Source organism: Trachurus trachurus (genome assembly GCF_905171665.1).
Source record: "Trachurus trachurus genome assembly, chromosome: 6".
NCBI classification, from domain to species: Eukaryota; Metazoa; Chordata; class Actinopteri; order Carangiformes; family Carangidae; genus Trachurus; species Trachurus trachurus.
Window position 1 is genome coordinate 26,488,823 of NC_139897.1, and position 288,358 is coordinate 26,777,180.

The 288,358-nt window shown below is 41.2% G+C and overlaps 5 protein-coding genes across 5 annotated transcripts; 2 read left to right on the plus strand and 3 right to left on the minus strand.

The window, feature by feature from the left end:
• Window positions 1-13,816: 13,816 nt before the first annotated feature.
• LOC310986892 (phosphatidylinositol N-acetylglucosaminyltransferase subunit Y-like) lies at window positions 13,817-14,271 on the minus strand (the record flags this gene model as incomplete). The annotated part of the gene is made up of 1 exon (XM_083972998.1): window positions 13,817-14,271. One exon carries the CDS (start codon window positions 14,269-14,271, stop codon window positions 14,059-14,061), a length of 213 nt encoding a protein of 70 aa, XP_083829124.1. The 3' UTR covers window positions 13,817-14,058.
• On the minus strand, window positions 13,817-16,911 carry pyurf (PIGY upstream open reading frame). The gene is made up of 2 exons (XM_083972997.1): window positions 16,652-16,911; window positions 13,817-14,564 (listed from the first exon to the last, which is right to left on the minus strand). Exons 1-2 carry the CDS (start codon window positions 16,846-16,848, stop codon window positions 14,417-14,419), a joined length of 345 nt encoding a protein of 114 aa, XP_083829123.1. The 5' UTR covers window positions 16,849-16,911; the 3' UTR covers window positions 13,817-14,416.
• A 10,547-nt stretch (window positions 16,912-27,458) lies between these two features.
• On the minus strand, window positions 27,459-194,414 carry LOC310986846 (polypeptide N-acetylgalactosaminyltransferase 18-like). Its single transcript, XM_083972940.1, has 11 exons — window positions 193,695-194,414; window positions 111,941-112,148; window positions 111,600-111,766; window positions 103,739-103,925; window positions 86,275-86,472; window positions 82,838-82,952; window positions 71,784-71,969; window positions 70,321-70,458; window positions 59,709-59,804; window positions 46,944-47,111; window positions 27,459-28,391 (listed from the first exon to the last, which is right to left on the minus strand). Exons 1-11 carry the CDS (start codon window positions 194,026-194,028, stop codon window positions 28,245-28,247), a joined length of 1,944 nt encoding a protein of 647 aa, XP_083829066.1. The 5' UTR covers window positions 194,029-194,414; the 3' UTR covers window positions 27,459-28,244.
• A 67,181-nt stretch (window positions 194,415-261,595) lies between these two features.
• On the plus strand, window positions 261,596-273,556 carry slc12a3 (solute carrier family 12 member 3; the record flags this gene model as incomplete). The annotated part of the gene is made up of 26 exons (XM_083974368.1): window positions 261,596-261,892; window positions 262,198-262,335; window positions 262,940-263,015; window positions 263,098-263,193; window positions 263,447-263,586; window positions 263,665-263,775; window positions 264,687-264,798; window positions 264,980-265,110; window positions 265,322-265,406; window positions 266,487-266,656; window positions 267,091-267,198; window positions 267,782-267,905; window positions 268,634-268,735; window positions 268,877-269,032; window positions 269,154-269,253; window positions 270,332-270,443; window positions 270,554-270,691; window positions 271,336-271,442; window positions 271,575-271,657; window positions 271,815-271,892; window positions 272,016-272,114; window positions 272,215-272,326; window positions 272,471-272,557; window positions 272,937-273,075; window positions 273,188-273,255; window positions 273,415-273,556. The coding sequence occupies 26 exons, from the start codon at window positions 261,596-261,598 to the stop codon at window positions 273,554-273,556; spliced, it is 3,111 nt and encodes a 1,036-aa protein (XP_083830494.1).
• A 2,251-nt stretch (window positions 273,557-275,807) lies between these two features.
• Window positions 275,808-288,308, plus strand: herpud1 (homocysteine-inducible, endoplasmic reticulum stress-inducible, ubiquitin-like domain member 1). Its single transcript, XM_083973111.1, has 8 exons — window positions 275,808-276,153; window positions 278,060-278,137; window positions 279,851-279,928; window positions 280,951-281,138; window positions 284,787-284,897; window positions 285,029-285,400; window positions 287,581-287,701; window positions 288,080-288,308. The coding sequence occupies exons 1-8, from the start codon at window positions 275,992-275,994 to the stop codon at window positions 288,257-288,259; spliced, it is 1,290 nt and encodes a 429-aa protein (XP_083829237.1). The 5' UTR covers window positions 275,808-275,991; the 3' UTR covers window positions 288,260-288,308.
• The last annotated feature ends 50 nt before the right edge of the window (window positions 288,309-288,358 follow it).

A 288,358-nucleotide genomic window follows, 5' to 3' on the forward strand; every position in this document is an offset into this window, starting at 1 on the left:
TCTGGAGAATTACAAACTGGTCAGATACAGTTTATTTTTAGACTTTACAGGAACATTTGTTGCAGGAGGAAGTTGATGATCACCAGTGTCATGGACGGTTGAAACAGTCTGTGATGGCTGTAATCATTCTCCATTCATAGTGTTCACGCAATAAGGGACAAACTCCACGGTCCTTTCTCAGCTCACAGTGGCATATCGTGGGAAACGTTGTGCTAAAAAGGCTGAAATATTGGAAAATCTTTTCTTGAGCTGATAAACTCTGACTTCTGGAGGCTCAGACTTAAAGTTTGGACTATTATTCTTACACAGAAAAAAAAAATAGGGGTTTTATTTGGTTCTTAAAATTTCCCGACAGCAATGTCACACAGGGAGGCCTTTGCAACACTTTGCAACTAATGAAATCCCACTGACGTCTATTATATGTCAGTGGTGATAGATCTCTTGTGGGTGAATATCTTAAAACTAGGGCAAATAAAACCTAAGATAACAGCTTGATATAAAAGTTTTAATGTAGAAAAAAAATTCAGATTGAATTGAATATATATATATATTAAACCAATTTAATATAGTGAGAGCAATTTATGATTTGAATTTGAACAGTGTAAAAAGGTTTTTGCCAGATGAAACATTTGAGTGTACAGTGAGGAAAATAAGATTTTTGCCCTTTTTTCACTTGATCAAATGTAAATTGATTTATAACCTTATTATTTCTGGATGTTTTGTTGATATTCTGTCTCTTTCTGTTCAAATAATATAAAAACTATAGACTGTCCAATTCTTTGTGAGGGAGTAAACTTCAGCAGGGGATCATAACTTATTTTCCCAAATATATATTATTATATGCACACAAATCTGCCATAACATGTTATGCACATGTGTTGTGACTGATCTGTGTATTTTCTCCAAGTTCAAGCCATGAAATCTTGGTAAATGATTAAAATTACAATTTGAGTTTTGAGTGAAATTACTTGTAGGCTATTTAACAGGCCACAACAACAGAATCGTTGACGGTCACCTGTTTTAATGTTATGGTCGATCGATCGGTGCATATACTATATTTTTAGTTAATGAGTGAGTGACCTTTTTAGCTTCCAGGCTTCTCATCCTTTCAAATCCCAGCAGCCTCCACTCTGCCTCTCCGTCTGTCATTCAGGCATCTCTCCCCGCTCAGCTTTCAGCAGCCACAGGTGTCTCACCGCACCACACCGCACGGTCCTGAGAGAAGTGACCTACTACTTATTATGGTCTTACACACACATACACACAACAAACCACACATTAGGGAAACAAGAGGGCATGAGGTCTCCAAATGGACGAACCCACCAGGAAGGTAGATACATTGTTTTATCTACACAAACTGCAGGAGTGAAAAGCTTTGAGGCTCCAATGCCACAGTGATCAGGTCTAAAAGTATTGATCATCATCCTCTAGGGGCTGCTTATGGCTCCTCCTTCTGCTCCCAGGAGGAGAAAAAAAAAGAGCATGACGGCATCAGTAGAGAAGCTGGAGTATGACGTATGACTTTTATTTTTACCTCGTCAAAAAGGATGAGAGGAGATCAGTAGTAAATTTGTTGAAATGTATCTGTGACTACGCTGTGAGATCTTTTATGTAAGCAGTTATCAGGTGTGAATGAACCATGAAACATCCACTACTGATTGATCCTCAGTCGTCAGCCATATTGCACCATAAACAAATGGCTCATATGGTGATTAAAGTTGTTTACATACCAAGATTTACAAGAGACGCTGACCATCATTTCGCTTTCCCGTCAGACTATTACGGACAGCGGTGGCCCAGTACGGCCTGTTTAGATGACACCCGCTGAACACGTCGACCTCTGACCTCGGCTCAGGACCCTAAACCTTGTCGTCCTCATTACCTCATGCCGCCTCAATGTGCAGCATGTCGTCACCTATGGCATGTGAAAGCAACAATGTGTGAGGGAATAAGCTACAACGACGAGTCAAAGTTATCGGTCCCACAACAGCAACAACAACTCACACTACAACAAATACAGATACAACGACTAAATATTAAATTACAGATTCGTCTTTACACTCAAAGTCATTGGGCTAAATGGGGCCGTAAACAAAGGAATAGCAAACATGCCGGGCATCGCTGGCATTCACAGTTATTCAAGTCAGGTGCATCCGTAAGACAAGCTGGTCCCCAAGACTTTAAGAATAGTTAGAGAGGAGTAAATAAGGAGAGGGGAGCTGCTATTTCGGACCTGGCTTTGACTTTTATAGAGGGTGACAGCATGTCCTCAGACGGGTGACAGAGAAGATAAATAACATCACACAGATGCTTCGCGTCTCAAGTCACTCAAAAGAGAGCGAGGAGAAAACAAGAGCTTACGCTGTTGTGATTAGGTAATTGATTTATAGATTTATAGAAAGTAAGAAAAGAAAAAACGTGTTGTATCTAAAAAAAAAAACTGTGTTAATGATCAAACATTTTGAATATTTTGAGAGAAACATGAAAATTGCGACACTTGAAACACTTCCTGGTAGATCATTTTGGTCAGTTGCTAACAGCGAAAACAAGCTAAAGCAAAACAAATTACCAGCTTATAAAGTTTTTATTAACATTATGTCTTTGTCCACCTGGTGAGAGTAGTTATGTTTTTACCCTCCTGAAAAACAGCCTACATCATTGTTTTACTGCTAGCTATTAGCTGTTAGCCATTAGCACTGATGAAAGCTGAAGAAAACTGAATAAGAAATAGTGAACATAACCGTAGCATTTGGTATCAGTTTGTCTCATTTCACTTTGAACATAGCCTACTCATTGATTGTTCATAGCTTATAACAAAAAGAGAAAGAAATAGGCTAACGATAAGTGCAGTTTTAAATAAGATAGTTGAATAATCATAATCTGTATCACTGGCTGTTATGACTGATTGATTGATTGATTAAAACCTTTATTTAGCCCCCTAGGGGAGATTCAGGTGTCCGAAAAAGCAAGGAGAGGCAGACAACAGTCATTTAAAAAAAAAGATAACTCTTTAAAGATTAGGTAGCTAATTAGCTAATAAGGCTAATGAATTAATAAATAAATGAAAGGACAGCACGAGAGAGGCATAACCCACTTCTGAAGAAAGTATTAAAGTGCCAGATCATAAAAAGAGAGCCAAGTCCATTCAAAAAGTGCCATGTCCATGGGTCAAAGTGCCAAGTCCATGTGCAGTAAAACAAGGTATATCCTATATTATATATTAGCCTATATAATAGACACGGTGTTCAACAAGATAAAAGGATTACATATCTTACATTATCACAGTTCAGACAAATCTCTAACACCTAAGTAGTAGTAGGCCCATTGCCCTCCAGCTCCGTGTGATTGACAGGATTTACTATGCAGGGAGTAGTTGTGTCAACTTCTGAGTGAGCTCATGGGCATTACAGGCAGTTCATTACCCCCGCCTGACCCCCTTTTCCCAGAACTGACTTGTCTGGCCTCCCTAAAGGCAAAAAGCACCATCATTTTACTGCCACCAGACACCATCACACCAGACCATTACCACAGGCTGAAATCCCCCCTCATTTAGCTGCATCGGCTGATTGCTTTGATCCGGCGTTTTGCACATTCAACCAATTTAACAGATTTCTTTGAGGCAATAACTCTTGCCATGTGTCTAAAATGTCTGAACCATCTGCCTCTGTGATTTCGTCTAATTAGCTGCAGTGCTTATAGCTTTTTCTCTGACTGGCGATGATCAAATGACCAAACCGGGTTGATGATGATGAGTCAGTAGTGATCAGTCTGCCGATGTTTCTGTATCCACATCATTACAGGGTTGTCGTCAGATCGCTCAAGCTTTCATTAGTCGAAATAACCGTAAGGGTAAAGCCAAAACAAATTCTGCTCCCAAACCTGTTTAGTATATGTCAGGATAGGGACTAATAAGAGACACCAGACTCGTAATAGCTGTGTAACATATAAAACGATAAGAAGAGTGAATCTGCTCAAACAGAAACAAAGCTGTTACCAAAGATGTCATGCGTTCAAATATGACTTGGACACATAGATTTTTAGCAATTTAGCAGTGTGTCTCCATTGATAACCATGTTCAGTGTTGGTCAACCCACTTAGAAATATCTCAAAAACTTCATAATTGTGTTCATTAGGCGCATTTACATCGCAGGAACTTTCCCCAAGAACCGGGAGCTGTTCAAGAAACGACGTACTTTTCGACCATAACCAGGAACCAGGATTGATGGTCCCCTGTACTTAATTCACCTAATTCACTAGTAGATCACAGATGCAGTGTAATATCTCAAACATTGTCAACACAAAATGTGGCTCAGATGTTCATGTTTCTTACAGGATAAAGCGTCATCACTGACCTTGGTCTTTTAAAATTAAAATGTTTTTTTAAGTGGTGGTTTTTAGCACTTCTTCTGCCATGTTTGTTCTGTGTTTTTATTGTTTACTGTTTTTACTACTGGAATCTCTTGCTATTGATTTATTTTATTGAATTTGATTTGTTATTTTTATTGTAAAGCTCTGTTCTTCCATGTTTATTCTGTGTTTTTATTCGCTGTTTTTATTACTGTTGGCTGTTGTTTTATTGTAAAGCACTTTGGTCACCAATTGGGCTGCTTTAAAGGGCTATACAAATAAATCTTGATTGATTGATTGATTGATAAAACCTTCGTAACATTTACTATCCCTTATTGTTTCATGATCATATCAAAATCTGGTCAAAAAAGTTGTTTACTTAAACACAAATTTGACCTGCAAGCTAATGTTTGTATAGATGTTGGTGTAGGCAGCTGATATAACAACTTCCTGATTTTGCTTTTGTCACACACCTCTTGAGTTATCACTTGCTGTCAACCTACATAGTCTAATAATTAACTGTGTATAAATGTCTGTGGATCTAATGGGAATCTGAACTCAGCTGCCGCCTTCATTCATGACACAGGGATGTGGGTTGTCGTCTTGGGTGCGATAGTATAAGGAGGAGGAATATGGAGGGAGGGAGGGAGTTGGGTGATGGTTTCATGATTGTGCTGCCCACGGTATAGCTAAATGTGGTCACCATGGCAACAGAACCCCCCCCCCCCCCCCCCCACAGATGACAATAACGTGAATGTGCCCTCGTCGGGAATATTGTCAGAGCACAGTGAGGAGGACATTAAGGTGAAGGTCTTTAAATGAGTATGAGATGAGAGACCATCAAGAGATGTGTTGGTGCCTTTAACAACACTTTGTTCTGACAAAGTAACGCAATTAGACAAATGTAGCCTACAACAGCACTTCAAGTTGTGTATCACTGCTTTAAATTGGTCTATTAACCATTAATTAGCATCTATCTTTGTCATGCAAAAGTGAATGTATTCGAATTTAATTGCATAGACTACGGTCGTCAGTGCAAACATGTTGCAGAGCCCAAATAAATGATAATAATAACCTGTTGCTTTTATTACTAATGTGTGCGCTTGCTTTCAGAACTGATGTATGAAAGCATTATGAGAGGAGAGGGAGTGATTTTGTAGCTGCTGAATCACAGTCTCACCACTCCCTCTTGTGTGATATTGCTTAATTAGAGGTGCAGAGGTATAGAGTCTCTGTAGCCAGAGGGTTCATGTTGTTGCTGTTTGCTATGGCAGTGCAGCCATCCCCGGCCGCCCCCCTCTTTTTTTTTGTTTTGTGCCGACTTGTCAACGAGTTGAAAAGCTGGATATCTCAGCCTGTGGCAAAGTAGTTGTGAGTCATACGGCATGTGTTAATAGCCCTATCTACCCCCACAGATGTATAATGGTCATTTAGCACCGTGGGACACAAAAAGTCTTACTCATAACCTTAAAGGGATAGTTCAACATTTTAGCAAATTGGCCTAACCCCTATAGTCATAGCAGTACTGTACTACTCAGAGCTACGCTACGGAGGCTAATGGGATTTCTTGGTTTCCCTCATCAAACTCATCAAATACACAATCCAACAACTCCAAAACGCTCTGGTGGACAAGCTGTGACCTGCACATTCACCACGCTATGAGATAATAACAGAACCTTACGAGACAGAGTTGTTTTAGAGGCAAATGCAGAGACTGTTTGCCGAAAAACTGCCCCCGACGGAAAAGCTCATCAGTGGTTTTGCATGAATTTACCTCTAAAACAACTCCTTCTCGTAACGTTCTGTTGTTATCTCATAGCGTGGTGAATGTGCAGGTCACAACTTGTCCACCAGAGCGTTTTGGAGTTGTTGGATTGTGTATTTGATGAGTTTGATGAGGGAAACCAAGAAATCTCATGAGCCTCCGTAGCGTAGCTCTGAGCAGCTCGCGGCACTGCTCCGCCATTCTGAAAATAGCTTGCACTGACAATTAAAGGTAACGCACCTATACTGCTATGACTATAGAGATTATGGCAATGGGCCAATTTGCCAAAATGTTGAACTATCCCTTTAAAAAAAGGATGGGTCTAAGGTTATGTTATCTTTCTAATGTTTTTTTTTCTCTTTATATCTTAAGCTTTTACTATTCTAACTACTTTATATAATTACTTAACCGTTTTATTAATTGACTTTAATTCTTTCGCTATATTATTGCTATTTCTGTCTCTGAAACAAAGTCTTATTTTGTAATTTCATTCACTTTGAAGATCTAGGGACTTTGAACGGCAGAAACTAGTCAGAAACATTGGGCTTCATGACGGGTCAAAAAAAGAAAGAAAAAGAAAAAAGAAGAATCCAGTTCACTGCACAGCTTAACAATCCATCTGATGATCTATAAAAACCTTCCCTTCAAACTATCAGACAGTAAAATATGGTCTCACACCACGCGGTCCCTGGACAGATTTAGTCAAACTAATGGTGCGATGTGACAGAAATGGGTCAAAAAACTGCCAGACAGACTCTATAATGGAAATACTTGCAATCTTGCTGAGGTACATTTCCTCCCACAGGCCTTTTATAATAATAATCCTAAAAATAAGAAAACGTCTGGAAAAGAAAGCTCTCATTTGATTAATTACTGCCTAAAACAAGAAGCTATACAGTAGCCTATGTAGCCTACTCAATTAACTAAGGGGGGATCATTTAAAGTACAGCGGTGCTCGAATCCTCATTCTTCACCTCAGAAATAGTCAGTAGACAAAATATTCATCCACATTTCATGGTCTTCCTCAGCAGACATAGTCATATACAGTATTAAAGTAGCCTATTAGTATTAGTATTAAAGGAGCATTATCGCAAATCCAAATTCTTAATTCGGCCACTAGATGGAGCCAGGCGGAGCTTATCAGATATAAACAAGTGGGCAGCTGTCAGAGAGAGAGAGAGCAGCCTCGTTTAGTCCCCCCCCGCCCCCCCTCCTTCTCCCTCCCCCCTCCCCCCTCCTCCTCCCTCACCAGGTTGAATGAACGTGCAATCGCGGGAAAAAGAAAACTCGCTAGTGGAAGCGGCAGCTCTACGTCGCGCACAACCACAACAACGACAACAACAGCAACTGCAACTTCCTCCTCCTTAATAACGCTGAGAGGACAGCTGAAGAAAGACACGGGACGTGGAGACAAAGTGTTCTACCGAGCGATTCAGTGACTGTAAGCAGCCTGACACTGCTACATTACTATTTACTGTTGCATTTTTCCGGTTCGGAGGTCGGATTTGCGAGTTCCGAGTGCAATTGAACGCAGCAAGCGCCGGGCCGGCTTGGATCATAACAAAGACAAATTCTGCATTTGCCCCACGGACACTATACTGTTGGCGATTTTTTTTGTAAATTTAGTTATGGCTCCCCCGGACCCATCTTTTGCATATTTCAGCTTATTTTATGCTATTACTGCTGTATTTGCGATAATGCTCCTTTAAATGAAATGAGTTTCAAATAAGTCTCTGTCATCCAGGATGGGAACATTTTTAATTATAGACTCTGACAACACTAAAAAGTTTGAGTTAAGATGATGTGAGGTGACGAGCCACTATGGTATATAGTTTTTATTTATTTATTTATTTACCACCTCTACTACAGTCTTGTTTTGTCTGTGAGAGGAGGATATTCCTGGAAAAAGACAGAAAGAGATATTTCTAACATGTCCTTGAGAAACTGTATAAGCAGCACAGCAGTAGACTGGTCTGATGTAGGTGGAAAAAAAAAACTGAAGAGATAACTTTAAAAAAAACTGGGCCAAAATGTTCCCATCTCTTCTTTTTGTTTTGCATAGTGCAGCACAGAAATGACAGAGCAAAACAGAAATAGATGGATGCAGAACTGAAAAAAATATCAACTGTTTTCATTCTCATGGTTTTATTTTGTAGTTTTTTGTTTGTTTGTTGAAAGTTTACCTGTTCAGGAGGAAAGTTCCTGTAAAAGCTCAATCTTAAACCCAGTAATCAGCCTAATCATTCAAACTATATGTCGACTAGTTAGTTTGGAGGACTATAGCAGATAGTATAGTGCGACATCTAGTGGTTAAACTATAGATTACTTTTTTATGAACCATTCAGCCATAAAAAAAAAAAAACTCTCCACAGAGGCCACAGATTTCATCAAGGCAAATGGTATTTAGCCTCATAAAGACAACATGAAGAGGTTTAGTGCTGTCTACAAAGAGTCTCAATGCTGTTATAAAAGTACTGCGATTGTAAACAAATCCACGACCCATTAAAATCTCAGACGGGGACCTATAACTTGTCAAAGGTAAACTAGTGAATTATCTTTTCAATCTGGCTTTTATTTGTCAAATGATTTTAGCAATTACAGGCTTTAAAAAAAGTTTCCACCTGTTACATGTTATCTTCCTAATGTTTTAATTTATCTTTGAATTTTAAGGTTTTACTATTCTAACTACTTTGTATTACTTTAGTGCTTTAATTATTAACCGTTTTATTAATTGACTTTAATTCTTTCGCTATATTATTGCTATTTCTGTCTCTTAAACTAAGTCTTATTTTGTAATTTCGTTCACTTGGAAGATCTTGGGACTTTGAACGGCATCTTGACCCGGAATGAAAGGTGCTACATAAAGATCTAACGGTGTTTGAATCAGCACAAAGGTGCATTTATGGCCTTTGGTCTGAAATTGACACTGTTAAAACGTAGGAATATTCGCTTTAGCCTGCCCTACATTGAGAAGGCCTAATGCTTTGGATGTTTAGATAAAAAAAAAAAACATTGAGACATTTGTGTCGTCATATTATTTGAATGTGGACTTTACATTCATAACAGAAACTAAACACACCACAAATAAACATGTGTTATTCTTCACACTGCCTTGTTGAAGGAAAGTCCTGTATGAAATCCCATTTTCACCGAATCCCTCGAACGCAACACGACTTCTCGGCGGCAGTCGCGGCGTCTTTGATGTTTGATTTTCTCGGACTGAGCTGAATCTACAGTAGCCTACACTAAGGTAATTATTAAAAGTAATACATTTTGTACGGTAAATTGTATATTACAGCTTGTGTGTAACTTACTGATGTAACGTGTTTCCATTTGAACCGTGAAAAAGTAACGTAGCTACGTCCAAAGAGGACAGGAAGTTATGCTAACGAAAATTGGAGGATTTTTCGATATTGCGACAAAGACGAGTTTTACTGTGATTGAAGTTGAAAAAAAGTGACAATGCTACAGTAGCCTACGTAGAAAACCAACGCTGCCATTTTACTGTAGCGGTATCACCTCTCAAACTTGACGCTATTACAGTAGCCTACATTGTTGCAGCAGGTGATCTCATTTAACCCAGGTAGCCTAATAAAACATCTTTTTTCTTTTTAAGCGCTAAACATCACAGAAATGTAAAAAAGGGCTAGGCTACAAGTCATTCAAGTCAACTAAAGCACAAATAGCCTGCAGACCACAGATCCACAGTAGGTTGCTATTGCATGTAGAGAGTGGGCATTTGCCTTCATTCATAATTCCCGCTGAAATATTTAATGTCCATCCATGATCGCTCTTTGTTTGATCTCAGTGTATATTCAGTTAGGCGCATTTTAGACACAATGTCCTCTGGTGGATACAGTATGCTAGGGCTGCACAATTAATCACTATGTTATAAAAAAAAGCTATATGGCCAAGTGCGGTATACAAATGTATGGTGCAAAACCAAATATATAATTCATCTATTCATAATATAGTAATAAGATGTTATTTTTTCATATTGTGCAGCCATTTTATTGATATCTATTGATAAATGTATTGATTTTACATCACTGAGTGTATTTTTACAAAGGCAAAAGGCATCAAGTTGTCCACCTGATGTCCAGGGCTTGAAAATCCAGAAAACCTCAGTTTCATGATACCATTTGTTTCAGGTGCAGTTGAGTAGTAATAGATTGTCCATCAACTGTTTTGCCTTTTCTTCTTTCATTAAAGTTAATGTTCTTGTTTATACAGGTAGCCTATCATGAGTGACTTCGAGGAGGAAGACTTCCTTTGGGAGACTTGGATTTCGCCCGTGAAGAGAAAGAGAAAAAAGACCCCCAAAAAGGACAAAACATGTGCAAAACACAAAAGCCACATCACCACGAAGACCGAAGAGAGCACTCAGAAGAAGAAAAAGAAGAAATGCAAATACACAGATGCAACGGAGAAAAGGAAAGAGAAGAATAAAGAAAAGAAGGAAAAGAAGAACAAGTTGCCAGTTGGGTTGGATCACAGTTTTGTATTCACACAGGGTTGCACATGTTGTGTTTCCAAGTCTTCTGCAAAATCAAAACCTCGCAGCACGGAGAGAAGAAACCCCGACGGCCCGACTCAAGAAGACTCAAAAAACAGCAAAAGAAAAAAGAAAGTGGCGTGGGATTTACCACAGCCGGGCTACATCCGCGTCAAACGTCCAAAGTTCGTCTCTTCCACGCCCAGAGACAACAACAACCAATCAGCGGAGGAGGGAGCTGTGAGAGACCGCCAGGCCGCAGAGACGACCACGAGTCGACCGCAGGACGACGACTCCCAGTGCACCGGCGAGGACATAAACAGCCAGGACCTCTTCATCACGCAGAAGACGTTCAGGCCGTCGCCACCGCCCTCAGAGCCCTCAAGTGGGGAAACCAGCGACAAAGGGGTTTTTATCACAACTCAGGAAGAAGGAGCAAACATACATCGACAGCAATCTCATCCCAAAAAGGTAAAAGAGCCACAGAGGCCAAAGACGGCGAGGATGACTCTCCAAGAAGAAGAAGAGAACGAAGAGGAGGAGGAGGAGGAGGAGAGGTTAGACTTGATGCAGCAGAATCCCAAGAGCGAAACTTTGTCTTTTCAGAAACAGATGGATTTAAACCAAAATGTTAAAGTGTCAGGTCCCGTGCATGTGAAGCCCAGCGTAGTGAATCCGTACCTGAATAAACCGGTTGTGTCGAACCCGCCGTCACAATCGAAGCCAGATCTCGCCCGTTCTCCAGGCCGACGGTCTCCATCACATCCTCAAAACGCCGCCGAGTCTTCCCTGATTCTCCAGGTTTTAAAAGCAAACATCTCCACGCAGACGGAAAACTTCTTCACCGCCGAGCTCTGCTCCTTCCTCAACTTCTGCCGGAAAACAAAAGTGACGACTTCTTCGGGTTCTGAGAGCTGGAAACCCCTCGACCTGAGTCTGCCACAGAGGGTCAGGAGAGACCTGGTAGAGAGGTGCGTCGTGTCGGTGACGGAGATCGAAGATGATGAAGAAGCCGAGCGCAGCGACAAGAAGACGTCAACTCCGCCTCAAGACGAGATGATGAGAGATGCTGCTGACGGAGAGTCCAGTCGGCGGCCACCTTGTTCCTCGGAGATGGAGGTGAAGAAGGAGGAGGCTTCAGGTTGGAGCCGATTGTCCGTCGGTTCACGGAGTAAAGGAAAAACGACCCAGAGCCCTCAGTCCGAGTCTGAGGCCAAGTCTGCCAACTCCAGTGAGGACAGCGAACCGCCGAGCAGCACCGGGAAACCAGACCTGACCCAGGTGATACCACATGGTCCTCTACTGGTCCACACACTCACTACACTTTAAAAATATTCCGACTGCCCAAAAGTGATCTTAAATGGATAGTTCAACATTTTGGACGTAGGTTTGTTACCTTTAATTGTTGGTGCAAGCTATTTTTAGAACGGCGGAGCAGAGCCGCGAGCTGCTCAGAGCTACGTTACGGAGGCTCATGGGATTTCTTGGTTTCCCTCATCAAACTCATCAAAATACACAATCCAACAACTCCAAAACGCTCTGGTGGACAAGTTGTGACCTGCACATTCACCACGCTATGAGATAATAACAGAACGTTACCAGACAGAGCTGTTTTAGAGGTAAATTCATGCAAAACCGCTGATGCGCGTTCCCGTCAGCAAGCAGTCTCTGCATTTGCCTCTAAAACAACTCTGTCTGGTAACGTTCTGTTATTATCTCATAGCGTGGTGAATGTGCAGGTCACAACTTGTCCACCAGAGCGTTTTGGAGTTGTTGGATTGTGTATTTGATGAGTTTGATGAGGGAAACCAAGAAATCCCATGAGCCTCCGTAGTGTATAAACCAACTGCTATGGGGATTATGGCAATGGGCCAATTTGCCAAAATGTTGAACTATCCCTTTAAAAACCAAAACTGCATTCGATCAGTAGGTGTAAAACAGATTTTTTTTTAGCCCTGAGGCACAAGCTGAAGTTCCCTTTTATGAGTTCACATTTACATGAATCATCCTCATGAATGTGCTGCACATGGAGAAATAAATGCATCTCTAGCACAAATACATATGATAATGAACAAATGGTTCTATTGCAACAACTTCCTTTCAATCATAAATGAAGGAGGCCAATGTGTTTTATATAGTCTAGTATGTAAAAGAGCCCACTGTGCATTTATGTATAGTTTTTATATAAGTTTTAGACCAGTTGTTGTCCTCTGAATTACTACTCTTTAAATATCACTCAACTACAGCAGAAAAAGAGTACAGAAGAAACTAGCTTTAATAAATACACAACTACCGGTAAATTAATATTTTGAGTAATAATCAATGGGCTTGGGGCACAAACATGTTTTAACCTTGACATTGTTTTATAACACAAAGACTTTTATGTTAGAATAAAAAGAAACCGTACTATAAATGAACTTTGCTCTTTTGTTGGGATGCAGGTCCGAGCGGTCCAGACGAGACTCAACGAGTCCTTCTTCTTCAAGACCAAAGGAGAGGGGCGGGGCCTCAGACCCGAGTCTCCACTGATGAAACTGGCTCAGGGCAGAGAGAAGAAAACCAGGAAGAGCCACTGAGGTCGGAGATGACGACATCTGGACACGCTGCATGAATTCAGCTGTACATAGTTGCATTTTTACTTTTTTACCTCGTTCAAAATGAAAGACAGAATTCACAGTGTTTGGAGCATGAGTTTTAGATACCATTTGATGTGCCTTCAGTTGTCACTTTATTAAGGTACTCTTTGCTAAAACTAATGCAGCCTAACACAACAGTCCTACAATTAAATATCCAACATAAAGGTTATTATACACTGTTTGTGTTGAAACTGTGTTGGAGAGATTTGACTTTAACTTTTTCTGAAACTATTCTCTGTTCTGTATAAATCAATTAAAGTTTATTTATTGTACAGGAAGCCTGTGCATATTCTCATTTGTCCAGGTCATAGTATTTCAAAGGAGGTTAAATCGAAAGCAACTGGACTTAGTTATTTGTCTAGGAATTCCTAGACAAATAACTAAGTCCAGTTGCTTTCGATTTAACCTCCTTTGAAATATTGTACAGGAACTGAGTGTAATTAACTTATTTTGCTTATCTATGCACCTTAATATGCTTAAGCTTAATAAGTTAACCTCATATTATGAATTGCATTTAAGTTCAGATCTACCATGATGAGTCACTTTGTCTTTTAAGCAAACCAAATACCACTATTCAAAAGAAAGAAAACATCTTTATTGATATTATTGCTAGTTATTATACACAGCAACCAACAACTGTTAGAAAACTACCATTGCATCTTTATCATAGCTCCTGCTCCTTTATTGTAGCTGTTTGTCATTTTCTAAAGTGGATCAGAAATGCAAAACTACATTCTCAATATATACTTTAATGGTACTCGAGCTTGGGTTTTTGTTGCTTTAAATGCTTTGAATGGAGCCTAACAGTACGCAGCCTAGTTGTGTCTGAAGAGCTTGATCCCCATCCAGCTCCAGAGGTGGAAGAAGACGTAGACGGGGATGGTGACGGGCAGCAGCAGGCTGTAGAAGCACAGGCTGCTGCTGCTGGTGCAGCCCTGAGGGAAGTTCTCGTCCACGGCCGCGGAGTAGAACAAACCGAAGAGAGACACGATCGGGACCAGCCCCACCATCACGGACAGGGAGAACATGGTGGCGTCTGTTTGTTACAGCGTTGAACCGTTGGATCAATGAATAATGTCCCACAGGTAACAGGTGGTTAGGTAGAGTCAAACTGTCTTATTTAATCCAGTAATCAGTTACTTGAGTCGGTTTAGTTTGCGCTGGTGCCTCCTTCTACTCCTGAGCTGGTGTGGTCGAGGTGTTGGCGGCGTCTTTCTGAATGAGTCTGGCCTCCTGAGGGATCATGTTGGGGATGCCGTCGATGATGGGGTAGGCGATGCCGAGCTCCTCGTTGATCAGCTCGTTGGTCTGCGCCTCGTATCTGTCAGGGATGAGAGGTCATAAAATAAACATGTTATCTCCACTAGGTCATGTTTATTACCATGTACAAATATGGACCCCCTCGAAAACGAGATGGTACATCTCAAGGAGTTTTATCCAAATAAACAAATTTCAAATAATAAATATGAGGGATCATACAGAAACAGAAATTATGTCAGATTCAGTCAACACATGACCTCTGCAGCCGCCCCACACTAAGAGGTAATTGTGTCCCATAGAAGCTTCCATAGAAGTTTGCAAAACTAGTTATTCAATAGTTTTTAGGTAGAAAACATGCTGAACACAGTTTAAAAAAAATGACTTTCTCATTCACACATGATGCAACTTGTGATAGAGGAAGGGTAATATCTTTTCAAGCTTGTTTTTTTCCCCTACAATACTTGACTCTATCTAGATGGATTTTTGTGTGGTATTACCTGTTAATGCATAATATGTACACTTAATCTGAATTTATTACAGCAACATATAATATAAAAAGTACTTCTGCTAATATTTTTCTTATTACATAGTATAATGTCAGGCTTCAAGATTAATATTTACACATTCATACAGTGGGGAAAATAAGTATTTGAAGTTTGCTTCCCCAGAAAAAAAAGGACAGCCTGTAGTTTTGGTAAATTTGTTTTAACAGAAAGAGACAGAATATCAACAAAAAATCCAGAAATTAGCCTATATCATCATACAAAAGGTTATAAATCAATTCACATTTGATCAAGTGAAATAAGGGAAGATAATAGTATAGGGATCAAATACTTTTATCCCCCACTCAGGGTTCCCATGCGTCCTGAAAAACCTTGAAAATCTGGAAAAACGGTTGGCTAATTTTCCAGTCATGGAAAACACATGGAAAATGAAAAACAAACAAAAAAAGACCCTGCTAAGGATCTCTTTTCCAAAGAAATACCTAGTGAGAAAACTAGAGACTTTGAGTTGATGAGTGTCTCCAGTATTGGACCTATTGTCTCCTCTGCTGAGTGACAGATAGAGGATCACCAGATAGCTGTAGTGGGTGTGGTTTAAAAACAAAAACAACATGTTTTTTGTGTTGTTCTATGATACATTTGTCATCATTTCAAAGTATGTAAGTCAGAGATTATTTCATAGATAAGTCAGAGCCACAGACTGCACATCTTTAAATCAGACTTCTGGGGGTGAGAGAGGAATAAACATAGAAACAAACTGGTTAAATGTACAAAATAAGGTACAACTGTCAAAATATACACTTCTCCAAAACATGAATGGGACGGAGATACATTAGTCATGTATGGTGTAATAACATGTCTGTCAGACTGTAGCAGCTGAAAATGTCCTGGAAAATGATTTCAAGACAAGAGTGGGAACCCTACCACTGTATGTCAATCAAATCAATCAAATAAACTTTATTTGTCCCGGGAGGGAAATTTGTCTTGGGCATAATACAGCTGCTTTGTACTTGTAAAACAGACATACACAATACATACATTACAGTAGCAACACTGGCACACATATCCAAGAGAGAAAAGAGAAAAAAAAAGAGAAAGTGCGGAGAGTGCAATAAATAGTTTAAATAAAATACTCATAAAACAAGTTCAAATAATAATATTGTTGCTGCTGCTGCACAAATGTAAATTTCCCCACTGTGGGATAAATAAAGGAATCTTAACTTAATAATGTCCTGTATGTCTATACAATAAAACAGACATATCTGTTATATTGTATAGATAGAGAGTATATTTTCAGTAGTATATAGTATGCTACACATCAGTATAACAAATCCCCCCCAAAAACAAACAAAAAACTATGTGTCCAGTAAAATGTCCCAGAGAGTAAATTAATGGGTGAAGGTTTTGTGTAACAACATATTGTCATGCCTACTATTACATCAGACCTTTTCAGCATTTCCTGTATATTTCACGTGTAGCTAATCTGTTGTGTGTGTGTGTCATATCATTTGTAGTTATGTGTTGTGTGTTATTATTATTATGTGTGTGTGTGTGTGTGTGTGTGTGTGTGTGTGTGTGTGTGTGTGTGTGTGTGTGTGTGTGTGTGTGTGTGTGTGTGTGTGTGTGTGTGTGTGTGTGTGTTTACCTGAGCGGCTTCTTTGACAGCGGACAGACGAGGAACTCGAGCAGGGACTCGTCAAACGCTCCTTCGTCCTTCAGCTGCGTGAAGCTCCTGACAAACAGCGACGACGGCGTCAAGGTCCGAGTCAGAGCTTCACGTTTCACATAGCGATGAGCACGAAGCGTCTCTGTCACCACTTTACCCAAAACATTACGAAACATGACCAAACTACAGAGGAGAAAAGGAAAAGACGCCAAAAACCCGTTCCCGACGGAAGAAGCTCGTATCAGTGCAACCGAGATATGAGTCCGCTTCCGGTCCGCTAGCAGTTGTCATTAGTTCCGCTTATCGCGACGCTGTTTTTATTTCTTTCTTTTTGAGTATTTGTGATCGTTTTAATTCCATTTCGCTTACATTAAATATTAAGTAAACGACATTAAATATAATTAGTAGTACAGTCATAAATATCTCCATAAAATGTTTTACTGAGCATCAACATTGTGGAGACAATTGTGAAAGACATAAAACAGTGCTCCTATATTTTTTATTTACAAGTGTTTGAATAAAGGCAGAACACAACAAGAGCAAAAGCAAAAACAAATACCCCATCATTCCCCAACACCCCACACCCCTAACCCTCCTGTTTCTGGGTTATAAACATTACCTAAAAAAAAGTTGACAATAAATAGTGCCATACAGGGAGAGAGAGAGAGAGAGAGAGAGAGAGAGAGAGAGAGAGAGAGAAACCCTAACCCTAAAATAAAATAAATAAATAATAAAAAAAAAAATAAAAGGGAAAAAAAAACAATGACATAAGGACTCAGATATTTGACTCCTCAGATTGTCATAAATAACTCTTGGTGAGTGATTGTATCCACAGTTTCCACATTTAGCCACGAGGTGGTAGTGTTACACTGTTTAGTTTAAGCTAAACTGTGTGATATGAAGCCAGAATATCAATACAAAAAGGCACCAAAACATATTAATTTAATTGAATGAAGACAATTTAGACTACATAAGAAGGCGATTAGCTCCAATTCCAATTCTTACATGAATAAATTGAAACTTTTTTTATGAGCCAAATCCTTTAAAATAAACTCGAACTGTACTCTGCATCAAGTAGGAACTAATAGAGGTACATATTTTGTGAATTTCACTGTGTCATTGTTTGAACTGTAGTCCCATTTAAGTCCAATAGTTGTCTCGAGCATGATTTCCCAGCAGGTTGTGCCTATATGTCTATATTAAATACTGTCAGAGAGCCTGGTGCCAGCCACAGCAGAATGCATTCCTCAATCCATATGGCTGAAGATATTGCTCTGAGACTTTCCTGGCAGGGAATCAATGTTTTAAAAATGCTTCTAGCTGTAATATATCCCACAGTACAAGACCTGCTTATATGGTTTTCGTTTTCCTCTTTGCTTCGCTGCCAAGGGCTTGAATACATCAGTGGTTATAACAACTGTAGCTGTGTTCAAGCCAAAATGGGATGCATTGTAGCGCAAATGATTGAGTGATTTGCTGATGGTTGATGTGGCTATTGTGAAAACTGAAGAAGACATCTTGAAAATAATACAGAGAAACCCCATTCAGAAACAGTGTATTGACTTGGTTGGTGCAACAGTAAACGACCAACAATCACACCATGGCTTGAATAGCACCGTTATTTACTGCACACCAGAAGTAAAAAATGATGGTAAAAAAGAAAAGTCTTCAGATCCATTCTTATATAAAGTCTGTCTGCAATACTGAGAAACATCTGTACATGACCAAACAGCCACTGACGATGCTCAGATCTAATTTAACACAACATTGCCCCTGAAGTGCTGATGAAGTTTCACAGCGGCGATGAAAAGGATTATTAGGAAGGAACAATATAGCAGGGAAAGCTTAGAATAGATAACAATTATAGGAAGTCATGGTGCATATAGTGAGACACAAAGAGATACAGGAACGTTTCTATTTTGCTCCAAAAGTAGGAAAAACACTTTTGTTTAAAGGGATAGTTCACCCAAAATTGAAATTTCTATCTACTCACCCTCATGTCGACTAAGAGCTGGGAGAAGTTTCAGAGTCCTCAGTGGCTTCTCTGAGTTACAGGGGGTCTCGGCGTAGCAGTGCATGTCCATGTAATGGTTGCAAATGGATACCAACTGTTTTCGTAACAAAAAGACACACCAAAAAACATCCAAATACCTCCATGCTGCTCGTATGTAATGTCCGTCTTGTATTGAAGCCCCGAAATGTGAACTTGTCCCGAAAAAAATTAAATAAGTCTATATTTCAAGCTTGTTTGCAGCGGAAGCTCCTCTTCCCGGTTCGTCCAAATTTGACGAATGGGGAAGAGGAAGCTGTTGGTGAAAAATCCATCAGTTTAAGATATTCAGAATCAGATAACCTAGACACTCATATCTTCCTCTGTGTTTGGTGAAGAAAGCTAAAAGAAGAGTGGATATTTAAAGGGGAACTATATGCAGGTCTGGTCTCTTCTCCTCTGTGTTGCTAACCCTCCTCCCGGCCATGTGCAATGTTATTTATCATATACGATGTAACAATATGTGTATATTTGTGTAGTCTTATCAGTCATAAACAAGAGATTACAGGTTACGGGGCCAAAAGACGCTACAGGTGGAAGGCAGAGAGCTTCTATATTTTCCCTGTAACAAGTTACAAGGCATTTATTTGACCATCACTATTACTCCAAAGCTGTTTCTATAGGGTAAAAATGTAGCATTGTTATGGGGAAAATCCTGCATAGCTCCTTAACATTAAAATAAAACCTCATTCCAAATAGTGTTAATCTGCTCCAAATAAGCTACTGGTTCCGCCGAAATGAACTATATCATGAGGTATTGTTATGATAGTGTTGTTTTCACAGTTTGTTTACAGCAAAAAACAGAACTTGGTGGTTATTTCTGTTTGGATACGGCAAATAAATGTCTTCGTGGAACATGCTCTGTTCAGAAAAAAGCCATTAAAAGAACCCAATGATGAGAGATAGTGCCGAGTTAATGAAGCTTGTGACACTGCAGCTGGTCGGGAGCGAGTTTCAGGACTTTTAGCTCTTTGTTTCCTTGCAGCAGCCTCCACCTTCCATGTGTTCTTAATGATAACCTCTAGGGATTCTGCGTGAGGCCAATAATTGAAATGGAAATTAGGTCTGTGTTGCGCACAGTGTCACGCTGACTGAGGGACGACAGAGTGAATCACCGCTTCTTCGGTCTGATGGGTTGACGTCAGTAAAAAAAATAATAAACCAAGGACGGTTCCTCCACGTTTCAAGACATTGGTCACAACGTCCTGAGTCATACCTCAAAATTATTTTTGAAAAAAGAAACTTGACGACACGACACGGTCCCTCTATAACCAAAAGGTGGCTCAGCAGACTTGGCAGAGGAGTTGGTGCTTCCCTGCCAGGGTTGTTACAAAACTAATAAGTTCTAAGCTTTCTGGGCAGAGAGAAAAGATCTCTTATAATCTCTCTCTGCCATCGATACAAACGCTGTTCAGTGCTTCTCCAGCAATATTGTTGTAGGAGCCAATATTGTGTTAAAGATAGCTGAACTTTTTGTTGTAGGTTATGGTGTGTTTTTATAAACTTTGGTATTTTTTTTAATGTGATGCCATTACTGCCTTTTCTGCCTATAGTTTCCAATTGTTCTGTACATGGGCGTAGCGGACGAGGGGTACACGGGGGACATGTCCCCCGCACTTCGGGGTCATTCTATGTCAACTCAACCAGAGTTTGGCAACTTTAGAATTTAGATTTTTGGTTTTGTATATCAAGAGCTAAAGTTGGTTTCCTGATGCTGTGCTGTTTGTGTGGTTCTTTCGCTGCTAAGGAGAGGTGCAATTGAATGCGAGAGGATGATAAATCACTCAATAGACCTCTGAACAATTTGTCCTCCTCACTTCTAAAATGATGGCTACGCCGCTGGTTCTGTAGCACCTGAACTAGGCACTGCACATGCGCACTGTAACACACTGGAGGGCAGGTTAGAGGTCAGAACGTGGATTAGCAGCAGTGCAAAAAGGGTTTTTGACCGTTACATTACGTTATGTTACCGTTACAGTTGTTGAAGCATCATCTGTGAACCTTTTGTTGAATATCTTCATGTGTGAGGAATCTAAGAGCAGCTTGGATGTGTATTGATGGAGATATTGTACCTGGTTGTACAACAACGTGGAATAAAACTGCAAAACGATGACATGATTGAGTGAGGGATAAAAAACGGTAACCTATATACAGTATGAGTCCAGCCAGTTGGAAGTACAATTGTCTTAAATTGGCTCCGTGCATCAGACCCTTGTGGATGTGTGTGCACAGCAAGGCCCCGTGTCCCCATTTTGGGAGATATAGTATGTGTTATCTTTTCCACCGGTGGTGTACTGTAACCATTTCATTTTTTTGCATGCAGAAGATCCTCAGAGACGATGCACAACTCGGCAGCAGCTTCTTTTCATGCCTCTCTGTGGTTCTGCACTAAGGACGAGTGGGAGAAAGAGCTGCTGTGCTTGGAAGGCAGCGGCGCGGGTGTTGCACACTCAGCAGCAGCAGAAGTAGCAGCAGCACAGGGGGCTTTTTTTTGCAGCACTGCCCACTCCTCCCACTGATATTTGACAGAGCTTTCATCAATCCCACACCTTCTGCTGACCTTTTCACCGTCACTCACCTGTGCACCGTTTCAAGGGTTTTCCCTGAGATGACTCCTCATCTGACCGCCTCAAGCTTGTGTGTTGGGGGGAAAAGGAGCCTTCATGAAGCAAGAACACACGGTGACGGACTCAACAAAGCTCTCACAACCCTGATAGCGACACCTGACGCTCCTTTTATTCCTCCTGGCAGCAGCTGTCGTTACAATGAAAACACACAGTGCTCTGTCTTTTCATAATGATAGAGCGAATCTGTCAAAGCCTTGTATTGCACACCTTTGTTCCTTTTGCTTTCACGGCGTAATAGAATATTTCCACTCATTAACCTAATTACCACAGACCCACATACATAGTTTATGGTAATGCAAAAAAAAAAAATATCCCTCCCAAGTTTCCATTATATCGCCAAAGTAAAAAGCCTTCATTTTCCCTCATTTTATTACCTCGTCTTATTTGTAGAAATCCACTTACAAGTGCTTTCACACCTGCCTGAGGATCCAGTGAGCTGAAGTTATGCTCTCCTAATTGAAATGATAACTAGTACTTCGAATTTCATCACTACACCCACACATAGAGTTAGACATTTAAAGAAATATGTATTCTTGGCATCTTCTACATATGGCCTGTGAGAACTTTTTTTTCTTTCCTTGAAATTGAGCGGCATGTGAGAATTCAATGTCATTTGTGCGGAGTTGGGAGTTCTGATCGTTTCCTTGCTGAGCGTAGGTTTTATCTATTTAGAAACGGGAGATTAGGCTTCTCTTCCTGCCAGGACAAGCTTTCATTTCCATGCTGAAATATTGCTGATGAAGCATTTGCTGCTTAATCTGATAATCAGATCCCCGAGGACTTGCTTCTCTCCTCCTGTCTTTCTTGTCTCCCATGTACCTTTAATCCTCCTCTATCTCACCCTCTTTTCCTCTCATTTCTCATTTCTTCAACCCCCTATCTCCACAACTTTCACACCCTCCACCTCCCCTCCCTCTATATTTCATTCCCCCTCTTTTTTCCTTCCAGTCAACACATTTCGCTGCCAACAAAGATAAAAAGCTAAGCTCCTGCTAATGCATCTGATTGATGGACAGGCACAGATCCAATGAAGCGTTGCCCTTCAATTAGGCCTCCATGGTCACCTGGCAACAGTGCACCCTTCAATTAAGTCTCAGTGGTTACTCAGCAGAAGCGTGAGCCAATGAGGTGTGGGCAAAGGTTGACACTGCATCATTACTGCTGCCTTCAAGGCTCCAGAGAGCCGCCGCCGGCTTTAATCACTCAGCCGCCGGTTAGCACTGCAGATGTGTGTGTGTGTGTGCACGCTCACGGCTCATTGGACGTGCTATAGCTTTACAATACCTTTGATGTCATGAGACTTGTTTATGAGGCGTTCATGGTAACTCACCCAAACAATATCGATGCATGTCTCCAGCTTTTATGATACTTCATACAGTCCGCAGCAGTGTGTGTGTGTGTGTATGTGGCGCTGCAGTGTGCAGTTACATGATGAATTTCCACTTGGAAGACACATCCTCTCGATAATAGTATCTATTAAAAGAGGAGGAGGCAGCAGAGGGAAAGTGAATTCAAGTGGGGGAAGGATGACGTCTGAGAGAGCAGGAGTGAGAGGAAGAGGGAGGGACGGCAGAGAGGATAATGACAGAGTGAAGGAGCGAGTGAGTGGGACTGAGAGAAATAGTTTCCAGCCAGCTCTTCGGTGGACTAACAAGAGAGTAGGATGTCGCCTGGAGGTGATAATTACTGTGTGCTCCGGGGTTGCGAGGCTGCAGAGGCCCACACATTTGCCCCCAGTTTAGCTGCACTACAGAGGACAAGCTGTACCAGGATGGCTTTATTATGGCTTCATTATTATTATTATTATTTTTTCCCAGTGTTTACCCCAGAGTTTTATACTTGAAATTTCCTCTGAGCATTCGGGCCATCAAGAGAAGATAACATTCACTGCTGAAGTCTTAAAGGGTGACATGAGGTTATAGCAACTCTTTATAGCAAAGAATCATGTAGCTATTCTGGGAAGTTTCAGGGGTAAAGGGGACGTTAAAGCAGAGTGCAAGTTGCAGATTGCAAGTCACAGTTCGGTTGAGAACTTGTCAAATACCATCTGAAGTCAACTATCCAATTTATGGTAGCAAGTCCAAGGCCAAATCCCACCTACATGTTTTAAAAACTCTTATTAATGGCAAAAATACTCTAAGAAAAATACAAAATACTGGTTTGAATGGCTGTATTACCCTCCTCTATTCTCTATTTGGAGGAAGGGATGGTACCCCTTCCTCCAAATAGAGAATTTGGAAGTCAAGCTTCAAATCTTTTCAGGGAAAGACTTATAGAGAATCAATCTCAAGTCTTGTCAAAGTGAATCTCAAACAAGGTGAAGCCAGGTCTTAACTCTCGTCACGGGTTTATAAGCTCTTTATGAGCAGTGTAGTGTCCTTCAGATCATTGTTTTGGTTTTGGCCTCAGCTTTACTGCCTCGGTTCAAGTCCTCCAGCTCCAGCGTGCAGGCAGGCAGGTGTTCTCAGAAATATATAGCTCACATAAACCCACTGCACTGTAAACAGCAGATGGACAAAGTTAGAGAGGAACTGGTGAAGAAAGACGAACACCAGCTCAAGAATCCTAATGTTGCTCTGTGAGGACAACTGTTTACAAAGGCCATGTTAGATTCTGCATGCAGGACAACACGATAGCCACTTGCTACAACACCATGTGAGGACAGATGATGCTAAACCTACAGTGTCTGAATATTCATTGTTTGCAGAGATAAAAGAGACAGACTCATTTTGCCATTGCCAAATACTCATTCTTGACATTTTCATGACGGTAGTCTATCATTATGAACAGCTTCCCAGGATCCACAAACCTGAACCACAAAACAGAACAAGACCAACAGAAAGTTTGGAAACAGTTAGCCGATACACAGCTCCAATCCTCCACAATTACCACTGTTGTATCGCTGCATTATTGGTACCTCAGATTGTAAATAATGAATAGGTTGATGCTGTTTTTGTGTTGAATTATTGATAGAGATTGTTGACAGCAGAGGTTTTGGGTAACTGGGGGGATTGATTGCATTTGCACAGCACTTATATTTGATAAAGCTTCATGACAGTGTGTAACCTTTACAGATCTGTAAATGTGGTGCAAATGATTTAGAGCTGGTATATGCAAGTGTCAAATCAGCAAAAGTAAAATTTACTCATACATAAAACATACATCCCGACACTCCAGCACTTTCAGCTACAAATGCACAGTCTGCATGGAGTCACATGTCTACTTAGAGAAATTATCTGTGTTAGAATAATTAAAAGCAAAGCTATTTTATCTTTAATGAAATTCCATGTGCACAATGTGCTTAAAAGCCAGATGTCTGCGTTTTCCACCAGCACTCGAACACACCATGTCTTTGTGGATAACCAGATATATGGATAGGAAGTTTATTAAAAACATGGATCTTATCAGAACCATCATGATCATGTTTCGTTCAGTCCAGTTACCGCATTCTTGGTCCTGCTTTTGTTTGACCCAACCCAACTGGTAATGTATGAGTGACTCATCCATTTGGCTTAAGTCGTTGTTATGTTGTTGCTAACATGAAGCTGAGGAACAAGTTGTTAGGAACAGATCATTTCTTTCACATTGATCATAAATGTCAAAAAGTGTTTTTTTGTTGCTATTTTTCATGAAAGTAGGCCTAGCTTGTTAGCTAGCATTTTCTAACATAGGCTACTCTAGCAAGCTAGCTTGGCAACTAGCCAGTTCAAGCTAGCTACCGAGAATAAACAGTAGCCTATACAAATATTCATTGAGCTTTTTTGTCCACTCATAACTCATAAGTCTTGTGATTTCCAGGCTGCTATATTACAAAACAATTGTGACTGGATTTGTTTTAATTATGGGACATTTTGGGAGAAAATAGGAACATCTGGTCACACAGTATCATTAGGCCATCTCTGATAGAAAGGATGGCCAAAACAACTGAAATAAGAAAAAGTTTCAAGGTTGATAAGACATAGGCACGATACACACAATTAATTTAATAATGATGCACATTTTACATTTAGCGATGGAAATGTTCAGGCTAATGAGTCGGACCAAAATGTGGCTGCCATTCATTGGTATTTGCATTTGGCCTTTTCATAGCTTTATGTCTTTGAGAATAAAACTTAGATCATTACAGACAAGGTCACATGAAGTGAGTGGAGCACCATGGGACACTGCAGACTTAATATAATCAGCTGGATGTGTCACCTGGAGTCAGGTAAAAATGCTGCATTTCTTGGTTTCGATGTTATGGACAGTCAAGCGAAAGACTTTGAAGGAGGAGGCCACAGAAATAATAATATGTTTTATTTATAGAGCACTTTTCAGGATACTCAAAAACGCTTACACAGAAGAAAAATACCAAATAATATAAAACACCAAACAGTAAATATCTTGAGTTTTTGCTCTGTTAAAGCTTCTGCACATTCATTTTACACCCAGACAGGTATTTTCAATTATTTTGCCAGATCAAACATTTGCTCATTTACTGTGTGGGCAAACACAGACTTCATTAAAATGACTTTTTTCTATGATAGTTTTATTTTACCTGTTATATAAGGACAACTACAGCTCTGATTCTGTTAAATATACAATGTTTGGTGACCAGGCACAGTTCTGCTTGTACCTGAATGTGAGAAAACTGCTCAGAATAAGTGAAAACACCTGTGTGGACTGACAGGATTTCAGGGTGGATTTCCATTAAATCATTATTTTATCGCATCAGATCTTCATGAATGTTGTATGTGAACCATCAGTCTCAACATCACTGCTTTGACTTCATCTCTTTAAAGAGCATGGAGACTGAGCTGGGCCATGGAAAGACTGAGGCCATGTCTGTCATCTGTAATATTTCTGATTTTGTTTAAAATATTTGATGATATATAAAGTTATATGCTAAAAACCTATTAAAAATTCAGATGTAAATTAAAGGGATGTAGTACTCTCTACTCCTATCACATAACTGACAGCGTAGAACCGGCTTCAAAACAACATTTTTGCAGGGTAAAATATACAGAAAAATATAACTCAAAATCTGAAATTATGTGGTTTCTTTAAATATCCAGAAAACTGCACAGGGTTTTGGTTGTTGGCCAGATCATCATTTCTTATTTACGCAAAGTTCAGCTGTGGGAATTTGGACCTCAGAATCTCTAAAATCCAACACAGACAGTTTCCACCTCACTTTTCCTCTCCTGCCCGGGTCTTCGAATACATTATTGCTGCATGAGCCACAGTCGTGTTATGTGCTGGTGTTACAAAAGCTTGCAGGAAAATCTGAAATCTATGTCTGGATGGATGGACGGATGGATCTCTTGCTTTGTACGGCGCCTCCCAGCATGACCAATAGCTCTGCCCCCGATCATCTAATTAATTAGAACCCATACCGTGAAGCCTCGGAGGAATAGACTTTCTCTTGTAATGCCACTTTAAATCACTCCATGGCTACTTAATATTACACTTTGTCCCTTTTTTTGTGATCCTGAGGAAATCTACAGCATCTAAACCATTGTATTTCCAACCCTGTCGAGATGAAACATCGTCCAGTTCCGTATAACAGAAGATACCTCCAACCACACGACTACATTTAGGTTTTAAAATACATCGCCTCTGCTATGTTTACACCTGGTGTCCATACTACTACAAAAACTGAGATATTAGGACATTTAGTTTAAAAACTCTGGGGTTGTGCTGTGCTCCATGATTGTGTCTTACCAGCCTTGACTACAAGTGGTGAATACAAGAGGAATAATGAAACACAAACATTACTGTACTGCCTTTGTGTGCAGCTGTTGTTTAGTTAAATTCTGCATTTTGCGACTAACCAACTGCAGAGCAGACAATCTACTTCCTGTTTACGACGGCTCATGCATGCTCAGTGTATGTGAACGGTTATGTAGGCCTACGTACTGTATGTGTTTTCGAATTTGCAAGTTTGTACAGATTTCCAAGAAACAGCTTGTCAATCGCTAAAGCACATCACAGTACAGACGGCCGGCAATGTTTTTGATCCTTTAACTAATAGCATCTAACTTAGCTTAGATGTTTGTATTCTGGATGTTCTGCAGGGTTTAGAAAATGTATATGAGAAGCAACCAGCCATAGTTTAAGTTAAAACCATCAACAGATCAATTATCTCAAAAGTTTTCTATCCTTTGAAAACGGCTTTTGTTGAACGAAAGTGGGCGGTGTTTCATCCAAACATGACTGGACTGAATCAAGTATTGTGGAGCGATAATAACTCAAAACTTGTCCGTATATAATCTGTGTAACAAATTAACCAGGTGGGACCGTAAAACTGTTTGATGTTTCTGAAACGTGTGCTCTTACTCACCTTCTGCACACAGACATATTGAGACCAAGCTTATGGGGGGTTGTTGTGTGATGACACTAAGGGAAGTCCAGGCCTCATCTTAAACTGCAAACAGAAGGCCAGGAATACATCACCGGCCCGCTGCTGCAATAAGCAGAAGGCTCACATCAGTTTCTGAGCTCTGTCCTGTGGAACAAGTGACCTTAATTTTCATTTTGATTGCAGAGTGGATAGTTTCAAGAGCCCTTGTTCCTTGTCATTGCGTCTTTTCTCTCAGGCCGTTGGTATAAAACGGTTGTTAGGTTACTGATGTTCGGTGTCTAATTCATTAAAAACACATCCAGCATCGAAGCCGATACCTTGGACACTTAACTTCACTGCTTCGGTCAGCATGTTAGTCCATGTCTAACTGGACTCTAATTCTTTTTATGTGCATCAGAGCTCTGTGACCGTCGGCCTCAGATCTGGGTCAGTTTGGTGTTTTTTGGTTTGAAGCGGTGGAGCTCCTCGCCCGATCTTCCACGCTTACTAAAAATTAGTCCATCACATCACAGTTCACAGTTGTTCCAGCAGCCACGCGGCGTCCGTGTGTGTTCACTGTGGCAGGACAGTCAGTATGTTAGTGATGGTCCATTTCTGATTGGTGCAGTCCTGAATGACCAGCTGGAAACTGAACTCTGACTGTTTGTTCTCCACCAGCTCCAGGCAGCGCAGAGAGTCTATGTTCTGGATGGAGCCGCCCTACAGGAGAGGAGAAAATAAGAGAAATTAAGGGACGCAGTAAAACCAAACAATGTTGATATGCAACAGGTTTTGATATTATGGAGATTCAAGTGGAGGACTTTGAAGGAGGAGGCCACTGAAATAATGTTTTATTTATAGAGCACTTTTCAGGATACTCAAAGATGCTTACACAGAAGAAAAATACCAAATAATATAAAACACCAAACAGTAAATATCTTGAGTTTTTGCTCTGTTAAAGCTTCTGCACATTCATTTTACACCCAGACAGGTATTTTCAATTATTTTGCCAGATCAGACATTTGCTCATTTACTGTGTGGGCAAACACAATCATTAAAATGACTTTTTTCTATGATAGTTTTATTTTACCTGTTATATAAGGACAACTACAGCTCTGATTCTGTTAAATATACAATGTTTGGTGACCAGGCACAGTTCTGCTCAAACAATGTTGATGGACAGGACTTTGTGCTGCATCTGCTGCGGCAAATCCTTTTTTTTTTTCTTTAAAAAAAAAAAAAATCTGACATACCATGGCTATTTTATCAAAAGAGACAATGAGAGAGAAGTTGAGTGCAAATAGCAGCTAAACACGAGAAAATGTGTTTTGAGCCAATGTATTCACACCCACATGTACTGTACAGATAATAATATGAAAAATCCACCAGTAGAAGCTCTTAATGCCTTAATACCTGTTGGGGCCATGAGGGTTACAGATATAAGTGCCTTATATAAGGTATTTATACAAAAGAAGAGTGGGAAGTGAATAAGGAGTGGATATAATGAGACAAATGAGCTTCTCAGTGGCTAAAAACATTTTCTAGTGGTTGAAGTTATTGGATCAGAGGTGCAATTGACTTTCAACCAGAAGAAGTCAGACGCAAACAACCACCAGTGGTGAATTCAGATGACTGGACATGATTGGGAAAGGCATAAACGTGTCTATATAAGATAGCACAGCTGACAATGCATAGAGAATTTTGACCAAACCACGAGGAAGGCTGCAAGAAAATAGTGGAACAGCCCGTCTGACCAAACTCTTAATAGAGAGAAGACCTGGTGATGCTACTGGCTGAGCTCCAGAGATCCATTGATCACTGTCAGTGGAGGTTAACAGTTGTAAATCCAATCCAATTGAGCAATTATCACAAAGAAGACCTCTCTTTATACAAGTCTTGCTTGAACCAAACAAAGCAACTAACCAATAAAACCAACCCAACTAAACCGTAACCCTGTCAACCATCACTGGAGACCTCCACCCGTCCGGCCAGACAGAAGCTTCTCCTTTAGTGAAAACCATTAAAGGGATAGTTCACCCTAGAATGGTATTTCACTCATTATCTACTCACCCTCATGTTGACTAAGGGCTGGAAGAATTTTCAGAGTCCACCGTCCCTTCTCTGAGTTACAGGGGGTCTTGGCGTAGCAGTGCATTTCAATGCAACGGTTGCAAAGGGACACCAGAGCTCTTCGTAAAAAAACACACACAAAAAAACATCCAAATACCTCCATGATGCTCGTATGTAATGCCCGTCTTGTGCTGAAGCCCCAAATTGCGTAATTGTCCCGAAAAAAATTAAATAAGTCTATATTTTAAGCTTGTTTGTAGCGGAAGCTTCTCGAAGCTCCTCTTCCTGGTCCGTCCAAATCTCGCGTGATTTGCGCCGGCGTCAGTGCGGTTACTGCGAATCACGCGGGATTTGGATGCATTGAAATGCACTGCTACGCCAAGACCCCCTGTAACTCAGAGAAGGGACGGTGGACTCTGAAAATTCTTCCAGCCCTTAGTCAACATGAGGGTGAGTAGATAATGAGCGAAATATCATTCTAGGGTGAACTATCCCTTTAAGAAGTCTGAGACTGTGAGAAAGATTGTCTTGTCTGATGAAAGCAATTCCAACCATGATGTCTGGAGGAACCCAAGAACCACTCATCTCCCACTTCAACATGATCCCAATGGTGATGGCAGCATCAAAATTGTAAGAGTCTTTTTTTTTCAGCAGCGGAAGTGGGGAGAATGATCAGGAGTTGATGGAAAGATGAATGGAAAAAAATATCCATAACTCCCAACTGAGCCCAAATTTCACGAGGAAAATGACACAGGAGTGGCTTTGGGACTAGAGGCTGACAACATTTCGGGGGAATTCTGTGGGTAACTGGATTCAATGGGATGAGATTCAAATCTATCTATCTATCTATCTATCTATCTATCTATCTATCTATCTATCTATCTATCTATCTATCTATCTATCTATCTATCTATCTATCTATCTATCTATCTATCTATTTTATTCATAGAGCACATTTAAAAACAACCGAAGTTGACCAAAGTGCTGTACAGTTAAAATAAAGGGATAATACAAAAATTTAAGTGATAGACAGAACAAAAGCAGCAACCAACAAAAAGATCAAAACAGTAAAACAAAGATCAAGAGGACTTAAAAGCTAAGGTAAAAAGGTGAGTTTTTAGCCTGGATTTAAAAGAGTCGATGGAGGGGGCAAGTCTGATCGATCAATGACAAGATTGGAAAGGGACAGGAAGGATTGTGTTGATGGATCACGATCCATGCTAGCTCATGCTTTTGCAAATGTCAAGAGATATTAGTCTCGTTTTACTATTTATACAATGTCTCATTCTTTTATGGGTTATAAATATATGTCACATCTGATTAGGGTACCAGTCAAATGTCTTGAATTGAATCCAGTTGAACATCTCTGTCGTGCCTTGAGAATGAAATGTCTGTCCAGAGAAGAATAGGAGAAACTCCGACAGCCAAAGCTCGAGGCTCAGGCCCTTAAAGCTGCAATCACTGCTGAGAAAACGATCAACAATTGAACAATTTTAAAAATCGGGCAAAATGTGAAATGAGCGAATTGGTGTGAATACTTTCCGAATGCACCGTTTCATTCATTGGGATTTCAATCTTTTGGCAACACTGCTGATCTCTCTCTCTCTCTGCCTCCCTCTGTGTTTTAGTTTTTATTGAACAAAGAGCTGGAACCTAAACTAGATCCTTAGTTTTATGGAAAGAACGGTATTATGTTCTAATGAGCTTGAGCGCTGGAAAAGGAAGACTAAAGTTATTTGTGTCAAGCTCAATATGTGCTTTAGGAAGGCTGTTTAGTTTCACAATCAATCCACTTTACATCTTCCACTGCAACACACACACACATACACACACAGAGGAAGGATGATTGGTAAAAGCCTGTTGTGTGGAGAACTGCATTAAACCTCGTTGGTAACTCTGAAAACGCCGTTGTTCACTACACAGCCGGTACGACGTGGAAGAACAAACCCATGTACAACAACAACAGCAGCGTCGTCACAGTCTCTTTGAAGCTCGCAGCCCACTGAAGGTAAATCAATTCTCCCAGCTTGCTTGTCTTGTGTGCACAGCTGCCTCTGCATAGAGCACTTCTGTCCACATTGGCTGTCCTGTCACGAATCTGCTCCTCTATGCCCCCCTCTCTCCAACCCTCTCCGACCCCCTCCTCTCGGCCATTTCCTCTGCTCCGGGGCCATGTCTCTACCCCCATCTGCCTAAACCTACCTGAACCCAGCAGATGTCTCCAGACTGCTTCCTGCTGACCTCCGTGGCCCCGCCCATCCACACACCTGTTCCCCACTTCTCGTCAGCCCATGCAATATCCTTTATTTAACCAGGTAAAAAAACTCATTGAGATTTAAAACCTCTTTTCCAAGAGTGACCTGGCCAAGACGGCAGCACACAAACAGCTCAGTTGCACATCACACAAGACTCAAATAAAATACAATCACACATTTCAGGAAAACATGATTAAACAATGCAATCACACGATCCGATTGAGCTTAATTCTCTGTCTATTATAATTGACCTGAATTCCCCCAGAGTTACAAGATGTGTCAGTTTCAAGTCCTTCTGCACATCGTTCCAGGTCGACGGGGCTGAAAATTTAAAAGCCTTTTTGTCCAGGTCCGTTCTCACTCTCGGGAACCTGCATCCGTATAATGTCCTGACTGAGAACGCAGGCCATATCGGCTGTGGTTTCTACACATGTGTACACACAAATATGTAGGCAAAAGTCCAAGAATAGATTTATAAATAAAAGTCAGCCAATGAGAGAGACTACGGACATACAAAGACAGACAATGTGCGACGGCATATAAGGAACAGTGATGTACACCAGTGGTTCCCAACCTGGGGGGCGCCAAAGATCCAGGGGGGGTCGCGAAGCCCTCTTGATTTTAAGGGGTTTGATAATTTTAATGTAATTAAAATGTTAAATAAATGAGTAGGCTAAGCATTTAATTCACATGTGACAAAATCAACTAAATTCAAGGGCCACATTAAACATTTATTTGTGTATTTAAATAGATAAACAAATAAATTATAGGCCTATATCAATGGATGATTGAATATCAACAGTTTTAAAACATTAAATACATAACATACAGCAGGGCAATATCAGTCACAATGAATTTGAAAAACAGCATGGAACAATGAGAAAAAACCTGTGTAAAATTACAACATATTCTTCAGAACATGTACTTTTAAAAACACAATTATGTTTTTAAAAGTACAAGTTCTGAAGCAATATGTTGTAATCATACACAGGTTCTCCTGATTGTTTGTTCCATGCTGTTATTAAATTACTGAAATATAATAAAGTATTTCATGTAAAAGAAGTTATGATGTTCCTTATTTTATTTTATTTTATATCGGGGGGGGGGGGGGGGGGGGTGTCACCAAAGTTTTCAATGTTAAAAATATGGGTCCCTTAAGAAAAAGGTTGGGAACCACTGATGTACACGATAGCTGCAACCACTAATAAAATGCAAAGCACAGGGATATACAGTATCCAGTTTCTTTAAAAACTGATCAGGTGCGTTCATAAAAAGCAGGTCTCCGTAGTCCAACAAGGGTAAAAAAAGTTGAGTTGATCAAGTGTTTTCCACCTGCTCCGTGTCGCCCAATCAGCCTTTCATCATTCAAACCAGCTCTTTGTCAGCTTGTCAGCTTGTCAGCGTCTGTGCTGCTCGGTTACGTTCCCTCGAGTGTCTTGTTGTCTGCTCCTGCTTTTCTACTCACCTGCCTGGTAAGAAGCCTTGTTTACTCCGTTTAGTCTCCGTCTTTACCACATCAATCCTTGTCTACATGTCTACGATTGTGACATGTCTGGTGTGTCACACTCACACATGACACATGATATATGACATGTGTGTGACTTCTTCCATTCTCGCTCTCAGAACAGACGCTCAGCTCCGTGTTGACGTTACTGCATCACATCACCGATGCTTCACACGTCTCCTGTTCTACACCTCGTCCCAAAGACGCTCTCCTGGATTCAGATATAACGACTGAAGAGGCCGCTGAAGTCCATTGAACTCACTCAGTATGTTTACATGTGTAGAGTAAAGTCAATCTGCGGTTACAGGTCGACTACATAGGACTTTTAATTGGACGACTGTCCTTGTCCCAGTCCACAAGCACGGGGAGGAGAAATCGATTTATTGACCGAAGTGTGTCCAACTCCACTAGGATAGGTGGTGGTCAGCTTTTTTTTAGGTTGACCTATCACGTCCTGGACCAAACTGTCGACAAACAAGTTGGCTAATTGCCTGGAAACGCATGCTTTTGCTATGTTTTTTTGGGGGGGGGTTTACCAGCTTCTTTTTCTCTTACGCATTTAGTTTGACCTCCGAGTCAAAGCTCAGGCTGGATGTGCGCCGACTGAACTCCCAGCTGCATTATGTGGATGTCTAAGTCTGAGATTTTCAATTTAGTAGCTACAATTTCAGTTGGACAAACCTGTTTTGCTCAGTAACCATGGAGATCATCAACACTGGAGGGTATGCATTAGAAGATGTGGTCATTAGTGGATGGTCAGCAACAACAACATGGCATCCAGACCGTGATTGATTGGTAATAAGGAAACCCCCCACCCACCCCTCCTCCTCCACCAACTGGTGACACAAGGCAGGTTGGCTCCATGGATTTATGCTGCTGACCGGACCGTCTGCTGTCTCGCTAGGTTTTCCACTCTTCCTCCGTCAGATTCAGATTCAGATTCAGATATTTTTATTCATGTACTTTGCAAGAGAGAATATATTACAGATTTACAATTACGACAGATGTACATGAAAGGGAACCCCAAGGAAGCAGAAACTGCTTATAAATAGGGGACCCAACACTCAACAACAGTCCAGTTTTGTTTTTGCTGTTGCTCTTGTGTTGTTTCTGAGATGCTTTCACCTCTCTACATCATTTTGTTTTGTTGTTATTTGGCACCAATCTCGAGTAGAAACTCTTGAGACTGTAGTGTGTGTGTGAAAGCCCCAGGAGAGCAACAGCTTCTGCTAAAATACTCTTGTCAAAAATGTGAATATCTTAATATTTGATGTGAATGTTAACTGAAGCTTCTGCCACACGATTTGCTGATTGGAAAAAAAAAATTGCATATCTGATTCCAGAGCATCAGCCTGCATGCATGTGATTTGAAGGGTTAGGGGCTGTTAGGGTTTAGTCTTATAAGTAATAAATGAGTAACACTGGTGTAATGAGCAGCCTTCCTTTCTGATTTCAGTGTTTAAAAGAAGCAGCGGAGAGTGAGGGATTCACATATTGGAATTACAGCTGTTAACCTGCACTGACATTGATCCCTGGCTAATAAGAGAAATACTCCCCGCTATGTTAAATCCTTTTTGACTTCTAATGATCCACCGGCTGAACCCCCTTCACACAGATTATACGTCTTTATGAAAAGAGCTTTCATGTGAACCTAATCAACAAGCACATTATCTTTTCAGACCTATTTGGAAAGGTCTGTCTAATTAGGCTTTTTTCAACTATTGAGCTTGTCTGTTTGTTATCTGTCATTAATTATTGTGTTGCGGTCGGTCGCATTAGTGTTGATGATTGTTTTAGCATTTGAGTCCTCCCCTTGTCTTTGTCTTGGGACTCCACATTAGTTAATGGGCTCTCTGAAAGACAATCAGGCAAATAATTTCACTTCTGACTTTACTGATGGCAACTGTTTCAGAACCAAGGGGCTCATTTGATTTGGAAACTTCAGTGGTAAATGACAGTATCACCCTTATTAGTGGTGAAGGTGATAGGCCTCAGAAGAGTTAGACCCTGGGAAAGCATTAACGAGTGGATGATAGCAGGTTTTCTAGTTATTAAACAGATTCACCGCCAATGGTAGTGATGTCGTTCTAGAGAAAAAGGCTGTTTAATGCCAGGATAAAACAAACACTTACACTGATATTGGCTTTTTTGTGTGGAAATTAAGAGGCCACAATAACACTCATGTCTAGGTTAGGTGAAGTGCCTCCAAATCCCTATGGAAATAATCTCATTTATCATTTTAAAGGGATAGTTCAACATTTTGGCAAATTGGCCCATTGCCATAATCGCTATAGTCATAGCAGTAGGTTTGTTACCTTCAATTGTCGTTAGTTGTGACCTGCACATTCACCACGCTATGAGATAACAGAACGTTACCGGACAGAGTTGTTTTTGAGGTAACTACAGAGACTGCTTGCTGAAGAACTGTCCCTGAAGGCAACGCGCATCAGCGGTTTTGCATGAATTTACCTCTAAAACAACTCTGTCTGGTAACGTTCTGTTATTATCTCATAGCGTGGTGAATGTGCAGGTCACAACTTGTCCACCAGAGCGTTTTGGAGTTGTTGGATTGTGTATTTGATGAGTTTGATGAGGGAAACCAAGAAATCCCATGAGCCTCCGTAGCGTAGCTCTGAGCAGCTCGTGACTCTGCTCCACCGTTCTAAAAACAGCTTGCACCGACAATTAAAGGTAACGAACCTACTGCTATGACTATAGCGATTATGGCAAAGGGCCAATTTGCCAAAATGTTGAACTATCCCTTTAAAGCTACTCTAATCAATCATTTTATATTCAAATAGATGAAGCTGGATGGTTTTCAAAGTCAGTTTCTTTATTACTTTGGTTCACTTTCATCACAGTTTCTGCCCAAAAGCTCAAACAAACCTGCTACGATACACGACTTACATTTTTTTTGTGTTGCCCCCATGTGGCCTAAACATGTATTACTGCAAGTCTGATATCTGCACACCTTCGAATGACAAACTGTGTTGGCACTAAAAACATTTTCAAGTTTTTCAGGGGGGTACTCATCACTCTTCACCAGGATTTCCCCTGGGAAAGCGGCGGAGGAAAAGCTGGTGATCACTGCCACCCCCTCATCGATTAATCATCCTCCTCTGCCGAGCTTCGTCTGACAGATCCTTGAAGGTGTGTGTCATCTTTTGTGATCAATCTAATTAGATTAAATTTGCTGTGTGAAAGCGCCTTTCCCCTGTAGGGGGGAAGTCGGTTAAAGGAGCAGATGGGACCGTCTGTCAGGTTGGATCTTCACCGCAGAACAAGTGAGATCTTCAAAGACCCCCTGGAGTGACGGCCAACAACGGGGATAAGAAACCCCTTCGTAGAAACACACTGAGAACAGGAACAGAAACACTCGTCTTCTGCCTGGTCCAGACTGTTCAAACCAGGAATGTTTCACCTTTACCCACCTCACATAAAAGGTAACAACACAAATTGCGTAGGACATCTGCTTTTATATGTCGACAGCAGAGGTATTCACAGAGCTGGTTTGACGTCTGTGGGAAAGGGAGAGACGTCGGCGCTGTTGTGTTGAACCATGTTGTGTTAGAAACTGATATATCTAATGATCCACCAGATGGTAAAGATGGAGAAGGTCAGAGTTTTAAAGGGATACTTCACCCAAAATCAATAATTTACCAATTTTCTACTCACCGTCATGCCAAGGAAGGGTTTGGAGAAATTTCAGAGTCATCAAAACGCTTTTGGAGTTCCGGGGGGGGTCCGACTGGTGATGGATTTTCATATAATGGCGGTGGATTGTGCTCACTTTTGAATCGTCCAAAACACACACTATGAAACATCCAGATACCTCCATACTGCTTGTCTGTACTGACCCAAGTGTCCTGAAGCTATAACATGAAAAGGTTATTCAGAAAAAATTAATTTGATCTCTGTTTTTAGCCTCGTTGTAGTAGTAGCAAATACGCAAGATTTTTTTCATGTGGCGGCTTCAGGACACTTGGGTCAGTACAGACGAGCAGTATGGAGGTATTTGGATGTTTCATAGTGTGTGTTTTGGACAATTCAAAAGTGAACTCTATCCGCCGCCATTATATGAAAATCTGTTGCCAGCCGGACCCCCCCTGGAACTCCAAATGCGTTTTTTTTATCGGTGAATTATTGATTTTGGGTGAAGTATCCCTTTAACAGCTCTATGGATGTTTTTATGATCCACCAGTCGACCAGGACTTGAGCCGGTAGCTCAGGACGCCATTGCTCGCTGATATCTTTACATAGCAAAATAGCTGTTTACTGCTGTGTTATCGTATACACAACCTTTGTGGTGATTGTCTTTACAGCCTTTATTCCTCTGTGCTTCGCCGCTTTCGACAAAAATGCACTGGTCCTTTAGTTTTTGCTGCAGGAATCAGCAGTCTGTCTGTTAATGGGACGTTATAGCACGAGAAAGTCATTATACTGGACCTAAGGCGAGATATATCATTGCAGTGTGTGTGTGTGTGTTATAGGGGTTCTGTATGTGCTGTGTGAATGAATGGCTTGGAAGGTGCCACATAAGTGCAGTACACTGATGGTTCTCGCTGTATATATGGGTTGGTAGTAATGGTAGAAGTAGACTTAAGATCCATTAAAGTAATCACCGAGATATGTCTTAGCTCCTGCAGTGAAAACCAAGTGTGTGACCTCTCCTGTGACTCCCTCTAAGTGTACTTAAAAGTCTGTGCTCCACCTCCTGCAGTGTTCGGCTCTGACTGAGTAAACCCAGGCTGAATTAAACCTCACACAAACACACACACCTGCAGGTTCTCGCTCCCACAGTTCCTTTACACACACACACATGCACATACGATATACACACACTCAAAGTACAAATATTTGGCATTTCTCCAACACCTTGTCCTCAATTCAGCAGCCAGCCCGTCTGTCATTCTGCAGAGTGCAGAGTTGGGCCGCACTATTGATTCCCTGCTATTAAGGCGGGAACACTAGTTAATCAGTTGGTCAGACAGCCAGTCAGCCAGTCAGTCAGCCAGGCAAGCCACATGCTCAATCACCAAGTCATTCACCTCCGAGGCTGTTCTGAGTGAAAAGCAAAAAAAAAGCACAGTGGGAAGACAAAGGACCGAGATCACTGGAGCACCGAGCATGAAACGCTTGTGCAAATGCAATTTATGCAGCAAACAAGCATGACAGACGAGCCGGGTTCATAAACATCACAGAACATTTGTCCTGGTTTTAGTTACAAGATTTCTTGTGTCATGAGTTCCTGTGTATTTTGTGCCGTCATCGTTCATCTTCCAGCGCGGTGCATTATTCTGTCATTTCCTGATGAGAGAGCATCAAAAAAATGGTTCAAAATGGTACCATTAAAGGGATAGTTCAACATTTTGGCATTGCCATAATCGCTTTAGTCATAGCAGTAGGTTTGTTACCTTTAATTGTCGGTGCAAGCTATTTTTAGAACGGCGGAACAGAGCCGTGAGCTGCTCAGAGCTACGCTACGGAGGCTAATGGGATTTCTTGGTTTCCCTCATCAAACTCATCAAATACAAAATTCAACAACTCCAAAACGCTCTGGTGGACAAGTTGTGACCTGCACATTCACCACGCTATGAGATAATAACAGAACGTTACAAAACAGAGCCGTTTTCGAGGTAAATACAGGGTAAAAACAGAGACTACTTGCTGAAAAACTGTCCGTGAAGGCAACACGCATCAGCGGTTTTGCATGAATTTACCTCTAAATCAACTCTGTCTGGTAACGTTCTGTTATTATCTCATAGCGTGATGAATGTGCAGGTCACAACTTGTCCACCAGAGCGTTTTGGAGTTGTTGGATTGTGTATTTGATGAGTTTGATGAGGGAAACCAAGAAATCCCATTAGCCTCCGTAGCGTAGCTCTGAGCAGCCTGCTGCTCCGCTCAGCCATTCTAAAAATTGCTTGCACCGACAATTAAAGGTAACAAACCTACTGCTATGAGTAGCTATTATGACAATGGGCCAATTTGCCAAAATGTTGAACTATCCCTTTCACAAAACGGCATCATGGTAGTGTGTACACATTACAACAACAACAACTGGATGAACCGTCAGTATATTAGAGGAGGTGGTCTATCTACCACACCGCTTATCGCTCCCCAGGCAGTTTAACACTCTCCATGACTCATGTGACCTAACGACCCTCATGATGACCACGAGAGTCAACAACTCTCAAAGTGTTAACGACCCCACAAGAGGTTAAATGCAGCCTGACTCCCCGCTGGCCAATTAACTACACAACCAGCAGACTCACATCCTGCAGCAGTAATAAAGGCTCATTAATGCTCTTTGCCAGAAACGTGGTGTGGTTTTATTTCTGCACATATCCTGAAGCTGACTTACAGATACCGACTAAATGTAGCAACATCACCATAAACCACGGAGGGCAGCATGGAGATTAGCCGCTGGTCAAACCAGAGCAGGAAAACACAATGAAGGAAGAAAGTTTGGAAAATGGTGGAGGAACGAGGAACTGTGAGAGTTGGTGAGAAATTATGTTACCACAGCAGGGCAGAGGGTTAGAAAACGACCACAGAACAGCTGGACAGAGATGAGACAGGAATAGAGAGACTGGCTGGTTTATCATCCTGACATAAACGATATAGGCCTACATGGAAGCATGTAGTCAGTGATGGTTGTAATGTTTAAAACACATCTATTTCAATACATTAAAGGAGACATATTCTGCCCCTTTTCCACAAATTAAAATAGTTCCCAGGTGTCTTAAAGACGTGTCTGTGACATGCTTCGGTCCAAATACCCCAAGGATCAAACATCACAGCTCTTTTCATCCACTCAAAACAGCCCAGTTCAGAACGGCTGGTTTCAGTGCCTGTCCCTTTAAATGCAAATGAACCACTGCTCACTAGGCCCCGCCCCTTCTACTGGTACCTGTACTCGCAGGTAGGGGTGGGGTTATGCAAATTTGAAAACTAATGACATCATTGTATGACAACTGAGGGAACAGCTCATGAAACCACATGGATTTCAACCTCGGAAGCCTGAAAATTATAGATTTTTTTTGTCAATTCTCATATTTTGGGGGCCAGAAGGCAAGACAAACACCTAAATATATGTTAAAGAGCCTTCAAACAGTGATATGTCCATAATTTGTCCCCTTTAAGGAAGCATTAATCCACCTTAAGGCAAAGACTTTCTGCTATAGCACTGAAATACTCAAAGTCCACATCAAGCATCTCTCTGGAAAACTGTACACTCATGCTGCAGCTGCCTGAAGACCCCCCAGCACCACCAACCCTCCATAACCGAGCAACTGAACTTATATACAGACAGAACTTGACTCCCACACACACATCAGTTGTATTTTTGTCTTGTTTTATGTCTTTGCCCCACACCTTGACCTTTAACCTCAGAAGTCCTCTGCCCCCTCTGTCTGTCCTGCTGCCAACAATCACCAAAAAGACAAAAAAACAAAAACAAACACCTACTGTACTATAGACAGAAAGGGACACACAGTCGTCTCACTTTAATTACCGTATTCCTGCTCCCTGGTACTACAGGTAACCATCGCTCCTCTCCAACCTACAATAAATATTCCCCCCATATACATTTTTTAAAATATAAAACTTTAAAGACATTGTGTATGTAGGTAATGCTCCTGTTCTCTCTGCGCTGTGTTGAACTGCTCTGGGGGAAACACAGCGCTGTAAAACATCTTCTTACGAAAGGTAAATGGCAAACTTTGAGAAATCCTGAGGCTGGAAATAAGAGGTTTATCCTGCTGAGGATGCAACTTCAAAGATTGAAAACAGCAGCTGTCAAAACAGTTGTGTACTTTCTAAATATTTAAACCCAGATCGTTTTTTCCCCCCCTGCTACACTAAACAAGCAGAAAGTATTATTTGCAGTGAGTCTATAGATATATCAGTAACCCCAGTTTGACAGTAAACTCAGACACAGACTTCAAATTAAAAAGTTCCTAAATCGGTATTGACTTAAGCCACAGCTGTGTTTGCATTGTGTGAAGAAAAGATGAGGTGCAGCGTTCACTTTCCTCACATCCACGTCCTGAAGCTACTACACGTAACAGATAAAAATCAACATTAGTGAAGTTTCACCAAGATCCTTTATAGATTGAGAGATGTGGAAATCATCCATGCTGCACTATAAATGCACGAGTACACGAAGGACATCTGCATTAGATTTGATGTATTTCTGTTCAAACCTGCATTAAAATGCATCTCCATATGCGTCTAAATTGATCGCGTTGATTGGATCTCATTTACCCGATTTAAATGCAAATAAACAGGTACATTGTTGCTTTTAGTGGTTCTGTCGGTAATGTGCTTGTGAATGAAAGAAGCAGAGAAAGGCAGCGAGGCACAGAGCGGCTGATGTAATCAATTCGCTATGCACAGCTCTACATTTAAATAAGAGCTTTAGCCACTCGAAATAATAAAATATTTTCAGTTCATTATGTAAAAACGTTGGGACTAATGAGATTGATGAAGACGTCAGCAGAGCAGGTGGTCCCTTCAATGTGGTCTGGATTCGTCTGCATTTGTGTTCATGCTGCAAAACGAGTGTGGCTACATATGGTGCAGACCACCTCCCACTGTGGTCTCAGGCTGCGTTCACACTATTTTAGTTTTAAAATGCATCTCTTTTGCAACGTTTTCACCCTCCATCCATACTACTTGCACCTCAGAGTTTTTTGGAAATGCTTCAGACCCTGTTTTATGAAGGAGTATTAGGGCCAACCCAAAAAATTAATAAATAAATAAATAATCCAGCACAAGAAAAAAAAAAAAATCCAGCCAAAAAAAAAAACTAGCCAAAAAAAAAAAAAAAAAAAAAAATCCAGCAGAAGGAAAAAAAAAAATCCTATACCAAAAAAAAAGCTAGCCGAAAAAAATCCAGCACAAGAAGAAGAAAAAAAAAATCCGGCAAAAATTCAAAAATTCAAAAAGAAAATCCAGCAGGAGAAAAAAAAAAAAATCCGGCAAAAAAAAAAAGGGCCAGGAATAAAAATAATAATTTGAGAAAATATCAAACTACTATAGTCGGTGGCCATGGCTGCCTCTACAGATGCCTTGATTAAGCTGTAAGAAGAAGAATTGGCTTCAGTAATAAAGAGGTTCTCTCTCTTTTGGCTCATAAACACGGTGTGGTCATAACATAAGTATAAGGACGTTGAAGAGACTGTGTCGGAAACTTGGTTTGTTGAGGAGGATAAACCACACAAACTTGGAGGAGGTGGCCGCATTCGTACAAAATGAAATCATGTATCACAAGATACAATAAGGTAACTCTGATCAAGAAAAGAAAATCACCTTCACACTCCAAAGACGTAGGGCTGCTGTCAATGAGCTGTTAAGTTGGTTGTGGTATGTGGTCAAGCCTTTGCAGTTTTTTTCTTTCCGCCTGACATTTTCTTTTTTTTTGCCTGACTTTTTTTTTACCTGGCTTTTTTCTCTCTTTTTTTCCTGACTTTTTCTTTTTTGCCTGGCCTTTTTTTTTCCTTTTCTTGTGCCGGATCTTTAATTTTTTTTGGCTGGCCATAATACTCCTTCGTAGTTTCAGGCTACATCCATCACATCTACATTTTCATGATAAAACTGCGTTTAAAAAACAAAAATATCTGCATCCAGACAAGTGTTTTATCTCCGTATCATTGTGTGGATGAGAGTCAGAATGAGCGACATGGAGACCTCTGGTAACGACGACGCCTGCGGTTCCTCCCTGTGATTGGCTGTCATCAGCCTCGACTACTGCACCAGTGGTGAAAAAAACAACATGAATCATGAATTACAAGCGCTACTTCTTGACCCCCTGCTGTTTACCAGGTCTGAACAAGAGCCTCTGACTTCTGTCGTGCGACCTCTGGTGAATCTAATGAGCGGTGGCTCAGCGTTTACACAATCAGACACGTCCATGAAGCCACAAATCATAAAAAAAACAACCAATAAAACAAAAAGCTGATGTAAGAAAATTCGAATTTACTGCAGAATTCAACTTTGTCGCTCCTGGGCAGACTTTTGTGAGGCATATTTTTTTCTTTTACTCTCTCTCCCTCTCTTTCTTTCTGTCTATTGATGGCCGCCCCTCCAGGGTCAAGCTCAGTTCAATATTGTAAAAGATCTACTTATCAATAATTCACAAATACTGACTGCCCACTTCACAGGAAACGCTGCCTCCCTCCCTCATCCCTCCCTCCGTCTCTCCTCTTGTTCGTTTCACCCCTCTCATTCTCTCGCTCTGCCTTTCTCTGGCTGTCATCCCTTTCTTCCTTCAGCCTGCATCTCTACACTTTCATCTTTGTCTACTGTTTATTTACCTGTGAGTTTCTTCCTTCCTGCCTCCTCCATCTATTTATTCCTGCACACACACACACACACACACACACACACACACACACACACACACACACACACACACACACACACACACACACACACACACACACACACACACACACACACACACACACACACACACACACACACAGAGCCGTGGAGCTGTGTGCCGGCTCCTCAGCCCACTCTCTTTAACGCTCTTCCCACACTAACTTCTCCTGTGCTACAGATCAGAAATTCATGAGTCCAATAGGCTACACAAACAGTAAGTCAGATTTTGACTGGAATCGGGTTCTTTTTTACACTTTATCGATCCACATATTGATTAGTGTTTGCACCACCTTACCTCCTGTAGGCAAACAATGGCAGCAGCCCTCTGATCATCACAGTCTCCGCTGCTTTTACTCAATGTTTAAAACTATTTCTTTAAAATTGAAATTGAAAATCACCTTTTTAATTGAAAAAGAACAATTACAGCGAACATCTAGTCAATGCAAGGGTTAATCTGTAATAGATACGTGTGTACTGGTGGCAGCGTGCCCGACCTTCAGTGTTAGGTTTACAATAACAAAATACTCAATGTTTATTTAAAGAGATAGTTCAACATTTTGGCTAATCCCTATAGTCATAGCAGTAGGTTCGTTACCTTTAATTGCCGGTGCAAGCTATTTTTAGAACGGCAGAGCAGAGTGGCGAGCTGCTCAGAGCTACGCTGCGGAGGCTCATGGGATTTCTTCGTTTCCCTCATCTAACTCATCAAATACACAATCCAACAACTCCAAAACGCTCTGGTGGACAAGTTGTGACCTGCACATTCACCACGCTATGAGATAATAACACAACGTTACCAGACAGAGTTGTTTTAGAGGGAAATTCATGCAAAACCGCTGATGCGCGTTGCCTTCAGGTGCAGTTTTTCAGCAAGCAGTCTCTGTATTTCCCTCTAAAACAACTCTGTCTGGTAACGTTCTGTTATTATGTCATAGCGTGGTGAATGTGCAGGTCACTACTTGTCCACCAGAGCGTTTTGGAGTTGTTGGATCGTGAGTTAGATGAGGGAAACCGAGAAATCCCATGAGCCTCCGTAGCGTAGCTCTGAGCAGCTCACGGCTCTGCTCCGCCGTTCTGAAAATAGCTTGCACCAACAATTAAAGGTAACAAACCTACTGCTATGACTATCCTGTATTTCCTTGACACATCCACCCACCACAACCTCCTCCCTCTCTTCATACTACATCTCCAGACTTCTTTCTTTTCTCCTGTCATAATAACTATGGCCACTAGATGTCGCCTAGCAACAAACCGTAGGCTTATGAGCTGCACAGACGACCTGTGGCCTCGTTAGCATGAAATATCCCTTCCCTCTTTTTATATCCTACACTAGTCTATGGAAATATCTGATACCGCCGCCGCTCCGCGTCCTGAGTCTCAGCTGTTCACTTTTAATAAACGTCTGACAGAGGAAGAAATGAGATCAAATGTTAAATGTTAAACCGTTTTTAATTCACAGCGCCCTCTCTCCCTCTTGAATCTGTCACACGGCTCACATTTCATTTTCTCACTTCGAAAAAAAAAAGAAAGAAAGAAAGAAATGAAACCCCTGTAGGTTTAATCTCAGGCCTTATTTGACTTCTCTGCCAAAACTTTTTGACGAAGAAACCGGAGTTCTCTTTTCATGAGACTCGTGCCTAATGGGTCTCATCCCTACGACTTCTGACATAAGTTAGATGTGAGATTTCTGATTCTGGTCGGTGCTAATTAGAGGCAGATCCCCCGCCAGTGTGGCCAGTAGCTAGAGAGACCGAGGGGAAACTGGAGAGCAGAAATATGCAGAGGTATTGTTCTCTGAGGGAGAGAGGAGGACCGGCGTGAATGTTATTTAATTTTAATATTTAAATAAGCTCCTTATTCAGTGTGATGTCTAGAAACAAAAACAGCTCAAACACAGAGTCACAGAAGCCAGGGGCATGAATACAACAGTAGCGTCTTCTTTACACTAATTATACAGCTCCCTCCACTTATCTGTCACATTTAAGACAACATTAAAAGTGTGAGGATTAAAAATGAGACGGAGGGTTGTTGAAAGTCAGAAACTGTGGTTGCGTGAAAGCTCATTATCCAACCTGAGTAGCTGTTAAAATGCCCATCGCATATAATAATAATAATGGAAGAATGATCCTTGTTTGAACAAAACCGGAAAAAAGTTGCCTGTTAACAGTCAGAGAAGAAACAGAGGTGGAGAGGAAGGATCAGGGAAAACCCGCTCAATTATAAACAGCAGCAACAAACAGCGTGTCAGTTAATAAACCAGTGAGATCAATGGCAAAGGAGTTTGGGACAGTTCACCCAAAATTCAAATTTCACTCATTATCTACTCATCCTTTATGTCAACTAAGGGCTGGGAGAAGTTTCAGAGTCCTCCGTGCCTTCTCGGAGTTACAGCAGCGGGGCTCCGTGCAGCACTGCATGTCCATATGACGGTTGCGAACGGAGCTCACTTTTCTTCGTCCAAAAAAACATCCAAATATCTCCATAGTGCTCGTCTGTAATGTCCCTCTTGTATTGAAGCCCCAACATGAGAAATTGTTCAGAAAAAAATTAAATAAGTCTATGTTTTAAGCTTGTTTGTAGTGGAAGCTCCCAGCGTTGCTCTGCCGGAATCTTGCGCGATTTGCGGAGCCATGAACTGAGTGTCAATGCAAATCGCGCGAGATTTGGACGGACAGTGCTGGGAGCTTCCGCTACAAACAAGCTTAAAATATAGACTTGTTTAATCTTGTTCGGAACAATTTCTCATGTCGGGGCTTCAATACAAGAGGGACATTACAGAGAGCACTATGGAGGTGTTTGGATGTTTTTTGGTGTGTCTTTTTGGACGAAGAAAAGTGAGCTCCGTTCGCAACCGTCATATGGACATGCAGTGCTGCGCCGAGACCCCCTGTAACTCAGAGAAGCCACGGAGGACTCTGAAACTTCTCCCATAGCCCTTAGTCCACATGAGGGTGAGTAGATAATGAGTGAAATTTGAATTTTGGGTGAACTATCCTTTTAAGTCTCTCTGTCTGGTGCGTTTAGTGTCTGTCGGACAACTGAGTTTTTTTTTACCTGAGCGAATATCCAGGTGAGCTTCATGTGCTTGGTGGCGGCGTAGCTGCACTCCAGCAGCCTGGGTCGGCTGTTCACGTCCACCAGACACTTGTTGTCGTCGTCGTCGATGGTGGGACTCAGCACGCCGAGGTGGAGCTGCTGGGAGCTGGTGTAGTACACGTTCTGCTGGGAGACACAGAGACAGGACGGAGGGAAAGGGGGGAGAGTAAGGTTTAATAATGACGGGCTCTGAACACACCTCCAGGCAGTGAATCCTCCTCAGCTGCTCAACACCATCATTACATTAGGCACAAGACCGCCGGCTGTTGTTGGCTTCGTTAAGACCCCATGTAATCGAAAATGTATTTTCTTAGTTTTAATCCTGTTTACACATGTTAATTAATCATTAATCTGCTGATATTTGCCAAATTTGTGTCAAAAAAAGTAATTATCAGAGTATTTTTACATCATAAATTGATGGATTTTCTCTTCCTGTAAAACGATTTCAGACGTTTGATGACTTATCCTGCACTAGAGGCTGTTCCTAATTTTGAATCCAATTAAAATAGTTTGTTGAATTTATCATATATACTGTACATATCTACAGTATATATAATGAAATGAAAACACAGTGATGTCATGCTTGTAGATGTTTGATTTTAAAGCAATACTTACCTTTCTGGAACTTTTGCACATTCCTTTGTCTAAGTTAAAATGCTATTAATAATCTGATGATACATTAAAATGTAAGAGAAAGCCAACAGGGTTAAAAACTCATCATTTTTTCATTCTCATATAATTCTGAGAAAAGTCTGACCAATAATATTATTCGGTCCGATTAATAAGATTTGACGAGCGACCGAACCTACTTAATATGTAATCACTTTGTGCACCCCTCTCCTCCTCTCCCCCCTCCCGACCAGGAAGAACGCTTATTGACAGAGCAGTAGCAGGACACAGAGAGCAGAGGAGACTAGAGTCACAACACACACTAGAAAGAAGGTTTTTGGAAATAAATAGTTTTTTAAAAGACCAATAGCTGCAGCCGCAGCTGGTCGCGGAGTTTCATGTCTGATATTGTAACGTTGATAGTGATCAGCCCCGAGTACAGGAAGTCACATGTGTCTATAAAGCATCCAGTGCTAACGGCTAGGGGGCTAGGCTATTGTTAGCTCCCTTAGCTCTGTGAGTTCTCAGCGGTCCGGACCCGGTTGAACTCCGGACCGGCGCGGCTCGACTCGGCTCGGTCTGCATTTATTTTCGGCCTGAACCAGAGCATCAGGTGGCGCTGGTCCGGCCGCCAGCCCGGCTCGTTGAGAACTGTAATCTGTAACAATCACTTCCCCTGCGTCTCCAGTAGCAGTAGGCTAACAACAGTTTATTATAAAACTCATCAGTCATCATCACTGAGTCCGTTTATACGGTTTAAAACTCCGGTGTTGTGTTTGTTTGTGTTGTTCCCGTTTCACTCGCGTTCCTGTTCTGTTTACCGTTGCCAAGCCAACGCATGCCGCAGGGAGGGAGGGGGCTCGTGGAGATGCGGCAGGAGTGAGAGGTGGGTGGGACTTGTGAGGGAGGTGGAGCTGTTGATTTTCAAATGTTTGTGCTGTGCTGAGTGAAATGCCAGATCGGTAAGTATTGCTTTAAGTGCAAACAATTTACAATGTTTCACAAAAGGCCGTAAAAACTTCGAACAAAAACTTGTAACATGCACAAAAAGAAACGAGTTAGCCACTGCTAGCAAAACATGCACTACAAGAAATGGGCCGTTAGCCACTGCTAGCAATACTGTTTTGATAATAATCTAGGTTTTCAAAGTGGGGGCCAGATTGGAGGTAAGATGAGAACAAATGTAAATCACAAAATAAATTCAAATCATTATATTTTGAGCATTATTATAAAATATAATTTATAATAATATAAGAAATTGAAACATTATGCTCATCTTTCTAATTGCCTGCCAGTCAAAATATAAATAATGACGTCATTAACTGTCAGCTAATGCTATTTGGGGGCCTTGGCATAGGGCCTTTTTTTTATTTTTTTATTTTTACAGGAATTACGTGGAACTGCGCTCTGAGAGCTGTTTCAGGATGTGTTTAAACATGTGATGCTGAATTTACATAATTGGTGATTTTAGCCTCTTTAACTGAGTAGATCATGCTGTGTAAAAAGGACTTTTGTGACAGATTCATGTTTGATTATGAGTCTTATTTCCATGCTAATTAATTTCCGAACCTTTTGGAAATGCCACACTGTTGTCAATACATATTCATAAATGGTTTAGTGAACTTTCTTTTACCTAACCTGTAAAATTCACCATGTCACATTCTGTGACTGGTTCATGAAGTAAAAAAGGTAAACAGAGCCGCCTGTAACTGATCTAATTAAAGAGAAAAGCCAGAAATATTCAGTTCACAGGGGACGACGGAGGGAAAGAGAGGTCAGGGACGAGGCTGGCTAAATATTAGCTGTGGAAACTTTGCATACCTGAAGAAACAAATAATAAATAATAAAAAATAAAACACAAAACACATGGTAATGAATGCAAATGTTGGCCCAGTTTTGAAACCTTGCAAATAATGTCTAGTGAGGTGAATCAAATGCACCTAAAGTAGTTGGAAAATTGAAAAAAAAAAACGTAAAGTGAGACATGCATTTCCCTCCCGAGTGTGACGGAGGAAGAGAAAAGATGAGACAAAGAATCACAGACGACTGTGACACGGGTAAAGCAAATGAGAAGGATCAAGGTCGTGAAGTGAAGTGAAATCAAAACAAGACTGAAAGAAAGTTGAGATCAAGGCTGAAACAGAAGAGGAAGCACAAGAAGCTGCACAAATGGAAACAGCTCCGACTCTTGTGAGTGAGTGAGTGAGTGAGTGAGTGTGTTATTTTTTATTTTTTTTTAGTGGAAGTGTGAGGAGGCCCAGAGGAGGTAATTGATGAGAAAGATGACCGTCTTGCAGAAACAGGACATTTCCAGATAGGAGCCATTATCTGACTGTGAAACCGCCGCCGCCGTCGCTGCAGAGCTTTTAAGCCGCTGTTTAAATAAATAAAAAAAACACACACACATACAAGCGCAGACTGATGTGTGCATGTGTGTGCATTAAGCGTTGGAGTGTGTGTGTGAAAGCTTCTGCGTGAGCAATCTGTTTTTCTGTGTATGTGCATGCTCGCTAATACGAGTGATTAAGCTCGCATCTGTCAATAGATTGGTGCTCTGCTCCCGACAGAGGGGCTTAATGCTATCTCCTCTCCTGTCACGGCTTCTTAAAACCTCTAATAGAAGGATTAGCACAGCGCCGCCGCCGCGCTAGACAGACAGCAATCTCCCCCGACAGATGTACACATTAACAAGTGTGGACAAGAGACCGCCTGTAAAGCTCGTCCTTTTTTAACATCACCTTCTTTTTTTTTTCCAGAAGATGACATTTTGATCTGAGGGAAGTTGGGAAGGCAGAAGACGGCGCACTTGGGTGATGTAGGGCGTGTTCAGACCTGTGGCTCGTTTGCTCTGTTCTGATTCTCAGGGCGAAAATGATGCAATTGTTGCATTTTTCTATTTGGTCGTTTGTGTTTTTACATGGTAACAGTCTCAAGAGGTCCAAAGTTGAAAACAAATGCCATGTGTGAACCAACTGTTCTGTCATTGGTCAGAAATCTCACCAGGAAGGAGAAGGAGGTTCCTCACGAAAAACAAAAAAACATGGAATAGATGTCTCCACGGCCCTGAAAATTAAAACTCGACCTTGGGTTGAAGCCTGGACCCGACCAGATCTGAGTCAGTTGTATGGGCTACAGTATATTATCGGCCTGACCTCGGCCCTTGGCCCTCCATATCTCCGCTGTAGCAAGCACAACAAATCAGTCTTAAAATAGAAACTTAAACTTTATTTGAAAATGTAAATTGATTACGACATTGGGAACTGATTTCTTAGCTTTTTGTTAAGTTAATTGTTTTTCTCTTTGATTGTTTTGTGTTTTTTGTTCTTTTTCGATTGTTTTGCTGATGGATTAAATTCTGGCTTCTAGGTTTTTATACATTTATTGAATGCTAATATGTACAGTACGTATGCTTATGTATCTTTCGTGGGGACCCCAGGAAGATCAGCTGACCGCTACGGTATCAGCTAGTAGGGATCTGTAATAAAAAAATAAAATCAGCACCGTGTCGCGTTTTGTGCCGGTTCCCACTTGTTTTATCACCAATCCGAGCGAGTTTGCTGTGTTGACATTTGCCCAAACTAACTCATCTTTTGGGTTAAACGCTCTCTGTTTTGGAACAACTGCTCCAAACGAGCCAGGTCTGAGGACACCCTTAATCTGTGTGACACATGAGACAAAAGCCGTCCACAGTCAACAGCAGGTTAACGCTGTGTGGGTAAAGCAGCTTCATAGTTTTACCATCAGCAGCAGCTAAACAAGATGAAGCTTAGCGGCTCCTAGAAGCTGCAGCTCTCATTTCATTCTGATAAACTAGATATCGACACGTTTTGAAGACCCTGTGTCAGTAAAATCACTTTGGCCTTCAGCCCGTTGGATTTTTAAATATTTTCTTTTGCACAAGTAGAAAATTTGGCCTGAAGACGATGATGATGATGATGTTGGCAGAACGGTCAGGAGGTTGCCAAAAACTCTCATCCCATGAAAAATGAGAGCAGCAGTCATTTCAAAAAGTGCCCATAAATGTGTGTGTTCATGTTCAAGAGACAAAGCTCTCCAACAGCGGAGTAATTAAGTGGTGACGACCAGACTTGAATTTTAATTTGTACTTGTTAAAAACTGGGGTGCTGCCTTAAAATGAAGTGAAAACAGTCTGATAATCGGACTTAACAAGATCTTTAACACAACAAGGCAATACATTACAAAATTCTGTCTTATCTTATATCTTATTTTTTCAAACATAGGTTATATATTATTATTGCTGCTGGTCTCGTAACAGCTACAATGACAAAGTCTTTCTCTCATTCTCATCTTAATCCATCATGAGGATTAATTAAGTGTGTGACAGAGTTCGTACTCATACATACGAGTAAAACAATGACAACCCTGGACTCTGTGGTGGAGGAAAAGAAGCCCATTGAAGAATGCTACAATTCACTGATGTCCCCTGAAGGCAACACTTGCACACTATCTGTAGAGGCAACACTTTACAGATGTTCCCTGAATGCCTCACGGATAGCAGCAGAGATTGCAGATAGTTTTAGGGGCAAAATGTGTCAAAATTAGGGGCCATCAGGGGCCTCATGTTGCCTTTGGGGTCCCCAAGTTTTGCCTCTTAAAGGATAATTCTGGCCATTTTTGACTCCTAAATTGTTTTCCTGATGGTCACCCAGTGTTGGGGGGAGCAAAAAACGCGACTAAAATTGATCCAGGCAAACCGGAGTTACATGGCTACCCGGCGCTAGGGATAGCCACAACGCTAAACTATGGAGGCAATTTTTCAACCACAACAAACACTCAAAAAACAATCAAATATCTATGGTACATGACTGGAATCCTTATGACACACCACTGAACTCATATAGTGTACAGTATAAACAGTAAACTTTGTGTTTTACATGTAGTGACTCACCTCAGATAGCCTAACATTACTATCCGATCGCAGAGCGCCTTCTCTCCCTGCCACAGAAACAAACACTTTTTCCTTGTTGTGATGATTTCTTTACAAAAATAAACGGTGGAGCAGTGCAGTGGTAATGTCCAAAATATCTCCGACCGTTTATTTTTGTAAAGAAATCATCACAACAAGGAAAAAGTGTTTGTTTCTGTGGCGGGGAGAGCAGACGCTCTGCGATCGAATAGTAATGTCTTTCCAGGATGTTTCAGAGTTAGGCTGTCTGAGGTGAGTGACTACAAGCAAAAACACAAAGTTTATACTGTTTATACTGTACACTACATGAGTTCAGTGGTGTCTCGTATGGATTCCAGCCATGTAGGCTACCATAGATATTTGATTTGATGGTGTAACTCCGGTTTGCCTGCAATAATTTTAGTCACGTTTTTTGCTCCCCCCAACACTGGGTGACCATCAGGACAACAATTTAGGGGTCAAAAATGGACGGAATTCTCCTTTAAATGAAATGGACACAAGTGTTAATTGTGGCACGCCAACCAACCAGCGCTGGCCCGTCTCATCACTCTCTGATCCCTGTGTTGTCTCTAATCTGTCCTGAAGATGCAGCGACGCTACAGTAAGAGTGAGAATATGAATCTCTTTGAAATATCAACAACTGGAAATCACAGAAGAAAAGTCAGAGCAAGAAAATTACAAATTCTGCTTAACTGGGTGAGGATCAGATCTCAAACTTGTTCTCAAAAGTTTTCAAAAGGCATTTTAAATAAAAATTCAAAGCACAAACTTTGTAAACTGCATCATTTTTCTGTCCGTTTTTTAATTGGTTCTTCAATAACAGTGAAGCTCTGAGCTCTGACAGACAGACCCATTTGTTTCCTACCTGGACGCCTTTTCATTTGATTTGATTTGATTTTTTTTTGTTCCAGTACGAATGTGACTTTGTTCTGAGCGCGGCTCCTGGTGAGCTTATTACTGTCAGCAAGATATGTAGTCAGCCAGGCTAATCACTGGTGTTTCCCTCAGCCATCTGCTCTGGTGGCGCAACGACAACACACACATGCACACACACATTCATGCATACACACACATTCATGCATACACACACACATGCATACACACACACAGCAGCTGCAAAACTGTCTCAGTACATAATGAAAAGGATCATCCAGACGAGTGGAGCAGACAGAGGCAGAGGAGGAGCGTTTAAGAGAGGGAGCAGCACAATGAGGTTAACTCCAGAGAAGCTGCTGCTGGTATTTATAGATACAGCAGGTAACGAACTGACTACAAAAACCTGCACACACACACACACACACACACACACACACACACACACACACACACACACACACACACACACACACACACACACACACACACACACACACACACACACACACACACACACACACACACACACACTCATACATACACAGAGAAAGAGAGGCAGCTCATTATTAAAGTGTACACTGATCAGTCTGGTGATCACTGTGGTCCGACAACGACCAGAACCACATCTGCACTTTATGACCGCGGCCGATTAATGACTGTAGTTGTGAAGCCAATGTAATTTTTAAGTTTTGCAATAAGTGTGATAGCGTTTGATCCCACAGGGAGGTTGTGATTGTATATCTCTGACACACGCACGCACACGCACACTCTTTGTAAAGAAGTTTTTTTTGAGTCTGATAATTGGTTTGAGTTTTCATTGTATCAAACTGACTCTCTGGTGAAAAAACTACTTTTAATCATTAATACACCAACAACTTCTCCTTAAAATGATAAATCAATGTCTTCTAAAGTCGCTTCAGTAAGAGAAAAGCCGTGGCTGCAGGAAAAGCTTTTCCCCCCCCAAGTGGTAAAGCTTTGTTTCAAAGTTTAATCTTTGATTTGACTCGTTCTGTTACTTGGTTTTTTCTTTATCAAGAGCCGCTTCTGCTTCTGTTTCTGTCTCTGTGTCTTTCCCCACGCAGCCTCTTACAAACATCAGAGTCTGCTACAAGAGTTCCTGCTGCTTCTTCATTTCTGCCTGAACTTACAAGTTCAATATCCTGTAATTTTCCTTTGTAGACACCCACACATCCGCCCACACACACACACACATACATGCACACACACGCGAGTATGCCAGTGCACACACTTGCACATTCACTTCACTATATTTGTTGGAACTGTTACTGTAACATTTTACAACGTGTGACAAGCCTGAACTTTAAAAATCATAAAAACAGCCTCATGACGAAGTGAGAGTGAGAAAACTCAGACAGGTCCTCACAGAGACGGAGCTGAGAGATTTACACACACACACACACACACAGTTGGGAGTTCTGCCCTGGTAAATAGCCTCAAAGGGCTAATTTTCAAACCCTATTGATCGAGCTACAAACCAATCTTCTTAGCAGGGCTACACCAATATTGAGGCACGGATCAGGTTTCTATTACCTGCTTAATTTCCACTTCAATTACTCATCACTCTGTTGAATTGATGATGTTTTTCACACCTTCTGAACTGGCCTGAAATGACTTGGACCAGTTTGATTTTTATTTAGTTTTTTTTTCTGTAATCACTTCGCTCACATGTCTGAGGTTGTTGTTGTTGGATTTGTTGACTGTTGTGTCTCCAGTGTCCCGATAGCCAATCAGTCCTCTGCAGATAAGACGCTGATTTTGAAGTAGTTTATTATTGCAAGACCCAAATTTTCATTTTTTTGATATAGTAACAGGTTCTGGGCTTATGGGTATTGATTTTTCTTCAAATGCAAAGACATGTAGAGTCGTGAACAGCCAACAACTCATAATTAATGTAAATATAGTGTGAATTCTTCTGTTATAAACTGAAGAGTGCCCATACAGGCACAGGGAAGACGTGCAAACTCCACCCAGAAAGACCCCAGGACTGTGCATCGAATCCTCTTCAGTGCAGGACTGAACTAATCAATGCAACAGACAACTTCAGCTAGTTTCACAGAACCACATTAAAATGCGTCTTAAATGTGATTTAATAAATTAATAATAATCTAGCAATACATGTTTGCTGGTTAAGTTGGAATAAAATATGTATACTGTATATTTTTACCACTTCTCATGAAATTAATGTGACAATGTGATTTATTCTTGATAGATAAAGTGTATATCTGTCTCAAAACAAAATTGATCAGTCTCTACCAAAACATATGAAAATTAAACCACAATTAACTTTTATAATAGGAATAAAAAGAGAAATGTGTCTGAAAAACAAAATGGTTCCAACTTTATGAGCAACAGTTTATATAACCGTATATAAATATATATAAATACTAGAGATACCCAGTTACTACTGCAATGGTTCGATCACACAGCCGCTGGCTACATCGGCCCGTCTTCGTTGCATCAGTGACCAGGTGTGATGTACGATTGTGTGAGTGTTGCAAAGCTTGTCGAGTGGTTAACAAAACTAGAAAAACACTATAACACTACACTGTCTATGCTGTGTTGTGATGTAAACTTTGTTAAAAACACCAACAGCAGCAGCAGGTATCTGATGTTTAACTTCACCTCCCACTGCTCTTTGAACGTATCACTGTCACATCGTCACATGCAACATGAATCCTTCAATGTTTTGCTCCTACACTGACAAATCAGAGTTCACACAACATCCATGTTAAAAAAACAACTCTCCTCATCACCATAGATTTGCATCTATCAACTGATGGCGTCATCTCGTCCTCTATCTGTCCATCTCACTCTCTCCATCTCGCCCTCATCTGCTGCTGCTGCTGCTGCTGCTGCTGCATCCCTTCATCTGTGTCAAGTGGCTGCAGAGGAAATTGAGGAACGCTATGCATGGCTGACATTCAGCGGTATCATCAGGTATTCACAGCCACATCCATTCATTCTGTCGGACACACACAGGAATGAAGTGATTCTGCTCAGAAGGAAGAGGACTCAGAGGTAATCTAAAGGATCGGATGAATCAGAATAAAAGGATCTGAAAGGGGAATAAGGGGGTCTTGGGGGAATAACATTACAAAAGATACTCCACATGAATAAAGAATAAAGAATGAAAAGCGATAAAGGCATGATAGAAGACCAGAGGAATACTTGGGTCTTTGATGTTGGCTATGAAATGGCTCCTGCTGCTTTTCGCTCTGCATCCTAAGGCTGATGCCTCTTAAACAAGGAATCTCTTTGGCATTCACCAGAAAGTCTAAATTCAGTCGAGCAGTCTCCGTGGTTGGAAAGAGGGGGCCCGCTATAAGTTTTCTTTTTTTTCTTTTTCTCAAATTCATCAGAGCTATGGTGTGTGCGGGGGATGTGACCGTTTATGTGTGAGAAATGTCCATTAACAGCGAGAGATTATACATTTATCCATTAAGATTCACTAATCCCTCTCTGATTACTGCAGCAAGTACAGGACAGATAATAACTTCTGTTTCAGTGTAATGTATGTAGATGTAGATGCTTCTCCAAATATCTGGAGTCTGTAAAGTGATTATTTCCCTCTTGCTGGTTCTGTGCTGCTGTGTAATGATATTCTGTTACTGGTAAAGTCCCCCCGTCCCCGCCCCCCAAAAAATACCTCTGTGTTGCAGTGCTGCGGGTGAATTACGGTTTGCTAAAGTCATTTTTTATTTTTTGCCAAGCCAAAATTTCTCCATAAATATGAGCGAGCACAAATGATCTCTTCATTTGCTCTGCCTTCAGTGCCTCAAAATATCTCTGTTGCGGTTAAATGTTTGGTTACGATCACTTCAAGTGGAGAGGAACACGTTTCTTCGGCTTTGAACTCACTTGTGTCTTAAAATGTGACACAACCAGTGAATAATGGAGGAGAATAAAACTTCACTTTCGCTCGGCCTCAGAGTGACTCCTTTCTGCCTGTATGGAAATATTTCACCATGTGTCCTGTACGCTTTGTGCCCAATTTAAAGGGATAGTTCAACATTTTGACAAATTGGCCCATTGCTATAATCCCTATAGTCATAGCAGTAGGTTTGTTACCTTTAATTGTCGGTGCAAGCTGTTTTTAGAACGGCGGAGCAGAGCCGCGAGCTGATCAGAGCTACGTTGCTACGGAGGCTAATGGGATTTCTTGGTTTCCCTCATCAAACTCATCAAATACACAATCCAACAACTCAAAAACGCTCTGGTGGACAAGTTGTGACCTGCACATTCACCACACTATGAGATAATAACAGAACGTAACGAGACAGAGTTGTTTTAGAGGCAAATGCAGAGACTGCTTGCTGGAAAACTGCCTCTGACAGGAACGAGCATCAGCGGTTTTGCATGAATTTACCTCTAAAGCAACTCTTAAACAAGCTTATTACTGTGGAGAAAATTATCTTATGACCCCGTGTGGTGCCCTTAGTTGTCTCCGTTTCGTGTGTTGACAGTGTGAAAACAGCGAGGGGAGATGATAATAATAATTTTTTTTTAAATCTACAAACACAGCTCCATCTCTTTATCGGCACCTGCTGATGCTGCTGTCTGCAGGAGGGAGAAAATGTGAAAAGGCAACAAGACAGGAGAGACGTAGAAACGCCAACGCAGCTGTTTTAAGCAGCTGATGCTGAGTTTGACCGAGATAGAGAGTTGAATGTTTCTGACATCCAGGCTCCGCCGGTCAAAGCTATTAACTTTACAGACAATGGAGGCGAAAGCTCGGAGCGTCCTCACACAGAAAGCTCCTCTGAATGCCAGGCTCGGTATTTTAACAGAGTCCAGTTCTGATTATGCAACACCTCTTCAATGGTCGATGGGATATAATGCACATTGTTAACTCATCTGAATTTTTTATTTTTTTATTTTGTCAAGCAGCAGAGCATATCACGGAGGTGAGAAGTGGAAATATGGAGTCGCTCTGCCATACTGTTTAAAGTGTTTTCTTTTTTTTTCAGTTCCTCCATTACAGGGGGAAATAAGTGCTGCCTTTACTGGCTCTTTATTGAAAGGACCTTAAATCTGGAGTGGGCTGATGGAGCCGTTGATTGGCCTCTGTGACGACTTTTATAGAGTTCCTGCTGCAGAGCTAAAAAGTTTCATTTCACAACCACATGATAAAGCAGCATTATTATAGCGCAGTGATGAATTAGTTATTATGCCAACATTTTCCTCCACATCTCTGTTTTAATTAGGAACCTTACTCACTGGAAGTGTGACTTCTTTATGCAGCTCAACTTTACTGATGCTCTCATACGAGCAGAGAGGCGCCACATTTCATGAAAACAACTCTGTTCAACTGACTTGCACAGAAATGGGAATGTTTAAAGCTGCATAAACCAATACTTTTTTACATAAATAATGGATCTAATGACGATGGGTAATGTGGAGCTACAGGAAACGATCTTCAACTATGCATTTCTTTTAGGTCCATGTAACATTTTAGCATCTTTTAGCTCTTTTAGTTTTGTTTTTCTGGTCAACTCAGTTTAACTCGACCTGCATTGGTCCAAACAACAGACGAAGTAAATTAGCACCTTGCTGGTGAACACAGTGGATTTAGCAGCTAAAAAGCCAGATATTACCTAACCTGGAGTTTATAGAGTGAAAGGCAGGTGTAATGGAATTTAATTAATCAGACAACAAAGACTAATGTTGTTTTCGGTTTGAAAAAGAAGCAGAATCCCCCCCAAAAAAGCCAAAAAATAAATAAAAAACAACAAAAAATCTATTCAAGCAGATTTAATAATGGTGCTCGTAATGTCCTAATTGTTTGGTACAGGGAACCATCTGGGAAGACGTTGTTTGGAAACTGTTTGGTAAGTGGCAGGTGCTTTCAATAAAAAAAACCTGGCAGATGATTGGACCTACCATCTGTCTGTCACCATCTCTTACCTGCCAACTTTAACCACATTCAGATCCTGCAGACTCTCCGTCTTTCTCAGAGCCAGCTGGTAAATCAAACTCCCTCCTGAGGCCAGTTGGGAGACGAGCGAAAACTTTGGTCCACGTCTGATAAAACCGATGCTATCGATGGTGGTAGCGTCTTTATGAGAGGTTAGAGTCGCTCTGTGCTGCCTAGTCGTGTTAATTTGTGGATAAGTGTTCAAAGTGTATTTTTAATCTCTGAAGCCTTTGTTGTTGTGCAGAGAATAAAGAGTTATCACACAACCCTCTCTACGATGGTCTCTGAAGAGATCTCTGTGTCTGCTTTGTGTGTGTGTGAGTGTGTCTTTGAAGAGATAAAACAGCAACAAATAAGTGCGAGTCCATCGACTGACCTGTGGTGTCATACCATGACAGAGATACATGATGGGGACGTTGTCGGTGTCAGGTCCCTGGTCCAAACACAGGTCGTCTCTGAGACTGTTCTTCAACTGCAGAGAGAAACATGAAAGAGAAGAGAAGAGAAAGGGAATGAGGAGTGATTTCATTTATTTGTAATTTGTAGCAAAAGTAATTATGATAAAACTATATGCAGATTGGTTTTAACTGGCATAAATGAACAATGATAGTGGAACACATACAGAAAACAGAAAAAAAAGAGTCAGATGTCTTGGTCAAACGCGATGCATTTACATTGTGCCAAATATTCTGTTTATAATCAGACTAAAGGCCTAGAGACAATAATAATGCTCCATTTAATTATCACCCTAGTGAGTCAGAATAAACAGCTCTAAACTGACCATCAACTGGTTGCAGGAAAGACGTTTAGCCTAAACCAGTGTTTTTCAGCCTTGGGGTCGGGACCCCGTGTGGGGTCGCCTGGAATTCAAATGGGGTCGCCTGAAATGTCTAGTATTTGATTAAAAAAAATTACTGATAAATTATCTTTTTAACTGATTATTATTCTTTTTAAAATTATGATTAAAACAACAAACACAATCTTAAACAACTGTATTCTATACTTTCACTTTCTCAAATATAAATCGAGTTCAAATAAAATGCAGCATATAAAAATAATTGAGCTGTCACATCTTAATTGATGTTACAATTGGATATACAGAAATTTGTGATGTTAAAATGGGGTCACGAGCCAAAAAAGGTTGGGAGCCACTGGCCTAAAACCTTTCATAAACGATCAAAAGTCATATTTTTTACCACAGGCTACAAATCTTTCCTCCACATGCCTTTTGCAATGACAACTAAAATATTTTGCATTCACTTGCAGCCACTAACCATGTTTGACTTGAATGATTCAATCACAGTAAAGAAACACACACAGTTGTGTAACTACAGCTTTTGCCATTTGTTTTGTTATTTAACAAACTGTTTTCTTCACTTAATGCAGTTTTCAAGCCGTCAAAGCTGCTGAGCCTTTTGTAAACTTCATCACAAAAACATCGGGAAGTTAAAAAACAGCTCATCTTCACGTTATAATTCAGTTATTTTCTCTTGTTAAGGGCTTCAACAAAAGCTCTGTGGTGCAGACAGTAGCAACCAGCAGATCTCTACTGTTTAATTTTGATCTCTTTGAAAGAATGGTTCAGCTGAAGTTGAAAATTACTTATTCACTTGCTTTCTGAGGGTGTGATGAAAAAATCAACATCAGTCTCAGTTAGGAGCTGGAGTTGGAAAGTGTTTAGTATACGTATGTCAGCAATACAGGGAATGGGAGGCCGCAACTATAGTCTCTAACAGTTAGAAACAGCTACAGCTAATCAGCGTATCACTTTGGTTGAACATATAATCGATAGAAATTCATAAATAACAAATAAGTAGAGTGAATAAGAGGTATTGATCATTTTGGATAGAGTTAGGCCTGTTTCCACTCGACTCAGGTCTGGTACTGTTCTTCCATTACAGAATAGTACCGCCTTTAGAGTAGCTGGTCGTAAATGCAATTTAATATAGACTTGTCTGTTCATTTTAAAACATTCACTTATTGAAATGTGGTGATATGTGTACACTAGGAGCCAGTACAAACATGAAGCTTCACTTTGATTCAAACAAACTAATGTGGCCGCCAGCCGATCACCTCAGGACACCGGCTGCTCGCCTCTGAGATGACCGGCTGGTCCCGGCCGGCCGGTTCCACAGGGCAGCTCTTCACATCGCCGAAAAAGTCAGAGCAAATTCCCACAAAAGTGTAATTTGGATAAATTGAGCACATGTTGGGAATCTAAACAGTTATTTTTCCCGCTATTTTTCTACTATTGGCAAAACATAACAGTGGCATAAAACACCATGAATGGATTGTCCCCTCTTCCCATATACACCATCGGCAGCCAGGCATCTGTCAAGAAACCTGTAGTGAAGTGATGCACTGAGAGAATGGATTTTATTTTTACTTCTTTAGTCTCTTATGATGTTCACGCTTACATTCATTATAGTATTTATTATTCTGATTTAAGTTTTTTGATTATGTTTCACTGATTGAGAAACAACATTTCATCCTCTTGTGGATGTAAATGCACAATGTATTTCGTATTTCGGACATGCTTGTATGTCTCAATTGTGTTATGTCTTGTCCTCAAATGTTTTGTGTTTTGTCTTGGTTATATTGCAAATTAGTTTAAATAAAGGTATAAATAAATAAAGAATAAATAAAGAATACATAAACAATGAAAACAACAATAAAAATCCTTGAATTCTTGAATCCTACAGCGGGAATTTAAAAAACTTTTACCCGTGCAGGATATTCGTGCATGCCGTGCATTGATGATGCAGTGATGCAGTGACAACTCTCTGACCAATCAGTGGTCTGCAGTGTTTACACGTCACCTTTTAGTACCTCTTCATCTGTTTTGGAGCCTCAGTCGACCAGTTACTAAACAAATAGTACCAAGAACCAGATTCAAGGTACTTTGACCTGATAGAAATGCAAAAAATGCTGAGTCCAGGTGGTACCACATACAGTAGTGGAAATGCGGCAGTAGTCATTTCAAGTTAAGCAAACTGCTCATTAGACGCTCAGCTTTAACTTCTGTTTCTAAGTTTGTACAAGTCACCTCTGTGTTCAGGATAAAAACTCAGAGTTTATTCTGCTTTAATCTAAAAGCCAAAACAGTTTTTTGTTTTAGTTGGCAGAGTTTCACTCAGCCAGCCCGCAGAGCTTAAAAAACTAAAAACACTGTGCTCAGATGGATTTAGCTGGGGCGGAATAAACCTGTGAGGGCCGGTTGCCCACTCTCTTCACTCACTTGCCTCAAATCACCTGCTCAAGTGTGATAATCTCCTGCTCGTAGCTTTGAGGTCGACTTCTAAAGGAAGAGCGACTGCAGCGTTTGCCCCGAGGGCCACAGGAGACGACCTGACAGTTGCTGCTGTCATCTCGAGTTTTGTGAGCAAAGGCATCCACATCCACATCCACACACACTTTTTATATAAAGAGCTATTATACAGACACATTTCTCCTTTGTTCTGGTGTGTGGAGCAAAGATTGCACTAAAAAAGAAACATGTTCCAGTGCAGCAATTTATAAAAATCACTGAAAAACAGTAATCACATCAACTTTTGAGTTGTTAAAGTCTCAGTAATTCCACCATAAACTGGTTTAGTGTCACATTTTCCCCTCTCTCTCCCCTCCGTGCATCTGTTCCTCCTCTCCATCTTTTCCTCGATGCTTTTACATTATTAATTACTCAATTATGACAGAGTGGTCCAGCATGCAGCTCTAGTTGAGTGGTTAAAGTGAAGACAAATGGCACCACTGCAGGCTAATTACTACTTGCCAGTAGAAAGTCATACAAACACTTTACACCAACCTTCAACTCCTTTTGGCAGCTGCAGAGTAATACTTCAAAAAGGAAAAGCACATGCACTTTTCTTTCTTTCTTTTTTTTTTTTTTTTTACGCCGCAGGTTACATTTGGCAATAGCTACTCCACAGAGAATAGTAATTACCCAGTATGTGTAAATCAACACAGAATAATCAATGTACTCCTTCTGTTAGTCATTCTTCCTTCAAACATTTACAAGAATGGGTCAAGAGGGCACATTTTAAAGATAAATTACAGCCAAAGCATCTCAGCAGTGGGAGCAGTGCTACTGTTACTGGAGCATTGACATTATGAATTTAAAGGAGACGTATTACGCCCCTTTTCCACAAATTAAAACAGTTCCCAGGTGTCTTAAAGGCGTGTCTGTGACACGCTTCGGTCAAAATCCCCCAAGGATCAAACATCACAGCTCTTCTCATCCTCTCAAAACTGCCCTGTTCAGAACGGCTGGTTTCAGTGCCTGTCCCTTTAAATGCAAATTAACCACTGCTTGCCCCGCCCCCTCTACCGGTCCCAGGTAGGGGTGGGATTATGCAAATTCGAAACCTAGTTACATCACTGGAAGACGACTGAGGGAACAACTCGTAAAACCACATGGATTTCAACCTAGGGAGCCTGAAAAATTACAGATTCTTTTTCATCAATTCTCACATTTTAGGGGCCGGAAGGCAAGACAAACAAAGAGCCTTCAAAAAGTGATATTTCCATAATATATCCCCTTTTAATATTACAAAAAGAAAAAAACACATCTAGTGCTGTCAGAGGTGAGATGGTCAGGTTGAAACTTATGCACACCGGCACAGACGGACAGGTGCGTTGGAGAAGACCTGCGTGGTCGAGAAACATAAGAAAAGGCTCCCGCACACTGTCATCACTTGCATAGATTTATTGAGCTGAACAACGTTTCGGTCCTGAGACCTTCGTCAGGTTGAAGAAGGTCTCAGGTGAGAGACCTTGGTGAGAAGGTGGAAGTGCAAATAATGAAATCATAATTAGAATGAATTATGATGAAAGTTTGGCAGATGCCATTTGCACCAAGCTGCTCAGTTCTCTACTATTTTCACTGGAGAACTGATATATTTGTCTGCACCTGAGTAGATAGCCAGTAGGGTGCATATAGCATTGTTGGCTACATCTATCACCTTGTTGCTGCTATGAAAATAAAGGCACCTTGGTCATAATAATACTGGCATATTATGACCTATGCACTGCAACAATAGCTAATAATGCTATTTACACCTGGATGTATCAGTCAAAGTGGCTATTTACACCTGGGTGCACAAAGCATTTTGAGTCACAGACACCTGGTTGCTTGTTGCAGCGATACTATGTGTTGTTTGTCTCATGCATTAACGTTTTATACGGGTATAAATAGCTCAATAGAAGCAACTATACACTGTGCCTAAATGGGAACGTTAGGTAAACCTGTGCAACCAGTGTAAAACATCAGCTTGCGGTGTTGCTGTGGCAAAAAATGAATGAATCACATAGTGTTTTTTGGTTTTGGAAGCAATTAGAGTTTTTTCCTCGGCCTTAAAGCTGCAGTAATCTATTTTTGTTAGCAAAATCGTTTCCTGCTTCAGCATCCAGGAGATGCAACTTCATCATCCCATTAAGTCATATTTCCAGTTACCTGATGAATGTAGCTCAAGTTCAATATTCACTGGTTTTAGTTTTGTTTTGTTCCAACTCCTGAGGGAAACAAATATCTGGCTCTTTAGCTGCTTAATGCTGCGCCTCCACTATTTTCTCTGGAGAATAACTACATTTGTCTGTGTCACACACTAAACCATGTGCTCTAAGTGCACTGGAAAGCTAAAAACAATGAAACTATGCCTTTGTCACAGCAAATGACAGCTTTCACTTCACAATAATTCATTCCACTCTGCGTTCAGGTAAAAAAAAAATACTCACAAATGCAGCTGTAATAGCGACAGGTTGGTTTATAACAGACAGCGGGAATGTTTGTAGCTGCCTTTGAGATGTTCAGGATCATGTTAGACTAAAAAAGTTCAGCTCTCTCCGACTCTCACGATCTACACCTTTTACTTCCACGGCATTGTAAACATTCTCCGGGCTGCCATCTTTAGAGTGGCATTCAAGTGACCTTTAAAAAGAGGCAATTTGAATAGAAATGTCTATTTCTCTATTCTGAGTCTCGGTTTTGGCTCTGTAATTCCTCATGAACACTAGCCTATAAAAAAAGATACAAACTGTCAGATGATTGAAAATGCTAATTGGCTGCATCTTCTCCGCTGGTCACAGACTGGGAGTCCCACGGGGGTTATATATATGGAGTTCATGATGAGTGGACGGGAGAGAGGGTGAGATCTCGATTTGCTGCTAATCTCTTTTACATACAGATAGCTTTTTCCCCTCCACCCTCCATCTACAGAACAGTCATCATCTCATCCCAGCACCGACTCATCCCTCCGGCTGTTTCACTCACTTCATCTCTACCTCGGTTCGCTCTCTGCATCCCATCTCCTCCTCCTCCTCCTCCTCCTCCTCCTCCCTCCTCTGCAGCCACATCACATACAGTCCTGTGGGGGTTTTCTGTACAATTCTTGATCCTCAGCTGAGGGGCCAGGCTGAGCTTTCTATCTCACAATATCTCATGTCGCTGTCACACTTATTACAGCGGTTCAATAATATGATACTTTATTGATCCCCGAGGGGAATTTCTCTTTCCCCGATCCACTTTTTTTTTTTTTATATAGAGAAGTCAAGCTCTGCTATTCTACAAAGGAGCGGCCGCCGTGCTGGTTCACCAGGCTCGGTGTCTCGCTCACGGGCACAACGGCGAGGAGAGAGCTCTGTCAAACCTTCGGCTTGAACCCGGGGCCTCCAGGTAAAGGACACTGCTGCCCGAGGATACAGTATCATTGCAACCTATTAACTAATGCCGTCATCCTCCTACTTGAATCTGCAGAAAGCATTTTGAGGAAATGGTGATTGCTACTGTGAGTGCTCTGGTTTTGTACGGCTGCTGCACAGTGCGGATAATAACTGAGCAGAGAGCGGAAATGTTTTTTGCAAAATGAAAATGACCCATTTGAAGATTAAACCTCATTAGATTCACATTATTTGTGATTTATCGGTTTTCATCGCACAACAACACAGTCAGGTCCTAAAACGGATGAGACCTCGAAACGTCCCACGATCGACTGTGGACGTCCTGATCTTCAAGGTTTGGGTGAAAGGTCAATGAAGTATGAAGGTTAATCTGTCTTGAAGTAACTCTTAATATTTTAATATTATTTTAAAGCAGTTTTTCTTACACTTTGAGTGGGGTTTGTACTGTAAGTGAAGGTCATATAACTGAACAAGACATGTACGGCTCATTCTGTTCGTCACAGTGGCACTTGTTTGTAAGAGTGAACTTTAGAAGTTACCAGTTTGTTGCACATTAAAACAAGAGCTGATGTGTCTCAATTTTGGGGGCTGCATCCTTCGGAGTACGCATATAAAGGCCAATTAGACTTTCACATGTTTAACATTAGGATGTTGATTGTGTTCAGAGGGAATCAGAAAAAGGCTCCGGAGGCTGAAATGTCCATTTACCAGTGGTTGCCGCGGCTTTCGGTGGTGCCTCCTCCAAAGCCGTTGCCTCCATAGACGGTGTAGGCTGCGTCCTCCACAGCTACAGTCTCTCTACAGTCTCAGCCCTGCAACATTTGACAGGATGTGGCAACCATTGTTGATGAATCTGTCAAGAGCCACCTAAAAGTATACATTGCTCGTATTCCTCTCTGTCAGATTTTTTTCTGTCAGACTTGTCGTATTGTACGAGAGCAGGTTTTCTTGTACCTGTGATTCTTTTTGCTTTTGTTTTTCTTCTATTTCAGTGCATCGACTTTGTTTCACTGTGAAAGTTTTTTCTCTCGTTGTACTGTGTTAATTGTTACCTGTCTGTACATTGAAAAATCTAATATATATATAAACAAGTGGTGGATATTAATTTAAAATAAATGAAGCAAGAACTGGATAAGTTTTACTTTAGCTGCCAAGTTTGTCTATTAAGATTAAATCAAAAGTCACGGTAACGGCTCAGTGAAAGCACAACAGTACTGAGCTAAAATGATCTGAGCATGTTAACTTCTGATTAAGTTTATCATGTTCACCATCTTTATATTAGTCTGTTGGCATCTACATAATGAATAATTAGCCACAGTTAACACAGATTAAACGTAAATCTGCAGCACACCTGAGTATTGGACCATTGACTTACTTAAATCTGGACCAAATGACATTGCAATAAATGTTATCAACCATGCTGTTTTCAGCGCTCTACTTATATTAGAAAAATATTCTGTGATGTTAAATGTCTCTGAAAATGTAATTGGCTGTTGCAAATTGGTAAAAGAAACATTTTTCAGTTTCTCTGAGAAAAGGTTGATCGAGGGAAACCGTTGAAGAGACCATGGGAGACTTTTGCTTTTGGAGAAAACATTTAAGTGGATAAATAAAATCTGACAAATCCAAATAGCTTTAACAGCCTCTCTTTGGTTTGAGGCGCTGCTGCAGCTACAGGCCACAACACATCGATCAATCCTGATGTCAAAAACAGTTCAAGTTCATGGTGCTGAGAGAAAGACTTTCATTTGAAACAAGCCTGACAAATGTTGCTAAAATATGTTTTTTCATGTTGAATATTCACCTCGTGTGAGGAGCGGTTCCTTTTCTCTGGCTTTTTGTTTGAGAGCAGGAACAGACATCCACAGATGGCATCACACACCACAACACTTGTTGTACTCTCTCTCTCTTTCTCTCTCCAGCTCCCGTCTCCTGTGAGAGTTTGTTTTTGTCAAATATGTAAACTTCATATCTACATCTCTCAGATGTCACTGTGGCAAAGCTTTCATCTCGCACGCTCAAAGCCGAACGCCCGCACATGCTCAGTAGTGTCAACACATAAAACCCATCGAGCTCGTTCTGTGATTGAAGTGTTTATCGAACAACAAACACGAGAGGTGGCAGCGAGGCTGTTTCCAAGAGCTACAGACTCATTTGCTGCCGCTAATGTCAATCCGCAACTTTTCCCTTTCTGTTTTTTTGTTGTTTTTTCTTCAGTGGCAGATTTGAAGTCAGTAAGGCTGAACGAATAAAACCTTTTCAACATGAAGGAAACAGTTTTATGTGCCATGATTATTCTCAGACTGCAGTCAAGCTTTGCAGAAGCCAAGACGACTCAAACTATATCTGCATGTGTTTGGGTCTAAAATGCACAATGCACAAGATCCACAGTCAAAAACCCCAATTACAATAAAAGAAGAAGAAATTATTAAATAATTAGTGAGTGGACTGAGCCGAGAAGTGCTCATTTTTCTCCCTCTATCAGCAGGACAAGTCAGAGCGGGTGGATAATTCTGCTCAGCTTTCAACAGATTACTGTCATTTTTCAATTATGCAAAAATCCTCCCACAGCTGTTAGCTGAAGAGGGGGAATAGCCAGGCAGAAATGGCATAAAAAGGAAAAAAAAAATCAACTAAGTCCAAAGTGGCAGAAAAATGTTCAGCCTCTCAGCACCTTGCCACTGTGATCTGCGATTCCGATCATTAATGGAAAAGTTTAAATTTTTACTGCTTGAAATACTCGGGAAAGATAAGTTTTAATGGAAAAGTTTCCTCATGAGGAGGAGCTGATGGTATGACGGTGCTTACGGTTGGTTGGTTTCTATATAATTCCATTTCCGGAGGGAAATAGACAATGGACATGTGGACTTGACCACATCATAAAACAATTTTAATAAACCCTCCCTTGTGTGGATGCGGCCTGAATGAAAAAATAATTAAAAGTGAGATAAAAATCCTGGAGTGAGCTGAAGTTTGAGCTGGAAATGGTAGAAAAGTTAGATATTTCTTTGTTCTAGAGAATTTGACGCAGTGTTTAAGCTGTTTTATTGGTGTTTAGTGGTCTATAGAGGTGTTTTAGCTTTTTGTTTTTGTTTTGTTACCTTAGCCATATTCATGTATGATGTTTATTAAAGGGGAACTATGCAGGAGATTTATAATTAAACAGCTTCAGAGTAATTATGATGGTTAAATGACTTGTTGCAGGGAGAATGGAGGCTCTCTGCCTTCAAAAACCAAACTCGGAAGATCAGAGCCTCCGACCGATAATCTCTTGTTTATGATGGGTTAGACTCCACAAATATACATGTATATTATATATAACGTAATCCACTGACCAGACTTGGATAGTTCCCCTTTAAGTGGAATGATATTTGGTGTTTATCAAATTATCCATTATTTCTTCATCATTGAGTCTGTTATATATTTTAATAATCAGCTGCAGCACTTTATTATTTTATACACAATACAGATCTCACAGGTGTAACTTTTAAGTTGTTGCTTTTGTGTGGAGCTCTTTTGGTTCCTACCTGCCCTTGTTCACAGGGGGACAGGTTTAACTGTGACAGTCTTTGAGATGCACGGGCTCTGCTGCTAACAGAGCAGAATAAAGCTGTGTTAACCGTCCTGGGATCCAGTTACTGTCTCAGAGCTCATGCTCATTGATCTCCTCCGTGTCCTTTGCAGCCGTTTTCAGTGGGAAAAGTTAATCAGATAAACCGACTGTTGGGAAACAAGCAAAAGTCACAACTGGCTGCTACAGTAACTCAGCAGCTCATTTAGCACTGAACGCATTTGGCAGAGACCAAATCTGAGGTAAAAAGTAAAGTGAATATTTGAGTTATTTTCACCATATGGTCACAAATGAGATGAGTTTTCTTCCAGATTCACGTGTTTGGATCTTGTTCTGCCTCCAGTGGCCAATAAAACATAAAATACAAACACCTTAATTGCCGGAGATTTTTTTTTGCCTTTTGGCTGAAACGTGACAAGAGAAAAAATATGTTAAAAATATGTTTACACATTTTCCTAACTCCTTGCCATTAAGCTGCCACAACAAAGGCATATTAATTTTTGATCAGGCTAAAGGAGCTCCTTGTTCCTATTTCATAATGAATTAAGATACTCCTGAATACTTCATGCTCTGCTTTGAGGATTTTCTGCATGTGTGTGTGTGTGTGTGTGTGTGGGGAGTGAATGGGGAAGTGTTTAGTGTAGCGTTCGTCATACATGGGCTTGTTCATGTGGATTCATATACCGAAGATCCACAAGTCAAGAGGTCAACTGATAGAAATCCTGATAACTTCAGCGTAACTCACCACCCCGTACGCCACCGTGTTGCTGTAGGACCGGAGCTCGGGGTAGATGTTGGAGAGGAACCAGCTGAACGGATGACAGTTGAGTCTGGATCTCAGGGCCTTCCTCTCGGTAAGATCCCCGATGTCGATCCCTGAGTTCTACACGAAGAAACACAAACACATCAGGGTTTACTTTGCAGGTATTTCACTGACAACCCATAGAGCAGTGAGATGAATATAATGATTTTCAACTTCTGTTGTGGTCGCAAAGAGTCAGAAATAACAAATACAGAGTTCAGGTCCTCAGGGTCCCTCCAGCTCCACTGCATCATGAGGATGGTAACGACAGAACAAAGAACAAGAAATAATAACAGAGCAGGAGAACAGAAAGAAAAGTGAAACCATCTGATGTTTTCATAAATTACGAGACACTTAAGTAACAGTCAAAGCTATAACTGTGTATTCCCACCTAATGTGATTTAATAAAGAGTTTTTTTTGTTAGTTAATTGGTCAAATTTGCGAAATAAAGAATTATTAAATAATAAATATTTGAAATATTAACAGATGTAATGCATCTTTATTGCATTTGTTTGAATTCATACTTTTTGTGCTATTTGAGTATTATGTTATGTTTTGTATGTGATCTGTAAATTAACTGTGAATGAATATTGCACATGGTCCCTTTACAAAATAAATAAAAGGGAAAAAAAGCAGGTCGTATGTGAGATGGATTTGATTAGTTGTTCAGGTAGCTACATGTTATTTTGCTGTGCAGACATGGCAACTGAGGGATAAAGTGATAATTAAACCATTCACTGGGTATAATAAAACAGTTCTCTCACAAGCAATACAACATCACCTGCTACTTCCACCTTAAGACACGGAGATAGTTACAGGCAAAATATTATACGACCCTTCGACCCTTCAATTAACAGATAAACAAACAACAGAAATCTCCAAAAATTAAAACAGCAACAGAGAGAGAGAAAAAAAAAGCCAGAGTTGTTTTTTGTCTTCAGGGTCGAGCTCTAGTTTCTGCTCTCAATCTTCTCAATGAGGAAATACGACTGGACGAGCTTCTGGTCTGTTTGGTCCATCTTCAGCTTCCACTGGGCAGGATTTTTTGGGGGGAATTTTTCAGTCTGGACAGTTTTGTTGGACATGAAAACCCTGTTTGATTCAACGCTAACAACAAAGTCTGAGTGTGTCACAGACATTTTTGAATCAAAACTCTCTACAATATTCAGTTTGATGAAACATTAATGAACCCCCACACTACACTATACAACAAACTCCCCGAGGTTCATTCAAACCTTATTTTATGCACATGTGATCTCCACTGACCTCCGCGATGTCACAGTTGCTAGGAGACCTGACACAGATGCTGAGCACAAAATGCATTCAACACACACACACACATCCTCCCACAGTATCAAACTCCCAGCATGCATCTCTCTCTCCCTCTCTCTCTGTGTGTGTTTACCTGCAGAGGGACGTTCCAGGCCATGTAGACGTGGCTCTTGTACTGGTCCATCCAGACCTCGGCCACGCGCAGCGCGTTGCGACGCACGTGCACCGTCAGGTTCTCCGTGTACGGCTTGTGGGCGCGTTCGATGTGGGCGACCCGGGAGCAGGGAAGGACCTCCACGCTGCCGCCACACTGCCACACCTACACGCACACACACACACAGAAATACACACACATCAGTGACTGCAGGGACTCCCAAAAAATTAAAAGGTATAGATATTTTCAGAGCCTGCCAGTTAATCCTTCATCCTTTAAATGGGGGATTAAATCTTTTTCCTGCAACTGAGCTTGTGCTTGATAGAATTAGTATGAATATAAAAATGTATCATATAAATGCCCAACCAGGTGCTTGTTATTTATATATTTATTTATTACCATTCTGCTATTTGTTGACAGCGGAAACTGTCAAATACATCCACACACACACATACACACATACACATACACATACACATACAGTACACAAGCCATAGCTGGCACCATGACAGGTCCATGAACTAGAAAATTAATCTTCCCATTTGCTTCATCATGAATGAATGCAACACGATTGTGCAGCTCTGTGGCGTGTTGTGTTGTGTTGTGACAGTTATCTATCACTGCCGAGGTTCATTTCAGCTGCACTACATTACAGGGTTTAAGCTGCTGCGCTAACAAACAAGGTACAGATACAGAAGCAGAGAGAAGCTATTACAGGTAAACTATCCCAGAGTTTTCATTTGTGGCCTCAAAGTCTTAAAGGTATAGTTGGAGCATCAAATACACAATCCAACAACTCCAAAATGCTCTGGTGGACAAGTTGTGACCTGCACATTCACCACGCTATGAGATAATAACAAAATATCACGAGACAGAGTTGTTTAAGAGGTAAATTCATGCAAAACCACTGATGCACATTTCCGTCGGGGAACCTGCATAAAACAACTCTGTCTGGTAACGTTGTGTTATTATCTCATAGCGTGGTGAATGTGCAGGTCACAACTTGTCCACCAGAGTGTTTTGGAGTTGTTAGATTGTGTATTTGATGAGTTTGATGAGGGAAACCAAGAAATCCCATTTGCCTCCGTAGCGTAGCTCTGAGCAGTTCGCCGCTCTGCTCCGCCGTTTTAAAAACAGCATGCACCGACAATTAAAGGTAACGAACCTACTCCTAAAACTAAAGGGATTATGGCAATGGGCCAATTTGCCAAAAATGTTGAACTATCCCTTTAACGCTGATGTTACATTTTTTTCCCGACTCTTTGTCTGACACTTCTGCTGCTTTTTATCTGTCGCTCTGCTCCCAGTCTCCGACCTTCAGCTCTCACACTTCCAGCTCAACTCATCCCACACTGGTAAAACTTCACATGACACTTCCCTCCCCTTGAATCAGTCTTTCACAGGGCCTGTACTTTATGAAACTTTTATTTTTATCCCTCCACTTCAACTCCAACTTTTTTCCATTAATGTTTTTTCTTTCAGTCTTTTAACCATTTCAGATATCTTTAATTGCAAAGTTTCATGTAGATTTTCCTCAGAAAATCCAGCCGTGGACGTGGTCTGCATTTTGAAGCGTCCTCGGGTGAAATACTGGACCCCAAGTTGCCCCTTGATGTACTGGTGTGTGTGTGAGAGAGAGTGTGTGTGTGGTAGAAAAACTCTAGGGTTGGTTATCATTTGAGTTAATCATTTTAATCTGGTTCATATTGATTGCCTAGAGTGGCTCCAAAAAACTTTGAAAGTCTGGTGTGAAATAAAAAGCGTTAAATGCCATTTACTGGTATTTCTTACAATCAAAATGTATGATCCACTGATGTGCATTCAAAAAAAATTAATTAAAAACAGTATGTAAAGATCAATCTGGAGCAGTTAACTACAAGTTTTGTCATTTTAAAGGAGCATTATCGCAAATCCAAATTCTTAATTCGGCCACTAGATGGAGCCAGGCGGAGCATATCAGATATAAACAAGTGGGCAGCTGTCAGAGAGAGAGAGCAGCCTCGTTTAGTTTACTGTTGCATTTTCCCGGTTCGGAGGTCGGATTTGCGAGTTCCGAGTGCAATCAAACGACAAAGAAATAACAAAGACAAATGCTGCATTTGCCCCACGGACACTACACTGATTGCGATTTTATTTGTAAATTTAGTTATGGCTCCCCCCGACCCATCTTTTGCATATTTCAGCTTGTTTTATGCTATTACTGCTGTATTTGCGATAATGCTCCTTTAATATGTCCAGTGACAAACACGACCATCGTTGTTTGTCCTATTTTATTAGTCAAGCTCATGACACATTAAAAGCCACTTCAAAAAGAAAGAAAGACACACTGCCTCACAGTTGTCAACCTCCACCAACACCACAAACTGCAGGAAGTTATGTATGTATTAGTATGTAGTTTTGTGAGTTACAGACAAAAAATGGTTTTGTGAGGTTGTAGTGAACTTGACTTTTAACTATGAAAGTCTAATAAGTTCATCCTTGAGTCCAAGTGCAGCATTTGTGAAATCTTGTTTTCATGATAGCAGGACATGCGCACAGACGGACAAACCTAAACAATTCCCCAAAACAGAGTAGAGGAACTAAATTGTCATAAATCGGCTCCAACAAGAGAAGCAGGAGAGTGAGCGTCAAACTGCAGCTACTGAAGCAAAAGGTGAACTGTGTGTCCACCTTCATTTACCTTTGCTAACACACTTCTCTGACTCTCCTGAAGTAAAACAAATGCTAATTTCCACGGTAGCACTTGCTTGAGATTCTGCAGAGGCACCTTGGGATTTCAGTGAGTGCAGCGAGGAGACAAGAGCTGGAGAAGAGAAGAGAGCGGTGATTTGAATAGAAACGCCTATGCTCTCTATTCCAGTCCTGCACTTTGTTTGTGTTTTTGAGCTATAATCCTTCCTGCCGGGCCGGCCTCCTTCTTTGTAACCTTCCAAAAAAAAAAAAAAAGCGAAGAGCTCCTGCAGAACAACAGTCAAAAAACAAAACAAAACAAACAAAAAAACATAGCACTGGCCCAGTGCCCAGGCAGGAGCACAAACTGGAGCCAAAATCAGAGATAATACACGTTTCCCCCTCAGAAATACCTCAGCGTTCCCTATAAAGGATTTACAACATGGGGGTTAGAGTAGAAGGAGCTATTCTTCGAGTATAACAATCTCCGTCTGAGCGAGTGGGTGTGCAGAGCGAGATAGAGACCGAGACGAGGAGAGAGAGCAGGCGGCGAAGAGAAAGAGGAAGAGGAGAGATTTAGAAAGTGTGAAACATAAAACAGAAGGTAAAGGGATGAGAGAGAATGGAGATAAAGTGAGAAGTATGGAGGGAAGATAAAGGAAGTGAAATATGCGGGGAGAGAAAATAGCAGCTTCTTCTTGACTCATCCTTTTCAAGAGTCTATTCTTTCCCCGTGTCTTGTTGTCTTCTCTCCCGAAAATAAAAAAAAACCTCTCTCACGTGGGATGAAACATGATCGTGTGTCTGCATCCAACATCTGGAACATGTGTCTCTCTGGTTTGCATGTGTGTGTATGTGTGTCACATTTACATTCACTTCCTCACGCCTTTCACTTCGCCTTCGCTGTTTTTTTTTTTGTTTTTTTTGTTTTTTTTTGGGGGGGGGGTCCTTTTTTTAATATGATTTTATTTCCAATGAATTAGCACAAAAAGACAGCAACAAAAATCAGTGATGGAGTGACTTGTACAGTTCCTACTTTCTTTTTAACCCAGGACCCGACCATCTCCGTATTTCCCAAAGAAAAGAAAAAAAAGAGGGGGGAGAAAAGAAAAGAAAAGGAAAGGAACAATAAACACAGAATAACAGAACAGGAGAAAATAAAAAGTCAATGAAAATGAATAAAAATAAGTGAAAAAGCAGCAGCAGCCGTCACTGGTTAAACATGGAACAGATCTCACCCGTGACCTCGTGCGCCTTTAATAAAAGTTTTAATGAGAAAACGAGAGGCTTAAAGACGACAAATTAAGTTGTGAACTATAAATTGCGCCGAGGAGGACCGCCTATTGTGATTTAAAAAAAATAAAAAATAAAAATAGACAAAGAGCATTAAAAATGCACAATAATATGACAATATGGCGCTTCATAAAAGCCCTCTTTATCTCAATAGGAGCGTGCAGGCCAGAGATACGGAGAGCGTTTCCGCGGGAACTCGCTGATAACAAAAAAAAGGCGTCAGTGTTTTGAAAAGACAAGAGACGGAAATAGAACAAACTGACTGTTTTCTGACTTAAACCTCGCGCTGAACTCAACACATGATGAATTAGTTAGAGTTAGAGCGATGCCCTTGGGACCAAGTGCGCAGAACTGATTCTGTCAAAATATCACGGCTGATTTACATAATCATTGATCTGAAGCAGGAGGTTTTCACAGAGCAGGCTGCTGCTACTTGAGGAAATATTGACTTTTACTTGTCGTTTTTTTATTTTGTCGTTGATGTGTTTAGAGTCTGATAGTGATGGTGTGTTTGTGTGCATCTAGGTGGGTGGGATTGTTGGGCGTCTGTCTCTATATGCCAGGTTTTAACTCGGAGCACCCTGCAGCGCCCAGAGTGTTTGCCCATGAAAATAAAATGTCAATACTCTGATGGCCGATGCTGCTGCTCGCTAAGCCTTTGTTGCTTTTAAACTGTTCAATACACCACATACTCGGGGGTAAACATGTCCAGCTCCAACCCAACCACTTTAAACCAACCCTGATGTGTGAACAACTGCACAACAAGCTCAACAGCAGCAGCTCTAAAGTGCCTCTCCGCTGAAACCGGTTCAGTTCAGTCCAGGTCTTTGTTGTCATAGCTGCAGAGGGGAAACTGATTTGCAGCACTGTGCAGGTCTCCTCTTCCCTCTGTGCTACTGTCAACAGGTGCTCAAGAAATTTGTCTCCACAACGACCGACGGCTTATGTAATAAAAGAGAGAGAGAGCTCTCTCTCGGTCGGGGAGCTACAGAACAGACGGAGCCATTATCCAACTGATACACTCGAGTGTAGAGGGTCACTCACTGAGAGCTCATGTGGAGAAAGTCAAGGCCGAGCCGAGCATAAACATTTTTTATGAGCAAATGCAAAAACAACAGGACATCTTTAAAGGGATAGTTCAACATTTTGGCAAATTGGCCCATTGCCATAATCCCTATAGTCATAGCAGTAGGTTTGTTACCTTTAATTGATGGTGCGAGCTGCGAGCTGCTCAGAACTACGCTTTCTTGGTTTCCCTCATCAAACTCATCAAATACACAATCCAACAACTCCAAAACGCTCTGGTGGACAAGTCTTGACCTGCACATTCACCACGCTATGAGATAATAATAGAACGTTACGAGACAGAGTTGTTTTAGAGGTAAATTCATGCAAAACCGCTGATGTGTGTTGCCTTCAGGGACAGTTCTTCATCAAGCAGTCTCTGCATTTACCTCTAAAACAACTCTGTATCGTAACGTTGTGTTATTATCTCATAGCATGGTGAATGTGCAGGTCACAACTTGTCCACCAGAGCGTTTTGGAGTTGTTGGATTGTGTATTTGATGAGTTTGCTCATGATTTCTTGGGAAACCAAGAAATCCCATTAGCCTCCGTAGCGTAGCTCTGAGCAGCTCGCGGCTCTGCTCCGCCGTTCTAAAAACAGCTTGCACTGACAATTAAAGGTAACGAAGCTACTGCTAAAACTATAGGGATCATGGCAATGGGCCAATTTGCCAAAATGTTGAACTATCCCTTTAGATAAGGTAAAAATCTTGCATAATTCCTCTTTAAGCCTCTGGCCAGATCTGATCATTTCTAGTCACGACACCACGTAAAGTAATGTTTAATATGCGAGGGAATATTAAGCGCTCCATCGTTCATGTTGTGAGCGCTCTCCTTTTTTGCGTGTGTGAGGCTGAAGTCGAGCAAACTCCCGCGGTCACTGCCGAGCAACAACCGACCCACAGTGATCACTTCTCACCAGCCGCTCGCTGCAGGAGAGTCACACTCACAGCTGTGGAAGGGCAATGTGCTTTAATGGAGGTTGGAGGAGTAAGGGGGGAGTGAAACTACTGAGGGAAGTGGGGGTAGTAGGGGGGGGGGATTGCATTTGCCACTCTCCATGACGTCTGCCTCCCCACTGACAAGACACGTGTATGAGATGAATCAAATGAGTCCGGTAGGGAAAGAGCAAGTGTGTGTGTGTGTGTGTGTGTGTGTGTGTGTGTGTGTGTGCCCCCTGTTATTTCACTTTTACTGTTCGCTACGAACATGAGACATCTGGAGTGTTTAAGTGCCACTAATCTGTTCTCATAAACAGTTGTCCGTCCTGTCGGGAGCACAGATCCTGAAGGACACAGGGAGGGAATATGATACAAGAATGCAAAAAAAACAACAAAAAAAGCTTTTTTTAGGCACCACAAGTTGGACACACACAGAGAACGGCAGCTTTTCTTCTCAGGCCTGTTGACAGACTAATATCCAAACTAAGCTGAATAATACACTAATAAAACACTGCCCCTCTATTGTGTTGTGACCTATTGTGTGAGCATTCAGCTCAGCTACCTAAACATACAATAATGGGACAATTTGTGCAACACTATCCATAAAATGCTTTTTTACATACAGTACATCACATACAGTATGTTTATTTTAGAGTACAGTAAATCTCATTGTACATAAAGTATATTCTATTGTCAATGCAGGGCAATGCATATTTCTACAAAAATGGGAACAAGTATTAAACAAGTGTTCACGAGACCTCACTCTACTCATTGTTGAGCAAACAAGATTGGAGGCTACACATCGCTTGAAGACAAACTATATTAGGGCTGAACGATTAATTGCATTCACAATTAAATCGCAATATGATAAAATGTGGTTTTAAAAGTGCATAGGCTACGATTATGCTTAGTCATGTGTCATGTAAGTGAGAGTGGAGCTGTCGGTGAAAACAGGCAACATCACCACAGGTGGAGTTTGTCCTGTATGTCTTTTGTCCTCATGTTTAGCTCTTGCACTGACTTTCCAAAGTGGTTTCTACCCCCCAAAAAATGCAAATAAACTGACTCTGGCTCTTCTGTAAAACACTGTCAGCGCCAACAGATGTTGCACTTCAGCACATCAGCATCTCAGATTAATACAAATGCTTCAGCAGCCACATGTCCTCTCTTTGGCCACGTATCTGCAGGGACGGGCTGCATGAAGGACACTGAAGGAGCCAGAAAACACTTATGGATGTTTTGACACCCACTAGCCAAAGCGAATTTGAGCCTGTTGTCTCCGTGGTTACTTCATCTGAGCGTATGTATTTTGTGACATTTTTCGAAAATTCACATTTTGCATAACTTGTTTTTTAGTCCACAATTTATTTTTCTTTTTTTTAATGTCTGCAATTGTCTTCAAAGTTTAACACCACAGAATGATTGATGCACTGTTTGTCTTGCAGCCTATAAGTTTTATTATTTCAGTGTGTGTGACCATCTCCAGCCCTCCCTAGAAACGAGTCCACAGTTTTCAAATTGCAACACCTTACAGCAACAGTGACGTGCAGCCTTGGTTGGTCATTACAGCTGTAGTTAGTAAATCCACAATGGGGCCTTTGTGTGGTTTAAGTGAGTGTCCGTGGACAGAGTGTGTATCGCTGCGTGTCCTTCAGAGTCGGTGTGAATTCTCATATTTATTCACAATGGTCCCAGAAACACTTAATAAAACTGCTGCTGGTGTGGATTTGCCTCCTGGTAACGTTAGGGAAAGAGCACTCACAGGTTTATTGTATGTGCATGACCAAATCAGCTGCAGGGTGGAAATTAAATTATGTCCATTATTGGACAGACATTCTTCAGCTGAGAGGAAGTGGAGACTGTCGACTCAGCGCGGCCACAGACTCACTGTCGGATGGTTTTATTATCTACTTCCACTTCCACACCGGCTTCTACGGTCGGTTATAGGCACTTACAGGCTTTTAGCTGAGTCACTACATGTGACCGACTCCGGCAGGCAAACAGTATATTATTCATGGTTACACACTATTTTATATTACGGTATGTTGTTAATCAGATTGATTTTTATTATACACTTCTTTACATTGAGGCAGAGTTGAACCATTAAAAGTCAGTCGTGCAGACTTTGCTTTTGTTTGCACTGTAAATCTGGACCGATATTAGAGATGGGCAACGTTTTTTTTTTAAATATTCGAACAGTCATTAAATCATAAAGGCTATTGTCTTGTCTGAAGAAATGTAAATGTTTCCTTTTTTTTACTGGCGCGGAAGAAATAGAAACATGGAAAGACGACTACAGCCATCAGAAAGTTCTGCGTGGAACTCTTTCAAATAAAAAGCAGATGAAACTGAGGTGCAGCGCAAACTTTGCAAGGTGCCGACTATGATGAGAAGCAGTACTGGAGAAAATTCACATAGTTTTACACCGGGAGAAGAGACTTCGAACAGTACTGCTTCCAATGAAAAGTGGTGTCATTACAATGTTCTCCGGTACAGGGGGTTGAATAGTTGACAAATGGTTGAATAGTTCCCAGTGATTACTAAAGAACGCTTCTGTTTGAAATGCCCATCCCTACAGACGTACCGGCGACTGAAGATGGATTATTTTTGTCTGTGTTCAGATTTGACAAATACACGACTCAGAGAAGAACTGATTCGACCTCTGACACAAACTGTGCCAACCTGATGCCAAGGATTATTACAAAAAACACACAACGCTTGATCAAAAAAGCAAGGAACAAATCATCCAGGAAATAAAGAGTCAAGTCTGAACGTGGTCGGTGTGTTTGCTCGATTATCAGCCACAGAAATAAGAAGTCAGTTTTTGCTTGACCTTCGCTCGGTGTGTCCCTTCTCCTTCAGTCTCCCTGGCTTCGTACATTGACAGTTTATTGATGGCTACCAGAGTGAGTGTCTTTTATTTGGGAAGGGCTACAGAAGAAAAGGAGTGCGGGAGGGGGGGAGGAGGGGGGGTCTGCAACTATCAACACCTGACGACTGGACACAATAGGAGTGAGGGTTAATGACAGTGTAGCTGCATTGCAGTGTGGTTTTCTTTTCGAGGATGGAGGGCACGCAGCACAATAATCGCCCATCCATCTTCTCTTTAAGCCGTCCTATCATCGATTGTTCACGGCCGGCCGTTAAATCTGAACCTGACGTGGCCAAGCCTGAGAAAAGTCTTCTTTTCTTTTTTTTTTCCTTTCTTTTTATTATCCAGAGTCAGATCTGCACCGTGCATGCAGCCACTGGGCCCGGTGCTCATCACCAAACCAGTGCGTCATCGACACCAACAACACGGCACTGAGCAGCGAGTCAACAGTTTCTCTCTGATGTCTCACTGCGTCTGTTTAGTCTCGAAGCCGTTTGCCAACAGTTGCGTCCTCCCGAGACCGATTTGCAGTCTCGGGAGGACGATGGAGGCGTCTGCAGAGAAGACGATCTCCCTCTGAAGATCAGATTAGAGATAAAATCCCTGCAAAAAGCCCACGATTCAACCTGCTGGAAAATGACACAAATCCTTTTAGCGCTAAATACGTACGGAGATGAACCGAAACAGTAGAGATTCATCATGACGTGATGAATGAATTTAATGTCGTTACATTTACTTATAATGTTATCTGGCAGTTGTGACATCATTAGTAATCAGCTCAGTTTGCTTGACTCGGGCCAAATGAATAATGTGAATGACTGATAAAGCCCCAATTCTGTCAAAGGAAAGGTCATTTTTCTTCCTCTGTATGTTGGACACGTCGGCTGCTCCCGATGTTTCAATCTGTGCCCTGAGAGCGGCCGAAGCCTCCAATACAAGGAGCCAAATTACACTGTGGTATACAGGTATTTTTAGTGTGTGGAGCGCTGTGATGCTGCCGTGCTGAAGCGTATAGTGTTATTGATGGGAGACTGCCTTGAATGCATGCACAGCTAATGGGATGGAGGTGCTCAGGGTATAATGGAGGTGCTGAGAGCTCAATGTACTGCAGCTAAAGAAAACACATGTCAAAAAATAGAAAAAAAAACAGACACCTGAGCATCAAAGCCTAACAACACAAGAAGATGAACCACAAGCAGCTCAAAGGGCAACATAAGTGTTCACAGGACAAACACAGAAAAAAGTGATGAACTTGGCTTGGATGGAATTGTTTTGCAATGTTTGTTCAACAGTTTTCTGTGGTTTGCCGACTACGGTGGCACTGAGAGGTCAATGCACTGCAACTTAAAGGGGAACTACCAGTCCGGTTGCTTATTTGCTGTTTTTCCATTTGCATTTGTTTTCAGTTGAAGTCGGCAAGAAAGCAATCCATGGATATGTCTTTTGATGCGTATATTTGTGTAGTCTTATCTGTCATAAACAAGAAATTACGGGTTACGGGGCGTGATTGTGTTGTGGTGATCTTGCAAGGTTGGTTTACAGCCAAGAGACGCTAGTTGGAAGGCAGAGAGCCTCCATTCTCCCTTGAACAAGTCATTTAACCATCACAATTACTCCGAAGCTGTTTAAAGGGATAGTTCAACATTTTGGCAAATTGGCCCATTGCCATAATCCCTATAATCAAGGCAAATGCAGAGACTGCTTGCTGAAAAAAACTCCCCCTGACAGAAACATGCATCAGCGGTTTTGCATGAATTTACCTCTAAAACAACTCTGTCTGGTAACGTTCTGTTATTATCTCATAGCGTGGTGAATGTGCAGGTCACAACTTGTCCACCAGAGCGTTTTGGAGTTGTTGGATTGTGTATTTGATGAGTTTGATGAGGGAAACCAAGAAATCTCATGAGCCTCCGTAGCGTAGCTCTGAGCAGCTCACCGCTCTGCTCCGCCGTTCTAAAAATAGCTTGCACCGACAATTAAAGGTAACAAACCTACTGCTATGACTATAGGGATTATGGCAATGGGCCACATCTCTTTAAATAAGGTAAAAATCTTGCATAATTCCTCTTTAAGAAAACATATGACAAAAACACAAACTCCTTCCATGAGTATTTGTGTTGTTGCTTTGCTTAAAGAAACAAATATAGACATGAAAAACAAAAGAAAAGTCACAAATTCTCTAACCAACTCACCCTGACGCCGAGCTCCACATTTTCTCCCCCATAAATCTGCATCCCTTCATCCAACAGGCCGATCTCCTCAAAGTACTTCCTGTCCACCACGAAGCAGCCAATCAGAGCAGGGCTCCTGAGGAGGCGGCGTATCATAAGAGAGAGAGAAAAAAAGAGGAGGTCAGAGGTGAAAAAATGGTTTGTTTGAGAGAAGAATGTACAGCATTTAGATATTAAATAATAATATTCACACAAGCGCAACTATAAACCCACACACTGATGTGCAACAATGTCCTGAATGAGATGCTTTTTGAATCTGCTGCACATTTGAAGCTGTAAACACAGACTTAAGCCTTTCATGAAAACCTGATGCATTATGCATCACGCTCACAGATGATGCAGCTGTCAAAAACGATGCCCTCATACTCAATGCAACAAATCCAGGACATTATTGGTAAAAAAAATCTAAACGAATCTTTCATCAGCATCAAACTGAATCAACAGGAGTGAAAAATAACTTCTATTGGTATTCACGCCCGCCGTCACATCTCCTCTTCAACGATATGAAATACAGCAGCAGTGTTTGGGCTGAAGTTTTCCTCCCTGTGGATACACAGATTGGCAAACAGCCAGAAATGCTGAAGCTCCAAAAAATGCTAATAGATGTGCGGCTCTCCTCCTCCTCCTCCTCCTCCCACCATCACCACCATCACCACCAGCAGCAGCAGCAGCTCTCAGCACTCTCCTCCTCTCCACAGCCTCCAGAAAGCAGCACAATGAAGTCACGTGACAACTCTCCAATATCAGAGCGACGCATTTCACCCCTGTTGAATCTGCGGCTCAGCGGTCGTCAGAAATCGGTGAATGTGGAAATGTTTGGATTTTGAAAGTTGGTGTCACTCCCCCCTGGCAAACATTTTATTCTAGTAACTTTATAGTATTTTGATTTTTACCCTTAAGATTTGAAGCAGAAGTGGAGATTTAAAAGTATTAAGTCCCATTTGGACTGGATTTACTTCGCCAGGGGAGGCAGGATGTTTTCAAGAAAGAATATCCTGCATGGAGCTTCTATGTGTCTAGTTTTTCACTCCTCATCATATCCACAATCACATTATAGATAGACTTACTGCTGCACATGTGAAGAGAGGTCATTGTATTGTAAAGTGGATCTCCTGGTTTCCTCTGCTTGTCTTTTTTTACACTTTAACAACAGATTAGCACCATTAAAGGTTCACTTAAGTAGCTATTAGCAGTTTCTCTTTGCAGTGCACGCAGCAGCCACCACTGTGTTACTGGGATGTTGTGATGATTCACAGGTAAGGATTGTGTTTTTTCCCCCTCTCTCCTACATATCAGAGACTCCTGATCAGATTTATGGATGTTTATTTTCAGTGGACACTGGAGACAGATCATCCTCGAGAGGAGTACGTCACACTGAATGATTTCAATAATGTGCGTTGTGTCTGTGTGTTTGGATTTGAATGAGTTATGACACAGAGAAGGAGGAATATGATTCAGATTCATCTCACACAGTAGAAACCATCTCTCCCTCCATGCCCTCCTCTTTAACTCCCCTCCCCTCTCTTCCCTTCTCTCCCCAACTGGGCAGCTTTTGGCTTCGTCCTGCTGAACGTCAACATCTATTACAGACTACACCTTGTAATTTCCTGATTGGTGCCGTCCACTGTGATTATTTAAAGTTAGTGAGGACGGAGCAAAAAAAGGGAGGTTTCATGCTCATAATACAGGAGAAAGCAGCTCAGTATTGTTGTCAGATATAATTTGCACTGAGCTACACAGGAGGACTGATCCATCATGAACACTGAACGAAGTCTCTCTCTGGGCAAAAATCTGCTGCATGGTCCCAAAACTCACCGTCTTCTGTGTATTCACATATACTGTATGTTGCTTTAATAATAGATGATGGTACAAGTTTATACCATGTAGGAAAAATTTGCATATATAATGATGACATTTTATGTCCTAAAATAATCCAGTGACATATGTTTGCATTATGCATGCAAATGTATTACAATTTACTTTCCATTTTTCACTTCTTCATGTTTCTTGTTCCCTGAATTCCCAGTGATTATTTCCTAAATTTCTTATTTTTTCATGCTTCTGCACAGCCTGCTTGTCCACTTCCATTTCCATTTCCTCATCTTTAATCTGTTTGGAAGTCATTTTATTATATCAATCAAGAAATAGAGAGAAAAATTAAAGAAGTTTGTTATATATGACCCTCTGTTTGTCATATCATGTCATATTCTGTAGCATACATGGGCAAAACAGAGATAATAAACTAAATTGTTCTGATTCTGAACAGGTTTCATATGTGATTTTATTTTTCACTTACTGTATGTTATACTCTATATAGAAATTCAATATACAAACAGATATGAATATGGGCGTATGAGCAATGTCGTTTGGTGCACAGACACAGCAACAACATTGCAGCTTTAGCAGTTGCTTACAAGTACAGTACTCCTGTGTTTTATTATCAACACAAAGTCGTCAGGGTCACTGGATTACTGAACAGGCAGGATCAATGCACCTCTGTTGTTACACTTCAGTGCTGCAGATTCCTGAATGAAAACCCCAGAGTTTCCACTTGAATCTGTCATGCATGTACATCAGAGATGAGTCATTACTTTAATAAAATGCCTGCGAGGTCATAAGACACTGACGGTGATGTATGTGCATGGGGCTACTTGTGAGCAAATCCAGTTGCGAACTGCACTGGCAGAAAGTGTGAGAGTTTAGAAGACAGAAGAAATAAATAATTGGGTCCATTTATCTTCCTCCATTTCAATATCGAGCAGGATATGTCCTCTTGTCTTTGTTTAAATCTATAAACACTGCATTATTGATTTTCTCGCCATGAACCACAAACAAACGACATATTATCCCTTTTGCAGGTAAAGGAGGCAAGTTTGCTTTTGTTGCCAGGGTTTTTTATTTATTCTTTTTATCTGTAGCTGCCTCTGCTGCACAACTGAGCCGATCTTTATCTGTCATATTGGTAATGTTTTTTTTTAACGGCCAACAGTAATGAAGATCTGGTTCATTACATCCATTTCCGAGGGAGTAAAATTACCTGCTCGTCCTCTTAAAGCTGTGTAACTGCTCTCTGTGACGACGAGGCTCAGTGAAGCTGCAGCTCCCACGTTTCAGATGGGTTGAAATACTGACACTCCACTCACCAGAATTCACATAATACATAATTATTCGTGGGGATTAGTGTTAGTGAAATGATTATGTAAAAATAATGAGCTTAGTAGGCTAAGCGATCTTATCAAACCTACTTCAATATGCTTCAAGGCAATTTATTAATAATGAATGCTCCACTGACTGTTTATTTTGCTGCTGTCTCACTCTATTCCTATTGAGACATTATTTTATTTGTTAAAGTTCAAAACAAGGTCGCTCAGTCTTTTTTTTTTTTTGCTCCGTTTTACCTGATGGGGGCCGTGTGGTTGCGTTGGACCCACCAGGACTTTGGCGGGTTGAGGTATCGACACCACAGCTCCCAGTCGAAGCCCTGAGCAGAGAGCGGGTACTCCTCGATCTCGAAGGTGTCGTACTTGATGTTGTCGAACGAGGGAGACACCACCCGGGTGCGGTCCTCCTTTATCCGGTGCAGGATCGGCTCCGCCCTGAGGGACAAAGAGACACAAGAGCGTCAACACATTATGACATTTAACTGAAAATCTGAAAGTAAAAACAAAGAAAAGTGGAATTAAAGTTGAAGTTTTTGAAATATCAAGAGGAGTTTGTGCAGTTTGATGATCAAGAAACGTAGGAGACCACAGGGACATATTTTTAAAAAATAAACATGGCTGCATTAGCCGAAACTAAATCTGGTCACGATGCTAAAAAAACGAAAACTCATTATTCTCCCCTTTGTAGTTCAAACTTTTTCCACCTCTCGACCCACATGAAAATATCTCTAAAATGTTGGGGGCCAAACATCAAACCTCAAACAATATGAAGGCCAAACAATGGCTCTTTTTTTTTTTTTTTTATCTGATTGATAACGATCAAACATTCAGGACTGGAGTGAAAACTAAATGTTTCTTCTTTGATCATTTGATCATTTCAGCGTCTGTCTATGGACTCTCTTTTTTCCTTTTAATCCTGTTGCTACACAGAAATCCACTTTGATGAGATGAGATGAGAGAACATCATTCATGTTTTTTAAGATCATTTTAATGAAAACATGATCTATATAAATATATATGATTAATATAACTACACCCTTATGCCAAAATTGTGATGTTTTGCAAATGATCCGTCTGCCCACACAGGTTGGGACTCGCTGCCTTAAAACTTGGCTTCAAATGATAAGAGCACGTTATTACTCATAACTATATTAGCAAAAAACACAAAATTATTGAACATCTTAAGCCTGATTTATTGATTATATATCAAAATCTCAACAGCTGAGCTCTCACATAATGAACTACTGTGTGGGTGTAGTTTGACCAAACACAACCCAGTCTTCAGATGGCCGTTCAAAATGTGGATGAATAACAACACACTGCAGATTTCAAACTAGTGACAAAAGGCACAGTGGGACACAAAAACACACAATAACCAGCACAGTGCTGCTGAAATAAAGGCTTTCAGACTCTTTGAAACTGAGCAGCAGCAGCAGCAGCAGCAGCATGTAGGTGGGATTCAGGATGTTATCTCTGCTCCAGCAGCAGGTAACTGCTAGCCTGGCTCTCGCCAGACCCTTGTAGTTCCGCAAAGCTCCACCAGAGGCGCTACGCTCAGCTTCACACAAGGGTCTGGACTCGAGGCCAATGCAAACTTCTTCCCCGGAGCAAAAAATAATGAACCAATCAGGATCGCCGGGCGGGACTTTCTGAGGTGTGACGTAGCGCTGAAGCGACTGTTTGAGTCAAACAACAATGGCGGCTCGCAGTGAGTGGCTGAAGTAGCACGTCATTCAAGATAACGGACAAGTGGTTTATCCAATCACATACAAGATTTTTTTACAAGGCCCCGCCTTCTGAAATGAATCGCCTATGGAGCAGTCCCAGACCCTTGTGTGGAGCTCAGCGTAGCTTTGCGGAACTACAAGGGTCTGGCGAGAGTCAGGCTAGGTAACTGCACTCCATTAAAACAAAAAACTCTGGTGAACCCACTGAACTCTGCCCGTCAAAAGTTTGAGAGTGCCACGAACGGGGGTGCCATCTGCGTCAACATGGGAATCAAACTAGGGGTGGGACGATATGGGTAACTCACGATTCGATACTGTGGCGATATTTGGCCCACGATAATGATAATATCACGATACACGATATCTGCGATATTCGATATATTGCAAGAAATTTCATCAACGATATATCACGATATATGTGACTCTTTGGTGATAAGAAGAAGAAGTTCTCTAGTGTAGGACATGAGGAGAAAAAACATGCAGGTTTTCTGTAACAGTACTGTATAAGACAGCGCCAACCCCCCCCCCCCCCCCCCTCCCACTCCCACTCCGTCCTCCCTCACCAGGCTGATTGAACGGGCGATTGGGGGGAAAAAAGAAAAAACTCGCTAGTGGAAGCGGCAGCTCGACGTCGCGCACAACCGCAACAACGGCAACAACAGCAACTACAACTTCCTCCTACAAATGTACGACCGTCGGTGTGACGTGCAGACGCAGTGGGACGACTCCTCAGTCCATGAGTTTCATGTCTCAGACCGGATCATGTAAATCAAGCTGCAGAAATATCCGGGGGACGGGAGCGTCGCGGTAACCGTAGTAACTCACACACACACAGAGAGACCATAGACTGTAGAGAGAGACACACACGCCTGTCTGTGTGGTTGCTGTATATTTTACCTTCGCAAAACAGTTCTTGCAGATTATATTCTTTATCCAGTGTTCTCCTGTCATCTGTTTCGTAAAAGCCAAAGTGGATTCACACTTTAGAGTGGAAACTTGCGGGTGGGTCTTCTTCTTCTGCCGCTACTCACGCCTACTTTACCCTCATTTACGGGATTAGCGCCCCCACAAAAAGGACAGGAGAGATTAAGTACTGACGGTGAAAAAAAAAAGTACTGACTGTGACAACGGGGTAAATGTGTGTTGTAACAAAATATCGATATTTGCCGTCAGTGTACCGATTATTTATTGCGACAGAGAGCACAACAATATATTGCAATATCGATTTTTTTTTCCCACCCCTAAATCAAACCCACGACGTTAAAGGTCAAGACAGAGCTAATCAGACAGACACATGATCATCTTTCTCTGAGCACTGACATTGAGGAGCTGTCAAAGCTGTTTGAGCATCCAGAGAACTTCCTCAACTTGTTAATACGTCTTTGGTGTCTCTAGAGTAAATATTTTGGAAATCCCTGTGAGTTCAAACCAGGGGTCCCTTCTGCTTGTCTCAGAAAATCTTGAAGTCAATGGGCAGCAGGCAGGGACCTGGCCATACTCAGAGGCTCACACTTCAATTTCTGCAAGTCTCTCTGCTTTTTTGAGAACATTGTGAGACAAAGTACAAGTATGTCTACGACTGCTGAAAAAATCATGTGTGTAGAGTGTAATTTGTGGCTGGAAGGATATTAGAAGTCAGTATTGGAGCGTTAGCTGGCTGGTGATGGCAGCCAAGAGGACAAAGATGGAGATCTAAAGAGATCCATGTTTTATCTCACACCTCCAAACGAACATTAAAGTGTAAATTCTGCAGCCATTTGCTGACATTTCACCACAGCGGCGTAAGTTTGACCCAAACAAAACTTCCCCACTCTCCTCCGGCTCCAGCCGCTTGCTCGTTGTGGGGAAGCCCTGACGAGTCAATTACCAAATGCATCAGTGTTTCTATCCGTCTTCCTTCTCTGTTTCCAACAATAAATTAGCAAGTGTTGAGGGAGTTGAGTTGAGCTCAAACTATCACAGTCAGCAAAGCGTGCTGCATTTTTGGAACTAAGCATCATTTTTCTACTGCACTCGGTAATCGACTCGTTAGGGCTTCTGCATTATATTTATAAATAAAGGTTTTGAATTAGAAGGAAGCGACTGGAGAAGAGTGGGTGAGTTTTGTTTTCGTCTCTTTTCAGGCAAAGCTAGCAGGTGTTTGATGCCTTGTATTATGGGCTGGGACACTACTTGTACTGTTGCTAAAGTTTGGTGCTGTTCTGAGCATTATGAGTGGCTTTTTGATGGCGGTTGGTTGGTGGAGGAATCGACACCAGTGTATTGCATGCGGCCTTTGCTGAAGTTGCTACAACTAGAGAAGCTAACAGTCGGTCCTTACTCGGTGACACGGTGTGTTAGAACATGGGTTAAACTTACATCGGAATATCCCTTTAAGTCGATCTGGTGATAGCGGTGTATTTATCCGCTTGCTTTAATGTCTTCTTTTTCATTTCCAAAGCAGCCAAAAGGGTCAATTGATGCAACTTAACCTGTGGATGCTAAGAGACTGTTGCAATTTACAACTCCTGCTCCAATAGATTAAATTTGAAAAAGAAAACAATATAATAAATGACGGTGAGAGGAGGTTGTGCAATCGAGGAGGGAGTGGAGTAAGAGTGTGAGGAGGGCTTGTCAGTCTGGACTGGAAGCTGGGGAGTGAGTGTGCACTCCTGACTGGATTAGGAAGGTCAATCGACCAGCGAACAGGAGGATGGAGCTCAGTCAATGACTGGAGGTGAGCTGGCCTCGGCTCCTCTGGGGGAAAGCAGAGTCCCGGAAAAAGCATTAGTTCACTCTACTCCCTCGGCCTTGTGAGCCATTCACAGCATTTTGGATGTAAGTGGAGAGGATGGTACAGTAAGTGGTTAATATGGAAAAAGAATCTGAGCTGCAGCTGAGGGTGAGGTCAACTGAGATCACCTCTGGGACTTTAAAGTCCAACAGGAGACACGTATCGCCCTGGACTACAAATTAGACACTGTCCTTGATCAGGTTATATGTGATTCAGTGGATGTTTGATGCAAAGCTGCAGGGCTGGCTGTGATTATGGCCGAGCACGTCGGACAGCCCTCGTGATTCACTCGGGGCGTGCAGCAGCCTGGGCAGTAATCAGAGGGACACTGAGGATCCAGAGCTGTGACCAGGGGAGAAAAAAGACTCAACAACACGAGCAGAGCTGCTGTTTTTAATTAGTTTTGAGATACTGGGAATCAAAGTTTTCTAAATTGATATAGTAAAGTTATTGTTTATTAAAAGAACAGGCGTCTTTAATGTTATATAACTATTATAGGCCTAATCAAATCCTACCACATTTTTATATGGAGAGTTTTCCTGATTGTGTGGATTTTAGGTAAAAACAGTCTCTGTTGGGCTACATTTGATACTAATGGACAATTTAAGGGGCTTTATACAGCATTAAATATAAAACATTTCAAAGAATACAGATTCACAATAAAAGGTAGTGATGATTGATGACTAAATATTTACAACTTTAAAATTTGTCATTAACATAGGCTATAGGCTACATGATCCATGGATCAATTGCAGGGGTTGATTGGGGATAAAATGGGACAATTAAGGTTTCAAAGGATTCAAAAACCAACCAACTAACCAACCAACCAACCAACCAACCAACCAACCACCCAACCAACATCAACCAATATAAATATTACTGTGTGGAGATCTCCAACAACGGAGTCCGGGAGGAAGCAAGTGGGACAGACACAGACAAGCCACAAAGCAGAATGTAAACCATGTCACGCAGTTCAGCACCTTGGACAGCTGTGGGGGGGAGGGTGTCGGAACAGCGGTGTTTCGAAGTGGAGGTGTGTCGGAATGGAGAGCTGTCCCCCCCAATAGCCTAGTTTTAGACCAACCACCGCCAAGCAAGCGACAAAAACAAACAAACAAACAATCAAACAAATAAACAAACAAACAAACCTCCAATCAAAGTAAAAAAAAAAAAAACTCTGGTTAAATAAGCTTTTTGTAAGTTTTGCTATTGCTACATAGCTAGCATTAGCCTAAACCTAAACCTGAACCGAACAGCCAACCAACCAACCAACCAACCAAAAAAAACAAACAAACTCTGGTTTAAGGAGATATTTGTAAGTTTTAGCAACCAACATACCAACGTACCAACCAACCAACCAACCAACCAAACCTAAAGTGCAGCCCCCGCTCTGCCCTGAAGACGTGGCACCACTCATGAAATGAAACGATAAGAGCATTAACATTAACACACTCTGTGGGAAGCAGCGATTCATCTGGTTCAAAATGTTCCTACTGATCTGGAGGAGACACGAGCGCCGCTGACACTGGAGGACAGAGAGAAAGAGAGATAGAGAGAGAGAGAGAGAGAGGAAAATAATATCTTCATATTGGTAACCTTGTGGGACACGTTGCCAAAGGCCGTCGTTAAAATGCAAACGACCCCTGAACGTCTCACGAGAGAGAGATAGAGAGAGAGAAAAAACACACACATACGAGAACTTTCACCAATAACCATCCATGTTTTATCAGTCCGGCCTCACACAGAGGTAATAAAATCACAAAAAATATCAACATCAGAGAAGAGGGAGGGACAACCACACACACAGACACACACACAAACAACATAGAGCATACAAGCCCACACAGAGAGGCTTGAAATCTATTTACTTGGGGGTAAAATCAGGTAACAAATCAATTAGTGAGGCCTCCACATCAAAGAAAGCTCCACCTTTCAAGGTAAAGGTTACACTGTTCACACTTTAAAGAAATAATCTCCTCACACACACACACACACACACACAGATTGCAGGGTTCACACACAAACACACGGCACACGACTCAATAAATCTATAAATAAATGTCAATACATAGATGATGTTAAAGTATAATCTGTGACAGGGTGGGTGGTTTGAGAGCAAATAAAGGAGCGGGAAGAAGGGAGGGAGGGAAAGAGGATTAAGAGGAAGGTGTTAAGGAGAGAAGCGAGGGGAAAAGAGGAAGTAAGAAATGTAAGAGAGGCGCGAAATCGGGTATATTACAAAAAAGAGCGCTAATCACGGCACTTATCACCAGATATAGCAGCGCAAAATGAAACATTTAGCCACCAGTGCAATTATTGAAAATGTGAGTGCATGGCTTAAAGAGACAGAGAGAGGGATGAAGAGAAAGAAAAAAGTGCTTATCTCCAGCTGAGCTCCTTCTTTTGTATCTGTAAATCATTTCATTAGTCATAGACCAATACCCCTTCTGTGGTAATATGTGGGAGGTAAGTATGTGTGTGTGTGTGTGTGTGTGTTCAGTAAGAGAGAAAGAGAGTTGGAGTGGGTGGAGGAGTAGAGAGGTTAAGAGCCTTGTAAGTGTCTTGTTTCTAATCTGGAACACAGCAGCAACAAATGTTCTTTTGGATACAGCTCAGACATTATAATGAAGTGTGTGCGTGTGTGTGTGAGCATGTGTGCAGAAGAGTGTTACCTTCCCTCTGAACCAGTGTTTGTGTGTGTTTGTGTCCTTGTTGGAGCGTGGAGTGTGTGATATTTTTCTGTCAAAATGATGAACAGGTACACGGCGCCGCTGTTGTCGTCTCTGAGTGTTTTACAGAGACGACCTTCAGGTGACGCAGATGTTCACGAGTCAAACTGACTGACAACAGGAAAAAAAAAACACACAAAACACACGCTCACATTTTCTGTTTTTCCCCGCAAATCCTGTTAACGCATCAAGACGAGCCCCAGCAGCTGCCATCATCGCCACGGTGATAGAGTAGAAGATGACACATAACCAGCTATGTGCTAATGAGGTCAGTAATTAACCAGTGTTCCCATTACTCACACTCACACGGCACCTAATGGGATTCATTGGGAAATATTTTCACTGTGTCAACACACTCGTCTTTGACATAACAGGGAGGATGGTGTTAACGTGACGTCCGTCTCTTGAAAGGTTAGGTGTGAGATTTATTTCTAATAAATGGAAATCCGCCTCATTAAGATGCTAATTAATGCAACAAGAAGAAGTTCAAAACTCACTGATCGAGATCATCAGCAGCTGTGGAGAGGAAACATGGAGTCCCAACACGGAAGTATGAGTCCGGATTATTTCAGGAGGTTTTTTGCCTCCTCCTAATGAAACGGAGGATTAAAACGATGTCCTGGAGCTCGGCCGTATTACATTTATGTGGCTTTTTTCCCTTGATAACTTAAAGGGATAGTTCAACATTTTGGCAAATTGGCCCATTGCTTTAATCCCTATAGTTTTAGGAGTAGGTTCGTTAATTGTCAGTGCAAACTCGAGCTGCTCAGAGCCACTAATCCAACAACTCCAAAACACTCTGGTAGACAAGTTGTGACCTGCACATTCACCACGCTATGAGATAATAACAGAACATTACGAGACAGAGTTGTTTTCGAGGTAAATTCATGCAAAACAGCTGATGCGCGTTCCCGTCGGGGGCCGTTTTTCAGCAAGCAGTCTCTGCATTTACCTCTAAAACAACTCTGTCTGGTAACGTTCTGTTATTATCTCATAGCGTGGTGAATGTGCAGGTCACAACTTGTCCACCAGAGCGTTTTGGAGTTGTTGGATTGTGTATTTGATGAGTCTGATGAGGGAAACCAAGAAATCCCATGAGCCTCCGTAGCGTAGCTCTGAGCAGCTCACGGCTCTGCTCCGCCGTTCTAAAAATAGCTTTCACCGACAATTAAAGGTAATGAACCTACTCCTAAAACTATAGGGATTATGACAATGGGCCAATTTGCCAAAATGTTGAACTATCCCTTTAAAATCCAGATGTCTAATGACTAAAATCTTTCATGTGGTTTAAATATATTGCTGAAATATCTTAAAAATGTAACTTGAAACGTTGTTAAATAAAAGTCAATTTTTGAGTCTCTGACAGGCGACCACACTGCCAGAAACACTCATAAAGGGACATGACGTCAATGACAGAAAACTAAATGACACATAGTGTTCTTGTGTTTCCATCCAAAATCACACAGACACTCAGTTCTTCTTTCCACCCAAGGGTTTAAAGAGTGAGCTCATCAGTAAAATGGAAAAAACACTTTTGGACACAAGGTCATTCCTAGATTTTCTGCACAATGCATGATTATATACATTCACTAGTTGGTTGTGCGCTACTTTTTGCAATACATTGTAGGATTTTACCTATTTATATGGCAGTAGTTTATCAATTTGAAGCTGTTTAGAGTTATGCATTGCAAGTATTAACACAGCAGTCATGCAATTTGATTATGTCCAATAGGCTTTACAGTATGCACAGCTCCACTACTTCCTGTCTTACATTATCTGGACAAACTGATTAAGGTCTGGTCATTGTTAGACATTTAAAGCAGAAGTAAGCAGAATGTTTGTGTTAAAATAGTTATATCTTCCGACAGCAATCACTTATATAGAGTGTTTGGTCTGAAACACGGGTCTGTCAGTCACTCTGCTCTGCTCTGAGCCGAGGAGAAAACTTTCCTTGTATCCTACAACCTTTATCCAAAGAGGAGAGAGAACGGCATAAAGGGGCGGTCCTCTCTGTGTGTGCAGCCAAGGGATGCGCGTGAATGTGGTGACGTAGGGGCGAGGGCAGGGACTGCTAACTCCATCGGCTGACAAGAAGTTAGCCAAAACGACCGGATCGCTTACTTCTGCTTTAAATGCAGGAAGTTACACTACATTTTATGAATATATTTAAAAGTTAGTTTTTCCAGGTATGAAACCAGCAACAGGTGTTTCCACATTAGCCTGATCAGACATTATTGACATGTTTAACCCACTCAATCTAGATTCCTGAATGTCCCCGTTCGTCCCCCACAGCAAAACTTCCATTTCCACTTCATAATAACATCTGGCTGCTGCCCAGAGAGAAAAGTCAATCTGTAAATGTGTCCAGGAGTCCAAACACAGAGTGTAATTATTGCCTGATGATAAATGCTTAGAATATGTTCACATTTTAGGGAACGTAATTAATATTTTCCTCGTACATCATTATTATTATTTCACCCACCCACAGCCCGTCCGCTGCTAATCAGCATGTTAATTTTTTATCGCCCGAGCTGCAGCTTAACCGCAGCGCCTGCAGATATGACAGCAACACTGATACACGCTGTATGTGGCCGTGCTGGATGCTGAGACGAATCCTGATCAATCACATTCACTTTCATCCTCTATTAAACACTGATAATAAACCCTGTGTCTGATTAGTTTTCATATTGTGACATGTTCATTTTGCAATAAATTAGGATTCGTCTATCAGCGGCGCTGTCATTAAAAAAAAACGGAGACGGAGCAGCTGTGTGGTTTGGATGGAGACGAGGTGGGGGAGCAGAGCGTCCTCAGGGAGTTATTAGCACAGAGGGACGTTTTAATTGATCTGAGTTTTCTCATGAAACTGTGTGAAGCGTTTTCAAAGTTTTACGGATCCAACACGTTTGCTGATTTGCAGAAGAAACTGTGAAATAATCAATGAAACCGACACAAAAGTTTGATTCTATGCAGGAGAAAATGAGTCATCAAAAGTCATCTGGAGCCGGAAGCAGAAAATTAAAGGGATAGTTCAACATTTTTGGCAAATTGTCCCATTGCCATAGAGATAAATGCAGAGACTGCTTGCTGAAAAACTGTCCCTGAAGGCAACGTGCATCAGCAGTTTTGCATGAATTTCCCTCTAAAACAACTCCGTCTCGTAACGTTCTGTTATTATCTCATAGCGTGGTGAATGTGCAGGTCACAACTTGTCCACCAGAGCGTTTTGGAGTTGTTGGATTGTGTATTTGATGAGTTTGATGAGGGAAACCAGGAAATCTCATGAGCCTCCGTAGCGTAGCTCTGAGCAGCTTGCGGCTCTGCTCCACCGTTCTAAAAACAGCTTGCACCGACAATTAAAGGTAACCAACCTACTGCTATGACTATAGGGATTATGGCATTTGCCAAAATGTTGAACTATCCCTTTAAATCAACGGATCTTAAAAATCATGTGAAGCATCATTTCCTGTTGAAGACCTGCTGCTGAGAACAGAGAAAAGGCCACTCCACTAAATGCAACCAAAAATACAACCCCCCACCCCCCAAAAGGTAATTTGATGAAATCTTCATAAGAAAGAAAAAAGTAAAGTGCTTATGGAAATGTTAACATAATGATGTCATAAGCAAAGCAGGCAGAGAGAACAGGGAGACAAAGGACAGAGACAAATTATGTTGAGCTTTTTTGTTTTTGTGAAGTTACAATAGTTTCCTCTATATTCGTTACACACAAACCTGAATGATGCCCCATGCAGCACCTTTGATTAATAAGTAAACAAAACCAGAGAGTGAGATAGAGAAGCTGAAACATACACACAGAGAGGTGGGACTGAAGCCTCTCCTGGCAGATCATCACACAGGATCATGGTCCTTTTAATCATTGTTGTAAAAAGCAGCAGCAGCAGCAGCGGCGCTCGGCTCAGCCAGCGACACACACACACACACACACACAGTGAGTTGTCCGTTATAAATTCATGACGATTATTATAAAGATCGGCTCCACGTGTGATGAAAGACGTCGCGTCAGTGGAGAGCGGAGTCGTTTGTTGTTGACCGACACAGAGAGATGAAGCCGAGCGTGAGCTGCGTTTTTATGTGAGGATCTATAGACGCTGATTCACAGTGAACATGATCAATAACTACACATTCACTCTGGATGAAACCAATGAGTGTTACAGGAACAATCCTCAGCCTCAATGTCAAACCATAGAATATATTTTTATGCTAAAGTCTCTGCATACCTTCTCTTCAGGCTTCCTTTCTCCTATTGTAGACCATATACTGTTAGTTATCTGTTTGATTATGTCCTGGAACCATCATCATCTCCTGACGATAGGATGATTGATTATTTGATTGATTATTGCTTGATGATTGCTTCATCAAAACGCTTTAGGAGTTCCAGGGGGGGTCCGGCTGGCAACAGATTTTCATATAATGGCGGTGGATAGAGTTCACTTTTGAATCGTCCAAAACACACACTATGAAACATCCAGATACCTCCATACTGCTCGTCTGTACTGACCCAAGTGTCCTGAAGACACCACATGAAAAAGTTGTTTGATCTCTGTTTTTAGCCTTGTTGTAGCAGTAGCTCCCAGTGGCTCTGTTGATGTTTGTGCGCATGCGCGAGATTTGCTGCGAGATGTTCGTTCATCGTTGTTGGATGTATGATGTAAACACGGAAGAACATCTCACAGCAAATCTCCCGCATCTCGCTCAGCCGCTGGGAGCCGCTGCTACAACAAGGCTAAACACAGAGATCACACTAATTTTTTTCTGAACAACTTTTTCATGTGGCGGCACTTGGGTCAGTTCAGACGAGCAGTATGGAGGTATCTGGATGTTTCATAGTCTGTGTTTTGGACGATTCAAAAGTGAACTCTATCCACCGCCATTATATGAAAATCCGTTGCCAGTCGGACCCCCCCTGGAACTCCTAAAGAGTTTTGATGACTCTGAAAGTTCTCCAAACCCTTCCTTGGCATGACGGTGAGTAGAAAATTGGTGAATTATCGATTTTGGATGAAGTGTCCCTTTAGGGTTTAGGCTCAAAAACGGAGGCTAGAAAAAGATGATTTTGAACGTAACATTTGAACAAAGGCAAAAAGGGTCTCCCGCACACTGTCAAGTCACTTGCAAAAGACTTTAATAAAACAAACAACGTTTCGGTCCACAGGACCTTTTTCAAGCAGAGATATTTTTCAAAACATCTCTGCTTGAAAAAGGTCCTGTGGACTTGACAGTGTGCGGGAGACCCTTTTTCTCATCAGTATCAGTATTTATTTCGCACAACACACATGACATTAGTAGACAGCGCAGAATAGAACAGAAGCAGATGTGTGGAGCGCCAGGTCTCCCAAGAAGCTATTTAAAGCTTATGGCGGGAGCCTCAAACGTAATACTAACGTATTACATATTCATACAATCATGATAGAAAACAAGACAAAACATACATCACAGAAATGACAGAGACAATGAGACAATACATAATACCAAACAATGCATATCATACAAACACAAGACAGATCAGTAACTCACAATAGACAAAGACATAAAACAGACATACCCAGATTACGATGGTAAATATGAGTTCAGAAGTTGCACCTTTAACCTTTTCTTGAAGACTGTGATAGAATTGGCTGTTTTCAGACTCTCATCCAGCCCGTTCCAGATCAGCGGCCCCCTGGTGGTGATACATAGGCTAGTGCGTTTTAAACGTCTCGTTTTTCCATAAATGAGGTGTAAATTTCTGGTATGGTAGCCATGCAAAGGGCTGCTGACTGGAATGAGCATAGACAGTTTAGGATTCAGGTTATGTACAACTTGGTAAATCATTGTTGCGTTCTGATGGATGTTGAAATCTGTAAGCCTCAAGAGATTAAGACTATGGAAGAGTGGACGAGTGGGAGTGTTGAAGCCGGAGCGAGATATGGCACGTATAATTTTCTTTTGTAAATTTTCTAATTTCCTAAGATGGGTGGGAAAAGTGTTACACCATAATACATTGCAGTAAAGTAAATGGGGCTCAAACAAGGATTTATATAGAATAAGTAAAGCAGATAAAGGAAGAACATAACGGAGTTTGAAAAATAAGCCAACATATTTGGACAACTTTACGAGAAGATGTTCGATATGACATGTGAAGTTAAGTGCTTCATCCAGGAGGACCCCAAGGAATCTTGTGGATTTCACTCTTTCCAGCTCCCTTCCTTCAATCTTGAGAGTAAAGTTGTTCACAGGTTTTTTATTTGAATGAAATAATATACAATTTGTCTTGTTGATATTAAGGGATAATTTGTTGCATTTAAGCCAAGTCACCACTTTATGCAGCTCTATATTGAGTAGGTCTTGAAGCTCATATGGGTTGTTGTGGGACATGAAGATACTAGTATCGTCAGCGAAAATGACTTTATGCAACAAACTAGAAGAATTAACAAAATCATTGAAATAAATAATAAAGAGCAATGGTCCCAAAATTGAACCTTGGGGTACCCCGTAGATGACCTCCTGTTTTTGTGATAGATGATTTTTAATGTCAACATACTGTTTTCTGCCATGTAAATAACTATAAAACCATTTTAAAGCCAGCCCTCTAATACCGTAGTGGTGCAGTTTCCCTAGTAGGATGTTGAAATCTATAGTGTCGAAGGCCTTGGATAGGTCCAGAAACACTCCCACTTTTTGCCTTTGTTCACTCCTTACCTATACTCCAACGCACCTGTTTTTCAAGATTTTTTCTAGGTGTGCATCAGCCTTCACACCTTGAACGTAACATTTGACCAATTTTGTTGCGATGTTTACAATAACAATGATGTGATTACATTGCACTCTTTACCCCATGTCAATTCAATTCAATTCAATTTATTTAAAGTCCATGTCATGTCACTTCTCCCTCTTCTGCTCCTATCATAATCACTACGGCCACTAGGTGTCGCCTGAAAACAAAACGTAACTTTGGGTCATAAATAAGCAGCTGAACACACAACTAATCTAATCTCAACTCGCCTCCTGATTGGCTCTTATCAGTCAAACCTACAGGACCATGCTAATTGTGAAACCATCGATTTAATTTTATCGCTTTCAGCACAATGACGTTGCTAAATATGAAGAGTGCATGTAAAAATCATCGAGGTAAAAGTTTGAAATAATTGTTACGTTAATATGAAGTCTCTTTAACACACACATACATATAAACCACTTCATGTGCAGCAGCTCTCACAATCATCATCTTACTCTATGACCTAAAATACTAATAAACATGACTCATGTGCCTCTGTGTGTCTGTGTGTCTGTGGAGCTGGAGGTTTGCACCTGCCTTAAAAATGGGTTACAGCTGCACCAGTGCTCAAAAAGTGGAGACAAAAAAATAAAAAATTGAATAATCCCATCATGAATCAGTTTATAAATAGTCTATTTCTTTGGCAATTCAGTGGTAAAAAAAAAAGAAAGAAAGAAAGAAAAGAATTCTCGACTTGGTGCCAAATGTGATAAACTGTATAACACTGAGGAAAAACAAATTTAATCAGCGACCTTTCAAACAAAAGGAGCTGAATAAACGCTGGCGTTCAGAGTCTTATTCCTCACTCAGTCTCAATCTTCTCTGTTTTATTGTCACAGCACTAAACATGGAGTCAGAGCTGGTTACAGCTGCACAAAAGACAAGAAAGGGAATTAATGTAAAATACACTCGTGTGCAGCATCCATTACTCATCCTAACTGAGACGTCATAGATTCTCTCCATTTGGCCCAAATTGCATTTATCGTGGTGTCTGGTTTTATCTCATCAGGCCTGATTGCAGGTGATGGATTTAAAGCGGGAGGTTAAATGCGTTTGCTCGGATTACAGCAAAAGATCCAGAGCTGAATGAACAATAAAATGTCCACATGGAAAAAAAACAATCAACAGTTCTGCATTAACAGGAGACAAACACCAGGAGGAAACAATACGACAGCAATTCAGCTTCGGCCGTGGAGAAACTACAAGTGAGCAGATCAATGGCGGGTAATAGGATTAATGTCTCCTGCCCCCTCAGGCTCTTCACCGCGATTATTGTATGATCTGGCCGATCGAGTTCGACAAACGTTATGATTATTAATTGGATTTAAAGCTGCACTGATTGATTTGAGGCGACAAAACAAATCATAAAGACGTCATTGGTGCATTATTATACTGTACCTCCAATCTGAGAGGTTGTTGGGAGGAATGTGCAAAACGAGCTACATCACATCCAACAAGACACAGAGCAATGGAAGCATTAATTAGGACCAGTATCTCTCTGTCCACCTCACAAATATAAAACCAGAAACTCCTCTGAAATAATCCCGATTTTTAAGATGCTAAACACTCCACTGTGTGTGTTAAACAGCTAAACACTCAAACTCACTTGTCTGACGAGTGCAGTGAGAGGGAAACTAAACAGAAAAAAGCTGCAGGCCTTCAAATAAAATCAACAAACCTAAAGTTGTTGTTGCTAGAAATAAGAAACAGGATTTACATTTTTGAACAGCAGTGGCATATTCTGAGTCGGGATGAAGGAGTTAAAAATCTTTTTCTTTCTCTGCCCATTGAATAAACAAGTTTGGTAGTGCACCTGTGAATGTATAGGAATATGCATGAGTGAATTTGTATCTGTGCAGGGAAGAAGTATCTGTTTATTTATCTGTTGTTTGTGTTTTTATGGATTATGATGTTTTATGTTTGATTTTACTTTACAGTGCTGCCAAACTGTTTTTCATTGTTCTTAACGATGACGACAATGAACTCTTAATCTAATCTAATCTAATCTAATCTAATCTAGATATGTATAGTGTACAGTAGATGTATTAGATACATGTATATGTTTCCAATGTGTGTCTAGATCTGTATTGTTTGATGCAGTCACACTTAATAAATTACTGTACAGTATAGTTGCCTAAATGACGGAACAGTATAATGAACACAAAATAAAAAAAAATACTGATAAAAATATTTTTTTAACTAATTATTATTCTTTTAAAATTATGACAGAAGCACCACACACAATCTTAAACAACAGTTTTCTATACTTTCACTTGAATATGAATCAAGTTCAAATAAAATGCAGAATATAAAAATATCTGAGCTGGCGCATCTTGATTGACGGACGCGGGGTCGCCAGAAGCTTGTGATGTCAAAATGGGGTCACAGGTCAAAAAAGGTTGGGAACCACTGTATTAACCTAAGGTTACAAAACCAAAACAAAAAGCAAAAGACCCTTTTAGACCATACTAACTAACACCCACTGGCCCAACAGGTCCAGCATTAATGAGAAGTAACATGACCCACAGGCCAGTGGGTGTTTTAAAGAGTTCAACAAGAGGCTTTTTTCTTCTTTAAAGCAGAAGTAAGCGGGATGTTTGTGTTAAAATAAGTCTTAAATAGTTATATCTTCCGACAGCAATCACTTATATAGAGTGTTTGGTCTGAAACACGGGTCTGTCAGTCACTCTGCTCTGCTGTAAGCCGAGGAGAAAACTTTCCTTGTATCCTACAACCTTTATCCAATGAGGAGAGAGAACGGCATAAAGGGGCGGTCCTCTCTGTGTGTGCAGCCAAGGGATGCGCGTGAATGTGCTGACGTAGGGACGAGGGCGGGGACTGCTAACTCCATCGGCTGACAAGAAGTTAGCCAAAACGACCGGATCGCTTACTTCTACTTTAATCAATCTATCTATTCATCTTATTTGTATTCTCTTTCTTTTTTGCTATACTTGTTTTTGCTGTTTTCCTAATTTTGCTTTGACTTTTGTGTTAAAAAAGGGGAACAAAGACATGTTGAGTCATGTATTAACCCCTCGTGTGCTGCTCACAGTCATGTTCATCTATAATCCATATCCTCTCCTGCTCAGTCCCTCATGTCATCCCTCTGTGTTGTGTGAATCTTTATCTCTCCCTCAGGAGGAACAGTGTTTTGTCTCGAGTCCACTGCTGCTGCTGCTGCTGCTGCAGAGCGTTCGATTCCGCCCCGTTCACACTGGACATTTTCATTGACCCGCTGCGCCTGAACTCTGCTCCTCAGATCAGATCAGTGAGAGTGTTTCAAGTGAGGCGCTTGTTATCATGATTAAATATTATGCTGAACATGTTTTTGTTGAACACTTTAGAGTTTGATGTCGACTACGTTTGAAAAAGTGTAGAAAGTTCGACAAATCCTGGAATTAGAGGTAAAAAGACGATGAAGCCGACATGAATGATTTGAAACACGGTGAAGCTCTTGATTGTGGTTGAAGAAGATTTTACATTCTTGCATCATCGCTGTGTGGAAAAAAAAGAAAAAAAAAAAGAAGAAAACCTACCACAGAGCTACCGGAGGTGATGGCGGAGATGAAAGCACAAGTCCGAGATCTGTGCGATGAAAATGATTAGAGCTTTACCAGTGTGTGTGTGTCTGTGTGTGTGTGTGTGTGTGTGTGTGTGTGTGTGTGTGTGTGTGTGTGTGTGTGTGGCCCTTGCTCACCATCCAGTGTTGAACTCCACGTGTGCATCAAAGAGAGCGACGACCGGGGCGGAGGCGGCGCGCCAGCCTCGCACTCTGGAGCGGATCAGCCCCTCCTGCTTGTCGTGGTGCACCACCTTGATGAAGCCGGGGCCGTGCTGCGTGTTGGTCTCGTCCACGAAGCTCTGCAGGTGTTCCTTCAGCTCCACTGGGAACACACACACACAGACACACACAGACACAGACAGACACACACACACACACACACACACACACACACACACACAGATGTGAAGGTAAACCACTGAAGCCTGTTGCAGTATTGATCTTATCGACAAAGCTCCAGAGAAACTCCCTCAGCTCCACCGGACACGGGGAAATATTTGACCATGTGTGTGTTTGTGTGTTTCGGTGGCAAGATAAATTACTAAACACAACAACAAATTACCAATTACTTGTTTTCTCTCTTTGTGTTGTGTTTTCTGATTTGCCCGTTGTGTTTTCTCTTTTTGTGTTGTGTTTTCTGATTTGCCTGTTTGTTTTCTCTTTTTTTTCTGATTTGCCCGTTTGTTTTCTCTTTTTGTGTTGTGTTTTCTGATTTGCCCGTTTGTTTTCTCTTTTTTTTCTGATTTGCCCGTTTGTTTTCTCTTTTTGTGTTGTGTTTTCTCTTTTGCCGTTGTGCTTTCTGATTTGCCGTTGTGTTTTCTCTTTTTGTGTTGTGTTTTCTCTTTTGCCGTTGTGTTTTCTGATTTGCCGTTGTGTTTTCTGATTTGCCGTTGTGTTTTCTCTTTTTGTGTTGTGTTTTCTCTTTGTGTTGTGTTTTCTGATTTGCCCGTTGCGTTTTCTCTTTTGCCGTTGTGTTTTCTCTTTTTGTGTTTTCTCTTTTGCTGTTGTGTTTTCCCTTTCGCTGTTGCGTTTTCTCTTTTTGTGTTGTGTTTTCTCTTTGTGTTGTGTTTTCTGATTTGCCCGTTGTGATTTCTCTTTTTGCTGTTGTGTTTTTTCCCTTTTGTTGTTGTGTTTTCTCTTTTGCCGTTGTGTTTTGCACCTCAGGGCCACCATAGTGTGTCAACGGCTGAGTTACGATCATTTTCCTCCCACAGGCTCAAAAATAATTCACCAACACATTTCACTTTATTGTCGACACTTGTTGGACTTATTCTCCATATGTTTCAAAATAATGAACATTCATGTTTCATGAAGCGGAGGATTAATGAGCTCAGGCTGAAGGGACAAACCTGCTGAATGTACATAAATCCAGATGTTGTGCAGCGGCGCACAGGAGCAGGTGGCCGAGTTAAACTGCTGCGGTAAACAGGGAGCGGAGGATGAGATTGGAAAAAAAGTGAAGAGGAGCTCTGTTTACAGCCTGACCTGCACTGACCTTAATCTGCAGTCCACATATTTTTTTTTGTAACTATTTCTCATGGTTTGCTTCTTATTTCTAAACCTGGAGTCGTCTTAGGGTTTTTTCTGGTTTCAAACCTTTGGGTTTTTGGACGCTGGCTCGTTTGGACAGGTGTGAAATCAGTCTTCGTGCTCGGGTTTGGACCAAAACAATCAGCAACGATCTGTGACAATGTGCAACATGTAACCGTGTTTTGTACCGTTCGTTCGTTTGTTCGCTGTTGAATTGAGCTGCTTCCGTTTTAAAAGTGTGATCTCAGCCTCTTTGTCAGCGTTGTTTGCTTTCAGTATCTGCACACAATGAATCCTTGGATACTAGATGTGGATCAGGAATAGAGGAGGACAAAAAAATAAAAAAAATAAGGATGTGTTTGAGGCAGCTTTTTGAAATAGGACAATCTAAGTTGCGCCGCTGTGACAAAAAAAAAAAAACGGTTTCTGAAATGAAGTAGCACCTGAACTGAGACACGATGGACGCTCTCTCTCTCTCTGTCTCCACAAAAAACGACAGAGAAGCTAAGAAAACGGTCCGACAACAACAACAAAAACAACCCGAGCTGTCGAGCAACTGAGTTACTGAAGGACCAACATGGCCGTCCCTGGAGCTCTGCAGTTAGTGCAACTTAAAAGCTTCGCGGAACAAAGCAGACGCTCCCAGTCGAGGTCAGACATCTAAAGGGGTCATAAATAAAAAATACAAAACTGGCACACGGCCAGATAGACAACCCATATTCATGGTGCACACACACAGACACACACACACACACACACACACACACTTTTTGAATGCATTAAGATTTGATGCTCTTTTCTTGCAAGTCTCATTTCTTCATACACGCTCTGCACGCATTCAGGTAGACACAAAACACACACACACACATAGAGAGAGACTGTCCACAGTGGAACAACACACATCTTCATTTCCTCATTGTGATATCTGTGTGTGTGTTGTAATCCTTCCCGCAGGCCACGGCTGCTGCTGCTGCTGCTGCTGCCTTCCCCTCTCTATTCATTATAACCATCAGCCTGGATTATGTATTCTCTCTGTTTTCCTTTAATGAGCCACAGTTTGCTGCTGACCTGGAAGAAGGAGAAGAAGACGGGCTCATTTAAAAACCAGAGTTGGGACTATTTGAAGAGCACCTGTTTGTGTTGCTCCTATACATGTGAGATCACTTCCAAACAGAGGGAAATAATAATAATAAAAAAGAAAAACCTGACTCATTAAATCAGGAACACGTCCAGTTACCCAATTAATTTTTGGATGTCTGTGCTACCAAAATGTAGGTGCCTGTCTGTCTGAACCTGTAACCTGTTTATCAGCAGGCGGCTAAAAATAGGAGCTGGAGCGAACGTGATGTGAGAAACTATAACAGGTTCAGTCTGAACCACAGAGGAAAGTTAGAGGATCCTCAATGAGAAGAAGATTGGTGCCTTTTTTTTTCACCATCTGCAGAAATCAAGTGGCATTCGAGGACCCGTGAGTAGCTGTTGACAACGCAACTATGTCCACACTTTAGTCTGTAAAATTCACATCAAAATCTCCCAGAATCCTTGAAAATATCTTGTTTTGTCCCGAACCTGAAGCTGTTCTGTACTGAAAGTTCAGTTTAGTTCAGGCAGAAAGCAAAACACTTTTTTTGCCTTGCATCATTCAGCCGAATTTGACCACTGGGCCGTTGGTGTTAGAAGTAGCTGCAAGCTACGACCAAAAACTCTGCTTCTGCTGGTTATTTACCACCAGTCTCCTTTCATCTCTTAACATCTATTTGGTAAGTATCCAAACACTTTTTTTTTTAAAAGCAGAAACATTTTCAACTCTGATGTGTTTTCACGCTCGTTTCCTTGAGACTTTTCTAAGAGGTTGCTTCTAGGAACCGCTAAAAGCACTGAACTGCATGCTGCTTACATCAGTGTAAATTATTGCAGATGTTATAATTACCATGTTGATATTCTAATGTTAATATTTCCTAATCAGTGAATCATGGGTCATGTGTAATGTTTTAAAGTCCGTAATCATAAACCCAAAGTATTGGAAGTCGAGGAGTCAAAGTTATCACTGCTCATCCTTCATCAATATCCAATGGAACTCATCCAATTCACTGATCAATCTCATTTTGACACCACAGAAAAAGACACTACAGACCTTTTATCAGTTCATTAAAAATCAGAATTGGACTCGAATAGAAACATTTGTCAATATTGATGACTTACAGACTATTGACAATCACTGTTAACCATATTCAGTAACTTACTTGTGACAAATATAATACGTTATTTAAGATTCAAGTATTTTTTTTAGACATTATTATGTTTTAATAAATGTTCTTTAACTTTGTCTGTGTTTTTCGAATATTTTTTATTCTGTATGACCTGTTGGAAATATTATTACCTTCAGTGAGTGAAGAACCATGTACTGAATGATAACTTTATTGACCTTGATTCGATGTGAAAGATAAGGACTTAGTAATAAAGTCCTCCAATATCTGAGGGTTGATTAAATGAGTGCCCTTTAAAGGGTTAAATGTACAGATGTTATTACAGAAGGACAAACACTCTGCTTTGTTACCTACAGGAACAAGATTGTGATGTTGGAGCGAGTGATGTTTACACCGATCAAACAAACCTGACAGGATCGTTCCTGTACAAACTGTTTAAATTAGTAATTAATAGTGAAATAAATCAATCAACTGCTGCAGTTCTGTCTCGTGGCTCAGACTCTTGTTGAACTTATTTGTTTCTGGACTTTCAAAGTGTGTAACGATTGGTAACACCCGCCCCTGTCTGCTCTCCCAAAATAAGCTCAGTCTGTGTGTGTGTGTGTGTGTGTGTGTGCGTGCTGTGCACACCATGTGATATCCTCTCTGCCATGGCTCAGTGAGTTATTTTGCCCCCCCGCTCCCTCTCTGCTGGCGTTTTGGGACTTTTACAGGGTGTAATTATCGTTCCCGCTCTCTCACAGCAGCAGGTGTGTTACGTGAGTGGAGTGAAATGTTTTCTACCTCGACCACTCAGAGTGGAGCCTCGGAGCAGGAGAGGAGGCCACGGGGCAGTTTATAGTATTTTATCTTTAAATTGGTAAATAGTGGAGGGAAAAAAAAAAAAATCTGTCTCCATTTCGTTACTTTATATTCAGGAGACAAAGTCCCCAAACCAGGTTTCAGTGAAATAAAGCACAGCAGTCTGTGCAAAGTCATTGTTCATCCCGCTGAGGAGAGAAGCAGCTCGTCTGGTTTGTAAAGTGAGGAGCTGAGATTTACCTGGAGAATTATTGGGGGCGACAATCGAAATCCCGGCTTACATCGCTTCACTAGAGCGTCGGCACGCTTCCCCCATCAACTGCAGCCCAAATACCATCTCCAAAACTTTCCAGGTTTGTGAAAACTAGTTACAAAAACAGCAGCAACTATTCACAACTACTCTGCACTGTTCAGTAAAGCAGCTACGTGGGTCTAACTGTGAAAAGCGAGAGGGTCAGGGAGGTTATCATGCACTCGTCAATGACTCAAAACAATAACAAGATAACTGGGCGGCACAGCGGTCGGGGGAAACGCTGCATCCACAATTTTCAACAACAACAATTGTTATGCAGCTGCGGGACGTCTGAAATATTTGTGGAGCTTCATGGCACAAAACGTTCTTACTCTCACAATGTCCGTAAGTGTCCATGATGCTTAATTAATTAATCATTGATTCATATGAGCCAATACATAACCATTTTAAAAATAAAAAATGTAAGAAATTTAGTGATAAATTCATATACTGAACTGTTAAGGCTTTATCGCAGCTGTTTGACTGGTGATGCAGTTTATGATCTGACAGACAGAAAATATCACTTGAACTTTACTTGAGGCAAAAAGTAAATATATTTTTCAGACATTCACACATGGGAGAAAAATGTCAAGACAAAAAAATAAATATGTCGCTATACATATTTTTCAGTCATTTCAAACTATTCCAAATTAAAATCTGAAAACTTCACTTAATGTAGCCAACTTGTTTTAAATGACCTCTGGGGACCGACCTGCAGTACCTTCACAGTCCAGCAGGGGGTCGACACTTTGGGAATCGCTGCTGAACCACAGTTTCTGTTTTGTTTTTTTTAATCTATAGTTTGTTTGTTTTACTGTTGTTTTATCTTGTGTTGTGTTGATTTGCTTTTAGCTTTCTGACCTGCTCCTTTTTATGAGAGCGCCAAACTGAAGTTTTGTTAATAGAGTTTCGTTGGTAACTAAGCTTCCTAATGTTCTCGGTGGAGTGAACAACCTGATGAGAAGAAGTTAAATCTGTGGTGTCAGTGATGTTTTTCAGATGAAATCACAGTGAAAATAATCAGTACTTCCAGTTGTGATAATAATAATGTTGCAGAAATTGTTGAATTGGTGTAAGTTATGATATAGGGAAGTGGCCAACAGTGACAGCGAGGCCGAGTAATTCAAAGTGATGTCGTGGTGACATTAATGGAGGAGTGCGCGGCGGCTCACTGATCTTTGATCAGCACTTTAAAGGCTTTATGAATCCCAACTCCTGATGATGTGGAGCTGCTAATTTACTCGTCTGATGACCGTGCGAGACTCTGACTGTGCTTCCACTTCGTCTAACCTCACTTAACCCTCATTTGCCATAATTACGATGTACGATCAATAAACAACAAGTAACGGTCGCGAGTTGTCTTCCGCTGATCGTCGTCTTTATTATGAATTATCAACATAAGCATCACATTTCCCAGAGAATTTTAAGAGGGAATAATGTGAGGCAAATGTTAAATCTATTTATCTTCCTGGTTGCTACACTAATAAGCATTCAACCTGTGCAACCAGCATAACTAAACTGTGATATAGTGTGTTATTGAAGAACAGAGGAGCAGTGAGAGACCCATAAAATCTGCAGGCGACCGTAGCACAGACAGATTTCTCATAATGGTAATTATAGATTTGGCAGCAGTGAAATATGTTCCATAGTACGTGACGTAATTATTAACACCGGTCCTGCAGCAGTCACACCCCGGCCTCGCCTGTGACTGCTGTAATAAGTTTAATCTGTTTTCATACACCAGTGACGCGGCTAATGCCCGCACATGTCCTGATCTCCTGCACCTTCCAAAGCAAGAGCATAAAAATAAGTGGGACATAAAATATGGACGGTCCAAGTCGAGGCTCGAGCGCGCCTAACTGTACGAGTCTGCTGATTTAAATTTTTTCTGCTTTGGATCTTTGCCCCATAATGTGACGGGGAACTCTTCATCAAAGTGGTGTGAATTAAATTAAAACTCTTTATTTGGCTGCAGAGTTGTCACGGCCGTAAACAGGGGAGATTTCTTTCTGCCGTTTGTTGCCAAAGTTCAACAATCTTTTATATAGACTTGGCAGAGAGGTTCAGGTTAGATTTAAAAGTGAAACTATAGGAGGCTTTAGGGAGATGTATACTGTATATAAAGATGGATGAAGCCTCTTCAGAAACCCATAAGTTTCACATTTGTTGGTTTTTGAAGAGCAGAACTGAGACTCAGTGGCTTGTTTGACAATTTGTCTCTATCTTGGCTGTGCCTGAGTCTCTCTCTTTTTTTCTTTTTTCTTTTAAAAACAGGTCAAAGATGTGTATGGAGCTGAAACTTTATGGCAAATATAAGCTCACCTGGAAGGAAACCATGCCTTAATATGCATAACATTTGGCATTAATACACTGTAAGTGGATGAGCTGTATTAGATTTAAAGTCTGTGGAGGTTCACTTTCTTTGTAACCATGCAGCAACTAGAGGCCAATAGAGGAACTGCAGCTTTTATACTTTATGCATTCATTTTTCAGCTCTGTATGTTTCTTCTTGGGGTGAAATAATAACACATTCTTCCACTACTGTTTGAAAAATTTGAATTTATGAACCAAAAAAACTACAAAAAAGCACAATTTGACACATCCGTTCTGAAGCTAAACCCTTCTAGATAGTCTTGTAGGTCACAGTGGCTAATGTTAGGAAACTATGGGTAAATAACACTGTGTAATGGATGTTATTAAAGGGATAGTTCAACATTTTGGCTAATTGGCCCATAGAATGGCAGAGCGTAGCTCTGAGCAGCTTGCGGCTCTGCTCCGCCGTTCTAAAAATAGCTTGCACCGACAAATAAAGGTAACAAACCTACTGCTATGACTATAGGGATTATGGCAATGGGCCAATTTGCCAAGATGTTGAACTATCCTTTTAAGTCAATTTGTAACTGCAACACATCTTCTCTTTTACACTAACTCTTGTTGGCATATTGCAGGTCAACATTTGAGGAAAACCCATGTATTTGCATTTCATTTCAGTAACAGTGGCTGCTCGTCGGCTGCTGTTAGCAAAAGATTTATAGTTTTGCAGGAGGCTCATAGACCAGAATGCATTGCACACATATCAGAAATGTGTGTGTCCTGGTCAGTGTACACACATATCAGAAATGTGTGTGTCCTCAGTGTAAATATATATTGCGTGGAAGTTTCTTACCGCTGCTGCTGTGGTCGTCCACCAGTATGATCTCCTTGAGCAGGTGGGATGGCGTCCTCTGGATGGCGGTGTGGATGGAGCGCAGCAGCACTGACAAGGCCTCGTTGACGAAGATGAAGATGATGCTGAGCTGAGGAAGGTCTGATGAGTATGATATGTTTCTACACCTGCAGGAAAATAACAAACATGGCCTGAAACACTATTGATCCTGAGACAGCATCAGAAGGTTTGATCGATACAAGCGAAACATCACCATCACACAACTTGATGAATTAATCCATTAACAGAGCCAGTCCCCCCTCTCCTTCCCCCCTCCCTGCACCATCGATCAACTCACTGACCCGTCCGGTCGTAAATCTGGGATCGGCCGGTTGAGGGAGATGCGGTCGCTAAGGTAGCCGTTGTAGCCATAGTAACGGAACTTCTTGAGGGCGACCCTTCGACTCTCGGGGCCGAGGTCGTGACCCCAGCGGTTGAAGAGCGAGGAGGCGGCTTCCGAGGCGAGGTCTGAGGAAGACAGAGCGTCCTCGCCGTCCTTCAGCGGCGTCTCTGTGGATAAAGAGAGTAGAGGACAGGTTTTATTTTATATTTTGGAGATGCATCATGTTTATATCGTCACATTTTCTCCAGCAGATTTACTACAGTACGAGCCCCCCCCCCCATGCTTCCTCCCGCTGCGTTGTCTGTCAGGTGCCGTGACAGCCACCTAGCTCAGCAGCAACGCTACACCGAGGAGGAGAAATTTAATGACAAATGAACTTCCTTCAGCTCCGTTCAGGGAGGCTGTGCAGAAAAAAGACTGTGACAGAATGCTAAGTGTGCTGCGTGGTTATTAAACAATACCCAAAAGAACAATTTCAGCAGCATGGGGGGGGGGGGGGGGGGGGGGGGGATGCAATGTGAAATAACAGGGATTTTCATTGTCATTACAATTAACTCATTCTGACAGCCAGGCCGATTTATTTCTGCAGAGGTGGACACAAATCCTCTAACATGCCCAAGGTAACAATTCTTCATTTTTTCTGTTTTTTTTAGCCTCCGTCAGTGCGGAGCTTTAGCGGTTGTGCGTGACTTCTGCAGCAGCACTGTGAATGGTGGAAAACAATGAGAAACCAAAAACATGCTGGAGGCCGGTTTGTGGAGGGAAAACAATTGAAAGCTTGTGGGTTTTTTTTTTTTTTTGTAATGATATATTTATATTTCATTTGAATTTGATATGCGAGAGAAGCTGCACTCATTCTGACTGGTCATGATTCAAATCCTCCCTGTCACCTGCTCTCATTGTTCGGCTAATTTAGGCCAACATTTTGATTCCTGTGGTCTCTGCTGTTTTCGTCCGAGTCACTGACTGGATGATGGAGAATCACAACAACAGAGAATGAAATATTCATGAGACTGACTCACACAAGTGAAAACAAACAAAGTCTTGGGCAAATCTATCTATTTTTTTTTCATTTTCAGTCTGGTTTTTGTGAATTTTTGCGGCTCATGTCCATCAAACACGTCGCTCTTTTCTCCTCTGGCTTGCTCCACCACAGACGAACTGAAGGTCTGTGAAGTGCCTCCTCCTTCCTGAGCTGAAAGGTTTTTATTTTTTATTTTTTATTAGTTTGAAGAGCAGTTCTCTCCCATTTGGCAATAACAAGCTTAATGCTCTTGAGGGTGAAAGGCTGCATCCCCTCCAAGTCCCCTCTTAGCCTCACAATAAGCTCCCTAAGAGCACTGTTAATGATTGATTGTGTGTTACACTTTTCTCAGCCACAAATGCATTGGAAGTTTTTTTTTTTTCTTTTGAGGAGCTTCAAGTTGCCTCTTTCTCTTCCAGGACTCCTCGTCTTTTTACTCAGAAAAAAAGAAAAAAAAAGCCATTTCAGTCCATTTAGTTAATGCATTTAGTTCTTCTTGCATCTTAGCACAAACAGAGCGAAGTCTGGTGCTTCCACAGGTTTTTCTCCTCAGTGTTGCCAGATTCTCATGAGGGCAAAAAAAAAAAGGGGACAGATGCATCACAGCGCGCGACGAGTTTGGGGAGTTTGTTGTGTCCTGCCCTGCACTTTGTCCGACATATTTCATTATTAATTTAGCCAGCGCCCCTGCCTGCTCCCCCTCTCTCCGCTGCTGCGATGGCTCGGGGGCACGGTGTACCTCTGTAAGGAGAAGTCAGGGGGAATCAAGTGGAACAGTGTTGCGGTTGTGTGTGTGTGAGTGTGTGTGGGATACAGTAGCTACAGTAATGGGTGTACAGAGGTGTGTAATGTGTGTAGAGAAAAAAACTAAGCAGCATATTTATAACCTTTGACATATGATTTAACAATATGTGTGTAGGTATATTTAGATATCGCCCACAGACTCCTATAGTCACCTTGCTGCTGTTTACTCATGCCCATATGCCAAATATGCACCTATACTGTGGTTGCACACCTCATCTCTCACAGCTAATTATTTTACTTGCTCAAGGTCCTTTTTTTCTCTTTATTTCCATTCAAAATCATACAAAATATAACAACTATAATTACATCCCTGCTGCAACAAGAGCTACGCCTCCTATTATACAGTAGTCACTGCACTAGATTTGCAATTAGAGTCAACTTTAATGAATTCAGTGTAACAGAATAAAAAAAAATTTAAATCAAGAAAATAACAATAAACAGAAACATAAATGAGAATAGACAGCTTTTTTTTTTGTTGCACTGATGTTTCCTCATGTCACTGTGTGTTTTTTAAAGTCTTCTCTATATGTGACCTATAAACTGCGCCCTTAGGGGATGAATAAGGTCTGTTGAATTTGTATATGTTCACATTACACAGTGAAGGTCGATGATGAGAAGGAGAAAAAGAATCGAATCGGGAGAAAAGCATATCGTCTCAGCCCTAGAAAATATACACTTTGAACATCCATATCAAATTATGTACATCAGTATGTTATGATAAAAAATACTAGACATAGAATAAATAGTAAAAAATAAACTGTACCAAACTAAATATGCATAATGTACAAACCGTGCAATGGAAAAGAAAAACGTTGCAAATACAGCTGTGCAAAGAGTTGTTTGTTATGATTTACTATGTATTGAGATGTCTTGTTATCCGTGTTTTTATCAACTGAGAATATGAAGCATCATAAAATGCTTTAAAAGTGTCGATCACAACTTCACAGCACTGAACTGCTGCTCTACTTTGCCCTGCTGTCACATGATATCTGCACTATTTAACTGTTAATATGTTTGAACCATCATGCAAGAAGACAATGTCTATCCTCTGTCCATGTAGCAGGGTTGACAATAAAGTTGACAACTGACAAAAAAAAGAAAAGAAAAGGAGAAGAAGTAAGGAGACAGATGTGAAAGCACTTTCAGCTGAGAAGGAAAAAGGAGTGAGAGAACAACTGGAACAGATGTGGAAGGTAAAATGCAAGGCCACACACACCTACACCTACACCTACACACACACACACACACACGCTAAAACTAGTGTAAAAACAGGACGGGTCACAAGTAACACAACTACAACGGAATACTAATGTTACCATGGGAACAAGTGCAAAAAGCACCTACTGTAAATGTGTCGATACTGTAGCTTCACCTCTGAAACCGCTGCTCCACATGCTTTATCGATTTATTTTACAGAAACGCAATCATTGAAAACAATCAGTTATGTCTGAGTTTTTTAACCCCGACCTGACCAGACCAACTGCTGGTGGTCCTGAAGGTCAAAGGTCAACACACACACACACACACACACACAGACACACACACACACACACAGGTGCAGCCCACTGTCCGGTCTGGCAGCATCCAGCAGCACCGCAGTACGACAGTGAGCAGTGTCACTTTGTCCTGTGATTTCCTTGTTGGCGATACGGACTTGGCTGCTTGTCAGTGTCTGTTCAGCTGTGATTACTGTACACACAGCACAAATACACACTCACAACCACACACACACAGTCACATAATGCACAAATACACACACACACTCACAGTTCACAAAGAGAGGAGTGGGTGAGGTGAACAACTCTGGAAAGAAACGCTTAGATTCCCCCCCCCCCCTCTTGCCACAAGGATGCAACACACCTTTGTTGAAATAAGTGCTTTTAAAAACATGAAGAACAAGAAGAAGAAGAAGAACAGAGGTGTAATATAATACATCAACTCTCTCAGAAGCATGAAAAGCAAGAGATAAAGCATGAAAGACAAAAAAAAAAGAAAAAGAAAAACACAAGAAAAAGTAATGATGTCAGGAGGAGGGGGGAAGAGCCGAGGGAATTACTGTAGGAAGGTGACAAAATAAAAGTGCCAGCAGGATGTGGAGCGAGGTATGAGAGAGTGATGAGGAGGAGGAAGAAGAGAAGGAGGAGGAGGAGCAGGGGGGAGGAGGAGGGCTGAGAGAGTGATGAGGAGGAGGAAGAAGAGAAGGAGGAGGAGGAGGAGGGCTGAGAGAGAGTGATGAGGAGAACAAGAGAATAAAGGGGATGTGACAGAAGGTATTCATCCCTGGGCATCTGTAAACTAGGCGAGCCGGAGCTCTGTCACATCAGCTCCCAGAGACACACTCTTTTATTAGCTCAGACACCAGGACAAGTCCCCGTCCGCACACACACACACACACCTACACCTACACACACACACACACACACACACACACACACACACCTGCACACACCTGCACACACACACGCTGGTACACCTATCTCCGTAGGGACTCAGCATCGACATAATGTATTCCCGATCCTCTTACCCCAACGTTAACCGTCACAAATGAATGTCTAAATGTATAACTCTGGCCTCACATAACAAGTCTTATCACACTCACCCATATACACATAGACACACACACACACACACACACACACACACACACACACACACACACACACACACACACACACACACACACACACACACACACACACACACACACACACACACACACACACACACACACACACACACACACACACACACACACACACACACACACACACACACACCTGAAGCCATGCCTGGACTCCCCACAACCTAATGGATTAGGAGTCGGCTGCTGCTGCTGCTGCTGCAGGAGGTGACAGAGTGTCTCACCTCGTCCTCCAGGTGCTTTGTGGAGAACAGGCGACGTGCTGTGTGGCTCAGCAGGTTCGATGCTGGATGCTGCTCAGCGACTCTCAACCCTCAAAGCCCATTCCCATTCCATCCCCACTCCCACTTTCCCATTGACAAGGACCATGCAGCTTCTGTTCTGCTTTCACACACTTAATGGTTAAAAACACTTATGGTTGAAAAGGACCAAAAAAAACCCAGCAGGTTTTTCCTCGACACTGACGCACAAACTGTGATGACGTCAGTGGTTGTGTCATTTTCTACAGGTTGGATAAAGACAGAGTGAAATCCTTGCTGCTGATGATCTCAACCCAATGCTTGGTGAGGATTTGTTTATGTATGAGTTTTAGGAAAAGAAAAGAGCACTAGACTAGACTCATCTGTTTACAAACCAGAGAGTCGGTCCAGGCTGAGTTCACTCGAATACCAGAGCAAATATTAACCAAACTACAGGAACTAAAGGGTCACAGAGAAAAGAGAGAAGATGATGATCTGCTCAGAAAAAAACAACACTCAACTCAGCCATAATAGTTCTGCAGTCCAGCTGTCCTGCATCCTGCACCAACCTGGCAACCGACCTGGCAGTCGGTTGACTTTATGATGTCTTTTTATAACAAATTCACAGCCAACGTCAAAAAACATGACTCATGCTCCACTAGTATTCACACTTGTTGGTCAGTTTAATGGTTTTTACAAGCGTATTTGGTGCTTTTTCTTTTGTGTGATACCCAGGAGTTTCTACAATGTACAATGGTTGCACCCAAAACTGGTTTCTTCGCTAGAACCAAAGTCCATCAACAGAAAATGGTTGAAGAACCAGAACTAATTTGGTGGAAAAGAGTTCCCTGTGACAGATGAGACTCATGCTGCGTTCAAGATAGCTAGCAACTCGGAAAAAACAAGCACAGAGTTGTGAAAAATGAATTGAACGATGTCAAACTCTAAAATGACAGGTTGGAAATTCAGGTATCATGTCATTGACGTCAGTGACAGCTATGAAACATGGCATCGCGTTAATGGTAAGAATGGAATGGAATGCATCTTCATCTGCTTCCAAAAATAAGCATGAAAAGCTGCTATTTTTCATGTTCAGCAGTCAGCCACAATATAAACTTCTTTCGGGCATCCATGTTTTTTTATCCTCCAAGTTAACCCGAAGCGTGAACACTATGATGTCAGAAGTTGGAAATTTTGACTTCTCCGTTACTTGTTAGTTGTCTTGAACGCAGCATCAGTGCAGAACTGAATTAGCTCTGTGCTAAAGAGTTAGTTATGAAAACACAAAAGGTGTCACACATGCACGACTTCTGTTTTGTTTTCCTCGTTTCTACTATGAGGAAAATCAACCTGCAGCTGTAAAAATGTTTTTTTCTTCCAAAATCCAATTACACCTCTGAGTTTGTGTCTGAAGTAAAACTTTACAAATTGAAAATGCAGAGGAACAATTTAAGAGCAATTTTGAAGCTGCAACATGATGCATTTTAAATCAACACTGTAGGATATGAAACGTACGTCTATTTGCTCAGTGGAGTGCAGTGAAATTATAAATGACACATTTATTGTAGCTGGAGTCACTCAGTGATGTTTGGGGTGGGCCGATGAATACTTGATGTGTTCTTACCACTGGTTTATAGATCCCTATCACATTAAATGTTCATATTCATATTCTGAACACATTAATACTGTCTGTAGCGCTCGCCACCTTTCTGCTTCTCCTTTATTAGTTTAATGAATTCATAATAAACATTAGTTATGTATAATTAAAAACCCTCTTGTGTTCAACATGCATGTGATGAGGTTATTAACAGAATTGTAAAACAGACATGCATTTTTCAGATGCCACCTTTTTAATGATGCATCCACCTCATGAATCATAATAACACTTGGCTTTTTCCCTCACCTGATATTTTTAGCTTCTGTATCGCACTAAACCCATTTTTATTTTTCCCTGTTATCACCTGCAGCTCTCTGCTGAAGATTTGGTGTTTATATATTTGCTGTACCCATGATGCAATAGGCACACAGACAAATGAAAAGTCCCAAGTTTATTTTGCAGCAGAGCAACAACTCACACAACTTGTGTGTAGACAAATTGGTTTTAAAGATGAAGATTTGATTTTGTTCCTTCTGCTAAAACGTTTTGGGTGAGTTTAAAGGTCCTATAATGTATAAAAAGTGAGATCTTCATGTGTTGTTTGATTATTGATCAGCTCTAGGTTCTATATTGATACTGTGAAAGTATCAAAGCCTCAGTCCACAGAGAAATGTACACGGCCTGTATTCAGAAACTGAGCCTTAAAATGAGCAGTCAGGACTTCCCGTCACTTTGTGATGTCACAACAACGCTGCCACCACTCTCAGCCATATGCTCAAGCCACAGGATTTGTTTGACTTCAAAACTGTTACAAATGTTTTTCAATTATTCAGGAAACAGCCAGCCAATCAGAACAGAGAGGCTCAGAGTGTCCTCTCTTTTGATTGGCTGACGCTGAACTCTTGTTACTGGAGCTGAGAGAGGAGATGGAAAACTGCACTGAGATGGTTTACCACTTTGAATAAAATGCTGTAAAAGTGTAGAAATAAATAATAAATGACTATATCTGTAGTTGTATCAACTTTAAACCCAACTCCTGCTACTTGTTGTTTTCTCAAAGCTGTGGCACAAGATTTCCCAAATTAGACACAACAGCATTAATATCACCACAACTACAGCCTGCATTGTTTATAAATACCTTCCTACTGGATATTTCTATACTGATTTAAATATCATGTGAAAATTTGGTGCTTGTTTGGTTCGACCCCCTGCTGCTTGTTGCCGTCCCTCAGACACTCGCTACAGGAAACAACTCGATCTAAAACTAGAGAAACTAAGAGCTTAGGCGGCTTCGCTGTTGAGTTTTGACTGACAGGTAATGGGGAAAAAAAGAGAAAGAGGGACAAAATGTTCAATGACAATTTTTCCAGCAGGAAGTAAGACGCAGTTGGAGGGGTAAAAGAGCAACCGAAAACAATTTGAGAAGTCTTAAAGCGAAGAAAATTCAAGAAAATCAAATCCACACAGTCGGGTGAACAGGTGCACTTTTGTACCAGACAATACATCCGACCTTTGACCCTCCATCTTCCAACTAAATGCTTGTAAAGATTTCATGACACACACACTCTCTTTTCACTGGATTGTGTCAAATCAATCAGAGATATAATAATAGAGGCGCAGCAGAGAGATGTCTTTTGAGGACAGAGTCGTCATTATTAACATGCTAATACCGGCCTGTTGATGTGGAGAGGAACCGCCCGAGGGTTGTGATAATGAGCCAGAGCTGGATCCTCCTCTCTGTGAGTCGGGGTAACAGATAACTCCAGGATCTGAGAAACCTTTTCACCTCTTTGCAGTGAAGCCAGACTCCATTCAGCTCGACTCCTTCACATACAATATGCACACTGCAAAAACTCAAAATCTTACCAAGAATATTTGTCTTATTTCTAGTCAAAATGTAATTTCTAGTCAAAACAAATCTCATTATATGTCATTTCTAGTCAAAACAAATCTCATTATACCTAATAAGACTCATCACATTAAAAAGTAGCTTGTTTTTAGACACTTTTTGCTTCTTTCAAGCATATTTTCACTTGAAATAATCTGATAGTGGGGCAAGTTTTTCTTTCTTATTACAAGCACAAAAAACTTGCTTTCACTGGCAGATTTTTCTACTTATTTCAAGGGAAAATTTGTTTGAAACAAGTGAAAATTATCTAATAACAAGTTCATTTTTAGGTCATGAATCTTATTTTAAGTGGAAAGAGATTAGTTTTGACCAGAAAGAAGACAGATATTCTTGGAAAGATTTTGAATTTTTGCAGTGCACACTCACCTGCTTTCAGGAAATGTAATGTTGTCATCTAGAGGGGAAGTATATTCAGAATTTACACTTCTCAATCTGTTTGCAATCAGCTCTTATTTTGGCAGGGTGAAAAAGCCTGGATGTACGGTGTTTACAGACATCAGCCGTCGTGCGGTGTTTTTTTTTTTTTACTCTCTGCATTAAATCACGCAGTAAAATCAGGAATCTTCTTGTTTATTCAGCCCCATGATTGATTCATGTGTGGGATATAAAGATGCACATAAAGACAGCTGAAACTGATCAAGACCTTAAATGGAACATGAGCCGGATTTGCAAAACACTCAATTATACCTCCGCGCCGCCTCCGTGTACTTTCAAGTTGCTCATCAGCCCCGCACTGAAACACTTGCTGTGGCTGCCGCTTCGCAGGAACCCATCCCAGCAGGCTTTGCACTTGTAACACAAATACACACCCACTCACACCCGAGGATTTGAAAGAATGTGTTTTTCGTGGAGAGAATCTCATTTGCTCTGCAAGCCCGGCAACATTATCTCCCTCCGAAAAAGCTTTTTGTGATCCAATATTTAAAGAGGCATAAGGGAAAACACTGGCAATTTATTTGCCTTTTGTAGCGACTCTGAGCCGCCTTCAAATCGCACGACAGCTTCTTTTCATATCGCGCCGAGTGGTGATTCACAAAAGGTGCTTTCTCAATTGTTGTTGCCGTGTGTTTGATTGCGTTCCCGAGAGCATGCCGGAGTCATTTGCAAAATGTGCTGCTGCTCACAACTGGGGCGAAAAAGTGAGCCCCATCTGCACCATCCCTGAAGTGAAGGGAAATTAGCTTTTGTAAGTTTTGTGCCGCTGCTGCTTATAGGGCACAAAGACACACAACACACACATGGTAATGGAGAGAGAGATGTGGGGCCTGCAGCCTTGTGCAAAAGTTCACACATGATTAATTTAATCAAGCAATGAGCAGATGGTGATATCTGTTTTCCTCCTCTCCCTTCAGGTAGGAATAATGTGTTTAATGGATCACACCTGGGTGGCTCAGATCTGAACTTTAAGTGTAACCACACAGACAAAGGCCACAGGAAACTACAACTAACACTCAATAGTCTTTTTTTTTTTATGTATACAGTACGTATACACAGCTCTGGAAAAAATGAAGAGACCACTCCCAAAATGATCACTTTCTCTGGTTTTACTATTTACAGTAGCCTATATGTATGTGTTTGAGTAAAATTTTTCTTGTTTTATTCTATCAACTACCGACAACATTTCTCCCAAAATTGAAATAAAAATATTGTCATTTAGAGCTTTTATTGGCTGAAAATGACTAAACTAGTCGAAATTACAAAAAAATATCAAGTCTTTTCAGACCTTGAATAATAATAATGCAAAGAAAACATGTTCATATTCACTCCTAAACAACACAACAAGAATGTTTTAACTCAGGAAGAGTTTATAAATCAGTTTTTGTGGGATAATGTCAATGTTTATCCAGCAGTGGTTTTTTATAATCTTCCTAGAAACCCAGACGAGGTTCACCTTATCAGTGTCTCATTAAGTAGAATGAGTTGTGTTTGTGTTGCTTTTACAGTAAGAAACATTTATGAAAGTGATCTCTTATTTTTTTCCAGAGCTGTATATATATTTGCTTTTTCTTTCTTTCTTTCCATCTGTTGGAGGTTTTGCTTTTCCGACCTGGGGCCTGGAGATGTTGATGGTGTCATGCTGCATCATATTCATGATATTTGCCTCCTTGTGAGTGAGAGTGAGCGACGGATCTGCAGGAGGAGCGGTGGCGGCGGCAGCAGTGGAAAAACAATGATACACAGACAGTGAGTGTTGTCTGTTCTCACTGGCTGCACCTCTGATGGGGGTTCAGAAAAATAAGGTTCAGTATTTTGGGAAAGACACCTGCAGGCAGCACTTGTTTTCCATCCTCGGCTGATATTTTTTGAATATTACTAATGTCATGTCTGTGTGCTGCAGAGTTCAGTTCAGCTTTATTTCACCTTTAGACTTCAGGCAGGAGGAAAAGTTTCTTTACTTCGCTAAAAGAATTACCAAAAAATATAAAAACAATGGTTTCCACTGTTCTGAGATCAGGGGTTTGATATTGCGCTGGTTACTAAACACATGCACAGGTGTGTGTGGAAACTATAATTCAGCGTTAGAGAATTACTCCAACAGTCTTTTCTTCCTGGGGTTAAGAGGTGGCGGTGCAAGGAAAGGAGAAAAATTACACTGTGATGAACAACTGCAAGAAAGTTTGAGAGGCTCCAGAGGTGAGAAAACAACAAGAACAGTAATAATAAACTTTTATACCACAGTTCACAGAAGCTGAAAGTGCAGGGGCCAAATAATTGTCAGTTAAAGGGATAGTTATGACACCAAACAGCTAATAGGCGAAATGTGTTGAGGAATCCTGAGTGAGTTGGTTAGTTCTAGATAAACTAACTTTTTTCCAACCATGCATTGTAAAAGTTTACTTTATATCATGCTCTTGAACTGGTGTATTATTTTGAGATGGGACTTACTGTAGGCAGCGAAAATATGCTGATTAATCGTCCCTGTAGCGCCACATTATGTAATAATGTAATACATGTTCACCTCATGATGTAATAATGCAGCATTTTGTAATAATCTGCCACATTTTGTAATAAAATTATTGGACGTAGTATGTAATAAACTGAGCCGCATTTTGTAATAAGTTGTTACACAATGCACCAAATTATTACAAAATGAAGGTGTTGCAATTTTTTTTATGAAGAAAATGTAATAATTTGAAACTGAACTATCCCTTTAATGGTTAATATTTTAATTTTTAAAGATTTGTCTTAACACATTTTACATTTTTAATGTGCCTACAGTTAAGTATGATAAATTTACTGTCATTTTAAGATGATGATCCTAAAATTGCTTCAGCCAGGAGAGGTGACGATGTCTAGTCAGAGAATAGTAAGATGCAGAAGACCTGAATTTAGAATAACATACTGTAGTATACGTTGCTGCTACTGTACTGTCATGGAAAGCTATAAGACTTCAGAGACAATGTAATGTAAACATAATTTACATTTAAAGGACATAAAAGTCACTTCAAGTATGATGCATGTTACATTCCTGTAAGTAAGAATAAAATCCACAACTTAAACCTGCACCCAGGAGAAAGATAGAGGATGATTTTTCTCAGAGGAGGTTAGTAGTGTCATCGCCTGTGATCTGGTGTTTGTACTCAGCAGCAGGAAGCGGTGAAGCAACAGCGTGTAAAAGCTGCTGCAGGTGATTTCATTGTGTGATCTACTAAGCATCAGAAACGACAAGTGCCACTTGACCACATTTGATTTAATCTCTGCAGCCTCTTTGTTTAGACAATGCCACCACTTGAGCTGCGGCCAAGAACATCTGCACTCATTCATATTCAAACTTTATTAAGGCCGACTTATCAAACCGAAGCCACGCTCAGGCACAGACCTGCCTGGAAGCGACTGTTCCGCTGTCGAGTTTTTTCTTTTCCAGAAGAGGAGAGAGAGGACGACGAGGACGAGGAGATTCAGCACAGCGTTAAAAATTTCTATCTGCAATTTCCCTGTGCAAGCTGGCTTATCTAAATGTGTCCTCCCTCGCTTTGATAATCCTCACCTCTGTGTTTACTGAGCAGCATAATACACTTTTCTCCTCTTGTTCCTCTCTTCCTGTGTTGTCCCACTAATACAAAGCTTGACAGGCTGCAGATTAAAGATCAGAGAGGCCGATTCCATTATCAAGCCATTTCCTTCCCTTTACCACAGTAACAACCTTTTAAAACCATCAGCCATCATTTCCTTCCCCATCGCGCTGTCCTTACACTGTAATGGTCTGGATAAATGACTGTCATCCCCTCTGCCTGCCTGCCTGTCTCTCTTACCACACACACCGTATATACGTATATGTGTGTGTGTGTATGTGAGCATGTGAGAGGACAATGAGTCTGCAACTCGACTACGAACGAATGATCCATCACAGCTCTCAGGAGAAACAAACACAAACTGTACCTGCACACCTTCCATTTGTAAAGAAGATAAGATAAAAGGACACTCGCTTAAATAATAGTAAAAAAAAAGCACACGCATACACACACACAAACACACTCTGATGCAACGTAATCTTGCAGCTCGACTGCATGCTGCATTCCCCGACTCATTCACTTCCAGAGATCAATACAAACCGAGTGGGTCCTTCTGTGAATCCGTCGGCTCTCGGCTGCAACATGCGGCTCCACTGCTCCGCTAATGGTGTTACACCACTTCAGATAAGGCCTCATTGTCTCATATAAGCAGATGAGCGGAATAATATGATTGCTGTAAAGGGGCATTTCTTGGAAGCGAGAAAAAAAAAGAAAAACAAGATATAAAACAAAAGATATTTTCTTTTATACAACAGTTAGTTCCGACCGGTCCCAACCGAGCAATTTGATTGGACAACGAGACATTCCATAGTGCTGATATACAGTATAACAGCACTGGGACTTTTCACAGACATAATCACTCCGCTGTTCAGCTGGACAGGAGCTAAGTCAGAGCTAAGCTCCCCATACAGGAGCTGCCCCATCTCTCTGCTGCTGCTGCTGCTGCTGCTGCTGCTGCTGCTGCTGCTACTGCTACTGCTGCTGCTGCTGCTGCTACAGTTATAAATGGACCTGAACATTAAAACCTGGACCTAGGCTGACCTGGTCAGTCTAATTGGAGATAAATCTCTACTAAACCCGGCTGGGGAAAAAATCGCCGCGGGGGCAACTACGTTTTGACGGTGATGTGTTTTGATATTAGCATTAGCTGTTGTTAGCCACGTAGCTCAGCTACTTAGCTTCAACTGTGTTTATATTGATTACATAGATGATAAACAAATGTAATACGGTATCGATAACGTCTCTGTGTCTTCACGCTGGTCCTGTTGCTGCGGTGCTAATCAGACACGGGCTCAGAACCAGAACCAGCACTGGAAGCAGCTCGGTGGAGAAGCTTGTAGCTAGTAGCAAGCTAGTATGAAATGTTTATGTGTTGCCTGGCAACAGCCCCTTCCAGTTGCGGAACTATTTCTGTTGGCGGAGCCAAATAAATGATTAAATAAACAAACAAATCATAATCTCTTGTAGTTTATTACTGTTCTAAAAATGCACTGGTAGCACTGTTGTATAAAAGCAATATCACACTCGAGGTCGTGCTGTTGTACTGTATATCAGCACGGTGTGATTATCTGCGGCACTCGGCCTGCGGCCTCGTGCCTACGACCGAATCACAGCCGTGCTGATATACAGTACAACAGCACTCCCTCTCGTGTGATATTGCTTAAATCTCAGGCACCAATGATGTGAAGCTCTTCAGTCTAAGTGGAAACATTATATTGGGGGCTGGACTGGATCACTTAATGGCTTTTAATGGCTTACTGGCACTTTGTTTTATTACAGTACATTTTCAAAAACCCAGTTTGAAGATGCAGGGTTATTAATTTATGCAGAGAACCAAGTTGTCCAGATGAAAGTTGAGATTAACCTTAAGAAAATGTCTATATAAACTCCAGATTCAGTATTCTGCTACTATGATGTTGGTGGATTCGTGGTGAAAAGTTTTTATTATGAAGTGCAAAAGGGTGTTCATGCACGACTGCTCTAAGCACTGCAGGTCAAAGCTGCGAGGTATTTATACAGAGGTTTCCATAACATGGTTGAATGGACGCCACTTATTCAGTTCTGTCCAACCTGAGCAGGTCAAAGTGCCGCAGAGTGTCGCTCACTGACCCACATACAGTACAATACATCGCTCCTGATGTCAAGGCAACTCTAAAATTCGGCGGTCGCACAACAGAGGAGGACACTTCAGCAACAAAACAGACAAACCTCACACTCCACCAAGTCTATCGGTGGTAATCACAGGACGTCCATTTAGTTTCAGTTCATTCTGTCCTTGAAATAGATTCCCTCTTTCAATCCTCTGCCATAAGTGTCTCCTGTAATAGAGCTCCTATTGCAGCTTTGGTTGTCATGGTTGCAGTTATAAACGCACAAGAAGTGTGCTGGACCTTTGTCGCTGCAGTCAGCCACAATATGAAAACACTCACGACCTGGATAGAAGATAATGGTGGGGTTCATATTTGATAAAATCATAAGTTTGTCGAATGGTCCTTGAAAAAAAACCCAACAACATACACTGCTGCTTTCACAGGGGAATCGAACAGTGGTTGACGGTGTGAAATTAGCAACAGTGCTCTTACACGCCCTCATCAGACCTTTCCTGTTGCTGCTGCCATAACAACTCCTGCCACTAGATGTCGCCTCACAACAAAATGTTACTATCGGTCGCAACATTAGCTCTTATGATGCAAATGTTCTCTCTCTTCATGAACGTGTTTTAATATGATCATGTAAAAGGTCTCTGAGTGTTACGAAGAGTGCTAAAATAAATAAAATGGATTATTATTATAGTATGCTGATGCACAAATATGAGCTTGTTTTTACAGGACGACAGTCTCATTAGCCAATTTGTATTTGGAGCTAATTCTGTTCTAATATACTGTGCTTGTTGCTGTTGTTAGAATCCTTTAACTTGATATTAAGTTGATGTATCTGGCTTAATATGGTGCACACTGACTAACAACGATGCATTGTCTAATTCTTCCCACTGTTTTTGAGATATTATTTGTCACTGGTGTAGCTGAGTGGTAAGCAAATTTTGTAGGAGGAACATCAGTGAATCATTTTTTTTAAAGTGCTGAATAAATTAGAGGCTTGTGGTTTTTGGAACAAGACTAGAAATCAAAATTAAAAACACAGACATTTCCATTAAACCTGGATTCTGAAGTTAATAAAGACGAATGTTTGCCTACAGTAAAGTTGTGCAAATTGTGCAGGTGCTATGTTCAGATCCAGGAGATAAAATTGCTCTGTGCATGTTTTTCTTTTCTTTTTTTGTCTCTGTGACGGATTACACAACAGTACTTATGGAAGAAAAAGGAATAAATTACTGCAGCCAAATGTCACCTTATGCAACTAAATTACTTACCCAGAACTAATCTGTCCGGTGTCCCTCACTTGAAATATACATCAGTATAAACTGCTGCGCTGCTGTTTAAAATATACAACAAAACAGATTGGGGAAGTTGTGTTTTTTTTTCTACCTCACTCTAAACAAGACATTTGCATTTGCGGCGGCCTGTTTGCTCTGACAGCACAATATGCTTGACTTCTGGGAGCATAATCAGAGGAAAAAGAAGGGCATGGATGTTCTCTAAAAGCAGAGACCCTGGAGACACCAGGGAGAGAAAAAAACAACAAAAAAACCTGTTACTGGTGCTTCAGGAAGCCAATTAGTACGCAGCAGGAAAACACCGGGTGTGCTGTGAAGGAGGACGATGGAAAAGGAGGTGAGAAAAAGAGAGAAGGCGGAGGAAAGAGAAGCATTTAAAAGCTTTCAATACAAACCTCCATCATGTCAGAACCTCTGGCTAAAAACAGTGGTGTTCAGCTTTCTGAAAATAGCGACACATTTGAACACATCACTGGGGTTGAAAGTGGAAATAGCAGTGACCATAACTCAAAAAAAACAACAACAAAAAAACAACTGCGACAACAAGGAAGGTAAACAGCAAACAACGACAGCTGGGGTACAGGACAAGGTTTACGAGTTGTCTAACTGTCAGAAATCTTCTACAAAAGCAAAACCCAGCTGAAACGATTCCCTGTCAGAGAGTCGACCACGAGGCCCCGGCAGCACAGATGTTGCATAATACTGTATAGACGGAGGCAGTGAACCAGAGGAGGAGATATAGCAGCTCCTCTCATGAGGCAGCACAACCATCAGTTACGTTTTAGACCGAAGACAACTCTGTTTATAGCCTGCTTTGTTTACGACTACATCTTATATTTCTCCACAACCGACACACCACCTGGTTTGACCTTTCAAAACCTGCAAAAACTTATTAGCGTTTCCTTTTTGCTTTCACACCGAGCGAGACTCTGCACAGAGAAAAAAAAAAAGTACAATGTTGTCAAGGGACCGGGCAAAGTTTTGACTGATGAATTTATTGTGCGATTAGTTCAGCCTGATTGGCCGTGTGGATAATTGTTCATAAACCAAACATGACGGCGCTAAATTAAATAAAAGGGAATCACCGGTGTCATTACACTGAGTCCTGAGGGTGACGTAAACGTCTGAGGTGAAACTCATGACAATCCATCAAGTAGTTATTGAGCTGTGTCCCTTTAAGAAGCACTGATATTGATACTGCTGGAGGGAAGATCAGGAAAACCAGTGAGTAAGTCATCAGGCTTTATCATCTGAGCAACGTCTGACAATCAATCTCCTTAGACGTTTTACTACGATGCGTACTGTAAATAAACTGCATTTAACCAGACAGAGACTGAGCTGCTGTGGAGAAACACATGTTTGTGTGTGAGTTTGCAGGTTGTACTGTGATGTTGGATTTCTTTAACCTTCGTCTTGTGTTAGCTTTCTGCTACCATCTATGGTGTTTTGACCCGTGTTTCAAATCAGCTGTATCATCCAATCTGTTTTTCTCCTTTTCTTGGTTACGTTGTTAGACTTCCTTATCCATGAACATATTGGTTCTTTGGCTTTTTTGTCAGTATACCCCTTGGCTTCAATTTAACCTTCCTCTTGTTAGCTTTCTGCTGCCATCTTTGGTGTTACCGTGTGTTCACACCAAACATGATGGAGGCGATGTCATCGCCCGTAACGCGAGTATCGCGTCGCTTGACACATTTGTCACATTTTTGATCATCGCTTCAATCGCGCGATGACGCAACCCACCTCCCGCTATTTTATTTCTCTCGTCAACCATGGCTGAGTATTGAAATATTAATAAATATGAATACATATGAAATATTCACAACTTAGGAGGAAGCTGTACATCCTCGCTGACCCTCTGCAGGCATTATCTATTTTATTACGATCCCGGTAAAAGTATGACGTTGTCGTAAAGCTCCGGGAAACGGCCATGGATGCATTTTATTATTGATCTGAGGAAACCGCACACAGCCCCCCCCCCCCCCCCAAAAAAAAAGACCAGTGTAATTACATACACACTCCTGGCCTTATGGCGGGTGTAAAGGAAAAGTCCCCAAGCAGAACACGGACTAATTTGCTCTAAGGCATGAACGTGTGTAAAATGTCATTGCAACCCACCGATATAACACAGTGGCTGCTAAAGTGTAGTGAACTCACCGACTGACTCTCAGCACCAGCAGGACCACAGTGTCAAGTCTGGGAGAAAATCAATGTTGTGTTGTGACTGTAGCTGCAAAGTAAGGAAAACTTTACAAAAACAAAACTTAATGTGATTTACTTTATGCTCTACCTCTCAGAAAGTACAGACACTAATCTGTGACCGATGACGTAGGGTTACAAGTCAACGCTGCCATGATGTAACATCTGGAAACCACTGTTCTTCGCTGCCTGGTGACTTGCTGTTTTTCTTGCAGCTATTTTGCTCAGAAAAAAAGTTTGCAATTATAACATGAATTCTGCATAATGTCCAAATCGACTGTGTAAAGATCTCCTCTATTGAAAATGTGTTTTGTAACCGGAAAGCAACTGGTAGCATTCAGGTATTCTCTGATGAAATAAGCTGATTATATAATCACCTCTTGGATATTGTTATTGTGCTGCGACACAAATGAGCGTTCAGGAGTTTGAGTCTATGAGATGAAATTGAAATCTCCTCTACAAACATGCTCACAATTTACTGCTAAATGAAACTTTTCGCAGATCAATCAAGTAAACATCCGGCCAAGGCTCCGAGCTAATAGCTTTCACTGTGACTCAGTCTAATTTTAATGACACGACATCATCGCATCATGATAAGGTGCCGACATCCATTCTCGTTTTCAGCCGCCACATCCATAAAAAAGACCCAAGCAACTGCACAAAAACTTAGGACCCTGTCCATGTTTCCTGATGCATTCAACCTGAACACACCTTTAAAAGACACAAAGATCTGCAGTGGAGAGCCAATTTTATTTTTACAGCTCAAAAAAGATCAGAAGAGTCTGAGACGATCTCTTGTCTCGTTAGTCAGAACGTCCTTGTTAGACCTTATAAACTGAGTACTGTAGGTCTCAGCCGTCACCACTCTCCAAAATACTGTGCACAAAAAAGAGCTGCAAATAATAATCAAATAACTATAATTATAACAATCAAATAAATATTTAATCAACTCATTAAGTTCTAAGATGTCCTTCTGATTCTTCATTCTGGCAGCCGATTGTAATCACACACACAAAACAGAATCATGTGTCAGGTAACATCCCAGTTTATCCAGTAAATATGAACTAATTCTGTGAAACTCTGTTATAATTGGAGTTAATGAGTGTTTTCTGAGGTCACACTGATCTTTGACCTTTGATTAGGTAAATGTAATCAGTACCTCCTTGAGTTCAAGTGAAGGTCTGTGCCACGTCGATGTTGCATTCAGGGTCCAAATTCTCCTTTTGGGAGGTCACAAGAGCTTTAACCTTTAACCTCTGACCACCAACATCTAATCATTTCATCCCGGAGTCTGAGTCAATCTTTGCACCAGATTTGCATAAGTTCTGTTCAGGTGTTATTGAGATTATACAAGACCAGGTCAGAGCGACAGACAAATTACTCAGAAACAATTACATCACCAGTGCGGAGGCATGAAAATGTATTTCAGCCTTTTCAGCCAATATTACAGAGCTTTGCCTTGAAGTTACTCATCGTTCAATTGGCTTCAAAATGCAACTGAAATCACACTGACGTCTAAAACTCACTCACAGCTGCAGACTTCAAACCTTTGCTCTCCAGCCTGATGCACTGTTTACTCCTTAAAGGGGACATATTATGGAAATATCACTTTTTGAAGGCTTGTAACGCCGTATTATGTAATAATGACGCATTATGTAATAATGTAATAAATCTTCACGTCATTATGTAATAACGCCGCATTTTGTAATAATCTGCCGCATTTTGTAATAAAAATCTTGAACGCAATATGTAATAAACTTTGCCGCATTTTGTAATAAGTTGTTACATTTTGCATCACTTATTACATATTGCGGGTGTTACACTTTTTTATGAAAAAAATGTAATAATTTGGTGCATTATGTAATAAACCACCAAAATGGATGTCTTAATTAGAAAAAAACATTAACAATAATACACGCTGCTCCTCCTCCCCGCTGAGCAGAGCGGTCGGGGTCCGCCCGCTATTCAGACATCCCGCTATTCCGACATGTCACTATTTAGACATCCCGCTATTTCGACATCCCTCTATCTAGACATGCCGGTAGTCCGACACTTTTTGATACCGCTATTCCGACACGTCTTTTTTTTTTTTTTTTTTTTTTTTTTTTTTACATCTGCGATACCCAGGCGCGTCTCTCTCTCTCTTTTCTTTTCAGCATGTCTATCACCGGTTTGATGAGGGAGTGATGTTCTTAATCTCAACAACTAAACTATCAAGTCGCAAACAAAACTGACACATATGATAAACAAACAGAACTATGCTGCAGTTTGTTTGTCAAGTTAACCTGTCACCTTCAGCACCACGGACAGCGCCGCGGATGAGCCGCGGAGCTGCAGCTGTGAGCGTCTGGGCTCTGGGCTTATGGCCTGGGGCCTCATTTATCAAAACTGTAAGTTAGCAGTGTAAAACTGCTGCTACTAAATGTTTTGCTTAGGCCTACGGCGAAAAGACACCCAACATATTTACACCTTTTTCAGATCTATCAAACTGTGCGTGCACAACTCTGCACCTCAACTTTGATAACTGGATCCAAGAATGGTGCGCAGTTGCGCACGTGAACACACCTCCGTCCCCGGAATGCCTACACAACCATATATGGTCAGCACGTGCATATTAATTAGCCATGTGCGCTCTGTGGAGCGACAACAAAGTGACAACGAAGACAACGGGCGGAGGGAGGGGGAAAGAAAGCGAGATACATGGCATCGGGCAATAAATCAGGCAAAAACCTCCCAAATCTCAACAAAAGGGAGCAGAAAAAAGAATACTCTTATGTAATCTGCCCCTTTATTCCAGACAATCTTTTTTTTCTTCTTTTACCTATGTTAAAACAATGTAAAGCAGCAGGATAAACTCAGGTGACTGAATAATAACAGTCTCAGTAGCTGCAGATCAGTGTGCGCTGCCGCCGGTGTGTTTTTAAACTTGGAGGGTTTGTTTTTTCTTCTCTAATAGGCCAATGTATTTGTGTATGAGAAACAGTGTCTCAGATGAAAAAATAAAAATAAATCAGAAGGACAAGTCTGACTATAACGTAATCAATCAATGTCGGAAAAGCGGAATGTTTGAAAAATAGTAAAGTGCCGCTACTCCGACAATGAAAAAAAAAATGTCGGAATAGTGGGACGCTTAAAAAATAATGTTAATGCCGCTATTCCGACAATTAGAAGTCAATGTCGAAATAGCGGCATGTCTGAATAGCAGCATGTAACCAGAGCGGTCTCCTCCGACAGCGGGTCCCACGCGGATGGTAACCGCTCCGCGTCTCTCCCTCCCCCCTTGTCCACCGACAATAATACGCCCGGGTCATGTTCGTCTGTGGAGGGATGACATGGACCACGGTCCGACTGGAGCTCCAGGCCGGGTCCAGCTCTGCTCCAGCAGCGGCAGGGGCGGCTGGGATCGCCGCCCCCGGAGCCGCAGCTGGGGCGAGCTGGGGGGGGTCGAGCTGTGGGATTTCATCGGGCTGATGATGCTGGAAGTGATTTTGCCTCTGATTTTCACCAGATTTAACATTTTATCAAAATTTGCCCAGCTGATCCAGGCTGTGCAGGCTCGTGCTCTGCAGCGATTTGTTTATTCATCTTAACAGAGCGCGAGCGAGATTTAACACACACACATTCACACAGGCGACACACACATACGGGCTACACATGATACACATACCCACACACACACACATCTGAGGGGCCGAGGCGCCTGCCGAGCGGCACGGAGAAAAGCGCATCTGGTGGCGTGCCCCTCAGGGAGCACCCAGAGCGGAGCGGTGGGATAGATAGATAGATAGTTAGATTTGACCGTCCTACTGGTTTTAGAAATTAATTCATATTTATGATTCATGCATGCTGGTATGCTTAAAGTCAGTGTTATTCTGATGGTCCTAATGTCTTTTTTTTTCTAATTAAGACATCCATTTTGGTGGTTTATTACATAATGCACCAAATTATTACATTTTTTTCATAAAAAAGTGTAACACCCGCAATATGTAATAAGTGATGCAAAATGTAACAACTTATTACAAAATGCGGCAAAGTTTATTACATATTGCGTTCAAGATTTTTATTACAAAATGCGGCAGATTATTACAAAATGCGGCGTTATTACATAATGACGTGAAGATTTATTACATTATTACATAATGCGTCATTATTACATAATACGGCGTTACAAGGCTCTTAAACATATATTTGGGTGTTTGTCTTGCTTTCCAGCCCTAAAAAATGTGAGAATTGACAAACAAATCTGTAATGTGCAGACTCCTTAGATTGAAATCCACATTTTACGAGCTGTTTCCTCAGTTGTCTTCCAATGATGTAACTAGTTTTCGAATTTGCATAACCCCACCACCCCTACCTGGGACCAGTAGCAGGAGCAGGGCGGGGCAAGCAGTGATTCATTTGCATTTAAAGGGACAGGCACTGAAACCAGCCGTTCTAAACAGGGCTGTTTTGCACGGATGAAAAAAGAGCTGTGATGTTTGATCCTTGGGGTATTTAGACCAAAGCATGTCACAGACATGTCTTAAAGACACCTGGGGACTATTTTAATTTGTGGAAAAGGGGAATAATATGTCTCCTTTAATGTCCTCATGACTTTCTGCAGGTTTGTAGTGTGTGGGAAGCGCTTGTGTGGATTTAACTTCCACAGTTCTGCTCCTGCACGTCCTCCTCTGTCTCCCCTCGTCCTCCAGACACAGCTGGATAAAGGCCGCAGAGCATCGTATGCCCCCTGTGACATTTGCAATGCCTTCTTTATTTATTTATTTTTTATTTTTTCAAGCTTTCAATGAAAATGCCATGTTGGGTTCTGGGCACTGCAGCATCACAATGATCTGCGGCCCGCTGTGATCTGAATATCACTGAGAGTCTTCGGGTCGGCGCTCCCTCCGAGTTCAGTTTTCTTATGCGGCGCTGAGGGCGGCTGCTTCAGTTTTCAGTCACACTGGAGCCGTGACATTAGCTGCCAGGGCATCCACACAAACACAACCACACACACACACACACACACACACACAGTCCTGCTGGGCTATGCAGTGTGTGGGTCCGAGCTCTATGGGCCTGTCCTTTGAAATATATTTTTAAACATTTTTTTTTGCATGGACAGAGATGCAAGAACCATGGAGGCTTTTTTTTTATGACATAATAATAATAAAAAAGAAGAAAACCACTCGGTAACGTCTCATGTGGCGCCTGCTGCTGAATCATGGTGTTGTTTCTAAGAGCCGAGACGAAGAAGAGGCTGCAGAGTTTGTGAAGGACATTGTGTTTGCTTGTGTCGTCTCCCTCGGTCGCTAAAAGGGTAATGTTGGACAGCAATGTAATGCGTAATGACAAGGTGACTGCTGCTGGCCCTCAGAAAACTAAATCCTCCTCATTACTGTACACGTTTCATTCCTTCTGAACAATGCTTCCCTCCCTTCCTCCTGTCACAGGTCCTACTCCTCCTCCTCCTCTTCCTCCTCCTCCTCCAGGCTGTTCCCTCGGTGTGTTGTTCGCCTTCCACTCTGATTGAGATGGAGGTATGTCTCTGTCTAAACCTCCAACTTGTTTTCCCTCAGCACCCACAGCAGTTTTTGTTCTAACCATTCAAGAAAACAAAAAAAAAACAAGTCTTGTCTACTCCAATAGTCTTGTCACTTGTCCCTGTCCTTCCTCGTTCTCTCTCGCTCTGATTCATCTGCATGAGAGACAGCAGGGAATATCTGAAAACTGCTGCGGGTCAGTGGACTGGTACTCTCCTCTGTGTGTGTGTGTGTGAGAGAGAGAGAGAGAGAGACAGAGAGAGAGACGGGGGACAAGGAGCAAGCTGTGGGCTGACGAGGGGGAAAACTCTCCAGGCAGAGCAGAGCGTCCTCGGCTGAAACTAAACCAGAAACAGAAACAGGCTTCAATCACAAACTCAGTCTGCAAGAATGCAAGACATCACGTCTCTGCTACATGAAGTCTGACAAGATTAGATCTTGTGTCTCAGAAATTATTTAAATAAAGTTACCAAAAAATGACCTCAAGTCAACATCTTGTAAAAAATATGTCTCTCTATAACGCGACGGCTACGTCATCGTGATGTTGAAACTTCCTACTTCTTGATTCATTACATAAAGAGTTAGCGGATTATTTTGTTAATATTCAATTATATCATTGCTTGGTAGGTTTATATACAAGATATTTAAAAGGGATAGTTCAACATTTGGCAAATTGGCCCATTGCCTTAATCCCTCTAGTTATAGCAGTAGGTTCGTTACCTTTAATTGTCGGTGCAAGCTATTTTTAGAACGGCGGAGCAGAGCCACAAGCTGCTCAGAGCTACGCTACGGAGGCTAATGGGATTTCTTGGTTTCCCTCATCAAACTCATCAAATACACAATCCAACAACTCCAAAACGCTCTGGTGGACAAGTTGTGACCTGCACATTCACCACGCTATGAGATAATAACAGAACGTTACCAGACAGAGTTGTTTTAGAGGCAAATTCAGAGACTGCTTGCCGAAAAACTGCCCCTGACGTGAACACGCATCAGCTGTTTTGCATGAATTTATCTGATGAGTTTGATGTTGTAAAATCACCTAATGGAGCGTTTTGTTCCAAACACAACAGATGATGATACTAATAAAGTGGATCATTAACGAGGTGTGACACTGTGATCGATGCTGACAATGTTGATTGGTCTGAGGCGAATGAAGCTGCAACAGTTTGTGATGCTTTTCAAGTTATCAAGAAGCCTAGTTCCCTATTTGATGGTTACTGTATATGGGCAGCACGGTGGTGAAGTGGTTTACACTGTTCTGGGTTTTCTATGAGCCTCTGATCGTTCCTGTGGAGCAGATCATCAGTGTATCAGTTAAAAATGTGTCAAAATTTGACTTGTTTTTCAAGTTCATCCATGGACACATCAACTCTGTTCACCTACTGTCTTCTACAGTATCTATTGATAAAACCATGTCGCTGTCCGTGGTGCTGAAGTGACAGACAGACTTACACAGGCTTCATTTGATATTAAATCATCTCTAAAGCAAATATCAAAGCGCTCTGAGGCGGCCAACCAATGTTCAGAGCCTGCTTTAGTTTTCTGTCATCAAACTAAGTTCATTCTGTCATTTGAGGATAAACTTTATCCATCTGTCTGATTCTGGCCTCTTCTGTGTTTCGGCCTCATTTATTCAGTTTGCTTAGAGACATTTAGCTAAAAATAAGTTCCTCACTCACTCTGCCAAGTCGTGGTCTTCTTTGTGTGTTCCTTTAAAAGCAGAGATGAAGATACTTTTATCAGTAGTTTACTACACTTCTGATTATAGAGGACTAATTAATTTGGTTTGTGCACAAAAAAAGCAAAGAAAATGAAGGTGGTGTTCCAGTTTTCAACGAGAGCAAGTCCAAAATCAAAATTTAGCAGCTGATATATAACTAATAATACTAAATTATATTGTGTGTGCTGGGTTTCACATCTGACCTGAGGTTCAGGTGCTAAAAAAATGAATGAATACACATCCTCAATATGTTAATAAAGGACTAATTTGCTGTTTTGTTTCACTTCTACAGAGTCCTTGTGACAGCGCTGACAGCCTGTAATTAATTCCAACATCATCTCCATGCAATACAAAAGGACTGCTCCCTAGACAGACTGTGTTTTGATTGTTTTGAACAGTTTGCTATAGGTTGAGTCACTTCCACTCTGCAAGCTTGGCTAACAGAGCTGGAAGCGAAAGCAGACGGTCGGTGGAAGGAAGGAAATGTTTCGCTGGTTGTACCATTAATTAATCTTTTTAATGTATGAACAGTCTCAGTCCCTTGCTCCGCAGCAAATCTAATTGTTGAGTGTGCAGACTCCTGAAAACCCATGCAGTCGCCGCTCTGTGACGTTGAATCAATACAAAGCTGAATATAATGAATAAAAAAAAAGGAGCAAGATCATTCACCGTTCCCCCAGGGGAGGGAACAGAGTAGACACACACACACACACACATTTGCTCGTTTGGCTGCACAAAGTAGTTTAGAAATAAAAAATTCAGACACTATTTGATCCCCTAGTCTTCAATTTAAGAGTTGTTTAGGTCCGTATTCATTTATCATATGTGTATCACACTGCGACAACGGCTGGATTGGATTTAATAAAATCCTCTCACTTGTTCCAAACTCCCATCAGGCTTTGCAAACTTAACTCTACTGAGCCACTTAAGCTGAATTTCAGCTGTGTCCCCCTGGTGCAACCGACGGATATTAAATATATAACTACATATAGAAACGGTGGATGATCTGTGTAATACATAATACCTTTGTTACTACAGCCATGAAAAAAATACAATTATGTATTCAGTATTCATCCTAGAGTGCTTAGTCTCCCTGCTCCGCTGCACAATGACAGGAGAGGGTCGGGGCGGCTGCAGTGATATTAAATCATTTAGATAATGTGTTGACCTGGGGGGAGCACAGACACAGATGACCTCAGCACTACAGATAGCAGCAGTAGGATGTGACTGGACAGTCAATGCCAGCGCACACACACACACACACACACATATAGATGCACTGACTGTACATACACATACACACATACAGAGAAAGAGCACAATCAGGCAGCCGTCTCACATCTCCAGAGGGATTCATATATTATTCAGCCATGGTACAGGGACACATTTACCGCATGTCTCCGAGGTCTGAGCCGCGGGACATTCATGGGGCCGGTTTTGACCTCAGCACCTGAGCACTTGAAAAAGTGCAAAGTAAAAAAAAAAATGAAATAAAAAAAAAAGAGTGCTTTTATCACAGTATATATTTTTCACCTGAGCCCCTTTTCCGTTGGCCCACATTTTGCAATATCCAGGACTATTTCTTCTCCAGGATGCCAGATGGATTTTTTTTCCCAGAGTAATTTTGGATGTTGTTTTTTTTTTTTTTTCCCTCCGGAAAGAAATGGTCCTGTTCACCTCAAATTAAATTCCATATTGAACTCCTGTCGTTGACGTCACTGCCTCCGCTCGCTATAGCCGACATACCGGCAGAGGCAGTGCAACGTGCTATTCTTGGTCCTGCTGCAAGAACGTGGATGCATCCATACTGACATGAGATATCCTGCATGTTTTCCACTACGTCAGGCGCAGGTTGTGTAAAAAAAAAAAAAAAAAAGTTAATGTCAACAAAATCCATCACGGAAATATCATGTGTATCACAATTATGGGTTATTTCTAAATCATTGACCTGGGTGACAGAGCACTAATCTGTCCGTCTTGCTCTTTGTTCATAAATCCATTCATTGCTTGTTGGCTAATCCTAGTGAAACTATATTATAATTAAATTTCAGTTCCCAAACAGCCTCAGGCACCACAGAAGGGATATATATATATATATATATGTGTGTGTGTGTGTCTGTGCATACAGCCTGTGATCCTATACATATAGGAAGCCTGCAGTGTTTCAGGTAACGGTTGTTGCATTAGCTAATAAAACCTTTCCTTTCTCATTGTGTGAACTGGCTCAAATTCTTGGCACAGGCAGAAACAACCTGCACTGTTTTATAACTGATTCATAAAAAAACCTCCACAATGAATTAGCCTTGGCATTGCCTCTGCCTTCTTATAGTATATGGCCTTTTAGTGCTGCACGGTGACGTAAACAGGCAATGACCGAAATCATATTTGCATAAATAGTGGATTTAGGTCATAACCCTCTTATTTAAAGTACGTGAATAAAAACGTGTTTATTTTGCAATTAAAAGAAACTGTAAAAGTCACTTTCATATTAAAGGGATAGTTCAGCATTTTGGCAAATTGGTCCATTGCCATAATCCCTAAAGTCATAGCAGTGTTCGTTACCTTTAATTGTCGGTGCAAGCCATTTTTTAGAACGGCAGAGCAGAGCCGCGAGCTGCTCAGAGCTACGCTACGGAGGCATCAAATTCATCAAATACACAATCCAACAACTCCAAAACGCTCTGGTGGACAAGTTGTGACCTGCACATTCACCACGCTACAGAACGTTACGAGACCGAGTTGTTTTCGAGGCAAATACAGAGACTGCTTGCAGAAAAACTGCCCCTGACGGGAACGTGCATCAGCGGTTTTGCATGAATTTACCTCTAAAACAACTCTCGTAACGTCCCTTTATTATCTCATAGCGTGGTGAATGTGCAGGTCACAACTTGTCCACCAGAGCGTTTTGGAGTTGTTGGATTGTGTATTTGATGAGTTTGATTAGGTAAATCAAAAAATCCCATTAGCCTCCGTAGCGTAGCTCTGAGCAGCTCACCGCTCAGCTCCACCGTTCTAAAAACATCTTACACTGAAAATTAAAGGTAACGAACCTACTCCTAAAACTATAGAGATTATGGCAATGGGCCAATTTGCCAAAATGTTTAACTATCCCTTTAAACTATGGGACAGAAACACACTGTTACTGCTGCCTCTTCTGGTTTCCACCTTCTGCAGAGCTTCATAGTTTTAGAGAGTGACATGTTGCACCTACTACAGCTCAACATCATTACTTACAGTAGGTGTGTGTGTGTGTGTTTTTAGGGACTCCTTTACAGTCTCTATGATGCCACACACCCTGGAAATCGAGGTGGGAGACATCCGTGACATCCAAAACTTTCTACATCTAAGAAGTCAAACACACACACACACATAAACACTCCCCCCCTCTCGCTCTCAGCGGCCTTGACAGGCCTGGTGGTGTATTTATGATCCCAGTCCTGCAGCACCATCAGCACTTTTCCAGGACACATCTCCAGCTACAGGGTTGGTCCTCCTGACATCCTCGATTCATTAGACTGAAAATTACGACTGCCTGTAAGCGTCAACAAGAGGGCACAGGGACCCCAGCTTCCCCACGTACTGTGTTACAGCTGATTGAATATTTCTTATTCAAAGCGATAGGGGGGGCCGAGGATTGCTGACTAATGGTAAGAATATCCTGGTTGTTGGTTTATTTATGGCAGCAGAGGGACTCACTTCATGGGATGGTTATTTAACAAGCTGTAAACTGCAGTATTTGAAGTCTTTATATCAACGATGGATCAAATGATTATGTATTATGTTAAAGATGCTGCTCCTATACTGAGAGGAGCCACATACAGTAGATAGCATCAGCATAAGAAGCTTGTCCAGAGATGCTGTGAGTTCAGGATCAAGTTTCATTCCTTTGCTTGTCAAATGTCGTCTCCACAGTTGGGAAAAACAAAAAAAACACCATGCAGCACCAATGTTAGCTCTTCTATTCCATCTTTCCTACTGCATGCAGTCAGCTAGGCCTGGTCCTTCTCTTTCTAGTAGCGACTCACTGTAGCCTCAGACCTTCAAGGAAGATTATATGGTGCATTATCTCTTCGCTTGTAAACACAACAGTGCCTGAAGGTCTAATCAAGCAACATTCAAATCAGTAAACATCAACATGCTCCAGTTACGAAAGCTAATTTCTTCAAATAAATCTTTAATAATATAAGAACTGCAAGAATTACAGTCAGCGTGCAGCGTTCGATGACGTCGGCAGCGCTTCCAGGCAAACCAGAGACTGTTGTGTGGTGGAGATGCTTTCAATGATCATCCTAATAACTCTTTTGGCAGTGGCTGTAATGTAACGGACATTGGTTTATATGTAAAAACTCCACAGGACAGCTTTAACTTGCTGTTTTCGACCACCAATCAATTTCATTTTTTTCTGATCAATGTTGAGGCACATTCTGCCTGTGTCGTCATGATCATCAATATTCATTTGTATTATTATTAGATTCATATTGAACACTTCTACATTTAATCCTGTGGGTAATTTCACAGAGATACAACAAAAAGGGGAACCTTTATAATTTCTTTAATATAATGGAAATGGGAAATATGGTAATATGTTCTCAATATGTAGTATTATGTATCAGGCTCAATTGATTAAATATCCTTCTAATGTTTGCCAACTGTAGAATTACATTTTTTTGATTGTACTCAAATTGAACAAGGTTGTGTTTTATTACTCGTGACCGGAATTGAACTCACAGCTTTTGCATGTGAAAGTTACATGGTCCCTATTTAAGCAGTTTACTGTGAATGTGAAGTGAATGTAGCTGCTGGTGTTCTGCATGGAGGGGAACAGATTGGAGGGGGCTGGGGGGAAGGACTCTTGAAAGGCTGGAGTCTGGACTGGATTATAACTGCCTGACTGGGCTTTGCTTTTGCCTCCAGCTGAGGGTGGCTGCTGGGTAGGGTAATGGCAATGGGAGATAGAGCTAAGAGCCGAGCTGTGGTGTGGTGTGGTGTGGTGTTTTTCATGCAATAAGCTGCGGATGCATGGTATGAAAGCATGACATTGAGGCTCGATTGTGTTATTTACATTTCACAATGCACAGGGTTTAACACTGTGGTAGCAAACCGAGTCACAGAATGATGCAGCTACTGGTTCATAAATAGTGACGTGAGGTTGTTGCTGCCACAAAATGAGACAGGAAGCAACATTAACCAGTTATCTAATCTCAGCGTTATTGGGAATTTTACACAGAAGAAATGAGAAAAACTTGTATGAAATCCATTTGTCTTTGTGCCATCTATTTATTTTTTTTCTCTCGACAGCATGCAGCCATGGCATTTACTGCTATGAAGTGGTTCTTATGGTAACAAGGATTATGGTTTGTCTGAGGGAGTTACACGACTGTGCACAGCATCACGGCAACGATTTTGCTTCATAGGACCCGATGACATTTTGGGTTAGGGTCTGTTTCTCCAGCAGGCACTCGCCCAGACTGTGAGTAAGTGGAAAAAACTGTTCTTTTCAGTACTCACAGTACTTTACCTTCCCAAAATGTGACAAGCGCCCCGGTGAAGAGAAAGAGCACACAGGAATTCAAAATGTCACGGTACTTCTAAAGCAGAGAAGAGCAGGGTTTTGTTCAAACACAAGACAGCGCTCTTTCGACAGCCCTGCCCGGGGAAACTAAAGGTTAAAACTGAGACACGGCCTTGAGTCCTGATAATGTATGGGCCCTGTCCTCTCTCATTCTGCCCCGTGTCTCGTAGCCTCGGCCCTCGCCGTCCGGCCATCTTTCAGCCATGACCTGCTGGTGGCATGGACATGGAAGCAGGCCAAGGAAAGGAGAGGAGAGGAGAGGAGAGGAGAGGAGAGGAGAGGAGAGGAGAGGAGAGGAGAGGAGAGGAGAGGAGAGGACAGGAAAGGAAAGGAGAGGAGAGGAGAGGAGAGGACAGGAAAGGAAAGGAAAGGAAAGGAAAGGAAAGGAAAGGAAAGGAAAGGAAAGGAAAAAAGAAGGGTGGGGGTGGGAAAGGAAAGAAATTGAGAGGATAAGGAAAAGGGAAAGGAAAGGAGAGGAAACGGAAATAAAAGAAAAAAGAAAGGAGAGGAGAGGAGAGGAGAGGAGAGGAGAGGAAAAAAGAATGGATAGGAGAGGTGGGGAAAGGAAAGGAAAGAAATTGAGAGGATAAGGAAAAGGGAAAGAAAGGGAGAGGAGAAGGAAAGAAAGGAAAGGAAAGAAAAAAAGAAAGGAAAAGAAAAAAGAATGGAAAGGAGAAGTGGGGAAGGAAAGGGAGAAAAGAAAAGAAAAGAAAAAAGAAATTGAGAGGATAAGGAAAAGGGAAAGGAAAGGAAAAAGAATGGAAAGGAGAGGAAAGGAAAGGAAAGGAAAGGAAAGGAAAGGAAAGGAAAGGAAAGGAAAGGAAAAAAAGAAAAAGGAAATTGAGAGGATAAGGACAAGGGAAAGGAAAGGAGAGGAAAGGGAAGGAAAGGGAAGGAAAAGAAAAGGCAGGAAAGTAAAGGAAAGCAGAGGAAAAGGAAAGAAAGGGAAGGAAAAGAAAAGAAAAAATTCAAACGAAAGGAAGAAAAGTAAAGGAAAAAATGCAAAAGAAAGGAAAGGAAGGAAAGAAAAGGAAACAATGGAGGAGTCGATGGTCAAAGTGAACACTGAGGAGGATGAAGCACGGAGCAGATCTAATCCTCGCTGACCCAGAACGCCTCCAGCTTCTGATCAATCTGTTGACTTTGAAAGATTTGCACATTTACATGAAGCGAATCTGATCGAGGCTCCGGGGCTTTAAAACAAGCTCGGCAGTGAACTCAGTCATTAGTAAAGGCTGTCAAGAACCGAGCAACAAATCAATAAAGAGACCGCTCGCTATACAACAGGTTGTCTGTAACGCTATTGCTGTATATAGACCATTACTGAAACGCATTAGATAAATAGCACAGTGAAAGTTTGGCCTTTGGGAAAATTAAAGAAGTGTTTTGTTTATTTTTGATGTGAGGAGTAAATCCCACAGCAAACACACATTAAAATAAAATCAACCCTTCTTTAAATGTTTATGAGCATAAAAATAGAAAAATAGTGATTATTTCGGGCACTGCTCAACCTGCGAAGTCTCTGAAATGTCATTAATTGAACAGACCTTCAGTGGCTCATCAGGATTTGTAAGGCAGGTTAAGAATAGTGAGCTAATGACAGCTCCACAGTCAACGCAGCCTCTGACTCTTCAAACCGTGTGTGATGATGTTCAGCCACCACAGGCTCTCACTGTATAAAGCGACTGAGTGATGATCTTAAAATGAGACTAATTGATGCTTTACGAAGCTGCAGAGGCTATAAAAAGCTATCAAAGCGATTCCAGCTTGAGATTTCAGCTGTCAGAAATATCATTAAGGAATGACAGTTAAGGGGAACTGTGGAAGTTAAGACTAAGATTTGCAATACCAATGAAAAATAAAAACTTTTTTTGGGGGGGATAAAGCTGCATGCCTGCTGGGAAGACAAGCAAAGCAAAGCAAAGAATACAATTCCTATATGACTGAAAATAAAGGTTCAGCTGACACTGGAGCGGTGATGCAACGTCCCACTGCAGCAGCGATGACGAGGGAAGGCCTCACCTCAAACGTCATCAGTCATCTGGTGAAATCTGCAAAATGCAACATTTGGAAACGAGCGTTGGGGACAGATGAAGAAGTTAATACTGAGCTTTTTTTTTTTTTTTTTTTTTTTTTAAGCCACAATCACCAAAGGCATTTGGAGAAAGAAATAGAGCAGCATTTGATGAACGGAGCAGCTTGCCAACTGTTCAGCATGGGGGTGGAAAATATTCTGCTTTGGGGTTGCGTGGCAGTCCAGTGACCCGGGAGACAGTGCACAGATAGAGGCAAGAATGGGTTTCACTAAATATCAGCAAACTCAGATTAAAAGGGGAACTGTACAGGATTTTTTACTATAATTAAACAGCTTCAGAGTAATTGTGATAGTTAAATGACTCGTTACAGGGAGAATGGAGGCTCCTCTTGCCACCTATAGCGTCTCTTGCTCTTGTCTCGCAAGAAACATGGACAGCTAGCAATAACCCGGTTGCACATGGCCATGTAAACACCAATAACCCTTTTGAAAAACCCAAATATGCTCATATTCCGGTTTTTAAAAACTCTAAAAAGGACCCCTGTGTTACTCCTTTTCTAACTTGAATATCTGGTCATGTATATGCCTATCGGGATATCCCCATCGAAAGGAACATTAATTTGTGTTCTGCGCATGTTCTATTCGCAAGTAATCTTGCTTTTGAGTACAGAAACTACTTGTAAACATGGCAAAACACAAAATAACACCACACTTTTGGAGCAACGAGGAAACAAATCACTTAAAGACATGAACATTGTGTCTTTTGTAGATGGCAGAAAGTACCGGGATAGCGAGATCGCCGTGCTGCTGCTGCTGTTGTTGTTTTTGGATACAGTAAGAAGAAGCGGAAATGACGCGCATTGCGTAATGGCGTTGTCCGTGCATCACTGTTTTGACTGGGATATCCCAATTGATTACAATTACCATGTATGCAGGAATAACCCTGTTTGCTCAAGCATGCAAACGGGTTATTCCGAATGTTTCAGAAACCGGAATATTGACCTTAACCCAAATATTGACTGGATGTAAACGTAGTCAGTGAAAATATGCACTCCGAAACTGTAGATGGAGCTCCGTAGAGAAAACAAAGTGACCAAAAAAAGCGAAAAAGCGACTGGACTTGCATAATTCCCCTTTAAAACATCATGAAGCCAGTCAAGAAAGTTAAAATGAAAAGACAAGACAGTGAAAATGAAACATGTGAGCAGCTGAAAATCATCTCCGATAACCAAGGTGACCTGCAGGAGGAGAGGCTGAAATTCCCAAATCAAGAATAAAAAGAAACTCTTAGCAACAAAAAAAAAGCCAAAGGGCAGCTTATAACAAGTAACTGACTTACTGCTACTGTTAAGTGTGGTTCCCCAACTTTTGCTCATGCCACAATTACTTGTTAGTTTTTTGAAGTTGAACTTTGAAGTTTATGAAATAAAAAGTCGCAGAGTATTAAGATTTGAAAGCTTATATAAAAACTTGTCTGCAGGGTTCGTGCCCAGCACAAAACTGTAACCCGAACTGTTTTTATTCTTGAGAAAATAACTCCACTCTTATTGTTAAAACACAATTATGCTAATGTCCTGGTAAAGATCCATTATTGTTATTTCATTATCGTCAAGTCTTACAATGTTTGTATAATTCACTATTAACACAAAGGAAGCCACAGCCCATTTCCAACAGACTTTCCATTGAGGACAAAGACAGACGTGAGCTCCATGTAGTTTCTAAGCAACATGCATGAAGAATATCTTACTACTGAACATCTGAGGATGCTGTGTGACCTCACCAGACCTGAAATGCTCTGCGGGGGTTTTGAAGCTGTGAGTGTTTGTGTCAAACCTGCATCGTCTATGAAACAAAGGGAATTTTCAATGAGGTGGAAAATGTGATCCAGCTGTGGTGGTGTAGACCTGCTGTGACTACTCTGCATCTTCAGAGAAGAAAACACAGCGACATCTACGCTCGGTCAGGGGAGATTAACTCGACTGTCCATAATGACATTTTGGATGATTCCTGACATTCAGGCAGCAGTGACTTCATCAGCGCCGCTCTGGAGTACAGCAGCTGCTCAGCGATCGTAACAGGACGTTTGTTCTTTAAGCTGTGATGACTTGACACATTTACGGCCTGCTGTTTACATGTTATTGTTTGTTGTGGGTTGTGTTTAAAAAGACAAATGTGAGCAGCTGTGAGATGATAACTGGCATAAAGAAAATTAAGTTCTGCATCACTAAATTGCTTGATTAATCATCCAAGCAATGGATGTGTGAACGTCTTGGAAAAGAGCTGAGTCATGGTTTCGTGACATGGCCTGCGCTAGTTGAAGCAACAGCAATATGACAGTAGACCTTGTTTCAAGAGAGGCTAATGGTCTAGGAAGGCCCACAAGCAGATTTGGAGGAATTAGATGGTAGAAATGCAACTAACCACAAGATTACTCGGACGGAAGAGCTCTGGAAGACCAATTTGCTCCAGAAGTTCCAGTTTAACCTTCGTCTTGTGTTAGCTTTCTGCTACCATCTATGGTGTTAGGGTCAGTTTTGACCCAAGTCTTAAATCAACTGTAAAATACACAAAAACAATTATTTATCATCCCATTTGTTTCTCATCTCTTGGTTACGTTGTTAGCCTTCCTTATCCATGAAATGGTTGGTTTTGCATTTATGATTTCAGTTTTAACTCAAATTATTGTTCTTATCGTTATAATCAACACCACAAATGTCATGATTTTGTATATACTGTTTAAATAGAGGTTACTAGCAAAGTCAAAAAACCTTAATGTTATAAATAAATGTATGTGGTAGCCTACAATTATGCATTTAAAACCCGAAAACGGCACTGGTGACCCGAACACAAGAGGAAGGTTAAAGTGACCTTAGTGGCACATCTAGGCTTTCCTTGTGGACGTTTCCTGTACCAGAGGAGGAAATTCCTGGAGCATATTCAGAATTTCTTTTGTCTGAAAATAGCTGACGCCATTTGCACTGAAATTATCAGGAGCAAACAAATGCACTCAACGATGAAGGTGATTTCCTTCATCAAGGAAACAATGACGGTGCTCAAGATCATCAAGTGGACTTCTTATAGCCAGGACAAACAGACCCGAGCACAAAGACGTAGAGTGCTGCAGTCAAGGATGATGTGGTGTGCAGAGCTTTGCAGGTTGTGTAGAGCCTTCAAGCTCCTCGGCATCACAGGACTGAACAGGCTGATGGGCCTTCAACAACATCACCAGAACTGTAGACACAATGCATCACAATGGTGGTGCATAAACAAAGGCGCACACACCTTTCCTCACCCTGGATGAGAGAGGGTTTCTGAACCTGAAGAACACTTTACTTTCTGAAATGTTGGATGGTTTTACCTGTTCAAGCCCCAAACTATGATTCAAATCACACAATCTGAGAGCTCCTGTGACAAGTGCTGCAGGTAAAAGGATCAGAGGTCAAAAAGGTTCAGGAAGTATCAGTGCAAACCACTTGAAGGGTGATCTTTGGCCATTCAGATTCTTGGAGGGAAGGAAAGAAAGAGAGAAGAGTTATCTCAGCTTCCTCTCCCCAATCCCAGTCGCCTTTGAGCATCCCTGGCAAACGGAGTGAGGAAGATAAACTGGCAGATACACAGCGCGTGGACACACAGAAATACAACCCTTCTGCGTGTTGTAGTGGTGTCTAGCAGACAGCAGGCAGGCAGGCAGGCAGACACACACACACCTCCCTGTGTGTGCGAGTAGCCCTCGGCGTCCTCCCTCTCCAGTCTCCTGTTCCCCTTCACGACGCCCTGCCTCGAGTTGCCAGACAAGCTCCCATTCTATCAATCTGCTGTAATGCCTTCAAGACAAACCCTGTCTGCTCAGCGTCTCACTGGCTTCAGTTTCCCTATCGCTTCTCCTCTCTCGCCTCTTTCTTTTTTCCTCGCACTGCCAACTCTGTGTCAACAAAAAGCTTTTCCTCCTCCCGCTCGCCTTTCTTTTCCGTGCTTTATCTGTCTGCTTTTTCTTTGTGACTCATCTCCTCTTTCCCCCCCTCTCTTTCTTCTCCTGAAAAATACTTTCGGCTGGCGTATGTTTTATTGTGTGGGAGTGACAAAGTCCTCGTTGGAGGACTTTGATAAATTAGCTCGGCGCGCACGGTGTGCCTACATCATAAAACAAGCAGGTGCTCTATTCATGCTCCAGAACAAATCTAATTCAACATCAAGGTTTAAGCATTTCAAACATTTCAATTTCTCGCTCTCACAGCAACACTTGCTGCAACACTGCTAAAATCTATAAACAATAAAAAACGGTTTATCAAAATTAGAGAAGCAGAGTGCAAACATCTCTTTAGAAAATCTCTCCTGTGCCTGAATTGTGCTAATCTGATCTCATCTGTGCTAGAGGTAGCTATTATGGCTAATTAACCTCTTTTACCTCTTCTCCAAACAGGAGGTCCTAAAGGAGGAGGAACAGGCTCAGCAGAGAGTAAAGTACCCTGGGCAGATGGCAACCTACAACCCCATGTGCTGGAAGGGAGCCACGGGCGATAGACGACGGTTATTCAAGGTGTCTTTCACACAAATTCAAAGATTTTAGGTTTTAGTGGTGACGCAAACATCTTCCTGGCTCGGAAAAGGGAAGAGACAAAAAGCAATACTCTGTTTGTGACAGGAGGCAGTGGGGTTTACAGGGTTAGGTGTCTTATAAAAGCAAATATGGAGGGAACGAAAGACCGTGTAAGATAAGAAAAATGTAATAAAAATGTCAGTCTGTGTGCTTCTAGATGCTTATGAAAGGGTTTCTTGGTATAGGTGACCCTTTATACCGTATAGATCTGGTTATATGTGCAGGGAATATTACAAATGAAGAAGCTGGTCTGTTGTTCGGCAACGATCTAGTATCAATGTGACTAACGAACTATAAAAATATCACAATCCTTCCATAGGTCACATGGGTCATTGTTTTCCCTCACAGGTAGAGGAGTCATAAAGTCAGTGGGCTGAGTCGGTAATGTCAGTTACACAACAGTATCTGTCTGTTTATCCGTTCATCTGTAGGAGGAGGATGATTATTATTCCTGTATTCAAGAGATATGACTCACCTGGACATGGATGTACTTTTCTATGTAGATGACGACCTTTTATTCTGTTATTCCACTTTGCAAACAGATCTCAAACACGATTGTACTGCTTTTCAGAAATATTAATTATACTGTATGTATAATGCATTGCAGATGCCTAGCCTGGGTAGCAATGCAACCATGTAGAAATACACAGGCTTATTGAGAAGAACAGTTTGGTCCCATACATTTGGATGACAATGATTAAAAAATAAATTAATACATAAACACCATTTTTCGTATCTTTTAAGACCCCTAGCAATAGTATTTCAGACTAAAACATACATTATCAAGTTATTATGAAGTCAAGCAACTCAAATTTTGTGAATTTATATTACAGATGTGACTTGTACTGAAGTAATACGCCAGATTTTGTATTTCAGTTTATTTTTACATTAAATATAATCTATAGGTGAGGTCACTTTGGAACGACTCCTGTACCATTTTAATCTAATGAGATAATTCACTTTATTTTAAATGCGAGCCGCTGGCGCAGCTGCTGCTCCCTCAGCTTTGTCTGACATTGTTTTGATGAATTTTGCCTGATAAAGATCTAAGGACCAAACTATCATTAATAAGCTAATGGATAGTGTGTGGGAGCTTTGTCTCTTGTTCTTTTTTCACTATTATTTATTTATTTATTTTTCATCCGACGCACCTGTCACTGAGACTTTTTGAACATCTTAACTTTTCTTTTTTTTTAAATCAACAAACTCAGCAGGTAATAATTGTTTTAAATCACCAGTTTTTAACTTTTAATAGGAAGAGCTGCAGCAGATGACGACTTCAACTCACATCGGTTAACAGAGCCAAAAACAGGAAGTGCTGTCTTTTTTTCAAAATAAAATAAATTTTCTTCAAAATGCGGTCACCAGGTGAAGAGTTCAGTTCACAGTGCGATCAAGACATCCCACGACTTCTAATGCATTCCCCACACAAACTGCAGCTGAAAAGCGAGTGTAGCCGTGTCGCCGTGGCGTGTTGTTTGTGATTCATGCGCTCCTATATATAGTCTAGACAACAACCCCGGGGCATTCGTTGAGGAGAGATGCTGCGATCTGAAGAGAAACTGAGTGGTTCGTGCAACACAATGCAGACACACAAAAGGCGACCCAAAGAGTTTCTAATGGAGGAACAAACGCAGTCTCACAAAGAGCCGTCCATTTTGATAGAAAGAAAAAAAAGCAACTGTAATAAGACAAGCTGTGTTTTCATGCTTTGTGTAAAATGTGTGTGTGTGTGTGTGTGTGTGTGAATGTGTTGGACGTCTGCAGACAAAATACAACACAGCAGAGTGAGTGTGTGTGTGTGTGTGTCTTTGGGGGGTTTATTCAGTCCCAAATCACATCAAGTTTGTCTATGTGCACTCAAACACACACAAACAAAGCAACTAATGCATATCCTGTTATATTGATAATGACAGGTGGTATATGGAGAACTCCTGTTTATGCAGGAAACATATGTTTGAGATTTGGTGAGTAAATTTCAATGTGTGTGTTTGGGAAGGAAAGAATTGTGAGTGCTTCTGGGGATTGTATTGTACGAGTGTGTGTGTGTGTGTGTGTGTACAGTATGTGTACAGCAACAGTAATCCAGTTGTTTTGCTCTCAGCCAGGGGCAAAGTGATAAATCATTATAAGAGTGTCTTTGCTTCTTGACTTTATTTGAAGAAAGGACATCTCGGGCACATCATTCATATTTCCCTGTAAATGAAAATCGACATTTCATCCCTCTGACACAACCTGAGGGGGGGTGGGGGAGGTCGCCTTGGTTGCAAAGTGGTTTTCTAAGTGTGGTTCTCCACTACTGTGCTCAACACTTCCAAATTTGTCTTCCAGCTGCCTCTAAAAGCCCAGAAGTAAAAAAAAAAAAAAAGTGAGAAATTCACCTACAAAAGAGAAACTACTCACGCAGAAACAACCTTGGGAGCCAAACGTGGATGTGGACGTGCACAACACACATTTAATCTCAAACACTTACGTCTCAGGAGAACTACAGACAGGGAGCCATGCAGGTCTGAGCCAACAGATGAAGTCTCCCCATTTCAGTGGGTTCAGCCTCTGCAATAACATTAGTTTAAAACGCTTCTGTTGCCAGATCTGGACTCTTTCTTACAATAGCGTATAAAGCACATTGTAGGTTTGAATAAATGAGCTGGAACAGAGAGGGGGTGAGTATGTTTCCAAGTTTAAAACTCACTTAAAGTCACACATTTATGAGGGAAAAGTGGGAGATATTCTGTGACATCATAAAGTCACAAATTTGCCTGAAGCAGTCTGCCTTTCCTCCTTTCCTTGTTGCTAAATCCAACTGAAAAGTAAAGCTTAATAAGATTTGTCACTGCGACATGATGCAAAACAAGCAACATCTGTGCAGACTTGTATATATGACTTCATGTTTGCTCATTGCTTTACCTTTACCTTAGGATATCTGAGTTTTAACTAACTTTGAAAAGCCCTAATTCATTGTTGTGTTATCAAATATGGGAGGTGTTTTTGTTGCTGAAAACAGCTGCTGCATGCAACATCTGGAAAACCATGACAGTGCTCAGAGATGCTACAATGATCGCTCATACCCCTGCAGTAAAGCTGAGTGCCTTTTGGATGAGCTGAGAAGAAAATGACACTTCACCCACACACGTCAACACAACCGGATGTGCCAGACAGTGTGTCATCCTCTCTCACTCCTCTACCTGTCTCTGTCACTTTTCTATAGGCTACTTTTCTCTCTATACAGTATGATGTTATAAATAGCCTGAGCACAAAAAATACACTTTCCTCCTCAACAAGGGACAGAGCTACGTGAGTTTACTGGAATATAAGGAGAGGAATATAATGACAGTTCTGACTTACAGGTGGAAGTTTTAACTTCATTAAGGTGTTATATTCAGTTAATTTTATTTGCTGCTAACCAGCACATTGTTATGCGACGGAGTTGTTTTCGAGGCAAATTCAGAGACTGCTTGCTGAAAAACTGCCCCCGACGGGAATGCGCATCAGCGGTTTTGCATGAATTTACCTCTAAAACAACTCTGTATCGTAACGTTCTGTTATTATCTCATAGCGTGGTGAATGTGCAGGTCACAACTTGTCCACCAGAGCGTTTTGGAGTTGTTGAATTGTGTATTTGATGAGGGAAACCAAGAAATCCCGTTAGCCTCCGTAGCGTAGCTCTGAGCAGCTCACGGCTCTGCTCTGCCGTTCTAAAAATATCTTGCACCGACAATTAAAGGTAACAAACCTACTGCTAAAACTATAGGGATTATGACAATGGGCCAATTTGCCTAGATGTTGAACTATTCCTTTAACTGTTAACGAGGAGTCCTTGCTCTGCAGTTCTTAGTTCAGCACTAAGCAAACTTGGTGTAGTATCATGAACTTGGATAAGAGACTTCCTTCAGACAGAAGAAACACAAGGTGAGATGAGTTGGCAGCCAAGTAACACCTCTGCACAAACAAATACTCAAAGTGAAAGAAGCAAAAAAGTGTGACTGGTTGTGGCACAAACTTGTAAACAGAAGATGACGACAACAACAACAGCTTCAAAGCAGCAGCATAACATGAATCACAGCTTCTCGTCAGAATAAAAATCAGAGCAAAAGCAGAAGGCAGAGATCTGTGAGATGGACCTTTTTGTGATATTATGCACAACTAATCATGTGATCATGAGTTCAACTTAATCTGAGATAATACTGGTGAAACAGATCATACGATGTCATATGATCCTCCTACCAGTACAGTCAGGAAAGCAATGACTTATCTACAAGCAGGTGATGAGCTTCAGTAAAATCAAAGCCAATTTTTAATGAAAGTCTGTGAAGGAAGCAGCGTCTCCTCTCTCTGTCTGTCCTTTAAGTTTTTAAAGGCTCATTCCTGCTAAATGACCTCAAAGCCAATTACTAAAGTGAATTCCTCTCCACTTAAAAAAATCTGAGTTGGGTCACACGTCGGGGGCACGGGCAAACTTTTCCACTCGCCTGCGCTGATGTGGAAAATTACAAATCATTTAATTCCTGTAAAACTACTATGGGGGAAAAAAAAACAGACGACAGCTTGGTGGTTGTCTTCCACTTGTGTGTTCAAGTGTATGTGTGTGTCTGTGACTGCCACTGCAGTGAACTCGGGCTGTGACAGTGACGGCGCTGTAGTGTAGCGATGAGATCATATCGGAGTCACAGTGAGAGTCAGTCGCTGTGATGTTTGATGTGAGTGCGATCTGAAGCTCCTGACCTCTGTCTGAAGGATCTGCTGCATATTTGATGCTGCACATCAGCTGTTTGACTCATAAAGGAATATCTGACTGTGAATATTTGAAATATAACAACCGGCAATTCATACTGGTGTTTTTTAGGTTTCCACAGCCACAGTTACTCCTGACCGCTACCCCACCCTAAATCTTCTGCAGGTAGCTAACACTAGGGATGTCACGATTACTTGTTTTTACAATTAATCGCGGTATTAAACGCAACACGATTATTTAATCGTAAAGGTTCCTACATACCGTCACTTTCCAAAAAAGATTATGTCACAACCATGTCGACAGATCAGCACAACACGCACGGAACGAAAACAAAGTTACACAACAACTTTGTGTTTTCGTTCAACTTTGTTTTCGTTCTGTGCGAGTTGCAGACAGAAATGTGCGCCAGTGGTAAAGTTTGGCAGAGGAAGACTGATTCCTTCCAAATAAACGTTTTTAGTCGATGGCGGCTCGTCAGCCTGTCAGACATGCCGCGATGAAATAGCGGCCAAAGGAGGAAATATGAATCATACCCTGCGGGATGCCCACCTGGCTTTGTATGCCAAAGTAAAGGTAAATACACAGTCACTGGGTTAAATTACATTAATGTCAATTAACCTTTTGACTATATTTCATTTCACTTTTCACTTTGATTTCATTTCATTTGTAAAATTATTTATAGTGTAATTGTAAGTGTGTAATTTTATATATTAATTATGATAATCGTGATTATTTCTCCGACAATAATCGTATCAAGAAAATCTGTAATCGTGACCCTACAGTAGCTAACACACTGGCTGCAGATAAGTATCATGTCAAATAACCTGAACTATCACTTTAATAGTTAAAACAGGACAGACAGATGGAGACAAAAAGAGAGTCAGACAACATGGGGTTAAAGAGATACTGGGTCAGTATTTGCTTATCTGCAGAGGGATTAAGATTACGGTCAGTAATCCGGACTGCACAGATGGATGAATGGTCAGACATCACGCACACACACGTACTGTATTCATATGACAGATATATGTGCTTCCTGAACTGAAACTGAGCTGCATTCCTCTGTGTGGGACTTCCAGCACAGCAACATGTTATTCCTAAAGATAAAAAACCTTCACCTGTTAAATATTGTATATATTATTTTTTATTATTTTCAGTCATTTCCCTCCGTCACTGTCCTGCCTCTGTCGGATCTGAGCTGATAACACTGTTGATTTCCTCCTTCAGTCTATTACTGTGCACACAGCAATTAAACTTTACAAGCTTTAGGGAGTATAATATGAGTTTCCATGTCTTGGCGGAGGCAGCTACTGCGCAGAAGATAAACATAAACACCACTTAGAGCTGCATTTTATATTAGAATATACACATTTACATGATTTGATTGAAATATAACTCTCTGAATGGGACAATAGAGCGACACAATATTGCCTCAAAAACACTATCATGCAGTGTTTATCTTTGCAATCACAACACTGACGTCGTAATTTCGCTTGTTTAGGCCTCTTCCATCATCAGCGCCCGTGCTCTTCTCACATAATAGCCGGTTCTGCTTGTATATTTCCTCTTGAGATGATTGCACTGCATTTATGTGGCACGTTTACCCAAAGCACTTAATTTGTCTCTCGTTTATCCCCGGACTCACAAATCAGCGGCTGCGAGGCTGCGTGGGTCGGATCGTCGTAGAAACTCTGGGCTCAGTCTCTTGACCCCGGTCTCTGAGGAGGAGCCGGGGGGAAACCTGTGATTATAGATCAACCTGCTCCGTCTGCTCGGCCACAGCTGCACCCATGAAATTATTTGGTTTCTGCTGGTTTTTGACAGTGTTGTTTCCTCTTAGTGTTAAAAAAAAACAAAACCCTGTTGTTTGAATGGAGCTAAATTAGCATGGAGATGATGCTACAGTAGCTGCCACTCTGTCATTATTTCGAGATGTTACTTTTTTTAGGCCCTGTATATTTTAATATCTGTCTGAGCTCATAAATATTCTTGAATATTCATTTATCCCTGATGACAGACTAATCTGAACACTTCATACAATCTCAGCAAAAGGCAGACGACTCGAAGATGATCATGAATTAGTGTGAAAAGTGTTTGATGTGTTTCTGGGTTCATTATATCTGATTAGAAATTGTCATGTATAATTTCATAACAATAACGGGATGTAGGTGGAAAATCTATAATTTTGAAACTAGTTGTCAACTATGCAATTAATTAAATATGTAGAATTGAAATTATTATTATAATGTAGTTCTTGATTTTTTATCAACTGGTACTTTTGTATCATTGGTACATTTTAGTTACAGTACGTCCGTCTTTGTTCTTCATAACTGGTAAGAAAGAAGTTTCATTCATTATGGAAAAGAATGGTGAATACATAAACTAATCGGAGAACATGTCCCATATGGGCTCTGCAGGAGATCGCCAGTTTGACTCCTAAACAGCTAAAGCTTATTTTTGCATACCTACACTTACTTAAAGAAATATACATTGGAAACAAATAATATATTCTCTCTTCCATTTCTGCATATTTCTACTGGAATATAATAAAGGCAAAATAAATAGACCGATTACCTATAAGGAAACGGTGGAATGAGTCTTCTACCAAAAAGCTAAATCGAAACGACCTAAGGAACAAAAGTTGTGATAAAAGTTGAAACTACAAACAGCATGTCATCTTTAAAAAGTGAACATGATTTAATGGTCTAATCCTGTCCCGACAACTAGAGGAAGGAAGTTTTCTTTGAAACTTTTGGCAGAGTAAACCTTAATTTTTTAAAGGAAAGTCTCTCTGAAACTCCTCTGTGAGGAATCTTCACATACGATGACAGAAAAAGACTGAGAAACTGTTTCCAATCCCTACACATGTAGCTTAACCCTGTCTCTCCGCTCTATAACACATGCTCTATACAATATCCTCTGCTACAGTATATGGAGGTAGTTAAAGTTTGCTGACATTTTGTGCTGTGAGGCGGCAGAGAAGGGAAAAGTGTCAGCTGGAAACGGTTCCACCTTTCCACATAATAAATAAATCAATACATCTCATCGCAGCCTGTCCATTATATTTGTATGTCTTATTTACAAGTGGAAACTGTCTCCTGTGTGAGTTTCCAGTGAGAGCAAGAGAGTCTTCTCCGATACATCAGGGTTCAACAACAGTCGGATGGTTGGATTTGACAAACAAGCTCCATCTTCACACTTTGCCATGAGCAGGAAAAAAAAAAAATCATTGCTTATCATTCATGTTACAATCTCGGAGATGTTACAAGCTAAAAAAGCCCCTTGGACAGCACTAACACGCTCTTTGAGGTAAACCATTAAACTGTAAAAGATTATAGCACATTTCCCCAACTTCAAAAGCAGATTATTGTAAATCCATTATGTTTAATCTGTTATTCCTGTAGCAGGTGAACCGAGCCCCGTGGCCGCTGGAAATCACTCAAGTCATGCAAACAATGCTTACTTCTTCCTCTTCAGTGTGCTGCTGCTGCAAGATGAAAATACAATATTTCCTCTGTGATATTGCCAATCTGAAATCCTTCCTTGAATAATTTAATTGAACAGCTGTTTATTTTTAGCTTGTCTTATCTTTTATTTCTGATTTTGGCCTTTCACTGTTGTCTATACAGCTGCTATACGGTGCATGAAAGTATATAAAAACAGAGGATATCCCCCAAGAGAAATAAAATACTATGGCATGGACTCTGAGTCTTAACAGTTTATCTCCCACCTGTCCCTCATCTGTCATCACCTGCAGTTTTTAAGACTTTAAAAGTAAAATTATAAATCTGCACTAGTTAATTCTTTTTATTGACAACAGCTCCAATGATTTGCAGTGCAACGTGAAAGCTGCTGTTGTTGTTGTTAGCATTGATAAAGCCAGAGAAGACGCCATTTAACTGCAGTTTCAAGCTTTATAGCATCGTTTAAGTCGATGTTTTGCGCTGACACTCTGCAACTTTTAGAAAGTTGATGAAGTCGTCATCCTTGTTTCCAGCCACAGCAGGAAACTTAAACACACACACACACACACACACACACACACACACACACACACACACACACACACACACACACACACACACACACACACACACACAAACAAAACACAAAACTCCTTGTGAACCATCTGTTTGCTTACTTGCCCAGGAACAAAGTCAGCATACAGCGACCTCAGCGTTTAACAGCTATGGAGCTTGAGAGAGAGCGACTATAAACACAGGAAATGGTTTCTTAAAGTTGTGTGACGATCCAGTGCTCAGACTGAATTAGACTCGACTATTGAATCAGTTACTCGTCTCTACAAAAGGCAAATATTGACGTGCATGGAGCAAATCCGACTGGTCTTAGCAGTAACACCATGAAAGAGATAGTGAAAGTAAAAGGGGAAGGCTTCTTTTCCTATATCTTTTAAACACAGTAGACTGCTGCAGCCCATCATCTATTTCTGACCAGTCACACCTGTTACAGAGAGCAGCAGGTCTTCAGATTCCTGCAAAAAAAAAAAAAAGTCCCCTTCAATTTTCACACTACAGTATTTCCTGTCATCTCTCACTCTCCTCCCCTCATTTCTTCTGTCAAATCTCATTCTCCTAAAATGTCTCACCCTGCTCCTGTTTTCCTCCTGATACTCCACCTCTCTACCTCTCTCTCTCTCTCTCTCCACCTTTCTCTCTCGGCCTTGTTATTTCCAGCAGATATCGAGCTCCTGAAACCTGTGAACGTTCACAATCTGAGCTTCCCTGTCAGGACCCATCTCCTGCTCCGAGATATGGAGGAAGACACAGTGACAGTGACGTGCCGGACCTGATCTGAGGGACTGACTGAGCTCAACACACACACACCGAACACACACACACACACACACACACACACACACACACACACACACACACACACACACACCGAGAACAAAATCTTCACTGACAAGACAATGTTTCCACATATAATGCATTAATAACTAAATGTAGTTGCACTGGGATGAACTCCAAAAGAGTGTAAAGTCATGTCAGAGCTCCACGAAGCTGGCACATATTAACCTAAACATAGTGGAAAAATAGACAAAATTGAGAAAAAAAACAGCAGCAGACGCACTGAAACAATGCTATAAACCGTTCTTTTCTGTTTAAACATTTATTTATGACTGCTACATATTTGGCTGCTCGTAATTATAATAACAAAGTGCTAAAAATAAGGCACTGTCTTCATATCTGACTCTCTTCATTGACATTGAAAGGGCATGCTATTTGCTGGCACAAATCCTAGAGGTCCAGATTCTTGTCAAAATATTGACACGATGCATCAAGTGCTTAAAATTTGATGGAAACTTATAACATTCCTGCCTTTTGTCAATGTACTTTTCTCATACCCGATAACGTGCTTGTCGTGCTAATGGTGTTTACATTGGAAAATCGATGCCACCTTCCGAACAGTTAAAGACAGAGAATGGGACTCGTTCTTTCAAATATGGGAACAATAGAGAGCTGTGAATAAATAGAGACTGGAATAAAGATTTGTATATAATTGATGCACAGGGTGAAGGGTGAAGTGAAACATCATGAGTCCTTGTCTTGAGTCTAGCCTGTGTACACCAGCTGTGATCCTCTTAAAAAAAACTCATATATAGCTTTATCTGTATGTGCATCACAATTGGTGCAGATGTGGAAGTAACATCTCATACCGGTCCAGAAGAAAACAAGCATCGATAGATCGATTTCCACAAACAAGAAAAAGGTGGTGGCTTAAAAACCCTTCACTCCTCTCTAATATGTTTTCAGCTGGTTTAATGAGAAGGAAAATGGTTTGTCTGGCGCTATAATCAAAGCTTAACTGGTGGATATAAGTGCGTGACTTTCTGACAGCTGTTGCTTAGACTCACTGCAGGTTTGACACGGCTGACAGACTAATGGCTTTGGATGGAACATACATCATTTTTCATGACACTTTTTTTTTTCTTTTTACAGAACTAAAATATATATATATATAAAAAAAAAAAACAACAGTGACAAGTGATTCATGGCTGAGCTGAGTTTCTTTATCATGTTCCTTTCAGCTGAAATATGATTTTACTTATTAGATCTTGTGCTGACAAGTCGTCAAAGTGCCTATGTTCTTTATTCTGGGCTCAGTCGGTGAAAACTCAATGAACTGACCATTCATGGGTTAATCAGCTAATGCATGTATGACTTTCTTGCTAATGGATTTGCTGTGTTTTCTACATTAGTGACAATCTGCTGATTAAGATCCTGTGATACGGTGAAAAGCTTCAATTAAATAGACGTTGTCAGAGGACACCTGTAATTTTAGTGTTTTTACAGCACACCGTGGTGTTTTGACTCTGCATCAAAAGTCGTTTTGAAACATGAAAACTGTCATATTTACAGTGTCATCAATACAGGCTGACCCTAATGTAAAAAGATGCAGTAAAAAACTAAATCATTGTCAAGACAGCAAAAAGGGTTCATCCTTATGCATGTCGAGCATTTTGGAGTTTGGACTGAGCTCATTAGTCTTATACTACACACTACAAATGTTGGTTCAGGTTTCATCATTTTATCGTGACTGGAATGACAGAAAAAGTCAAGAATCACTACAAAAGTCTTTATTTACTTCCTGGAGGTACCGTGAATATCTGGTATTTATTTATAATAAGTAGAGGAAAGTTTGTTTGTGAAAACAGAAACACAATTTCACAGTGACATTGGTTTTCGCTACAGGAGAGGAAATGAAATGAAAAGAAAGGAAGATCGACGCAGAATTGGCAACATTTCTTTTATATTGGTAATCAAACAGCTTTTATGTTAGCAAACATCAATATACAAGTATACTACGTAACTTAAATAGACTGTTTTGAAGATATTTTAGGTTCATTTAACATTTACATTAGAAAAGCACGGCTGAAAAGTATGTTTTCTCTATCTTACACAACAATCCTGGACTAATGAAACAAGTCATGCATTTTGATGCAACAGGAGGACATTTGTCTGCACAGCAGGACTGAGATAGAAAAAAAGATATACATCCAAAAATTCAATAAGTCAATACTGCTGCAGAAAGTTTTTCACTAGGTGTTTGGGGCGAGAACAAACTTTTGAAAAGTCTGAAGAACATTATGGAGGATGGTTGTGCTCTGAGGTGCATTTGATGTTTCTGCATCAATTAAGCCACACAGCTTTTTTCATTTTCTCCAGAGCTGCACTGTGGATCATAGTAGTTGTTTGAACACGATTTGTTAATCTCAGACTGGATCTCTGGGCCTCCATTCATCCTTATTTGCCAGATCAACATGGAGTTGGCAAGTAAACTTACAACATCCTCATCTGTTCTTGGCATCCGTCTGTTCTGAGCACAAACTCCACTCACTGGACTCACACCAACAAAAGTACACAAACACGAGTTTCTCCGGCTTTAAACGTCCAGCCAAAGATTTAAAGGTCCCAGACTGTATAAAAAGTTAAATCTCGATGTGTTTTTTGATCATAAAGTAGCTCTAGTTTCTGTACTTACACTGTCTGCTCAGTCCACACACAAATACACACAGCCTGTATTCAGAAATTAAACCTTAAAAGGAGTCGTAAGCAGTTCTGCAACTTTGTGACACAACAAAGCAGCCCCTAAAGCCCCGCCCACCTGGACCTACTGACCAGCGCTGCAGGATTTGGTTTCTCTGAACCAAATGAACCAGTGTTTTGACTCAGAGCCTCTCCTCTGATTGAGTTACTATTAATACAATAAGTGGTGCAAAGGTTTTCATTACAGCAGTCAGAGTAGTTTTGCTCTGACTGTTTGATGAAAAACAGTCACGATGAAGGTTTGTGAAAAGGATAAAAAGCTGTTTCTATTCTTTAAAGGTCTCCAGTCATTCTGGTGACTGTGTATATAGCTGACATCTGTGCTCTGAGTTAAATACTTAACTCATATGAACAATATCCCTGAGGCACAGCATTTCCCCAGCACTGCCCGTCGCAAGTCGTCAAAGCAGCTTTAATTCACTTCTATACTGTTTTTCAATGAAAAATAAATAACACACGCAGGAGAGGCAAATAAAGGAGAATAGTCAGTGGGTGTTATAGGATCATTTCATCATCCTCATAAAAACCAAGCTGCCAAAAGTTCAACATCCAGCACAATGTCAGTTCATGTAATAAATCACACAATGACACCTCAGTTTGTCATCTCACAGCCTGACATGACAGATTGTAAAAGTGTTGATCTAAAAAAGGCCAGAAATCTCAAGGACAATTCATACATTTTTAAACGAGGCTGAATATGATGGTGTAGCGGATGAGTTATCATTGACTCATCTCTGATCCAAAAAAAAGCACACAAACATTTTAGGTAACATAACATTCCCAAAATGTTCAACAGAAAGTTTCAGGAAAGTGCTCGCTCATGAAAAATATCTCCAAAATATGTCTTTGTCCCCTTCTTTTTTTAAGCCACTGGCCTTGGTTGTATCAGAGACTCTGAATTGTCAGTGATGCTTCTTTATTTGAACTTTTTTCATGCTGTAACTGACTGTAGATATCTCCCTTGACCTTGAGACCGAGCTTAAGCATTAATAATGCACGGTAAAGTGTCAAATAAGAAAAAATATATAGGCTTCACAGAAGGAAAAATCAATCATTCTCTCTCAGCTGCAGGTTTTTTTTTCTGCTGCTGTGCCAGGAAGTGTGACAATAGAGACAAAGTCTTCCAATAACCAGCACCGCTCGTGTTGTTCTTCTCTCTAAAAAATGTCAAACCTTTAGAAACAGCAACTAATTGAGAAAGTAATCAGGGAAGTACAAGGACAGACTCAGCCTGTGCAGTTCATTTACATCTCACTTGTTTTGATAAAACCAAAAAAAGAAGAAGAAAAATCATCTCATTTTTCATTACAGTGTGAATTTCACCCAAGCATGAAATCCAAAGCCCATAATGCAACTGGGGAGCATAGATACCGCTTTGTATGGAAACGAGATACAGTGCGCCGCAACGACACACTCCGACGGCTCAAACAACATTAGCATCCTCCAAATTGTGTGTATCCCATTATTATTTTGCTGTCTTCATGGTGTGAAACCCATTTATGAGGCAGCCAGAGAAACATGGAGGCGAGCCAGAGCGCTGACCCCATGACGACCGACGTCTGAGACAAACACATTATGAACTGTGAGACACAAACACGCGAACATCAAGAACAAAAAGTTCATCATGGATGGGCCAACAGAGGAAAACTAATTATCTTTTCTACAATCTTGTTGCATTTTAATGGGAAAAGAAAAAAAAATCCATCAGAAGTAGCATCAAAGCAAAGAGCAGAGAGCAGAGGAAACATGCGACAGACGACTGGGAACATGACACGAGCATGAGAAGAATCTGCTGAGGCCTGAACATCTATTATGCATCGTAATGTCGCTGGATGTGAGAAAATAATGGCTTCATGTAAGTTTGTAATGGAACAACTTCTTAGGGTTAAAAATAAGAGAGAAAACACTGAAGATAAGTAGCACATGTACACATGAATAAGCTTATAGCTCTCAGCTTTTTCACATGCATTAAAAATTAATAAGCAATAATTACAAATGGGAAAAGAAACATTTGATCACATTTTTACCACAAGAACCTAAAGCTTGTGTTTCCATTTATGTGCATAATGATCAATTTCAAAACTGAGAAAAATAAAGTATGGAAACATGTGACTTTTGAAACCACTTCCAAATATTAAACATCCACATGAGTTGGTTTTTCCAGACTTTTCCTCAAGGCAACAATACGTCCCAATATTTCACATTCATTCAAGTCATGGTCCTTGCTGACTGCTGGAAATCCACTAAACACAAAGACTTTCCTCTAGAGCTGACCAATTAATCTTATTTTCATCGTCATCGGGATATCAATATGCACGATAAACACATCGCAAAACGCTGGCAGAGATATGATGAGGAAGTTTTATATACAGACGCCATGCCTTCACACTCACTTCACACATACCTGTTACCTGAGCTACACAGCTAGACTTAACATAACAAAAACAATGGCAGACTTCTGTCGGATACCACACCTGAAACGTGTCCACGTGGAATTGAACAGCATATTTGTTCTGGCACAACTTCTCATGTTTAGTCGACTAGGTTTCCACTCTTCTTGTCTGTTTTTGGTGCATTTGTGTGGCAGTGTTACAGCGCCACTACAGGCCAGGTTTATGTACTGCAGACTATTGAGTCGCTTTCAAAAAGACACAGGAACTGTATGGTTCATATGTGCAGGCCTACTTCCCTCTGATTTTACACAAAATTCACTGCAAAGGAAACCACATTAAAGAGAGGAAGACATTCATTCAGTAGTTTTGCAGCCAGATGGTAGATAAATAAATAAATAACAGGAAGTGGAAAAAGTAGATGTAATGAGTTAACAATTCAATTAGACAGAAAAGCATCACTACCTTCTTTCATCTTAATTTTGCACATCATTAAGTTGGTAGTTGCATGGGCTTCAGAGAATGACCCTAATGATGTCATCTCTAATGACAGGAAGCTAACTGAGCATCATCAGCGATGCTAAACCACAGTGGTTTTATTTCAGCGTTAGCAGAGCCTCATGCTGCTGTTGGAAAAGTCTTATAATAATAAAAAACAGCATTTACTTTTTGTGTTGTTGCAAACGCTTCACCCCCTCCTGATAATTACACAAATACATGTTTTTGGTTTGAACATTAATTCCATTATAAGAACTGAGCTGCTGTTATAGGCATCGCTGGAGGAGAGCGCCGCTTCCTGTTGCCACCGGCGAGCCTGACAGGGAAACGTGTAGCTACGCTGGTCTGCTGCCATTAAACAGTATTTCTGGCAGCGGAACAAGTGCTAATTATGTATTGCATCACTGTCATTTCAGTGCAGCAAGAACAGCCTTGCGGACTTTTCCTGTTTTCTTAATTACACTAAATTAAAGTGTTAACATTCGATCCACGTGACGTCCATGTGTCTATGTCTTTGGAAGCGTCTCACAGATGGAAACTGATAAATGATCTTTAATTTTAGGTGTTTCTTGTTTTTGTTACATCAGTTTCAATGCCCTCAAGTTTGAGCCATAAAGTCACCGGTCCCAGCAGGATATTAAACCATTTCTAAAACCCTGAGAGTTCTTGGCGGCCCCCTGTAACTGGGTAGTTTGTAACCAGGTGGTCTCCTTCTAGGTTTGGCAAGAGAGACTTTGGTCAAGGACGCTGCTGAAAAACCCAAAAGTTCGGTCTAACAAAGCTCAGAACCGACGACCTTCTAAATCACAGATGTTTCCTCAGTCAGTCTGATGAAGCCCGAGAGGATCTGATAGAAATTATGGTATAAACTGCTCAAAATCCAGGTGTGCAAAGGAGCTCATGAAGACTCGTGGCTTTAATTGCCGCAAGTATCGAATTAAGAGTCTTAATACTTTAGTCAATGAGAGAGATGAAGGATTTCAGCTTTTGACATTTAATAAATTGTGCAGAGCCAAAAAAAAGCCAACTTTATCCGTTTAAAATGAGATCTACAGCAGTACAATACAGAACGTACTGAACTTGAAGGGGTCTGGATACTTTCTGCAGCGTCTGTCAAACTGTTTTAAAACATGAATCTGATACAGGAAGAGATATAAAAACCAGCACACCTAAAAGAAAAAAAAAATCAATGTGTGCGTTATAAAAATAGCATTAAGAGGATTCATATTTCCAGGGAGAATTTCATATAAGGGATATCATTTCCTTGACAAAGGGAAATGTGTCACTGAGCAGGATTTAGCTTCTCATTTCCTCTGGTTTGGAGACAGTGATTAGTGTCACTGGCAAAATGTACTCTCAGTTCGTTCAATATGATGTGTCCTTCAAAATAAAAGTCCATTTACCAAAGGGATTCAAATGGAAATGTCATTTCCATTCAGTCATTTTCACATTGAAAAAAAAAAAAAAAGCAATGAATTGAAAATCATACAGCGACCTGGAGCAGAAAAGCTGTTGTAAAATACTTTGAATAATATTTCTCATATTTTAGTTACATATTATAAAAATGTAGTGCTGGGCTATATTAAATGTTTCCTGGTGGTCTCTTCTCTCATGTTGCTTTGACCCAGTTTCCTCAACATGACAGATTAATGTATCCTACTTGTTACATTCTCAGGAAAACTTGAGCTGGGGGGGGGGGGGGGGGGGGTTGCCGACATGCAGTGAAAATGAATAGTGCAGCATTTAGAGAGTGGTACACCTCATGCCTGTCTGCTGCAGTCACAGTGACACAGCAGATCTTTAGCTCCAGGCTCCGATTGATCGAATCCTTCAGCAGTGGTGAGATGCACAATGGTGGAGGATTGCAGAGGAAGATGTAGAAACCCACAACCCCTCAAGATATACAGGGTAATATATGCCTTGTTTCCATTATATAGACATACTTTAACATATATTTGATAAGAGATGAAACTGGAATTAACTGCTCGGGATTAGAAATGAGAATATTTACATTTTGCAGTATGTAAAGCTTGAATGTGAGAAAAAATACACCTACCAACACCTCTTCCTCGCAGAAGACAATATCTTATTTGTTTCACTGTAAAATCTCTGGTTTCATATAAAAAAAAAACAGATGCAAAAGGAAAAACAAATCACTTGTGGTTTTCACGGGAAGGGGATGCACAGGAACTACTTTGGGCGAACGGCAGCCAGACACAATGAGTGTGTGCACGCTTCCTGAGCTCTTTCGTCACAGTGAGATTGTCAAGTTTGGCCACATCGCGCCTGCACAGAGGGAAAAACCAAAAGCCTGCATGTGCATACTGACCAGATCTGGCAACCGGTGCTGCATCTAAAAAAAAAGAAGAAAAAAAAAAGACTGCACGTAAGAGAAGCTGGAGAAAGAGATGCATAAACTCCTGGTGATAAATCTACTGGAGTGCTACTCATAGAGGAGTCAAACAAAGAGTAGATGAAATATAATATAGCTCAATCAGCCGAATTGGGTTTCTTACCCTCTAAGAGCCACAGCCTTTGTTTTATGCTTGTTGCTTTGTTCATCTTAGTATTCCTTTTTTCTTTACCAATCTTTGTAGGGTTTAAAGGAGACATATCATGCCCCTTTTCCACAAATTAAAATAGTTCCCAGGTGTCTTAAAGACATGTCTGTGTGACATGCTTCGGTCAAAATACCCCAAGGATTAAACATCACAACTCTTTTCATCTGATCAAAACAGCCCTGTTCAGAATGGCTGGTTTCAGTGCCTGTCCCTTTAAATGCAAATGAGCCAGTACTCAAAGATAGGGGTGGTATTATGCAAATTCGAAAAACAAATGACATCATTGGAAGACAACTGAGGGAACAGCTCGTAAAACCACATGGATTTATGCAAATTACAGTTTTTTTGTCAATTCTCACATTTTGGGGGCCGGAAGGCAAGACAAACCCCCAAATATGTTAGAGCCTTCAAAAAGTGATATTTCCATAATATGTCCCCATATGATTTCTTCTCAGAAGTTGAGTTTTTAAGACAACAAGTGATATAAATACTTCTCCAGGGCCGACTGGGTCCTACAATAAGAAAGTGACACTATAGAGAACCAAGCTGGGTCTAGCTTAGTTAGCATGCCAACTTCAGTAGAAGAAGGGAAAAGAAGGCTTGCAGTGAAGCCTGCACACACTGATGTAATGTACCGAGACATGCCACCTCCACAGGTACTTAAAATGTGAGATGAGATGTCCTTGGAAATCCTGTTTTCCAGTCACAGAAGGATCCCGGGTTCTGTTTTGAAGTGTGAGGAATGTGGACGTTACGGAGATTAGCGCGGTAGACAAAGAGAAAGCCTGAGCCTATCATTAAAAAAAAAACACTGGAGAGAAAACAGGTTTTGTTCTTTGATTCTGTTTGTTAGACCTGGAAACAAATGGATGAAAGTCTTCAAGAGATTGATCATGAATTAAACTCTTCATCATTCTCTGTCTTGTCCACTGCCTCCATCTACTCAGCTATAATGAATATTAGAGCTCCGGTTTGGCCGTTCACCCAGAAGAAGAAGAAGGAGAAGAAGATCTCTAGCTGAATCATATGACTTCATTTTCCTCCACTGGCACTTGATTAAATCTTAAAGAGTCCAATGACCTGCAATGCGACCTTTCAATCCCATTTCCAGCCATAACGGGCCCATTTCCACGCACACGAACCAGCGCAGATGCACACAATCTACTGTCAGGTGCAGGAAACAAAGCCAGACAACAAGGCAGCGAAACGGACTGAGACAGGCAGAGAGAGAGAGAGATTAGCATCAGGAGGGTTTGACCTCAGCAGCAGATGTGGCAGATGAAGAGATGGAGGTCCACTCTCCTTCCACTGATGATTATCTGATAAGAATCTCACTAAGAGGAAATGACGGCGCTAATCATAGAGACGACTGAGATGATGACTTAGTCGCCTCTCTTCATTATGAACACGTCCCCCCATATTTCATCCCTTTTTGACAAGTGGGTGTTTGAGTTTGGACAGAAGCATCAAATGTTCCAATTTATTCTTGGGCACTAGAATGAAAAACTGTGCGTTAATGAGCTCTGATTAAAAAACAACCAGTTCTAACGAGAAATACACTGCCCATCCAGAAAAAAAATAAGTCACACATTCTAATATTTAGCTTTGATTACAGCATGAATTTGCTGTGGCATCGTTTCAATGAGCTTCTGCAATGTCACAACATTTATTTCCGCCCAGAGTCGCATTCATTTTTCAAAGATTCTCAATGGGGTTAAGATATGAACTCTTGGACCACATTTCTTCCTTATATGATGTTTCCCCGCTCTCCTTCCAGTTGTTAATCATGTGCTGGACAGTTATTAACCCAATTTTCATAGTCTCAGTAATCTCCTTAGATGTTTTATTTGCTTGATGCCACTAATTTGACCCTTGTGAAACAGATTAACATCTTCTCCACGACCACAGGATGTGTCTTCCAACATAGTTTAAGAAATGAGACTGCATCAGTTAGGGTTAAATAAGTTGAAGCATAGCTGAAACATAATCATCCATGCAGTAATTATCCAATGGGAGGGAGGCTCTGACCTATTAGCTTAGTTAAATCCAAGTGGTGACTTTTTTTTGGGACGGGTAGTGTACTGTATGTCCTCGTAATCTCAAAGAAAAGAAAAAAACTTTTCTGGCAATCACAACATCATGGCTGGCACGTTATCGCTCATTAGCAAGGACGGTGGGAGAAGGAAATATATCAAAGCAAGTTGAATGAATGAATTCAAAACCTTAGATTCATAAGCAAGAGTTCTATGATTTCACTGAAGTGTCCAAAAAACCAAAAGTGACCCAGTGTGGGCTCTAAGTTTGGACATTTGGTCATTATGGCTAAAAGCTTCGGCAACCACAACTTATTTTAATGATCATCGGATGGAGCAACATTAGCGATCATTTGGAGTCTTGTTTCTCTCTTCCTGGTAATCATTATGTTTTTATTTATAGTCTCCTCTCAGGACATTCAAATGCTTCAGCATGCTGCATCTTTGCCAGTGCATCATCTATATATATCTGTTGTCAGTCATGTGGTGCACTGTGTGGCTGATCAATACAAGCAAATTGTGCTCAAAACAAAAAAGGTAAAAACAGCTCAAATGCTGAGAAATGGACAACGAGCCTCTGTGGGTTCCCTTATCATTTGATCCACTGACAAGATAAAAAAAGTGGTTCCCCCAGTTGTACTGTATCTATGAAAAGAGCCTGCATGTGTGAAGTAGTGCCACGCAGCCTTGCAGAGCTGAAAACATCACAAGGTGAGCTTCAAGTTAAACCACAGAATTAAAAGATCCAGTTAACAGTGGTTCAGTTAGCTCAGGCGTCACAGCAAAGTGACAGCAAATCAATGTCTCCGTCTCTGTAACCTTCGCCGTCTCGCTCTACTAGGAAAGAGACCTCAGAAATAAAACGTTGCTTTATACAATTTCTTCTAAATGTAGCTGGTGTCACAGAATTTATGTGCTTTGTATAAAATAAAATAAAAAATAGAGGAAGCACTAAAATGTCTTGCCAGATGTGGTGTAAAACCGTCTCGGAGCTGCGGCCCGAGTTCAAAAAGGGTGAAAATGTCGCCAAAAATGTTTCTTTTATTGTCATTATTTATTTCATATTTCCTCCCCCTAACCTGCAGCTTACACAAAGACATTGATACTGCAACCCTTTCAAATAATTGCTTCAAAGAGGACCCTGGAAATTGTGCAGAGTTTATCCGCTCTATTAAGGCGGTAAGAAAACAAGAGGCAGAGGAGCGCGAGCGCTTCCTCAAGGCGCACGGCCAAACATTAAAGCAGCAGCAGCAGCAGTTCATTACCGAGCTGAAGAAATGCAGTTTTCTAACCTGGAATAAAATAAAATGCAGTGGGCTGAAGAGACCAGAGGAATCTTGGGAATATTACAGTTTTAGTGCTAAAAACGCACACACACACACACACACACACACACATACACGCACGCACATTACTTTGCATGGATGCTAACAGCGGCGAAAAGACACCCTGCTGTTCACATCTTGTAGGCAGCCAGGGGGTGTATGGAAGTGTGTGTGTGTTTGTGTGTGTGTGTTCCTCTCAGCTGAGCAGGCAGGATTTTTTTCTCCATGAAGACACAAAACTGTGCCGATCGACTTGTTTCTCCTGTTGCCTCCCACACACACACACACACACATAACTGCGCTGCAGGTGTGCACTCACATGCATGATCACATGAGCCGTCATACTGTTTACACACATGCACACAGAGAGAGAGAAAGAGAGAAAGAAAGTGCGATACGCTGACCTCTCACATGCTATTCCTTAAGGATTTTCAGTTTAGGGGAAAAAAAGAAGAGTGTTTAAAAAGTTTGCTCTGTTTTTTGCTTGTAAGAATGTCTTGTTTGATTTGCTGTAAATTGCAAACAAAAACTAATAAACACGTGCTTTAAAAAAAGAAGAGTGTTTACTCAGGTTTGAAGTAGAGATGCACCGATTCGATACCTGGATCGGATATCGGCTCCGATATTGACTAATTAGCTGGATCGGATATCGGATGAATGCGATGAAGCGATCTAGTGTTATTTCTTTCTTTTTGCTGCTAATGTACACTTTGTTATTTGTGAAAGGAATAGTTCACCCAAAATTCAAATTTCACTCATTATCTACTACTCACCCTCATGTCGACTAACAGCTCTTAGTTGACATGAGGGTGAGTAGATAATGAGTGAAATTTAAATTTTGGGTGAACTATCCCTTTAATAAATAATATTACGTACATTTATATATCTGTGTTAATTTGTTACCTCTTTTTCAACAAGGCTAAAGGTTTATGTCAAGCCTGATGCCTTCACTCACATGGCAAGATATACGGTTCATTCATTCATTCAACAGTAGTATCGGATCGGTATCGGGTATCGGCCGATACGCTCAGCTGCAGGTATCGGTATCGGTTATCGGCCGATACTCTCAGCTGCAGGTATCGGTATCGGATTGGATCGGAAAAAACTGGATCGGTGCATCTCTAGTTTGAAGGAGAGTGTGTCTGAGTGTGCAGGAAAGTGTGTGTGTTCACTATAGGGTCCAAAAACTGGAGATAAACTCTACTTTTAGGGTCTGACAACTTTGTGGAAACCTGGAATCAGGGAGGGACTGGGTCTAGGTTGGACGGGTCCCCATGAATGTAGTAAAGGTGAAATTGTGTGTGTATGTTTGTGTGCGTGTGATTGAGAGAGCGGCTTAGTGTTCTGTAATCTGCTCTTCGGACCCTTGGGGAAGTGGAATTGCAGCAGCTGATATCTCGAAGCCACAGCGTCAACAAGAAAGGTAATTCTCCAGAGACAGATTTAAATTCTCTCTGTCGTTCTCTTTCTGTCGATTTCTGCATTGTCTCTTATCTTCTTTCTCAATCAATTACTCACACACACGCACACACACACACAGTCTCTCTCCTCCTCTCCTGTCTTTTCCACCTCCACCTCCGTGTTTATCCTCTCGACGCCTCCTCCCGCTATTTTCTCTCAATTGTCCTCCTCGTCCCCCCCTCCTGTCGTCTTTTTCCTCCCTCTTCTCTTTCATCACCCGGCCGTGTGACGACGGTGATGATGATGATGATTGCTGCTGAGAGTTTTCCATCACTGAAATAATTCTGCAATCTCTGCTTCCATGTCGTTCGCCGCACAATCAAGAGGAAATGGGCTGAATTACTGTGAACAGGTAAAAAAAAAGAAAGAAAAAAGCATCCTCCTGAAATAAGTGCTTTCACGCTCGGTTCATATGTGACAATTGTGTTTCGCAAAGAAGCCGATCAACTTCAGGTGAGCAGCAAACCCACTCTCTCTCTCTGCCCTGTTCTGTTGTATTCACCTTCAGGAGAATTAAATTTCACTTCACCTCAGATTCAATTTGCCACTCATATGAGGCTCCACCTTGTACCTCGGAAAGTTGCAGCGATTTTCCAAATCCATGTGTGCAGAGAGATTGCATTGTATCCCCTCATGTGACTGGCAGCTAGTGAGGCAGATACGGCCGAGGCAGCGCAGGGCTGTGTTGCTGCAGCAACAATAGCTTTTTTTTTTTTACAACAAAGCCGCACCTCGCTTCGTTTCACTGCCATTACAGTACGTTCAATCATCAGCACTGTTCAAGAAATGTGTTTTTCTGTGAAGTTGTGGTGGCGGTGGTGGTTGTGTGAAGGCTAAAGTGATTCTGATCATTCATAATTCAGCTGAGGAGGAAACTTTTCCACAGCAGCATGAAGCGCAGTCAGGGTGTGGTGTCTGAAAGTGCTTTTAATGCTGTTTAGAAACCACAATACATCACATTAGGACTGGTTTGTTATAAGTCATGGGCGTCATCAGTCAATTAACTAGTCAAGTCTTTTTATTTATATTCTCAAATTTGAGAATTTTCCATTGTATTACATATAAAATCACTGTGTTTATGAAGTGATCTCATCAGGCTGCAGAAGCTGATTTTTTTGGAGACAATGATCAATTAAAAATAATTCAAACCTTAAAGGGATAGTTCAACATTTTGGCAAATTGGCCCATTGCCATAATCCCTATAGTCATAGCAGTAGGTTTGTTACCTTTAATTGTCGGTGCAAGCTGTTTTTAGAACGGCAGAGCAGTGAGCTGCTCAGAGCTACACTACGGAGGCTAATGGGATTTCTGGGTTTCCCTCATCAAACTCATCAATCCAACAACTCCAAAACGCTCTGGTGGACAAGTTGTGACCTACACATTCACCACGCTACGAGATAATAACAGAACGTTACCAGACGGAGTTGTTTTACAGGTAAATTCATGCAAAACCACTGATGCGCGTTCCTGTTGGGGCCAGTTTTTCAGCAAGCAGCAAAAGAAGTTAACGGCCGCTCTAAAATAAAATGAAGGTTCTGCTGGATTCAGTGACAGAGGCAGGATTAATCAAAGCTGCATATCATATAATAATAGCCTACTGTAGCTCAGACCAATACCAATGTATCTGCATTGTGCTGCCTTTATCCTGTGAGCAGGCCGGAGTCTCAGTTACATTTTTATTTATTTAGCTGTATTATATAAAGCCCATATCTCCTGCACCCACATGTTGGGTTCACTAAACCAGCTTTTAAGAAATGACCTCACCTTTCTCATTTACTTTCTCTCCGGCACTAAGTGCATTTCCATCCCATTATTATTTTTATGTGCATTTTCAATTTGTGCAACAAAAAAAAACGCACAGTGGCATAATATTTGAATTATTATATCATATTATACAAGCGCATTGGAGATATTATTTATAACTGCTGTTTCTGCCACTGTTTATTATTATTTATTATTCGTGTTCAACCTCTCTGCTGTCACTTTACCCTTTTTGTGCTTATTACTATTATTATTTTTTGTGTTTTTCCTGACTTAAGAGAAACAGATGTTGTGATTTGAGGTAAAAATAAATAAGACTGACTTGATTAAGTCTCTGAGGAGGAGGAGGAGCGCTCCCCCGACTTTCTCTCTGCTCGAGAAGCATTGGAGCTGCTATCTGACACGCCAGTATAATCACCATGGTAAATTGAACATAACCAGCTATGCTAATAAGGTCATTCATTTAGTTAATTAATACACTAATTAGAAAGTCTTTCAGTTGTGCGCACATAACTCTTTGGTTGGTGTTTAGATGAGCTTCATAACCTTAAGTGCGGAGGAGAAATCAGTGTTTCCTCATTAAAACCTGATGTGAAATGTGGACTGAGAATTCTTAGGGGTAAAAAATAAAAAATAAAAAAAGTACAGACATGGACTCAGATATGATCAACACTGAGGAAGGGGGGGGGGGGGGGGGGGGGGGGGGAAAGGCATCCAGGGAATTGCTTCTCCCTAGAAATGAAATGGGTACAGTGAGTCCAGACTGACTGTAGAGGGTTTAAGTGGAAGAGCTTCCTGGCCGGGCTGTCCCAGCAGTCTGCCATTTGTCTGGCTGAGAGGCAGCTGCTTTTGTAGCGAAAGAAAAACTCTCCACAGCAGCAGAACAAGAACAGAAGCAGAACAGAACAGCCTGAGGCCACGGAGAAGTGGAGCAACGAGAGCGAGAAGAAAGTCAGCACCTGTGGAAACTCGGCTAAACACAGGTTACCTACCTGGAATCATCACTGACGAACTATGGGCTGTGATTCAATTATGGAAATATCAGGAGACCAGTTGTAGTGTTGATCTTCTCGTCCGCTCGCTCACGGTCATTTTGGATCGTTTTCTCCCCCCTGCCTGCGCCCCATATGCCACTGCTTACAGTATGTAGCTCGGAAGATAGTTGAAACTGTAATAATGTGGATGTGCTCAATTACTGAGGGAGTAAAAGTGAGATTTTGTAAGTGTTCTCGCCAAATTATCTCATCAAGGACCCTTAAGGAGTCACAAATTAGGCCATGGACCCCTACTAATCTGAGCTGATCCATTTTAGCTTTTGAATTACAAAGAAAGTTTTAAATCCATGATCAAAACACTCATACAGAGTCCTCGTCTTGGTTACGGATGAATTTACAGTAAAAGCTAATTATTCCCCCTTCTTTTTTAATGGGGATTCCCAAAAAACATTCCCTAAGGGACCCTGGTGGTCCCCAGATCCCACTTTGTGAAGCACTGCGCTAAACATCCAGATGTTTGCTCTGTCACCGTGAGCGTTCTGTTTCATGAGCGTGTCTTGTTGTTCCTTCAGAAAACCAGATTTTAAGCGAGAGTCTGATTGGACTGAATCTTGGCGTATACTGAAGCCAAATCTGTATCTGTTCTATTTACATATAAAGCTCAAACATATATAAGAAACACCGGCGATCTCTGGAAGAGCAGAAATTGCATTGCCTTGAACTTAAACAAGCTATGAATAATAACAAATCCCACTGTCAACAATCTCTATACCATCAACAAAAATAACCGTGGTGAGGTGTGATTCAACAGAAATTGAGGGGTTTAACTTTTAGATGCAGGAACAAAAGGGTAAATCCTCGTCACGGTGTTTCAATTTTAAAATACAAAGAAGAACTCAGTGTAGTTTCCACCTTATTGGAGCTGTTTTGATAAGAGAGTAAAGTAAAGTACTGTGTGTCCTCCAGTGAATTCATTTTTGAAAAATCTGCAGAGCGTCATCCTGTCCTCACACTCTGCGAAAAGCCTCAGCCCTCTCCAACAGGCTCAGGTCCAAGCCACTGTAAAGATACCAGATAAGCACTTCATAGAAAGATTGGGATGTAGGTTATCCTTCAGGGGGAAGGCAGTCAATAATCAAACGCTTCTTTAATGGTACAGAGAGGCTGGAAGGATGTGAAAGGAGAGGGGGAGGGGTCGGTGAGCATGCAGCCTCTGGGCGACTGCAGGCTGCTGCAGGCCTCAGATGGCAGAGAGAGCGGCAGTGGGTGGCAAACTCACTCATTTTAGATAATCTTCCCAAAGCACTAGGCAAGTGTTTTCAGACTAGGAAGAAAAAAAAACGGAAAAAAAAAAAACGCCTTCTGTATTTGTGTCATGTAGTGCAGAGCTCTGAATCTCACAGCTCTCCACACAAAAGTGGTTAGAAGAGCACTGTGGGATGAGCTCAGGTGCTTCCTCTGATTTCTCTTTGAATATGAAGAAAATCAGCGAATCTGGGTCAGCGACAAAAGATATATATGTCAAGACTTTACACATTATTTTCCTCCTGTTCCCGCTGCAGTTGGTTCATAACCTACAGTACAGTAAACCTGGGTTTGCAGGTTTGTCTTAAAAATCAGTCTTGGCATTTAGTCTCACCAGCTTATTTATGCAGATGCTCTTAATAAACATTCATATTTATGCTTTAAACTATCTATACATCTAAATTACAGTCATTTAAGCTTTTATTTTGAACAACACAGTCAGTTTATCTACACGTCAGGTCAGGAAGATGGATTTCGGACCCTTCATTCATCCCATAAAGCCCAACAATCATTACATTAAAACATGTTAATTTGCATTAATTGTAGTGTAAAATCTCCTCCATTTTATTGTGGGTGTTTTTTTTTTTTTGAGTTTTTAGCCATGTTGCAGTGGTTCCAGATGTCGAGGGACAGGAACGCACACAGCTTAGAAGAAAAGAACAATCATTCTTATAAAATCCAAGTTTCACCTCTATGATCTCTGTAGTTTAAAAAGCAGAATACACAGTGTTCAATGGCCTGAAGCTATAAAAGCTTTGGAGTTTGCTTCTACTTCTGTTTACAAGTCTGTTTGTTTGTTTTTTATTATAACTTGTTGGACTTTAAAGCGCTGTTTTAAAAAAATCACCCTCCTCTCTGACCTTACAGCAGTTATGTACTGTACAGCGATTAAATATACTCTATGGACGGGATGTGCCAGTGCACAATGTATGCTTATGTGCATTGTTACTGGTGCACTAGGGTGCACTTCAGAGCCAAACATAATGCTGGGTGTAGTCAGAGATGAAATAGAGGGCAGTAATAAAAACAGTAGCTATTCATATAATCCTGTATATACGAGGTTCAAACGCTTCAGTCTCTTTGTGTGCAGGAACAAACAGGACAGATTTGACTTCTGTGACAAATGCTTGTAATTTTATTTATGTAAGACAATATTCACAGAAAACACATTATCCGCCAGAGCCTGAACATGCTTGACTGCTCGGTTATTTTGACCCCAGTGCATTTTTGTTTTGCAATATAGTGTCATCATTGCTCCTCTGATAAAAAAGCTAATTTCACTGGGTTAAACGGTTACATCGCATTTCATCTAAAAAGGGGGCAATGTGGTAAATGACCCAAAATAAAACACAAGCGCATGATTCAGGGGAAACTTGTGATATAAATCATCACTAACCATTTTGCATGTCTCTTGTTATTTTTCAGAAAACAGAGTAGTTGTGCACACATCCAATTCTGTTTTAGGCCAGGTGCCAGACGATCAGGGGATCCAAACAGGGAAAAGAAGGGGAATATCAAATGGTCTTTCTTTCTCTTTTTTGGAAGACCATTTGGGTCTAAACGTTGTGTTTTTTAGTCAATTAAACATAATTGGGAGCCTTAAAGGGATAGTTCAACATTTTTGGCAAATTGGCCCATTGCCATAATCCCTATAGTCATAGCAGTAGGTTTGTTACCTTTAATTGTCGGTGCAAGCTATTTTTAGAACGGCGGAGCAGAGCCATGAGCTGCTCAGAGCTACACTACGGAGGCTAATGGGATTTCTTGGTTTCCCTCATCAAACTCATCAAATACACAATCCAACAACTCCAAAACACTCTGGTGGACAAGTTGTGACCTGCACATTCACCACGCTATGAGATAATAACAGAACGTTACCAGACGGAGTTGTTTTAGAGGTAAATTCATGCAAAACCGCTGATGCAAATCCCTGTCAGAGGCAGTTTTTCAGCAAGCAGTCTCTGCATTTACCTCTAAAACAACTCTGTCTCGTAACATCCTGTTATTATCTCATGGCGTGGTGAATGTGCAGGTCACAACTTGTCCACCAGAGCGTTGTGGAGTTGTTGGATTGTGTATTTGATGAGTTTGATGAGGGAAACCAAGAAATCCCATAATGAGCCTCCGTAGCATAGCTCTGAGCAGCTCACGGCTCTGCTCCGCCGTTCTAAAAATAGCTTGCACCGACAATTAAAGGTAACAAACCTACTGCTATGACTATAGGGATTATGGCAATGGGCCAATTTGCCAAAATGTTGAACTATCCCTTTAACTCAGTGTGTGGATATTCTTTTCTCATTATTTATCAGCCATACACACGAGACATCAAACTCCAAATCTTACAATGCTCCCGTCCAAAAAGGTAAGCCTCAGTGCAGAGGTTAGTGTTGCCTTGTGATGTTCAGCATGTACGAGTGCTAGACCTCCAAATGATTTAGGTCCCTTTCCCCATGACCACGATGACACCCTGTTCCAACCGGGAAGCAGCGCTGCACATGACCCGGAGCTGTTTAGCCGGAGGGCACCAGCTGTATACCTCCCTGCTGTCTGCAGGACTGGAGTCAGTGCTCCCTCACATCACCGAGAGCCAACATGACAGATTCAGGGGACCCGAGGTAATGATCATTAAAGCAGACAGGCTCATCCGCTGCTAAATCCTCACGTTCTGACAAGCGACCAGCGCTCAACCTGGCCTGTGTTGTGACTGACGTGCAGGAAGCAACATGTCACAGCAAATCACAACAATTCATTGAGTCCATCATCAATCCATCAGAGCCTCACAACAAAAGTATCGTAAAGTTTTGTCCACAACACTCCGACAAAAAGGAGTTTCAACTAAGCCTGAGGGGATTGGGGAGCAGACGCTCCTCATGCTGCTGCTGTCTGCTGGTCGACAGGCGCTGAATGACGGTGATGAATGTGCTCTGTAAAGTATGTGACAATGTCATATTAGTAAATGTCTCCTCTGCTTCGGTCTGTCACTAATTGAAAAAGAAAATAATTATTAAGCCAACAGAGCAGATGAATCAAACTCATAACTAATCTGTGAGTGTAAAATACAATCAACTTTTTTTCATGTAGCACTTTCATTAAACAGGTTAAAAGGTGCTGGCACGAAGAGAAATAAAAGGTAAGATAAAATGAATAGGATAATGAAAGATTGGTATAAATCAAATAAAACATGTGTCAATACAGTAAAAAAGACAAACATTTCAAGAAGAGATATGAAAGATCCTTGAGACTTAACCTGTCGGAGTTCAACAGGCAAAGAGTTCAATAATGAGGAGGTTTGAATAGTGAAAGCCACAAGGTCACCTTTTCTCACAAGTTGCGAACTTGCAATAACCAGCGGTGCTCCAACTGTGCAGATCTCAAACCATTTAAGGCCTCAACTGTGAGCAATACAATTCTAAAGTCAAGTTGAACTCCAACAGCCCGTGTTGAAAAGCAAGCACAGAGGGTGACGTGGTCGCGTGGCGATAATTTGCTGAGCCAACTAGAGACCGTGGTGGGAACCCAAGCAAAGCATGTTGCAATCATCAAACATGAGGTTATATAAAAAGGCATGCACAGCTTTTTGTACATTTGCAGTTGATAAAAAAAAAAATATATAGGTCATTTTGAGCTGGGAGAAACAAGACTGAATGACACCTTAGACTTCAAAACAAGGGTGGGCAGCAAAAATCGAAAGTATGATTTGACAGGCCACAGAGATGGAGTTAGGGATCGGCAACAAGAAACAGAAAGACGACAGAACTTATATGTTTAACTTCAGGAATGTGTGTTTAACGTCAGGAGGGCAAGATGAGACATATGTTAAGCTGATATCCACAGATTTTGATGGCATGTATAACACAGTGTCATCTGCATAAAACATGTCAAAAAAACATTAGTATTCCCAATAATGTTGCCAAGAGGCGACATCTTTGGAAAACAGAAGTGGACCAAGGACCGAGCCTTGAGGAACTCCATAGGTCTCTAAGCAGCGTTATGGTTAAGATCAAAGGCAGAACTTAAATCTAATTCTCTGAAGTTAGCAGTTTGTATTAGTAATGTTTAGCGAAGTGCTCTGAAACCAGACTGAATATTTTTAAAAACACTTTCTCTTAAACTTGTATTTAAAAAAAGGCAGAATGTGGACTTTATCTAGTTACTGAAAAGAAAGGGTTTCTTTAGCAGTGAGTGAACAATAGGATGTTTCAAATTATCTGGAAATGAACCAGAGGCCAGTGTAAAATGACAGGGTTAACAGTGGGAAATGCATATTTTAGCAGCCCTTTGGGGACAGTATCAAGGCTACAGGAGGTGGAAGATATTTCATCTCAATAACATTGAAATTGTAATTGTTTGAAAATGGGTAAATGAGGCATAACTAACCTGGGTAATGGGAAGAATGGGGGAGGATGGATTTCAGACTGTATATTTTCACCTTTTCAACAAAATGAGCAGGAAAGTTTTCATTGCAGAAAATGGAGCTCAGAAAAGGAGACAAGACAATCTGAGATGCTTAACTAGTTTCTGATAAATTAACACTGATCGTTGTTCATGTTTTCTGCTTTTATGGGCTTGGGGGGGAACATTCAGGCAGGAGGTTATTTAAATTTTTGTTTTCTAGTTTTAATCTGTGCAATTTGGTCAAGGATGGATGGGCATTGATCGTTAAATGAACTCAACAGAGCATCTGAATCTTGGGGAGATTTAATGGAATTAATGGATGATGAATTAAAAGCATCACTAAACTTAGTAGCAGAACCAGTGGTGAGAATAATGAGCCTGTTGTAAGATAGGGACAGGGGGTAGAAATCTGTCAGGGGACATTAAAAACAAAAGCTTTATGGTCAGTTACAGGAATATCGGCCAAACTGAGAGTCTCAGGAGAGAAACCAGATGAAAGTACCAGGTATAAAGTGTGACCTTTAGATTATTTGGGTCTTCAGATTGAATTACATCTGCAAATGTGAAGGATTAAATCAAATAATATGCAATCAACTGCATCAGCTAAAAGTTGGAACAGTTTCGTAAACCTCACACGTTTCACTTCCACTCTTCCCACAGCAGCTCTGGAAAACCATATGCATTGTTTTTGTGACAATGTATTATTTACACATCTCACCCCAGATGTCTGCTAGGCACACAAACACAAAGTGGTTTGTTTTGAATTAACAGAGGAAACGAATAGCTGGCATGAGGCGTGATGGAGAGCTCATACCAACAGACAAAGAAAGCGTGGCACTGACAGAAATGTCAACTTCATTAATAAACTCGGAGAAAAAGCCACAGCACTGGCAGCCAAGTGGAGAACCCAAACACAACAACAGAAATGAGCTCATAGGATGGATGAAGAGGGTGGAGATTGAAAAGAAAAAAACATCCACGGATTACTGCTTCACAAAATACATGTAGAAGAGCAAATATTTTCTGTAAGCTATAGCGGAAGCAAAGCCCTGTGTCTCTGGAGGACGGACAGAGAGTCTCAGATTCAGGGACATGAAGTGACCGAGTGACCAGAGGCAGATTAGTGTCATGGTGCATTTCATATCCAACAAAAACTCTGTTGTTTCAGAAATAAAAGGAAAACTGAACTCATCTCAAAACAAATGTCCAGGACAATAGAAAGATTTATGAGTCAAATAACCCAAAAGGCCTGAAAGCTTATGAAGAGATCAAGAACAAGCTTCTGTTTTTACTCCAACTACTCAGCAGCTTCACTTTCAAACAAGACAAGGACCCTAAACACAAAGCTGAGACAATGCAGTGAAGTCAACGACCTTGACCTGTGATAATAATAATAATCAGACTGACCTCAAGTACAAGCAACGCCAAATCTGAAGGGATTCCTTTGATAAATGTTGTATACTCTCAGGGCCAAAATCTTTCCAAATCCAGGTGAACTCTTCCGAAATTTGAAGAAATTCAATCAAGCTGTTAGAAATATGTTTTGTGACCTTTGTCCTTTCTCAAATCTTTAATGGTTAATTCTCAAGTCCTCTCAAATATGGTTTATACAAAACAAATTTAGAAAATGTAGCTCTAAAAATAAAAATTAGTTGCGTTTTTTTTACAGATGGAAAACAAAAACTTGGCGATAAAAATTTATTTTGCAAATTCACAGCTCCCTGTGGCCACTTTGAGTAACACTCAAACAAATGCTAATTAAATCTTGAACAAAAAAAGAAAAGAAAAAGAAATCACTTGCCTTCAGTAGCGGGGCATAAAATAATTAATTATAGGAGACTAACCCACAGCGTGCTTGGAGGAAAGCCTCAGGATGTATTTCACCACGTTTCCATCGGCACCACTTGGACGACAATAGTTGGAGCTTGGAAAGTTTGGAAAAAACTCTGTCATGACTTCATCCTGGTGTTAAGGGAAATCAGTGTGCGTGTGTGTGTGTTTGTGTGCGTGTGTGTGTGTGTGCAGGAAGCTGCTCAATCAGTGACTGTAGCAGAATTGGGAACAGGTGGCAACATCATCTTAGCTTGTGACTGGAATACTAGTCGTATTAAAATGAGTGTAATTTACTCCGAGAAGTTGTTGACAAGAGGTGGAACAAAGACACAAGCTTTCCACATCCTGCGTACGTACACACACACACACACACACACACACACACACTTCTATAACAACATCTGAATGTTTCCCCACAGACCTGAACCCAAACCCAGTTCACAAACTACAGTCTACAGATTAAACAACACAATAGGAAACAACTACAAATACAAAAAAAACTCGACTAGATCTCGTCTCACAGCAACACAGATAAATAGACGACAGATCAGATGACTGACTGTCGGATTATATTTGTATTCTTTCATAAAACCCAAACATTTAAGGAGCTTTTCCTGCTTTAAAGACGATTTGTGTCACATATTGTACACAAATTCACAAAATGTAAAAGAAAACAAAACAAAGAAGGTTTCTCTGTCACCTTAAAGTCATATTTTTGATTTCTAGTTACACAATGGGGCAATGTTTAAGCATCCACTAGATCTACTGTTTGTCCATGAATGGCCATGAGCGGAAATTAAACCCAGGACCTTCTCCAGCCAAAGTGAGGTGACATTACAAACCAACAGTGATCTTCCCATTCCATTTCAATGATGACAAGTGGTCAGTTGAAGACCAATAGTCTCTTTCCTTTCATGCCTCGTCCTCTGGTTGTTAAAAAGTCCCCTAAGTTCATCAGCTAGTTGCCAACTTTGTCCGTGTGCTGTATAATGTTAAAAAATCAGCTGCCTGCTGCTAATGCGGCTGCTATAACTGGGGCTGATGAAAACCGATTAAATCTGCAGTAACATTGTGCCATAAAGCCAAAGCAATAAGCTGAAATATGCTAAAATGCTCCATTGAGCTGAGACAAAGTGCAGAGTCAGGTGTTCATTCTTTACAGGTGACTATGAGGAATACCTCTGTCTTTACTTTGGCCTTACAGCCTTTGTGCACCAACTGGACGATCGGTGCATCTCTAATAAAAAGAAAAAAGTGCTTCAACTTTGCATTTCGCTGCCTGCAGGTGAAATTGATACCCCGTCGACTCTTCATGCTTCATTCTCTCCAACAATAATTTGGGTATCTATATTTATTTCCCTGCGGCCGATCCGGCGCTGGAGAAGCGCTGCTTTAAGACGAGACCTGACACCGAATGTATCAGGCGTTTCCTTCAGCCCCCAGATGACAACTTTATGAGGCTTACAGTCCGCGATAGCCTTCCCCGAGCCATGCTGGAGGAATTTAGCTGTGGGACGGCAGAGAGGAAAGCCTCCCTGCGGTGTCATAATGCAGCCTTACGGAAATACGCTGTGGGATTTAGAAGACAGTGAGTGACAGTGGCATCGTCGTTAAATGTTAAGATTGGTGCTGGACTCATCTTGTCTGTTAAATGCGGACAGACTCCGCCATGCAGCCTGCTGTCGTGAGACGGTCTTCGGCAAATGATGACAGTTCACACATCTTGTGTGTTGTGCAGAAACACACAGTGTTGCTAACCCACACATAAGCACACAGTACACACACACACACACACACATAACCTCCTTACATGCTCCTTATGGGATGAGACATGTATATGCATGAATGGTTGAATTAGCATCTTGCATTTTACTGCATTTGGGATTTTGCTGAAGTGTATTTCTGTGTGTGTGGTGTGTGGTTTGTGTATGTGTCATGTCTAATGTGAGTATGTGCAGGATTTGACTGCATATGTGTGTCAGGTAAAACCCACAAACCACTGCTCTTCTTTGCAGTGTGGGTTAAGTCCATTATGAATCTCCAGTGGGTATGTGTGGGTGTGTGTTGATGTGTGTTAAGTGGACAGGATGGGTTTTAACTATTGTGTACAGAGTCCTCTTTAAGTAGTGGAGCTCAGTCATTCATTCAAACCTTTATTTGCACAGCGAAGGCCACTGAGAGCAGGCTCTGAAACAGTCGGTGCCTTGAGAAGTGGGTTATACCTTTAATTTATGCCCTGATTCTCTAAAGGATCTGTATTGTATAACCTGAGAAATTCATGTTTTTTTTCTTAGCAGGTCTTGGTTCTATATTAATACTGAGGAAGCATTAAAAGCTCAGTCCAATGGAGAAATACACAGCCAATATTCAGAACTGAGCTTTAAAACAAGCCATCAGGACTTGTGTAACTTTGTGATGTCACAACAAAGCAGTCACAGTCCTCAGCCATGCCCCAAGCCCCGCCCACCAACATCCACCGCCCCAAAGCCCTGCAGGATTTGGTTTCTCTGCATGCAGAAAACAGCCAGCCAATCGGGAGAGAGCCTCCTCAAAACCATAAATACATCTTTGTATAGATCAACAACTCAAATAAAAAAACACCAGGACAGGGTAAAATATGGGACCTTTAAAACACCCCATCCAGCAAAGGATAAAAGCCTATACTATTTATACTATCTGTGCAAATTGAAAATGAAAATAGGAAAATAAGAAGATAAAACATGTAAAGGCGACCGAGGAAACGGTGCTATCAGTGTTGTGTCAGCTGCATCTAAAAAAAACAGTTGGATAAATACAATGTATAAGATAATATTTGTACAGAGGGACAAAAAAAGTCTCTACAGAGCCAAAACACTGAAAGGCCGGTTGCCTGGCTGCTACTGATAAGTTGTAGATCATTTTCTATCCAGGATCAAATCTTGCAACCCCAGAACTGTGGCACTGTTGTGTGTACAAGTAAGTATAAAAACAGGAAAATAGTGTGCATTTGGGAATTTCTTGACATTTTTCTTTAAACTCTGAGGAGTACTTTAAAGAAAAAAAGAAGGAAGAGTTTCACGTTTAGGCCCGAATACAAGATAATGAGATCTGTTAATGGTAAATAAAAGTTTATCCCAAGTGTAGAGTTTGTGTTAATCATATTTAAATTAACAACACAGTATCTGATCTGATTAAATAACTCTCTACAGAAACTCTAAAGTTGCAATAATTGGATTTTAAGCTCGTGTATGTGAGAGTTTCCAACACAAATATTCAGCTTGTTGTGTCATCTCTCTTTCGTCTTATGTAACTCTGTGACATAAAAGCTGCCGCTGCCGCCTCAGCCCGATGAGGCTCATTTCAATAAGGTGCTAACAGTCCTGAGTTGCATCCTGCACGGAGTCAGAGGAGACTCAAACCCTTCTTTGATTCCATCTTGGCGTTGTGTCTTTTATCTATATTTCTTCCTTCAGGACAGACGGCTCTTACAGTACAGCATTGTAAGGGTTAGTCATGAATAGTAATCGCAGTCGTCCTTGTAGAGTTCCTGGCTGATGAAAGTGATACTAACGTAACATGTAGTTTGATCCATCCTGTATCTTATTCATATACAGAATTCCTCTCTCTCAGTCTTGCAGCGATCGCACTCCATCTCATAAGTGTCTCAGTGCATTTTTTAACACTTTTTGCAGAACCCGGCAGCCTTTTCAAGAACTTCGGGAGCTTCACCTGCACTTCTGATCCACCTAAAAAACCCAGCTCCTTTACTGTAGCGTTCCTGCTCTCTGCTGGGATAGACGCAAAAGTTATTTGCACTTGCTAAACTTCAATAAATGGACAAACCAGTTTCAAGGAAGTGCTAAAGGTGCAACAAGAATCACTGGGATTTCATCCATCTGTCCATTAGCTACACTGCTGATCCATGCTGGGTCACGGCGAGGGTCACCAGTCGATCACAGGGCCGAATAGAGACAAACAACCTCACACACTCCAGTGTTTTTTTAAGGAGTGGCGGCGGCGACTTTTCCACTAGCACTTGAGCGCGACTTCCGACACTAGAATCAAACCCGCTAATTTTAAAAACACACCGGCAACAGCGAGTGAGTTTGGAGCTGAAGAGAGGATCGAAAACAGCGATCGATGACGCGGCCGTAGCCACCGTGATATGGTGACCCCGCCCCCGTTGAGGAGGAACTATGAAGGACTGGTCAGGTCACGAAAAAGTACCTAAACCGAGTCAGGTAGAGCCGAGCCGACTAGAGCTGTAACTCTGTAGTGGAAAAGGGTGCAAAGTAATAGTAACTGGTAGATTATTATTGTGCGTTTGCCCCAATACTCAAGCAGTGGCGGCAATAATTTAGTCGTGGCTGGCCACCACGAATAAATGTATGTAGCGGAAACCCTGCACTCACATCACAGATTCTTCATTATATCAGCCATCAGAAACCAAACCACTCCAACAGGAAAGAAGCATCACAACTCAAACAATGCCCATTTTTCTGATTTGGATTTACTACATCAAATGCATCAAACCTGACTGAGCTTTGACCTCCAAACAAGTTGAAAGATGCTTGAAAAATGAGCCTGCAATCAACAGCGCTCTCATTGTCCTAACAGACATGCAGTGATCAAGACCTGCTGCCATGATCAATATCGTCCTGTTATAGTTGCCATGGAAACGTGTCTGAGTTTTTTCATACAATATTAGACATACTAAAAAGTCTTCAGTCTAAATAATGCACCAGCCTTCACTTCACTTCAGTTTTGGTTTGGACATATTGTCCGTTCAACTTGTACACTTCTGTCCAGATAAGCAGCGAAACACTTGTTTCCTTGTGTTTACAAACAACAGTTTCTCAAAGCAGTCTCTTTTTTTTAATAGGGCTCTGACTTGGACATAACTGGTGGAAATGAAACAGGATTACACAAAAGGGACTTCGGGAGCCTGAGGCTGTGAGTTCCTGGAACATTTTGATTCGAAAAAAGGTATAAAACTGTTTATTTGACATATTTCTCTATATTTTTTGGTGCAATAAAACGCCGGTGGTGGTGGTGGTTCTGGGCAGGTGAAGGAATACCGCCTTGGAGATCTCCTGCATCCAGTGATGGGTGTGAAGTCCCCTGAAACATCCTTTAATAAATCTGTGAGCTACAGTACCGACCACGGATCGGAGCAATATGAAAGAAGGTGCAATAAAGCCATCATGTTTTTAATCTGACGAAAGTGACACTTTCAGGAACGGTGAGCGTCACACCTCCTCCTCCAACCCGACAGACGAAAACAAGAATAAAAAAAGTGTGGATTTGTCACTAAATTATCACAACTTCCTATTGCACCTTTTGTTTCTACAATGAAGGTGTGAGGGGGAAGATGCAAGTAAGGGAGGCGTTGAACATTCAAAAGAACAGAAGTCGTTGTGTTGATTTGATGTTGAGTCCTTCAGCACTGGCGATGATCCAGCTGTTTTGATTGTCCACCTACATCAGTGCTTCGGTCTTCCTCTGCTCTTCCTCAAAAATTACATTATTTTGTACCCGGGCATCTGAGAGGGCGACTAGCAGGGATGATTCAGAGCACAGAGCCAAAAAAAAAAAAGATTGATTTCTCTGCACAAACGTCCCTGTGTACCTTTGTGTGTGTGTGTGTGTGTGTGTGTGTTGTGGTGTCGCTGCAGCCTGATGTCAGGAAGTTTACAGTGACGAGGTTTCGTCATGCAACGCTGCACAGGCTCCATAGGCAGGCGAGGACTTCCACATCAGATCTCACACCACTGTCATGCATCTTTGATGACACACCCGACATGCAACTTACACTGTGACGCAAACACACATTCACATGCACACACACACATACGTATATACGCACACACAGTTTTACAAGTCCACACTCCCCCCCTCTTCAGCAGACTGTCAACATGGATCAACTTGCATTGACTCATAAAGAGACTACTAAAAATAAGACTTGGTCTTGGCAGGATAGAAACAAACAATGCAGAACACGGATCAAAACACAACATCACATGTGAGGAGACAGATCTAAACCACCAAAGATGCAAGAGACCAAAAGGAAGCAAGAATTGCGGGGCCAAAAATCATGGCTATTGTGTAGCTATCTGAAATAATCATTCCCCTGCTCGTCTTCGTGTTCGAGTTTCTATCTGAGCAGCCCTGTGGAGCAGTAATGAACGGCTGTAAACAAATGTGTTAAAACATGCACTGTTTCATGACCTGAATCCCTCTCTCCCTCCCTCCCTCCCTCCCTCCCCCTCTCCCCCGCCCACTGAGCCTCTGCCTCCGCGTGGCCGGCGATGTAACATGGCACCAGCCGCAGGGGCCACCTGAGTCACCACGGTCAGGACTTCTCATTACCGCGAAGCCAGCTCCATGTGGAGGCCGAGAGCTCAGTGTCAGTAAATAAAAAAGGGAAAAGACATCATGAAATTTAGAATCCCATGAATAAATAGTGGGTGAATTAATCTGGAAAGTAATTAAAATATTACCCATTAATTTGTAATTATGAATGAGCAGAACTTTTTTTTTGTTATTTCAAGATAGAAATTAGTATAAAACTCAATTTGTGTTTTATGATGTTTCCCCCTGATGACACATGTTGTCAGCTTCTTCCAACAAGCTCAGAAACTACTGCAAGCTAACGGTAGTTACAGCCGCAAATACTCGAGAATCTAATTATAAGACACTGTTACAGGAATAAAATTTTAACATGGGAGACTTCAAAGGGTTTTGACTTACTTTTTTGGAAGGGGGGGGGGTTCAAGTAGACCTCGATTGGTCAGGACGTTCGGACTTCTCTGTTTAATCCAAAACAAATTTACAGGTGTGAAAGTTCCCAAGACACTAAATCTGGACCCAAAAGAGGTGGTCTCGGTCCGGACTTAGCCTACACACGTTAGCGTGCACACAACACCACACTGAGCCAGAGCTCGCAGTCGCCTTCTCCTTTCCTGCCGGCGATGATAAAGCTTCTGCATGACGAGGATGTTCATCCAAATCCGAACTAGGCTCCATATTGAGCATGACGATGATGCTGCTGGTAGCAATGCCATAACAGTATGGTCATTGTTGCCACGATGATGAATTTGCTCATTAATTTTCCTACTGTAGGTCGCTACTTTGGAGCTTTGGTGACGCGACCAGGTCATATGCATGACTGTTTACAAACTAATCAGTGTCAAGTGGAGGGAGATGCATAGGTAATGGGGACAGGACATATATTATGTCATAAAAAGTTCTTTGGTGCGCTCGCATTAATGCAGAGTGAAACCAGAACCAACCGGATCAAATGTAAATGTGACATTGTAAAAAAAAAACTTCAGACCTTAGTTTGGACTTTCAGGTGTGAAAAGGCCACTGGCTTCAAAGTCTTTAAAGTTGTTTACGGTGCACAAGTTTAACCTGCTGTAGTTTTTCTTAGCGTTTTAACACCAGTGTCACCACAGACAATACAAGACCTCAAAAAGACAGCGTGAAAAATAGGAACTGACACTCTTGGCTGTTTCCAAGAGTCTGACAGGAGTCTGGGAGCATATGTGAAATTCTGCCGAAGTATTTCATGTTTTACTTTTTTACGAGAGAAAAGGCTTGAAGGATGAGGAAGTCTTTTCTCTCTTACCTCGGCACCTCGGGATATCTTTCTCAGCAGGACTCGTCTGACTGACACTTTCCTATCTCCTTGAAAGTCTCTTACACAGAAACAGGTGTTTTGGAGGCGATGGAGAGGGTCGGTTTAATCAGAGGCGTATTATATTCAGCAATCCTCAGTCAACCTGCTAACCACTGGTGCAAATAAATAAACACGGTGTAAATATGGAGGCTGAGCGAGCTGCACGTAAATCTGTGAGACTGTGACTGAGATCGTCTCCTGGCGACAGCAGCTCATCGGTTCACGGTTACACTCAAGAGGTTTCTCACAGCTTTGTAAAAGAAAACAACGTTTTTTAACATTTGTCTTTGGTTGTTGTAGCCAACAGGAGCTAGTTAGCCTGAAGATGCTAAAAAGAAGCTCAAGATACGTGACTGATGGGAAGTTTAAGATGAGACACTTAGAGATACTTCACTGACCTGAGAAGTTGCAGTGTGAAATTAAAATGTGAAAATTAAAGTGTCACAAAACATGACATTAAAATAAACTGAGTAATCACATCATTAGCATTTGTTTTAAACTTTAAATAACTTTCAGTTTTTAATCAAAGCTGTATTTATTTCATAATGTCACATTATTTATTTAGGGTTTAACTCTTTGTGTGATATTGTATTACTCACTATCAGCTCACACAGCCCGAGCTCTGCAAACACCATTATCTTCAAGGGAACATTTAGTTCTTGAGACCAGTATTTATACCCTCATATAAACTCATTCAAACATTACAAACACGGATTCAGCCTCCACTTCAATGTCAGTGAAGGTACTCTCACCAAAAAGGTTTTTTTTTTAAATAATTATTTATTTATCCACATACAGTTTATATTTTCTCTTCTCCCTCCTTAGCAGTAAATTATCGCCAAACCTGCATTTCTACTCTGCAGCCTGATCTTTTTGTATCAGTGACAAAGCGTAAAACACATAAACACATCAGCCCCTGGCTGATAATGTAATATGGCACCGGCTCCGAGGACCGAGTGGAGTGCAGGAGAGGAGTGTGCCAAGCACTCCGGAGGCTAAATTTACTCACCCGCTGTAACCTCAGAGCCGATGCAGATTGTGCTCGCACGTCTCAACAGTTCAGTTCACCATCAGTCTGCCAGTCTCCGTGTTAATGATGAGTGTGCCGTGTGTCATACCAACATCTCTCTGCACTGACAGGAGCTGCAGTTATGAGCCTCTAAAGTGCACATGCAGGTTTGTAGAGGACTTTACATCTCCTGTCTTCTATTGACACCTCATTACTTATCAATGAACCTGATCAATGATCCTCTCTGCTGCTCATCTCATCTTCTCCAACTTGTGAAACTGAACTGAAGTGAAAACTGACGCTGAATCAGTGGGACCATGCTCCCTGACAATCCTGACATCCAGTTTGGAAACAGTGCCCCCTGTTGTAAACCGACACTCTGACCTGACGGATGGTTTGGTTTTCACTTTTGGAGTTATATTAGATCGATCGATTTTCACCTCCTCATTACCTGAGCAACTAATACAACAACAACAACAACAACTACAGAGGAAGTGTTTGAAAAAGAATTAAACTGTTGTTTGTGCCTGTGGGAACAACCTGTCATCTGCTGTGGCATTAGTAAAAGTTTCATCTGATTATTCTCCTTGTGCACATACAGAAATTTAAATTAATTAGGACGAGAGGATTAATAAGGCAACATAAAAATAAAAAAAATCACTCACATGTTGCAGACTGCAATGTCCATTCATTTGCATATATTTCAGAAAACGACTGCTCAACTGTTACTTGTTGATTCCTGTCCAACACCTTATTAGTCAGGATCAGTCTAAAGTTTTATATGAAAGTGGAATTAGATGCAGCTTGTGTTTTAACAATGTTTAGACACTGAATACACAAACTGATGCAGGTTTGTTGGTGCAAATCTGATCAGAGAGACAGCGAGAGAGAGAGAAATAAACTCCCTGAGCTGTAAATGTGATCATCAGCATTAATTTGGCAGCTCTGATTAGCAGTCTCCTCTCGACGAGCTTATTTAAAAATGAAAATTAATCCTGGATCAACGGCCTTTTTTCTCTGAGATGTTGAGATACTGTACATCTTCCTGGCCGTCGTCTCCTCGAGGGGAGGGAGGGATGGGCAGGCAGGGCGTTCTCTGGCTGCGGCATTATGGGAAAAGCTCTCACTGAAGAGTATAGAGTTACAGTACTCCACCGTTAAGGTTGCAGTAGCTGCACATTCCTCCCTAAATCCTACGTTCACTTAGTGTATCATGTACTGTCCCATTTAGCCGAGGATAAAGGAAGGAGTTTGTCCCACTTTTCAACGTGTTGACTCACTAGACGTTCGGCTCTGAGGAGGATAATTAAAACTTGGGAGGATCCAGGCGGAGTAGCATTAGTCCTGTGTGTGTGTGTGTGGTTGTGTGTCACTGAAACGTTTTTTATCAATGAACAAAGCTGTCCTCTCCCACCGACAGTAAACACACCGACACTAGTGCGTCTTAGCGTCCTGGAAGAAGACGTTACATCATAATCTGACTGAAATAATAAGAATTAAAAGAAAAAAAGAAGTTTGTCCTGTTCTGACCTGAATAGCGTCGTTAAGACAAACGACCTAATCTGATTCTGAATTTAGGTTGGACTTTAAGAGATGGCCGAGGGGGGGTGGCAGGAGTGAGTGGAGGGGGGGGGCTATAAATGGGGCGATGATGCAAATACAAATAGTACATTAAAATAGGACACGAACTGTCGATGGGACTTTGGACGCAGCCCAAGTCATAACTTAACATTATGATGAACAAATGATCACAGCCCATAAAACTACACAACAATGTGACCTTCTCTCTCACACACACATGATGATGATGATTGAGCCAATTCATCAGGCAACCGCTGATCAATTAACTACTGGAGTAATTTCCTAAAAACATCCCAACAACATTGTCCTGTCCTATGATTGCCCACAATGCAACTTGACTGCTGGAAGCTCTATGTGCTATAGAAGGAGCAGCAGCTAATGCAGCCTCAGGCCATATGAACCTCCTGCAGAGAGGAGCAGTGAGCCGCACATACTTTTTTTTTTTTTTTTTTTTTACACACTTGTAATCCAGTCGAGACCGACGCAGTGAATTACCCACAATCCATCAGATTTCACACAGCAGCTGGATGTAAGAGCCAGAAAAAGCTTTATAAAACTTTTCACACATACTTCCCAGCACCTACAGGTGTAAAATGAAATGAGACGAGGTCGATGGCAAAAAAAAAGTTCTCTCTTTATGTGAATATTTGCTGATTTTCTTCGTCTCCTCTTGTATGAAACTAAATACAAGTGTCAAACAGTTGCAGAAAAGTTTCTCTATCCACTGTAAATCTGACTTTGAATGCTATTAGCATATTTTGCATAACTTGTGACATCATAAAGAGCCTATAAGCCACAGTCTTGTGTGCAACTTACACAAGTGTGATTCACATACACTGGGAGGAGAGGTTGATGTAATTTTAAATGACTTAATCACAAAGTAAACAGATTATATAACTAGTCAGGTTCCCAGTGGGTTGAGACTGATGGTTATTTTTAATTTATGTGCTCATTATTTATCTGATTAATTGTTGTATATTTCATGTATGGCCAATAAAATAGTGGAAAATGCCACAATCACATGAGGTTCAGGGTTTGATTGAGGAAAAACCAGCCTGCAATGAATTTACTTTGAAGAGGCTGGAGCAGCTTGTTAATGCCTTTTATCATCAAAATCATTAATTAAACCTCTGAAAATTTGACTAATTGATCAGAGGACTTCAGTTTAAACAAACTTAAATATTGCTTTAATGTCCCTACAAGGAGCTAAAGTCAACTCAGAGTAAATTGTACCCTTATTATAGGCTACTGGCATGCACTCTCCTCCTGTGACTCTCTCAGCCAGGTGAGGACAGAGAAACAAACACCACCAACCAAACAAACGCTGCTCTGACCTTTGATGTGCTCGTTGACGACGCTCTCCAGTCGGTCCAGCCTCTCGATAATCCTCAGTGTTTCTCCTTTACTGTCCTCCTCCAACTTTCTCTGATCCGCCTCACCGGCTGCTGCTGCACCGACACCCACGCCGCCGCCGACGCCACCACCACCGGCTGCTCCTCCAACGCCGCCGCTGCTGCTCTCCGCAACTTTGGGACCTCCGTTGTTGTTGTTGTTGGCCACATAGTTGGTGATCCAGCCGACGTACAGGAGGCACACGATGTTGGTCATGCCGCTCAGGATCACGCATGTCGACACCAAAGTTTTAGTTCTCCTTGTGCACAGCATCATCACGACAACAACATCCCTCCATGGGCTGCTGGAGTAGAGTTCCCCCCGACGCGCGCTCGCAGGCAGGTGGATTGATAGAGGAGCGCGGACTCTTCACTAGTAGGAGGAGGAGGAGGAGGAGGACTGGAGAAATGTGTCCAAGACGCGGCTATTGCACAGCGATGCGGTGCTGAAGAGGAGGAGTAGGAGTAGGAGTCCCGGCTGAGGCATCGCTGAATGAATGAATCCTCCCCGGAGGCTTTTCACACCGCTGCACCGCTGCTGCTGCTGCTGCTGCTGCTGCCGGGATCAGATCAGGGTCTTTCTGACTGAGAGGGAGAGAGAGAGAGAGACCCCGCTGAGCAGCCGGCGAGTCAAGCTGCGCTCAGCCGCTGCAAAGCTGTCACAATCAGCGCACACACTCCCCCCTCCTCCTCCTCTTCCTCCTCCTCCTCCTCCTCCTCCCGCCAGCCCGTAGTCCTCATACGGCCCAATAGCAGGGAGGGAGGCGGGGTCTGCTCACAGCTGGAGGACCCAGGGGTAGGGGCCCAAGGATGGACTTGATGGAAACTAAACAGGTGCATTTAGCAGAGCAAAGATAGTATGTCAGTCTGCATGTGTGTGTGAGAGTGCATGTGTGTGTGTGTGCGTGTGTGTGCATACAACATGTAGGTTATTATGGCACCATAAGGGACTGTAGACAAATTGCATTGCTGTTATGGTGGGTGGAGCACTTCAATTGTGAGTGGAGGTACTCTCACCAAAAAGGCTTTTTTTTTTTTTTAAAGCAGAAGTAAGCGGAATGTTTGTGTTAATATAAGTCTTAAATAGTTATATCTTCCGACAGCAATCACTTATATTAGAGTGTTTGGTCCGAAACACGGGTCTGTCAGTCACTCTGCTCTGCTGTAAGCCGAGGAGAAAACTTTCCTTGTATCCTACAACCTTTATCCAATGAGGAGAGAGAACGGCATGAAGGGGCGGTCCTCTCTGTGTGTGCAGCCAAGGGATGGAAGGCTTTTTTTTATTATTATTATTATTATTTACTTATTTATCCACACATACAGTTTATATTTTCTCTTCTCCCTCCTTGGAAATAAATTATCCCCAAACCTGCATTTCTACTCTGCAGCCTGATCTTTTTGTATCAGGGATAGTATGTCTGCATGTGTGTCTGCATGTGTGTGAGTGAATGTGTGTGTGTGCATGTAGGTTATGGCACCATAAGGGACTGTAGACAAATTGCATTGCTGTGAAGGTGGCTGGAGCAAAAAAAAGAAGAAGAAAAAAAAACCCTCTAATCATCAACCTTTATTGCACATGATGAAGCTCAGTACACAGGACACAATTTCTAAAGTCATAGCAATTAATATAGTCCATAAACTTTAATATTAAAAGATTGCATGGTGGTGTGGTGGCTTCTGGGTAATATATGAACACTGGGTAATCCCATCCAATTATGAAATATTGCAGGCCTCAGGTTAATATATAGAGGAAGTGGTGGGTCTAATAGGCCATGGGGAAATAGTTGAGATCCTTAAGAGTTATGATGAAATACATCTTCTAATGTAACTTAAACATAACGCCTCAGACAAATATTATCAGGTCAAAGGTCAGGGACACACTGTGTCTGTATGTGTGTGTGCATCACTGCTGCAGAACGTCCTGGTATTTTCATGTACTTCCAATGAATCTTGATTTTATTCACTAAAATCGTTCTGTTTTGCAAATGATTCATCCGCCCACTTGCAAAACCTCCACCAGCCCACACACACACACACACGCACACACACACCAGGAACCACTGATGTAGAGATTTGGCATTTTGCCTTTCTTTTTTTTCTTTTTTTTGTCTTCCAGCAAAAATAGAAACGACCTGTTGTCATTTTGATATCATCAGTAATGTTACATAAGACCGTCCACAGATGTCTGTGTCTGCACTGAAGCTGAATATGATGCAGATATGAAAACATGTTCAGGTATATTCTAAACATTTCAGCAGCTGTAGATGGAGTCTGAGGCATTTTAGCAACACTTTCTGTCAAAATATATCCAATTAATTTATAATCAAAGAGAACTGCCACATTACAGTGAGCTGCAAACTCCCTGACTGTAAATCTGCTGTCAGATCAGATTTACAGCAGCAACCCAACACAGCCGGTGTGAATATGCAGCATGCAAGCTTCAGTGACAGCAGCCGGCACGCATACACAACGCAGACATTGTGTTTTCACTATAAGGAAGAAACAAACTCACGTTCATACAGTCATCTGTTGCCTGGAGACAGCTCAGGTTCCTGCTGCAGGTCGACGAAAGTCTGCTACCTGAACTCAATCATCTCTATAACCTCTGATCCCAGGAAGCTTCCCATTTCCTCTTCCTCTTCCTCCTCCTCCTGAGCAGCTCCTCCTCAAAAACCAGCTCTGCACAACAAATACTGACGACAGCATGACAGCAGCGTTAACACATCAAGATCCCATTGATGTATTAATTTATAGCAAGCCGCAAACACATTTAATCAGTTGATTAAGTGAGGTCTTTTTCTTTGGTTTCATCTAATTTCTCTGGTTTGCTCCACAAGACACTGTAGGACTGATGGGGGAGTCGAGTGAAAAGAAAGTATGGCCTTTGCCCTATTTGTTATTAATTTGATTTACTTTATTTAAATTTCTAAAGAATTCAGTGCTGCACTGAGGCCATTCTGACTATGCATCCATCCATCCATCCATCCATCCATCCATCCATCCATCCATCTTCGTCCTTTTCATCTGGGACCGGGTCTTTGGGGCAGCAGTCTAAGGAGAGTTGCCCAGACTTCTCTCTCCCCGGACACTTCCTCCAACTCTTCCAGAAAGATCCCAAGGCGTTCCCAGGCCAGCCGAGTGACATAGTCTCTCTAGTGTGACCATGGTCTTTCTCGGGACCTCCTCCCAGCGGGACATGCCCAGAGCATCCAGGATGGATCCGAAACAGATGCCCAAGCCACCTCAGCAGCCGGTGGCCGGAGGGAGTCTGGTTTGGGGACCTCACGATTTTATCCTTGGCTGTGTCCACTGTCCGAAATCACTCACTACTCACTATATAGTGTCTACACCATTTTGTAGTGGTGTTCAAATGTTTAGTGGTTATTAATGTTCACTATATAGTGCACATGTAGTGAACATCAGATGGTCACTAACCAAAGCAAGATATCCTATCATGGATTGCAGTCACGGATGGGAGCGTACCAACGTTCCCCATTCCCCTTTTTCTGAAAAAGGGTCCTATGTTCCCTGCTGTTGCCGGTCGTTGAACTCTCTCTACTTATCTGGACTCTCTCTACCTGTTTTTTTTTTATGAAACTTAACCAACTCCTTTCTTCATTGCCTAAACCCAAGTAATGGGACAATTCCACTTCTCACGCAAAGTCACAACTCAACTTCTCACTAAAAAATAGGCAACAATCTGCGACGTCACAACACCACTTCCAGGTATGGGGGAAAAAAACTGCATGTTACCCGGGTCAAATACAAAGCGGGGAACATAGGACCTGGGGAGGGATGACCCTGTCATGGATCATGGATCACGGCGTAATACGTAATTAACTGTGCTGCAGAGTAGTGTCTGAAAGTGTTTTCTCCTTTTACCAGTGAGTCCACTATATTGAATTCACTATATAGTGAGTAGGGCGTAGTGAATGAGTGAGTGATTTCGGACACAACCTTTGTTTTTTTGCAGATGATGTTGTCCTGTTTTTCTCCTTCAGAGCCAGGGCCTTCACCATGCACTGGGGCGGTTTGCAGCCGAGAGTGAAGCAGCGGGGATGGGAATCAGCACCTCCAAGTCCGAGGCCATGGTTCTTGACTGGAAAAGGGTGGCGTATCCCCCCTCCATTCTGACTAATAGAAGTTAAAAATCAGTAAAACATTGTGTCTCCAATACAGACTAGTCACCAGTGTTTGAACCATATTTTAGGGATCAAAAATCGCACATTGGTCGGACTCTAATTTAGTGTGTTTACATGAAAAGATGAGTTGTAGCTCCCGTCTCCAGTCTGAGTCCCACACTGTGTGTTCTCGTGTGTGTGTGTGTTGTACAGACAATAAGAGGTGGGTCTTCATGACTTTGCTGCTAGCAGGTGGTTTTTTCTAAAAACCTCTCATCTACATCACTTCCCCGCCTCGTTGATTTTTATGAAAACACACACCCACTTTCACACGCGCACACACACACACACACACACCCACACCTCTGATTGCCGGCCACCAGGCGTGCCTATACCTGAGAGCTAAAGTAACTTCAGAGCTTCACACCATCAACAGATGGATCTTGCAGTTAGAGCCTCTAGGCTGCTGCTTTCATCTTTGTCTTTCATCCACTGCTTCGCCAATCACACACACACGCACACACACGGAGACACGCACGGAGAGACACACACGTGGCGCTGAATCGAAAACTCTCCATTCACCCAAGAGCACTCTGGCATATTCCGCCGACTCGCCCAGGTTATAAATAATGCATAAGATCTGAAATATTAAGGCTCTCTGCTCTATGCTGCTTTCAATCTTGTCTGACTGACTGTCTGTCCATCTGTCAGTCTGTCTGCTTCACTTTCATCTCTCTACTTCCTCATTTTGGCCCCAAAAAAAGCTAAAAAAAAGAAAAAGAAAAAAGAAGCCCCATTGATTTTTGGGCGGCATGGGGAGATGTTTTATTTTAAAACCTGCTAAAAGGGTCTTGATCGTTGTCATCGTTGAACACATGCACGCGGTTGTTGAAGTGAACCTGACGAGCTGTTTCAGAGCAATCACACGGCACACGGCAGACAGATTTCAGGGCCTCAGTTAGTATATCATATTGAATCCAGTGTGACAGTCTGTTCACACAGATGGAGGCGTGCTCTCCGAGGGCCTGAACATCACAGCCATGTTTAACACTAAAGGTGCACTGTGAAGTTTCCATGTAAACAAGTTGCAATTTTATGTCACCCTTAACAGGCTGTATATATCATTGATAATACTGTAAACATGCAGAATACATTTCACGTCTGATTTTTGAATATAAACTCCACGTACCATCCTTAACACAGAGGTCAGGGGTCAAGTCTCACTCTCTGTCTGTGAAAAGGTGAAAAACCTGGTTTGTTCACATTCATATTAGCAGGAAGAGCTCCTCTAATCTTATTTATTCTTCTTGGCACACTGGTACATTTCTTGGTCTATTACTGCCAACAGCCGCTGGTCATTGTCAACCATTATAAGAGGCTTTTATCAAAGACTTTTGCGACTTTTGTTCAGTTTAAAGCACAGAAATAATTAAATATCTTGATTTTATAACATCTCAGTCAATCCCATTTGCAGGTTTCTCCACTAACTGGACAATCAGTGCTCATTGGTTTAATTCCTTGCTTCCCCATCCCCAATTTGCCCCTTCCTTCTATTTATCTTTTATGTGTGGATGTGTGCGTTAATGGCAGAAAGGTGGAGGTACTGTAAAAGAAAGAAAATTGATGAGGCTTCGATGGTGAAGCGCTTTGAACAGATTTTCAAAACCTTTGTCTTTTCATAATGAATGGTGTCCTGTCTGTGAGTGAGAATGTTTTTTAGAGAGTTTAAGTATCTTGTGATAAAATGGGGGTGTGATGAGATCGACATGTAGACAACAACGGTGCAACATCAGCAGTCATGCAGATGTTGTATTGGAAGATGAGGAGGAAGCTGAGCCAGAAGACAAAGCCCCTCGTCTGGGGGTCCTGAGTTTGAGATTGTGAGCAAAAAGAACGAGATCATAAAATTCAAGAGCAGCCGAAAGGACGCGTCTCCTCCCTGAGGTGTCTGAGCTCAGCCTCATGGATCGAGGTCAGGAGTTCAGACATCAGAGGAGAGCTCCCTCAGAGGAAAGCTCCCTCTGGGTGGTTAAAACATCTGATTAGGATGGTTCCTGAGCAAATACTCAGGAGATTTGCTGGACATACTGACTGGTAGGAAACCTTAGGCCAGACCTACAATAAGCTGGAGAGACTGAGAACATTTTCACACCTAAAGTTTGCTCTGCTCCGATTCAATTACAGTAATGAGTTTATAAACTTGCAGCATTTTCCCTCTTGGTTTTGGTTTTGTTTCCACATCAGGAAAAATTCAAGTGAACCAGAATCATTACAAGCAACAGGACAAAGTTCACTCCACTTATTGGTCAGATACTGTATTTATGGCTGGACCAGGAAAATACACACAGGTCGTTCCAGAAAGCAACTCAAACTTATTTTAGTTCAGGGGCCACAAACGGCGCAATTTGATCTCAAGTGGGTCGAACCAGTAAAATAATAGCATGATAACCTATAAATAAAAAGAACTTTGGATTTTTCCCTTTGTTTTTGTGCATTATTAAATGTTTACAGATAATGAACTATTCTTTTACAAAACATTTGATGAACAACCTGAAATTTTGTGATAAAAGATATGTGCAATTTCAACAATATTATGCCTTTTCTTCTGGCAAATTGATCAGAGAATTCAATTTCTTAACAAAGAAAATCAAGGAAAAGTGAAAACCAGAAATGACTTGACCGGAAAAACACATCTGTGGCTGTACCAATACATGTCAAATTATATAAGACTGATCCCAATTTATCAATATTACTATTGGGTTGTAACCTATTTAATATATGAATTCACCCAACAAATTTTGCAATAAACATTGTTCTACTGGTCCATCAATCTCTGTGGGCTGGATTGGACCCTCTGCTGGGCCGGTTTTGGCCCGCGAGCTTCAGGTTTGACACCCCTGATCTAACTCGAACTTGTGAGTTCATCTCAGCCTCTTGATTCTCTATAATAGGACTAAAGAAAAACAATGCACATAAATGCATTGCTAAGTGATATGGCAGCAAAAGGATCTAAGAAAGTACCTGTCCAGTCAGAGCTGATCATGTAAAATGATCAAATTAACTCTCCACGCACCTGCAGACTTCAGGCTCATGAGGCAAGAAAGAGGCTGCCACTTTGAGTTGACGTGAGAACATGAAGGTTACTGCTCCTTGAAATACCGTCGCTTCATTATGCAGCTACTGTAGCAGCAGCTTTCAGTTTTCAGATTAGCTTGTTGAGAAAAAAAACTATGCAGAGCCTCCCACCTGGATTTGTTTAATATGGATTCCAGTCTAATAACATTGCAGTCTGTGGAGGATGGATGGAGCGAACCCTTAAAACATTATGAAAGCTCATGTTGAGTGCGCCATACGTCTGGATCTCTGGTGACATGAGGGAAAGGCGCCTGCCAGGGGAGCCCTGCCAAAAAATATCCCCGAAACATCTCGGCTTGATATCGGCCGGCCGGCACCGTCTCCGAGCTGTTCAGACAATATTGAGCTGATTATGTGGGGCCTGCATGCTTGGCTGCAACGAGGGCTTAATTAAATCAGTTTGCGAGTGGATCAATTGAAAAGCCGCCTGTGTTGACAAGTGTTTCTCAGACAGGAAGGATGAGAGCCACGGCCCCCTGCGCCGCAGACAGAAACTTACAGTCTGCTCAGATGAATGGCCAAGGAGAGCTGGGCAGCATGTGTTGGACCTCAGTCTGAAAGGTCAATACTTCCTTTTAAAATCCACCTCTCGCTTCGTTATCTTTTTTTTTTTTTTGGGCTAATCTTTTTTAGGGCTTGTTGTGCAAAACAGACTCAAGGTTATTACAAAATAAAAGCAGCAAAGCTTTAAAACCACTCTACAATAAGTCTTTGAGGGTTCAGTGAAGCTGCTTTTTTTTTACCTCAGTGAAGCACTTTTAGAAAAGATCTCTCGATCTAACCTGCAGCACTCGTGCACTCAGAAGATGTTTTTCTTTATAACCTTCTGCACTTCACATTTAGACGAGATAAAAATAAAAAAAATCTTTCCCTCTAAATGGCGGTGCTGCTACCTGAAGAGGTGAGCAGGGTTTTCTCAGATGGTGCAATGAAAGTGGAGTTCTCCTGGTAAAACTAGTCAGAGGCTTCAGGAAAACACCAGATGTCAAGTAATATTTGATAGCATCTTGGGTTGGAATGGGCGTTTCTTGAGGCTGCAAGTTTCATACTGTACAACGTTGTCTGTGAAAAGTAAAGGTGAACCGAAGAGGTGATCTTCATACTTAAGGGGTTTCAGAAAAAGACTTCACAGTTTGTAGCAGCAAAACGCTGCAATCGTTTCTCTGCACATCTAAGTGAAAAGGTCATCATGGACAACACACCAGGGAAACCTGCGTGGTGGAGAGTAAGAGTATTTGTCAAACCAAAAAGTTCCCAAAAAAGTTTATTTTCTCAGACGTGCAGAGTGGTGGTGGTGGTGCAGATGTAAACAGATGCCTGGATGGGGACTTCCTGTCACAGTTCAGGAGAAACTGGACCCAATGACAGACAACAAAAACCACAGGAAACAAAAGTAATTTATGACAACAAGGTAATAACACAAAAGGTCTCTGGAAGCCCAAAAAATTATCAAACAAAAGGTCAACAGACACCGCAAAAAGGGTCTCCAACCAAAATTGCAAACATAAATCAGAAGACTTGAAAAACCAAAACCAAGTAACACAAAAGAGACAGACACACCAAAAACAAAGCAGGAGAACACATGGAGGACCTGACACTGAAGCTTCTGTAGCTTTTTTAACTTTGTTGAAGGTGCTCCTCGCCTAGCCTCGTAAACCAGCCGCTCCTGGAAATGCAATTCATTTCATTTCCGAGGGAGAGTCTGGCCTCATCCCCGTTGTAAGCGTTTGGGGTGGGCGGGAGCTGGGCGGGAGTAGTAGCGTTGACAGACAACCCCATTCAGCCAATCAGCAAGTTGGTGTAGTGACGGGGCTTTGCACCAGTTGTGTCTAGTTCTCACTGAATCATAACAGCAATGGGTGACCTGGGTATGACGTGCACTTGTTCTTGCCCACCTTCAAAAGGACTATCACCAGTGACCTTCAAGGTAAGTACCAGTCTCTTCCTACTCATAGAGTTTGCATTTGAAATATTTATGATACTTAATTGTGCAAATATGTATCACGATTTAAAGGCTGCATGGATTCAGGGTTTGTTTGGGCAGGATATCATAATCTGTTTGCTTCCTTGTTTAGACCCATGGCAATCAGCACTCACAATTCTTCTCTCTGGATAAATAAACCAGACAGTTGTTTGCAGCCGTTGTTTCCTGGTGGTTTGTGCCTCCGGTTTGAACCATAGTTCCACAACAAATTAAAAAAACAAAAAAAAAACACTGGATAACACTGTGTAAATACAGCACATGAAGGATTAATAATGAAAGATTTGTTAATCTTTAATCCATAATGGACTGATAAAAGGAACAAAGACAAAGACAGGGGAGGGGATGAGCAGCTACCTCTTAATTATGCGATTAATTAAAGTTTATTTTTCTCAGTCAATCTATAGCCTCGGGTCATATTATAAGAAATAACAGTAATTTGAAAAAAAAAACAAGACAAGAGTCCACAGCCGCAATGTGAGGCTGCATTGAACAGCAGAAATACAGAGAAAGTTAGAGGATCAGTGAAGATATATATATATATAATTTAAACAGTTTTATTGCAGTTCAGCAATAAGATATTTAAGGCTGGACCAGCGTAGTGGACAAACCAACCATCCAACTATAAAATCCCTACTTGTGAAAACAACAGTGTTATATTCATTTACTCTGGTTACAGGGAACAACAAGTGGGACAGAAGATGATTAACAAGATTTTTATTTTAATTGTGGTGAGTTTTGCAGTGAATATTGAAAACCAAGGCCCGTTTTTATTGTCCCAATAACTAATGTCACTGCGTTTAAATAAATAAATAAATAAGTATTCACAAAGATTCTTACGCTGTACACACCAAAAGCGACTTTTACTTGTGGCGCGACAAAATTAGTGAAGATTCAAAGATGAAAGCGAAAAAGTGGGGTTGCAATTTGTCGGTCCTAGTCGCGCAATTTCTTAATATTCAGCTTCCATCTTCCAGCTGCAGCCCCTATATAGAAGGCGGTGAAACTCTCCAAGCTGTCTCCGATGCCTCCGCCACGCAACATTGTCGCTTTGGTGATCTGTCAGGGCATCAACTGGGATGTCGCGTCATTCCATGTTTGTAATTTTGTTGCCTTAGTGGAATCTTTGTACTTTTGTGTTTCACAGATGTTTTCTTGGGCTCGTGACGTCCATCTTTAAACCGGGGCCACACCGGACAAACCGGGACTGAACACGCTTTTTAAAACCTGTTTAACCTCAGTAGACATGTTGACCTGCACTAATGAGTGTCATTCAGATACCGAGCACAGTTTGGTAAAGACACCATGAACACAAGTGCCTCAGTTTATAGTTAATAATTAATTACTCTCCTCTCAGTATGTCTTCATCTCCACCCACTGAGAGATATAGCCCAGTTTTCCCATTAATCCCCTAAATGGCTCCTGCTTGATGTTAAATATATCAAACCAAACATCCTAACTCCCGTTTGAGTGATTAACGACAAATTAAATTTAGCTCCGAAATAATCTGCGCTTTTTTCTTCTTCATTTTTTTTTTTTTTTTTTTACAATTTGATCTTTAAATTGAATATCGTTCAATCAATCGAAGAGATTTGCTGCCACACTTTTATCAAAAGTGATGACAGCCTTCCTTTTCTAAAATTAGACCCTTGGGAATTACAGGGAACTTTGTTTTATAAGTGCTGAGTCGCTGCCAGATACTGCAGAGTAATTTGTGGAGCTGAGACTCCAACCATCAGTTGGAGGGAGTGGGACGGGGGGTCTAATGAAATGGAAAGCTCTTGATTTGGATTAGAACTGAATGACATTGCTGTGCAACTATATTTGACTTCCTGGCATAGATAGACACTTTATAGATCAGCTGTGAAAAGTGGAGGGAGCTGTTTTGACTGTAAAAAAACAACTACAAACCACATGGCTGCAGTCTGGGTGAAAACACACACTTTTTTGTACCTGATGGCACAAAAAAGGAGGCAATAGAAAAGTCCAAAAGGCACAGGAGGACAGGAAAAAGACAAAGTGATATAAAAATAAAACAGGAAACCTCAAAGTAAGGGGAACACACGAAAGCATGTTCAGCAGCAAAAACATGACACACATATAGCAGTCATTAATTCACATTCAATTTCATATTAGAATAGTTGTAGGTGTTTAGTAACAATCAATCATTTAAGGCCTTTAAAATCCAATTTTAAAGCAACACTATGTAGTTTTTCAATCTTAAATTATGTCTCTTAACTCATTGAAGTGGAAAACAAATGGTCAATGTCCTGTCTGCATGTCGAAGTGTCCTTGGGCAAGACACTGAACTCACACCTGCCCTGTGTGAATGTGTGTAAATGATTATCTCCCAAAGCCTGTCTACGAACAGTGCTGTATGAATGTGTGTGAAAGGGTGAATGCGACCATTACATTGTAAAGCGCTTTGAGTGGTCCGAGTGACTAGAAAAGCGCTATATAAGTGCAAGTCCATTTACCATTTACCATTTTTTCAACAGGATGATTGGTGCCACCGCTGCAGCCTGAGCGGGGTCGCGTCGGCTGAAACTGCACTATGTAACGTTAGTGTGCGGGTAGGAACACCGTGGTAGAGACCGAGCTCCAGCCCAGTCTCCCTGCTTCTCTCGCCCACACACAAGCGCCCTGTGCTGGGCTGCACGGCCGGCCAGCCTCCCCGCTCTTCTCAACCAGAGTAGCCTATACCAGGAATCCTACATAGTGTTTCTTGTAGCTTTTAACTCATTGAGTGCCGCGCTCCTTTCCAAAGTTTTAGTCAAGTGTACCGGCAATTTAGACCATTTTTGACTTTTTATGTAGAGCCATATTGTATTCTATATTATTGCCACCAACACATACTGTAGCTCAATTGAAAGGTTTAACTTTATGCTTCAAATAGCCACAAACCGTTTGTTTCTATTCTATTTCTATTTCTCTATTATTTCAGTTCTCCTCGTCGTAGAGTCCCCAAATTTACATATAATGTGTATTAAAGTGTCTATTTTCATAATTTAAAAAAAAAGCAAAAAACGAAAAATCTCGTTTTTGGCACTCAACGCATGGGAACGAAAAACGAGAAATTACGTGGTTGGCACTCAATGAGTTAATATAATGTACTCTCTTATAATTGATGAGTAAGAAAACAGTGTACATTTACATTCACAATAAGTGATGTGGTACTTTTGGCACTTTCACCCAAAGCGACATTAGAAAGTTTAAGTGCAGCAGGAATGTAATGTAAATATTAAAAGATCCATCTATTTCAATAAGTGTAAGTGTCTATAAGACTGTGGTCCATCAGTCCAGAGTTTCTGCTGGGACTGGTACAAGCCTCCTGTACGATCTTTATTTTTCTTTTAGTGATTTATTTTTATATGTTTTTAAAAAATAATAATTATACAAAATGGGGTGTTATATTTTCGTTTTTGATGAATACGATTATGTAATCCAACTAGACTCACATGCTGATTACATCTCTTAATGTTTCAATGATGTTTTTAATACACACCACACTCCTGATTCCTGTCTTATTAATTAATAAACAAAGTGCACTCATAACTGAGAAGAAGCCGTGTTTATATTTTCAAACTAAAATGCTGTGGAGATGATTCCCTTCCTTTTTCTCACCTCCTTAACTGATGAACATTACCATCCACAGACTCCCACCACTGGCTCGGCTACAAACGCAGAGCCGTCGGTGTCTTCTTCTACTTTATAATACGAGAGAATTCTGTAAATACCAGGATGTCAATTCCCATGATTCAGCCCCGGCTTTTAACGTCTGTTGCTATATTCCTCACGCTCTTCCTTTCATTCCCTTTCGTTTCCCCCCCTCTGGCGCTAGAGCAGAAGAAAGGTTTATTCCACCAGAGCTCATTAAAGGCAGACAGCTGACTTTCACACCTGTCTCAACATGTATGTCTCTATACGTTTATCTGCACATATATGTGTGTGTGTGCATGTGTGTGCGGTGTTGGAAGCAGGGAATTACAGCTTTCTGAATATGCATTAGTATGGCTGTGTCACCGCTTCAGTCCGCGACTTACATCCTCTTTGCTCATTCATCCTCAGCTCTAAATCTGCTCTGATGTGCCGGCTGCAGAGGATGTAATGTGACTGGTGGCACAGTGGTGGCCGTCACAGCCCTTCACCTTTCATGAATCAAGCCCCGCTCATTTTCTTTCTCTCCCCCCCACTAATATTGTACAGTAAACGTCACATGGGCAGATAGACTGGAAGACAAGTCTCATAGCTCTGTGTTAACTGGTTGCCAGATCATCCATCAGCAGCCGTTGGACAGTTGAGAGCAAATATAGAGGTTTCGAAATGAGATGCTTCAGGGCAGCGCAGGGACTTCTTTTTCAGCTTTCGACTCTCCACACTTCACCGTCTTTAAGCTCATAACTCAACACAACCATTTCTACATGTGACTTCCTGCCTGAGCAGAGCCATCAATTTCATCAATCATAAACCTGCCACTGTCAAATAACCGAAGTTCATTGGTCTGACTGGTTGGTCTTATCATATAAAAAGTGGGGAGAGCAGTCATTACTTGTCCATCCCTGACCAAGCTGCACAAGGTGTGCACCCCCGGTTTAAAAAAAACCCAACAATTTAAACTGACACTTTTTATTATAAGCAGACAAATAAAAATATACTGGATTAAGTCAGATCTCTTCTTTTTTTTTTTTTTTTTTTACCAGTCCATACAAGAAACGTCCAAGCCAGCCAGTGATTTCATTTCGCTTTGCTGTTCCCCGAAAACTGGGGAACCAATCACAAACCGTTTTTTTACATAGGTGATGACAGAGAAAATATGTATATCTAGCAGCTTTTGTTTACATGGCGGCCACCGAACAGCAGAAATCATAATGTTGGTCAAGTGGCTGTCAAATAGAATAGAATAATCTTTATTGTCATGGCATAAAACAATGTAACTTCAAATAATCTCCAATAAAACGAACATATACACACACAGCCATCATCAAACACGAAAGTGTATGAATGAAAAATGAAAAGACACCAGACACTCTCAGATTCCTTTGTAAAAATGGCAGAAGTCCTTAGACGCCATCACTCCTGCAAAACTACAACAACCACATTTGTGGTCGCTACATAATCTGAATAGTTGCTCAGTTTGTTTGAGGTCCATCCGAGGCATTTTAATTTATGTCTGTTGGTCACACCTCTTGGAAGTCGGAGGTGAATCCACCTTCCCCAGACCAATACTCTATCTGAAATGAGCCGGGATATGCATGAATAGATAATTAGATAGAAACTGTCCTACCATGAAGGACGTGGCAATAGTTTTTTAAATGACAGTACATACATCTTGTGTATAATTGGATTCTATAGCTTTTGTTCAAGCTAACATAAAACAGTGGATGATACAGTTTGCAGCACTCACAGACGACCTCACTAACTATCTATCGCTAAAACACATCTAATTCATAACCATCATCCTAATTGCAGGTAATTGTGGCCTAAACATGTCTATGCTCACATCATGTGACCTTCCAGTGCATTGAATATATTTCAATACTCTGTTCCTGTCCTCCCTCATTACCCATCTGTAAAATTGCTTGCAGACAGTAGCGCTCTCCTGGGTGCACCATTTTCCCCTCTTCAAGATGAACTCAGCAGCCGAGCACTCAGAGCTCTGTTCTTTATGGTTATTACCAACAACTGTCCTCACCGGGAAAATCACATCAGTCATTTGTTCAAGAGCTGTTAACAAAAGGAAATGAAGGACAAGAAGGAAAAGAAAAAAGAAAAACTCTTCTTGTGTGAATTGCTTCTGACCTCTCTCGAGCAAAGGCCGAAGTACACCCAGCTGCCAGTTTATTAAGTACATGTGCAATAAGTCAACACTTCATTAAGTTTAAAAAGGTCCTGATTCAACTCTAATTTCATTTTGGAGGATGTGGTTTAAAATCAACTGCACTTAAAGGGATAGTTCAATATTTTGGCAAATTGGCCCATTGCCATAATCCCTATAGTCATAGCAGTAGGTTCGTTACTTCTAACTGTCGGTGCAAGCTATTTTTTAGAACAGCGGAGCAGAGCCGTGAGCTGCTCAGAGCTACGCTACAGAGGCTCATGGGATTTCTTGGTTTCCCTGTTTTCGAGTCATGCAGAGACTGCTTGCCGAAAAACTGCCCCTGAAGGCAACGCACATCAGCTGTTTTACATGAATTTACCTCGAAAACAACTCTGTCTCGTAACGGTCCGTTATTATCTCATAGCGTGGTGAATGTGCAGGTCACAACTTGTCCACCGGAGCATTTTGGAGTTGTTGGATTGTGTATTTGGTGAGTTTGATGAGGGAAACCAAGAAATACCATTAGCCTACGTAGCTCTGAGCAGCTCACGGCTCTGCTCCGCCATTTTGAAAATAGCTTGCACTGACAATTAAAGGTAACGAACCTACTGCTAAGACTAGGGATTATGGCAATGGGCCAATTTGCCAAAATGTTGAACTATCCCTTTAAATCATGTTTTTCTAGAAGCCACCTCCCATACATACAATACTGTACAGTGGACAAGATATCAGATCGATCAATAGATCAATCAAGGACCACCTGGAACCAGCAGGAGGACCTCAACGCCATTAAATTGGCAGAAAACTTCAAAGTTTCATCTCCTTCATCACGTTTAGTCTTCCAACCAATAGACAAAGTTGCTGGTGAGCAGGGAAATAAAGCAGAAAATGACAGAGAGCTTGAGATGAGAGATTCACAGGAAAAAGTTATTTTTGCAAGAACAAATCCCAAAAGTAATGAGCGGAAAAATGTTGATTTATCTCCAGAGTGAAAGGTGCCTGTTCGCTCAGAGAGCAGGATTAGCTGTGGTGGTGTAATAAACTTCAAGAATGAGACTGTGAAACTGAAGGTCAGAGAGCTCACACTGCTGCTGTTTACTGAGCGTTGCTACGAGGAGAAGACTGATGGCTTCGGCTGGAAAATGTGTCACATTGATGATGTTTTTTAAAATAATTTTCCAGAGAAAATTAACTCTGATCCTTTGCAGCTGATCGATAACACTGATTAAATACAGTATTGATATAGTTCTTCAGGAGTGAAGCTCTGCCTGTTTACACTGCAGGCATCTGTAATTTGACTTTCTGCATTGATATCGTGCATCTACATGTTAACGTGAATGTGAATTAAAAAAAAAACTGTATGTAATTGAGTGTGACTTTTCTCCTGAGCTCTGCAGCGGCGAGGAACATGATTTTATTTTTTTATGCTAACGACATTAATAATGTGAGCGAGTTTCTGTGCTTTGAAGTTAAACTCATGCTGTCAGTCGATATTTTTGAACACGGGTCATTTCCCCCTACCTGTGGAGCTGACTCTGTGTGTGTGCGTGTGTTGTTTCTCACTATATACTGTATGTATGTGTCACATTAGCGACCAGTATCATTAATGAACTGCTGGCATGTGGTTGAAAAATAAAAAGTATGTAATTTAAGGACACCATTTAATATTTAAAAAGTAATCTCATATAGAGAGAGGAACTGCTTTTATTTTGAAATAGTCCATACATAATCTCTGATGTTGTAGAAACATGTTTTCTAACCCAACGTTGCACTTGCATCGTTGATTATAAACAGAAAAAATCCATCTATAAGAGTCTCAGCTCCCGTCAGCGTCTTCAATCAAAGTCTGGTTCTTTGCTTCTTCATAGACCAGAGCTAAACTGCAGCACATCCTCTGCACCGCTGAGCGGGTGATTGGCCATCAAATGGCTTCCATGACGGAGCTGCGTGTTGCAGACAACTGGCAGAACTGCTGTCAGTCCAGCGCACCTAGGGAAACCTGTTCAGGAAACGAACCCCTGGGAGATGTTACAGGACGATAATCTGCTGCCTCAAGAGCTGTCAACCAAGCAAAAATAAATTATAGCTGCTAAGCCTTTACCTCCATCCATCCATCCATCCATCCATCCATCCATCCATTTTTTTTTTTTAGACTTTATTTATTTGCACATATAAAATAAAACAAAACATTTACTTATCTCTCTTACTAGTAAGAAAGATACGAAAAAGAAATGTGCAGGTGAGGTCTGAAACCCGAAAGGCTTTTAACATGACCTCACCTTGATCTAACAAATAATTGAAGCACAGTAAAGAAATAATAATCACATATCTTGTGCAAGGTATAGAAATAACAAAAGAAAAATAAAAAAATAAAGAAAAAAAAATAAAAATAAAAGTAGTAGTAATGATAACAACACTAAATAAATAAACGAAAAGAGGTGAGAAAAAAAAGCGAGACAAAAGAAGAGAACTGGTACAGATGAAATAAGTTCAAGTAAACACTAAAAAGGGAAAAGAAAAGAAAAACAAAAAAAACATGGGGCACTAGGAAAGCAGAATTAAAAAGTCAAACCATGTTTTGATTTTCTGTTCATTTTAACAGTAGTTTCTTTTTAAATATTGCCAAGGAGGAGGAGCTGTTGGCTAATTCATTCCATAACATCCATCCATCCATCCACAGCTGCGATTGGGAACTGATGGGAAAGCCCAAACTGTCGCTGAGCTCCTGCTGGTCCATCCAATTTATTTCAAGAGTTGTTTTTTTTTTTTTTTTTTTTTTTGCACTGATGTTCTCAGGTCTGAGGGAGCTTGTGGTCAGGCTCTGCACTGCACAGATGTTACTTAACAACACCACAGAGACAGGATATGATACTTTGTCTACAGTAGTCCTGCATTTATATGTAGGTGTCAACTGTTGATGTGTCAAATTATGACAAAAAGACAAAAAAGTTTCAGGAAATCTTATCAGGAGATTTTAATCTTCTTCCATCGAGCTGTCAAAAAAGTAAAACAACAGCGGTTTATTCTACAGTTTGATTGCCAAAGACAAGAATAAAACATGATTCAGCAGCTTTTAAGCTCCGAGTCTTTTTAATTAGATCCACTGGAATATTCTCCTACCTAGCTGCACATCTATCACTGACAGAAACAGAAAAACCTGCATCAGATCTGGATTGTCTCCCATTTCATCAGTGTACCTCTTGTGATCATGTGACTATATATTGTCTGTGATCTCTCAGTAACAAAGGTGGAAGTAGACTGATGGTGTGCCACCAGAGAGGCTTCATCATCACAGAAGGTTGATGCCAGAAAACACAGGAGGATCTGTCTCTGTTGATGACAACAGAGACAGATTCAGTGATTTAATAACACACAATGACAAAACAAAAGGCTTTCAGGACGGTGCAGGCAGGCGAAGGGTTAAAACTGGAAAATGAACCCAGTTAGGAGCAAACAGGAAATAAGGGTCCAAAATGTCCAAAAGTGAGTGTCTGCTAAGTGTGATATCAGCTACTAAATGGACCTTGAGATTGAACTTTTACAACTCAACATCACCTAAAGTGAAGTAGCCTACTCTAATTGTAGAGGGTGCAGTTTGGGAAATTACCAATTTTGTCATTTATTTGAAAAGAAAAAAGAAGCAAAAAACAAAGAACACCAGAATCTAATCTAAAATAACTATAAAACTTTACAACCCACAACAATAGGTTCACACTATATCCTGTAAGATAATAACTGACTTATTCTAACTCAAGTCAATAAATGACATGTTTTCCCAAAATAATTACTTGGCTTATTGGCTCTGAGCATGGCAGTAATATTATAACTCCTATCGCCAAGGAAAATATAATTAAGATAGGCAACTTAATGTTACTGAAAGGTTGATAAATTATTTCAGTCCATCCTCTGAGCTTTTTTCAAAATGAGGAACAACAGGTGAAAAAAATAAATAAAACAGAGCATGAGTTTTTGCCTTCAATAACAAAACAGGGCAATGTTAAGAAGCTTATGTTTACAATGTGTTATAATAGGCTACCAGGATTATCTAACTAAGACCTGTTCAAGGTGCTCTTATGGTAAAAGTAGCCTATCACCTGGAGACAGTCCACAACCAACTTGTAGAGCTTGTCTTTGTTAGCATGCTAGCCTCAGCTAACTGGAAATTCATAATCATCATCAGGATGGTCATCAGAAGTTCATTAGGCCTATTAACCCTAACACTAACGTTACAAAAAGTAACATCATCACTAACGCTGTTAGTACTAACTAACTAATAGTTACTAACGTATTTTTTACCCGATATAATATACCCATAAAAAAATATTTCTCACCAAAGTATATTAAAATACAACAATACATGGTAAATTGAAGTACACTTCCTTAATTTTCCACTATACAATGTTTCACAAAATGAAAAAAAGGTATCATGGTGACCCTATAAAAAAATGTCCAAAATTGTGATTGTTTTTGTTTTTTTAACAAAAACTTCCTTTAAAAAAAAATTAATGGAGCTGGGACTTTGTCCTTCAGACCACCCATTTGTGGGACATTTGAGCCTTATTTTGTGGAGTTAAAAGAAAAAAGAAACATTTTCAGCATCACCAGAAACGGTCGCCAGATTTAGACGTCGGGTGAAATCCACCCGAACATGTGCCTGCTGAAAAAACTAGGGATGGGAGCAGGGTAACATGCCTACCTTCAATGACGTCAGTGAGCAGTATGAAGCTACCCAGGGACCCATGAAACTCAGACAACAGCAACATAATGAAAATTATGAAACAATAATTTCATGGGTGAAAATCACCCGACGTTAGTGTTCTAGGGTTAAGATGATTAGTGGTGCTTTTCAATTGTACTCCAAGTTCAAATCTTAATCCTGAACGCACCCTAGATCTCAGATTTGGGAAATCGGACAAATCCCACAAGCCCCGACATAAGAATCCAAGATGGCTGCTACTCGCCAATCATTAACAGTAGTGAACACTCGGCAATTTTACTGTTTATTTTATTTCCCTCGTAATTCTTTCACAATAGAGTCAGCCATGTGTAGCCGATGTCGATCTGGCCCTCTGCGTTGTGTTTCTCACGGCCTGCCCTAGGTGGGGTTCGATCCCACGACCTCCCGCACCAGAGGCGACGATGCTAACCTCTTCGCCAAGAGGTTGACAACCACTTGGCGGGTTGGTTAGCACGTCTTTTATGGGTGGAGTGAGTGCACATCCGTTACACTCACCCCCGCTGAACTCACTCCACCAAGGGCATCCAGGTCACGGCACCACTGTAGCCGATGTCGATCTGGCCCTCTGCGTTGTGTTTCTCACGGCCTGCCCTAGGTGGGGTTCGATCCCACGACCTCCCGCACCGGAGGCGACGATGCTAACCTCTTCGCCAAGAGGTTGACAACCACTTGGCGGGTTGGTTAGCACGTCTTTTATGGGTGGAGTGAGTGCACATCCGTTACACATGCACATAGCACTGTTTAATATGTATCTCCAATCAAGACAGTATTGCAAACAGTGGCTAACGGCTAGCCTGTTTCTTTTGCTGCATGTTGCATGTTTTTGTTCTAAGTTTGTGCAGCTTTTTCAAAATGTTGTCAATAGTTGGCAATGAAATCCAACATTTACAAGTATGATTGTTATGTTTTTGTTTTTGTGCTTTTTTATTTCAACCAGAAAAGCGCTCAGCTTGGAGGTGTCTTTCTGAGCTCTTACTTCCAACATAATACACACCATAATGTGGAAATCTGTCATTATTGACATTGCAAATACAAATGTGGACAAGCAAAGTGTCAGTCCACTCTTATCGTTGTTATTTGCAGCATTTGTTACCCTGCAGACAACCATAACATCTATGAGCTTTACCTCGAGGACTCACATGCGCACATCCCTCCTTCCTCACCTCCTCCTCCTCCAGCTCAGGTTCCACAGCCCTCGTACACTTGAACAAATTATGTCCAGAGCAGACCCATTGGGAATATCGAGTCACATCTCTCGAGCTCAGAATCTGAAATGTACTCGGCCCGGGGCCCCATCTGACCCGTCCTTCATTTGTATGATGATGTTGAGTTTAATTAATTTCATTCTGAATGTGTCACAACCGGCTGAGCTCAGTGTCGGTCCCTCTGGTCCGGGGCCTTTTTCCTCTCCTCGCAGCCTCCCTGCAGACCGGCTCGACTGTCTCATCCTGGATCAACCTCCTCTCGTGCCCTGTGAGAAACGTTGCACTTGAGATTTTTTCTGCATCTTCTCTCCCAGTAGCTCACTGACAGTTTCTCTGTTAGCTTCCATCGACTCTGACACCAACAGTCGTTATGAGTCAGAGGAGACTCACTTTAGAGCCTCGTAGAGAGGTTGACTGAATCGACTATAAAACTTCTCTCCTCTCCCTTTCTCTCTCTCCCATCTGTCTTTTCTGCCCTTGTTTCTTTAAACTTTTCCTCACCAATTCTTTTGTGTGTGTGTGTATTCTACTATCACACCCACAGATCCCCACACACATAGGCTACACACACAGAGACACACACACACACACACACTGAATCTGATCAAAAGCTCCTTTTTAATCCTGCACAGGGCCTGGAGCTGAAGCACTGAGGTGAGTGTTTACATTAAGACAATGACAGTGAGGATTACAATAATTAATCTGAAGTGCACACGCTGAATGCCAATTCATACACGCATGATAATGCATGATAATATTTATTTACTCTGTGCATATAAACTAGCAGAAAATTCTCCGGGAGGCTTCTTGTAGAGCTTTAAGGAGTCGTTAAAGCTGCAGAACTCAGCACGTTTTTTAATGAACAAAGAGTAAGATGATTAGTTTAAATTTGTGACAAAACCCATAGAGACTTATCACCTGCTCTTTCACCTCTACTGTGCGTTTTAGTGATTTTCAGCTCATTATTTACATTTAATGGCTGCAGCTTCATTGTTTTTGTTTCAGTGTCAGGATCATTGAAGCTGTTTACAGCAGCAGCAGCAGCAGCAAGAAAAAGCTCCATAAACCCACAGTGCACTTTCCTGTCCAGGGCCAAAAGGTAGTAAAGGTTATTGACCAGCAAGTGAACATAGTGCAGCATTGAACAGAGTCAGACATTTATCTACTTACAGTAAAGGAGCTATTTGTAAGTTTTGCTCTTGCTATAGCATTAGCATTAGCAGCTGTTGACGCATCAATCAAGAAGAAAAGTTGCAAGTTCAGCATCATGTTCTTTTCCTCAGATTTCATTCAAAGTAAACAAGAAAAAAACAAAACAATTTTAACTCTTTCAGCACCGTAACCAGCTAGCTACTTGTTTCAATAGCGACTCACTGCAGCCTCCAATCTGCCTTGAAGATGTGCTGTTGCTTCAATGGTGGTATAAAGCATTGGTCAACCAACTCCTCCTACTCCCACAAAAAAGTCCTTATAGCTCCTTTAAAGTCGCTTAATCTGAGTAATTCAGTAAGCAAAATGTTTTCAAATGTTGTTTTGCTTTTTCAGTGGGTTAAAGTTTTAAGTTTTCTCACTTAGTTACTGTAACATTGAGTTTTTGGTATTAAAAATTGCTATTTTACAAAATGTCTAAATTGGTTGGTGGAGTAGCTACTATGGATATAGGTCTACTGAAGAAAAAGACATTGTGCAGTTTCAATTTGGATCAGAACCCACAGAGCAGTTAGGGGTCAAGTGAAAAAAAAGAAATCTCTTATCATAAATGAGGCAAACAGGCAGCAATCCAAACAGACAAGGTGAGGTTGGGCTGAGCGTGAAGAGCGGTGAGCGGACTGGTCCTTAAACACTAAACCTGCTGTAGAGTTGATTACATGATGTGGAGCAGTTGATTTCGGAGACTGGTGAGAGCTAGATCGAGGTGACCAAGACCAGCTCGTCACACAATATGGACACAAACACACAACTGGGGATAAATAAACCCAACAAGGAGGAGTTTGATCAATTGAACATTAGCTCTACTACAGTATTTCACTGACTTTCTTTTCTGAGTCTGAGATACTGATTATGTCATGAAGGTTATAGCTATTAATCTATAGTTGAAAGAAAACAAAAAGAAAATGCATCAGTAGCATCACTGTAAATATAGTGCAAGTAGTTTTTGAGTGTGTGACTCATATGAGGAACTTTATGTCAGGATATCTCGACCTCTGCTGTTTCAATTTTTGACACTTTTATTTATTCAGTCTCCCCTGACGATACAGAACTGCATCACAAGGTCGTCCGACATAATCCTTTAAATTTACAGAACATTACAGATAGTGCTTTTGCCTTTTATGTACATTCAACCAAAGCTACATTTGCAGGATATTTATGTAATGACTTATTGTTAGACTCAACAGAAAATTTGATGATAAAATGAAACTGCTGAAAGATACAAGAGTGCAATTTGCTAGTCGTCTCAAATGTGTCGTACACAGCCAGACTTCACATTATGCTTTGGAAAATAGTCTGCAATCACTTAAAAGTACACATGATTGGAATTAATGGCCTGCAAAATGTCAAACTACCAGTGATGCTTAATGTTATTCTTTTTGTAATTTCAGTCTGTCTTTCTTGCTTTCCTGAAGAAACTGAATTTCTCAATGTTGATCAGAGGAACTTTTATATAACAGGGGCTTGTTTGAAGAGACCGAGGGCAATCAACCCTTCCCTCTACCTCTTGGCTGTTCCAACCAAGCATTACATTCAAACACGGCGAGGGAGAAAATGTGCAATTACTTTCACATCATCTCATCGGAGAGGAAAATTGGTGCTGCCAAAGTGTAAAGGGAAAACCCGCTCCTCGTCTCATTGGAAACTCAAAGGGTGCATGTCGCAACAGTGAGACAGATAATCAATCAAACAATGGAAATATGAAAGGAAGAAGAAGGCATATCTGATTTTGCAAATGACTCTAGATTTGACGAGAAAAGAAAGGACAGGCTTAATGAATTTGAGAGAGCGAGCAGGACGGAGTTGGCCGATGTGTGAATGTGAGGTAACACTATTCTGACAACCCGTGAAATACTGTAATCAGCAGCGTTATCCACTTGTTTACTTTTGGGCTGTAATTTGGTGTTGAATTAGTATTATCATCATATCTAAACCCGTTTAGCTCATTAGGTTTGGATTATATCAACATGTATTGGATTAGACTGTAGTTGTCTGTTTCTGGCTGTGGACTGCTGATGAAATTGAAATTGCAGATCAGATTTGCTTCAATTTGAGATTTGGCTCAGTGGGTGACCAGAAACAACTCTGTGGGTCATGAAAGAACATTTTGACATTTCTGTACTTATTACTTCTCTGCTCTGAAGCCACAGGATGAAAAGACCTGACAGTTCACTTGTCAATTCAAAGTGAAAATCCAATAAATATTAAGTGTAACGACCAGCAATATAGCAACAGCACAAATCCTACTCATCAGGTTGATTCAGTTTAGACAATAAATCCTCCATGCATGCAAATATTGTACGAGGAGTTCCCCAAGGTTCTGTGTTGGGGCCAGTTTCATTCCCCTCGTGCAATATACATTCATTAGGCATTTATATTGTTCTGACAGTATGAATTGGTATTGTTATTTCATTGTTATTTCATCAGCATCATCACATTATCTAATGATATAGTTAGTCTTGGTGGCATTGAATTTTGGCATTATCATTGATCAAAATAATGCCCACATTAATCAAACCTTAAAGAACTGTTTTAAATCAAATAGATATCCAACAGATGTCATACGACTTGAAGAAAAGAGCTCATACCTCTCTTGTTGAACCATCGCCAAGTTTGGGTTTGGAAAGGTTGAGGTTAACAGTAGACTTAAAACTTTTCTTTTACATAGGAAGTTTAAAGTTATAGTTATATACACACACTGGCTATGGCTTGCCTTGGACAATCCCCTTATGCTGCTGTGGGAAATCTCTTTGCAGACCATGAGACAGACACCCCTGAGGTGGGATGCATTCCAGACAACACCAAAAGAATTACTCCTCTTTTAAATGCCAAGGACCACGGCCTTTCCTTCAGCTATAAATTAATTGTGAGGCCGATTGCAGCCAGGGGTAGAGGAGCAGAGGTAATGGTGAGATTCCACAGGCTTCTTTGAAAGCCGGGGCTGCTGCCATGCTTTGACCTTTTCTTTTCTTTTCTTTTCTTTTCTTTTCTTTCTTTTCTTTTCTTTTCTTTAACAGGCAATTTTAGATACACAGAACAGAGTAAAATCCCCTGGAGATTGGGCTTAATTCCACATATATTTAATAATGGGTCAAAATGACACCATACCAAACCATATTAAAAGGTGTCCATTTCCTCATAGATTTAGGCTTTTTTTTTTGACAATTCATGCATTTACCTGATAGTTCAGTTGAGAGAGACAGGAAATGGAGAGGCAGAGAGAGGGACAATGACATGCACCTGCAGCGAGGACTGTAGCCTCTACACATGAGGCACCTGCTCAAACTACAACCCATACATTTAGGCTTTTTCAACAGTAGCAGAATGTCATACTGTATGTTCCATCAAGTAGACATATATGGCTATGATCCCCGACCACCATAGATCCTCCAACATTTGTTATAACCTTTATTTATTCTCATGAGACATTGAGGTTTACAAGCCATTAAAATATTGACAGTGGTTACAGTCATTTTGAAGTGATTACATAACAATATACATTTAACAAGAAACAAGAAAGACAGTCATCTGAAACAGTTACAATTAGAAACACAGATATCCATGACCAAGGTCCTAAACTCTGTGAGTGAAGGGAGTGCATCCAATCTCAGGATGTGCTGCAGTGCGTTCCAAGAGCTAGGGGGCATCATAACAAAAAGCAGTTTCGCCAATACTCGTATTGACTCGAGGAACTTTGAGTAGCAGTAATTCAGCTGAACGGGTCATGTAAGTGCCTGAGTTCCATTCTAACATATTTGCTATATACAGTGGTAATTTGCCTAAAAGGGTCTTAAAAATATAGCCTATAAAAGCCAGTGCCTCTTGATTTGTTTGTCAAATCATTTTTAAAAACACAGGTCACTAGCGGAGTCTTAAAAACAAACCTCATCTTCATCATCTCCATTCAAATTCATTCCATGTTTGGCTCCTCTACCCCTTTGTGACATCCAGATGCTTTGAGCTATTCTTCACCTTTTAAAAATCTTTCAATCTACATGGAAATACATGCAGAGGAATATCTGTGAGGCAGAACTGAGTCTCGGTGTGGAAAACATGTGCCTGAATACACACATGCTTTTACCCCTCCAATCTTGATTTCAGAGACAAGAGATTCATAGAGCGAGGGCTCCTGACGGGGAACATATTGGCTGTCCCACTCTGGATCCTGAAATCTATCAGATCAGACTAGCACAAAAAAAAAAAAAACAGTTGGAGGTCACTGATTGTATCAGCTCAGTCCTTGAGACGTGTGTGCTGTAACCCATGGCGGGGGCGAGTCTTGTGTGTGATTAAGTGGGTACATCTGTGGGTTGCACTCATGAACATGGGATAATGAAGTGCAGACTGTGTAATTAGACGACCACTAATTAATTATAAGGACACACTCCTTCTGTAAGAGTTGGATATACAAGAGTTTGACTTGAATAAATCACTGCAGAAACATATTGTACCATACTGTATTTACACATAGACACACACTCTGATGGATGGTGTGGCTTTTTCTCTGAAAAGACTTTTATATAGCCCTGAAGTCATTCAAATGCTGAATGATGTAGCTCTTTGTTTTGTTCTTGGTGTATTGTTTTAACTTGTTTTCAAAAGAAGGAACACAATTCCCCTTATTCCTTGTAAATTGGAGCAGGTTTAATTCAGATCCTCTGTTTTCCCTCAGGTTTTTCTTTCTCATTCAGCCAGCTCGAGCCGAAGAAAGAAACGAACAAAAGAAATAAAAATTCAGTGCTCTGATACCAAAAAGAAAAGAAAAGAAAAAAAAAACACACACACACATTAAAACCAATGTTCAGCTTCCCACATAGAGCTCATTATAAACACAAGTTTCAATTGTCATTTCGTTCTGTTTTTTCCCCTCCATTCTTCCTCCTGAAACAATCATATAATAGTTTAAATGTTGAAATAAATTTCCGGCTGGTTATCTTCCCGTGAAAACAGCACTTTTCCTTTGGTGCCACATTTTTTCAACCGTGCTGTGTTAAGTAAAAGCAGCAGCTTTGTGGTTGAATCAGAAAGCAGCGTAAAACTGTGTGCTCGGTAGTTGCACTGAGAAATACAGTGGTTCAACATTTGAAAATGCTTCAAATCGGTTGCTTTTTCATTTCATTTATGGCCATCAAACAATGAAGTGTAAGCCCCCAGCTGAGCTGAACAGACACAGACTTGGAGCCTCCAGTCACGCCAGGATTCATCTCTGAGTTTTTCAGATTTTAATTTGTAATGAATTGTAAGTAATATGTATCGTTCCCCTGGATAAATGTACTGTAAATGCTGATATATGTTCTTGAAAATGTGTCTCTATAGCTGCTGACTGTTAGTATGATAGATACTATGTAATGGTGTTGCATGTAAATTAATGCTCTTATAGTATCTGGTGATTGCTCTGTGTGTACCTGCTCAGGGACTTGAAATGGAAATTAGCAAACAGCTAAAATCTGGCATTAATCACCTCCTCTCATTTTGAGATTAATGTTTGTGTGTGTGTGCATGCATAGTGTGTGTGTGTGTGTGTGTGTGTGTGTGTGTGTGTGTGTGTGTGTGTGTGTGTGTGTGTGTGTGTGTGTGAGTGTGTGTGTGTGTGTGTGTGTGTGTGTGTGGTCCTTGCTTAATAAACAGAGAAACTAATACCATAAAAGAGCTGACCGCCAAGTGTGGAGGTATCGGGCCATTACTGTGATTAGTGAATGTAGGAAACACACACACAGCACATTAGTTTAATGCTTCATTCACTGCCCCAAACTCTGGGCATCCTTGTATTGCCTTTGCACCCCACTGTTATTTTTTATATTATAAAGCAGATTATTCTGTAAAAACTGAAGTTGCACAAACATTGCAACATTTCTTTTATATTAATTGCATTTTCTTACTAAATTGCTGCTAGAAAACCTCATCTAAAAACTCATCTCCACCTGTCTTCCTAATTTATAAAGACAATAACAGAGGGTTGGTTATACTGTAAATACAAATACACATCAGGCTTACATTTAAAAATCAGCTCTATTATATAAAATGAACCTTGATGGGATGAAAATATTTGTGAAACTAAAGTAAGGAAGTAATCTTTAAATGAAAAGGCACATCACTTTAATGGCCTGATTTCCGTTTTACAGGTTTTTTACAAGAGGGAGATGCTGTGAATGGAAATTGCCACTTACTCCCAAATCTAACGTTCAGCTTGCTTTGTCACTTAAAAATCAATCGGCAGCAATGTTCCCGGCGACGAAACTCGATCTATTCTCAATGAAAATCCCTGAAATAAATGATGTGACCTCACGTGGTGAAGCTAAAAATGAACATGTCCATCTGCTCTGTCCTCGTGATTTCAGCAGAGAGTTATGTTTGAATTAACAATTGTCTCTCTCAGAGGTGTAACCGTGAAAAATGGCCCCGGAACAAAAACTGTAAGATCAAACATGAAATGCAACAAGCTGCTGTTGCATTTACTGATACAAGATCAGTTCAACCACTGGATGATCTTTGCCATGTGCAAACAAGACAGAAACTGAGATTGGATTGAAAACTCCTCTGGGGTCTGGGCACTGGTGCAAAAGTGGACGTCCCCAAGAACCACCTGGATACATTTAGGACAACCTGATTGGCTGCTCTAGATTATGGCGAGATCTGATTGGTTACCAAACAGCTGGGAGTGAGGAGGGAGGAAACCAGTGAATAGAAACACATGTTAACTTCACTAAACTTGTTGTTACTTCTACCTAAACTGTAATGTATAATGTTGTGTTCAATTGCACTTGGAACTTGGAAAGATCCGGGTCAGAAATCCCGACTTCCGAGGTAAATGCGTTTCATTGTGCAACCTTGGAAAACGCGGCCGGCCACAGTAAGGTGATGTTTGTTTGGATATCTTTTGAGCATCAAAAATTACTATGAGGGAGGAACATCAGCTACATAAGGGAGAGAGAAAATGAGTGTTTTTTCGTCCCTACTATACGCGCACAGACTTTTTAAAATCACAAATTAACAGAGTGGGGATGGAAATGCCACTGCAAAGTAATTCTACACTTTTAGTAACACAAATGCTAAATTAGACGACACATAACAGTAAAAGTTGAAGAGAAAGTGCAACGCCATTTTGCTTTGACGTAATTGTGACTGCTGCTTGGATCCTACAAGAATTTGGAGTCCTTTATTGCACTTTTCCGATTTGGAGGTCGGATCTTTGCGAGTTCCGAGTGCAATTGAACGCAGCATGAGACTTTCTTCCTCTGGTGCTAATGGCTGTTACATCACCCCCTCCCTCTGGACGGGCGGTCACCCTCCTCAGAGTGCACTCAGGTTTGTGACTGGGCCAACAGAGACACATATCTGTAAATGAAAGTGTCTCAAGTCTCATTTAGATGAGAGACTCCATCAGGAGACTCATTACTATAACTTACATCGTGTCATTTGGCTCCGTCTCTTTAGTATGTGTCCATAAAGCCAATAGATCTTATCGTCCGTCCCGTCTCTGCAGTTTAGGCAAACTCATTGCTTCACCATATCTGGATGAATGTCTCATTCCTGCATTTAAATAGAAACGACTTTGGTAAAGGAGCCCGTGTTAAATATTTCAGTCCACTTAGACCGAAGATCCGAATGACTGATTTAAACTTTTTAACACACCCGACCATTTTCTTTTATTCTCATTTTGCGCCTTTATTGCAGAGAGTTGAGAGGCGACAGGAAGTTGAGGTGCAACAAGGTCGCCGACCAGACTCAAACTGCAATTCAGCCTCACAGCTGCAGCCTCTTTTTCTCCATATAACTTGTGTTCCAGTTTCATTTAAAGCTGCTTTGATGCCTTTCTTTGGACTTTTATTATTCTTTTCATGCTTTCAAATGTCTGTTATTGCTCTGTGGACAACACAGGGAGTTGATGCAAAACAGACTGAATTGGTCTGAGCTACATGTAAAGCTATACAGAGGTTTACTGAATGAGTGAAGAAAGTAAAATAAGATGTAAAGGCAAAATCTGCTATTTCCAAGGTCAAGAATGAACTTCTAAGGCCGTTTGTTGTTGCCAGCAGCTCTGATGGTTTGTGTTCAGCTACATACTGTACAAATCAGCGCAAGACTCACATAGTCGCATTATCAAAGTGGGAACAGAATAGAAAGTATACGTGCTTGTCTTCACTTGTCGTAGGCTATATAACAGAAACCTGTAGCATTACAATGCAGCTTCAGTTTTCACAAACTTCTGCACTCGTGGACGTTTCTCATGAGAAAACATGAAGAGCAGAAAACCCTCACCCACACAGATCAACCCTGCACTTAAATAAAAATGAATTCCTTGAAAGTTAAATTGATTTTCTGACCGTGCGGGAAAAAACGAAGCTATTTCCTCCTGATTTACGCTCAGTCTTACAAATTCAAAAACAAACTCTGATACAGATCTGTTTGTAAAAAGAAAAAGCACACGTTCCTAAACAAGCGGCAAAGTAATAAAGCATCTCCAGCATTGTGGTCTGACTGTGATTGACTAATTGATTATTCAAGATGCAGATCTGTTTTCTGAAGTATTTAAAAGGCCTTATTGTTGTTGATCAACCTTGGTAAACACAGCACGCACACGCGTCTGTCACTCAACCAGTCGTACGCATCAAGTTCTGTTTACTCCTGAGGGGAAGCTCAACTCATAACAGAACGCCTGTATTACAAACTGGGGCATTGATTTAGAAAGAAAAGATCCACTCACCAGTTGTGTTGACAGCTTCATTGTGTTTAGACTGACAATGTTGCAAAAAAGAAATATGACTATAACTTTGTTGTTGGAAGAATAAGGCTTCTGTAGAAGATTTAAGGCACTGAATTAAATGAAAGACTGAAGCCTAACATTAGCTTTTCACTTCCTGTGATTGTGTTTAGACATCGAAAAGTCATAAAAACTTTATTCTTCTGCACAGTCTGCGTCACCAAACGCTTTTGTTTGTCACTGATCATATTTTCTGCAATAACCCAAAAGCCTATTGAGAAAGCTTATTGACTCTTGCATCGCTCTGTCTGCTGTCTACCAGTGCGAGATCTTTGTTGTGTTTCATTGCCCTTTAGATAAACTGCTATTTATTAGCTTAATAATAGAAACTCAAGCTCATATTAAACTGCTGTTGACATCTTTATTGTAACTTTCAAAAGTCTAGTTTGTGACTTTGTGAGCAGGACTGTCCCTTCACAGAGGTGTTAGCAGTGCAGCAGTAATGTTGGTATACAGTAAAACCCTAAAACGTTGTCGTTATGCATTATAGAAAGCTGACAACAGTTTTCAATAATGCTGTTTTTCCATTGCAGGTTCTTCCAACACAAACACTATGCAGACATTGGGATGATAAATGACTTACAGTATGGCACAGGGAGGAACATTTCCATATCTTGGAATAGAAAGAGGGAAAGAACAAACCCGTCCCATGCTGAACTGCTGCAGCAGCGAACGGGCCAGAGGAGAGGAGATTGATGAAATGTCAAATAACAACAGCCTTCAACATCTTAAATTCAAAAGCTCAGATAAACAGCATCCATATTCTTCACCATGAGCGAATCCTGTGAAACTGCACCGAAGTAAAAGATGAATTCCCCCCGATGCTGCAGTGAAACCTGTTTCCATTCATACTATATAGTAATTAATAATCAATCACATCCTATTCGCTTGGTGTGTCACAGTTTACAAGTATTGATGATTCCTAAATTAATATTGATGTCATGTCAATAATGGAAATATGGTAATATTGTGTTAGTACGTCGATTCACATTAATTATTACAGATATTATGGTCACAGTTTCTTTGTCTATATAATTTGTCAAGAAAGAGACAATTTGACGGATCCTATTATTATGATGACACAATAACAATGATTATTATAATGAGTTTTTATTATTGTGTTCTTCCTCCTGTGTACCATTGTGCACAGATTGGAGACCAAAAAAACAAAACCAATGTCCTGAGTTTGTTGTCTGAGATAATTTTTTAAAATGAAAGTTTGTTTTTGGGAAATCAACTAAATAATAAAATGCTGCTCCTTCAAATAAGAAATACATTCCCCAAGTTGTAATGTTGTTTCTCACACTGAATATGTGTTTAAACCAGATGTTGCGGTTTCCCTGCATCATAACCTCATCTCAAACTTTGGTGGTTACAAAATCTTAGCCAGTAGACTCCACCCATCATACAAAACCCATTACGAAAGCAAGCTCAGAAGGAATTTTCTATGGAGCCAAATATTTTGTCTATTTGGAAATCTAAGTTGTAAACTAAAGCTACGTTTTGGTTTTGTAAGCAGAAATATTGAGAGCGTCCTCCTGAAAAAAACACCCACCTCGTCAAACACACACACACTTACAGCGAACAGGATTTGTCCTCCGTACACCACTGCCGCAATTACTCCACAGTGACAGAGGAAAGTGAGAAAGTCAAGAGGTGTCACTCTTTAGAGTTTTCTCCAAGAAAGTTTCTCAGACTTTATTTCTCACGTACAGTAATTCCTTTTAAAGGGATAGTTCACCCAAAAATAAAATTTGACTCATTATCTACTCACCCTCATAAGGGCTGGGAGAAGTTTCAGAGTCCTCCGTGGCTTCTCTGAGTTACAGGAGGTCTCGGCGTAGCAGTGCATGTCCATATAACGGTTGCAAATGGATACCAACTGTCTTCGTAACAAAAAGACACACCAAAAAACATCCAAATACCTCCATGCTGCTCGTATGTAATGTCCGTCTTGTATTGAAGCCCCAAAATGCGAAATTGTCCCGAAAAAAATTAAATAAGTCTATTTTTCAAGCTTGTTTGTAGCAGAAGCTCCTCTTCCCGGTTCGTCAAATTTGGACGAACCAGGGTCCGTCCTCTTCCCAGTTCGTCCAAATTTGACGAACCAGGAAGAGGACAGACCCCCTGTAACTCAGAGAAGCCACCAATAACTCTGAAACTTCTCCCAGCCCTTAGTCGACATGAGGGTGAGTACATAATGAGTGAAATTTCAATTTTGGGTGAACTATCCCTTTAACAACAATTTAGGACCGCAGCAGTTTTTAGAAGTGACAAGTCTTTTATTGACACATGGGTCAGAGAGGAGGAGCTCATGCCTTTTTCAGCAACTCCAAAATAAAGGCGCTTCTAACCCTTTTTACTGATGTGGAGAAGATCGCCTGGATTTGATCTCCTCTGTGCACTCTGTTCCTGCCTCAGACAAAGTGCCTCCAACGCCTACAGGTTTTTTCTAAATTCAGCTGCTATAAAGTGAGATTTTAAGTGATACTGAAAAGCAGAAAACATGTCACCTCCCCCCATTTAGATAGATACAGTATAATGAGATTTAACACAAGGCATGAAGCTGTGTTGCACAGAGTTCATAGCTACTTTTAATCTTCAACTCTTGTTAAAAGTTGGGCTTTACATGCACATCGTCATTAAAATAGTTTTCATCAGAAGGAATAGGCCTAGGAGTAAATTACTACACTTCTGTTCTTTTTCTTTTGTTTTGTTTTTCTGTATTCAGGTTCAGTTGTTGAAGGACCACCAGAGATCAGATAATCCCCCGAGGCAAAAACATTAATGTGTCTCTCTTTTATCCCCATTCCCTCTATTGTATGAACCAAAAAAGTAAGCGGAGTACAGGAAGTGGGTGTGCTAAGTGAGCTGCAGTGCCTCCTTAAAAACTGGTAAACAAAAAGAAAAAAGGCTTGAAATTATGATATTTGTCATTATTTCTACTTTATGCATCCACTTGTTGAAGTGTCCGTGGGCAAAATACTGATATCAGTGTTTGAATGTGTGTGATTTATAGACAGAAATGTGTAGAACTATACAGAGGCGTGTGTGTGTGTGTATGTGTGTATTTGTGTGTGTGTGTGTGAATGGGTGAATGGGATTCATAGTGTGAAGCACTTTGAGTGGCCATTGAGACTAGAAAAGCTCTGTATCAGCTGCCAATCTCCGCTTCTACCACATGATTATTGTTTGGTATATTGATCATCACCTACCTGCAGCAGCTATTGACACATGAAGGACGCTGTTAGTCCAGATTTCAAAAGACAAGTCGACATATTTTGAGTAAACAGTCTACAGTAGTTCTGGTGACCATGTGTCCATTCCTCTTTCTTTCTCTCTCTATATATATTGTATATGTACATAACTGAATTGCAGCAACCAGAGAAGTTAGCCAGACCCCTGGAGAGAGCACCAAACGGCTCCACTAAAGTAAGAGTACATAATGATGTAGCTGTAATTACTGCCGCAGTACAGTGACACTTACAGGCCAACAATAGGACGTGTGATTTGATTATAGCTCTTGATTATAAAGTGGCCTTGAACATTTGGAGTTAGGGCAAAGTGTTAATTTAACAATGTTTGAATGTACTCCCCCCATGAGAGAGAGAGGGGGAAGCTTATATAATCAGCAATGAAGTATGTATATGGACTGAACATCTTATTGTTAGATCCAAGTCTCCTGTATAAAGTGTTTGTTCTCTCAGTGTCTCTCAGTGTTTTATGAATGACATCCACGGTTATGAGTTGAATCTCTTTCTTCCTGTGTTCCCACCTGTGCAGCTGCTTTGAATGTTGTTGTTCTGTCGCTCTCATCACCTGCAGCTGTGACTGCTTCCCAGCACTCACTGCAACGTCGGTCTGATTAGACCTTGAGAGACTCAATTGAAGATGCAGTCGACCTGATCTGACCCAAACACTGGCAGCAGCGATGTGACGCATCGTCCTACTGACGGTGCCAGCACTTGTTCCTGACTTCCTCCTGCACAAATTAGAGTTGGGATATGGGATATGGAACCATGCAGGAAAAACTTCTACTTATTTGCCCTGAGTTTTTTGTTTTTCTTCTAGCTCTTTTGAATGTTTATGCATCTATCCGTATTGTGCTTTCTAGGGCCCTTGCATGTGAGCAGTAGTTAATCATCATATCCTTATCATGCATGACCTTGTATCTTGGTTTTTGGGTTAAAAAACTATGGTCACCACAGTGATCCCCTTGAATTTCCATCTTGTTTCAACCAGAGTTTGACATTTGCGGCTTTGAGAGAAATGTTCCCCTCAGGCAGAATTGTAATCTCTTTGGTGATCCATCAGTTTTTTATCAGTTCAAATGTTTTAATATCCATCAGGGTCATAATTAATAACTGTATAAGTAATGGAAATTGGTGCAAATCTCATTTTAATAACGAATATGCTAAACTATCATGACTGTAGACTGTAGACTCTCATTTAAATGAGAGACACACTGAGCATGTTGTACTTTGGTTAGACCGAGGTGACATTTATGAGTGTAAGTCCCCTTAATATATTCTTTTTTCCTACTTTTTTCTTCTTTTTTGTTTTTGCTTTTAACTGTGTGTTTTAATTTTTTTTTTTAAGTTTGTTTTATGCAGTTCTTTTTAAATGCTTTGTCTTCATGTAAAGCATGAGTTGCCTTTTGGTATGAAATGTGCTACATAAAGATGCCTTGCCTTGCCATCCTGGTGTTGACACAGAAACATAATTAGTTTGAGGTGAAACATGTTGATTAGAAAAGTGTGTGACGACTCTCTGAGCTGATGGAGCGCTGGGTGTGGAGGACGTGGTCCCCCATCAACACACTGGTGGGTTTTACATTTTACACTCATCATTATCAGAGTTGAGTTAACACTTCAGTTCTGCTGTCAGTTTCCACATTGCCTCATTAAGGCTCTGACAGGATGTCACTGGCTGTGCTAAGTTTGGAATCAACCATCACCAGACCTAATATAACACTGGATACTGGGGCTGAAATGCAAAAGAGTAAGTGATGAGTCCATCACTTGTCACTTTTGCCCACTGTTTCTATTAGATTAACCGAGCACAAGCTATTTTTATCACCTGTCAATTAATCAGCCTTCGTTCTACTCGTGCTGACTGCAGGTTTTCATAATGTACTGAATATGTCCAAGCTGATTTGGATATCGAACTCAAAACACTGTGACACAGCCCTGACATCGCTGCATCTCTAACTACATTATCTACCTCCTATTGTTTCATATTTACTTGATAAAGATCAGATTTGACTTTTTTTTGGCAAATGTTTTCAAATACCTAGAATTTTCTAATTCCTTCACACCAAAGAATCGCTTAACTTTTTGCTATTTCTTATAGAAAAAGTGAAGAGCACAGCTGGTTGGAGCTTGTATGCTGGTGGTGGATTCCTAACACGTTCCAGTCAGTAGGATTTCAACCAGAACCCAGAGCTGAAACCTGCACCTATGTATTTCCATATCGGGGCGTGATGTTGACTGACAGCTGGAAGATTTTCAGTGCGTATCTCAGAACTGATCCCGATGTGGAAACGGCATCTGATGATCCTACAGTATATGGGCCTGGTTTTGGATCATGGAATAAGTGAGTGAGTGAACAATAATACTTTAAACTTTTACATATAAATATTCATAACATCATTTTTTACTATATCAATTACAGACATTTGTCTACAAGTCCTCTGAAAACAAAAAACCAAATCAGTGATTATAATGAAAATTGTGTTTAAAACTACAACTCATTTTCTAATTAAATCAATTCTTCAGAGGATGTTGCAGCTCACGAAGAGGTCCGCACACTTAGTTAGTGCTTTAAGGTTTGTTTTGTTAATCTGGCTGCAAAAACTAATGCGATGATGTGAATTCCCTCATACAGCAGTGGAGAGATTAACAGATGGTCTGCAGATCTCTCTGAAGCATAGAGAGGATTACCTGATGCAGAGAACAAGGTGCAGGATAGCATCTCAAGCTCACTATGAGGAAAAGCTACATTTTATAATGAACTTTTGAATCCTCCAACCATACAGGCTATATATTCAATGTACTGTTAACTCACCTGCGCTCTGATAGCAATTTTGAAAACGTGTTCGTTGTCATGCAATAAAATGCTCCTTTGACTTGTGTCCATAGTCTTATTCTACAATCCCAGTTCCTTAAAAGATAAACATTTCTTTGTGTGTTAATGAGGAATCTCTGTCATCTCCAGCTGTTTTCAGCTGCGAGACTTACAAGAACCAACGCTCTATATGTTGACACAGATGTTTCTTTGACCTCACTAAGTCTAAAGAACAGTGTGTGACTGGGGTTTCCGGGAAAGTGCACGTCATCTGTCACATGTATAGCCTGGTATTTGTGCACGAGATGTCTACAGTACATGCACAATCCTAAATTCCCATTCTGCAGTCTCATGTTCGCATGTTGTGATGTAACTGCAACATCAACAATGACAGGTCAGAAGCTAACTCGTTAACTTACAATGCATGACAGGAAACTATAACCTACTCGCTTAATTTGCATCACTTTCTAGACTTTTCTACCATACAACTATCTTAGAGTTAAGTAGCATCAATGTGTCTGGCCTTGTGAAGATCAAGGGCAGATGCCAGATATTTGCATCAGTCTTTGCCACAGTGGGCCCTAGTTTCTTAGACCGAGCGAAGTCTAAGCTCAGCGCAGCTTCGCCACGCCAACGGGGCTGGACCAGGTCCATTTCGCAAGATTCGTGGGCCGCGCAGTCAGACTTAGACGAGCGTAAACCCTCCCCTCGTCCCTCCCACCGGCGCAAACGGCGAAGAGGGAGGAGAGAGGGCGGGAGGGAGACAGGAGGAGGAGAGAAAGGCGTGGAGTGGGTTTGACACAGCCGAGTCAGATCTTCACCAATCAAATGAGCTCCTCTCCTCACCTTTAACTGCGCGGAGGGCGATGCGCGCTGCAAGTTTGTCATTTTATACTTGGACTGGACGGAGGAGACAGCGACGCCAGAGGCCGAACCTCTCCCCGGAGGAAACAGCTGTTTCCCCGGAGGTCCGAGCTCAGAGTGACCAACAATGAGTTTACTAATAATAATACAAATATCCTTAATCAGGTTTGATCTGATACACTGAGAACCCCTGCCCAATGAAAGAAACAACAACTAATAAACTAATAAAGAAACTCACATTTATTCAAACCCTGTAAGCAAGATGAGAGGTATAATACAACATAAACAAACACCATGCGTAACGGATGAAATCAGCGTAAAGGACGCTCTCTCTCTCTCTCTCTCTGTCCTCCTCTCTCTCTCTCTCTCTGTCCTCCTCTCTCTCTCTCTCTCTGTCCTCCTCTCTCTCTCTCTCTGTCCGTCTCTTTTTTTCTCTTTTTTTTCTGTGATAGAGATGCTGAGTATACTGTAGTAGGCTATATACTGACTATCTGATACCGAGGCTGTGGTGGACTAAGAGAGATGAAGATTTGTGTTTTGTTTTTCATTACGGCTGCCTGATGCGCTAATGAATTAATAAGTAAATAAATAAATAAAGCGATCATCACAAGGGCAGAGTGGTATCTCAACACGGCAGCGACATGCAGTCATCCACCCTCAGTCCTGCTTGGGACATCCACAGCTGCTTTTCAGTGCCAGTTCGTCCCTGCTGTGTTAATTCAGGTGGAGTTTCCATTACGCGCCGACAGCCTTTGATCTCTGCTTTGATCTGACGTCAGTTGTGACGGGACAATCTATATAGATATAAATTCACGTGTTGATTCCATTAGTTGCATTAAATAGTGGTTATTGTGGATATTTATTGCATTGAAATGTGTCTGGAACTGTGGAGATCTGCCTGTGAGGTCTTGGTGACGTGTGTGCACTGCAGGTCAGTCAGCCAAACTTGCACTGCACCTGCTGCGCTCCGCGCTGCGCTGAGACTAGACCTGGTTGGAGGTGGCGAGCTTTCAGCGCAACCTCGGCGGGACATTTTCCCACGAAACTTCCACTGCACCAAGCTGAATCTGTGACGCCTCCCCCTGCTGCGCCGCCACGCCTATCTCAGCGCAGCGCGATCTACAAATCTCCCAATCTGACTTTGCGCTCGGCTGCGCTGGTCGAAACTTGCATTAGACCGGCTGCGCTACCTTGCGCCACCTGCGCTGCGCCAGCAAACTAGGGCCCAGAGTCTTCTTTCAGACTTCACTTGGATAAATTTAATGAATTGGGTAAATCTGCGAAAAAAAAAAAAAAATACTGACTCACTGATTTGTGAACACTGTGTAAAGTCTGAAATTATGTTCAAGTCATTACACAATAGCAGGAAATACACACATTTCAGATTAAACACTTACAGTAACTTCAGGTAAAGTTGCATGTAAAGAATGTATTGATGGGTAAAACAACATCTTTATTTAAGTGTAAAATTAATGTTGCTTTTGTCTCCTACTCAACAAAAAAAGCCTCTTATTAGTGTATATTCCCTTATAAAGATGATTCAGCTCAAACATCTCATACAACACATTATGCAGAATAAATAATCTATTCACTTATTGAAATCAGCACAAGAATGAACCGAATCCCCATGACAACACCTTTTCTATGAATTACCTTGGCTGTCAGGTCTGAACTCAGTATGTCTGTCTACAGGCTCTCTGTTGAAAACAAATATGTCCAGGGCTCAGTGCCAAACATCTCTGGGATTGTGGGAGCATTGTGTCCGTCTCCTGTACTTCCACCATACCTCTGCTTTCTATTCTCTTGCCCCACGTTAGCATTAACAACCCAAGAGAAGCTGAGAAGAGCTACTGTAGTTTGTTATAAAAAAAATAAAAAATAAAAAAGCAGTCCCAAATTGCAGGGGGAAAAAATGTGTGCTTCTACAGTGGTTGCTAGGTGGAAACAAGATGACACACAACACGAAGCTGAGGCCTTTGCAAGAACAGATGTCGGTTTGAAGTCGACAGCTCGCAACACTCATGTGTGTTTGAGGCAGTTCAATGACTGTTTGATGTGCAATTAGAGTTTCAGTGTGAGGATCAATGACAGCTGATAGAAGAGGAGAGTGATGGCTTTGCATGAAAACTGTGTCATGCTGTTATGCTCAGGATGTTTCTCTTTTCATGATCATGTGTGGCTGATGTAGTATATTACACAGTAGTCTAAGCTGCAGGAAGTTCGCTGCTGCGATTAGCTTCTCATTGGCCAGAACGAGCCACCCGGCAGAAGTCGGAGAAAGGAAACAACAGCAGGAACCACGGATATTTCAATTGCCGAGTTGAAAAATAACCAACTCATGTTTGTTTCTTTTATTTGTAAAAGACTCAACAAACATCCTTTACCGATTTTTTAGGTGTTACGTATGTTGCTGTGATGTAGCCATTTTTCCTGTTGGCGATTTTTTGGTGGGCGTGTTACACCAAACCTGTTTCCCGCAGGCAATATTTTGCAAGCGCACCGTTGCTGTGGCCCCGCCCACAACAGTTGTGATTGGTTGAAAGAAAGAAGAAAGAAGCATCAACCTCTGAGACTGGAAAATAAAGCCAACATGGAAGTAGCAGGAAATGCAGTTCTGCCATTTGGCTCCGAAAATGAGTCAGTCTCCATAGACTCTCATGCTAAAATGTCCAACTTTACAGCAGAAATAAAACATTTTACTGCCATTGTCCTTTGGTCTCACAGTATTAAAACTCTGTTTCTTGGTTTGGTTCTTGTTGAGTCTTGCGAGTATATCTCAGTTTGGCTGTTGGACTTGACTAACCTTGGTTTTTGGGCCGTTGTTGGTTGTTGTACTCTTTAGTTGTTGTTTTTTTATCTATTGTTCTTATTGTTGGACTGTTGGTTTTGGTTGTTACCTTTTTGTTGGACATTTGTATTGGGGCCTTATCTGGATAAAACCATTTTGTGTTTGCTTCACATTTGAATTAAACTAAATTCTTGGTATTTCAAGGTTTACCACATCTGTGTCCCACTGGGAGTCCTTGATTTTAAACCCTAATTTTCCCAACGTATGTTGAAAAAACATCTTTGAACCACAGGGTAGTGGCAGCATCGGTCATAGCTGAAACCAAAATAGAAATACTTGTGTATTACAGTATTAAAGAAAAACTGAAACATAAAACAACCTCTTTCCTTACCCTCCTCACTAGTATGGAGCAGAGAAAGTTGCTGTGTCCTGAGTTTGCCCTGCATTAGCGATGACAGATCTCCAAACAATTCATCCTGAGCTGCCCCTCCAGCAATTACCCACATCCATTTATACAACTGTTTTCCTTCTTCTCTCTTAATCTTAAGAGCACAATTACATCCGAGCCGCTAATAGTCCTCCTACTCCACCACTTTGTCTAAATTTAACCTGACAGGTCTATACATCTGTAACCACGGTAACAATAATGATGAAGAAAAAGTATTTCCCTTAGAACCTGGTGTTGAAATGAAACAAAATCAGCCTTGTAGTAAGTGGTTGTAAATTGCTTCTGTTTTTCACATCACAGTTTATAACATTAGGTTTGGATCATGAAAAGTTTGGTGCCAAAAGTTGCCTCAAAGTGAATAAACACATCCTAATATAATCTGCTCCTTAGGGATCACTCACAAGTAAAGGTGCATTTTCTTCGTTTCTTTGGCAATACAAAGCTTTACATATTTATGATTTCTGACTCTTTGAATGTCGGTTTATGCCCTTGTGTGTGTGTGTGTGTGTGTGTGTGTGTGTGTGTGTGTGTGTGTGTGTGTGTGTGTGTGTGTGTGTGTGTGTGTGTGTGTGTGTGTGTGTGTGTGTGTGAGTCTGTGTGTGTGTGTGTGTGTGTGTCTTAACTTAAATATGCCGTGAGTTTAAAACTGTTAAGTCAGCCAGAAAGTCAAATCTTCCAGGCAGATTTGAAACTTTAAAAAATTCCAGCTCCTGATTTGTCGCAGTATTGGATCCAAATTAGCTTTAAATGAATCGAGAAAAAAAAACTTCTGTGTTATAAAATTCCCTACACAGACAGGCACTGGCTCTGTAACAATCCTTTTCATAATAATTAGAAATAATGATGGTGGTGGTGGTTGTGGTAGTGGTGGAGTATGAGCAGAAAGGAACAGGGCTTCTTATGCAGTGGTGATAATGTTTTATTCACAAAGGTAAAGCAATGTAATTTCTAAGTAGCACAACCTTACCATCTCACCCCGGAGCAGTCAGCACAAGCCTCCGATTTATCAGAGATCCCAGAATGATTTCTAGGAAATGTCTTGGAAGTTTTAAAAGATAGTGTGACCTTCGATTGGACCTCAGATAGCCCTGCACTCAGGAGAGAGGTTTACATTAGTGTTGTACAGTACTTTTAAACTTTTGCCGCAGTTTGGATTTCTCTGGGATAAACACCAAGACAAGGTTGACATGTAATGTATTTCATTTTTGACAATATAATGCATAGATAGATAGATAGATAGATAGATAGATAGATAGATAGATAGATAGATAGATAGATAGATAGATAGATAGATAGATAGATAGATAGATAGATAGATAGATAGATTTAAAAAATGCAGGATTTTGAATAATAAGTCTTAAATAGTTATATCTTCCGACAGCAATCACTTACATAGAGTGTTTGGTCTGAAACACGGGTCTCTCAGTCACTCTCAGGGGCAGACTGGCCATCTGGACGTTCTGGAGAATACCAGAACGGCCGGTGCGGCAGGACGTCGCGCAGCCGTCACAGTTTTGGTTTTTTTTCTCTTGCTTATCATCTACTGTTGTTCCATGTCCAGACCAATAGGTGGCAACGATGCGCCTGCATACCCATAGATGTGTAAGCTCACTCTTCACCTTTATAGCTCAACTGGTAGAGCACCTCGCCCTCAATTCAAAAATCTTGCTCCTGTGTGGGATCGAATCCCTCCATAACCGTCTGAGTTTGCATAATGCATTTTCTTTCCCCATCATTATGATCACTCTGTCAAAGTTAACGCGTTAACGCAAAATGCTTTTAACGCTTTTACCGCTTCAACTAGCAATTGTTTTTGTTTGTTTTTTTCCCCAATCGCCCGTTCATTCAGCCTGGGGAGGGAGATGAGAGGGGGAGGTGGGGTGGCTCAGTCTTATAACGTTACAGAAAACCTGCATGTTTTTTCTCCTCATGTTCCTACACTAAAGAACCTGTTCTTCTTATCACCAAACGAGGCTGCTCTCCCTCTGTCAGCTGATTTTTAAATACCATGAATGGAAAGCATAAGAAACGTTCCCTATGCTTTCCATTCATATTGCTGTTATATATATATATATATATATATATATATATATATATATATATATATATATATATATATATATATATATATATATATATATATATATATATATATATATATATATATATATATAAAATGTGTGGCCTCTCTCTGTCAAAAATGCCAGGGCCTATTTTCTGTCCCAGTCCGCCACTGGTCATCTGCTCTGCTGTAAGCCGAGGAGAAAACTTTCCTTGTATCCTACAACCTTTATCCAATGAGGAGAGAGAACGGCATAAAGGGGCGTGTTGTGACATAGGGACGAGGGCGGGGACTGCTAACTCCATCGGTTGACAAGAAGTTAGCCAAAACGACCGGATCGCTTACTTCTGCTTTAGTTAGACAATACTGACTGTAAACACAACTTTAGATCACAGGGCACATAAACACATTATGACCTGCAGGCATCCTGACACTTGAGGATTTGTTGGAAAATAACATTCGCTGAAACCTTCATTGCTCCTCTAATATGATGCAGATAGAAACATGAAATAAAAACCATTCGAGAGCTCAAATCTCTGACTTCAATTAAATTATTGGCTTTGCCTTGGACATTGGACGAGAGCAGAAAAACAAGCACATTTTTAACATTTATTAATAAATGTTGATGCCTGGAAACCTGAAATGGGGAAACTTTTGGTTTCAAAGAGAACCTGATTTTACCACAGAACTGAAAACAGTGGGAAATGAATGCTGAATATATTCACCTTGTAACGTCAACAGGCTCCTGCCATAATGTGAGTAGGTTATTATAGTGGAAAACAAAGGAGATCTGCAGCTTCACTGATGCAGAATAAGGTAAAACTCAGAAAAAGGTGGCAGCAGAGTGAAGAGTGAGAGATTAAAAGAGACAAAACCGATCAGATCAATATTTTTCTCTGTGACACCAGAAGTACAAGTTCGGGGTTTCGCCTCATTTTTTCCACTATCGGGTTTCTTTTGTCTTGCTTGGAGTCACACCTCTCTCACATTCTTCCTCTTCTCCCGTGTCTCTCCTGCCCTGAGTGTTCACCACACTTCGTTTCATTTGGCCGGGTTTCAGCAGTATGTGGTTCCCCCTCTGTGTGTTTATGAAATCCCTTAAACTGCACCCTGAGGTTTTAATTGATTGCAGAGGCACAGATTTCTAATTAAATACAAAAAATCTCCACCTCAGGCAACAAAAAAAAAGTGGGTGAGCGCCTCTGAGCTGTGACGTCTTGCTCAAGTGTGACTATCGCTGGGCAGCAGGGATCTTTGGATGTCGGCCTTCCAGTCCGACCCACAGTCTTCTGAATATAAACCAGCTTTGGTCAATGAGGACCATCAGTGGGTTTGTTTTTGGGAATGCAACAGAGTCAGATTAACCAAATAACTCCATAATCAAAAGCTGAAACTATACGTTTTAAAAGATAGCAAGACTGTGACATGTGACCGTAACTGTTATCTCATCTTAACCTTACCCTACCTATACCTAACCTTACCATACAATTTACCTTACCCCACCTTACCTTACCTATCATACCTTGCATTATCTTACCTAACCTTACCATACAACTTACCTTACCCCAACTTACCCTGCCTTACCCTACCCTACCTAACCTTACCTTACCTTATCATACCTTACATTATCTTACCTAACCTTACCTTACCATACAACTTACCTTACCCCAACTTACCCTGCCTTACCTTACCTTACCTAAACTTACCTTACCTTATCTTACAATTTGCCTTACCTTACCTTATCTTGCCTTACCCTACCTAACCTAACTTTACCTTACCTTACCCTACCTGACCTTAACGTACCCTACCTTACCTTACCCTACCTAACCTTAACCTTAACTTACCTTACCCTACCCTACCTTACCTTACCCTACCCTACCCTACCCTACCTTACCTTACCTAACCTACCTTACCTTACCCTACCTTACCTTACCTAACCCTACCCTACCCTACCTTACCTAACCTACCTTACCTTACCTAACCCTACCCTACCCTGCACCTTACCTTACCTAACCCTACCCTACCTTACCTTACCTTACCCTACCTAACCTTACCCTACCTTACCTTACCTAATCCTACCCTACCTTACCCTACCTAACCTTACCTTACCTAACCCTACCTTACCTTACCTTACCTTACCTAACCTTACCTTACCTTACCTTACCCTACCCTACCCTACCTAACCTTAACTTACCTTACCCTACCCTACCCTACCTTACCTTACCAGCAGATGGGTTTGGACCAGTTGCTTCTCTCTTGCAGTGATTGCAAGCAATGTCAGTCAAACCCCCTCTCCAACTAGTAAAACATCTGTGTCACCAGTCATTGCAGCAATATCATGCATTGTGCTGTACAGCATGTTTACACAAGGAATTACCGATTTCTGGTTAAATGCACAGGGATCCTGGTTTATCAAACTGAGTGGGATTTTAGTAGAAACTGCTACATTTAGTGTGTGTTTAATCTGAATAAACAGCAGATGCATGAGGTCTGCAGGTCTTCATGCTCTGGCTGTGGAGGTTTGCTTTTGTCAGGTGGGAGTAGGAGGTTGTTTGTACAACAGTACACAAGAGCTGCATCTTAGAGGAGCAGGAACTGGTTTTAGCTGACAGAGACACACAGAGATTTAAACAGTGTAAAAGTGGGGCTCATCGATGTGTTTTTGATTGTTTTTTGGATGTCAATGAAGCTCTTTGGTATTGACAAACAAGCTAAATTAGGTTTTAAGGACACACAGTACTACTGAGTCGGATACATCACCAGAAAATCACCAGCATCCCACTTTAACAGAGTTTGAGAGCAGCTGCTGCAGCTCCCACGGGATCTCACCACTGAGTTTATTTTCTACCTGATTAACCAATCAGGTGTTAGAGGCTACAGAAGATGCTAATGCCAAGCAACAACTGCTCCAGTCATTCCTGCCTCTCCGTATTTACAGAGGCCCTGTGGAGTTATCTTGAAAACAAACTAAAGTTATGTTTGCATTGTGTTTATCCTTGAGGTCTAAGAAAAGAGTGAAATGTATTTCTTTTGCAGACAAACATTTGCTCAAGCAATTTGTAGAAGTGCGACTGAGTAGAAAATGATTTTTTTTTGTTGTTGTTATGAAGCAGCTCCAGGTCATATATTATACTAGCAAAACACTCAAGACATGAGTTAAGTGACAATGTTTTATCTGTAACTGAGTCAGAAAACAGACAGCCAATCAAATGACAAATCAGACTCTCATTAAGATTAATGAGAAACTTTAAAACAGCAAATGTATCTTCTGATCTTCTCTTCTCTTCTCTGCCTTCTTTTCTGGGCACGGCAGCAGTTTCTGTCATGTAACGGCCACCAATAAGTTTATCACAGGCCTTTTACTCTCAAGATACTGATGTCCCTGACAGAATTAATCAAAGTGACTTCAACTTGATGAAGTCAGCTACAATTTTAAACCTCATTTAAAATTAATCACCTCAAGCTGTTACACCCAGCAATGTACCTTGTACTGTGGGCAGTGAACAGCACAGAAGAGTGCAGTGTTTAATTTTTTGTTTTTGTGTGTATGTGGTATTATAGGTGTTGTGACAGCTGTAACTAAAAACTTTAAATTAATTACCTGTCCACCTTATATTAAATTACATTTCTGCTGTATTGATTGCACTCTTTGCCATCTCTTGAAATTAAATTTTACTGGGAGACTTTTCTTACTCTTATCCCCAAAGCAGCAATTTTAAACTCATATCATGTTTCATTCTGCTCTGTCTTGGGGCCAAAATAATATTGTAAATAAACTTTGAACACTGGAACAAACCCAATAACAACAACAACAACAACCCCATTCAACCAGTATTTCTCCATTTTCTCCTTCCCCTCTGTGCTTTATGTGAACAATTATGATAAATCACTAAGCTGTGCAGTGACCTTGTCAGTGTAAGCAGTCATTCAGGTGGTGCAAAGTCACAGCCATGTAGCCAGATTGTCACAGTTGGAAAGGTTGAGTTATAATGTGTGTTTCAATCAATTAAAACCCAACAAGCCAACGGTCAGGCCGTGTGACGTTCAAGGTCTTGTGCATCATTGTTTTTAGTTGTTCTCTTGAAGCTTCTGTCCTGTCTGTCCTAAACGATGTGTTAAATATTTCATACTGATTGTACAGTGAATGCAACAACTTTATGGCACTCCATTAGTTTTAAATAAAGAGTTTCATGCTCACTCAACCTCAGGGAAAGACCACGGTCTTGGTAGAATACTGAAAAGGTCAACTGTGACTTGAAGCGAAAGACACATTGACTTTTTCAGTAAACTTTAATCTTGCCCAAACCTTAAAGCTGTGCTGTTTGTTTTAATACTTTCCCACTTGGGGACAGTGAAACAAAAACATCACTGACATCTTATATATCACCCCATAAATCTCTTGTGGTGAATGTTATTAGCAAGCTAGCAGTTGATTTTTGCACATCTAGCAGACACAGAGCAATATGATGAGGTACAATATCTTCTCCTCTTTTAGTTTTGTATTGGCCTATAAAACTCAAGAGACCAAATATTTAGACACTAAATTCTTTATGCTCACTAGATAGTTTGCTAATTTCATCTGTCTGCTGTTTGGTGCAGGGCAGATAAGTGGAGTATTTCTGATGAATAAATATTCCCACAGCAGCTGAAAGTTTTTGTTTATGAATTAGTTAGCAGTAAATGTAAAAAAAAAGATTGGTAAAAACATTTATATTTAAGGAAAACATGCAGGATTGTAGCAGAAATGCTAATTTCCAAACACATTCCTTAAATAGGTAAGTCACATTACATTACAAACATAAAGTACACCAACAAAAATACAAATACATTTTGATGCACATGAGTATTTACTGAAAGACTTGATGTCAGTCATGCACATTCAAAAATTGCAGCATCGTCTGCATACATTCGGATGTTCATTTCTGTACATGCATCATGCAAGTCAATGATATAAAGTGTAAATAATACTGATAAAAGAATATGATTTTGTTGGAACCCTACAGACAGTAAATGTTGGGTAATGGGGCTTTAGTTCCACTAACACATCCACACATTGCCTGTATTTCATAGATATGATTATGACCATAGAATAACTTCTTCATAAATATTAAAATGTGGTAATTAAGATACAAGAAACGAGGTTAGTGATAGTCTGGAAAAAAGTAAATGTGCAGACTATGAAACTAAAGCTGTAGAAAGAAGATTAAATATTCAGTGGAGCTGAAAACGGTGTTGTGTGTTAAATACAATAACACAGGGACGTGAACCTTCATCACTCGTGTTGACATCCCGAGCTCTGACTGTCCTGACCTCTTCTTCCCCGTAGTGAATCTGTGACTCATCTCCTCATTGAAAACAGACAAACACATCGTTACGACCACATCTACTGTGTTTTGTATCCACAGTCTCAATGTGTTCATTTATACGCCGCCAGCAGCTATAGTCTGTCACTGGCCTTCAGGCAACTTCCTACCTTCAGGTTAGAGGAGTGGATACTGCAGATGATGTTAGAAATAACAACACGCTCTCATGTTCATGTTCACGACTTCATCCGTGTTCACATTCTGGCCTTGAGAGTTTCTCCTTCTTCCATTTCTATAACTCCACTGCACATGTTCCTGTGAATCAGTCTCTCATCAAAAGAAATGCTTTCTCCTGCATCTCCATCCAGTCCAGCCCGTTTTCTCTCTGTGAATACTTTTCCTGCACTCATGACATTTGATGCGAATCAGCTCTTTGACAAACTTGACAGCCGGCTCCCAGCATCCCTCTCAGTTCTGTTCGTCTTGGCAGCTTGTTGACAGCGCTTTACCTTCTCTGGGTTTGTTTTTCAGCTCCCTTGTGCTATGAGCAGGTGTCCAACGTGGGACACTTCAGAAACTCCTCAGCTTTCAGCTCATTGTTATGTTCCCCGTATGTGTGTGTGTTCAGGACGCGTTTCTTCATCATTCCCCCATTGGACCACTTCAATGCTCACGCCATCATCTGGAATCAACATATCACCTTCAATTACATATGTGCGTGTCAGGTAAGCCCCGCGGCACGCATGAATCGACTTCCTTTGATGAATTTCCTGTGGAAAAGTTGATTCCCAGAAGGCATTGTAAGCCACGATTAATCTGCCGGTGTGGAGAACATGATTGGCTGGCCTGATTCCTCTGCTAATTTGATGTGCCAGAGACAATATTTAACATCACATGCAGATGAGAGAAGATGTCATCAACAGAGAAAGAGAGATTTCAGACCCAGGATACTGAATCTTTGGTCTTTAATGTGGTTTCTCTGCAGAAAAAAAATATTTGTTATTCTCACTGTGGTTTACTAATTCATGCTCATGAACTACTCTTTCGGGACCTCTTTTTGCTAATTTGCTACTCAACCTTCTTCAACTCATCGCCCAATATCTTCAACACATGTCCGATCCAATCTCATAACAATGCAGAAGCCAAACAATACGGTATGATAATGATCCAGTATTCAGGGGAAGAGTTCACTTGTCGTTTCCTCATCTGACTCTTTTTAGCTTTTCCTGTTTCCAACCAGCTTTTCATTTTGATGCTCCAGATTTTTAATCGCAACAATCAGACCGAGATAACGAAACAGGGATTTATAAACCTCCTCATATTCCCAGATAATACCGGCTCAACATGCGCGTAGATCTGTCAAGAGAGGTGAATCGAGGATAAAGTGGCCCAAGACTCCTGAAGTCTGAGCCCGGTTGTTATTTAAGTATTCCCTCTGTGTGGGAAACATTAGGCTTGAAGTGAAAGTATGCTAATCCAAAACAGATGGATGACTTAATTATTGTTACCTGCTGTTCAGGTAGCAGTAATGGAGTGACACAGTTGTTGTGGTCTTTTAATAATGGCTTCATAGTTTGAAGACGAGTAGCTGTTAAATAAAAGCAATGACATTGTTAAAGGAGTATTATCGCAAAATTCGGCCACTAGATGGAGCCAGGCGGAGCTTATCAGATATAAACAAGTGGGCAGCTGTCAGAGAGAGAGAGCAGCCTCGTTAAGTCCCCCCCCGCCCCCCCTCCTTCTCCTCACCAGGCTGAATGAACGTGCAATCGCGGGAAAAAGAAAACTCGCTAGTGGAAGCGGCAGCTCTACGTCGCGCACAACCACAACAAGGACAACAACAACTGAAACGTCCTCCTCCTTAATAATGCTGAGAGGACAGCTGAAGAAAGACACAGGGACTTGGAGACAAAGTGTTCTACCAGCGATTCAGTGACTGTGAGCACCCTAACACTGCTACATTACTTACTGTTGCATATTTGTCCGGTTCGGAGGTCGGATTTGCGAGTTCCGAGTGCATTTTAATGCAGCAAGCGCCGGGCCGGCTTGGATCATAACAAAGACAAATGCTGCATTTGCCCCACGGACACTATACTGTTGGCGATTTTTTTTGTAAATTTAGTTATGGCTCCCCCGACCCATCTTTTGCATATTTCAGCTTATTTTATGCTATTACTGCTGTATTTGCGATAATGCTCCTTTAAAGCTGTTTCCACCAACAAACTCATCGAGCTTATTTCTGTTCAGTTTCATCACCAAGTGATTTGTGATTTGCCAGATGAGAAAAAGACAGTCGAGTCAATGCGAGGCCCTCGTTCCACTTCACTGAGTGAAGTGGTTGAGAATTAGCGATTCAAAAGTAAATGAGATCTTCTCCCACACCAGTCAATAGGTGAAGTTGTTGGTGTCATGAAAAAAAACACACATCTGTTTCTTGATTTAAAAATATTATTTTGAAAAATCTTTTTGTTGCTCATTAACAGCACTGTGAATAAGTCATGGCTGACTCTTCAGCGCTGGCTTGTGTTTGTGTGTGTTCCCAAGCAACAAGCTGAAAACCAAAAAAAAGCATAGCTATACTCTAGGAGAAGTGGAAGGTGTCAGTAGTGCATCCAGACTGACACATCTGGCGATGCATTCACATGACCATTCACAAGGAGATTGTCTACTCTGCAGTTCATTATTGTGCAAAAACTGTGAAGAAAAAGCAGCAAAGACAACTGTAAAATGCAGAAATACCTGGTAGTGAAGGACAGTTGCTTGTCTGTGATATGCCACTCAGAGAACAGTCAGCCAATCAGAGGAGAGGTGCTGATCGTCTCTTTTGATTGGATAAATGACCTGTGATTGCCAGAGCTCCAGAAAGAAGCTACAGAAAGGAGCTATAAAACGATAGGTACTCAAAACCACATTTTGCTAAGGATATCTTACAGTTAAAATAAACCCTTACAAAAGTGCACAGCATGGGTCCTTTAAGCCCTAATCAAGGAGAGATCTTTGGTGTCTATGTCATCATTTCAAAAGTGTGTTTGCCCTGCAGACTACAACACAACCTTGGAGTTTTCCAATTAAAACAGAGAGCAACTTTTCAAAAACTCTTCATTTTCTGGGTTCAAAACCTCTTGAGTAATGATGAAGGCAGGGGAAGACATTCAGCCACTTTCATAGCTGGAGCTGTCATCCCTGCTCATCTCATTCTAATGCTAACTGTTAGTAGCTAACCACAATTAAACTAAGAGTTGCATTGACAGTCTACGTTTTCAGTTGCAGTAAACTGATGTACGACCACCGATGTCATTTAAAGTCATGTTTCCTCTCTTGTATTGAAGTCTGCTTCCTCCCTGTAGTGCACCTCCTCTCACCACTCATATACGAGCTGAATTAAAATGCACCAGCCTCCTGTGATAAGCTCTTGTAACTAGCTGCAGAGGTTGCCGTTGCCGCAGCTCATCAAAAGTTATTTCATGTCGCTTTAGGAGATCCCTTCAGTGGGAAGTGATGGGGGGGATGGAGCATCACAGTCCCTCACAGTCTGAGTAAATCAAGTCAAGTGGGTATCCTCTGAAGTTACAGGCCCTTTGTGTTGCTCCACACAGTGTTTCTGTGGTGCAGAGAGGGAAGCACAGACAGAAACGTGCACTAAAAGGACAGTAAGTTTAGAAGACGGTCACTTTATTTGACAAACTCAGGCCTCTAAAAACTCGGGGATGCATTTTTGTATAGTACAATGACTGTGTGTTTAGTTCACCACCTGCTCTGAGTTAAAGGGATAGTTCAACATTTTGGCAAATTGGCCCATTGCCATAATCGCTATAGTCATAGCAGTAGGTTTGTTACCTTTATTTGTCGGTGTGAGCTATTTTTTAGAACGGCGGAGTGGAGCGGCAGGCTGCTCAGAGCTATACTACAGAGGCTAAAGGAATTTCTTGGTTTCCCTCATCAAACTCATCAAATACTAAATCCCAAAACTCCAAAACGCTTTCGTGGACAAGTTGTGACCTGCACAATCACCACGCTATGAGATAATAACAGAACGTTACGAAACTGAGCCGTTTTCGAGGTAAATACAGAGTCTGCTTGCTGAAAAACTGTCCCTGAACGCAACGCGCATCAGTGGTTTTGCACGAATTTACCTCTAAAACAGCTCTGTTTCGTAACGTTCCGTTATTATCTCATAGCGTGGTGAATGTGCAGAGCACAACTTGTCTACGACAGCATTTTGGAGTTTTTGGGTTGTGTATTTCATGAGTTTGATGAGGGAAACCAAGAAATCCTTTTAGGTTCCATAGCGTAGCTCTGAGCAGCTCGCGGCTCTGCTCCTCCGTTCTAAAAATAGCTTGCACCGACACTTAAAGGTAACGAACCTACTGCTATGACTATAAGGATTATGGCAATGAGCCAATTTGCCAAAATGTTGAACTATCCCTTTAAGTGTAAACGCACCCAAGATGCGTTCAGGACCAACGTGAGATCCGATCGCTCGGACCGCATCATGCAACCACATCGTTTTGGCAGCAAGTTTCATCCTGGCCACGTTGAAGGACCACCCACTCAACTGATGTCCTCTGCTGCAGTCTAATTAGTCCTCTAATTAGTTCACGCATAATGAACCAAAAATGTTTTACTATTTCAAAAGACTAAAACCTCATTACATTGTCATGCTGTGTGGAGAGCAATGATTTTGTTCAACCCCTGCTTGGCTGTCTCTCTCGCTCTCTCTCTCTGCTCAACACCCTCATGTTTTCAAGTAGTGCGGTGGTTGATTAGTGCTGTAGAAAAACCCTGAACACTGCTGACCCACCTGCACACAGCTGTTGTCTAACAGTGTTGAGACTCTGCCTCCTAGTGGCTGCTGTGGGGAAGAGCAGGTTCAGGTAGTCGACACAAGACAGTAAACAGACAAAGGTGGGACTGTGTTTTACTTTCTTGTGACAAATTTCAACCTCTTCTTCTCTAATTTGATTCTATAAAAATATGATGCAGAGGCTGATTACACCGCTGAAGCTGTGGAGAGATAAAAAGGATCCTTTGCTTCACGTCAACAGCTCATCAGAAGGTGTGAAGCCAGAGACATGGAGCAATTTAACACACAGATTTCTCATCAGAGAGGAAGTGAAGACTGAGGAGCTGACACACACACACACACACACACACACACACACACACACACACACACACACACACACACACACACACATGCATGCATGCATGATGAAAGAGATGAATCTGACATGGCGTAAACTCAGCTTTCCAGCCGGCTCAGTATTTGTTATTTATTTTCTCTGACAGTGTCAGCGTTCACTCTGACACTGTGCTGCTTCATTGCTCAAATTACAAAAAAAAGACAGATTTTTATTTTTATGACGCATGCCTCTGTGGAAGATCTACAAAGCCAGTGCTGTATCTTTCTCTACATATGTTGCTGTGGGTTTAAAATCTGATATATTTTGAAGGCTTTTCATAAAGTACTATTGTTAAGCATCAGAAGAATGCATTCCAGCAGGATGCCTTAACGCTGGATTATTGTGGGTTTCCCTGTTGTCGTTATCTTGATTTGAGCCATAAAATCCACATTTATCTCATCTGATTAAATATGCAGACGCACTTTGGAGGCTCCGCACACCCACACAGTTAGTTTCAATTATTCTGGCTGATTAGACTCCCAGTCAGGTAGGAGCTGAGGGGGAGCAATGCTGGGAATTATGTGATGCGCTAATACTCACCGCACTAATAGGAATTATCAACCTTGGTTTGTGTATATGCCCCCGCAGTCCTCTGAAGGTCTAATCAAGCAAGTCAAGTGAAACCACTTGTATGAGTGAAGCATTATATCCCTAATGGTGCGATCGCTCCCATCACTCCTGAGGACAAAAATAACTCGCTGAGAGAGGATTTCAAGAAAAACAGTTGGTATTTTACCATTAATTAGTTTTTTAAAGTCATTAGTGGTTGTTAGAGTTAATGGAGTCGACATGAAGAAATATTAATCTAATCTCTTTGTCTTAAAGTTAGAGTCAGATGTTATCTATTTGAGTTAAGACTTCTGTGATGTGACTTTGTGATGTCACAACAAAGCAGTGTGCACGATTCAGTTTCTTTGAGTGTTATACCTTAAATTTGCAAGATATTTATATGTCCATTGTCCACCCAGCAATCAGTCAGCCAATCAGAAAAGAGGCTCAGATCCTCCTGATCTCCTGATTTGCCGACATTGATAGAAGATGTAAAACTACACTGAGATGGTTTATGGTTCGTAAAACTACAAATACATCTTCTTATGAATCAACACTTCAAATAAAACATATGATAAGTGTAAAATAAGATAAACTCTCATGGAAAATAACGCATTTGTTTTTAGGATCCCATTGCACATAACAGAGAAGGACTATATCATCATTAGATTGATATTGATCTGATACAGGAAAGAAAGAAACTAATTGGACTTTTTAAGGCGTTTCAGTGTCCAGACAGCCGAGGCGTTTGGTGGCCATTCCCTCAGGGTCGTCTGCACTTTACAGATTCTCAGTCACTCAGCAAGTTTTCTATTTCACTTTGTCTCCACAGGTTTTTCTGCAAAGAACAAAACCCCAGTTGTTTCCACCTCATTATTCTCAAACACACGCCTCTTTGTGCTGCGTTAAATCTAATAATTCTAAAAAATCTCCTCTCTAAGGCAGGTGTCCCGTACCGTATAATTTTCCTGCCTTCCCCGCCTCAGCGAGAGGATACTCGACATTAAAAGTTTGAAGACCCCCTTAATCCTGCAGCCTCTGAGTTCACACGGCGCCGACCTGATTACCCATTCAGTGTGAAATGACATCTGAAAAAAGGCTGAGCTCTGACAGGTGGCTCTTTGTCATCATTATTCCAGTGTAACACCTCCTCTCCTCTCCACCACCACCACCATCAACACTACCGCTTTGCTGTGCAGTGCTGCTGCTTGTGACAGCTCTGCACCTATATAAAGGCACAAGTGCTCGAGCTAACAGATGTACAAACACACACAGACACACACACACACACACACTAGAGTTGTATAAGAGTGAGCATGAGGTCTTAATCCCTGGAACAATTAGCAAGGGAGTCAAGCAGCTCTTTGCTCAGAAAACAGGAAAACAAATACAAACAGAAAATCACTCACGTTCAACACAAACACGCAGCGTGATGCGGCGGTGGAGGAACCTGAGAGTGAAACTAAATTAGTTATTGACTGGTTGTCAGAGAGGCATCACTCATCCACGGCAGAATGACACAACGCACGGGGAGGAATCAATCCGGAGGAGAAGGAGAGGGGAACATGTTTAGGTGGAGCGAAAGGCCAAACAAATGACTGCCGCTGTGCATCGGTAACTAAGCCAAGCTGCTGATGCTGAGATAAAGTTAAAGGAGCGTTAGTTTCAGCTGCGTTGCAAACTTTACGGCGCATCCTGCAGGTTTAAGATGTCACCTCTCCATTGTTTCTGCAACATGGCGTCGTCCTTCACTTCCAGAAGTCTGTCACCCCTGTGCATATCTACTGTCTCGTATTGATTTGTTTTGAAAATAGAAAAAAAAGAAATGTCTGTTATAGAGGTCTGTAAACATGCATAAAGCAGTGTAGCTCCACATGAGAGCTGCAAATTTATTGCCTTGAAGTAATGCCACTTGAGTGGGGTGTGGATTGAGGCCCTCTTAGCCCCACTCCTCATCTCTGTTTAAGGCTCTTGGCCACTACTAGAATAAAACCCTCCAATCTGGTGCTGATTTTCCAGGAGTTACACAGTGGTTAAAGATGTCAAGTTTTGACAAGAAACATGACTGTGTGAAATAAAAGGAACAATGCTGACAATCTGACCTGTTCATGACTGTATATAACATAATTTATTGTATATTTTATCACTGTTCACAGGCTATCTCCTGTATAAATTTGAATTATTTAACTTTATGGCTGTATTTATTGTTATGCTCTATTCTTCTTTGGCTGCTGTAATACTGGAAATTTCCCCACTGTGGAATGGATAAAGGAATAGCTTATCTTATCTTTTAAAACTCAAAATAGCTCGACCTTAGATTCTCATACTGTAATTTTACTTTCATGTCAACTTTGCCTTAATCACATCTATATATTGCAGAAAATATAACACAAACTTGTTGTGATCTATATTTACATGACAAGAAAAAGGTGTTAATTCATGTATTTGACAAGTTGCTAAATATTTGCATTTGAATATCAGAGGAAAATATTCACTGTGTATTTCAACTTTTTTTTTTACAGTTAGAGAAAGGTTCATTCAAGCATAAAAAACAATATATATACAAATTATTGCTTAGTTTATCATTATTTTCACATACAGTGGTATATGGTCTTTCATGGCAGCAGTGGGCTTTCATACGGTGACTTTAACATTGTCAACACTTTTATGAACCAAACTGAGACTGTTGTTAGGAGCTGAGATGAGTCTCTGATGTGAGTCTATCATTGCATTTCAATACAACCCCTATTTGTCGGTTTTATTTCTCAGACGGGACTCTACTTTAGGTTTCAAATGCAGGAGGAGCAGACGATATTGTGTTTGTTAAAATAAATTTTGCAGTCACCACCTCGCGCCTTGCAGAGTAAATAAACAGGCAAATAAATAGGTTTAAAAACAACTTGAGGTGATCCATCATCGTTAGGTTGAAACAGTGAATGCTTGGCTTGTTGTGGTAGAAAACAACTGTTCAGTCTTTGACATTTTATACTTGAGTGCATACTAATGTAGGTGTATAAGATCTGCAGGCAGAGGTGGTATGCTGCTGCTGCACAGCTTCTACCTGCTTTTACTGTATTTTCTCTTAAACACAAGCTGGTCCAACAGTGACAGTATACGGCACAGGAGATATGCAGATATAAAGGTAAAGGTACTTTATTTGTCACATATACAGCTAGTACAGTGAAATTCTATCTCTGCATTTAACCCATCCCTGAGGAGCAGTGGGCAGCCACGGTGCAGCGCCCGGGGACCAACTCCAGATTATGAGCCAGTGCCTTTGGTCAGTGGCGCCGACTGGAGGATCAGGCTAGCTGGCATGTTTTTAGTGGTGGGGGAAACCGGAGCACCCGGAGGAAACCCACGCAGACACGGGGAGAACATGCAAACTCCACACAGAAAGGACCTAGGCGGCCGGGGATTCGAACCCAGGACCTTCTTGCTGTGAGGCAACAGTGCTAACCACTGTGCCACCGTGCCGCCCGACTCAGAGTCCCACTGTGTCTTTCTGTGTGTATTTGTGACTGTAACTAACATTTTGGATATTGATGATGACTTATATTCAGTGAAAAGTCACAATCAAATAGTTAATCAGAAAAGAAAAGAAAGAACTAAAGATCACAAACATCACACATTGTAAAATACCAAAACTGTATTTTATTGTACATAGAAAAATGTAAAGACTTAATCTAATGTGATCTAATGGATTGTATTGATCTAATTGGTGCTGGAGTTATAATTTAATCTGCTGTTGATGCCAATCCCTGTATTTTTGATATGATCCTGTTATGTGACTAACTATTCATTTCATGGTTTAGCTTCTTGGATATTTTCTCCAGGAGCTGATGCTGTTGCTTTGTGTGATACCTGTGGAGAGGTATGTCATGTGAAATTGCTGTGGTGGAAGTTTTGGAGAAAAAAAAAAGGGAAACAGTTTTTCCTGCGTGAACAAAATACAAAAGTTCAGGTGCAATCTTCATGCATAATGTAGAAAAAAAATTCAAAATAAAGTTATACGAGACAGGAAATATGCAGCTCGAGGATTTCTTCTGCTTTCTCTGACTTTTGAGACAGGGAATGAAAAAAAAAAAATGCCACCACAAGAATAAACAACAAACTCTGGTTTATAGGATGGAGCAGCAGACCAGAAAAAAAAACATCCTGATATGAAGGAGCACTCAACCAACACAATCAAATCTTTCAGATAGAATTACATTCATTCGCACTGATCACATCCTCTCCAGGGGGAAGATAAACACTCGCTGCCAGTGCGATCATGTCAAGTGATCACACCTGTGTGTGTGTGTGTGTGTGTGTGTGTGTGTGTGTGTGTGTGTGTGTGTGTGTGTGTGTGTGTGTGTGTGTGTGTGTGTGTGTGTGTGTGTGTGTGTGTGAGAGAGAGAGTGAGTGTGATTGATGACACCTGGGAGCTTCCTGCAGGCTGGAAAGACAAACTGAAAACCAGGTTCACAACAGCACAACCTGCACACTCTGTGGTCTGACAGGACAGCTCTGCAGGCACAGTCCAGCCCAGCGCCAGTAGTCATCAATATAGACCATGAGTGGAGCTGTAGTAGTCATGGTTACTTGGCTACAACTTAGAAGGTAACACTTGCAAATTTGATGCTGACCTTGAAAATCTGCAACAGTTATTTTTGTATATGGCTCTGTCTTCTTACAATGTGTTTAATTTGCATATGCTTCACAGTTTATTGCTTCTTTGCTTGTTGAGTGAGCTAAACTACTCCTCAGCCTTTCCCAGAGGTAAGCGTGTTTCATATTTTAAGATGTGCACTATAAGATGCAAAGCACAAGTACACTTGTTTTTTCAACAATATCAGTATTAAAACTTGCAATGAAAGACAATTAAATGCAGCTGAAAACACCTCTAAGTCAGTTTAAATCTATGTCATTATTGTTTCTTTTCATAACAATTTAAACTCTGATGATTATGAAGGTTCCTCTATAGTCACATGTGAACATCCAGCTCTGCATGTCTTTGTACTGACTTTGTGCACAAAGTGGCTCTGGCAGCTGCAGCTGTAAATTCAATGAAGATGTGACTCCTTAAAACTGAAGGAGAGCAAACCTGAACTGACTAAACAGGTGATACTTGTCTAGTTATCTCTAGTAAACTCATCAAATGATCTTCAACAAGCTTTATGAGCTGTTGATTCAATTTGAGAACTCTCTAGGAACCTTAACTGTGATGCAAGGGAGCACAGCAGTATTGACATTAAAATTTTAATGGAAAAACTTGAGCTGAATCGCCCTAATTTTCTTCTCCAGTACAGTTAACTTAAAAAATTTCAAGGAAGCCCAGATATGCAACGTTAAAACAAAGATACCGACAAGTGGTTAAAGACACACTTGCAAAGTTTTTTTTTTTACTTGTCTTTTAATGTGTTATCTGTGTCCCCTTTTAGCCAGAAATTCTGTTAATCCGGAAGCATGGCAGGGTTTTGGGCATAAAGAGCAGGAGAAGGGATTTAACTCAGGGATTCGTCGCCCTCTTCAGCACATCCAGGCCCTGAGGCAGGCCCACAGGAGGCTACAGTCCAACACCCATGGTAAAACCTGGCAAAAGCCTCAAGGAACTTCTCTGAACCATCCCCAGTCACAAAATCAACCCAGCCTTTATCGTCAAGCTCAGAACCCAACGCACAGCAGCCAATCCCAGACTCCACAACTGAGGAATCAGCCACTAGCTTGGCCCAGAAGCTTTGAATTCAGTCTTAAGCTTCCTTCTGCCAGTTCCCCAAGCAAAAATCAAGAAACCAGTCAGAGCATTAAAGGCTCTCCAGGTGGAAGTGATGGTGCCTTTAACTACAGGCCAACCAGTGTTCAGCTCCACACTAGTTTCAATCATCCCTCTGGTTCAGATGGGCAGGGGGTCAAAGGTTCCACCAATGACCCATATGGAGCAAAACATGTTGATAACGTTTCTAAACCAAGCTTTCAACTCAGTTTATCTGTTCCCATTCCACCTACTAGCCAATCTCCAAGACCTGCCAACAGCATAGGTGGTGATTTTACAAATATAAAAGGTCCAGGAGCTTATGATTTTGTTCAGAATAGTTACACACAGTCAACAAATCCACAATTTAGTTCAACCCACAGTGATTCAGGATGGATGTTGTTGAATTCTGGTGGGCCTCTGCAGCAACAAACAGAAAACCAGCGTTATGAGTCAGCTCATGGTAAACATACTGATGTGAAACTGGTTACTTTCTCACCTGGGTATGTTAGTCAGCCAGCAACTCCAGTCTATCACTATCCCCAACAATCTGCCAATGTTTACACGGGATACAACACTCCCCAGGTAAATTCTGCAAGCACGGACTATGTGAAAGGTCAAAGTGGGCAAACGGGATCATATAACCCAACAAATGTCCAGTTTGCTTATCCCCAACAATCTGTCAATGTTTACAGTGGGTACTACACTCCCCAGGTAAATCCTACAAGCATGGACTATGTGAAAGGTCAAAGTGGGCAAACAGGATCATATAACCCAACAAATGTCCAGTTTGCTTATCCCCAACAATCTGCCAATGTTTACACGGGGTACAACACTCCCCAGGTAAATTCTGCAAGCACGGACTATGTGAAAGGTCAAAGTGGGCAAACAGGATCATATAACCCAACAAAAGTTCAATCTACTTCATCTCAATCACAATATGAAGGGGCTCCAAGTTGGAATTATTATGGTGGTCAGGTCAAACCCAGTGGCAGTGACTATGGACAACATCAAACCTGGCAACCAGTTGGCTCTAAACCCACCTCTGGTTCTAATGGTCATTGGCAAAAAGTGGAGGCTGTATCTCAGTCAAGTCCAGTTCACCCTTCATCTCCTACTGTTGTTCATTCGCAATATCAACCTCCATACAACCAGGAGATTGCCCCCACCTCCACAGGCTATGCACAAAGCCACAATGGCCAAACAGATTTCTCTTCATCTTATCACTACAGCAAAGGTCAGATTAGACAAGATCCATCACCCAATATTGACCCCACTGTGTTTCACTCTTTGCCAAAAGTCCATGATGTGTCATCTCATCAATTCCCAATGAGGCTTCCCATTCAGGATGCTGTCAAAAGGCAAAACCCCAATTACTTAAAGCTTTTCATTGATGTGGATGATGAATTGGATGGAGGTCATGGGCAGAACTACTTTACATCAAAAACACACTATGATACTGGCCTGCCCACCTCCCAACAAGCATCTGATGTGCCCACCTACCAACAATCATCTGGCGTGCCCACCTACCAACAATCATCTGGTGTGCCCACCTACCAACAATCATCTGGCGTGCCCACCTACCAACAATCATCTGTTGAGCCCACCTACCAACAAGCATCTGATGTGCCCACCTCTCAACAATCATCTGGCGTGCCCACCTCCCAACAATCATCTGGCGTGCCCACCTCCCAACAATCATTTGGCGTGCCCACCTACCAACAATCATCTGGCGTGCCCACCTACCAACAAGCATCTGTTGAGCCCACCTACCAACAAGCATCTGATGTGCCCACCTACCAACAATCATCTGGCGTGCCCACCTACCAACAATCTTCTGGCGTGCCCACCTACCAACAATCATCTGTTGAGCCCACCTACCAACAAGCATCTGATGTGCCCACCTACCAACAATCATCTGGCGTGCCCACCTACCAACAATCATCTGTTGAGCCCATTCAGGATGCTGTCAAAAGGCAAAACCCCAATTACTTAAAGCTTTTCATTGATGTGGATGATGAATTGGATGGAGGTCATGGGCAGAACTACTTTACATCAAAAACACACTATGATACTGGCCTGCCCACCTACCAACAATCATCTGGCGTGCCCACCTACCAACAATCATCTGGCGTGCCCACCTACCAACAATCATCTGTTGAGCCCACCTACCAACAATCATCTGTTGAGCCCACCTCCCAACAATCATCTGGCGTGCCCACCTCCCAACAATCATCTGGCGTGCCCACCTCCCAACAATCATCTGGCGTGCCCACCTACCAACAATCATCTGGCGTGCCCACCTACCAACAATCTTCTGGCGTGCCCACCTACCAACAATCATCTGTTGAGCCCACCTACCAACAAGCATCTGATGTGCCCACCTCTCAACAATCATCTGGCGTGCCCACCTACCAACAATCTTCTGGCGTGCCCACCTACCAACAATCATCTGTTGAGCCCACCTACCAACAAGCATCTGATGTGCCCACCTACCAACAATCATCTGGCCTGCCCACCTCCCAACAAGCATCTGGCGTGCCCACCTACCAACAATCATCTGGCGTGCCCACCTACCAACAATCATCTGGCATGCCCACCTACCAACAATCATCTGGCGTGCCCACCTCCCAACAATCATCTGGCGTGCCCACCTCCCAACAAGCATCTGATGTGCCCACCTACCAACAATCATCTGGCCTGCCCACCTCCCAACAAGCATCTGGCGTGCCCACCTCCCAACAATCATCTGGCGTGCCCACCTACCAAAAATCATCTGGCGTGCCCACCTACCAACAATCATCTGGCGTGCCCACCCACCAACAATCTTCTGGCGTGCCCACCTACCAACAATCATCTGTTGAGCCCACCTACCAACAAGCATCTGGCGTGCCCACCACCCACCAAGCATCTGGTGTGCCCACCTACCAACAATCATCTGGTGTGCCCACCTCCCAACAATTATAAACCATTATTCTGTTCTCCAAGTGCAAAAACAAGCTGTCTACAAATGACCAGAGGATAAAGCCATCTAGTACGTACAGCAAAATGCAACAGCTCGCTTCTTCAGCAAGTTGTGGAGAAATGGATCATGTGGGTGAGTTGTTACAGCTACTTTTTAATTTGCTCTTCTGAGCAACACCTCATGGTGCCTAACTAATTTAATACTTTTCTCTGTTTTTTTTTTGCAGGGAGCAAAGTCTAAACTGTAGCAAATCATCAGATATTCTTACAGCCAACCATTTTTTTCCCATTAAAAGTGTCTTAAGTCTGTCCATGTGCTGATTTCTCTTGACTTCCACCCACTCCCAGCCGGGTGTTTGAAGGAATAGATCGACATTTTGAGAAATATATTAATCACTTTCTGTAAGAGTTGGATGAGGATCAATGTCACTTTGAAACGGCTAGCCTAGCTCCATTCAAAAGTTTTTAAAAAATCAATTTGCCACCACCTCTGCTGTTCTTTGATTAACCGTTCTCTCTTTTTTGCCTTATCTATATAAGATTGTAAGAACAAAAAGCTGTTTTTTACAGGGGATTACATGCAAAACAATTCCTTGTAAGTGGCCACACTGCCCAGCAACCTCACAGTAATTAACTTCTGGAAGTCATTTCCTGGCCAAGAAATGCTCAAACATGTAAAACCATAATTGTTTTTACACTTTAGTTTTTTGATACATTTTTCAAATATGTGTTGGTGAGTTTAACAAGTGCTGAAACTGTCTCTTCACTCTAGTTTAGCGCACACAGTTTGATAAACAGGAAAGTTACTAAGCATATATCACAAAGTTAAACTTTTCTGTTCTGACTTTTACACTCTACATATACTTCATACAACTGCGAAACAAATGTCTCTTTTCAATAATATCAATGTATTTCAACACTTCACTTCAGTCACATCTTGGATAAATCCTTTAAATATATTTGATCTCTTGCAGCAACCATGAATCACAAAAAAAACATTTATTTGGGTTACACCATTTTATTGTCACACTTGTCATAACTCACTTGTGATGCCCATGGGATTAAAGTATACAGCATAACTTTGTAGGAACTTGTAGATGGTGAAGGTGCATGTTCAAAAGAATCACTGATCAAAGCACCTCCAGCTGATAGAGGCGGTCTCACGGGAGAGGTGTGATCACTTCAAAGGCTTCGGCTACATGCTGGTTGGATCGCTGCCATTACGTCTATGCTGAAGTTGCCTCATTCAACATCGCCTCTGTGCACATAAACAACACTGTGCATGTGCATTTCCTTTTCAATGGGTATTGACATGAACCTGATGCAATGTTAATCCGCACCTCAATCCCGCTTCACCCTAGTATAACAGCTAATTTTTCAGATTTTTGTTCACAAATCAGCTGTTGATTAGTATTGTAGAGGAGGACATGGAGGCAGTGCTATTTGAGTAAATGCGTTAAAATCGGATGTATTTTATCTGTTTCTTAGATGTTAAGCTGTTCTCACATACTATATCAAACTCTTATATCTAAGTGTAACTTAACTTGTGCTGTGTAGGCCGGAATAAAATAAATGTTTATAGACCAGTACACCAGGGGCAGCAGAAGCAATACATTCAAGGACAAATCTGTTTACATTGTGCTCTAATAAATTCTGCTATGAGGTCTATCATGGCTCAATGCATAAACAGGGCATGGCAGGTTTTTTGGAAAGTCATATAACCTGCTATACAAATGTAGTTTTTTTTTTGTATTTCATGCACTTTTACTGTACTGGGGTCTTGTGGGAAATGGCTCGACTAAGCTTCATTGTATCGCATAAAATCGCAATTTGAAGCGCCTTGAAAACTTAATCTTTGAAAGTGGTGTGTCAGCAGCAGTAACCTCTCACTGGGTGTTCGGTGAACTCAGTTTTACATTTTTCAGAACATAAAAGAAGATTGAGCAAACTATTCAATCTGAGTTCAGTCAACTCTCCGCAGGGGAACTTATGTTTCCAAGGAGAATGATCTCAAAATGAACCGAAGTAGTTCATCTGTTCTTCTCTCTCCAGTTCCACTGATAACAGTGAAATAACAGTTTATCCTTCCTTACTAATCTGTGTCCTAATATCAGCGTAGAGGGCTTCACGCTGCTTTGTGACTGTACAGCTCGGTGGTCGTGTCACAGCCTGCAGATTTACACTCCAATCAAATGGCTAAACAGCCGGTGTCCTCTCTCTTATCTTATCTCATCAGGTGATCTGGGATCAGCTTCTGAATTCAAAACCTGCTGAATCCTCTACACTGATGAGGTGATGTTGAACTTTAGCTGACACCTACTGTGCTTTGATCCACTGTTGGAACACCCCACTTCTGTTCATTTTCATCTACTAAAAAGCTGTTTTTCTACCATGGAGGAAATAATTCAATTCAAATGATTCTTCTTGAGGAAGATTTGCATTTACTCATTACTCTCCAGGGTTGAATTCCCAACTGTAAGCCTTGTTCATACATTGGAAATAGTTTATGTCTGTAATTTCACATTAATATAGGAATGTGCAATGAAGTCATGCAGAGCAACATCAGTTTGGAGCCTGAAGTAAAACTATATCACAATCTGCTGCCACCTGTTCGAAGGTAACTCTCGGTCAAGTTGCAAACAGAGTGAACTTCACGTTCTTCAGTGTGAAGGACTCTTGGCTTGGACTGAAATTGTTTAACTTGATCGTGGCTTTGTGTTTATCCTCTCGACAGCTTTCTGAAGCGACGGAGGGAGAGGAGGAGCAGCAGAAGAGACGGAGGGGCCTTCGAGGAACCTCGGGAACGAAGGTTCATTAATAGCACAGCTGCTGTCCTTCAGCCTCCAGCCCCAGAGATGAGCCCTGGTGGTCTCCAGGGAGAAGCCGGCCTCTCCACACCGGGTGTTTAATACCTGATTTAAGGTCATTAATTCTTGTTGGTTGTGCAGAATGTATGCATATATACTTTTAGGTGATGTTTAACACATTAGATGGATGGGAAAACATGTTTAATGTGGCTATTATATTGAAAGTTTTAATGTTCATATCCTTATCAAATACAATGAAATACAATAAAAGAGAGAACAAACTAGTGGTGGACCCTCAGAGAGAGCACACATCCGCAAGGCCAAAGTCAAACACCACACACCAGACTTCAGAGGACAAATTTAAATTCATAGAAAATAATCTGGATCAAGCCTTTTATGAACTGTTCCCTGGTCCCTAGTACTACTTTTTGTATAACCGTGCTGACACACAATGACACAATGTCCACACTGTTAAAATTAATAATAATAATAATAATAAAAAGATTTTGTGACACCCAGAAATGATTTAAAAATACCAGAAACTAGCTGCCTGATAAAGATACAGTAATTTAATTTTGCAAGGCATTTTAATGAAAAAAGTCTACACATGTGAAACAATGAAATAATCAAATCCTGATGAATAACTCAACCATGGCAACAAGTTTTTCTTTTATTTCTTACACAGCTGCAGAACAGTATGCATTGAGCAGTGTATCTTTGTATGCAAGTCTCATAATGTGTCCTCATGTGGGTTCAATTGAATTGTAGAAACAACTTTTCATTATGTATTAACAAAAGAGATTGATACTGACCTTGGCCTCTCCCTGTACACACTGTTAATATGACATATGGATGTGTGTGTGCATGCATGTGGAAGCTGGACATTTGTATCCAGTGCTTTAATGAAACTGTGCATGGTTGTGTCTGTGTGTCTGCGTCTGTGTGTTGGTTAACTATTGCTGTAAATGACTGTGTAAACAAAAGTCTTGCACGATTAAGCAGCTTGTACCGCTTCAAGCAAAGTGTGATCCATCATTACACTGCAGCTGAACCTGAGAGGATACAGCAGTAAAACACAAAAGTACAAAATGATCACAGAGAAAGGTTACTGTGAAAAAAAAAATACATGTGAGCATGTGTTAATCAAGGACGGCCATGTTTGCAGCCTGGTCGTTTTTTCTCATCAAAGCAACAAGTTTTCAGGCTACTTGAAATTCAAGCTTACGGGCCTGCTCACAGCTGGAGAGGTAAAAGACCAGTTCAATCATTTCCCCCCATGTCTGAAAACTGAAGAACCAGTTCAAAGTTTCTTTTTTTGATGTTGAATATCTTTATACTGTCTACTCCTACTGTATCTTGCACAACTTCCGTAAAATGAGAATATTTCCTTATTATAATGAAAAACCATACACCTTATGACTAGAAATCTTCTTTAAAAGCATAAAAGAAGAAACAGAGTATCATAATATAACACCTTTTAAGAAGCAGCCACTTTGTGCCCTTGTGCTGTCCCAGTCAAGGTTATCTAACAGGTCGATCTGTGTGTGTAATGATGCTGTTAAAACTTGGATCCTTACCAACCCCTCCACCCCCCACCCTGCAGAGATTAATCATTAATAATAATTGTGATTATACAAATGTACCTTCATGCAAACTAATCCAAACTCACGAGAACACCCCAGAAATAGACAAATATTTTTATGCTTAAGCTCCTCACTTCTGGTTAATCTGCAGAATTTGAACTCTTGTGAATTGAAAGTGCTTTTATAAAAGATTCCTGTGAAATCACATGATTCCTAGCCCAACATGGTCCATTTTTTTTGGTCGACCCCTACAATGTGAAATTGTCCATGACTGCTTTAATGGTTCCTGTAATAAGTCTGGTTTTACTGCTCGGTGGACCAGCCCTCTGACATGGCCTCAGGCTCTTCCTGTTCGGCTGAGGTCAAATATAAAAACCAACCCTCACAAATTCAGCTGAAACTGAACAGAATGGCTTCGTCACCTTGACACTCCAACTGAGTGATTTAGAAAAGCTGAACCAATCAGCCACTCTACCACTATTGTGTTTTACAATCTTCTCAGTAGAGACTATTCTGCTGTTCCTAATGGAGTTACCAGCTGCGGGTGACAATGTTCACCTGGCTGCAGGCAGACCCAGTCCCACGGCAGGTCGTCTGTCGGTGGCCAATGGGATGGAAACACCCGGAGGTTTCCGTGAGTCTGTGTACAACAGTCAGTGTTTCGGTGATGGGAGCAGCGTGGCGTCACGTGGATCTGATGCTCAGACTGGCTACGAGACTCTGGACTCCCCGCCACACTACGACTTCTACGCCAACACAGAGGTGTGGGGCCGCCGGAGACGCTTCAGACCGTCGCTGTACCAGCTGTACGCCAAGCCTGAGGTGAGGATGCCCGGCTGTCTGCTTCAGATTGTCTAAAGTACAGATAAAAACTTCTCATCATCATGGTGTGTCAGTTAGATTCAGGTCATCTGTCCTCCATGAACCTGATCAATTTCTTTATTTGTCTTTAAATAAATCTATAAGGTTAGTATAATATCTTAGTTTCATGACCTTAAGAATTACAAAAGAAAACACCATTAAAAACACATTCCCATGCAATAACAACTGAGGTAATTGTTACACATCATAAAAAACTAAATACTAATTTGTTTATTCAATTCAATTATCAATCTTGACTGGACCAGGATGACTCCAGACCTCCCATGTACGAGGAGACAACAGGTGAGCAGATGGACGGAGGAGACAGCACAGAGGAAGAAGAGGAAGAGCAGAAGGAGCCGCCGCCTGAACCTACTCGCTTTGGCTGGGTGCAGGGAGTCATGGTAAGACGTCGGGTTCTTGTTATGTGTGAAGCTCAAACAGCAGTTTAAAATTTGATGTTTTATAACTAACTCAAAGAAAGCTCAGTTTAAATGTTAAACCCAAAGACCACATTGTTGTTCTGCCGATTAACCCATTATAAACCATAGAAAATACAGAGATCCAGTATTCACCAATTCACCTATGTTTGAGCACTGATCATTTGCAGAAGCAAGAAAAAAGTAATATACCAAATCAAATTACAACTGAGAAAAGTAATAAAATAAATAAATAAATATTCCACTTTCATTTTGGTATTATGCCCTCATTCTGGTCAATACAACTTGCCACTTGCCAAACTAACCCTATAATTTCCAATGGCACCAATTCAGATAGTTAGTTGGACTTATCTTTTGTCAATAGCACGCTTGTAACGGCACTAACAAATAAATGAGCAATTTGTGTGCACTTCTGTGCCTCATTTGTGGAGATCTGGAAATGAGCTATTCATTTTGTATATAATTTGCACAGTTATAGATCGCATTGATTTCCTTGTGGAAATCCTGAGTGGGTTTAATCAGCTCTGATGTATTTGGTAATTTCAGTCGGTGACTGTTTGTCTTGTAGATCCGTTGCATGTTAAATATCTGGGGGGTGATCTTGTACCTGAGGCTGCCATGGATCACTGCTCAGGCGGGTATAGGTATGTGTCATAAAAAAGTAGATTTACTCTGTGGGAGTCAAGGTCTGGCTCAACGTCGTTTTTATTTATGTCTCTCCATCAGGTCTGACCTGGGTGATCATCCTGCTGTCCTCGTTGATCACTGGGATCACCGGCCTCTCTACTTCAGCCATTGCAACCAATGGAAAAGTCAAAGGAGGTCTGTTCACTCACAGGGATACATGCAACAGCCAAATTACATGCAAATTTATACATTTAAACCTACAGGCTGACTAATGTATACCTCCATCACTCAGTCAGTCAGTCAGTCAGTCAGTCAGTCAGTCAGTCAGTCAGTCAGTCCGTCAGTCGGTCGGTCAGTCAGTCAGTCGGTCTGGTCCTGTTGTTGCAGTCCAACCAAAATCGAAATAGAGAAGATAAAAATATCACTCCAACCTCCCTCTCTTGTGAAGGTGGCACCTACTTCCTGATCAGTCGCAGTCTGGGTCCGGAGCTGGGTGGATCCATCGGTCTGATCTTTGCGTTTGCCAACGCCGTGGCCGTGGCCATGCACACCGTGGGGTTTGCTGAGACGGTTGCAGAACTCATGCATGTGAGTGTGTTTTCCTATGTTGCTGCCTTTATTTATGCTTCTTCATTATCTTAAAGTCCGCTGAACTTTCCTCTTCAGGAACATGGAGCTGTCATGGTCGACCGCACCAACGACATCCGCATCATCGGCATCATCACTGTCACTTGTCTGTTAGGCATCTCGATGGCTGGCATGGCGTGGGAATCCAAGGTTAGCTCAACCAAACATATTAGAGTGCAGTTAACTCTCTTGATGGCTAATGAACAGCAGATCCAGTTTTGTATGCACAAAACTGGAAGCTTTGGCTTTACCCCATCCAGCCAGTCATCATAACCGACCACAATCACCCCCAAGGTGTTACAGAAACACATTGTCTCCTATATTAAGCCATATGGTGCTGTTTTAGGATGATGCAAGACAATCTAGCACCTCCTATTTTGCAAAAGTGTTTTAGTTACCTTCTGAAGCATGAGGATCCTCCTAAAAGCCTAGAGCAGGCATACTCGACTGGGCAGCCCATGGGACCACATGCAGCCCAGAAGCAACCTCCGAGTGGCCCAGTCCCATAGAGAAAACCCAAGAAAAACACATTAAGTATTGCTACTACCTCTGTTTCTGATCAGTTAAGACTCTTTTTTCTAGTTTTTACACACTTTTTGATGAGCCTGTGTCAATGTGACCAGATATTTGAAGGGAATCAATAAGTAAACTTTTTTCGATACATTTATTTGTATTAATTTACATTTTGTCATCACCTGCTGCTCAAAATTTCTGGCCCAGATACATTTCTTGAATAGCCCTGGCCTTACCATCATGACACTTACCATAGCCTGAACTGAACTCAAACATGTACAGAGGTGTAAGGTATACTTTACTTGGCACTAAAATTCTTCATGTAACACATCCTGCTTAAAGGGATAATTCAATATTTTTTGGCAAATTGGCCCATTGCCATAATCGCTATAGTCATAGCAGTAGGCTCGTTTATGACAATGGGCCAATTTGCCAAAATGTTGAACTATCCCAACAATACCATAAAGACAAACCCTTTATTATGTAAACTTATGAGTTGCTCTAGAGATCATTCTTGTATTCACATGTCCTGTATCTGTCTTCCACAGGCACAGATCCTGTTCTTCCTGGTCATCATGGTGTCATTCGCCAGTTATTTTGTAGGAACGGTCATTCCTGCTTCACCAGAGAAACAAGCCAGAGGGTTTTTTAGCTACAAAGGTGAGTCAGGTGACACAGATTCTTGAATGCACCTCAGAGTTTTTATTATTTTATTTCTTTAAGAATCTGAAGCTATGTGGTAGTTTTTTTCCCCCCCTCTTTGTGAGGAATGATGATAGAAGTAAACAGTTTTGACATGACGATGCTCCTGCAGTTAAACAGAATATTTCACCTTTGACAGCGGATATTTTCGCTGCCAACTTCGTGCCCAGCTGGCGGGGGGCGGAGGGCAGCTTCTTTGGCATGTTCTCCATTTTCTTCCCCTCGGCCACGGGCATCCTGGCAGGAGCGAACATCTCTGGAGATCTGAAGGTATGGCAGTTCATTTCTCACTCTCTCTCTCTTTATCTCTGCCTCGTTTTTCTCTGACTTATCATTGGCACTCTGCCCTCACTGCCTGACATCCCATCCTGTTGCTGCACAGACTGGACAAACATAATCTTTCTTAACATACGTGAGGGAAATTATTACTCAGTTTAAAGCCACTGTTTTAATGCCTTATTTATGTCCTGTTCGTTCCCAGAATCCAACAGTGGCGATCCCTCGAGGAACACTGATGGCTATATTCTGGACCACTTTATCCTACCTCATCATCTCGGCCACCATTGGTACTGTATCACCATAATCCGAGCATACCTGCATTTACATTGCTTTGCATATAGTGAGATGGTTGTTGTTATGGCGTGATATGTACCGGCCATACTGTTAAATATAATATATGGTTTTCCACATTTTACATTTTTATATTAATAACTTTATAACCCATACTTCCCATGGTTCTCTCCAGATCTAGATCATATGGGATATAGATGAGTAATTTGCAAAGAGATTAAAATACTGTACTCCATCTTGTATGTAGTTTTTAATACCATTTACAGAACAGTAGCCTACAATTTTGGTTTATCATATGCCATGAGGTAAAATATGCATCGTGCCTAGTCTTTTTCTGTATCTTGCAATGCAATCATTTAAAATGACTGCAAAAAAATATGCAAAAATGCTGATTTACTGTGTTCAGGCTCATTACGTTGTATCCACATACAGTAAAAAGTAGAGTGAACTCTGCTCACCTCTTTCACAGCCAGTGAGTGTACAGTCTTCAAGTACAGCGCTCCCTTTGATGTACCAGCAGCTGAATAAGTTCTGCTTCTTGAAGTTATACCTTTGTAAAAACACTCTTACACTTAAAATGACCTTGCAGAGCTTTGCATATTCTTTTTATTATTATTATTCAGATCCCCCATTAGCTTCTACTACAGCTGCTGCTAATCTTCCAGGAGTCAGATAAAGTAATTCATACACAGACAGTGTATAAACAAACAAGTAAACATTGACTGATACCCTGTATTTTTAGACAAAATAAATGTTGTTAGAATCATGTCAGATAACTTTAATAGGCATTAAAACAATAATCTATTGCTGAGGATTAAGACAAACAAACATCCCTGCAGGTGGTTTTGTTCCTGGTGTGGTTGTTCTCATTATTTCTGTTTGAGTGAAGGAATTTGTGTAAATATATTCTAACAACTTTATTTTAGCAGCAGGTTGGACTATCTTGACTGTCTGTGTGTGTGTGTCTCATGTTGATGACAATTAAAAAGTGATATTTAAGCATAATCTACACTAACAGCATGTGGATATTTTGCCATGATAGCAATATAGTGAGACACATGTTTGTTTCTCCTCAGGATCCTGTGTGGTCCGGGATGCATCTGGTCTGTTAAATGACACCCTGTCCTCCTCCTCCTCCTCCTCTTCCAGCGATGACTGTGTTGGTTTAGCCTGTCACTATGGATGGGACTTCAGCGAGTGTATCAAGAACAACACATGCGCCCAAGGCATCAGTAACTACTATCAGGTCAACACAAGCACACACACACACACACACACACACACACACACACACACACACACAATAAGTGCCAGAAATAGATTTTTCTGTCTTTAGGCTCAACCTGCACAGGAGAAAACAACATGTTACTGTACATACATTTTGAGTGAAGCGGTTGCAGTCATGACAGAAAACAGTTTCCTCCCGTTTCCACTCGAGGGCACCAAAGTTCATCAAAAGCTCGATTTGACTCCTCTTGTCTTTGCCAATGGCAGAAAAAACACAAGTAAAAAACAAGTGACAGCTACGAGCCAACACTATGTCATTCTGCATCCAGGGCTCTGTGTACAAATCACTTACATTAGCAGTAGGTCACCTTGTACGCAAACAAACAAACAAGTAGTTTATCCCCTGGTGGGACAGATTAGCTCAAGAGGTAAACAACATTCTTCTGTCTGCAGTCGATGAGCATGGTGTCGGCCTTCGGCCCTCTCATCACTGCTGGTATATTTGGAGCAACTCTCTCCTCTGCGTTGGCCTGTCTGGTGTCTGCTCCCAAAGTCTTCCAGGTACATGCACATTTTGGCAAATTGGCCCATTGCCATAATCCCTGTAGTCATAGCAGTAGGTTTGTTACCTTTAATTGTCGGTGCAAGCTATTTTTAGAACGGCGGAGCAGAGCCGCGAGCTGCTCAGAGCTACGCTACGGAGGGTATTGGGATTTCGTGGTTTCCCTCATCAAACTCATCAAATACACAATCCAACAACTCCAAAACGCTCTCGAGGTGAAGTTGTGACCTCCGTTATTATCTCATAGCGTGGTGAATGTGCAGGTCACAACTTGTCCACCAGAGCGTTTTGGAGTTGTTGGATTGTGTATTTGATGAGCTAGATGAGGGAAACCAAGAAATCCCATTAGCCTCCGTAGCGTAGCTCTGAGCAGCTCGCGGCTCTGCTCCACCGTTCTAAAAATAGCTTGCACCGACAATTAAAAAGGTAACGAACCTACTGCTATGCCTATAGGGATTATGGCAATGGGCCAATTTGCCAAAATGTTGAACTATCTTTTTAATAGAGTACATCGATGTTCATTTATTATGACTAACAACTATGTCATTTTTTTCACCCCGTTTTTCTGATTTTTTGTCGTAGTGTTTGTGCAAGGACAGACTCTACCCTCTGATTGGCGTGTTTGGTAAAGGTTATGGTAAGAATGATGAACCGCTCAGAGGCTACCTCCTCACGTACATCATCGCCGCCTGCTTCATTCTCATTGGTGAGTCTTTGGAGAAAATATCTGAGCCTAATTATCCACTTTGAATTTAAGCAAAGTAATAAAATGCATCCTAGAGCGAGAGACCACCTCTCCTGCACCAGCCTCCTTCGGAGAGCGCTGAGGCCGTGTATGTGGCCTTCATGGGCTCAGGGCATTTGCTATTCTGCAGACATAACAGTAATTACACAGGAATGGCCTAAAACATGATTTAACATTATGAATGAACTGATAATTGGATCATCCTGTATAATACGAGATCATGGTGTATTGAAAAATTAAATGCACTGTCCCTTTCGGAATCACTATGATGCAACACTATGTTTTCACATGCCTGAAATAAATAAAAGATCAGAAAAGGATGAAATAAATAAAATATTATTTTAAAAAAAGTGGCAATGAAAAGTCAGGGGACAGGGGCCCTGTGTGCATAGCCTATACACTATTCTTTCGCTCTGCTTATTGTCACCTCTTATTAAACTCTTTTATTATGGGCTGCCAAGCCCTCCTGTTGGATCAATAAAGTTAATCTTTAATCTATCTTTCTGAAAAGACATGAATATAATTATCTTAGTTTTTAACTGTATTAAAGTTATCTTATCATAAATCTTTACAATTTAAGTCCTATTCCGGTACCATAGACCATTAACATCGACCAAAATTCGGTTTTTTGACATCATGACAATCTTGGGAAAATAACTTTTCTCTCGTGCCCTCTGCCTCTCCACCAGCTGAGTTGAACACCATCGCTCCCATCATCTCCAACTTCTTCCTGGCCTCCTACTGTCTCATCAACTTCAGCTGCTTCCACGCCTCCATCACCAACTCACCAGGTAGAAAACTGGACCATCAAAGTAATAATATTCCTTGAAGCACAGAGGACCCCTGTCATCCCTGTGTGTGTGTGTGTGTGTGTGTGTGTGTGTGTGTGTGTGTGTGTGTGTGTGTGTGTGTGTGTGTTTGTGTGTGCACAGGTTGGCGTCCGTCCTTCAGGTTCTACAGTAAGTGGCTGTCGTTGTTGGGCGCCGTCTGTTGTGCAGTGATCATGTTCCTGCTGAACTGGTGGGCGGCTCTGATTGCCTTCGGCATCATCGTCTTCCTTTTGGGATATACACTCTATAAGAAGCCTGGTAAACTCACACCCACTCACAGTACTGTCACACTACAAAGAGCTGCCCCCCCACTCTCCCCCCACCCCCTCTGTTAGTTAGTGTTAGTGCATCCTTTGAACTGCTGCTGCTCTGTACTTAGCTGTGAACTGGGGCTCGTCGGTGCAGGCGGGCTCCTACAACATCGCTCTGAACCAGTGTGTGGGCCTCAATCATGTGGAAGACCACGTCAAGAACTACAGGTCAGTGAGGACGTCATCACTCCTATCTATAATTTGTCTTCTTCTGTCCAAACCAGTTGTTGTATTGTTTTGCTGCAGTTGGAAGTTGAATCAATCAGTTGGTCATCATTTTCAATTTTGATCATGATTCACTTTGGATAGATTTCAATTCATATACAATAAGCCGGTGCATATTCTCATTTGTCCAGGTCATAGTATTTCAAAGGAGGTTAAATCGAAAGCAACTGGACTTAGTTATTTGTCTAGGAAGACGTTTCACCTCTCATCCAAGAGGCTTCATCAGTTCATGTACGCAGCTGACCAGGCTGGGACTGGTCCAACTATCTGGTGTGGAGACTCACTATTTAACGTTAACGTAAGTTAAATAGTGAGTCTCCACACCAGATAGTTGGACCAGTCCCAGCCTGGTCAGCTGCGTACATGAACTGATGAAGCCTCTTGGATGAGAGGTGAAACGTCTTCCTAGACAAATAACTAAGTCCAGTTGCTTTCGATTTAACCTCCTTTGAAATTCATATACAATGTTTACATAATAAATAAATAACCTTTACTTTGCATTATATATTATTTTTACTTTACTTTATTTGTTTATTTAGTCGGGACAGTGCATATTAATGGACAGTGAGTGCATGAGTACTCACTGTAAATACACCGGATTTAGCACTAATGCTCAATTACATCAGTAGTCCCCAAAACAATACAACAATTAACTTAAAAAGTCCATAAAGACAGAGGACCGGTAGATAACAAAATAAGTACATTTACATAACTGCAGGAGGTTCGTTGAATTATAATAAAATATATAATCTATACAGTTGCGTTAGACATGATTCATTGAATTATAAAAACATACAATTACACATGCTCGGGCTTAATTTACTTTCACCAGACGGGGCGTTTTTAATGAACCTTAGTAGAATTACCTCAATTAGAGAAATAAAAATATGGAGGACAAGTTAACTGCTGAAGGCCAGGAACCAGGAGACATCTACAGTAAACAGGACTCACAGAAGCATTGATTATGTCGTCTAATGTACAATCAGATACTAACGTCTCTGTGATGGCGCTCCTCCGTCAGGCCACAGTGTTTGGTGCTGACCGGTTCTCCCAGCAGTCGTCCTGCTCTGGTGGATCTGGTCAACTGTTTCACCAAGAGTCTCAGCCTCATGATATGTGGCAACGTGGTCACTGTGAGTACAACTACCTGCATAATATCATATATTTATGCTTATATTAATGTAATATTTCAATTATATTATAGAAAGGAAGGCATTTCTGATTTGATCCTGTATGTTTTCAGGCCGGTGCTTCCCCAGGAGCCGTGGATAGAGCCAGTGGCGACAGACATGTCACCTGGTTGAACCAGCGGAAGGTGAAGTCGTTCTACAGAGGAGTGGTGGCTCCAGAGCTACGGTCAGGAGTCAACATGCTGCTGCAGGTGAGAATTACACCCATCACTTCTGCTCCGATCAAATGAACCTCAAGAGACAGCACTGATCTTTTCTTATGTGTTTTATATTGATGCCTCGATGAGAAGAAGTGATCACCGCTGATACGTCTTTACTTGCATTCAAAAATACTTTATTACAAGAAAGAACAATGTCACATAAAATGCAGAATCCTGGAGAATCTTTGGTGCTAATATGAGATCTCTCTCCTTCAGCCCAAAGTACTGTCCTTATATAGCCTATGTTTTCTAACCTCCATAACCCCGCCTTTTCCAAACAGAAGGATGTAGGCTACCTAACCCGGATGGTCCATAAACTAAGACAACATCTAACCTATAGAGTTTACCCTCTGGCATTTAACTTCTTGACCAGTTAACCTTTAGCTAACATAAACACAGGTGGGCCAAAGACAACATGGATTCAAGATTCAACAGAAAACAAACAGAAAACAAAGGTTTCACAGAGTACAACATTTTCAAACAGATTAAGAGGATAATATACTTCATATGTTTGCATCGAAATCTCTGTTCTTTATCTGAAACTGTGAGATCCGACTGATTGATCCAGGATTGATTTTGTTATGTTCAGTGAACCAGAACCTGAACTAACCTCCACTGCTCTGTCTGTCCAACAGGGGGCAGGTTTGGGTCGCATCAAGCCAAATGTTCTGCTGACAGGTTTCAAGAAAGACTGGCGCAGTGACACACCTCAGGCTGCTCATGACTACATAGGAATACTGCAGTAAATTAGCTTTTAAATCACTTTTTTTTTTGACAATTAACCTGTCAGTTTCTGAAAATGTATTAAAAAAATATGACAAAATGACACTTCATTACCAGCCTGCACAAAGAGTTTTGTGTGTGTGTGTTTCAGTGATGCGTTCGACCTACAGTACGGAGTGTGTGTGTTGAGAATGAGGGAGGGGCTGGATGTCTCTCGTCCATCTCAGTCACACGGTAAGAGTCCAGACGAGTCCAGATATCTATATTATAGTTTGTGTAGAGTTAACAAGGGGCATGCTGGGAAGTGCAGTCCACATTCATCAATCATTTTTTAAGTAATTGATCACAAGGAAATCCATGAGGACAATAAATTCCTCTGTTTTTATTTCAGTTAATCCAGGTTTTGATGGAGGACCAGAGAGTATAAACACCATCTCTGCTTCTTCTCGCATTAAAACAAGCGCTACATGTACGTATCATATTATTATGATCAATGTATTTTACATTTAATCACATCTTTAGTAATTTTTGGCCATGGTTGCCTTTGAATAGTGTTGAAACTTAATTTCCCAATTTGATGTCATGTTTGCAGCGTCTGTCTCCATTGACCCAGAGCCTCAGTGCAGCTCAGTGTTTCAGAAACAACAAGGAAAGAAGACCATCGACATATACTGGCTGTCTGATGACGGAGGTCTGATTATCTATCGCTCCATCACCTCCATCTTTTCTTCCCTCCAGAATATTATCGTGCATTTCCTCATGACTTTGTGTGTGTGTGTGTCTTTCACCAGGTCTGACGCTGCTGCTGCCCTACCTCTTGACTCGCAGGAAGCGCTGGGCCAGATGTAAGGTCCGAGTGTTTGTGGGCGGAGAAATGGACAAGAAGGAGGAGCGGAAAGAGGAGTAAGCACACAATAATTCATTCTTTTAAAGCTCACTATGACATAGCCAGGTCTCTAGGTAAGCAGAGGCCTAGAAATGTCTCACCTACAGTAATCAATATTATTGACAGGTCGAAATGTGTAAAATGATTGTTTCTTTTGTCAGGGTGTTGGCTCTGATCAAGAAGTTCCGTCTTGGTTTCCATGAAGTTGAAGTGCTTCCCGACATCTACCATAAACCTCAGCCTGGGAGGTGAGGCTGCCAAAGCTCGTATATACAATAATGAACTCGGCAAAACCCCAGAACGGCTGTAGCTCACAAAGCTCTGCTGTGTGTATATCATCTGGTTTGTGCTTCTTTTATTGAGCATTTGTTTGGGAACAAGAGCATGCACCATGAAAGTACAATTTGATATCTGATATTGTGGTGGGTTCCGGTTTATTATATGATCTTGAAGTTATGAAAAGGCTCCCTGATACAAATCTAACCTTAAAACCTTAATTTACTTCAGATGCATAGAAAAATAGAGGGTTAATAGAGGCCGTGCCCACTGTGCTATAGTGTACTACTACAAATGATCCCCTAACACTCTCAAAGTGTTCAAATCGAGCCTCCATGTCCGTCCCACCAGTGTTCATCAGTTCGAGAACATGGTGAGTGAGTTCAGGCTGGACTCAAACCCAAAGCAGGACGCCGAGTCTGGGCCGGGAAGACAGCAGGAGGAGCCGTGGATGATCACTGAGCAGGATTTAGAGAGGAACAAGGCCAAGGTCTGACAAACACACACTCGTTTGGATACATCAGATTTAGACTGAGGAGAAAGAAAGCTTATTAAAACATATTTTCTTTTCTAACTTTTCATGTGAATCTCTGTGGATCCAGTCTCTCCGTCAGATCCGTCTCAACGAGGTTCTGCAGGACTACTCCAGAGACGCTGCTCTGATTGTTGTGTGAGTATACAATTATTATTATTATTACTCCACTCTGTGTGAATGTTTCCATCAATGCTATATTGTGCATTTGAGGGGAAACAACCTTTTTAAAGTCATCACAGGTGGATTTTTAAAAACAAATTCCCAACCAACCTCATGTAATCTGTCTCCTGACAGCACCATGCCGGTGGGGAGGAGAGGAGTGTGTCCCAGTACTCTCTTCCTGGCGTGGCTGGACATTTTGTCACGTGACCTGAGACCCCCGGTGCTACTGGTCAGAGGAAACCAGGAAAACGTCCTCACCTTCTACTGCCAATGAGATGTCCCCATGACTAATGGTCATAACACACATCATCCTGTAGCCTAAAAAGCAAATTATTACTCTGACATTTTATTTAATCCTGTAATTTAAGCATGATTGTCTCATTTATAGTCAAAACTAATCTCTTTCTTAAAATAAGACTCACCACCTAAAAATTAACTTGTTTTTAGATCATTTTCACTTGTTTCAAACTATTTTTATTTGAAATAAGTAGAAAAATCTGCCAGTGAGAGCAAGTTTTTTGATCTTGTAATAAGAAAGAAAAACTTTTTATTTTTCTACTTAATTCAAGTGAAAATATGCTTGAAAAAAGTGTCTAAAAACAAGCTACTTTTAATTTGATGAGTCTTATTTTAAGTATAATGAGATTTGTTTTGACTAGAAATGAAATTTCTGACTAGAAATAAGATTTGAGTTTTTGCAGTGTGTTGCTCAAATTCACAATCTTGGTGATATAAACATATTATATTGTATTATATCATAATGTGTGTTCTTTCACTGCCATATTTTCTGTCCTCTTTGCTATCACTTGTCAAATAAAGGCAAAAAGGTGATAATGAAAAGTTTGTTATGTAACGTGACACTGGTAGACTGGTAGGGGCTGTATCCCTATCTAAACCACTCCACCTGTGTCAGTTCTCCCATTAATCAATAATCTGCGTGCTGTCTCTGAGCAGAGCCACATGTTTAATTCTACCAGGGCACAAAGACCGTCTTTATTCATAGATTTGCATGTGTGTCCCAGTTGTTGTTGTTGTTGTTATACAGTATCATTGAAATACAACACACATGTGGTTGATTTTATTTGTTTTATCTTTTGCTTTTTGTTTTTTGCGTGTCTATGGTACAGTGTAGCACCTACATACTGAAACGTCCTTGAGGCAGTGAATTCTTATCAGCACCACAGGTGTTTTCTTGTAGAAGACCTTGGCCCTCGATAACTTTTAGGGGAATAATCCTATTTGCTCTTCTAGGAGAAATATCATTTAGCTGAAAAAGTTTGTAGTCATAGAGTATGTAGTCATTCAGTGAGTACTGTATGTACTCATATCAGTGAGTAACACAGCATTAATCACATTTGATAAATCGCTGAGAGGAGTGACTAACTTTTATCATCCAAAAAACTCATATGTCAAGTTTCGTCGAGTTGATTGGGAAAATATTTCATTCATTATGATATTTTCTTTTAACATTGCAATAGGTTGAGTTCATCTCTAGAATTCACAGCTCATGTAAATGACTGATGCAATTTCAGTGGTTAAACAAATTTGCCACCTGAGGCATGGGGTGTGTCAGATGGTAAAGGTAAGAGCTCTCACTCTGTTTCCAATTTTAAGAACAACAAACGCCAAATACAGCAGACCATTTTTATGTCTCAAGAGTATTTGAAATGTATAAATGATTGAATGAAAGACTTTGGCTTGTATTCTTACACTCAAACAAAATGTGAAACTCATTGCCAAGACAATTAAATTATTATCACAAAGATTACAAAACTTCTGGCTTCTATGCAGTGACTTTTTGGATTCTTGTGTAGGCTAATTCACTCAAATTAACTGTCTAAACTTTTGATTTGGACACAATAAATACTTTTCTAGGTTAAACTATTCTACTATCTACTACTAGGCTATATCACATGATGTCATGCTACCAAGTTCACTTTTCCATGTTTGCAGAAAACTGATCTTTCAATCTCTCTGTTCAACAATTATAGCTTCAACCAGTCAATGTTACAATACTACAGTTTTTGAGAGAGCCAAAGGTACAACAGACCGTAGCAAAGTCCTTCTAGTCATCCAATATCTGTAGGATCCAAGGAGACACAAATAGACAGTTATACATTATTCTATTCAGTTTACTTTCTTTACCTTCTATAAGTCTCCCCGAATAACCAATGATTCTCTTTTTAACTGCAAAACGAAGTAGGACTTCCCCACCCCAGCTCTCCATGAACCATGTTACCACTTGTTTGGGAGAGAGGGCTATCTGAAAAATGGCACATGAGTGAGCGCTCTATCGATGGAAACGATCTTCGGAATGAATAATTAGCATTAGTTGCGCATGCGCACATTGCGACGTTTCCCGGAGCTTCCACGTCGGAGCCACGAGCTTACATAACCAATCAGAAGCGGCCACCGTGTTTGGAAACAACATTCCTCCTGACTAAACTAAAAGCCCCGTATGACGGCGGAGCGTCTCTGTTCGTTACACCGAGAGAAAGAAAGACACAACAGCCAGCCAGGGGAGAGTCAGCTGCTTGAGTCCCACAACAAGTTTCTCTTTAGAGACGAGAGACAGTCATCGTTTGTTTGAGTCGACAAACCGCGTCTCAAACGAACGACACACGTTCTTATTTCAACGGTTGTTGTAGCTAAGTTACTGTAACTGTAGCTGTTGCCAGGGGAACAGTAACAGTCAAAAAAGAAAAGAAAATGGATGTGGAAGACTCTCAACAACAAAAGACGACGATGATTTCTCTTCTCATAAAAACGCCCAACCAGGCTCGGGAGGACCAAGTCGTCGAGGGCATCGATCCGAACTGGACCGTGTACGACCTGAAAGCGCATTTGTCAACCGTGTACCCGACCAACCCTGTAAGTTTTGTTTTGTTTTTTGTTTTTAATTAATGAGACGTTAACAAGCTGACGTAATCGGAACTAGGTAGTTCGAGTGACAGGCAGGAAGATGAGAGGCGCATGCTGCGAGTTAACAGCAGCTTATCCATCGTGTGTTCACACAAAAGATAAACAACATTGAGGGGGTCAGTGGGTGTCAGGAAGGAGTGACTGAATAATCTTAATCCTGCAACCCTCAAATGATAATAATAACCCTCAGAGCTAAAGAGTGTAACATGCTCAGGTTCCCTCTGTCAAAACAGAAAGTGTTTGCAATGGCTCCAGACTGCATTTAACCCCTAAAACTTGAGACAGTGCAAGTAAACAGTACATTTTCTTTTCTTTTCTTTTCCTTTTTTTTAACACTTGTGAAACATGGAAGGGACAACTCAAAGGATCTGGTATCTGTTATGATTACAGGTGGCAGGTCAAGGTGTATGAGGATCATGAATGGAAAGGACATGTTAATATTTGCTTTGCAAGGCTAAATTTTCTGTTTGCGCTCCTAAAATTTTCAGTTAGGGGCCACTGTGCTAGTTGAAAAAAAAAGTTGGAGTTGGTTTGGAGGAAATGGTGGAGAGACATTGCAGACAGGAGGAATGATAATAGATGACAAGGATGTATTTGGTATTTAAGTAATTTGGCACAGGACCTGAGGCTTTGACAGCTCCAACATGTTGCAAGGCGAGACGGTGCAGCTGTTTACACCCATTCTCAAATAATCTCGTGCACAACCTGTGGCTGCCAATTTAAGATTCCTCCTCCACCGAGAGACAAGAAGTCTTGAAAGCAGCTGTGTCCATCCATGACAGATGATGACGGAGGACAGATGTTCAGAGGAGGATCTATGCTTCAGCGGGACAGAGAAGATGCAAATAGGAAGAAGCGTTGTGACTAGGTGGAGCCAGGATGTGGTCGACTGTTAAAACTCTCAGTCGAAGTGACAAGGCAGCTGCTGGGAGCACTGTTAATGATTACTGATCAACTGGTCAAGTGGCAATGACAATCTACTCTAGCCATGTGCTTCTGCTGAGACACTTGTCTTTACACTGTGTCATAAATATACATTACTCCGTGTATCGCCCTTTAGTGCAGGCAGTTTTAAAAGAATATCAATCAATCAGACTTTATTTTAACTTATCATACGAATAAAATGTAGCACGAACTGCTTTAAAGCAAACAAAACAAAAGAGAAGTAAAACCAAAAGCCACACATACTTTCTCTCACAAATAACACTTAGGCTACTTCTGGTGAAATAAGTACCTGAAAGAAGGCAACTGAAGCACCATCATACTCTCAACAATTTGCTGTGAGGAAACACCAGCAACTAAAAAGTTAGCATTAGCGCAAAGAAAATAACTAAAATTATACAATAAATAGGCTAAGAAATGATTCAAATAGAAAGGACAGGAAAAATAGAAAAACCTATAAGTAAAATCTAATCAAAAGCCAGGCTAAAATGGTTTGTCTTCACTTTGCTTTTAAGACATAATCTGCTCAAATCCTGTTTGAAATCCTCTATAAAAACATATTTTTGTTGATGTTCATTTAATTTTGCTTTGATGCCACTAATAGAAGTTTATAATAAACTAATTAGTTGACAGCAATGTGAGAGACACCCAAGATAAAACAGCTCCACATATTCTCCCCTGTATAAATACACTTGTCCTCCTGCTGAATCCTCCAAACGCAAAAATCGGGTCTGAGTTTTCCACTCAGCAGCGAGCGAGGTTAACACTACTATCACTGGCACTGTGGAAAATTCCTGGAGGTTGTTTCACACCCAGAAACATCACCCAAGGCAAACACCTCTCCAGATAAGTGTGACGTTCCTTCATCCCAAAAGTTTTCTTCCCTCTCATATTTGTTTTTCCTCTTCCCCAGGCTGTGAGTGAGCAGAGACTGATCTACGCCGGTAAACTGCTGCCCAATCATCTACATGTTAAAGATATCTTCAGACAGGTATGTTGTGAGAGAGTATGTTTGTCAGATTTTTATTATTTTCCTAGAACCTAGCACTTTTTCTTTTTTTTTTTACCTTTTATTAGGTGTTATCTATTCATTTTTTTAATGCACCATGTTTCCTGCACTCTCCGGCACTTATGATGATGTATGATATGGATGCGCTTATTGTACGTTTGTGATCATGTGTAATTGTATGTTCTGTGTTGTGGCTGCAGCATGGGCCAAAAAAGTTGATCTTAATCTTAGTCTTAATTTCCACGAGTCACCAGACACACCTAAACAAAGTTGATGTAGTCCAATGAATCAGGAAAGACAAAGTATTACAAACACCTTATGACATGTAATGCAGCTCAGCAGCACTATACATTTCTGCCTTTAGAATAATCATCAATTAATTGGGAGGCCAAGTTCTTAAACAGTCCTAACTAAACATTGTAAAAGTAAGATTTATTATAAGTTAAAGTAAGTTAGCTTTTTGTGCCTAATGAGCTGGCAATTGAGTGTGTGCACCTTTTTGCTGTTGTCACTGGCAACAAACCGGCTAGAGAGAGAGAGAGAGTCTCACCAACCTTTGTCTCATAATAAATGGCCACAGAGGATTTCCATGTCTGGTGAAAGGGTTGTTGTGTGCGACTGCAGCAGCGTTCTCCGTGTTGTGGGGTTTTTGTGTGTAAATCCCAGTGGAGGTTCACGTTACTGCAGAGGAGATAAGACAAGAGCTGGAACACACCCAACGTCCATAAAGAAGATGAAGTACACAACGTGAGGCCCTTGGCTCTGTCCATAGAGCTGTGGGATACGGTTTCTGAAGCCGTCAACATCTTTAGAAAGAGTATTATTATTATTCTCAAACTGTGGACTCCAGTATCGATAACCTGATAAACTGATCGATCTGATCCTGTTCTGTGGATAGAAACAATATAAAGCAGAGTTTATGGAGCTGGAAAATAGGGATGCACGATAACTATCGGTACAAATAATTATCGGCCCGATATTGGCCAATGATTATCGGCCCAAACACAGAGAAGTCAGATAATTACATTTTTTGCAGTTGATTTGAAACAATAACTTATTGTGACAGATGTTGGTTATATTCTTTGATTAAGTCGGAGGCAGAGCTATAATGTGAAATTAATCTTTACTCACTACATCTTACACTTATTTAACTTCAGGTGTGCGCCGCTGAGTATAGTGTATTGTGATTGTATGATTGTGATTTTTGTTTTATATTCGTAGACGTATTGTGATGCACTTTAATTGTACATGCACTAATGCCCTGTCCATGCACCATGCACTATTGTACGTATATACTGTATGTAGCATGCATGCATGTCCTAGACAAATTTCCTACAGGACAAACACATTTAACTAACTAAGTAACTATTTAAAATGTTTTTGGTCATTGGTATCGGCATCAGTTATGAGAAGCAGGAAGTTATGGGTTATCGGTATCTATTGGTAGAAAAAGACAGATTGTGCATCCTTACTGGGAAGTAATAACATTGAGATAAGCTACCAAAATATTTGGTAGTCAGACTGACCTGGAATTAGTTCCAGAACATACGATCCGTCCTTTCTTCTCCATTATCCATATCGGGCTTGTTTTCACAGCTCCGACCACTCTTGTTGTTGTTTTTGGAATTAGAGACTGTTTTTATCTGTGTCCTTTGACCACGTAGCTTTTCTAATCGGCCATTTATTTCCTCCCAGACGGACTCCACTCCAACGCTGCATCTGGTGTGTGCTTTTAGGAATCCACCCCAAGGATCGCTGGGAGCTAGACCCAAGGTGAGAACTGATTATATCTTATTTGATTGTGTTTTCAAGGTTTTGTTTTGTTAGAGTGTCTCACAGGAAATTCAGTGAGAAGATGATGCATTGTGGATTTTATTTTCATCTACTGTAACTTGGAGGAGATTTTCTTTTGACCCGTGTTAAGGGCCTGTCAGGTTGTCATGCTCGTGGCAGATATTTAGTGTCGTTCTCAAGGACACTGCAGCGAATGAGATAACTACACGCCTCTATCTCTGGTTGGGGTCAGGGTGGAACCTGATTGGTTGTGATAAAATGCTTTAAACTAAGAACCACAGGATGTTGTTCATGTTGAACAGGGGATGTGTCGTCTTTAATAATAATTTCCCACGTACTCAGTAAATTTGACTTTGACAGATTAGACAGTTTTTAAATCATCCAGAGAGATTTTCCTCTCAGGGACCAAAACTGAATGTGTTGAGTGAAACTCCTGCTGGATATATTTGTAAATTGTGCGGCCATGTATGCACAACAGGTTGTTGTTTCGGTTTCAGATTGTGTTTATTTTCAGTGGAAATATTTGATTATTTCACATTCACCTTCCTCATGGTTAGCAGTGTAGCATGTACTCCACCTGATTTTAAAACATGTGTGTGTCGTAATAAAACCTCCATTTTAGTTTTAGTCAGAAACAAACTGGTTTTGTCTGCTCATCACGAGGCAGCAGGCAGCTTCAGTCTGGAGACTCACAGCTGCACTCCTTCACCTCCACCCTCATTATCATTCCTCAGTGGAGTGGAAAAGCTTCACTTCAGCTGTCATCCTGCACAACTCTGCTCCGGCTTCAAGATCTAAAGTGAAGCTAAAGATAACTCCCTTTTGTAGTTTCACAACGCTTTCAAGTGTCCTGCTCGGCTCGAACTTCTGCTGCAAAACTTCTCAAGTGGTTGAACATCCCAAAGTCTGAAACAGATCTTTGTAGATCATACAGATGTTTTTGACAGACACTCATGTTTTCCAACTCTTCTTAACCCTTACAGACGGTACAGACGGAGGAGCCAAGGCCCATGGCGGTGTCGGCTTCCCCCGGTCCCAGCGGCTCGTCCACGGTCCAGACTCCCAGCACACCAGAGCTGAGGCAGAGGAGACAGACCGGCTCGGCTTCAGATGCTGCTCCAGCTCACACACACACCCCCGCATCTCCACCATGGGCTGCTGCATGGTCTGCTGCCGCCGCTGCTGCTGTGTAAGTTTCAAAGGAGGAACCACATCTGTTGAAATGTCACAGTTGAAAAGTCACATTCACTCACACTGAAAACTGAAACGTGTGTGACTGAGATCAGGGCCTTAAAAGGGAACTGTGCAAGTTCGGTCGCTTTTCTACTGTTCCGCAAACCAAAGCTGGTCAGAAATCAATCAATAGATCAGTACGTAACGTTATATATCATGATGTTACGGCGCTTATATTTGTGTAGTCTCATCTGTCATAAACAAAAGATTAAAGGTTATGGGGCGCGTTTGTCATAGTTCCTGAATAGACTGAAGAAGCATGTAAAGAATGACACACGCACTCAAGGAGCCTTCAGTGTGCAGTAACCTGTCATTATTTCCATTGTTTTGTATGAAAAATATCAAGCAATGCACAGTTTGCATACTATTATCAATAACTGGCGAACCAACACGGTGCAGTGTGCATGCAGCCGAGTGAAAGAGAGCGTGTCAGTCCCTTTACTGAAGCACACCGTTCATTGTCAGCCAGATAGATGTCTCCAGTGAAAGCAAATGTAAATACCCTCATCAGATATGTTTTGCCTTTTGTTGTGTCAGAGACTTTGAGGGAAGCTGGTGAATATCTGTGAATTTTACATACTGTCACAGTTGCAGTTGCTGATGCTTTAATTCTCCAGGAACAAGTTGAACTGGATTTTTAAGGATCAGTTTTATACAACAGTATTTTATTTGCCATTTTTCACTCACTCTTACTAAACAGTTCATAACCAGACTGTATTACTGTTAAAGATCCAATAATACATTTTCCAACCTTTAAGAAAAATATACAATACTCATCTTGAATTTACACGTTTCAAGGGTTGTAACGCCGTATTATGTAATAATGACGCATTATGTAATAATGTAATAAATCTTCACGTCATTATGTAATAACGCCGCATTTTGTAATAATCTGCCGCATTTTGTAATAAAAATCTTGAACGCAATATGTAATAAACTTCGCCGCATTTTGTAATAAGTTGTTACATTTTGCATCACTTATTACATATTGCGGGTGTTACACTTTTTTATGAAAAAAATGTAATAATTTGGTGCATTATGTAATAAACCACCAAAATGGATGTCTTAATTAGAAAAAAACATTAACAATAATACACGCTGCTCCTCCTCCCCGCTGAGCAGAGCGGTCGGGGTCCGCCCGCTATTCAGACATCCCGCTATTCCGACATGTCACTATTTAGACATCCCGCTATTACGACATCCCTCTATCTAGACATGCCGGTAGTCCGACACTTTTTGATACCGCTATTCCGACACGTCTTTTTTTTTTTTTTTTTTTTACATCTGCGATACCCAGGCGCGTCTCTCTCTCTCTTTTCTTTTCAGCATGTCTATCACCGGTTTGATGAGGGAGTGATGTTCTTAATCTCAACAACTAAACTATCAAGTCGCAAACAAAACTGACACATATGATAAACAAACAGAACTATGCTGCAGTTTGTTTGTCAAGTTAACCTGTCACCTTCAGCACCACGGAGCTGTGAGCGTCTGGGCTCTGGGCTTATGGCCTGGGGCCTCATTTATCAAAACTGTAAGTTAGCAGTGTAAAACTGCTGCTACTAAATGTTTTGCTTAGGCCTACGGCGAAAAGACACCCAACATATTTACACCTTTTTCAGATCTATCAAACTGTGCGTGCACAACTCTGCACCTCAACTTTGATAACTGGATCCAAGAATGGTGCGCAGTTGCGCACGTGAACACACCTCCGTCCCCGGAATGCCTACACAACCATATATGGTCAGCACGTGCATATTAATTAGCCATGTGCGCTCTGTGGAGCGACAACAAAGTGACAACGAAGACAACGGGCGGAGGGAGGGGGAAAGAAAGCGAGATACATGGCATCGGGCAATAAATCAGGCAAAAACCTCCCAAATCTCAACAAAAGGGAGCAGAAAAAAGAATACTCTTATGTAATCTGCCCCTTTATTCCAGACAATCTTTTTTTTTCTTCTTTTACCTATGTTAAAACAATGTAAAGCAGCAGGATAAACTCAGGTGACTGAATAATAACAGTCTCAGTAGCTGCAGATCAGTGTGCGCTGCCGCCGGTGTGTTTTTAAACTTGGAGGGTTTGTTTTTTCTTCTCTAATAGGCCAATGTATTTGTGTATGAGAAACAGTGTCTCAGATGAAAAAATAAAAATAAATCAGAAGGACACGTCTGACTATAACGTAATCAATCAATGTCGGAAAAGCGGAATGTTTGAAAAATAGTAAAGTGCCGCTACTCCGACAATGAAAAAAAAAATGTCGGAATAGTGGGACGCTTAAAAAATAATGTTAATGCCGCTATTCCGACAATTAGAAGTCAATGTCGAAACAGCGGCATGTCTGAATAGCAGCATGTAACCAGAGCGGTCTCCTCCGACAGCGGGTCCCACGCGGATGGTAACCGCTCCGCGTCTCTCCCTCCCCCCTTGTCCACCGACAATAATACGCCCGGGTCATGTTCGTCTGTGGAGGGATGACATGGACCACGGTCCGACTGGAGCTCCAGGCCGGGTCCAGCTCTGCTCCAGCAGCGGCAGGGGCGGCTGGGATCGCCGCCCCCGGAGCCGCAGCTGGGGCGAGCTGGGGGGGGTCGAGCTGTGGGATTTCATCGGGCTGATGATGCTGGAAGTGATTTTGCCTCTGATTTTCACCAGATTTAACATTTTATCAAAATTTGCCCAGCTGATCCAGGCTGTGCCAGGCTCGTGCTCTGCAGCGATTTGTTTATTCATCTTAACAGAGCGCGAGCGAGATTTAACACACACATTCACACAGGCGACACACACATACGGGCTACACATGATACACATACCCACACACACACACACATCTGAGGGGCCGAGGCGCCTGCCGAGCGGCACGGAGAAAAGCGCATCTGGTGGCGTGCCCCTCAGGGAGCACCCAGAGCGGAGCGGTGGGATAGATAGATAGATAGTTAGATTTGACCGTCCTACTGGTTTTAGAAATTAATTCATATTTATGATTCATGCATGCTGGTATGCTTAAAGTCAGTGTTATTCTGATGGTCCTAATGTCTTTTTTTTCTAATTAAGACATCCATTTTGGTGGTTTATTACATAATGCACCAAATTATTACATTTTTTTCATAAAAAAGTGTAACACCCGCAATATGTAATAAGTGATGCAAAATGTAACAACTTATTACAAAATGCGGCAAAGTTTATTACATATTGCGTTCAAGATTTTTATTACAAAATGCGGCAGATTATTACAAAATGCAGCGTTATTACATAATGACGTGAAGATTTATTACATTATTACATAATGCGTCATTATTACATAATGCGGCGTTACAAGGGTATACACATTTTTGACATCATGATCATGTTTAATGTATCTGTCCACTTTGCTTTCGTGGTTGTGGGCTGGTACTTTTATTTGAAAGTGTGATTTATTAAATTATGTGGAAAAAAAGTAAATATTTGAACTGCAATGATCTGTTAATAATGTAACTACCCTCATCAAATATGGAAAGTAAAAAATGCTTCTATCGTGTTTATTAAAATAGTCGTCATATTGTGGTTTGTCAGAGGAGCCAGTGATGGACAGATGTTTAATTTGGTCTCATCTTTAATTTTTTCCTGCAGGCCTGGAGCACCACAGATGACTCAACCAGCCTTTCCCACTTACTCCCTGTACAGCCCACAGCAGCTCCTGTGGCTGCAGCACGTCTACGCCAGACAATATTACATGCAATAGTGAGTTGTCCTGTAAACATTTTTGCATAACTCTACTTTTTCCACTGCTGTGTGTGTTCGCCTCACAGTCTCTCTCTGTGGAGACTCTGACTCTTGTTTCTAATGATGTTCATCTCATCTTCTACCGACAGTCAAGCAGCGTTAGCCGTAGCAGGCTCCGCCCCCAACGCCCCAGGCTCAGTCACAGGCCAGTACGCCCCGGTCCCGGCCCACCAGGTCCCCGTGCCGGCCCCCTTGGCCAATCAGGACCCCATCAACAACCTGCCCGCGAACCAGAACCCGGCGCAGGACGGCGGTTTCATCGACCCCGGCCAGGCCAACCAGAACATCCGGATGAACGCGCAGGGCGGCGCCGTGATGGAGAACGGGGACGACGTCGAGCACGACTGGCTGGACTGTTTGTACACGTTGGCCAGGTTGTGCATCCTGATGATTATCGTCTACTTCAACTCCAACCTGAGCCGCTTCCTGCTGGTGATGGGAACCCTCTTCCTCATGTACCTGTAAGTCCAATCTGTTTACATTATTTACAACTGCAACTACTACAGCATCACAGCACTCTTGTTATTTTAGTGACTTGGCATCCTGTCCTTCTCCTGAAAGCAAGAAAAACCCCAAATGCACCGCATGAATCATTAACGCAATACAAGAGTCTGAAAGGAGTCGGGGTTGTTTAAGTTCTTGTCCACACGAAAACAGAGTTTCACCCAAAACGATCTTTTTCTTGTTCGCATTGAAAAGAAATCTCCGTAGACACGGCATTGTCGTTGATATGAAGACTAAATATCAACTTATTTAAATGCAATCAAATGTAAGGCGTAAAATGTAAGATTTCACAGCACCAATGTGCTAAAGAGTATTACTTAGGATGTCTATTTGACTGACTTTACAGAAACCATTATTCATTCATACCGGTGGCAGTAAGCTACGTGTGTAGCCTGGGGCAGACTGATGGAAGCGTGGCTGCCAAAGCGTGGCTCAGACCACCAAACATTCATACACATTAACACGGGGCAAGGTGGGTAAAGCGTCTTGCCCAAGGACACTGGGACAGAGCCGGATTCGCACCGCCAACCCTCTGATCATTGAACAACCTGTTCTACCGCCTGAGCGACTGCTGCCCCATATATGATGCTGATTATAGGGTGTATGTGTGTAAAATGAGTAGACTACCCAGCCCTGTTTTCTCTGTGTCACTGTCACTTAATAAACACCAGCCAGGTGTAGCTGCTGAGTGACAGGGTGTACATGCAGCCTGGATCCTGTTTTACCAGAGAACAAACAGCCCAGCTGTTTAGCTGAGTGTTTGTTGTTAAACAGCAGCCGTGTATGTTTAGGTCCCAGTAGAAGATGTTCAGAGTTTTCTAAAATAACAATCTACACACTTTGCTGATCCAGGGATAAGACGAATAAAACTGCAACGTGGATTATTTTACTGGTCGTAGAAAACAAGAACAGGCAAAAACCACCTGTAACGCAATCCCAGCGTGTCCTTCCTGGAGATAAAAATGGAAGCAAGGTGTTTTTTCATAATAAAACATTTATCTCTCTACAAAGTGCAGGAAGTGTTTCCACCAGCGTTTCTTTTTTTGTGCCTTGAATTTATCATATGGACACTGAGATGAACCAAGTCTCCTCCAACACAGCATCAGACAATTTGTCCACACGACAAGCTATAAAAACAAAATCCAAAACAAATGGGTTTATGGGTAAAAGAAAACAGAAAGTCGCTTTGGCTGCTCGTAATAGTCAGTCAGTTAAATAAATCTGTGAGGAGAAATATAAATAGTGCAGTCTGTACATCTTTAGTTAGTTTGGTTTTATGACTGTGTACAACAGAACAATGTGGTCACTCACTTCCTCTCAGCCCAGTTTCCTCTCCTCAAAGTGTTTTCTGTTTTGCCTTTTGTTGTTGTTTTTTTTAAAACAGGAAGTGTCCGAGACTTTGAATATCTGGGAATTTTACAAACTGTCTGTTCACAGAACTTCACCAAGACCAGAAACCACAGTTACAGTCAGGAAGCACTGAAAGTTGATGAGTTTTAAGGATCATTTACATACAACAGCTTTTTATTTGCTATTTTTCACTCACTCGTAATAATCCAATAATACATTTTCCAACCTTTGAGAAAGGTAAAGTCATCTTAAACTTACAAGTTCAAGGTTAAAGGATAATGCCCGACCAGGTGTCCATTATCAGAAATGAATGGACAACGCGTAGGCGTGAACCGTCCCATGCAAAGTCCATAAATTACTGATAATCGGACACCAAGGGATTATCCTGCTTATACCTGGAAGCTCCTCACACTGTTTGTAGTCATCCAGCAGAGGGCGCTCTTTATCTCTGCAACAACAGTGCACTGTTTGCTTCCCATGTCCCAGTCTCTGTTACACAATCCTCCATGTCCACACAACACTCAGCACAGCCAACATGAGAGAGACCATTATCAATTTAAGTGAAATGGAAATTGGCAACCAAAAAAAAGAGTTTACTGAATTGATTTCTTTGTTAAACAAGAACACATTTCTGGAAGTGAGAGAAATATTCTCATTTTTCTGAGGAAAAAAAACTGCACAGCTTCTGCTTTTTTTTGCATGTTTGTCAGGATTTGACAGTGGTCATAGAGGAAGTGACTAAAACCATCACGTTAACTTCTCTTCTCTCCTGTTTCCTTGTCCACAGACACACTGCCGGCTTGTTTCCCTTCAGAAGGCCACAGGCTCAAAGACCCGACCATGTTCCCCAGCCCCCCGAGGTCCGGCACAACCAGCAGAACGAGAACAGGATCCCCAACCCCAATCCAGTAAGAAACCATCTCCTCATGCTTTCATCATCACCCTCGTGTCTCATGTCTCTGTGGTTTAAGGGCCTAATAATTTAATGGTAATTTATTTATATAGCGCCTTTCATAAAGAAAATGCATCTCAAGGTGCTTGAACAATTAAAAACAACATTAATCAAATACAATCAAAGGCAATAGCACAGGTGATAAACAATAAAACGATAGCAATCATACAAATAAAAGTTAGCAAGAGGTAAAACCAAGTTAAAAACAGACAGTAAAAACATTTTTTTTAAAAGCATTCTCAGATCCCTAACCATATACTTTATTTAAATGTGCTACTATAGATCTGTACTTCCAATTATCTGTCCACTGATCATTAATGTCCCGTTTCTCCAGGCTGAAGAGATCGCTGACGGACAGGGGGAGGAGCCAGCCGATGGAGCCGAGGGACAAGGACCAATGACGGCAGTTTTAGTTCCTCCTCACAGGGTGTCGGCCATGTGGACGGCCTGGGTCTTCTTCAAAACCTTCTTCTCCTCCCTCATACCCGAGGCTCCTCAGGGCGTGGCCAACTGACCGCCTCGGACACAGGTTGACTGGAAAGAGACAGACAGCAGACTTTGTTTGTTCTTCAGCTGGGAACGATAATCTCTGAAGATGTTTGTTTAAAACGTG

Bases quoted from the DNA above. Each gene is read 5' to 3' on its own strand.
- pyurf (XM_083972997.1), bottom strand. From the start codon at position 16,848: ATGTTTCGTAATGTTTTGGGTAAAGTGGTGACAGAGACGCTTCGTGCT. The intron at 14,565-16,651 runs GTAAACACACAC...CATCCCTGACAG, and splicing joins CTGTCAAAGAAGCCGCTCAG to ATACGAGGCGCAGACCAACG.
- LOC310986846 (XM_083972940.1), bottom strand. From the start codon at position 194,028: ATGATGCTGTGCACAAGGAGAACTAAAACTTTGGTGTCGACATGCGTG. The intron at 70,459-71,783 runs GTAAACACACAC...TTCTTCGTGTAG, and splicing joins CCTGGAACGTCCCTCTGCAG to AACTCAGGGATCGACATCGG. The intron at 59,805-70,320 runs GTGAGTTACGCT...TTCTCTCTGCAG, and splicing joins ACACGGTGGCGTACGGGGTG to TTGAAGAACAGTCTCAGAGA.
- herpud1 (XM_083973111.1), top strand. From the start codon at position 275,992: ATGGATGTGGAAGACTCTCAACAACAAAAGACGACGATGATTTCTCTT. The intron at 276,154-278,059 runs GTAAGTTTTGTT...CCTCTTCCCCAG, and splicing joins CCGTGTACCCGACCAACCCT to GCTGTGAGTGAGCAGAGACT. The intron at 285,401-287,580 runs GTAAGTCCAATC...CCTTGTCCACAG, and splicing joins ACCCTCTTCCTCATGTACCT to ACACACTGCCGGCTTGTTTC.